We start from the raw sequence: 277,682 nt of genomic DNA, 5'->3' as shown, positions 1-277,682 counted from the left end.
TGGGTGACTGATGTGCAGTTAAGTGAATTTCTTTTCTTTTTTAAACAAATGTAGTTTATTCAATAAAGCAGCAAACAAATATTAGACATAATTAGAACTAATCTACTTTCAAGGTATTTTTGTTGAACTTTGTACATTTAAAGACTCTCAGAGGTTTTAAGGGTATTAGGAAGCTGAAGGAAGGCAATTATGCTGAAAACAGACTAACTCAACAGACTTCCAGGAGCATTATTTCATCTTTTCCAAAAAGACATTTCAGCATGGCATGCCTAAAATTGGGAATTGGGCATCCATCTTGGCTTTTTTCTGAGCCATATTAAAACCATATTAAATTGCATTGGCTCGTGAGCGACATAGGCCATTATGATAATAACTTAAGAACTGTAAAGATGTCATTTTGTGCACTCAATGGGTGTTGCATGCTCAGCTTATGGGCAGAACATTATTTTCATTTGGGTGGGGGAAGAGAATAAGAAAACACGCAAGGGGATTTAAAGTGGTGCAAGTACTTGAAAGTCGAAATCAGTGCCCAAAACTGGTTAGTGTCTAACTCAAATGAAGAACTAAATGTGAGGGCTTGGAGGCATGGCTTATTATTGTTTTTATCTCCCTATATTAAAGTTTTATAGCATTTAAAGGACTGTGGGGAAATCCCCACATACACTTGGCTGTGTCAAAATACATAAAACCAAAAGGAGCAAATTAAGCATAAAATTGAGAAATAACATGAGACTAAGTATCAGCATGGGTTGCTTTGGCACCTTTTGGAGCTTTGGCTCTGAGAAATGAGGCTTCTGGGAAACTGGCATTGCCCTTGGGTGGGTAGGACTCTTGGCTTTAATGTTACAACAAAATGACATCACAACACGAGTATGAAATCACTGTACTTCACGAATCATTGTCCTTCACAGCACTCTTGTGGTTTTGAGTATGAACTTGACCCTGTCCTATTCAGATATGTTGGGTTAGCATGTTGTACTAACAGCTTTCCCTGCCCTTCTTTTTAATCCCAAGCTCAGTGTTTTCTGAGATTCAGTGTCCCAACTGTTGACAATGTGAACAAATGTTGACGAGTAGAAAAGTCAGTCAAACCTCCACAAAAGGAGAAATATTTGAAAAAGTGTAAAGTGAGTTTCCGGTTGAAGATAGTTACATGGGAAGATCCTGATGTCACCACCTCCCAGACACAAGGAATCTACAGCTACATGTGGGACAGTTTCCTCTGAAAAGAAATCCAAAAACTGGGGGAAAGAAGAGGGAAACCACATCGAAAGTGGGTAGGAAGGGCTGAGCTACAGTTGCACCATAAACCTCACCGCTCGTTCAGTGACCCACAATCAGGAGGGAACTCAACCCTGAGCTTCTCCCAGAGGATCGAAGGGTTTGCACCACACTTAAAAGATCCATCCCATCTTTTAAGACTGGCCTCTGAGAAATAAGCCCCAAACATTTAGCTTTGAACACTAATGGGGCTCATCTTCACCAGACCTGCAGGGTCAGGGTGAACTGAGAAACAGCTCTTAAAGGGCCCTTGCATAGACTCACTCACCCTAGGGCCCAATGCAGAAGCAGCCCTTTGAAAAGCGCCCAGACTTTATGTGAATAGGACACATTTCCTAATTATATATATATATATTTAAGTTTTATTTATTTATTGGTAAGAGAGCATGGTGGGGAAGGGCAAAGAGAGGGGGAGAAAGAGAAGCAGACTCCCAGCTGAGTGCGGAGTCCAAAGCAGGGCTAAATCTGATGATCCTGAGATCATGACCTAAGCTGAAATCAAGGGTTGGAGGCTTAACCTGCTAAGCCACCCGAGTGCCCCCACATCCATTAATTTTAAAGCATTGATAGTGGGGGGAGGAGCCTGCTGGGATATTCTCCAAGATTGGAACCTGGTGGGTGCTGTGTTGTTGCTCTCCCTAACCTGGTGGGTGCCATATTGTTGCTAAAGCCAGCAGTCGCCATTTGTTTTTCCCTTCCCCACAGGCGCCATCTTTATGCTCCAGCCAGGGGGTGCCATTTTGCATGATCGCTTGCTAAAGCTGGCAAGTGCCATCACTTTCCCCCCTCTTTCTTTTGCTTTTTAAATTTGTTTTTGTTTTTGTTTTTCCTTTCCTTTTTTTCCCTTTTTTCTTTTCTTTTTCTTCAGCAGGTACCAGCACCATCTGCACCCTCTCCCTCTGCTGTACTACAGAGAGCCAGCGTCTCCCTAAGCAGATCGGGTGCTCCAGTTTTCCACTCGGTAGCTCAGTGTTTGTGGCTACCAACCGGGGGATGGCCCTTGATGGCCTGCTTCTGGAGGCCCTGGGGGGCTTGCATTCTTGGGTCCCCCTGGGCTGTAACAATTGGAGCGATCTTCCAGGCTTGCGGCTGTCCCCAGCACACCACACAGACAGCAGGCCAAACAATTTCCCCACCCTGCCTGCTCTTCCTTCTAACCCAGAGGTCTTTTTCTTTGTCCAGGAGCTGTGGCCTGAGGGGCAGGCTTCTGGTTTTCATACTTGCAGGAGCTTACAGAAGTGCCCTCAGAGAACAGGGGCCAGTGGCCTCCAACCTCCAACCTTGCCCTTTCCCGCTGCTTCATTCCAGCCTGCTGGTATCTTCCAGAAAGCAGTTTATATCCTTGCCTGGTGCCCTGATTTCTGTGGCTGTTGCCAGGGGACATGTCTCCGTTGCCTGGCTCTGGTGCCCAGTGGAGCTTATTCTTGTTTCAGGTCCTTCTGGACAGTCAACAACCAAGAGTCCTTACGCAGCTACCACACCCACAGCAAGAGGCAACAGACCCTGGAGTTCAATCTTTCTGTAAAAGAGGCCAATTAGCTTATCACAGCTGCAGCAAGAGGGGCAGGCTTCAAATTAACACATCTAAGGCCTGACTAGAAATCTTTCCAGAGACCTCAGAGCTCTCTCCCTCTGCCATGCTCCACAGCACTAGCCTCGCTTGGAGGGGAGCTTCTATATGTATCTGGTACCCCAGTTTTTATTATGAGTGCTCTGGTTTTTATGACTGCTGCTCAGGGGGTATCCCTTGTTTGCCTAGCTCTGATGGGCAGGGGTTTGCACTCCAGGTTCCCCTGGAACCGTAGCCACCAGAGGGGCAGTTCTTGGCAGACTCCCATCTGCAGGACACTGCACAGACAGCAGACTGAACCACCTACCCCACTTTCTGTGCAGGAAGACGACTTGCCAGTCCTGGAGCTTTGGGCAGACTGCAGGTTTGGCACATGTATAGAGGCATTGGAGGTATTCTCAGGGCACATAGGGCAGGGGATGTCATCTTTGTAATTCCCCCCTCTCTCAGTACAGCTCACCCATATGTCCCAGAAAGGGGCTTGTACACTTGTTTAGAGCCCTGATTTTTGCAACTGCTGACCAGGGGACATTTTCAGATTGCCTGGTTCTAGGGGCCAGTGGGGCTTATGGCCAGGATTCCACAGGCCTGCATATATTAACATTGCTTTAAATGCTGTTGCCTGAGGAGAGTCTAGCTTCTAATAAGCCTGAATCCTGGTGCTCACTGAGGTGCTCCCCTTTGGGACACTGACTAGTCTTGGCAACCCCTCAGTTTCTGGGAGCTATTAAAAATAAAATAGGCTGCTTGGAAAGTCACAAAAGTTTGAGAGACAACAAAGAGTTAGGGCAGGGCTGAACAATGTTTCATCTTCTATACAAGGTGGATCCTTCAAGATGAGGAGAAATGACTGTTTCATCTAGTGCATAGAAACCAACACAGTCAAACAAAATGAATAAAATAAAAAATATGTTCCAAAAGAAAGAACAAGATAAACCTCAAAAATATTAATGAAATGGAGAGAATTGATTTACCTGATAAGAATTTCAAAGTCATGGGGGCACCAGGGTGGCTCAGTGGGTTAAAGCCTCTGCCTTCGGCTCAGGTCATGATCTCAGGGTCCTGGGATCGAGCCCCACATCGGGCTCTCTGCTCAGCGGGGAGCCTGTTTCCTTCTCTCACTCTGCCTGCCTCTTTGCCTTCTTGTGATCTCTGTCTGTCAAATAAATAAACAAAATCTTTAAAAAAAAAAAAGAAATTCAAAGTCATGGTTGTAAAGATGTTCAATGAATGCAAGAGAAGAATATAGGAACACAGAACTTCAACAGAGACTGAAAATATATGAAAGTTCCAAACAGAAGTTACAGAACTGAAAATATAACTGAACTAAAAAATACAGTTGAAGGATTCAACAGCAGACTAGATGAAGCAGAAGAAAGGATCAGTGAACGCAAAGATGGCAGAAAAACAAATGGTGTAACAAAAACAAAAAGTGAAAAAATAGTGAGGGTAGCTTAAGGCTAGGATAATAGGATAATATCAAGGAGACTAATATTCACATTATAGGGGTCCCAGGAGAAGAGAGAGAGAAAGAAGCAGAAAACTTATTTGAAGAACTAATGGCTGAAAATTTTTCTGACCTGGATAAAGAAACAGATATCAAGATCCAGGAAGTCTATAAAGTTCCAAAAAGGATGAAACCGAAAAGACCAGCACCGAGATACATAATTAAAATGTCAAAATTGAAGACAAGGGGAGATTCTTAAGAGCAGTAAGAGAAAAACATCTTGTTACACACAAGGAAAACCCCATAGGACTATCACCAGTTTTTTCAGCTATAGCTTTACTGGCCAAAAGGGAGTGGCATCCTAAAGCCCTACGTTTTTATTACCCATATCTTTTTATCTTTTTCATCCCTTAATTATTTTAGCTATGGTTATTGCTACTTTTGTCTTTTATTTTAATTAGCTTTATAAGCATTTACTCGACTACCTTTCCTGTGTATTCATTCACCTTTACCAGTGAAATTCATACTTTCATATATTTTCTGGTTACTAATTTGCAGCCCCCTCTACTTCAGGTTAAAGAAGGTCCTTAACATTTCTTGTCTGATTTAGTGGTGATGAACTCCCTTAGCTTTTGCTTGTCTGGAAAACTCTTTATGCCTCCTTCAATTCTGAATAATAACTTTCCTGAATAATGTATTTTTCACTGGAAACATTTTTCTATCAGCACTTGAAATATATAGGATGCATCTGGGGCTAGTGATAAGCAGCAGGATCTTCTCTCATGATGCTGGACATCAAGCTGCAGCTCCCAATGAGCCACATGAGCATGAGGGTTAACAACTGATACTTACAACCTTTCTGTACCCACACAACCATGCTATTTTTTCACTTTCAGTTCAATGTTCAATCAATTACATGGAATATTTAACATTTTATTATAAAGTTGGCTCTTTTACATGATTTTGCCTAACTGTAGGTAAATGGAAGTGTTCTGAACATGTTTAAGGTAGGCTAAGCTAAGCTATGATATTTGGTAGGTTAGGTATATGAAATGCATTATCAATTAATGATATTTTCAACTTAATATTGGGTTTACTGATATGCAATCCTACCATAATTTGAGAAAATCTATATACTGTTATGGATCTAAGTTGTTTTATGTAAACCTCATATTAACCACCAAGCAAAAACCTACAGTGGACACACAAAAGACAATAAGAAAGGAATCTAGGCATAACATTAAATAAAATCATCAAACCACAAAAGAAGAGCAAGAGAAGAAGAAAGGAATAGAGAAACTCCAAAACAACCAGAAAACAACAAAATGGCAATAACTACCCACCTTTCAAAGAGTACTTTAAATGTAAATGGATTAAATTCTCCAATCAAAAGACATGGAGTGGTTGAATGGATAAAAAACAAAACTCATCTGTATGATGCCTATAAGAGACTCACTTCAGATATAAGGGCACACACAGACTGAAAATGAATGGATGGAGAATTATATTCCATACAATGAAAACCAAAAGAAAGGTGGGGTAGCTATACAAATCTTAACAGACAGTCAGAAATATAATAATAGCAGGAGAATTTAATATCCACACAGAAAATCAATATGGAAACATTGGTTTTAAATGACAATTAAACCAGAAGGGCTTAATAGATATATACAGAATATTCTATCCAAAAGTAACAGAACACACAATCTTCTCAAGTGCACATGGAATATTGTCCATGAAAGATCATATGTTAGGCCATGAAACAGTCTGACAAATTTAAGAAGATTAAAATTATATGAAGTATCTTTTCTGAGAACAATGGTTTGAAACTAGGAAATCAGTTATAAGAATCAAACTTGAAAATTCACAAATGTGTTTAACATTTCTGTTGTTAAATTACATGCTACTGAAAACCAGTGCATGAATAAAGAAAAAGCAAAATCAGAAAGATTCCTTGAGACAAAAGAAAGTGGAAATACAACATCCCAAAATGTATAGGATGAACCAAAACCAGTCCTGAGAGGCAATTTCACAGTGATAAATGTCTACCTCAAAAAATAAGAAAAATATCAAATAAATAACTTTACTTTACACTTCAAGAAACTAGAAAAAGAAGAATAAATGAAACATAAAGATAGTAGAAGAAAAGAAATAACAAAGATTAGAGCAAAAATAAATAGAGGAAAAAAATAAAAAAGATCAATGAAGCCAAGAGTTGGTTCTTTGAAAAAATAAGCCAAAAAAATGACAAACCCTTAGCTAGACTCACCAGGAAAAAATGAGAGGGCCCAAATACATAAATTCAGAAATGAAAAAGGAGATGTTACAATTGATACCACAGAAATACTAAGAATCATAAGAGAGTACTATGAAAAATGTATGTCAACAAATTGGACAACCTAGAGAAATGAATGAATTTCTAGAAAGTTGCCATCTTCCAAGATTAAACTAAGAAGAAGTAGAAAATGTGGACATACCAATTACTAGTAAGAAGATTACATCAGCAATTTTAAAACTCCCTACAAACAAAAAAAGTCCTGGACTAGATGGCTTCACTAGTGAATTATACCAAACTTTCAAGAATTAACATAAATCTTTCTCAAACTGTACTGAAAAATAAGAGGAGGGAACACTTACAAACTCATTTTACAAGGCCAACATTACCCTGAAACCAAAACCAGGCAAGGACACCACAAGAAAGAAAAATTACAAGTCAATATTTTTTTTTAAGATTAAAAAAAAAAATGTATTTGATAGAGATCACAAGTATGCAGAGAGGCAGGTGGGAGATGGGGGGAGAGGCAGGGGGGAGATGGGGAGGCTCCCTGCTGAGCAGAGAACCCCATGTGGGGCTTGATCTCAGGACCCTGGGATCATGATCTGAGCCGAAGACAGAGGCTTTAATCCGCTGAGCCACCCAGGCACCCCACAAGTCTATATTTCTGATGAACATAGATGAAAAAATCCTCAACAAAATATTAGCAAACCAAATTCAACAATACATTAAGGGGATCATACATCATGATCAAATGGGATTTATTCCAGCGATGCAAGGATGGCTTAACATCCACAGATCAATCAACATGATGTACCACATTAACAAATGAAGGATGAAATAATATGATCATCTCAATAGAGGCAGAAAAGCATTTGACAAAATTCAATATCCATATATGACAAAAAAGTACATATAGAGTGAATGTAGCTCAATAAAATGAGAACCATATATGAGAAGCCATAGCTAACATCATACTCTAAGTTCAGGAACAAGACACAGGGTGCTACTCTTACCAATTTTATTCAACATAGAATTGGAAATCCTACCCATAGCACCTACATTAGTGAAAGAAATAAAAGGCATCCAAACTGGAAAAGAAGGTAAAACTATTTGCAGATGACATGATACTATATATAGAAAACCCTAAAAATACCATTAAAAAAGTTGGAATTAATAAGTGAATTCAATATAGTTGCAGGATAAAAAAATCAACATACAGAAATTGGTCACATTTCTATACACTAAACTATCAGAAACAGAAATGAAGAAAATAATCTGATTTATAACTACATCAGAAAGAATAAAATACCTAGGAATAAATTTAATCAAAGAGGTGAAAGACCACTGAAAACTATAGGACACTGATAATCTGAAGAAGATGCAAATAAATGGAAAAGATATTCTATGCTCATGGATTGAAAGAATTAATATTACAGGTGATTAGATATACTCTTGAATGTCCATCTACCTTATATTTTAAACCTGTGGATTTAAACATAAATAAACTGTTGATAGGAAAAAAAATAACATCTTAAAAAAAAGAATAAAAATAAAAAAGATACATCAAACTATTGTTAGTGTCTTGTATCATAGACTTATGGATGATTTATTTACTTCTTTCTTTGTTTTGGTTATAACATTTTAAACTTATCATTTGAGTAATAAGAATTTAACAAATATTTTAAGTTCTACTTGTCAAAAATAAACTAAACTAATGTATTCTTAAAAAAAAGAAAGAATTAATATTGTTAAAATGTCCATAGTACCCAAAGGAATATACAGACTCAATGCAATCTTTATGAAAATTCCAGTGCCTTTTTTTTTTTTTACTAGAACTGAAACAAACAATTCTAAAATTTGTATGGAACCACAAAATAACTCAAATATTCAAAGCAATCTTAACAAAGAACAGAGCTGGAGGCCCCATGCTGCCTGATTTCAAATTATATTACAAAGCTATAGTAATCAACACTGTATGGTATTGGCATAAAAGTAGATATATGGGTCTATGGAACAGAATGGAGGGTCGAGAAATAAATAGTATACCTATATAGAGTTAATTAATTTACAACAAAAGAGCCAAAATAGAGGATGTAGAATGGACAGTCTCTTCAAGAAATGGTATTGGGGAAACAGGACACCAACATACAAAAAGTGAAACTGGATCACTAGTTTACACTGTACACAAAAATTAATTGAAAATGGATTAAAGACTTTAATGTAAGGTCTGAACCCATAAAATTCCCAGGAGAAAACATAGATGGTAATTTCCTTGACATTGGTCTTGGCAATGATTTTTTTTTTTTGGATTTGACACCAAAAGCAAAGGCAACAAAAGCAAAAGAAAACAAGTAGATTTACATGAGACTAAGAAGCTTCTGCAAAGCATAAAAAATCATCAACAACATGAAAAGGCACCCTACTGAATGGAAGACATTATTTGTAAATCCTATATCTGATAAGGGATTAATATCCAAAATATATAAAGAACTCATACAACTCAACAGCAAAAACAAAAACAAAACAAACCACAATTTGATTAAAATATGGGCAGAGAGTCTGATTAGATATTTTTCCAAAGAAGACATACAAATGGCCAAGAGGTACATGAAACACTGCTCATCATTAGTAATCATCAGGGAAATGGAAATTAAAACCAGAGTGAGATATCATCTCGCACTTGTTAGAATGGCTATTATCAGAAAGATAAATAACAAGTGTTGGCAAGACTGTGGAGAAAATGGAACCCTTGTACTCTGTTGGTGTGAATGTAAATTGGTGTAGCCACTATGGAAAATAGTATGGTGATTCCCTTAAAAAAAAAAAGTAGGACTACCATATGTACCATATGATCCAGCAATTCCACTTCTGGGCATTTATCCAAAGAAAACAAAAACACTAACTGAAAAAGTTATATTCACACCCTTGTTCATTGTAGCATTATTTACAATAGCCAAGATGTGGAAACAACATAAGGGCACATGAATGGATAAATGGATCAAAAAAATTGTTGCATGGAGTGCCTGGCTGGATCAAGGGGTAGAGCAGAAGACTCTTGACCTTAGGGTTGTGAGTTTAAGACTCATGTTGTGGGTGCCTGGGTGGCTTAGTGGGTTAACGCTCTGCTTTTGGCTCAGCTCATGAGCTCAGGATCCTGGGATCAAGTCCCAAATCAGACTCTGCTCAGCGGGGCGCCTGCTTCCCTTCCTCTCTCTCTGCCTGCCTCTCTGCCTACTTGTGATATCTGTATGTCAAATAAATAAATAAATAAAATCTTAAAAAAAAAAAGATTCATGTTGTGCATAGAGATTACTTAAAATAAATAAATCAATCTGCTATAAATCTCTGCATCTATTCAGGGAAAAACTGATACACAAACACGCAATGGAATATTATTCAGCCATAAAAATGAAATCTTGCCATTTGCAAACAATACGGCTGGATCTTGATGATTTTATGCTAAGAGAAAGAAATCAGAGGAAGAACGAGCTCATGTGTGATCTCATTTATATGTGGAATAAGAAAAAAAAAAAAAACAGCTCATAGAACTGATTGGTGGTTGCCAGATGTAGGGGGTAGGGGTGGGTGAAATGGGTAAAGGGAGTCACAGTGTGCAAATTTCCAGTTATGAAATAAAATGTCATGGAGAAGTAACGTACAGCATGGAAACTATAGTTAATGATAATGTATTGCATATTTGAAAGTTGCTAAGAGAGTAAATCTTGTAAGTTCTCATCTACAAGAAAAAAATTTCTGTAATTATGTATGGTGACAGAATTTTTTTTTAAAGATTTTATTTATTTATTTATTTATTTATTTATTTGACAGACAGAGGTCACAAGCAGGCAGAGAGGCAGACAGAGAGAGAGGAGGAAGCAGGCCCCCCGCTGAGCAGAGAGCCCGATTCGGGGTTCGATCCCAGAACCCTGGGATCATGACCCGAGCCGAAGGCAGAGGCTTTAACCCACTGAGCCACCCAGGCGCCCCTGGTGACAGATGTTAATTAGACTTATGGTGGTGATCATTTCCCAATATACAAATATCAGATCATTATGTTGTATACCTGAAAGTAGTATAATGTCATATGTCACTAATACCTCAATGAAAATTTTAAGTAAGTAAGTGGTGGCTAGAACACAAGAAAATAACTATAAATCAATAATGAAATATTTGGAATAAGTGAATATAATTTATGAGTTACAATATTCAACCCGAAAACTATGATGTCATAATTTTTAGATATGTGTGTAGAAGTTCCAAGACAGCAATTTGATTATAAAACTTAAGATACCTTGAGTTGCAAATTCACTGAAGACAGTGATGTTTCCTTCAGTTAACAAAGTGCCAGACTTAAAACTACTGTAAACCATTTCACTAAAACTTTTTGTCATTTGAAAGGGGAGGCTTTTCAAGTAAAATTTGACTCTTTCAGATTGCTGTCAACACTGTCCATTTGGATTAAACAAAAGTCAGACTTACTGGCTTTTAAAACAAGTGTAACATTTTTACAACAAAAAGAGGTATCTATATTCGATGTCTTCAATTCCCCTTCTCCCATCCTCAAACGTCTCATTACGGTTTTTCAGCCCATCACTCCATGGAAACTGTTACTGTCAATGTCACTAATGACCTTCATGTTGCTAAATCCAAAGCTCTTTTCTTTCCAAAGCTCACATTTTTTCCTGACCTGTGTGCAGCCTTTGACCAAGGCCATCACTCTCTCTTCCTTGAAACACCTTATCCTGCTTCTGGGAGGATCCTGCATATCCTCCTACATACCCAGATGCCTCTAACCTTATTGGTTCCTCCCTTTCTCTATGACCTCTTAAGGTTAGAGTGCCTCAAACTCAGTCCATGGAAACTTGTTGCTTCCTTTTAGCCACTCTTTTGTGGATCTCAGTCAGTCTCATGGCTTCAAATAATCTCTATAGTCTGATGACTCCCAAATTTAGATCTCTAGTCCTAAACTCTCTCTTGATCTCCAGACCCTGCTTAGATGTTTAATGGACATTATTACAAGAATTATAGATTGTCTCTACTCCTTCAACTCTGCCACCCCGAATATTCTCCATTCCAGTTAATAAACCACACTATTTTGTTAGTTGCTCATGCAAAAAAATAAAATAAAATAAAATAAAAAATTGGGATTCATCCTTGACTCTTTTTTTCCTTTATACCCTACATCTAATACATAAAAAAATCCTTAATGCTCTATATTTATTTTTTAAATTATTTTTATTATTTTATGGAGCAGGGGTTTGAACTCTTTGAAACTTATTCATTTTTTTAAAAAATTTTATTTAGATTCCAGTTAATTAACATACAGTGTAATATTAGTTTCAGGTGCACAATATAGTGATTCAACACTTCATTCAAGACCTGGTGCTCATCACAGCAAGTGTAGCACCCCTTAATCCCAGTTATCAATTTTACATACCCTCCCCATCTACCTCCCCTCTGGTAACCTTAATGTTTTTCCAGAATGTGATTATTATTTTTTTTTCTAAATTTATTTATTGGACAGAGAGATCACAAGTAGGCAGAGAGGCAGGCAGAGAGAGAGGAGGAAGCAGGCTCCCCACTGAGCAGAGAGCCTGATGCGGGGCTCCATCCCAGCACCCTGGGATCATGACCTGAGCCGAAGGCAGAGGCTTAACCCACCGAGCCACCCAGGCGCCCCCAGAATGTGATTATTTTTTATCATCTCTACCGCCACCATCCTGGTCCAATCCACCCTTATCATCTCTTGCCTGGGATATTGCAACAGCTTCCTAATTGGTCTTCCTGCCTCAGTCTTTGGCTCTTTCTACAGTTCAGTCTTAGCTCAACGGCCAAAGATGTCAATTTTGCTACAATTTTACCCAAGACCTTCCATTTCACTCATTGTAAAAGCCAAATCCTTACAATGGCCTCCCTAGGCTGGAAGTCTCCCTTTACTTTTCTAACTCACTCTGTCTCCAGCTACTCTGGAGTGTGACAGGCCTGTGCCTACTGCAGGATATTTGCACTGGCTATTCCCTCTGCCTGGAATGCTCTTTCTCCCTATCATTGCACAAATCAGTATTCCACCTTTTCCAAGTCTTTGCTCAAATACCACCTTATTAAGAAAGTCTTAAAATTTTCATTTAAAAAATTCAAACACTTCATCTCCATATCTTTACTTTTGTCCAGAAGATTTACCACCTTTTAATAGGCTCTATATTTTATGCATTTATTCTATTTATCACTATCTCCTCACAGTAGAAATTAAGGCCCACACAGGTAGGTGTTTTGTCTTTTTTAATCAGCCCTATGTTTCCAGCACAGAGCCTGGAACACGGAAAGCATTCAATAATTATTGTGTTGATTGTGGTGCCTGGGTGGCTCAGTGGGTTAAAGCCTCTGCCTTCAGCTCAGGTCATGGTCCTAGGGTCCTGGGATGGAGCCCCGTTTTGGGCTCTCTGCTCAATGGGGAGCCTGCTCCTCCACCCCCCCGTCTGCCTCTCTGCCTACTTGTGATCGCTCTCTCGTCAAATAAATAAATCTTTAAAAAACTAATAATTATTGTGTTGATTGATTGAGCAATTATGGAGTGGCAAGTTAGTTTCAAATATGTATAGAAACACAAACAAGGCTAAAACAGAGCTACTCTACTCTATAATATATAGAATGTGAAGCAACACCAACTCATCTGTGTCTCTGGAATTCTCTGGTCCCGGGCTTTTATCTGCCCTGCAGCACTCCAGGACCTGAAGACATTCCAAGATCTTCAAGCACCCAAATGGTTTAGTACTGACTTGCTTGCCTGAGGGTCCCCAATACCATATCTCCTCCAAACAGTTGCTGGTGCTCTGGACCAGCTCTCCTTTCCCCCAGTGCAGATTTTCATTCATTGCCCAAATGCTAGTTCTAAGCTATAGTTTTAAAATTACAAATTGTATAAATAATTGCTCTCCAGGGTCCTGTAATGTCACCTCTTGGCAAGGCCACCCTTTCAGAAGCCAGGAACTCCTCCACTGTCTTTCTAATCCTACTTTAAAACTTGCCCAGAAACACTTCAATAATTATGTGCATACTACATACAAGCATTGAGCTAGGCGCTGCAGGAGAAGTAGAATGAATAAGACACTGTTCTTAGACTTATAGAGTCGTCAATACAGTAAGTAGCGAAAGACAAGGGGAGAAATAATGGTACTATTTAGTAATTCAGGACATGGTAGAATGGAAGTTCAGGGGTGAGACAAACCACATCCAGCTGAGAAGAGCCAGAAGACTTATTTAAGAAATTGAAATCTGATGTTGACCTTAAAGGATTAGTAAGCTCTCAATGGGTGGACATGGAGAATAGATGAAAAATATTTCAAATAGAGAAGCCATTTGAGACACAGGTTGGAAAGCAAAGGGCATCTTTAGCTGATGGTAAGTATTCCAGTTTTACTAGAGTGACAAACTATGTGAAAGTTGAAGGTAGGTGAAGCTGTATGATAAAAAAATGTAAACAAGATGAGTTTGGTTTTAGCTTAATAAGCAATGCAGAGCATTTTAGGTTTTTGAGCTGGAGAAGGAGAAGATGGAAGCCAAGCTTTAAGAAGTGTAATACGCAGTGGAGAGCAGTGTTGGGAAGCTCTTCCAGCAGGCTAGGTGAGGGAAAATGCCAGTTTATGTTAGAGGAGTGGCCCTGATGGGAAGGAGACAGGTGAGAGATATTACAGACTTGGAATCTTTAGGATATACTCATTGATTGGTTGTGAGGAAGGAAAGAGTGAAATTTGACTCTGGGTTTCCTCCTTGAGTCGCCTTATGGCTAAGTGAACCCATAAGAAATGAGAAGAGAAAGTTCGAAGGGAATATAATGTGGTGGTTCTGGTTATGTTGAGAATGAAATGTTCATGGAATAGACAGATGGAGGTGTCTGGTAGCCAGCTGAATGTTCTTGTCTAAATGAAGACAGAATTTAAGAGCAATTATAAAAATTTAGGATTATTTCAACAACTACTGAGGTTGAAGTCTTAGAATTTAATGAAATTATTGAAGACTTTATTAAGCATTTAAGAGTGAGGGCTTAGGTCAGCACCTTGAAGAATATGATAGATGCATTTACTCAGAGGTGAAAATAATATTTTAGCTTAGTGTGTAGGATATTTGTATTAATGATGTAAAAGACCCTTTTGGCTTAAATTTGAAAGAAGAAATTTGGGATGGAATAATAGATTTGGGGTAGCAAGCAGTCTCTCCCAAGTTTCCTGACATCACAATACAGTCATGTCTGTAGGCTGTGCTTTCTGGTGTGGCTGAATGTACAGATTCACCTTCACAGGTGGAAAGGGGCTTGGTAATTCATCAGAAAATCCTGAAATAATCCCCCCAAATATGTAAATCACTGAGAATGAGCTTGGAGTCTTAGGAATATTTGTCTTTTGATAGGAGTCTCCTAAATGCCACACAAACTTTGATGAAAATAATCAATAATTAATGACATAATTGCAGATATAGTACACAAAAATAAACATTATTTCTGAATGGAAGTCACACAACGTATATGGTCCCTGACTCAGTACTATTTTCAGGGACCTATATTAGTGAGTAAGAACAAGTTAGAGTATACATATCAATTATGTGTAAAGAGATGTTTTTCTAGCATACTTGGTAATTTTTGCAGTTAAAAGATTTCTTTTGAAATACATTTAACATTATTAATATTGTCTTAGCTAAAAGAGTGTGATAATTAGGTGTATATCAACCCCAACATTTACCCCAAGCCTTCAAAGAAAAGATGGTCCGTAAATTCAGTATAAAAATTGGGTGGGACCTGGATAACCAGACAGGAGGAGGGTGAGCCCTCCAACTGAGCAAGGGATGGTCAAAGTGTGTGTGTTTGTGTGTGTGTGTGTATGTGTGTGTGCTCACGTGTGCGTATGTGTGCACACTGGAGTGTGGGTTTAAAGTCTTCTGAAAACACACTGAGATAATAAAGAAATGAAGAAAAATGATGATGTGAGTATTTTCTAGGGATAATATCACCTGTTTTTGTTCTATTTTCTTGTTTTTCCAAAGAGATTTTTCCCACCCATTTCTTTTCTTTGGGTCAAAGGGTCTGTCCTGTTTTTCTTGACCCTAAACCTAAATGCATTGGTCCACACTGTGCCAGAGCACTAGATCAGAAGTATGACCTACTGAGTAAGGAGATGTAGGATTTCATCTAAAACACAAAGACAGGGTGCCTGAGTGGCTCAGTCAGTTAAGCATCTGCCTTTGGCTTAGGTCATGATCCCAGAGTCCTGGGATTGAGCCCCACATCGGGCTCCCTGCTTGGTGGAGAACCTGCTTCTCCCTCTCCCTCTCCCTCCTGCTCTGCCTACTTGTACTCTCTATCTCTGTGTCAAATAAATAAAACCTTAAAAAAAAAAAAACAAACCAACAACCTGGAGACAGATTTTGGTGAAGCCGCAGAGAGGCTATGCAGAGTCGTGTAAGGGATAGCAGACCCAGATAGCAGAGTGTATCCCAACTAATCTTAAGGGTTTTTTGTTTTTGTTTTTGTTTTTGTTTTTTTTTAAAGTAATCTCTACGCCCAACGTGGGGCTTGAACTCATAACCCCAAGATCAAGAGTCACATGCTCTACCAACTAATCCTATTTATAAATCTCACTGTATAACAAGGGTAGGCTCCAAAGTTCATAATTTTGTCATCCTGTTAAGAAAGACATAAACCAAGGAGAATGAGATCCCAGAGAGGGGAAGTTTGTAAAGAAACTCTACTTGTAATTTGATTTCAAAATCTCTTCCCTTCCCCATTTGCCTTATCTGTACATTGTTACAAAGCAGGCAAGCTGAACATTTTATGTGGCTTAATGTTAGACCAGCAGGACGTATTTATGATGCTATGTCATCGTCCCAAGAAGCGTTTATTGAGTGACTAATGGTTGCATTGGCAAACGAACAATTAATCTAACATGATTGTTTCAGGAGCTGGAAGATTTGTAGGTATTAGCAGCATTTTCTTGGGCTCATCCTCTGCCTTATATACGTGTGATTTCGAGAATTCTTTTCATCTCAGTGTATAAGTATTATCTTTTTGCTCTTTTTTTTTGCAATTTTAAAAGATTAAATCCTCAAAGAAGAGTTTCAGTGGCTGACAAAAGCAAGAATATGATCTCTGTAAGTAAACACTTAAGGTATATAAAAACTATAGAGATTTAAGTGTGATCCTAATTATATTTATTAAATACTGTTCCATTTAAGTAGTATGTTGTTGTCTCTTTACCATCCGTACATCAATACTGGGTTTAAGTAAAATGTGTGTACTTTTCACAAACATGTTTGATTTTCACAGGTCAAACATTTTATAATTTGAGAGCTAGGATAAGTAAATCAGTGTTATGAAGACAGAAAGCTCTAATTAGGAGGAAAATATAAGGGAAATACAGCATGTGGTGAGCAGCCTTCCCATCTGTAGGCATTAGCCTTGATTTGATTTAGAGCTATTTCATAGAGTGTCCATGTACACAACGCTAACAGATTAAACAGACTGTATCAGTAACCTGTCTCAGGAAGGGGGAACAAGGAATCGCGTTCTGAAGGGGGGATACTGGAAGACAAATCCATCCTTGAGCATTTCATTTTTTAATTTCTGTCTTGTGAGTGGTATAAAATGTGTAGGGATATCAAAGCTCATAACAAAAATTGCTTATGCCATTAGGAAGACATATTTATTTTCAACAATGTAAGGGGAAAAGCATACAATTGGGGTAGAGAGAGAGGGAGACAGAGAGAGAGAGACAGAGAGAGAGAGAGAGAGAGAGAGAGACAGAGACAGAGACATGCTGCAGACATCACCTGAGTGGGAAATTATACATCCTGCACACACATGCACAGAATTCATCTCTGACAATTTAATTGTTTAATGGTAGGACTAACAAGGAATCCTTTCTAAAGTAATGGCATATAAAGGCTTCCTAGTGAAGTTAATATTCCTGCTGCATTTGATGGGTGTTTCCCATTTGTGCAGTTCTGCCCGAACAGACTCCTGGTGTTTGATGAGGGGAGGCAGGAGGGGTGGTGGTGTCTGCGTTCAGCAGCAGAATCTGGTGGGTGCCTTAGCCTGTGACTTTAGCCATTAAAGCAACAAATCTGAGGCCACGATGGGCACCAGAGCAATTGCTCATATCGTTGTAATATCTGGGCCTGCTGTGCAAGGATCTGGGCTTCCTGGACGGATGGCTGGGTGTTTTGAGTTCAGAGCCCTTGCCTGCACAGTTGTCTGTTTTCTCTTAGTTTGCTGGAACCAGGGTTTGGCAGCCATTTGTGCTGAGGTTTTAGGACTTCGGTTTGACCAGTCTTCTAGATAATGAAATGAATGATGTCTCAGATGCTAGGATTTGAATTCTCATCTGGAGCCGCAGTCTCTTCTCATATTTCTTTATGGTTCAGCCTTTGCTTATATCTGCACTTTAATTGGATCCCTGGGTGGCCTGTCTGCTCCAGCCACGCGCATAGCAATGGACGCTCTGTGGGAGAAGAACTGCCTCTTAAGAAATACGAAGTTCCCAGAGCAGACCCTCATTTGGTAGTTTCCATTCTTAAATCAATACATTTTACATGCATTACTCTGGTTACTTGGCTTCGGAAAAAAAAAAAAAAAAAGTTTTGTTGCCTGTATCAGAGGGACCCAGTGGTGGTAGTGGAGATTGAGTTTGACCACAACAGAGAAGGCGGTTTGCTCTGGAGCGTGGTTTCCCGTTGGTTGTGGAACAGCTCCCATGCTGTCTGCTCCTCTCGCTGGAGCTCTATCTTTCAGTCTAGGAAAAGGCTTAGTAGGCAGAATTGAAAATGACAGACTATTTTTAACACAAGCTTTATATCCCACAGTTCTGGTTCTTACTTCTATTATCATTACTTATTCATAGACTTTTATTCCCAAATATCATTACCCTTTACAGTAATAGGATCAGCAAAGCAACCACTTAAAACCAAACAAACAAATGCAGGAATCCAAGTCCCACTCACAGAAACATTTTTTTCCCCCTCTTGCCAGTTCTCTGTCTCTTTCTGACTACCTGGGGGAAAAGGAGTACTTATCAGTCACTAAGAAGTTCTGCTGCTTCAAAAATACCAGCGGAACAGAGGGGCTTGGCAGTAGGTAATGATATGAAGGCGCTGACAGTCTAAGGAAATGGAAAGGTGGTAATGATATCTGAAAAAAAACAAGGGAAAGAAGAAGGAGTGGAGGAAGGTGGGAAGTGGAAAGAAAACTAAGAATACACTGTGAGTGTTGCTTAAATTCAGTTTCAAGAGGCAAAAGCCCATCTAAAACAGATCTTATTTCGTCTACAGTGACTTTGAAGCAGGATTGTGTAATTATGCCTTATCTAGTAACAAGAGCTATGTGTCCTGAGGGCCTACTATATGCCAGATGCTTTTTAGAGGTTATTTGGTTTACACAACTTTTAGTAGCGGGCCTGACTAGCTCCATTTTACAGTTAAGGGGACTGAGGCTTGGAAAGGCTACATGGCTTGCCTGAAGTTGTATGCCTCGGTTGGGTAGACCTGGAACATCAACTCAGATCGTTTGGATTCAAATCCTATGCTCACAACCACTATAATTTTTTCGGACTGACTTCCACTGTGCCATAAGCCTGGCATATTATTTGGTCATTTGTCTCTCCACTTATGTATGTATGTGTGTATGAATACACCACGTTGTTCCAGAAATGATTTAAGATGGTGTAAATGCCTTGGAGCTATGCACATATCTAAGCAGCATGCACATGGTTAGGACAGTCTATGTATTTGTTAAATGAGTCAGGGAACATCCGTTGTCAAGAGTTTAGAATGTTTTCACTGTGGAGGCTTCTTCCTTTTTTATCTTTAAAAGAAGGCCAGCCAGGGGTGCCTGGGTGGCTCAGTTCTTAAATATCTGCCTTCAGCTCAGGCTGTGATCCCAGGGTCCTGGGATTGGGTCCCACATCCAGCTCTGGCTCAGCAAGAAGCTTGCTTCTCCCTCTCCCACTCCCCCTGCTTGTGCTTGTGTTCCCTCTCCTGCTGTGTCTCTCTCTGTCAAATAAAAAACTAAAACTAAAAAAAAAAAAAAAAAAAAAAAATTAGGCCAGCCAGAAATGCATCTGTGCAGGAAGGTTTGGATACAGGAACCAGTGTGGACTAACTAAACTTCCCAAATCTTTTCTAGACCTTTGCTTCTCTCTCGCCAGGCTTTATGGGAATTATTTCTCTTCAGTAATTAATTTCAGAAATGTGAAAAGTGAGTTGGCAGGAGGAAGAAAGGATAACTTTACCACAGAGGAACCTGGTAAACACTACTTCAGTTAGCTGTTCAAGGTCAACATCAACAGTAGTAAGTCATGTTGATGTACTCTTGATATACATTTGATCCAATGTATTGAAAATAGCACTTCACCTCTGTGATCATCCTCCCCCAAACCCATAACCTCCCAGTCTAATTGTGAGGAAAACATCAGAAAAATCCCAACTAAGTGACATTATAGAAAAGACCACCTCCCATTATTCCTTAAAACTGTCAAGGAAAGTCTGAGAAATTGTCACATTCAAGAGGAGCCTAAGGAGACAGGGTGACTAAATGTAATGTAGTGTCCTGGAACAGAAAAAGGACATTGAGTGGAAACTAAGGAAATATTAATAAAGTATGGACTCTCGTTAATTATAATATATCAGAATTAGTTCATTAATATTAACAAATGTACTGAAGTACGATGTTCATAATAGGGGAAACTGAGTGTGGGAATATGAAAATTCTCTGTACTATTTTCTCAATTTTTCTGCAAATCTAAAACCAGCTCTAGGGGTGCCTGGGTGGCTCAGTCAGTTAAGCATCCCACTCTTGATCTTGGCTCAGGTCTTAATCTCAGGGTGATGCATTCAGGCCCTGGGGTGGGCTCTATGCTAGGCAAGGAGACTACTAAATAAGTAAAACAATACCTAAAACAATCAATCAATCAATCAATCAATCAATAAACTATTCTGAAAAATAAAGTCTTTAAAAATATTTAAACACACACACACACACGTGAATTGACCAAGACATTCGAGAGAACAAATGGCCTAACTAGAAGTAGAATCTATATCTCTCTCTTGAAAAGCTAACCTAGGGCCACCTGGGTGGCTCAGTGCGTTAAAGCCTCTGCCTTCAGCTCAGGTCATGATCCCAGAGTCCTGGCTCTCAGATCCCAAAGTTGGGCTCTCTGCTCAGTGGGGAGCCTGCTTTCCCCCCGTCTCTCTGCCTGCCTCTTTGCCTACTTATGATCTCTATCTGTCAAATAAATTTTAAAAAATTATTTTTTAAAGAAAAGCTAACCTAACAATTGAGATGGAAAGCTTTTCTTTGAATTAATGCAATTTTGCTTTCTGTTGATCTCTGGATTTTTATTACCAGGTTTGGATATCAGAAGATAGGATGAAGCTGCTGAGGAAGAGTCTACTGAGTTTCTGATGATCTTGAGTAAATAAATGCCATTGCAACATACACTTGTGGAGCCTAATTAGTTCTAGGATGCATATACTTCAACTCATGTTCCCGACCTTCCAATGATGTCATCCTGTACCCAGTTCACTACTGAAATATTCCAAAGCCTTAGTTTAGTCCTTCAGAACCCAGCAAGGGTTCCTGAATCACTTTAAAAATTAATCAAATAATTATTTCAATTCAAATTTCTAATGCCACATCTTGTTTGACTTACTGTTTGTTGGAAGCTCCCAATGTCTCATATGTAGCCATACCAGTGGTGATCACCAATAGAAATCAGAGATATTTATATATCACATAGTTGCTGTAGATATCGCAAAATATCATTTACACTCATCACTACTTTGAAAATTATGGTAGTTATTAGATTTGCTACTGTATCTTTTTTTTTTTAAGATTTTATTTATTTATTTGAAAAAGAAAGAGATCACAAGTAGGCAGAGAGGAAGGCAGAGAAAGAGGTGGAAAGCCTGATGTGGGGCTTGATCCCAGGACCCTGAGACCATGACCTGAGCTGAAAGCAGAAGCTTAACCCACTGAGCCACCTAGGTGCCTCAGAAAAAAGACTTCCCTGACCGGGAATTGAACCTGGGCCATGGCAGTGAGAGTGCCAAAGCCTAACCACTAGACCACCAGGGAACATCACTACTGTATTTTGATATTTAATGCATTAATAAAGAAGTGCATAGGTTACTGTAGCAAACATGTAAAAATATTTTGATAATTGTATTTTAATATAATTGGTTTCTTCTGTAATCCTATGGAGATTTTAAAATACAATTAAATACATTTTTTCTGAGAAGGGGTCCAAAAGCTTCTGCACATTCCCAAAGAGGCTCATGGCATAAAAAAAAAGATTAAGAAGTTTGATGTAGTGGAAAGAACACTGAATTGAATCTTGAACTGTGTAATCTTCATAGAATCCCTTGACCTCTAGGTTCCACATTTTTCTCACTACTGTGCACCTTAAGACAAAACAAAAAAATCCTTGTGCATGGTGTAAGAGAACGGTCGAGTTTCATTCTTCTATACATAGCTGTCCAGTTTTCCCAGCACCATTTATTGAAGAGACTGTCTTTTTTTCCAATGGATATTTTTTCCTGCTTTGTCGAAGATTATTTGACCATAGAGTTGAGGGTCCATATCTGGGCTCTCTATTCTGTTCCACTGGTCTATGTGTCTGTTTTTGTGACAGTACCATACCGTCTTGGTGATCACAGCTTTGTAATAAAGCTTGAAATAAGGCAACGTGATGCCCCCAGCTTTGTTTTTCTTTTTCAACCTTTCCTTAGCGATTTGGGGTCTTTTCTTGTTCCATACAAATTTTAGGATTGTTTGTTTCAGCACTTTGAAAAATGTCGGTGGAATTTTGATCAGGATGGCATTGAAAGTATAGATTGCTCTGAATAGTATAGATTTTTTTCCTAAAAAGATTTTATTTATTTGACAGAGAGAGAGAGATCACAAACAGGCAGAGAGGCAGACAGAGAAAGAGGAGTAAGGCAGGCTCCCTCCTGAGCAGAGAGACTGACATGGGGCTCAATCCCAAAACCCTGAGATCATGACCTGAGCTGAAGGCAGAGGTTTAGCCCACTGTGCCACCCAGGTGCACCTGGGTAGTATAGATATTTTAACAATGTTTATTGTTCTGATCCATGAGCATGGAATTTTTTTCCACCTTTTTGTGTCTTCTTCAATTTCTTTCATGAGTGTTCTGTAGTTCCTCTAGTACAGATCCTTTACCTCTTTGGTTAGGTTTATTTCAAGGTTCTTATGATTCTTGGTGCTATGGTAAACAGAATCAATTCTCTAAATACACTTTCTCTAAGTGTATAAGAAAGCAACTGATTTCTGTACATTGATTTTGTATCCTGTCACATTGCTGAACTGCTGTATTAGTTCTAGTAATTTGGGATTTTCTTACACTATACACAAAGATAAATTCAAAATGGATGAAAGACCTCAATGTGAGACAGGAATCCATCAAAATGGTAGAGGAGAACATAAGCAGTAACCTCTTCAACATTGGCCACAGCAACTTCTTTCAAGACATGTCTCCAAAAGCAAAGGAAACAAAAGTGAAAATGAATTTCTGGGATTTCATCAAGATAAAAATCTTCTGCACAGCAAAGAAAACAGTCAAAAAAACAAAGAGGCATCCCACAGAATGGGAGAATAAATTCACAAATGACACTACAGACAAAGGGTGGATATCCAAGATCTATAAAGAACTCCTCAAACTCAACACCCCAAAAAACCAGATAATCATGTCAAAAAATGGGCAGAAGACATGAACAGACACTTTTCCAAAGAAGACTTACAAATGGCTAGCAGACAAATGAAAAAATGTTCATCATCATTAGCCATCAGGGAGATTCAAATCAAAACCACATTGAGATACCAACTTACACCAGTTAGAATGGCAAAGATTAACAAGGCAGGAAACAACAAATGTTGGAGAGGATATGGAGAAAGGGGAACCCTCTTACACTGTTGGTGGGAATGCGAGTTGGTGCAGCCACTTTGAAAAACAGTGTGGAGATTCCTCAAAAAATTAAAAATAGAGCTACCCTATGACCCTGCAATTGCACTACTGGGTATTTACCCCAAAGATACAGATGTAGTGAAAAGAAGGGCTTCTGTACCCCACTGTTCATAGCAGCAATGGCCACAATCGCCAAACTGTGGAAAAAGCCAAGATGCCCTTCATCAGATGAACTGATAAGGAAGATGTGGTCCATATATACAATGGAATATTACTCAGCCATCAGAAAGGATGAATACCCAACTTTTGTATCAACGTGGACAGGACTGGAGGAGATGATGCTGAGTGAAATAAGTCAAACAGAGAGAGTCAATTATCATATGGTTTCACATACTTACGGAACATAAAGAGTAAGGTGGAGGACATTAGGAGAAGGAAAGGAAAAGTGAATTAGAGGAAATTCGAGGGGGAGAGATGAACCATGAGAGACTGTGGATTCTGAGAAACAAACAGGGTTTTAGAGGGGTGAGCCTGGTGGTGGTGATTAAGGAGGGCACTTATTGCATGGAGCACTGGGTGTGGTACATAAACAATGAATTTTGGAACACAGAAAAAAAATTAAATAAATTCTTTTTATAAAATTTGAGCAGATCAAATCAGATAACATGTAGGGGAATTACTATAAATTGCAAAACCATATAACTGTAAGGAATCTCTGTTATTGTTATGTTTGGCCATTAGATAAAATGACTTTTTACCAAGGTTTTAAATGTAGTTAATTGCTAGGAATTTTTCTCACTCAATGATTTAGACCATGCTTACATGAACAAAATGAAGTGGAAAATTGAGTCAATTCTCTGGATGATAATTCATGTTAATAGTTTCCTACATTTGCTTGCAACATCCAGATAATCGAAGAAAATATGTTTTAACTTGAATTATCAGCATAGCTAGATCACAATTCTCACCTTTACTTTGAATGTATAGATTCAAACACCAAAATTGAAGTTCTTGATACTAAGAGGAGTAGAATTACTTCCAGACCCCTATTTTAGTGATATTACTCCAAATGTGCACACTGAGATAACTCATGTGTTCTACAGACATTGATGGTTGTTTGTGCATCAGGACACGTGCATATCATTGATTAGAGATTTCTTCTGTGCTGGTCAACATTCTCAATTCCATTGGTATGTACAGACCTTACACCACTTGGGATTCTGTGTGATACATAAGTCTTAGGACAGTCTTGCACCCTCAGCAGTGTGCAAGTGGAGAACATTTTCAACGAAAAAGCAGGCTTGGGGCACCTGGGTGGCTCAGTAGGTTAAAGCCTCTGCCTTCAGCTCAGGTCCTGGGATCTAGCCCCACATCGGGCTCTCTGTGGCAGGGAGCCTGCTTCCTTCTCTCTCTATCTCTCTGCCTGTCTCTCTGCCTACTTGTTATCTCTGTCTGTCAAAAAGCAGGCTTACCCATGCATTATGGTGTCTAGATCCTAAGCAATCTATACAAAACTGTATGTTTTAAGGAAACTTACACACCAAACTGTAAACTGAAAGGACTTGAATTAGTTAGAAGATCAAATAAGGAATTCAACTAGAATATCTTTGTACATCTGTTCCTTTCCACCCTCTGATACAAAGGTAAGTTCCCTCATTCAGTCTAAAGAAATCAGTAATTGCAATTTCTTTCTTTGCTGTCTCGTCCCACAACTTTTCACACCAATACCAATGTATGGGTTTAATTTGATTAATGATGCAATTATGTTGAGAAGATCTACTGTAACTATATTGAGTTGCTGGAAAGTACTTCCAACAAAAAGACAATCCTTTGGGCAATAGACCATTACTTAATAGAGAAAGCACATTACATACCATGATAGTTTTCCAGGGCTGCATTATGAAGTTTCACCAATGGGGGGGTGGGGGGATTTAGAAGACAGAAGTCTGAGGTCAAGGTGTTGGCAAAGTTTGTTCTTCTGAGAGCCAGGGGAGAGAATCTGCTCCATACCAAGCCTTTAGCTTGTGGTGGTTGACTAGTAATCATTAGCCTTTCTTGGCGGTTGAAACATCACCTGGATCTCTGCCTTCATTTTCATAAAACATTTTGCCTGTATGGGTGTCTCTATGTCCATATTTCCTCTTTTCATAAGAACAGTAGTTATACTGGATTATGGCCCGCCCTAATGATTTCATCTTAACCAATATCTATAATGACTCTATTTCCAAGTTAGGTCCCATTCTGAGATACTGGGGTTAGAGATTTAACATATGTATTTGGGGGACACGATTCAACCCATAAACACACTCTAATTGTTCAACATATATTTGAAAACCCTGAATGGAAAGGTAATATCCTTGTGAAGAGCTAGACAGGCATGCACTTCTTGGGGAGACACATGGGCAAAGCTCTAATGAGTGTAGCCGAGTGTAGACATGTCCGTAACTCAGCAGCTAAATTAATACAGACCTGTATCCACCCTTAAAGTAACTTCTGCCAGAAGTTTTAAATTTTTATTCTGAAATCTCTCTAACCCCAAGTGTCCTGGGGTTTTATCTAAAAAACAAGCTTTACGTGACTTACTCTAAGCTAAACTTGACTTTCTACTGTAAAGATGGGTCATACTTGTATTATAGTTTCTCATTCCCTCTGGAACACGTTGGTTTTGTTTATTACACAGTTTGAGGAGAACGTCCCTACTGCCCAAGGACTTGATGTTTCTGAGAGTATGTCCAAAGCAGGGAGATAGACATTGGGACCAGGCTTTAACTGAAATGAATGGAGGGAATATGTTTAAACCCAGACTGAGGTTTAGCTTAAGAAACTTAAGAACTTTCCCTTTACTAACTTATTTTTCTGAGATCAAGACCTGAGCTGAGATCAAGAGTCAGATGCCTAGGGCGCCTGGGTGGCTCAGTGGGTTAAGCCTCTGCCTTTGGCTCAGGTCATGATCTCAGGGTCCTGGGATCGAGCCCTGCTGAGCAGAGAGCCTGTTTCCTACTCTCTCTCTCTGCCTGCCCTACCTACTAGTGATCTCTGTCTATCAAATAAATAAATAAAATCTTAAAAAAAAAAGAGTCAGATGCCTAACTGACAGAACCACCCAGGTTCCCCCTCTTCCACATTTTATTGAAGATACCAATATACAGAGTTTAAAATGTCACCGTTCCATAAGACTCATAACTAAAACCAATGATTTCCGTCCCCCCTTCTACCCATCTCCAATTGTGACTACCTAAATAACTTTATTTATTTATTTATTTATTTTTAAAAAGATTTTGTTTATTTATTTGACAGACAGAGATCACAAGTAGGCAGAGAGGCAGGCAGAGAGAGAGAGAGAGAGAGAGGAGGAAGCAGGTTCCTTGCTGAGCAGAGAGCCCGATGTGGGGCTTGATCCCAGGACCCTGGGATCCCAGGACCCTGGCAGAGGCTTTAACCCAACTGAGCCACCCAGGTGCCCCTCTAAATAACATTTTTAAATGTTCTTTCCTTATATTTCTCATTTTAGTAATATTTATCCTTGACTTCCTACCATGTAAGATGAGGCTTTGGTTCTCTCACAGCGCTCCTTATTCTTCCCTCTTCTCACCTGATCTTCTTAATATACCATGATTTGGGGCTAGTTGAATATTCATTCAGATTCATAAGTATGTAAGTACTCTCCACAACTTGCAATGTAGTGAACTATAATTGCATTTCCTTTTTTTGTAAAGCTTTTTTTCTTTTCCCCATCTTGGGTTAATAATTGCCCGATATTTTTTCTTCTTACTTTTCTATGTATCTATCATTAATGCACTTACAAACTCACTGCCTGAGTACAAATCTCTTTTCAATATTTCTTCCTTCTCCTTCTCACCCCTCCCGCCCCCATCTCCCACCTAAGCTCTCTCACACACTTTCTTTCTCCAGGCATCCTTCCTGGAACCCTCCATTTTTTTCTGATCCATTCAGAGACCCTGGTTCCTCCCTAGGTCTGCTGCTTCCAGCTGTCATTCTGGGTCTCCCATTACCATCATCTTGGGGTTCCCTTTGCCTCATTCCTGAAATCAATCCCCCATCTCTTGTTTCTTAGATCCCATATATTCTACTTTCAAACTTCCTTCCTTTTGGTGGATTACAGTTTTAAGTAACTTCTCAAGAAAAGGCACATAGGAGGGACATTATCTGAGACTTGTGCCAGTTATCAGTTATGGCCTGTCGGCTCAATTGTCCCTCCTTGAGGGTACTGGAGATAGATGCTAAATGCTTCTTCTTTGTCAGCTGGAACTGGGTTAGTTTTTGTCACTAGAGGGCTCTGGAAAGACATTGCAAGGCATGACAGAGAAAAGGGCTTCTCTTCCCAGCTCCCATGGGTAGCTGTCAACAAGTGTGCAAGGAATTCAGGGGCCCTTGCCCTCCAGCAAGTTTCTCCTCTCACCTGCCGCCCCTGACTTCTACTAAGCCAGCTCCAGCTCACTCCTGTGGGTGGCTTCCTACACACACTGGCTTCAGAGTGCTGCTTTCCAGTGGGCAATTTCCCAGGGACCAGCTTTGGTCCACAGTACACCAGTGAACTTCTCTACCATCCCATGGGCTGTGGGATGTCCTCTGTCAGGTGCCCTCTATGAGGAGGTCTGGAAGCATCCTTCAGGAGAGGAAGCTCTTCCAAGGTTATTCCTTCCTGTTTTGGGGTACTCTGGCTCACAAGCAACTGCTCACTACACTTAGTATTCCTGTGTGCTTTAGGGTTCTTGTTTACCACATTAATCATTTTCCACTAATTAATAATTCATCATATTAAATTTTCCCTGCATCTGACTGATACACTCTACACATCTGAAAATGCGCTTAACCTCTTATTTGTATTTTTTTAAAGATTTTATTTATTTATTTGACAGAGAGAGAGAGAGAGAGAGATCCCAAGTAGGCAGAGAGGCAGGCAGAGAGAGAGGGGGAAGCAGGCTCCCTGCTGAGCAGAGGGCCTGATGCCAGGCTAGATCCCAGGACCTGAGATCATGACCTGAGCCAAAGGCAGAGGCTTAACCCACTGAGCCACCCAGGTGCTCCTAACCTCTTATTTGATTGAACTTGGTTAGGCAAAGAATTCTGGGTTGAAAATAATTTCTTTCAGAATTTTTGATACTCTTGCTTCTATTTCTAGTTTCCATTGTTGAGAAGTTTGATGCCGTGCTGTTTCCCGTTCTGTTGTATATGACATTTAAAAAAATTTTGGAAGCTCTCAGGATCCTTTCTTTATTGCTAGGGTTCTGAAATTTCATGATGTGTCTCAGAATGGGTAAGGTGTTGAGAATACTCTGGAAACTCATGTCACTGAGTTCTAGGATATTCTTGGATTTATTTCTATAGGCATCTGCCTCTTTATTTTCTCTACTTATTCTTTCTGGAATTCCTATTGCATGGATATTGGACATTCTGCACTGGTCTTCTAGTGTTCTACAATTTTCTCTCTGATTTTTCCATCTCTCTCTCTCTTTTTTTTTTTTTTTTTCCTGGAAGATTAAGTCAACTCTATCTCACAGTATTTCTCTGTATTGTGTATTTAAGAGCAGGGCACTAACAAACTATATGGAAGTCCTGGTGGAGTGGAGTGGGGGGGTATGGATGGCGCCTCTGGAATGGTGGCCTTTATTACAGGGTGGCAGAACTGGACAGTTGTCATAAGTGCCCCCAGCAGTATCTGCAAGGCTCTTGGGATGGTCAGTTTTCCAAGAGAAAAATCTTTCAGTCTTCTGTTCAGGGGTATCAGCCCAGATGCCAGGATTCTAGGAAGCCAAATTAAAGAAGGGCAATGAAATTCTCTCTTTGATCATCAGGCCATATCCCTGCCCTTGGCTCTCAGCCTTTTGATGGAGCTTCTTCCCAGAGCAAACCGTCTTCCACTGGGATGGGAAAAGGTAGTTACTAGGTGGGGTGGACGAGGGGATCTGGAATTTAAATAAAATCTTGATAAAGGGGGGGAAAAGGTTATAGTAACTGAGATAGTGTGGTATTTGATGAAAGAAAAGACATATAGATCAATGGAACCAGAGTCCAAAAATACACCTGCTCTTACACGGCCAGTTGATATTTGATGAAGGTGGAAAGACGACTCAGTGGAGAAAAGGTGGTCTTTTTAAGAAATGGTGCTAGAACTGTTGGACACCCAGATGCAAGAAACCCACAAAAACTAAAACAAATAAAAACTGAATACATCTGGCTTTCAAAAGAGTTAAGAGAATGGAAAGAAAGCAAGGGACTAAGAGAAAATATTTACCAAACACATTTCACCTAAAGGACTGGTGACCACATGATGTATATAAAGAACTAAAAAAACTGACCCTCAGTAATAAAGAAATAAATAACCTAAAAAGAAAATGGGAAAAAAATTTGAATAGACATCAAAATATTACACCAAAGAAGATATACAGATGGCAGGTAAACATATTAAATATGCTCAACATTATTAATCCCTAGGGAAATGCAAATTAGGATCACAATGCATTACCACTATGTATCTATTAGAATGACTAGCATTAACAACAACAACAAAAAACAAAAACACCTTTTTCTTTTTTTGGGGGGTGGGCAGAGGGAGAGGGAGAGAGAGAATTTTAAGCAGGCTCCACACCCAGCAAGGAGCCCAAAGTGGGACCCAATTTCAGGACCCTGCAATCATGACCTGAGCCAAAATCAAGAGTTAGTCACTTTACTGACTGAGCCATCAAGGTGTCCCCCAAATACCTTTTGATATCATGTGCTGGCAAGAATACAAAGCAACTTGACCACACTGGTGGGAATACAAAATATGATAGACCCTTTGAAACACATTTGGTAGTTTCATTTTTTTTTTTTAAAGATTTTATTTATTTATTTGACAGAGAGAGATCACAAGAAGACAGAAAGGCAGGCAGAGAGAGAGAGGGAAGCAGGCTCCCTGCTGAGCAAAGAGCCCGATGCGGGACTCGATCCCAGGACCCTGAAATCATAACCTGAGCCGAAGGCAGCGGCTTAACCCACTGAGCCACCCAGGTGCCACCATTTGGTAGTTTCTAATAAACATATACGATTTAGAAATCCCACTCTGAGTTATTTACCTAAAAGAAGGAAAAACCAATGTTCACATGCAAAAAATTATAAATGTTTATAGTTATCTTATTTATAATTAATCAAAACTGGTGGCAGGGAATTTCCATCAACCGGTAAGTGGGTACAAAACCTGGTTCACACACACTATGGAATGTTACCCAGCAATAAAAAGGAACAGACTACTGGTAGACACAACAGCATGGGTGAATCTCAAGTGTGTTACACTAAACCAAAGAAACCAGACTCAGAAGGTTAAGTGCCATACAGTTCCATTTATATGACATTTTGGAAAAGGCAAAATCACAGAAAAGAGATTGGTGGTACGAGGGTTTGAAAGTTGGGGAGAGACTGAGTATGAAGAAACAGGGCACTTTTGGGGAGAAGGAGATGCTCTGTATCTTGAGTGTAGTGGTGCTTATGTGACTGTGAGTCATAACTCATAGGGCTGTTCACTGTACATTAAAAATGACAAATTCCATTGTATGTATTCTTAAATTATTCTTTAATGAACCTAAAAGAAAAGCCCCTGGGACTACTTTCAATTCTAGCATTTATAAGATAGTAACCTACCAGCTCCAGGTAACTTTGCAATATGGAGAAGGTATCTCTTTTTTTCACTTTTATTAAATACTCAACATGAGAAAAGGAAGGTTGCCAAACTGAGCTTGTATAGAAGACATTTGCAATTGCTGAGTATTTCCTTAGCATAAATCCCAATAAAGCTTTTTTGGTCATATTTATAGGCATGCTCACATTTTTACCTCCCTAATATAGCTGTTAAGAATATGAAATCTTGGGGTGCCTGGGTGGCTCAGTGGGTTAAAGCCTCTGCCTTTGGCTCAGGTCATGATCCCAGGGTCCTGGGATCGAGCCCCACATGGTGTTGTCTGCTCAGCAGGGAGCCTGCTTTCTCCTCTCTCTCTGCCTGCCTCTCTGCCTACTTGGGATCTCTCTCTCTCTGTCAAATAAATAAATAAAATCTTAAAAAAAAAAAAAAGAATATGAAATCTTCCCAGTTTCCACTTCAATGATGAGCATTTTTTATTTAAGTTTTCTGGTGTGCATGCAGCATAAAGTCTGTTGTATCACTTTACATCTTTTGCAAATCATGTTTAATTTTGTTTACTCAGAATATAACAACGAAATACAAATACACACACATATGTATATATATAAATATATAGACATATATTATATTCACACTTCACACTCTTATAGTAAAAGAAGAGACTTAATGCACTTCTGTCCTCTGAGAAAGCTTGTGGTAAAACAGGAGAAACATAATGAATAATTAAAAATATTATATTTACTTCAGGAGAAAGATAAATCTTTGAGAAATCTCTGCCAGCAGAAAGCTTCACAATCAGGTTATATATCCTTATAAATAAATTGCTAGTCTTTCCAGGTGTCAAGGGAATTTACAGTCAGATATTAATGAGATAAAGATGCTCAGCTTGGTGATTAAGGGGGAGGAGAATGAGGATTGAATTACTTCCTGTTAATTCTTACCATGCTTCAGTGTCAGCTAACAAGTAAGTTCCGGATGTTTGGTGTTGGGCCCAAGCTAGAGTCATAAAAAGATGAGGAGGACCTTAGGCTGAAGAACTAATTCTGAGAGATTCCATTTCAAAATATCCAGACCTTAGGAAATTAGTTTTTCTTCATCATGGAGATCTGATCTATTTTATGTGTTTGGCCATTTGGCCTATCATTCTTTTACGTATTATTATAGAAAAGTCTCTCTCCTCTCCACCTAAGGAATTATGGTCAATTGAAGAAATAAGTAGAGAATCTGGCCATTCAGTGGATATAGTAATGACTTGGCATCCAGCTCCACTGTGGCATTAACTAGCTGTGCAGCCTTGGACAAGTGACTTCACCTACATGGGCTCTCTGCTTTCTCATGTGTATTATGATGTGGTTGAATTTGGAAATCTCTAAAATCAACTGTAGTTCTAAAATCATTGCTCATTCTATACGCAACATCAATTTTCAAATTATTTGAACATGATGTATAAACCATATGAAATATAATTATGTCCCTGATAATTCAGAATGCCTTTCAAAACCGAGCATACCTTAGAGTCATTGCCATTAATGCCTAGCAAAGTTCTGGTTAAACAGAAGTTTCAGACTAATGGAATCTTCATCAGACTAGCTTTCACAAGTGTTTTACACAAATGTACAATTTTAAATGTAATAAAAAATTTACCCTCATTTTTATAAGATAAACTCTAATTCCGTCACTAACCATGAGAGAAGGTGATGTAATGAGGAAGTTCACATATAACATTCCGACAATTGTCAACAAGTTCAGACCCTTTTACTAGTGTGAAATGCAGATTATCAGCTAGTGGGAATAAAAAATTTAGACAAGAGAGAATTTTCTGATGGGCTCTAGGTACACTCTAGAAGGCAATACATTCTATATATATTTTCAATAGCCAACTAATTAATAATAAGAAAAGAATACAGTTAGTTTCTTTTAATGGGGTTAAGTTTTTCTTCATCATGGAGATCTGATCTATTTTATGTGTTTGGCCATTTGGCCTATCATTCTTGAAATTAGGATAAGGACCAAGTTGAAATTTACATGTCTTTCCATCATTTTTTCTTCATTTTAGTCTTCCTTCACCAAACATTTCTTGAGTGGTTACTATCTCAAACTCTAATTTCAAGATCACTCAAAACCACAAAAAAACAAAATCCCTGACCTTAGGGAGAGTCTCACTCTATCAGGCAAAGCATATAACTTGATAATTATAAAATAATGTGACAATTTATCCATAATCTATGAGGGGAGAATTTGCTTATCTTGGCACTGTCTTTCTCCCTCTCTCTCTCTCTCTCTCACGCACACATACACACAGACGTACATTTATCTGAAATGACCATTTCATACCACACTTGATTTTAGTTAAAAGGTTGAGAAGTGATGACCATTTCGTATCAAATTTTAAAGAATAATTCTGAGCTGCTGGAGCATTTTTGAAGCACTAGGTTCATACACAAATAACATTATTTTCTTTGTTGTTGTTTAAAGATTTTAATTATTTATTTGTCAGAGAGAGAGAGTACAAGCAGAGGGAACAACAGGAAGAGGGAGAGGCAGGCTCTCCCCTGAGCAAGGAGCCCGATGTAGGACTCAGATCCCAGGACCTTACGATCATGACCTGAGCCAAATGCAGATGCCTAACCAACTGAGCCACCCAGGCGTCCCTATACTCATTGTTCTTGAAAGCAAATAGAAGAACCTATAGTTTTTTGAAAATCCATATGCTTTTGTAGTTGGTATTAATAGGAGAAATTGAAAGTAATAAAAACATATTTAAAACTTATTTTAGATGCAATGGTCATTTGTTTTTAGTGAAAATAGAGAGACGCAGGAATTTTTCATATATTCCTAGTTAGGAGTAAAGATTGGTACACTCTTTCTGGAGAGCGATATAACATGATTTATCAGAAGGTTTAAAAATGTACATACTGGGATCCAGCAATTTTATCCTAATAACTGAGGATGAATGGAAAGATTCAGTTATTAGTGTGTATACATTTAGGATTGTTATATCTTTTTGTTGAATTGACCCTTTTATCGGTAGATAATTGTCCTGTTTTATTCCTAAACACTGGGGGGCGGAGGGAGTGTGTGGTAAGATTCTATCGGTCAATGGAAGGATATAAATAAATTCCTGTTTTAAAAAGTGGAAATCTAGAAAAATATATTCTTTAACTTACTATTGGAAACAGTGACTCAGATTCTGCTTGAGCCTGAGCAGGTACACGTTAGCAATAATATATATTTGTAGAAATAGCTTTCTATTATTAATAGTCGGAGATGCATGGCTTCTCATTAGTCACAAAACAAACAAGAGTAAACTCTGCACATTGTTTATAATCATATTAGGGATTTACAACCGTATAAATTATTTCTGTAAAATATATATGATTTTGCTATCCCATTGGATAAATTTTATTGCTTTCCTATGTTTCTGTGCTTTATCTTAATATTATTTTTGAGCACTCCTTTGAGTTTATATTACAGCATTTAAAAATCACTGGTACTAAATAAACTAAGCAGAATGCCTAACAGAAAATAGAGAAACTAAGCTACGTTGCTGTCATTAGGCCAAATTTTCCCTCCCCAATTATCTGAATATTTTGATGAGAATTAATTGAGCTCAAGGCTGTGCTGACACCTTGTGTCTAAATATATTTGAGAGGAGTTTTGCGGAGTTAAAGAGATCCAGATACGAAATGGCCACATCTGCTTCACCAAGCTGATGGTTTGAGTTTCTTCTTAATTATACTCAATCACCTACTTCACTTTCCATTTGCTCCCACACTATGTCCCATTTTTTGGTGTTGCAAGATGGAAACATGTTCATTCTCCAAGTAACAAAACCATAGTCTGACAGCAGATCTCTTTAAAATAAAGGTGACTGCAAAATCTCTGCTGTGCCTCCTGTTAAGAGGTGGGAGTCGTATTCCACTCCCCTGGAATCTGGGCTGGCCATGGTCACTTACCAGGTAATGGTTTTTTTGGCCTCCAAAGACCACACATTGATTCAAAGCGTGAAGATGCTTGAGAGTAGGTTCTACACCTGAAGTTTTTATGGGTTCGGTCAGGATTTAGCCCCAGACACTGGCTACTTCAGAAGAAACCTCTAAAGTGTTTCCAGAGGAGAACCAGGAAGGGTGATTCTACCAAGTTGAGAGGGATACCGTCTAGAGTTACTCAGTTGTCCCTAGAGATAAATCTAATCCAGCTTTGGGGTCCTCAGAATGCATTCATGAGGATGAAATCTGAAAATCTGTATTTTTTTTTAAAAAAGATTTTATTTACTTATTTGTCAGAGAGAAATCACAATTAGGCAGAGAGGCAGGTGGGGGGAAGGGGAAGCAGGCTCCCTGCTGAGCAGAGAGCCCAATGTGGGGCTTCATCCCAGGTCCTTGAGATCATGACCTGAGCCGAAGGCAGAGACTTAACCCACTAAGCCACCCAGGCATCCCTGAAAATCCATATTTTTAACACTCTTCCCTCTCCAGGTGATACTTCAGCAAGTGAACATTTGAGAGCCACCGATACCTGAATTGAAAAGACGGGTTTTTTTTTTCCTGTCCCTCCCTCTTCTACTTAACTTCCCAAACTCCCATCAAGACATTTCACTCTGTTGCTGTCAAAGAGAGACCCATTTAGAACAGAATCAAAATCAAGAAGAGAACTGGAAATAATGTTAGTGGGAGCAAAGTGAGTGTATCTGTCGTGACCATGAGAAGGCAACGACAACCATCCACTAATGATTTACAAGAAATAAAGACTAAAAAATCTTGAATAATATGAGTAACCAAATTCATTTTTGCTTTTTATAAACATATATTTTTATCCCCAGAGGTACAGGTCCGTGAATCGCCAGGTCCACACACCCCACAGCACTCACCAAAGCACACCTCCTCCCAATGTCCATAACCCCACCCCCCTTCTCCCAATCATTTTTGCTTTTTGAGATTTCCTATCACCAACTGATCATCTGTACACTGTTAAAGAAGGTTTATTATTTAGAAAATGTTCTCAATAACAAAGTAGGGTGAAATGAAGAATCAATAAAAAGAGAAGACCAGGGGCGCCTGGGTGGCTCAGATGATTAAGTGTCTGCCTTCCGCTCAGGTCACCATCTCCAGTTCTGGGATTGAGACCCATGTTGGGCTCCTAGCTCAGCAGGGAGTCTGCTTCTCCTCCATCTGCCTATCCCGCTGCTTGTGCTCTCTCTGGCTCTGTCTCTGTATCTCTCGCAGATTAATTTAAAAAAAAAAAAAAAAAGAGAGAGAGAGAGACTATGACTTTGAAAAAAATAGGTTAAGTGTGCCTGGGTCTAGTTAATTATCTGCCTTCTGCTTAGGTCATGATCCCAGGATTCTCGGATCAAGACCTATGTCAGGCTCCCTGCTCGGCAGGAAGCTTGTTTCTCCCCCTCCCACTCCCCCTGCTTGTGTTCCCTCTCTTGCTGTGTCTCTCTCTGTCAAATAAATAAATAAAATCTTAAAAAAAAAAAAAAAAAGAAAAAATACGTTAATGGTTAAAGCTGGGAAAGCTGGGAAAGAAAGCGATTGAGCCAATCTTCCTAAAGATGGTAACACGAAGTAAATGAGAGCAGAATCTGCTGTCAGTTTTTCTCTAAAATCATACTTACACTCTTTTCTGAAACAATAAACCCATGAAACTTTCTGTGATTATTTTGCAAGTCTGATTCTCCAAACATCATGTGTTTCCTTCCTTCTGCAGTTCAGGGAGAGCAACAGTAAGTTTCTTAGGAATAGTTGCATGTGCCAGCTGAACGGACACAGTTCCACTCTAGGCATGTTCATCTGATGTAAATACGAAACTTCCTTTTAAAATATGTCTTAAAATTGAACTTGTAACTATTACCAACGTGATTCAAAATCCCTATATAGCAACTACATGCAGAAAAACACTTCGGTAGAACCTAACTTGTATGCAACTTATCTTTTTTTTTTTTTTTAAAGATTTTATTTATTTATTTATTTGACAGACAGAGATCACAAGTAGGCAGAGAGGCAGGCTGGGGGTCGAAGCAGGCTTCCCCGCTGAAGCAGAGCCTGATGCGGGGTCGATCCCAGGATCCTGGGATAATGACCTGAGCTGAAGGCAGAGGCTTGAACCCACTGAGCCACCCAGGCATCCCCAACTTCTCTTTTATTAACCAGCTTTGAGCTGTCACTCTCTTAGTAAGTGATATTCTTCTTCTTCAACTTCCAAGACTAAACAATAACAACTGATATTTCCATGTTCACTTTTTTCTTGGCTTTCTCCCTTATATAAATGGCAGAGGGGTGACAAGAATGTATATACTCAGAATGGACCGGTTATTTATAGTTAGAAGTTTCCAAGAGAGAAGGCATCTGCCCTAGACCTGGAGACTATTCTCCATGCAGCTCTCATGCAGCTCAGTGTCTCAAATATAGCAGAAAGTTTTATATGTTAAATACTTCCTGGGCATTTCCCTAAAAGTCTGTGTCCATATATCCTCCTTTGGATACAGAGTTTAACAAAAGAGGTCCTACAACCAACTTTTAAAAGGCTATCTCTTAGAAGAATTAAGCATACAATGGGATTGTTATATACTCTTGGGTTATATTCACAGAAAGCATACAGTAGTTAATATTTTTCATAGAAATGTGCTAGTGGGGGGGCGCCTGGGTGGCTCAGTGGGTTCAAGCCTCTGCCTTCGGCTCAGGTCATGATCTCAGGGTCCTGGGATCGAGCCCCACATCGGGATCTCTGCTCAGCAGGGAGCCTGCTTCCTCCTCTCTTTTGCTCTGCCTCCCTCTCTGCCTATTTGTGATCTGTCAAATAAATAAATAAAAGCTTAAAAAAAAAAAAGAAATGTGCTAGTGGGAAAGAAAGGTCAAGCATGCTAATAATTAAGAATATTGAAGCTCTCATCAAGTATTGGCAGATGTTCGGGCATTCGTCTGAAATTAGCAGAGATTTATCTGCCCTTGCTACCAGAATTTAATTCTCTCCTTGATAGTGACAATCTAAACTTTGTGACTGATAGTCAACATAGACAATGCATTCAATTACACATATAAACGATGTATTTTAAAAGGTTGTGTGAGAATTACATAGAGGTCCAAACATTCTTTCCCATATGATGCTTTTGTTCAAAATATTTTAAAAACTTTTGGAGTTTGAAAACCTCCACTGCATTCTTCAAAATATGCCAACTATATAGTCTGTTGAAAATGGGCTTGCTCTTAGGGAAATCCCTAACGGTATCATTTGATACCTAGAATTGTGAAGCTCAAACTGTAGGTTAAAGCTAAGTCCTATCTCTCAACAGTAGGGAGATTTTATTTCCCAGAGACAGCTGCCACCTTCTATCACACCTGCCACGTTCCATTTATACCTGGATAGACCTTTATCACTGTGTCAACCAACAGAGAATGGAGGAAATGACACTCTGTGATTTCCAAGGCTAGGTTATTACAAAGGCCACACACTTCCATCTTGCTCTTTTGGGACACTTGCTCTTGGAAACCAGCCATCATGCCACTGAGAACCAACGCGGAGAGTTCGACCGTAGCGGGCAGCCCAGGATTAAGCACCAGCCGTGTGAATGAGCCTTCAAATGCTTTCAGCCTCCACCCACTGACCCATTTCCAGAGGTGAGTTATCCCAGCTGATGTGTGTGGAGCGGAGACGAGGTGTATCTTCGAAGCTGTGCCCGAATAGCAAATTCATGAACAAAATAAATGATTGTTGTTCTTTTAAGCCACTAACGGTGGGGTGGTTTGTTACTCAGCGATAGAGATCTGGAGCAGATTTTGTCACCTGTGGGGAGAGAGCTGCTGAAACAAAACCTAAAATGTGTGGCGCTGGTTTGGGGACTGGGAAGCGGGCTGAACCCGGAAAAGCCTCAAGGAGAGCATTTGCAGGGACACAAGGATCACCCCCCGCCGCCCCCTTCTATCAGCAGGAGCTGAAAAGAAACTGAGGAGCTTGGTCTTGGAAGCGGGGGTGGGGTGGGAAGAGAAAGACCTTTATTCCACGGTGGTGACCTCACCTGCCGCAAGACAGAAACTGGGAAATGTACCTAATGCAGTCAATAACCCAGTTAAGGAGATTTGCAGGCTGAGTACTGGTAGTCAGATGACTTTTCACTGGCTAAGCATTGGAAAAGAAATAAGAGAAAGAACAGTGAATTTGTAAGGGAGCTAGGAATTGCTGCGTACGAAAATTAAACTGTTTCTCATTTTCAGCCTCTCCAGATGGTGAATGATGCTCAAATTAAGAAAAAGCTTCTGTGCAAATTAATGGTGTTGCAAAAAAGTGTGGTCTAAATATGAAGCCAAGGGCAGGACATAAGGGCAGTCTTCAAGACCTCAGGCATACTGGGCGCCTGGGGAGTTGAGTCAGTTAAATGTCTGTCTCTTGATTTCAGCTCAAGTCACGATCTCCAAGGTGGTGAGATCAACCCATGTTGGGCTCTGTGCTCAGTGGGGAGTCTGCTGGGGAGTCTCTCCCTCTGCCCCTCCCCCACTCACATTTTTACTCTCTCAAATAAGTAAATAAATAAAATCCTAAAGAAAAAGACCTTAGACATACTTAAGATGGTGTTTTATAAGTCTTTTCTTTAAAAGAAACATTTTATTTATTTATTTGTCAGAGAGAGAGAGAGAGAGAGAGAGTGAGCATAAGCGGGGGAGCGGCAGGCAGAGGGAGAAGCAGGCCCCCTGCTGAGCAGGGACCCTCCCCCACCATGTGGGACTTGATCTCAGGACCCTGGGATCGTGGCCTGAGCTGAAGGCAGACATTTAGCTGACTGAGCCACAGAGGTGCCTCTCTAAATCTTTTCAAATAGATAAAAGCCTTCTCACGACCATTGGGTGCTGTCTCCTAGTAGCCCCAAAGATATTCCTAAATAGAAAAGGGCTTCTTTTTTTTTTTTTTTTTTTTTAGCAAAGGGCTTTTCTTAAAGAGATTTGTAGTGTGTCTTTTCTCTAATGGAGTAGATTGGAAATGAATACATAAAGAGCCCACAAAGTTTAAAAAAAAATGACACCATCTGGACTGAAAGGAAGAAAGATGGTACAAAATCAAAAGGGGCCACTGGATCCATAAACTTGGATGGGCAGGAGATAGTTTGGTAAGACCTCTCAGCTGCAAGCCTGGGCTACATCTAAAGGAAAAGAAGGAACCTAAATAGAATTTTATGACTGATGGCCAAGAGTAGGAAGAAAGTGATGCTCCGTGACGGCTGAGGCCAGCTCATAAAAATGTCATATACCTCTGCTTTGCTCTCTTGCAATGCTTGTTTCAAACCCAGCTACCAGGTTGACAGCACCAAGCCCCAGGCATGGGGATGAGCCTTGGCCTCCAGCTATCAAGTGACCTCCAGCCTTTGAGTCACTCCACCTGAGGCCATGTAGAACAGGAAGCAGCTGCCCCTCCTATCCATCCAGAGAAAGCAGACTCGTAAGCAAATTCATGCAGTTTTTGAAACCACTTGGTTTGTTGTGCTTTGTTATGCAGCAGCAGGGAAACAGAATGAGGAGAATGGATACACAAATTGTGGTATATCCATACTATGCAATATTATCCAGCCATAAAAAGGAATGAAGCCCTGAGACATGCAACAACACAGATGAATCTCAAAGATCTTATGCTGAACAAAAGGAGCTGGACATGCAGAGTATGTACTGTATGATTCCATTTATTTGAAATTCTAGAAAAGGCAAAATTGATCTAAGATGAATATATTGAGCAGTGGTTGCTCTGGAGTGCGACTAAGAAGTGATACAGGACAACATTCTTGGTGGGTGGAAATGGTCTATGTTGTGATAGAGGTGTGGGTTACAAGGGTGCCTCCATTGGTCAAAATCATACAGCTAACATTTGTGTATTTTAGCGTGTGTAAAATTTACCTTAGAAACTAAAAGACAGGGCATCTGGGTGGCTCACTCAGTGAAGCGTCTGCCTTCGGCTCAGGTCATGATCCCAGGGTCCTGGAATCGAGTTCTGAGTTAGGCTCCTTGCTCAGCGGGGAGCCAGCTTCTCCCTCTCCCTCCACCTGCTGCTCTCCCTGATGTACTCTCTTTCTCTGTCAAATAAATAAATAAATAAATACCTTTAAATATATATTTAAAAGAAAAATAGGGCACCTGGGTGGCTCAGTGGGTTAAGTCTCTGCCTTTGGCTCAGATCATGATCTCAAGGTCCTGGGATCGAGCCCCCAAAATGGGCTCTCTGCTTAGCAGAGAGCCTGCTTCTTCCTCTCTCTCTGCCTCCTTGTGATCTCCCTCTCTCTGTCAAATAAATAAATAAATAAAATCTTTAAAAAATATATATATTAAAAAAATTAAAAAATAAAAATGAAGTGGCAGCAGGGAACATGTGAAGATAGAGAGGATGTAAGAATGACAAAATATTGTTAACTAGTAAATCTGGGTGAGCAGTACGTAGAATTTTACTTTTCTATTCTGTTTACTTTGCGTATGTCTTAAATTTGCTGTGTGTGTTCAACTGGCTACTTCTACATCTAAATTTCCTAGAAAACGTGTACTTCCTTTTCTAGATTGGATTGTTGAATCCTTGTTGAATCCTTTCTGATGTGCCCTCACCCCAAAGAAGAGCCAAACCATCGCATTTGTGAGCCCTTGGCACCATTTATCAACTTCTTTCATTGCATCTTTAACAACTATTTGCCTTGTCTTGTTTTTAGGTCTGTTTCCCTCTCTCAGAATACATGCTTCATTTGGGAAAGATCCACATATTATTTGTATTAATGTATATATATAAATAAACATATTTATATAATGTTTATTTATTTATCTTAAAGATTTTATTTATTCATGAGAGAGAGAGAGCGCATGAGCAAGTGGGGGGAGGGGCAGAAGGAGAAAGAGAGAATCTCAAGCCGACTGTGCTTAGCCCGGAGGCCAGCATGGGGCTAGACCCCAGGACTCTGAGATTATGACCTGAGCTGAAATCAAGAGTTGGATGCTCAACTGACTGAGCCACCTGGGTGCCCCTTTATTTATATTGATATCCCTGAAACGAATACAGTCTTAAACTCATGGTAGATGTTAACAATTATTTGTTGGGGTTCCTGGGAGGCACTCGGTTAAGCCTCTGACTCTTGTTTTTGGCTCGGGTCATGAGATCCGGCTGTGTGGGGCCCTGCGTCAGGCTCCTCAGTCGGTGTGGAGACTGCTTTAGATTCTCTCTCCCTTCCCCTGCCCATCCTGCTTGTATTCTTTCTCTCTCTAGACTAAACAAATAAATCTTTTAAAAAAATAATTATTTGTTAAATAAATCAAAGCCCAAGTAAAAACAGTTGTGATATTTTACTTTTATCAAATAACAAGAAAAAACTGGGGGACCTGAGTGGCTCAGTGGGCTAAGTGTCTGCCTTCAGCTCAGGTTATGATCCCAGAGTTCTGGGATTGAATCCCACATCAGGCTCCCTGCTTTGCCTTCTTCTCCTTCTTCTCCCTACTTGTGGTCTCTCTCACTATCTCTTTTGGTACCTCTCTCTCAAATACATAAATAAAATCTTAAAAAAGAAAAAGAGAATATATCACAAAATCTACAGTATAGATTCAGACTATAAAGGGTTAAAGCCCTCTGTAAAGTGTGAAGATTTCCACAAAGAAGACTTTACACACACGTGCACACATATTTTCTCTCTCATACTCACACATTTAGTCTGAAATCCTATCATTTGTAAAGCTAGTATCCATCATTAATAAATATTTTAGGGTATGGTTTCTGACTCATTTAAAACATATCTCCACTTATGTTTAACAAATTTTTGGTGCTTTCAAATTCTCTGGATATCTACATGCATGTATGGTTCGTACTACAAGGCAACTTCCAGTTCACAAAATGTGAATGTACACTGCAGTGAATGTGTGTATTGCATAGTTTGAGAGCAACTATAGCAACATACTTCCCTGTGGTTAAAAACAATTCTTAAAACGTTTGTTTTCTTGAAACACAACTTTTGCCTAAAAGCCTGTAAATAATTAAAGTTGAAGCCACATAGTCATTTTGTGATTCAAAATAAAAATTAAGATAAGTGGTATAAAATGTAGAGTCATAAAGTAAGCCCTGATCATATTGTGACCTTCAGCAGATAACTTAGTAGAGGCTCAGATTTCACAGATTAAGAGCCTGTTAAGATAGTTCAAAAGGATCTAAATAATAGAAAAGCTGGAAAATAGGATTTGTTGAGTGTATTAGTATTATGTAGAATAAAGAAGACTGCTGATTTAAAATGTCTCTCAAGCATATGAAGTTACATGCTGAAGCTCACAAATTTCCTTTCATTAAGCATGAAAAGATGGATAGAGAAATAAAACAACATAAACATTCAGTAAGTGCTAGATAACCCGGGTCACATCACTTAAAACCTGTAACTGTGCTAAGTGAGTCGTATCTCCAGGTGAGAAAATAAGTGCAGGTAATTAAAAATCTTTCTGAGACCTTCTGCTTCTGGCTCCATCATGTAGTGCTTGGATGTTGTCCCTCATATTCTTAAAAAAAAGATAAATCTGAACAAACTGAAAATCAGTTACTCTTCTCATTTGGAATTTGAACATGTTGCTGAATAACACCTGGGTCAAAGAAGCATCTCAAGAGAAAAGAAAATTTTAAGCTAAATGAAAATGAAAAATACAACTTATAAAAATTTGTGGGATACACAAAAGCAGTGCTTAAAGGGAAACTTACAGATTTAAATGCATATACTAGAAAATAAGGAAGATCTAAAACTAAGCATTTAAATGTCCACCTGAGCATTCTAGAGAAAGAAGACCAATTTAAACCTAAAGCAAGAAGAGTAAAAGAAATAATAAAAATTGAACTGAAATCAATGGACTTGAAAAGAGGAAATGAATACAGAGAATCAAAAAGCAACAGACAGTCCCAGAAAAATCTCAGTAAAATTGACAAACCTCTAGTTAGGCTAGCATAGGAACCAAAGAGGGAGAGGAAGAGAAATAAAGAAAAGGTTAGAGGAGAGAGGAAGAGAGAGAAGGAGGGAAAGAGTGAGGAAAGGAGTGGGGTGGGGATGGGGAGACGCAAATTACTAACAACAGAAATGAAAAAAGGCATACCGCTCCAGTTCCCACACACGTGAAGCAGATAATAATGGAATATTATTAACAGCTCTGTACTCACAAATTGGATAACTTAGATGAAATGGAAAAATTCTTTGAGAGACACAAAGTACCAAAACTCACATATAAAGAAATTGATAATCTAAATAAGCCTTAATCTATTAAAATATGGAATTAGTAATTAATAACCTTCAAAAAGAAAAAGTGCCAGGCCAAGACGGTTTCACAGATAAATTTTACCAAACATTTATGAGACCAGCATTACCACTATACCAAAACCTGGTAAAAATATTATAAAGAAGGAAACTATAAACAAATATTTTTCACAATAGATTAAAAATTCTCAACAAAATAATAGCAAATTGAATATAACAATATATTACAAGAATTATACACCATGACCAATTGAGATTTGTTCCAGGTATGAAAGGCTGGATCAACATTAGAAAACCAATCAATGTTATTTACTATTTCAACAGGCTAAAGAAAAAAAAAAAAACCCCATATAATCATTATCTATTGAAGCAGAAAAAGCATTTGACCAAATTTAACCTATTCATGATAAAGACTCTTGGCAAACTAAGAACAAAGGAAACATTCCTCAACTTGATAAAAGATCATCAACAAAGACCTATAAGTAACACAATGGTGAGAGACTAGATACTGGCCCTGTCCCCCTAAGATTAGGATGAGGCAATGATGTTCTCAGTCACCATTCCTACTAAGTCACCATTCTACTTAGTCCAATAAGTAAAAGAAATAAAATATACACTTTGGGAAGAAAGAAATAAAACAGTCTTTCTTTGCAGATGATGTAATTGTATATGTAGAAAATGCCAAAGAATTAACAACTAAAGAACTCTCAAGATTAGTGAGTACAATAAGGTCTTAGGACACAATATTAATATAAAAGTAAATTGTTTTCTGACAAACCAGTAATGAACAACTAAAATTTGAAAATTAAAAAAAAAGTACTATTATGGGATAAGGGGAAGAGCAAGATGGCAGAGGAGTTGGAAGACCTAAATATCCTCGGGTCCCAGAAGTTCAGCTAGACAGTTATCAAAGCATTCAAAACATCTGTAAATAATTAAAATTGAATCCAGATAGTCATTTTGTGATTCAAAATAAAAATTAAGAGGAAATAGAACTCAACAGGAGATAGAAGAGAAGAAAGGCAGCAATTCTAGGAACAGAAAAAGGACCACGTTCTGGAAGGTAGGATGTGCGGAGTAGAGAATCCAAGGCGATATATGGGAAGATAGACTAGGGGAAGGGCTTGGGTCCCCACAAAGGATCGAACGCAGAGCACAAAATCGGAATGTTTAGAAGTCTGCTCCACTGAGGGACATCACTCCAGAGTTAGCCAGGGGTGGAGCCCTCATTGGGACAGTGTGGTCTCAGGACCCATGGGGTCACAGAAAGACCAGGGGTGTCTGAGTGTGGCAGAGTTGCCAGGTATCAGAGCAGGGAAGCCAGCTATAGAGACGGAGCCGTGGAGGGACTCTCAGCTCAGGGTTACCTTAAACCATGATCAGAGGCACAGTTGGGGCACTGCTCTTCAAGCAGTGACCCCACAAGTGGCAGATCCGGGGAGACTCACCTTCCACCCTGGTAGGGAGCATCATGGGAGCATGGCAGGAATCTGCTGGGTTTGGTGACTCCACATGGATCTGTGAGCCTGAGATAGAAACGATTGGTCACAGGCCAGGTGAGCACAGAGCATGGCTGGAGACCAGGGAGACAGGAGAGATTGACTGCTTTTCTCTGAGGGCGCACTGATGAGTGGGGCCCTGAGCTCTTGGCTCTTCCAGGCTGGAGACTGGGAGGCTGACATCTTCATTCCTATCCTCCAGAGCTCTATGGAAAATGCTCAGGAAACAAAAGCTTCTGAGAGCAAACCTGAGCAGATTTACTTAGCCTGGTCTCTGGTTCCACCTCCAGCAAAGACTTTTGAGAATCACTGCAATGGGCCCCTCCTGCAGAAGATCAGCAAGAACGTCCAGCCACGACCAGGTTCACTGATCAATGAGAACTGCAAAACTTCAGAGCTAGGGAAACACAGCACATAGAATTCATGGCTTTTCCCCCATGATTCTTTAGTTTTTCTAAGTTAAATTTTTAAAATTTTATTTTTTTCTTATTCTATTAAAATTTTTTTCTCTTCTCTATTTTAATGTTTTTAAACTATTTTATCTTATCAATACCTTTTAAAAAATATTTTTAAATTTTCATTGTTATAGTCATATTCTATTTCTTCATCGTATTCAATTCTATTTTTTGTATTCATATAGGTTATTCTTTCTTTTAAAATTTTGAGATATAGTTTCTTCTAACAGATCAAAATATACCCTAAATCTAAGACATGGCATTGTTGTAGTCTCCAGTCTGATCACATTCTTTCCTTTCTTTTCCTTTTTTCTTTTTTTTTTTTTTTTAAGATTTTATTTATTAATTTGACAGAGAGAAATCACAAGTAGATGGAGAAGCAGCCAGAGAGAGAGAGAGAGGGAAGCAGGCTCTTTGCCGAGCAGAGAGCCCGATGCGGGACTCGATCCCAGGACTCTGAGATCATAACCTGAGCCGAAGGCAGCGGCTTAACCCACTGAGCCACCCAGGCGCCCTCTTTTTCTTTTTTCAACCAACTTCTTATCAATTCCATTTTTAGAATCCTTTAAAATTTTCATCTTTACAGTCATATTCCATATCTTAATTGTGTATATATATATATATATATATATATATATATATATATATAATTTTGTTTTCTTTCTTTAAAATTTGGGGAGGGAGTTTCTTCTAACAGATTGAAATACACCCAAAAATCAAGTGTGTGGCCCTATTCTACTAATCACTCACCAGTCATGTGTGTGTGTGTGTGTGTGTGTGTATATATATATATATATATAATTTTTTTCCTCCTCTCTTCTCCTCCTGCTTTCAGGTCTCTTCCGATTTGGTTAGTGTATATTTTTCTGGGGTTGTAGCTACCCTAATTTTAGTATTTTGTTCTCTCATTCATCTATTCTTATCTGGATAAAATGACAAGGCAGAAAAACTCACCTAAAAAAGAAAGAACACAGGCAGTACTGATGGCTAGGGACCTAATCAATATAGACGTTAGTAAGATGTCAGAACCAGAGTTCAGAATGATGATGATCAATGTGCTAGCTGGGCTCAAAAAAAGCATGGAAGAAAGAATCTCTTTCTGGAGAAATAAAATCCCTGTCTGGAGAAATAAAAGAACTAAGTTGAACTCAAACAAGCTATTAATGAGGTGCAATAAAAAATGGAGGCTCTTACTGCTAGGATAAATGTGGCAGAAGAGAGAATTAGTGATATAGAAGACCAAATGATGGATAATAAAGAATAAAGAAGCAGAGAAAAAGAGAGATAAACAACTACTGGACCATGAGTGGAGAATTTGAGAGATAAGTGATACCATAACATGAAACAATATTAGAATAATTGGGATCCCAGAAGAAGAAGAAAGAGAGAGAGGGGCAGAAGGTATATTGGAGCAAATAATAGAGAAGTTCCCAAAATTTGGGGAGGGGAATAAGCATCAAAATCCAGGAGGAACAGAGAATCCCCCCTTAAATTCCATAAAAACAGGTCTATAACCCGTCATCTAATAATATAACTTACAAGTCCCAGTGACAAAGAGAAAATCCTGAAAGCAGCTCTGCACAAGAGGTCTGTAACATACAACAGTAGAAATATTAGATAGGGAGCAGACCTATCCACAGAGACCTGACAGGCCAGAAAGAACGGACATGATATATTCAGAGGACTAAATGAGAAAAATATGCAGTCAAGAATATTATATCCAGCTACATTGTCACTGAAAATAGAAGGAGGGATAAAAAGCTTCCAGGACAAACAAAAACTGAAAGAATTTGTAAATACCACACCAAACCAGCCCTATGGGAAATAGTGAAAGGGGTCCTCTAAGCCAAGAGAGAGCTGAAAAGTAACAGACCAGAAAGGAACAGAGCCAATATACAGTAGCAGTCACCTTACAGGCAATACAATGGCACTAAATTCATATCTTTCAATAGTTACCTGTTGCGGCCGGCGCGACAAATCAACCAGGAAACGAGAGGGTAAGAGGATGGTAAAAAGAAATTAAGAGACAAAGAGATAGGGGCAGGAGGAGCACTGAGGATGATGTCCAACAGTACTGATTTTATTCCACATCTTATAATCATTTATAAGGCAGCCCACAATAGAAAGAGTAATACATCAGTATCTAGTCAGATGACCGCAAGTTCCTATAACAAGTTTACATTAACTAAAACAAATCTCGTGATGTCACGTGGTCACGGCTAATGCCATTAGCTACTATTGATGCAAGACAATCAACCAGGGAGTGGTTTATGGGAAGTACAGGAACAACAAGGACCAACTAAGAATTTAAGACCCTGACCACATTGTTCCCTTCTGTAGGGAGAGCGTGTGGGAGGGAAGTCACGTAGGCAAGCGCATGACACATAGCACAGACACTTTCTCAGTGCTACTCAACCTTTCCTGTCTGTAACCCTTTATTAAGGTATTTGGACTTAAAGGGAGACACAAGTCAGGGCCTGGTTTGGTCCTCGACTCCAACCGTGCTGTGACCTCCAACAGTTACCCTGAATGCAAATGGGCTAAATGCCCCAATCAAAAGACATAGTATATCAGAATGCTTAAAAAACAAGACACATCAATATGCTGTCTGCAAGAAACTCGTTTTAGATCCAAAGACACCTCCAGATTTAAAGTGAGAGGGTGGAAAACAATTTACCATGCTAATAGACATCAAAAGAAAGCTGGGGTGGCAATTTTTATATCAGATAAATTAGATTTTCAGTCAAAGGCTATAATAAGAGATGAGGAAGGACACTATATCATACTTAAAGGGTCTGTCCAACGAGAAGATCTAACAATTTAAATATTATGCCCCTAACATGGGATCAACCAGTTATATAAACCAATTAATAACAAAATCAAAGAAACACATCAACAATAATACAATAATAGTAGGGGACTTTAACACCCCCTTACTGAAATGGATAGATAATGAAGCAAAAGATCAACAAGGAAATAAAGGCTTTAAATGACACACTGGACCAGATAGACATCGCAAATATATTCAGAACATTCTATCCCAAAGCAACAGAATACACATTCTTCTCTAGTGCACATGGAACATTCTCCAGAATAGATACCATCCTGGGGGCGCCTGGATGGCTCAGTGGGTTAAAGCCTCTGCCTTTAGCTCAGATCATGATCTCAGGATCCTGGGATCGAGCCCTGCATCGGGCTCTCTGCTCAGCAGGAAGCCTGCTTCCCTCTCTCTCTCTCTCTCTGCCTGCCTCTCTGCATGCTTGTGATCTCTGTTTGTCAAATAAATAAATAAAATCTTTAAAAAAAAAACAAAAAATGATACTATCCTGGGTCACGAATCAGGTCTTGACTGGTCCCAAAAGATTTGGATCATTCCCTGCATATTTTCAGACCACAGTGCTTTGAAACTAGAACTCTACCACAAGAGGGGAGTTGGAAAGAATTCAAATACATGGAGGCTAAAGAGCATGCTACTAAAGAATGAATGGGTCAACCAGGAAATTAAAGAACAATTTAAAAATTCATGAAAAAAATGAAAACACAACTGTTCAAAATCTTTGAGACACAGCAAAGGCTTTCCTAAGAGGAAAGTATATAACAATACAAGCCCTTCTCAAGAAACAAGAAAGCTCTCAAATACACAACCTAACCCTATACCTAAAGGAGCTGGAGGAAGAAGAGCAAAGAAAACCTAAACGCAGCAGGAGAAGAGAAATTATAAAGATGAGAACAGAAGTCAATAAAATAGAAACCAAAAGAATAGTAGAACAGATCAATGAAGGTAGGAGCTGGTTCTTTGAAAGAATTATTATGATTAATAAATCCCTGAGCAGACTTATCAAAAAGAAAGAGAAAGGACCCAAATTAATAAAATCATGAATGAAAGAGGAGAGATCACAACCAATACCAAAGAAATACAAACAATTATAAGAACACATTATGAGCAACTATACACCAGCAAATTTGACAATCTGAAGGAAATGGATGCATTCCCAGAGACATATAAACTACCAAAACTGAACCAGGAAGAGATAGAAAACCTGAACAGATCCATAGCCAATAAAAGATTGAAGCAGTCATCAAAAATCTTCCAATAAACAAGAGATGAGGGCCAGACAGCATCCCAGGAGAATTCTACCAAACATTTAAAGAAGAATTAATACCTATCCTCCTGAAACTGTTCTATAAAAACAGAAATGGAAGGAAAACTTCCAAACTCATTTTATGAGGCCACTATACCTTGATCCCCAAACCAGAAAAAGACCCTATCGAAAAGGAGAATCACAGACCAATATCCTTGGTGAACACAGATGCAAAAATTCTCACCAAAATACTAGCCAATAGGATCCAGTAATACATTAAAAGGATTATTCACCATGACCAAGTGGGATTTATTCCTGGGCTGCAGGGTTGGTTCAACAACCGCAAATCAATCAATATGATACAATACATTAGAAAAGAAAGAACAAGAACCATATGATACTCTCAATAGATGCTGAAAAAACATTTGACAAAGTATAACATCCCTTCATAATCAAAACTCTGCATCGTGGGGTGCCTGGGTGGCTCAGTGGGTTAAAGCCTCTGCCTTCGGCTCGGGTCATGATCCCAGGGTCCTGGGATCAAGCCGTATATTGGGCTCTCTGCTCAGTGGGGAGCCTGCATCCCTCCTCTCTCTCTGCCTGCCTCTCTGCCTACTTGTGATCTCTGTCTGTAAATAAATAAATAAAATCTTTAAAAAAAAAAACTCTACATTGTATAGGGATGGAGGATACATACCCCAATATCATCAATGCCATCTATGAAAAACCCACAATGACTATCATTCTCAATGGGGAAAAACGGAGGGACTTTCCTTTAAGGTCAGGAACTCAGCAGGGCTGTCCACTATAACCACTGCTATTCACCATAGTACCAGGAATCCTAGCCTCAGCAATCAGACAACAAATAGAAATAAAAGGCATCCAAATTGGCAAAGAAGTCAAACTTTGCAGATGACATGACACTTTATGTGGAAAACCCAAAAGACTCCACTACAAAACTGCTAGAACTCACACAGAAATTCAGTAAAGCATCAGGATATAAAATCAATGCAAAGAAATCAGTAACATTTCTATACACCAACAGCAAGACAGAAGAAAGAGAAATTGAGGAGTAGATTCCATTTACAATTGCACCCCCAAACCATAAGATACCTAGGAATAAACCTAACCAAAGAGGCAAAGAATTCATAATCAGAAAACTATGAAGTACTCATGAAAGAAATGGAGGAAGACACAAAGAAGTGGAAAAACATCCCACGCTCATGGATTGGAAGAACAAATATTGTGAAAATGTCTATGCTACCAAAAGCAATCTACACATTTAATGCAATCCATATCAAAATACCATTAATTTTTTTCAAAGAAATGAAACAAATAATCTTAAAATTTCTATGGAACTGGAAAAGAGCCCAAGTAACCAAAGGAATGTTGAAAAAGGAAACTAAGGTTGATGGCATCACAATTCCAGACTTCAAGCTCTATTACAAAGCTGTACTCATCCGGAAAGTATGCTACTGGTACAAAAACAGACACATAGATCAGTGGAACAGAATAGAGAGCCCAGAAATGACTCTCAACTCTATGGCCAACTAATCTTCGACGAAGCAGGAAACAATGTCCAGTGGAAAAAAGACAGTCTCTTCAACAAATGGTGTTGAGAAAATTGGACAGCCACCAATAGAAGAATGAAGCTGGACCATTTCCTTACACACAAAAATAGACTCTAAAAGGATGAAAGACCTGCATTTGAGACAGGAATCCATCAAAATCCTTGAAGAGAACACAGACAGCAACTCTTCGACCTCAGCTTCAGCAACTTCTTCCTAGAAGCATTGCCAAAGGCAAGGGAAGCAAGGGCAAAAATGAACTATTGGGATTTCATCAAGACCAAATGCTTTTACATAGCAAAGGAAACAGTCAACAAAACCAAAAGACAACCAACAGAATTGGAGAAGATATTTGCAAATGACATATCAATTAAAGGGCTAGTATTCAAAATCTATAAAGAACTTATCAAACTCAACACCCAAAAAACAAACAATCCAATCAAGGGATCGGCAAGAGACATGAACAGACATTTCTGCAAAGACGACATCCAAATGGCCAACAGACACATGAAAAAGTGCCGAACATCCCACAGCATCAGGGAAATAAAAATCAAAACCACAGTGTGATACCACCTCACACCAGTCAGAATGGCTAAAATTAACAAGTCAGGAAATGACAGATGTTGGCAAGGATGCAGAGAAAGGGGATCCCTCCTACCCTGTTGGTGGGAATGCAAGCTGATGCAGCCACTCTGGAAAACAGTATGGACATTTCTCAAAAAAGCTGAAAATAGGGCTACCCTATGACCTGACAATTGAAATTCTGGATATTTATGCTAAAGATACAAATGTAATGATCCAACAGGACACATGCACCTGAATGTATAGCAGCAATGTCCACAATAGCCAAACTATGGATAGAACCAGAATTCCATGAATAGATGATTGGATAAAGAAGATATGGTATGTGTATGTATACACACACACACACACACATATACATACAGTGGAATACTATGCAGCCATCAAAAACCCGAAATCTTGCTTTTTGCATCAATGTGGAGGGAACTAGAGGGTATCATTTTAAGCAAATAAGTCAATCAGAGGAGGACAATTATCACATAATCTCTCTGATATCAGGAATTTGAGAGGCAGGGCAGGGGTCTGTAGGGTAGGGAGCTAAAAAAAAGAAACAAGATGGGAGTGGGAAGGAAGACAAATCATAAGAGACTCTTTTAAAAAAAATTTTATTTATTTATTTGACAGAGAGAGATCACAAGTAGGCAGAGAGGCAGGCAGAGAGAAAGCGGGGGAAGCAGGCTCCCTGCTGATCAGGGAGACTGATATGGGGCTAGATCCCAGGACCCTGAGATCATGACCTGAGCCGAAGGCAGAGGCTTAACCCACTGAGCCACCCAGGTGCCCAGAGACTCTTAATCTCAGGAATAAAACTGAGGGTTGGTGGGGGTTGTGGGGGGAGGGATAGGGTGGTTGGGTGATGGACATTGGGGAGGGTATGTGCTATGGTGAGTGCTATGAATTATGTAAGACTGTTGAATCGAAGACATGTACCTCTGGGGCAAATAATATATTATATGTTAATAAAAATATTATTATCATTTATTATAACACTAAGAGGAACGAAATATTAGGTTTAAACCTAGAAAAGTATATCCAGGATCTATATATAGAAAGCTATAAAACTCAGATGAAGAAATCATCTAGAGGTCTACACTTGATCTTAGCCAAAAGGCCGAGAAGCGATCATCTAGAGGTCTAAATAAATGAAGAGATATTTTGTTTCCTGGGTTGAAGACTCGTTATTATTAAGATCTCAATTCTTTCCCAGTTGATCCCAACCAAAATCGCAACAAAAAAGGGGCACCTGATTATCTCAGTCAGTTAAGCACCAACTCTTGATTTTGGCTCAAGTTGTGGTATTAGGGTTGTGAGATTGAGCCCCGCATCAAGCTCTGCCCAGAGAGCGGAGCCTGTGTAAGATTCTCTCTCCCTTCCTCTCCCTCCGCCCCTCACACACTTGCTCTCTCTCTCTCTCTCTTTCAAAATAAAATAAAATAAAATAAAATAAAATAAAATAAAATAAAATAAGATAAAATAAAAAACAGGCACATATACTATAGTCAACTCATCTTTGTCAAAGAAGCAAAGGCAATTCAAAGGAGAAAGGATAGTCTTTTTAACAAATGGCGGTGGAATAACTGGACACCCACATGCAAAAAATAAACATTGACATAGACCTAATCTTTCCATTTTTCCTCTCAAAATGGATTATAGACATAAATCCATAAAAAACACAAAACTATAAAACTTCTAGAAGAAAGAAAAGAAAGCAAATAAATGACAGAGATAATAAATGACCCACAATGACAGAGATATGGCCAAAGGACACAGGAAAGTGTTCCTAATTGTCAAAGCAGGAATAATATGAACAATGAAATAAATAAAGTAGTATTCACCCAAAGCATAAAATATCTGTGAAGAGCACCTGGGTGGCTCCCTAAGTGGCCAAATCTTGATTTCTGTTTAGGTCAGGATCTCAGGGTTGTGAGATCTTGCCAGGGGTTGGACTCCATGTTCAGTTGGGGCGTCTGCTTCTCCCTCTCCCTTTGCCTCCCCCCCGTTCATGTTCTTTCTCTAAAGTAAATAAATAAATAAATACATCTTTAAAAAATCTGGGATAATCAGATTTTTTAAAATCAATAGTCCCTATTAATATTAAATAAAGAATTAAATAAATAAATGAGAGAGAAGACAAATCTTCTGTGCTGAATTCCAAATAATATATCCAGATACTCTGCCCTGCAGAAAGTAGAGCATAGGGATGCCTGGGTGGCTCTGCCAGTTGACTCTGCCAGAGTCCTGGGATTGCATCCTGCATCAGGCTCCTTGCTCAAGGATGGAGCCTGCTTCTCCCTCTCCCTCGGCCACTCTCCCTGCTTATGCACCCTCTCCGTCTCTCTGACAAATAAATAAATAAAATCTTAAAAACTAAAAAAGAAAGAGCGTAATTCCGTAAGTGTGGGCACACAGAGATTTCCTTCCAAAGGGTAGAGAATACAAAAGGAAAAAGAAGTAACTTTACGGAGGAGAAATTTGACAACCACCACCTCAGCCAGGTGATCAAAGATCAAGGTCAACAGTGACGTTGGTAGCATGGACCCCTGATATGACACGTTCTCTCTGTGATTTTCCACACTAAAAGGCATAACCTTAGTTCAATCAAGAGAGAAACATCAGGGGTGCCTAGATTGCTCAGTGGGTTAAGGCCTCTGCCTTTGGCTCAGGTCATGATCCCAGGGTGCTGGGATCAAGCCCCGCATCGGGCTCTCTGCTCAGCGGGGAGCCTGCTTCCCCCTCTCTCTCTCTGCCTGCCTCTCTGCCTATTTGTGATCTCTGTCAAATATATATAGAAAATCTTTTAAAAAAAAGAGAGAGAGAGAGAGAGAAACATCAGATTCCAATAGAGGGACATTCTATAAAATACCTCACCAAATACCCACTAAATTCTCCACACAGCTGTCAAGGTCATCAGAAACAAGGAAGTGAGAACCTGTCAGTTAAGAGGAGACTAAGGAGACAGGCTGACTAAGTGTAATGTGTTATCCTGAAACAGAAAAAGGACATGAAGTAAAAAGTAAGGAAATCTGATTAAATGATGGATTTAGTTAATAACATATCAACATTGGTTTGTTAATTGTAACAAATGTGCCTGACTAATATAATAACTAATATAATAATAAAATGTTAATAACAGAGGAAACTGGATGCAGGGTGGATAGAAACTCTGGAATTATCTCATTTTTCCTGTAAACCTAAACTTGTTCTAAGATAAAGTTTATTTAAAATTAGTAAATTTAAAAATCTTTTATTAAAAAATTAAAATTAAAATTAATAAGTTTAGGGGCACCTGGCTGACCGGCTGGCTTAGTTGGTATGGCATGCTACTCTTGACCTCAGAGTTATGAGTTCAAGCCTCACATTGGGCATGGGGCCTACTTAGAAAAAAGATATTAGAACAAATTTAGTATTAGGTTAATATTGTCTTCCTATTTAAAATTATCTGTGGCTCAGTTGGTTAAGCGACTGCCTCCGGCTCGGGCCGTGATCCTGGAGTCCTGGGATCGAGTCCCACATCGGACCCCCTGCTCGGCAGGGAGTCTGCTTCTCCCGCTGACCTCTCTCCTCTCATGCTCGCTCTCTCTCTCAAATAAATAAAAATAAAAGTCATTAAAAAAATTAAAAAAAATGATCTGTCAGGAATAAAGTTTTTATCAATTAATGAACCAGAAGTCACAGAGACTATGGAGTTTCATAAGTCGAATTTCATGGTTGAACAAGAACTCTTAGCATGTCAGGTGCTATGAAAATATTTTAAAAATATATTTATTTTTCTTGCCTTTGTAAATAATGCACATTAAACATAACTTTTCTTGGGTGACTCTATGCAATTAAAATAAATATCTACCAAAAAAGCAAAAAGCAAAACACCAAAAACACCCCCTTGCCTGAACTTCCCAAAGTCTCAGACTCAGTTGGAAACAGATTCATTACTGTCCGTTATGGGCTAGATACTGTGCATGCAGGTGGGCATGACACAGGTCAATCCATTGAACCATCTGAGAACTCACACGCACAGTCTAGTGAGAGGTGGTGTCACCTCTCAGGTCCTGCGACAGTCATTCCCGTGTCTTGAAGTCCCAAACCCATTCTAGTCTTTACCTCTCTCCTAAATTCTAACGTTTTGCTTCCAAATCATGGACGTTGTCCGCAAAATGTCATTTGAGTTTTGATAACAACCTAGCTTCTTCCCTGGAATCCTTTATGGGGGCCCCATGCCTCACCGACCTGCTCTTTGGAACCATTCTATTCCATTCCATCCTCTCACATGAACTGTACCCCCCTCCCTCCAGCTTAATCAGTCATCACATCCCAGAAATTCTTTCTAGTGTCACAAATCTCATTTTTTAAATATTTTATTTTTTAAAAGTAATCTACAACCCAATGTGGGGTTTGAACTCACAACCCTGAGATCAAAAGTCACAACTGAACCAGCCAGGTGCCCCTCACAAATCTCACTTGAAAAAAAAATTCTCTACCCACCTAACGTAAAGCTGCTGGTATTATACTTCATATCTAGTTATTTAACATTTTTAAAACACATGGGTTTAAATGAAATAGCTTCCCAATTGACCCTTGGAATGTGAGTGGAAGAGATAGACTTCATTTGTTGTAAGATAAGTAAACAAACCCTTCTTAAACTCACTAATTTAGGGAGTTAAGTCCAAAATCTCTGGACCAGATTCAAGGTTATTTATTTTGAAACAATCTGGCTGTCACCTTGCTTCTCACAGTGCTCCTGGTGTCTTGCCTTAATTCTGCTGATTTCCTCCTCCCTTTGCTCTGGATTTTGCTAACGTTCTTACTGTTTCACTTCTATCTTTAGGTTTGATGCCTAGGTTTTAGTTGCTTCTCTGAATTTCAACCCATTACCTTGTCTCTTAGCTCAGAGTTAAACTCGTTTCTCTTAGTTTGGTCAAGTTGGGGAGACAAGTATTTTGAATTACTCTAATAACCTTAGAGCTGCTCCTAAAAATAACTTCTTTGGGAAGTAGTGGCAGATCATGTTCCTGGGACCTACCTCATTCTTCGGTTTTGGTCTTCCCCAAATCAGGTGTCAGACCTTGTTCTTCCTCATGCTATGTGGCAGTTTTGTCCTTTTGGCTATAGAGCCACCATGTTTGTCTCAGATGCCAGCTTGGAACCATGAACTTACCTATTGGTGCTATGGCTGGTGCTACAAGCACAAAATAGACCTGAAATCCGTAATAGCTCAAGTACACGGTTTGTTTCTTGCCCACATGACACTTCTTCTGCAGAAGAAACTGTGGGCTGGTGGGAAGGTGATGTCCAAGCAGTGATTCCAGGATGTGGGTCCGTTTGTATTGTGGTTCCACCATCCCCTTGGATGCTTGTCATCATCTGTCACCAGCTAATGGGTGGGGAAAGAAACCCTGAAGGAGGCACTTGGCCTAAAGTGAAGTGTCTCTCTTCCACTCATGTTCTAGTTGGTCACATAGCTACAGATATCTGCAGGAAAGGCTGGGAAATGTGGTCTAGCATGTGTCCAGGAAGAGGAGAACAGATTTTGTTAAATAGCTTGTATTTCCCTTAAGGAAGACAACCTCAAGTCGCATCTGGTCATTGCAATGTTTTCCAAGTCCCATTTCTCTGGTGATGCTCTCTCCTTTCCATCATGTTCAGTGACCTGTAACTTAAAGACAAGTTACCTACTTCCCAACCTCCACCAAATATACAACGTAGAGCAGGAAGTGGCTAATAAGGGGAAAGCATGAGAAAAGGGGAAGAATGAAAAACATAACAGCAGTCAGGGATTCACAGTGGGGAAAACACTTACCAGAAAGATGGAGAGAGGGCAGTCAGAGGGAGAGAGAGAATCACAAGCAGGCTCCATGCCCAGTGCAGAGCCCAACATGGGCCTTGATCTTACAACCCTGAGATCATGACCTGAGCCGAAATGGAGAGTCAGACGCTTAACTGACTGAGCCCCCCAGGTGTCCCAGCAGAGTTTGGATTTACTCTGGATCTATTCTTGAAGAGAAGCTCCCGTATCCATTATTCTCCATGGCCTACTGCTCTGATCCCTGGGAAGCTTTACCTGCGACGGCTTCATCTGAAACAGGCATTGAAAACTGTTTACTTCCCGGAGGTTATAGCTTGCTTCGTGAGCATGCAAGTTTTCCTGAGGTTGCTCAGAAGTAAGAGGCAACACTTCATTTATTTTTAAAGATTTTATTCATTTTGGAGAAAGAAGGTGAGTGGGAGGGAAAGGGAGACAGAATTTAAAGCAGACTCTGTGCTGAGTGCAGAGCCTGATGCAGAGCCTGATGCAGGGCTCGATCCCACGACCCAAGATCATGGCCTGAGCCAAAACCAAGAGTTGGCCACTTAACCAACTGCGCCACCTAGGTATCCCAAGAGGCAACACTTTATTTATTTGTTTCTAAAAGGATTTTATTTCTTTATTTGACAGAGAGAGAGAGAGAGAGAGAGAGATCACAAGTGGGCAGAGAGAGGGTGAGGCAGGCTCCCTACTGAGCAGAGAGCACGATGCTGGGCTCCATCCTAAGACCCTGAGATCATGACCTGAGCCGAAGGCAGAGGCTTAACCCACTGAGCCACCCATGCGCCCCTCAAGAGGCAACACTTTAAATAAATTCTGATATTTGCCATATGGTGAGTCCCTTTGTTCAGCTGTGCTGTCTTGATGGGCCTTTATTACCGAAGATCCCCATTAAGGGGGTTCATATATGGGGTTCAGAAGCAGGAGATTTTTCAAGCCCTTTAGGCACTTGACCTCTGGGCTCTCTCTAGTCCCTTCAATCTCTTCAGGAAAACCATTTATTTCCTGCCTGAGGTTACTTGTATCTTTGTAGTATTTTTCAGCAGAAAACATCTCGCATACGCCATTACTCTGCCTCTTTCATTTCCCCTGAACTATGGGTTCGCAGTCATACCAACCGCCTTTCAAGTGTAACAGGCAACTGTCTTATCAAATGTTTTGCCCCTGCGTGACATGGGTTATGGTCGTCAGCCTGCGGTAGCCATTCCCTCACTGCAGGCTGCTTGGCTGCTAAAGCCAATGTCATGGACCATGAACACTCATTCTCACAAGATCCCTGCAAGATCCCAATATTTGTTTTGGCTTCGATTGTTTGTAGTAACAAGTGCACTCTAAAATGGGTAATGGCTCAAATACAATACAGTTTTTCTTCTCGTTTATGTTAGCATCGTAAGGCAAACACAGCTGGTTGTCTCTTTTCTGTGAAGTGACTCAGTGACCCAGAATCTTTCCAACTGGTGGCTCTGCCGTGTCCTTGGCTTTCATTTTCCTCTGTATCCAGCCAGTGGGAAGTGAAAGGAGGCATGGAAAAGGCACATTTATTTCTTAAAAAGCCTCTTCAAAATTGGTGTGCGTCATGTCTGCTCTCATTCCACTGGCTAGAGCTCAGTCATATGGGCATTCCGAAGGGAGGCCAAGAAACATAGAGGACACAAGAAAGGAAAACATGGATTTTGGTAAAGAGTGGGCAGTTTCTATCACAGAGTGAAAGGATGGCTTGGAAAATTTTCCCGTAGATATGTTTTCCTTATGTCAACTTAGTATATGCCTTCATTTTCCACCTCTAATGAATATAAGTGTATGAGATTCTTACATCATTTGTCCCCGTTTATTTAGCATTTAATTACATAGAAACATTTAGTGCATTATTTTTGTAATTGATTGAAATGTACTAATTAAACAATTTTTCATATATTTCCTGAGAACTTTAATTTTTAAATCGAGAATTACTTTATTTTCAAATGGGAAACATTATGGAATATTTTGAAAATCTACGGAAAAAAACCCTGATTTAAATATTTTGCATACTGGAGATCAAAGGTTACAATCAATTTGCAATGAAAACAATCGAGTATATATTATGTATATATATAGAATATGGTATGATGAATAACTACCTACCTAAATACGTCCACAACAATAAAAACATAAATTAATGATTTTCTAGTTAGAATGCAGGTGTGTGTATTTTCTGCTGGAAATTTCACTTTATATCAATTGCAATTCTGTGACAGACAATCACTTATTTTTGGAGTAAATGAATAAGGAAGTCTATTATTTTTGCTTCTTTAACCTTAAATGTCTTAATAGTGGAAACTTAACCTTTTTGGGGAAGTCGGGGGAGGGATGAATTCAGCCGCAAATACTGGGAAGGGATACAATTTCCTTAAACTTAGTTGGAGATTAAATTATGAACCCATTTAGTTTAAGCAAAATTGTTTCACATTTTGTGTTTCAGTAGAGGTAGCCCTACTGAAATTTAATTTTAATGAAAAGAATTAAGCCAGAGAAATCAAGCATTGGTGTTTTACTCTTTAAAAAAGTTAACTAAAGAAGGCTTCTGGTTAGCTTATGGAACTGAAGATTCAAAGACAATCAGAGATTAGATACTATAGCAGCAACTTTAATTTCTGTCAATTTTAGAGCACCAAAAGTTGAAATTCTTTTCAATATGGAAAGTCTGTTTTTTAAAAATTTTTGTTGTTGGACATAAAATGGACAGGGAAATAAAATATGAAAAATATATCTAAACTCAAGGTCTTTGGGAAATAATATTATAAATGCCTAATAAGGAAGGATTGGAAATCAACAAACTGCTATTGCCAAATACAGAATGATTTTGTTAAGTAGAATGACGATACCGATATGAATTAGGACACATTCCCAGTAAGCTAGGCTTGTTTCAACTCGAGATACTGAAATCACTGTGAAGCTAGTTTCCTTCTTGACTTATTTGTGAAGTTTAAAGGCGATGATTTTAAAATGTTTAAATTTGCTGTAGTCTGTTTTCTTTGGAGGTCACATTTGACTTAGAATTAAAGAAAATAAAATAACCCAAACATTGTGATAGCAATATTTTACAGCATGCTGAAACGCAATCCTTTTAAACCTGATATCTTAACAACATTTACATGTCTCAATCCAATATTTGCTTATGCAATCGACATTATATTGGGCAAGGAACACATCTACACTTGTCAAGGATAAGAATTTGGGCTGATTTTTGTGTATCCTCATCTGAGAAGATGGAGTCTTACCCATTCCAAGTGAATGCTAAAGCGTGAGGAGATTTTTGATGGAAAGGTGAAGAAAAGAAAACTTTTAACCCACACAAAAATTTATTCTCTGGAAAATCAAACTGCCATTAAAATCTCCTTGGATTAATAATTTTAACAGTTCTTATATTGTTTACAGAGAGGTCAGCGATTTTTTACGTAATACAATTATACAAAAGGAAAAATGCACCGAGACAATCGGTGTATAGATAGTAGAAAAGTAGATAGGAGAATAAAATGCCACATATAGCACATTTTCAATTACATGAAAATGATTAGATATATGCTCATTCTATAAAATAGGTCGTTTCACGCACGCATCTGTTTATATTTTTGACCCCAAATGCAAATGAATATGTGACGATAGTACAACACTGTTGATAAACATAAAGACATTTATATATATTAATAAGATCCATTAATGGTGTAGAGTCACTAGAAAATATGTTGGAGACAATTGAAGACCAAGGGAAATGTTAATCAGCAGTGCATTTTCTTCAGGTTGTTTAATAGAGTTTTGCTCACAGAGCATTTAAACTTCATCACACTGTTATATCCATTATTAGAAAAATAAGTAAGAAAGCTCTGTAGAAACTATACTATTAAGGAAGTCTTTTTGCCTCCAAAAAAAAAGAAAGAAAGAAAGAAAAAGAAAAGAAAAGAAAGAAGAAAATAGGAAGAAAGGAAAGAAGCAAAGTAAGGGGATATTCAACATAAGATTCCACTAATTGAGTTTTCCATAAAAATTACATTATTTTGAGAAATAAAACACAATGTAAGAATATTGAGCAGTGGTGAGCATCATGAGTTTTAGAAAAAGAATAGATCTTAACATTTATCAAGAACCTTAAAGCTCATACAATTGGTTCTTCCTCAAGACTAACTGAACTGAAAAGGAACATTGATAACACTTTCTTGTTTCAAAATTCTAATAAAAACCCAGCAAAAGTCTGGCTGTCCTCTCTACTACAGTTTTAAAGATTCCTCAAAATTGTTGCCACTATATTTTCACCACAAAACCAGAAATCATCTAATTAAAATTATGCAGAAACATTATAAATTAATTTTGTAATGCAAGCTACTATTGGAAACTTTCTCAAGTAAATTTAAAGTAATATTTATAATTGCAAAATACTGTTAGAAGTGTCACCATTATATTCTAGCTGTGCTTCAAATAATTGTTTAAATATACTTAAGTACTAAGTGAGCTGATTTATAGGCAAAAGTTACCCTGGTTTCCCCTCACAAAACAAATGTGACATAATCACAGAATGTTGTAAATGTTCTCAGTATTTGTCCAGAAGGACCCCCCAAAGAAAAACAAATGCCATCTGCCCCTCCCTCCCAACACAAGCCTTCCTATGACTCTATGGTCTTTACTTCAGTTTCCCTTTTCTGAAATCCTGCCCAGTTAGGTCAACATTTGACATTTTTAAAACCATTGCTTTTTAAGACTTCCTCACAAAATTAGAAGGAAAGAAAGAAAGAAAGAAAGAAAGAAAGAAAGAAAGAAAGAAAGAAAGAAAGAAAGAAGATACCCAAAAGGAGGGAATTTAGGATAGGACGTAACGTCCTAAAATCTCACTTCTGGGAAGTTGGTTTCTACTCTGTTATGACTAGAATCACCTGTACGTATTTGGGTTACAGTCCCATGCCAGGGCTCTAAGATACTGTTCCGTTAGGCTTTCGGGGTTCTTTCTTCCTATTGGTGCTCATGTAAGTCCTCCCATCCGCCTTAGTGAAGGTTAGGAAAAGGATCACTGTGGAGGACCTACCCTCAGGGTTGAAAAGGTTCGGTTGTTATTGGAAACAATATGTGCGGAGGAGCTGAGCACACTCAGAAACTGACAGATGAAGGGCTGGTAAGAGGCTCACAACCATCCCCCTTCAGCCAGATGTGAGGCAAGACAATCAGTCTCAGAGATATGGAGAAATTCCTACTTTCTCATTAAGCAAAATAGTTGCATTTAATATGAACTGCACTGGATGTTAACTAGCTAGAATTTAAATAAAAATTTCAAGAAAAAATAATATTATCTCCTTAGATTTATGGAAATAAGCATTCTAGCAATATCTGAATATAGAAACAAACTTCAGAAAATTATTGTTTTGGTGTATAATGGAGTATTATAGTTCATCTATTGGGTATTCATTTTTAAAAACAATTTGTCAGGTGGGAGATCACATGTTAAAGGTATAAACAGAAAGGTAGTAAGGGTGTTCTTTTTAAAGCAGCCTTGAATATTTAAGAGACAAGCTCAAGCATCAAATACTAATTAGAATAATAAAGAAAAAGGTGAAGATGGAAAGTATACTAGTAGGACAATGGAAGATACAGACTGACAAACTGACATGGAAATAATACCAAATATCTTGCAAAACGACTGCCACAGCGGTGACTTTGTTTGCAGTTATTTAGGAATTTTTATGTGCTAAGGGTGGAGATTCTATAATACAAGTATGCCAAACTTGCGTTAGGTTCATACTCGTTTCCTTCTCCGCTCCCGACTCCCACGACATTCCCAGTAGCGGAGGGAAGCACAGCGCTGATCACCAAGACCTCCAGTGAGGAAGGAGCGCCATGCTTTGCTCCCTCTAGTGGTGGGGAAAACCCGACTGGTCCTCCCACTGTCTGGTCCATGTGATGAAGGGGGGAAAAAAAGTCAGGGTCTCACTTTTCAGTAGATCTCATTTGGCTTTGGTGAACTCCGGTATTTGGTGTGAGTGCGCATGGATGCGAATGGGCAAAAGGGCAGGGAGGAAGAGAGAAGAAAGGGTTGTAAAGAGACACGCATCTGTCTACATAGGGACAAAAAAGAGCAAGCAAGCCTCCTTTTTGATATGGGGCTCATAATTCCAGTCCATCCCACACTTTCACGTTAAACTTGCATCAACCAGGTCTCGGGTTATAACCAGAGCAAATACAACGATATAGCAGCAGTTGTTCCAAAACAGCCAGTTTCACACCAGAGCACTCCCAGTATTCAAATAACCGCCCTTTTCAGTGGGTTAATCACAGATCTTTGTCGGGGGAGAAAGATGTTTCCAAATGTAAAATCTATCCATGTGAAGTATTTCACAAGAGGAGGTAGGTCTACGTTTTAAATGAGGGGAGAAGGAAACCCCGATGAACTCCACACAGAATATTTATTCTTCGAGAAAGAGGAAGGCCTGAGCCTGCTATATTAATTTGCTCTTTGAAATAAAAGATCCTTAGAGCAGAAAGAAGCAAGGAAATAGAGATCAGAGAAGAAGGGATAGGAACGTGTGGCTAGTGAGGAAGCCAAGAATGAAGTTCATGTGATGAGAGTGAAGACAGAGAAGCCACAGACCATGAAGCCCAAAGGCAACAAACGTACTACAACAGGAATGGAAAATGCCACCATCTGCAGCTGTCACTACAAACTTACCTACAAGGCAGCCCAACTCCACCAAGAATACAGACAGACAGACAGACACTCGGCGAATAGCTCCTCAGACTCTCTCTCTGACTCCTATTTATCACTGTAAGGACAGCTTACAGGGGGGCTATGTGAGCCATAAACCAAAGCACTTTTCAGGACTCATAAGACCAACATAACAGTATTTATTATACCAGGGAACACTGAAAACGTTATGTTGGATGAGAATATAGAGGAACTCATAATTAAATATCACTTTTAATGTTTTTTTTTAAACATTTTCCTTTTTAAGAAAGCACAAATAAAAGATCAATAGCACTAATGCCAGTCATAATCTCACTCTTATTTATCACTCTTATAAATTTAATCTATGGACACTGAAACAATGCTATCAGTATTGAGCTCAATATTCTATACCGGGGTATCTCACACAGAATCTCCTGGAAAGCTTAATAAAATGTAGATTTGTGGACTCCACTCCAGACCAAATGAAACAAACATCTCTGGAGGCGGGGCTTTGGAATACAAATTAAGTTCTCGAAATAATTCTTCAACACCATAGTTTGGGACATACTACATTTGCTTCAAATTTTGAAAATATATTCCTTGTGTCTGTTCTTTAAGATCCAACTCAAGGGTAACCTTCTCCAGAAGATTATTCTGATCCCAAGTTTTACTCTACTAAATGCCTATCTTTCTTTGGCTGTCTCCCCACCTTAGAATGCAAGCTCCATGAGAGCAGAAAGACTTTGTCTCTCTCATATACTACCTCTGCATCTGTAGCACTTGGAACAATACATGATACATAGTAGGTGCCCTTATAAATATACAAAGTAAAGGAATAAATAAATCCATGCATTACATAAGAGTCATAAAATTAAGACCTATATAACAGTATTATTGACTTCTTCTGTAAGAAATTTAGTTTGATTCGGTACTTATTATATGCCTACTATGAGCTAGGGGTACATAAAGATAGCAAGACAAGGCATTTACTGCTATTAAGGAAGAAAGAAATCCATGTAATCCAGTTAAACCTTAATAAAAGATATGTAAGAAACATAATTAAAAGAAGAGCACAGAGGAAGACAGGGTCATTTCTCTCACCACTAAAAGGGGCAAGATACCTGCTAAAGGATACAAGATACGTCCTTCATAGAAAGGTGATCAGATACACTTAAAATACCTTGGATTCCCAAAAGTAGTAGACAGGGAGCAGAATATATTGTTTAGCATATTTTCAGAATGTAAGTATAGGCTACATTTGTAGAGTAAATTAGTCTCCAAGTCTCTGGAAATCAAAAGTCATCTACAGAGTATTACACAGAAGTACCACTTGTATCCTGGGGCAGGGAGGAAGGGAGATCTCTGATCTCATTTTCTTGTCTTGTTTCTCTTTCCCAAGATCTGATTTTTCTTTCTCTTTTCTAGTTCTGCCATCCCATTAAGGTGGGTGGAATTACTGGTAAGTAACAATGTTGTCCTGTTTTTCTTGCAACTGGTACAGACGGGTTCAATTGCAATGTATAGGTGTTAGAGTAATTTATACCTAGGTTCTAATCTTAGCTCTACTATTTACTTACTGGATGGCCTTAAGACAAGTCTGCTTAACCCCTATGCGGTAGTTTCTTCATCATAAAATTTGTAAAGATTATTTGCTTCACAGCGTTATTGTGAGAATCAAAATAATAAATTATTATGGTAGACCTTAATAAATTATAGCAGTTACCATCATTACTATTATACATTTTTTTTGTGGGCACAGATGATGTTTTTAGAAGTTAATTTAAAAACTGTTTCATTGTGTATTTAACTTTCTGCTCAACGTTGAGTTCGGCCAGTGGGGATAATGATCGCTACCTCCAGTGCAGGCTGGAGTGCAGGGTGAACTGGGAGGTGGTGAATGGAGAAACACAAGAAGTAAAACTTCTGGATGGTAACAATCAGTGTGAAATAATGTAATGACCATCGATGAGAAAAATCTCTACGAATCAGCCATCTAGTCCATGTAGGCAAATGGCAATTTTAGGCCAGTGGATTTGTGTTATTTCTTTTTATGTCAGGAAAAAAATTTGTTGGTGATTACTTTTCTTACTTCATCTGACTCTTCAAATAGCCTCTCAGTTCACTTGAAGAGCTGTTTGTCTTAACACCCTCAATTCTATGACCTCTTATCCTTCGGATGCTGTCTTACCTTGCAATCATGGATTGTGCTTCTGATTCACTTGCTAAGTAAATGAAAATAATGATGGTATATCAAGAAAATGATTTAACATGTAGCCCTGGGCATTGATTTGCACGAGGCTGGATGAAACCACCCTACCAGGCCCTACACTTAAACATGTGTGTACTAATCGAGGTAGCTTCAATATTTTCTTACTGGTTTTTCCTTTTTAAAATTGTAGTTTGACTGATTATTTTTGTCACTAAATACATTACAGAGAATACACAGAATGCACAGTAAGAAGACAAATAAATGGATTTCACACAAAATGTGGATAGTACAGAAGACACGAGAGTAGAGAAGAAAGCCTCTGAAAGGTAAGATGATATTTTACTAAACAAATTCTTTTCTGATTTGAAATACACTTTGTTTCCCGGGCAGTAATAAACAACTACATTTTGCAGCTCATTTGGGAGACAGATAAAGCCTGTAATTCCAGGCTCAGGAGCTCCCATGAATGCCAGTCAATTGCCATATTTGGACTATCTTATTTTATTATAAAACTTAGGGGACTTTAAGAGAAGAACAAGAAAGTGGGTTGTCTTTCTCAAGTTTCTGAGACAGCACCTGCTGCCCACCAGTGGGCCCCTATTTGCTGCAAATTGCTGAGATATAGGATTTTGCCTTTATGCTTTCATGCAAATTTAAGCACACAAAAGAGCAGTAGTACTGTCTTGTACATTAGATTCAGTAGAGTGAAGTGGGTCTCTTGAGACCTATTTAATTTCTTCTAAAAGAATAGACAAATTTTGGGGAGTAATTACTCTAAATTGTGTCAATCCACAAGATAAAAAGATACATATTTTTCTGTGTGTGGAGGAGAATGGTAGCAAATAGCACCCAAAACCAAATATAATTTTTAGTAAATATATACAGGAGAAAAATAATTCATAAACTTGATAAATGGTTCTCTAATTACTTATCTGAAAAAGCCAGGGCACCTTCACCTTTACGTGTGTGTGTGCGTGCGTAGGCATGTGTGTGTATACAGATATGCATACACATAAATTCTTAATCTTTGAGAACTTGGCAGCTGGGGTGGAGGTAGGGTCCTTCTTGAAAACCTTTAAATATTTTGATTAATTTTTAAACCATATTGGATTTCATATCTATACCAGATAACCTCATAGTAATGTACCAAAGCACACACAGTTCTGGGCAGAGTCTGAAGAAAGCCAGATTTATCAAATAACAGCGAGTTAGGTCCTTTCATCACCGAAGGAGAAAGCACTACATTGGTCTCATGATGTGACTATTGATTAGTCTTTGTTACAGCTACGAATAAGACTAACTCTTTCCATTAGGAAGATCCCAGTTCCTAGCAACGCAGTCAGTTGTTTCAAAGCCAGTAAAGACCCTTGTTGCCTCAAATGCTTAAATCCAATTTCTCACGAAGGTCTACAACCCACCTTCAAATCTCTTTCCATACTGTCGCTGAAAATAATGTATATGAGATATTTCACTATTTGATGCACATTCTAGCTTTATAACTTAACTAATTTATAAAAAAAAACCTTGGAAAAAGCTCATTAGTGTAACAATCAAAGAATGGGTTTTTCTCTTTCATGTAACTCTGTAACACACATTCTTAAACCTCATGCCACCCAATATAGCATCTGTAGGTTATCTTATAATTTGTGTATATGAGTGCATAGAGCTGCCATTTTTTAAATGAAAAAATTTTAGTTCACGGTCTTTTTGGATTTCTTTTAAGGCCTTTCAGTAGAGCCAAGCTGAAGTAATAATGTCTATGCATGGTTTTGTTATCATGGTAATAACAAGTCCTTGCTTACAATAATATATAGTGCTTAGTTGGGACTAGGAATAATGGTATGCTGCTTTTTAGTAACTGGTAAATAGTATGTTTTTGTCTAGTTTAATTAGAAATTAGAAAGCGAAGAAAGAAAGTATTTTTCATATATACAAAACATTCTATTTAATAAAGTATATGCAAAAAATTATATACTGGGTAAGAAGCAAAATTAAAAAGAAAACAGCTTATAATATTCCTGATTAATAAGAGTTCCTAAATATAAAAACAACAAATGAAAATGCCTTGCCATTTAAAAAAATTAGCACATTATACAACTTTTACATACTTCAGAGGAAATAAAGATCTTGTGACACTGTTCTGAGGAATCTTTACATTTATAAAAATCGAAGGCCTAATTTTGCAAATACAACTTTCAAGCTGTATGAGCAAATGTAACTTACATGAAAGGCACAGGATGACGTCACGTTGAAGAACGGATCTGTAAGTTTCATAAAATCTAGTCACAGGTCACTAGAAATTTCATAAGGAATCTCAGAACTGTTTTTAACGTGATGTTTTGATTCAAACTGAGAACTGGAGAGTCTTTAGATCACAAGTACAAATTGAAGTAAGACTGAAGAAGATTTAGAGAGAACAGTTTCTTATCAGAACACTACCTGCTTTATGCAGTGTTGGTCACTCCATTCTCAGAGCAGATAATTAACATTTTCTTTAACTTGAGCTGTTTTCAATTTTCAACAGCTTATCTATTATATTTTTTTAGTTTGTAAAAAATGTATTTTCACACTACTACAATTTTAAAGAGTCAATTGTTGAAAGAAATTTTAAAGTAAAGTCCTGCTCTATTAGCTTCCTACATTGGAATACAAGAATACAGGAAGTGCTTTCAACAGAAAGTTACGTGGTTCTACAGTACAACCTGTCTAAAAGACTTGCAAGGGACCAGTCCAGTGACTGGGTCTCTTTGGATCAGGCGAAAGCAGAGGCAAATGAAGAAATGAGATTTTTTTTAAAATAAATATTAAAAAAATTACTTTATGAAAATGAACACTTGCTTGCACTTGAGATTGAGTGCCATTGAGAAGAACTGAGGCACAATGAAACTAAGTGCACAAAGGGAAAATATCTGAAATAAAACAATTTTCTGTGTAATTGAAACCCTTTACCATTAGATGTGCCTCATGATTGAGCTGGACATGTACTTTTTCAGATTAAGAAACATTTCCAACACTAGGGATGAGCCAGTCAAAATATGTGTTTCCTGGTTAATATTTAGGGTAATCCTAAAAGTGTTGCGACTAAAAATTCTGATTTAAAGAAAAAAAAATCACAGTTTTTATTATTTTTTTTTTCCATGAAATTACTGACTCTTTTGCTAAAGTAAACTTAACTTTAAACCAAAAGCACGTTCTTAAAGCTCTGGAGGACTGTTAACAATGATGATGCAAGTGTCTCATTTCCCAAAGAAGCTCTACCAGAGACACATCGTTTCTTCATTGATGTCAGTGTTAGATGCTCTTTCCACAGACCTTAAAGCATTCGGGTAGAATGGTGAGGATGACGCTTCAGAGAACAGCTCTTCTAATGGTGACTAGGTAAAAATAGCAATGCTGCAATCAGAGATAATGCTGCCTCGGATTGTAATTGCTCAGTTATCCTATTCATCATGACTCTAGTAACGCATGCCATCTACACACTTGCTGTCCTTTCGACTCTTTCATTTCAGTCCAGTGATTGAGCTCCTCTTCTCCAGAGCTGTTGAGACCTAAAGAAATCCAGCCTATCATCTCTTTCCTTTTCATGCTGCGTTTGTTATACACAGACAGGATGAGTGTCACATCAGAAAGTTGAAATAGGGCCACTTGAAAAACAAAAGTTTCCTTGTATACTGGATTAGGCTGCCCTCTGCGGATGGAAGTCTTGCATTTGGACATCTCTTGACCCATGGAATTCAGGAGAGTTAATTTGACATACGTATCTACAGGAAAAAAAGAACAACATACCACAGATATCATTTTAAACAAACTCAAAACACCTTTCCTGTGACATCTGCTGAGAACACTGAGTCTTTATAAGGATATGGTGTATACCATGTTTAATGGAAATTCAATGAATTCCATTTTGATGTAGATGCTTATAAAATGTGACAAGGACAGAGAATGCAAATCTTTTGTGGGTCACAACATCTCAACCTCACTATTTCTACGTCATAGTTAGAATTTAAAGGTATACCTCATAATCCTTCCTCCACACCCTCCCACCCCCAATCCTTGACCTCCCACTACCACCCCTGCCCAACCCCATCCCCAATTAGCTTCACTAAGCAGGACACCATAGCATTAATAAACACTTAGCAAGCTCAATTAGCCACAACACTGTAAAGCATTCCACTGTGTTTTCAGAGAAAAAGAATAAACAAACAAATAGAAATGAAGGCAAATGGTAAAGAGGAAAAGAAGACAAGAATGCAAAGATGACATCAAAACAGCTTAGGATGAAATGTCAAAAAAATCTCTGCATGGATGTGGTTTTTAAATATATTTTAAAAACATCTGAAAGGGCCAAAATGAAGCCAAATGCATTAAGGGCTCAAAGTTTAGCAAATCAAGTAAAACTTTCTCCGGGTTTCATGCAAGAATACATTTAATGTGCTTTTTGGATCATTAAAATAAATACTACAGGATTCTTTTTTGGCAGAATTTAATGTGAAATTTAAAGTATGGTATTCTTAACTGTTTTCATGAATTACAAAAAAAACTGATGTAATGTTTAGTGTACAAAGTGAAACATAACAGTTCATTGCCTGATTATTTTGGAGATAAACCCTCTCTTCAAACATCTGTGTTTTCAGGTTCTTTAGACTCATGCAAATGATCTTCAGCACGGTGATCCATCATGTGTACTTCATATTAAAATTTCAATTAATTTTAATGAAAATTGCAATATTTCTTATGAAATATCTATTGTATGAATCAAAATACAGTACATGAAAAATAAAACCTTTAATTTAAAAAGTTTTGCTTATTTTTACATACTCTGAATACCATCATCCATAATCAGAGATAAATTCTAAGTTAGTTTTATTTAAAGTACCACAGATAATAAATGTGCATTTTTTTTGGAAACCAACATGGTGGACAGCTTCACTGCTGGCAAGTTTTAGGGTATTTTGTTTTTGCATGAAAAGACAACATCCAATTAGCCTCTACAGGAACTCACCTCGGATTATATAAACCTGTCCACCTATCAAGTGTTTTAGACAACAGAACAGTCCATCTGACAACAGGGGGTGGAAAGCAGTAAAAGAAATAATGACCAGATGTCAATTGTTGGGTGAAAGAGGGTCAAAGGTTAGAATTAAAGAGGAAACACTGTTCACTGGAGTTGGAAGAACACAAAACTTTAGCATTTTAATTCAGGTAGAGGGGTTGAACAAAAGGGTTGTTGGGTAAATTTCATGGAATGCGAATTTTTAAGGTCATTGTGTAATCTTAAACAAAAATTACACTTCTTTAAAGGGGGAACATCTTTATAATGATAGCCTCTTGGTCTAAAGCACATTGAACATAGAATCATGCAAATTATTAGACTATATAAAAGACTGAATAAAAGTCATTATCAAACTACTATTATGCTAAGTTTTGAAGTCTCTCCATGCAATATTAAATATTTCAAATGCTTCTATTGCTTTCAATGTAATATAAAAAATTAAGTTAAACAAAATAAAATAGGACTATCAAAATTTTTGCTCTTGAATGTTCCCATGGTTTCTTTGGATTTTTCAGTTGATAACACAGTTCAAAGCCTAGAATTAGGCATATATGAAGGGTCACAATCTTGTATAACATATACAGTATAAGACAGACTGATAAAACTGTATTCTATTTTACTTTATAAATACTCCTCTTCATACAATTAATTTTAATGTTAACTTATATTTACCTACTAGCTGCCTCCCAGCGAACACCATTAACCACCCTGATACTGAAGATCTGATTCTAAAATAATGGTAATCTCTCCAACTTGCTCTTTAACCTGAAAACACCTACTCTAAGCTGCGTTTATCTCTCAACCCGTTTATCATCCCCCCTGCCACCACCCCCTCTCTTCATTTTAGTTCTGGTTTCTCTGTTTCTGTCAGAGTGGTTCCGAGCAAGGACAGAAAGGCAAGCGTATCATTCCATTCTGCTGGCTTTTAGCATCTCAAGTTAAATATTTGTTCAAAAATTAAACTGTTAGCTAAAGCAGGAATGGCAAGCTGAGAGCTGCTGGCGGGATGTGACCCCACATGATATTTTGTTGATCCGTTACAGTGTTCAGAAGTTTCGAGTCGGAGTGTCTTGAGGCAGGGTGTGCGCCCCTGCCTTTGTCACTGCCTCACGCTCTGTATCTTTCACCCGCCAAGTCTGCTCATTTAAGTAACTTCCCAGGCCATTTGAGTTTGCATTCTAAGTATGTATCAATAAAGAGAACCAAGGTCCCATTTCCAAAGCTGTTTATTCTAGTAATTGCTTCTTTCCTCCCTCTGAATTCTTCCTTCTGAAAGGAGAAAGGGGACAATAATAATTCCATCCTTCTTTGATGCACCTTCACCTGACTGGAGTCTCACAGTTACCCTGTGACAGACACAACCTCAACTTTACATACGAGGAAACAGACTCAGGGGAGTTAGGTTACTCATCCAAGGGTAGAAAAATACACATAATTTTGGCCTTCTGATTTTTAATTCAGGAATAGATACATTTCATAATACTTGTAAGAAGCAAGGTTTCCATTATTACTTAGGGAAAACCAAATATATTTTTGTGACTTTTCACTTGAATTAAAAAGACAATGTGGAGGACATCTGGAGGTAAATGAATTAATTTAATTCAAGGGGGGAAAAATTTTCCACTCCAATAATTATTTGAGACTCAAAGATTCTGTGAGAAATCTTTGAGCAAACTTAAGGTGGCCATTACCATTCAAGATTTCCTTTCAAATTTTGAGCTTAGGGCACTAACAGCCTTAATTTCAGAGAAGTATAAAGAAGCTGTTATGTTCCCGACTTATTTCCACAGAGATTGACAAACGGTTTTGGAGGTTTACTGAGGAACACTCTCTCTGCAATCCCATAATTGCCTCCATTTTCAGGAGCAGGAAGAGGGTTAAGGAGGGAGGAGTGACAGGCATATAGACCAGGGCACGGGTACGCCATCTTGCTTTCCTCTCTTCGCACCTAGGGGAAATATCAAACTATTTCTTATTTTGTTTGTCCTGGTAAAGGCAAAGCCAAGCCATTTAAGAAGAGACTCTGCTGGCAGTACTAATTTATAATATTAAAGGAGAAAAAAATGTGAAGAAACAGTTTCTTCTTAAATTCTTATTGGAGAAAAGAGAATTACTGCATTAGTTCATAGTACTGCATGCAGACTGAAAACACCACATCATTCTTCTGTTGATACCAATAGCTCTACATATTCCTGACCATATCTGTAGAATAGGACTAACTTTAAAAAATCCTGTAACTTTTTCTACCATTGGAAGATAACGGCTATGATAGGGATAATTTATTCGGCAGATACTATGAAAAATTAAAAATCTTGTCACCTTACAATTAATACTTTGAATTTCAAATTTTTCTACTTCCCAAATGACTGGAAATAGAAAACATGAAACAGATTAGCTGATGATTATACCATTTCATTTTGATCGGTTCAGACTAAATGATAGGATTGAGGCCCCTAACACTGAGAGTCCCATAAGTGCAGAAAACATAAGCATTAAAAAAAATTTTTTTTCACTCACTGGGTGGTCTGTTTGCTGCCAAATTTTTGAAGTGGCTGCCTTTTATCACTTCAGCTGATAGTCTTCCAGTGGTGGCATTATAAAGCAGGCCAATGAGAATTTCTGGAACGGAGCCATGTTCAAGAGACTGACATGAGGATGTACTTTCACTACAGGACATTTCTGACACACTCATTTGGGAATCACAGCCCTGCAATCAAGAATGAAGTCTTTATAGTATTTTGTAAAAGTGATATATTAAGAGATACATTGTTAATTCTGTGTTATTGGAATTAGGTAAATCACAATAAAGACAAGAGCTGCAGGCAAAATTCCCAAAGTGCTAAATTAGATATGTTGTTCTTAGTGTATTTTAGTCCCTGGATCTCTTTTCATTATACAGCAGTCAAAGAAATAATAGGATATGAGAAGATTTCACAAATCCCTACACATTTGTATACAAATCAGAGAGGATAAATTTCTTAAACTCATAGGTGCTAATGAGCTATTTTTGAAATGTGCAAAATTGTTGTTTAAAGACTTAATAACCTTAATAACCTTTAAAGACTGACATGGACTCAGACTCAATTACAATAAGTGTAAATGTCTTCACTGTGTTTTTAATGATGAAGATTGGTAAACTCTGATTAAATAAACAAAACTATCTGTTATTTAAAAGTCAGTGTGTAGAACACTGAGAAACAGAAAGTTGGAAAGGGTGGGATATAATTTATCATGCAAATAATAACCAAAAGAAAAGTGTAGCTACAATAATACCAGTCAAGTTTAGCTTTAAGGCAATAACCATTACTAGAGACAAAGAGGTAAACTCAGTTTGAACTTTCAATTTACCAGGAAGATAAAATACCCCCGAATTTCCATGTTTTTAGCAACATGGGCTCAAAATATAGAAAGCAGAAATTGCCAGAGCCAGAAAGAGAAATAGGCAAATCTACAACAATTAGTTGACTAATGGGGGGGATGACTTTAGCCTCCTTTCTTTCTCTAACAGACCAGACAAATAAATACAGTAAATATGTAGAAGATTCGAATATCACAATAAGCAAAACTGACCTAATGGTAATATGTAGAGCACCATACCCAACAACTATGAAATACACATCTTCTCAAACACATAGTGGTATTTTCATAAAACTATTCACAAAAATAAAGCAAATAGCAAAGATTTTCAAATGGCAGAAGTCATTCAGAATAGGTCTTTTAATCAGCTAGAAATCAAAACTAGCTTCTAATAAAGAAAACAATGCCTATATATTTGGAAATACTCATGGTAAATAAATTATAATGAAAACAAACTATCTGAAAAGAGTAATAAAAATAAATAAATGTTAGAGAGTCCAATTTGAGAAGAGAAGACATGAGTAACAAATATCAGGAATGAAAAAGGAGACATCACCACGTATGCTATAGACCACAAAAACATAAAAGGATAGTAAAAACAACTTTCTTCCAACACATTTGAAATTCTGATGAAATGGACAGATTCCTAGAAAACTGCAACGAGTGAAGATGCACACAAGAAGAAATGGAATATCTGAACAGGGTTACTGAAGAGATTTAATTCATAATTAAAAATCTTTCCAAAACAAACAAAATATAAAACCCAAAAACTTCAGCTAGAGGGCTTCACTGGTGAATTCTAACCCCCTGAGCCACCCAGGCACCCCTTCACTTGTGAATTCTAATGAATACTGTTAGTTTTACGAACACTTTTCCAGATAGTAGGGAAAGAGGAAACACTCTCCAGTGCACTTTAAGAATCTAGCCAAAGCCTGACGAGATTATAAAAAAAATTACAGAATTTTCTTATTCATGAGCTTCGATTTAAAACCCTAAATTAAATGATTGGCAAACCATATCTAGCAATGTGTAACTTCATACTTAAAAGAAATTCTTTTGAATGTTTCCCCTTTGAAATTGGGGATGTGACAAACAGTGCCAACTTGACTACTTCTAATCAATACTGCAGTGGCAATTCCAGCTAGTGAAAATCCTTGCCTTACTAAATGCAATGCAATGCAATGCAATAAAATATATAATGATTTGGCAGGGAAGGAGATAAAACTGTACTTATGTGTAGGTTACGTAATTAGGTACAAAAGAAATCTAAACAAGTCCTCAGATGAATTACAGTTACATACAAAGGTAAAACTTTTAAGTCCATACATTGCTATATATCAGCAATAAATCTGAAAATAAAATTTATTCAAAAACAGCACTTAGGGGTGTCTGGCTGGCTTAGTTGATAGAGTGTACGACTCCAGGTCTCAGAGTCGTGAGTTCAAGCCCCTTGCTGGGTGTGGAGCCAACTTAAAATAAAAATTGAAAAAAAATATATAAATTAGCATTTATTAGAGCATAAGATATCAAATATCTAGGAATAAATGTACAAATGATACCTGAGGTCTTTACATAGAAAACTATGAATACAGGTAAACTGAGAAGTGCTACACAGATGTACTATGGTAATGTATCAGAAAGCCCAATTTTGTAACATTCTCGCCAAACTGGCCTAAGGATTAAATGCAGTAACAGTCGAAATCTCAACAGTCGAAATCTCAAAGGGTTTCTCTGTGGAGCCTGACAGGCTAATCCCGAAGTGCTCGTGGTCTATACATACAACGCAGTACTATTCAGCCTTAAAAAAGAAGGAAATCCTGCCATATGTGACAACATGGTTGAACCTGGAGGACGTGATGCTGAGTGAAATAAGCCAGGCACAGACAAATACTGCATGATTCCACTTAAATGAGATCTCTAAAATAGCCACACTTGCAGACGCAAAGAGCAGAATGTTGGCTGCCAAAGGGTGGGGGTAGGGGAAACGGGGAATTGCTGTTCAAGGCGTACATGGTTACAGTTATAGAAGATGAACAAGTTCTAGAGATCTGCTGTACCGTGTGTGCCTGTAATTAATAATATTGTATTTTACACTTAGACATTTGTTAAAGAATAGGTATCATGTTCAATGTTCTTACCACAATAAAATAAAATAAATTAAAATAAAATAAAAACACAATAGAATGCCCTGTTCTACTGAGCATCAAAATTTATCACAAAGTTACATTATTTAAGACAATGTGACAGAAACAATGTAAAATACACTAACAGAATAGAAAGCCCACAAATTAACCTAGGTGTAACAGACACTCAATTTACAACAAGGGTGGAAGCATAAAGCAGTGGGGAAAGGATCATCTTTTTAATGAATAATGCTAAGACAATTGGTTCTCCATCCAGAAATAAATGAAAATCAACCCCTTACCTCAAAACATACCAAAAGTCAATTCTGAATTTAAATATAAAAAGCAAAATGATAAATTCATAGGTTAACACTGGGGATTATATTCATGATCTTAGGGTAGGGAAAGACTTCCTAAAAGGGACAGAAAAGTATTAATCATAAAGGAAACTTGGTGGGGCACCTGGGTGACTCACTGCATTAAAGCCTCTGCCTTCGGCTCAGGTCATGATCCCAGCGTCCTGGGATCAAGCCCCACGTCCAGCTCTCTCTTCAGCGGGGAACCTGCTTCCCCTTCTCTCTCTGCCTGCCTCTCTGTACTTGTGATCTCTGTCTGTCAAATAAGTAAATAAAATCTTAAAGAAAAGAAAAGAAAAGCTTGGTGAATCTGAAAACATTAAAATTAAGAATTTCTGAGATTCAGCAGAATCTTTAGGATGGTGAAAAGGCAAACAACTGAGTGTGAGAGAGGTCTACGACACATATACTGCAATCAGCTCAAATCCAGAATATGTAAAGAACACTTAGAAATCAAACAAGAAAAAAGACAACACAATATAAAAAGTCCCAGACACTTGAACCAGCAACTTTACAGAATAGCCAATAAATATGTGAAATGTTGTTCAACTTTATTAGTAATGAGGGAAATGGAAATGCAGGTATGTAGGTATCCTTACACAACAGACAGGCTGAAATAATCATGTGGCTAGGACACAGAGCAATGGGAATGTTTATGGGCCCTCTGATGGTAAAGCAATATGGTTTTTAAAAATGTTAAAAATGTTAAAAAAACACACATACCTTATGACCAGTATATACCATATCAGAAATATGTACGATGTTTATCAATAGACATGCAAAAGAATGTCTATAGCAGCTTTGCTCCCAAGAGCCCCAGAGAGCAGAATGGATAAATAAATTTGGGTGAGTTCATGTAATACAGCATTGATACTATACACACTCCAGAGCAATGAAAACTAATTAGAACTACATTTACAGACATGACTTGAGCGAAAAATGAACCTAAAATGACACTCGGCTGTATTAACTCCATTTATGTCAATTTCAAAAAAAAAAAAAAAAAGCAACCACAGAAAAACCCCAAGCTAACACCCAAAGACCAGAGAGAACTAAACCACAGTATTTCAAACGCATGAATAGGTGGTAAAACTGTAAATCAAGCAAGAAAGGGATCGATGTAAAAGTCAAAATTGTGGTTAACTCTAGGGGTGGGGAGAGAAGGTTCAGTGATTGGGAAGGGCATGATGGGGGTGTCTGGGGGTATTGGTAACGTTTTATTTCTTGACCTGGATTGTGGTTACATGGGTTGTAGTTTTTTTGTTTTTCATACTTTTTCTTCTTCTTTTTTTTTTTTTTTTTAATATTTTATTTATTTATTTGAGAGAGAGAGAGAAGGCACAAGCAGGGGAAGTGACCTAGGGAGAGGGAGAAGCAGACAGCCTGCTGAGCTGGGAGTCTGATGTGAGACTCGATCCCAGGACCCCAGGATTATGACCTGAGACAGATGCTTAACAAACAGCCACCCAGGTGCCCCTGTTTTCCATACTTTTCTAATGTGTGTTGGATCTCAAAAGATAAAAGGCTTACTGAAGGGATTACCTAATACTAGGATACAATATACGCACAAATTAATGTATGGTGATAAAAAGAAATATTTAGAACTTTCTCTGGAGATTCCTAAGGGAATTATCTCCACAAGTTAAAAAAAAAAAGATAACACTATCTTCTATAATGCATTTTTAGATTTAAAACATTTTAGATGTAGATTTTTCAAATTTAAAAAAAGTCTAAAAATGTTTTCTATAAATCTTTGCATTTACAGTTGGCTTTTTAAGTGATTAAGGATAATTAATGTATACCTGGGAACAGAATTAACCCCCTGGACTAGTATTCAGAGAGACAAAATCTCATATTTTCAGATCTAATTCTAAATCACAGAGGAGAAAGCCAAAGGGAATATACATCTTATATTCCTAAATCATGGGTACACAAAACACATAGTTTGGTATGTTTTCATGACAGTTGGAGGAGAAAACATAATTTTAGTAAGTTTCAATTAGGATATATCATCACTTATGAAAATAGTGTCAAAAACATGCTCAGGCACATTTGGTGCATTTGCTACATTAGGCTATTATACTAGCAGCATCTGTTAGGATATTGTGGAATACATTTTTCATAATATAGTATTTTTCACATTAACCTACTATCAGATAATAACACAGGAATCTAATATTTTCTTACTAACACAGAGGTCATATTGCCTATTTTGAGCCACAAAGTGATGTACCAAGAAAGTCCTGAGAAAGACCTTTCTTGCTTCTGAGGGAAAACAGCCAACTTCTGTCCTCACTTCCCTGCTGCAAGAAATGTCCTTGTCTCTGAGCCTAACAAAAAAGCAAGAGTGATACGATCCTTGATGATCACATTCTATTTCAGGAAGCCCTGATGAAATATAGTAGTGTTTAAGAGGAAAACAAAACACAAAAAACACGAAACACGGAAACACTATTGTCTAAAGGAATTCATTGTGAATTTCTCTGGCCCCTTAGAAAAAGTGCCTGGCTCTTGTCCTTCCCACAGTCCCTGCGAGGCTGGCATGGGTGTGGCATTCCAAAGAGCTAGGAGAGCACAACAGAAACAGTGTGGAATAACTATATAAATAGATTAATGGCAGGAAAGGCAAATTAAATACAGATCCTAGATACCCCAGTGGCGTCTTTCCTCTGACTGTTCCTCAGGGCATGCTGATCCATTTGGTGTATACTCGGGAATGTCTCCTCTCTCTGCAGAACCCATCATTAATTTGTAACTGGGACTCACCTAGGTTGCAGTAACTGCAGGTGATTAACCCAAAGTCAAACAAATCCCAATCATAATTAGGTCTACTTAAAGGAATAGTCCCACAGGCTTCCCAAAGGAAAAGTGTATCTTCTTTCCATCTAACACAGTCTTTTTTTTCTTTTATCTTTTTAATATTTCCTCTCCTCCCTCCTGAGTCCTCTGCCCTAGGGTGGAGGATTATAAGCAATTCTGTGAAAGTAGAAAGAAGTCTATTGAATTTTTCAGAGAAATGAGTAAACTCTATATAATGTTTACCATAAGCTGACTTTGTGTTTATGACACCCACTCCATGTCCTTAATTGTATTAATAGGTTAAAATTTGGTGGTGGGAACTTGCAAATAGAGAGGAAAAAACCTGTACGATTAAAAATATGACATAATTCCTATTAAGGAAATGTACTGGGCTTTTTATTAATACTAAATTGATTCTACCTTACTTGTAACCACTTAGAGTCAGTATTTTTAAGGTGAAACTGCTGAGCTGTGCAATGATAATTACTATAAATTTGAATAGTTTGTTGAATTTATTTTCACTGTGGCTGGAAGATATTCTCTGGTTTTTGATGTAATTTACACATGAAATGCTTTTTACACTTTCCTGGAAACAGGACGACGAGGACGCAGTGGGTGCTGCAGTGTGACAAGAGGGAGGTCACTGCTGCGGTGTTGGAACTGCCACATGGTGTCATCGCCTCCTTTCCTCGGGGCCCCTTCCCAGCCCCAAGGTCTCAATTGCTACCAGCTAGGGAAGGAAGGGATAACCAGAGGCCATTTCAGGGAAGAGAAAACAAGAACAGCATAACTGCTCCAAATCGTGCCCCACTCCAACCCTAGTCCAGGGTGAAGGAGAAGCATTCTGTGTCTGAGTAGGGGTAGAGCTACTGAGTGACCCCAAAGGATAACTAATAAGGGAGCTGGGGATGGGTGGAGAACTTAAATTTCAAGTAGTGTTGGAAGCGGGATCCTTCCCGTTGCCTGTGGCAGAACCTCCGGCTTTCACTAGCTTAAGCAGCTCAAGGGAGTGCAAGGGCTTCTGTAACCAACAGCGAGTCAAGAGGAGTCTCAGGGACTCACCGACCCACATCTTAACCCAGGTCTCTAGATATGAGTTTTCTTTGTCCATTTTGCAGTTGTGTTTCCCAAATTTGGCTTTATTTTCAGGTAGACTCTTCCTTCCTAGTTGCCAGATCGTTTTTAGCAGTCCTGAGAGCCGTAGGAAAGAGGGAGACAGCATGCTGACCTCTTCAAGCAAAACTCCAGAACTTATGTGTTAGGACCCATGAGATTTAATTCCGGGGCTCTGGGATAAAGTCACCTCGTCAGAAGCACAGGGGCAGCTTGGTCTCCCAAGCAAAATCTGGAAACTGTGGCTACAAGGGGGAAGGTATGGATGCTACGTCGCATGGCCCTCTGTGAGGACGACCACCCACGTTACTGAGGGGCTGCTCCTGGGGCTGCTCTTGTGCTGTGACTACTTCCCTCATGGTCTTTGTCAGGTTGGCTCTGCAGCTATCAGCCTCGCAAGAGCCAGGGAGGAGGAAAAGACAGCTCAGTGGAAGGGATGGTTAGTCTACTCCAGGAGCACAGCTCTGCCATCCACGTTGGGTAATGGAGAGTGAAGGAGAGAGTAGTAAACTCTTGCTTTCTCTTTCACAAAGTTTTTTTGATATTAACACTGAAAACTTACCGCACTGATAAGCTTAATATATGAGGAAATATTTATTGTAAAACAAATAGAAACAAAATATTTTATATTATCAATATTGCACTACAATATCATGTAGAAATGGTCACACAAAACTGCTTCGATTAAGATGTTCCTATATCTAGGTATATACATGAATGCACATAAATGCACGTTATTTTTCTTGCTGTGTTCAATAAGAACATATTTAATTTGAGATTCTTGTATATACGTTTGTAAGACTGGCTTATGAAGTTCATAGATTTTTCTCATGCTCTCTAGTAACTCCTATGCCATATACACTACTTCAAAGAGTACAAAGGAAAAGTACTCAGCTTCTCTTTGAGACTTGTATAATTTTGACACCAACTAGACAAGAAGAACATAAGAAAATTATAAGCCAATCTCACTTATAAACATATATGCAGAAATCTGAAATTAGACATTGTTAAGTTGAATTCAACAAAAATATATATACTTATGCACATATACATATGTAATCATATACATATATACATACACATATATGTTTTTCATCAAATAGGCATTATTCTGGGAGAGTTATTTGTGCATTGGAGTTGGGTAGAGTTGGGTAAAACTTGCATCTGAAATTCAACCATCTTTTTTTTTTCTTTTTTTTTTTAAATGAGAATCTTTCTGACTACTGATTGAATTTCTTAATGATATTAAGTCTTTTCATGTTTTCTATGATCCCTAAATCTCTTCTTAGGAATTTTCATTTTTCAAGAAAATTGCTCATTCCAAAAAGTTTCCAAGTTTGTTTTCCTAGAGTTATTTTCCTTATGATTTTAAAATTTCCACAAGGGGCACCTGACTGGCTCAGTCAGTTAAGTGCCTAACTCTTGATTGAGAAGGAAGGAAATAATAAAGACTAGAGCAGATATAAATGATAAAGAAACAATAGGGCTGCCTGGGTGGCTCAGTCGGTTAAGCAGCTGCCTTCAGTTCAGGTCATGATCCCAAGGTCTTGGGATCAAGCCTCGCATTGGGCTCCCTGCTCAGTAAGGAGTCTGCTTCTCCCTCTCCCTGCCGCTGCTCTGCCTACTTGTGCTAAGGAAAAAAAGAAAAAAAAAAGAAACAAAAGAGAGAAAAAAGAAAAAAAAAAAACAATAGAACAGGTCTTTGAAACCAGGAGCTGGTTCTTTGAAAAAAATGAGTAAAATTGATAAATCTCTAGCCAGACTTATCAAGAAGAAAAGAAAAGGACCCAAATAAATAAAATCACAAACAACAGAGGAGAAATAACATCCAACACCACAGAAATACAATTATGAGAATATTATGAAAAACTATATGCCAACAAATTTGACAGCCTAGAAGAAACAGATAAATTCCTAGAAACATATAAACTACCAGAACTGAAATAGGAAGAAATAGAAAACTTGAAGAGACTGATAACGAGCAAAGGAATGAATCAGTAATCAAAAACTCCACTAAACAAATGTCCAGGACCAGATGGCCTCGCAGGCAAATTCTACCAAACATTTAAAGAAGAGTTAATACCGATTTTTCTCAAACTATTGTAAAACAACAGAAAAGGAAGGAAAACTTCCAAATTAATTCTGTAAGGGCAGCATCACCCTGATACCAAAAGCAGATAAAGACACTACTAAAAAAGAGAATGACAGGCCAATATCCCTGATGAACACAGAAGCAAAAATTCTCAAGAAAGATGGGATCGGGAGGGAGACAAGCCATAAGAGACTCTTAATCTCACAAAACAAACTGAGGGTTGGTGGCGGGTAGGGAGTAGGGCTAGGGTGGCTGGGTTAGGGACATCGGGGAGGGTATGTGCTATGGTGAGTGTGTGAAATGTGTAAGCCTGCTGATTCACAGACCTGTACCTCTGGGGCAAATAATACATTATATGTTAATAAAAATAATTTTAAAAAAGAAAATATTAGTAAACTGAATCCAACAATACATTAAAAAAATTTATTCACCATGATCAAGTGGGATTTATTCCTGCAAGAGTGGTTCAATATTTGCAAATGAATCAACATGATACATCAAATAAATAAAAGAAAGGATAAGAACCAGATGATCATTTCAATATACTCAGAAAAAGCACTTGACAAAATACAACATCCATTCATGATAAAAACCCTCAACAAAGGAGCTTTTCAGGGAGGTACCTCAATATAATAAAGGCCACCTATGAAAAACCCACAGCTAATATAACCCTCAGTGGGGAAAGAGAGCTTTTCCCGTGTGGTCAGAAAAAGGACAGGATGCCCATTCTCACCACTTTTATTCAACATAGATACTGGAAGTCCTACCCATTGCAATCAGACAACATAAAGAAATAAAAGGCATTTTAATCAGTAAGGAAAAAATAAAACTCACTACTTGCAGATGACTTGATACCATATATTGAAAACCTGAAAGACTTCACCAAAAAACTGCTAGAACTGGTAAACAAATTCAGTAAAGTTGCAGGATACAAAACCAATGTATAGAAATCTATTACATTTCTATACCCCAATAATGAGGCAGCAGAAAAAGAAATTAAGGACTCAATCCCATTTATTATTGCTCCAAAAACAGTAAGATACCTAGGAATAAACCTAACAAAAGGTGTATTCTGTACTCTGAAAACTATAAAACACTGATGAAAGAAATTGAAGATGACACAGAGAAATGGAAAGACATGCTCATGGATTGGAGTAACAAATATTGTTAAAATGTCTATACTACCAAAAGCAACGTACATATTTAACCCAATTCTTTTTAAAAAAATTATTTTTAAAACATTTTTATTTGTTTTTTTAATTCCTTTTCAGTGTTCCAGAATTCATTGTTTATGCAACACACCCAGTGCTCCATGCAGTATGTGCCCTCCATAATACCCACCACCAGGCTCACCCAACCTCCCATCCCCTTCCCTCCAAAGCCCTCAGATTGTTTTTCAGAGTCCACAGTGTTTCATGATTCTTCTCCCCCTCCAATTTCCCCCAAGTTCCTTCTCCTCTCCATCTCCCCATGTCCTCTGTGTCATTCCTTATGCTCCACAAATAAGCAAAACCATATGATAATTGACTCTCTCTGTTTGACTTATTTCACTCAGCATAATCTCTTCCAATCCCATCCATGTTGACACAAAAGTTGGGTATTCATCCTTTCTGATGGAGGCATAATACTCCATAGTGTATATGGACCACATCTTCCTTATCTATTCATCCATTGAAGGGCATCTTGCTTGGTTCTTTCTAGTTTGGTGACTGTGGCCATTGCTGCTATGAACATTGAGGTACAGATGGCCCTTCTTTTCACTACATCTGTATCTTTGGGGTAAATACCCAATAGCGCAATTGCAGGGTCACAGGGAAGCTCTATTTTTAATTTCTTAAGGAATCTCCACACTGTTCTCCAAAGTGGCTGCCACCAACTTGCATTCCTACCAACACTGTAAGAGGGTTCCCCTTTCTCCACATCCTCTCCAACACATGTTGTTTACTGTCTTATTTAACCCAATTCTTATCAAAATACCAAAAGCAATTTTCACAGAACTAGAACCAACAATCTTAAAATTTGTATGGACCCACAAAAAACCCAGAATAGCCAAATCAACCTTGAAGAAAAGAAAAAGCTGGATGCATAACATTTCCAGACTTCAAGTGATATTACAAAGCTATAGTAATCAAAACAGTATGGTACCAGCACAAAAACAGACACATAGATCAACAGAACAGTATAGAAAACCCAGAAACGAACCCACAATTATATATGGTCAATTAATCTATAATAAAACAGAAAAGAATATCCAATGGGAAAAAGAATGTCTCCTTCAGCAAATCGTGTCAGGAAACTGGACAACAACATGCAAAAGAATGAAACTGGACTATTTTCTAACACCATACAAAAAATAAGTTCAAAATGGATGAAAGAAAAAAAATGGATGAAAGATCTAAATGTGAAGCCATCAAAATCCTAGAAGAGAACACAGGCAGCAACTGCTTTCTAGACAGGTCTCCTGAGGCAAGGGAAACAAAATAAAAAATAAATTACTAGGGCTTCATTAAAATAAAAGCTTCTGCACAGCAAAGGAAAAATCAACAAAACTAAAAAAGGCAACCTGTGGAATGGGAGAAGATATTTGTAAATGATGTATATGACAAAGGGTTAGTATCCAAAACATATTAAAAAAAACTTACAAAAACCAACACCAAAAATCCCAAATAAAAAACTTCAATTAAAAGTATGCAGAAGACATGAACAGACATTATTCCAAAGAGGACATATAGATGGCCAACAGATACATGAAAAGATGCTCATCATCAGGGAACTGCAAATCAAAACTACAATGAGATATCATCTCACACCTGTCAGAATGGCTAAAATCAACAACACAAGAAACAACAGGTGTTGGCGAGGATGTGGAGAAAGGAGAACCCTCTTGCACTGTTGGTGGGATGCAAACAGGTGCAGCCACTTTGGAAAACAGTATGGAAGTGCATCAAAAAGTTAAAAAATAGAACTACCCTATGATCCAGCATTTGCACTACTATGTATATAACAAACAAATACAGGAATTCTAATTCAAAAGGATATATGCATCCCTATATTTATAACAGCATTATCTACAATAGCCAAGTTATGGAAACAGCCCAAGTGTCCATTGATTGATGAATGGATAAAGATGTCATGTAAATGTACGTGTGTGCATGCCCATGCATGTGTAAAATGGAATATTACTCAGCCATAAAAAAGAATGAAATGTTGCTATTTGCAGTGACGTGGACAGAGGTAGAGAGTATTACACTACATGAAGTAAGTCATTCAGAGAAAGACAAATATGTGATTTCACTCATGTGTGGAATGTTAGATACAAAACAAATGAGTAAAAGGGAAAAAGAGAGAGAGAGGCAAATAAAGAAATAGACTCTTAACTGCAGAGAACAAAGTGATGGATACCAGAAGGGAGATGGATGGGGGGATGGGCAGGTGATAGGGGTTCAGAAGGGCACTTGCTATCATGAGCACTGGGTGTTGCATCACTGTACTGTACACCTGAAAGTATTATTACACTGTATGTTTCTAACTGGAATTTCAATAAAAACTTTTTTAAAAATTACACTTATCCTTTCCCACTAGCGTTCTTGATTCTGCTCATCCTGTTTCTTTTTTTCCCCCATAATACTCATAACCATCTCGTATACTGTATACTTATTATATTTATTTATTATGCTTGTTGTCTCTCTCCTTCCTCCTCTCCCACAATTAATTAAGTTCCATGCAGATCAAAATTTATTTCTGTTTTTCATTAATGTACACCCAATCACTAGAACAGTATCTGGCAAAGGACATATGTGATAGATCTATGTTGAATGAATTTCTAATTTCATTGCAATGTGGTCAAAGAAGTTTATATGATATTGATTCTTTGATATTTGTGGAGACTTCCTTTGTGGCCTGGCATATGGTTGACATTTGTAACGGTTCTACATATGCTTACATCTATTAAGTAGAGGTCTCGTATATAAATCAGACTTGTTAAGTATTACTCAAATCTACCATATCCTTACTTGTATCTTCCTGCTTATCTCAATTTTCTAAGTGTTTAACAATCTCTTGGCTCACCATCAGTTCTTCCGTCTTATTTCTTCCCTTGAATTCAACATTCAACATATATGCTTTAGCGATTATCCCAGCAATGATCTATGAGTGGCAAACTCTCTTGGCCTTTGCCTGAAAATATCTGGAGTTTGGCTTCTCCCCTAAGAGATAAGTTAGGTGGCAATTATGCTCTAAGCTGGTAGTTCATTTACCTTGGCACCTTAAGGTTACTATACCAGGGCCTTCTGGTCTTCAGCACTGTTGAGAAGCCTTCAACAATAGCTGAACTATTGTTTCCTTTCATTTTCTCTGTGGTTACATCCGTCATTTTGTCTTGGGGTTTTGTCCTCTTACTGTAGCTTTTATAGGTGTGCATTCATTTTGATAATCCTGTCTAGGCCGTGTGTTTTCTCAATCTGATGATCCAAGTATTTCAAACACTGCCTCTCATTTTCTGTGGTCTCTCATTCTGCAGTTCTTTTAAGAAAATATATTTCACATTTTCATTCTACCCTCCATTTTCCTTACCCTCTTACTCATATTTTTCATTGATTCTATTTTTAATGACTCTATTTTTCATTCTGGAAGTTCCATATGGTCATTATTTAAATCTGCCTCCTTTTCCCATATTGTCTTATTCTTTCCTTGTGGTTTCTATTACTTCTTTTAGCTCTTTACTCATTTAAAGTGCATTTATTTTATACTCTCTTTCACAGTGTTCTATTAGTTTAGGTCCTAGAGATGCCAATATACCTACCTCTGGGGTCTACGGACTATCATTCATGGTGGATCATTTCTTATTGTTTATATTTTTTTACATGTGAGTTAATCTTCAGGGGGGATTATTTTTTTCTGTAGGAATTCTGTATGGCCTAGGTTTGGCTACCTAAACAAAACAGGACATCATTTAAGGAAAGAAGTAAGAAGTAATAGAGACAGCATATTGGCAGAAAACCAACAGTGCCCATAACACCATCAGACCTAATATTTTTATTCTCAGTTTGTTTAATGATTTTCAGAATCACTCATATTCATCTCACAATCCTGATTTATTTGTGAGCGGACTTTAGGCTAGTTGCAAAAATAATTATATACAGCGTATACTGTTTTCTCTTCTTAAAGGAATGGCAGTATAAATGTTTATTGACTGCTTGTTCTGTTCAAGGCACTGTACTAGGAAAGAGATTAACTGATTTCAAGGCAGACTATAAAAAATGCCTTGAGAGGCTTTATGGGAGAATATAGGTGGATACGATTAACCCGGGGAAATCAGAAACTCTATTCCTGAGAAGAGACATTTGAAGTTGGCTCTGAAGGGATTTCAACAGGCATGAGGAATGGCATGTCAGACGGAGTGTGAGCTAAGGCCGGAATACGGAGAACAGGTTTGGTAAATGTCAGTTGATCTGGTATGGCTGGCGTATGTCGGGAAAGAAGTAAAAATGTAGCTAGAAAGGAGGGCTGAGGCCAAATTCGCTCACTGAGCACCATTTCTATCAGAGACTTGTAATACTGCACTGTAACCTTTGCTTTGTCTGTCTCTCCTGCCAGACTGTAAGTCCCCTGAGGGCAGAACCTTTGTTTTATTCATCTTTGTATGTCCCTAAATATCACTCAGCAGGCATTTAATAAATACTGTTGAATGAAAGAATAAATTGTGAAAGACATGAAACGTGGTGGCCAGAAAAACCAGACCTGGCTCTAAGCAGTGGGAAGCGGGAGAGGGATTTTGAAGTGGGGAGTAACAGGCTGAGGCCTGTGTCTTAGAAAAATAACCGAAGGCCAAACACGTGGCAGGCCTGAGTGCCTGGGCTGATGGCAGGATTTATTTTGTTGCACTATTGATAGCCAAGCCTCTCCTTGAGAGCCGACTCATGGCCTGTCTTTGTGTACATTTTACAACTTTAGCAAAAATTTGCAGTTTTTCACCTTGAAGCAAAATATGAGACTTTAAAAAAATCTGATTTATAATAATTGATAATAACATGGAAACATGTTATAGTGGCAGTAATCACATAAGATTTTTGTACCCTAACAGATCAGTCATATATTAAGAACTATGACTTTTGCTTCACAATGAATGTAGCTGACTTCCCTGTCTTCTTAGGGTGTATCACACAGCTGAAAATTGCAACAGCTTTTTTTTTTTTTTTTTAAGATTTTATTATTTATTTCAGAGAGAGAGAGAGAGAGAGAGAGAGGAAGCACGCAAGTAGGGGCGGGAGGGAGGGGCAGGAGAAGAGGGAGGGAAGAAGAGAGAGGAGCAGACTCCCTTCTGAGCACACAGCCCAGTGCTAGACTCAGTCTCACAACTCTGAGGTCCTGACCTGAGCCGAAATCACAAGTTGGATGCTTAACCAACCGAGCCACCCAGGTGTACCAGGCAAAAGCTTTCTTCCTCTGAGATGTTTGAGTCCCTGGCAACACATATTGGGTTGCTAAGGTAGTAAAGACTGTACTGCAGAAATACCCTCACGTATATATCTGGGGGGAGGTGTGAGCTTTTAAAAACTGGTCACTAAACTTACAGAGTGTTAGAACTGTAGTTATTCCTGTGTGAATTAGTGTACCCCAAACGTGCTGAATGTTCCTTTTACTTTGTTTTAAATGAGAGGATTCAAATCTATGTTTTTAATAGAAATAGATATATTTCGTAACTACTGGAAGACTAAATAGAACGATAATTGGAAAATAATAGCTCCAAATTGTTTCTAAATGTCTTCCAAGTTTGGGATTGTATTCTATTAACCACAGGCTCCTGGTTTTCCAACTGTGGTTAGTGGAATTTCTTGAATTTCACTTTTAAAATATAGTTTTATCTATTTAAAAACGAAAACAGGAGCGCCTGGGTGGCTCAGTCAGTTGAACGTCCAACTGTGGATTTCGGCTCAGGTCACGATCTCAGGGTTCTGAGATCGAGCCCTGCGGTGGGCTCCCCGAGGGGAGAGGAGCCTGCTTAAGATTCTCTTTTCCTCTCCCTCGGTCCCTCCCTGCCCCACAAGGGAAAAAATAACATCACATGCACATAAAGGAGTATTAACATAAAGAGGCAGTACAATGAGCTGGTAAGGGAAGGAAACTTTAGAGGCAATCAGGGTCCGTCAGTTAAGGGACTATGACTTCTGGATACAGACTTCAGCATCTCCAAGCTTTAGTTTACCTAAAAGACATGAAGTAACTGTCTACTTCCTTAGTACTTCTCCCGCTTGGTAACATACAAGAGAACCAGCCTTGTATCTGGACTGCAGGTTTCACTCAACACTGTATTTTGGACTGACCATTTCTGTTTAACTGAGAAGTATCCGAGATTGCAGAGTCGGCTCTTTAGAAAGGGAGAAATCATTTCCAACTCCTTATCTATGTGAATGGAACTCTTCTCTACATGGTGTAATCTGAAAAAAAGAACTAAAGTGGGTTCAGAGCAGAGGGAAGACTAAAATGTATCATCAGCAGTTGTGTAACTGTAGGTACGGGTGCTCTGGAATAGGACGGTTGGGCTTCTCCCTCCCCGACAATCTCCCATCTGTGTGACTGTGGACATGTTTTACAATTTGCTTGAGACTCAATGTCCTTATCTGTAAAAGGAAGACGGAACTAGTACTACCTTAAAATTTTTGTCTAAAATTTTTGCTTATTAAAACAGCTTCATGATTTTTAGTGTTTGATATCGTAAATATACGTTATAAAATAAGATTTCTGTTAGTAAAGTATCATTATTATCTGCTTTATATATTGGGTTATAAATAATATTTCATTTGAAATAAAGGGTGTGAATGCTTGAAAATCCTGAAAACCACATAGAACACTATCTTTCTATCCTTCTGTTTGTGAATGGTCCATTCAAATGACCAAATTTTAAACACTGTAAGACGGTGCTGCCCCCTGCTGACTTGGTTTCTCCAACATACTTTGAGACTTGTGGAAATCAAAACTTATACTTTATAATAATTAAGTAAGCCTAAGGTAAGCTAGAAGACTATATAATAATGCAGACGGTAAAATATTAAATATAGCTCTAAATAATATATGAAGTCTGTCAAGATACTGAAGTACAAACAATCTCATGGTGGGAACAAATAAATATAATAATATACTCTCCTAACTGGGTAATCTTTAACAAATTTAGAGATCCCATTCCAAATAACCATTATAATTGCTATTGTTTTAAGTGCTGCTGACGCCTTGTGGAAAATTAGCAAAATATATACATTTTGTCCTAATTTAAATCTTCAATAATTATTTCCCCGATTCTTTCACTGAATGAACAGCAGCTTGATCTTCATTTCCTCATACTAGATAGCATTCGTCTTCTGACTAGTACCAAAGTACTAAATTTACATGACTCTATGCCAGAAACCCTCGGTATCTTCTTTCTTTTAATCTCACATATCCAACCAGTCACATCCTGGTGATTTTTCCTGCAGAAATCATCTCATAATTGGCTCATCCTTACACAAAAGCTCCTCTAATAGAGGCTTATCACCTAGTAGTGCAAAGAGTACTTGACAAGAAATCAAAAGAGCTAAGAGCAATGTTACCTGCTGTTAGCTTCAAGATGTTTGGTAACTTACCTATTGAGATTCTCATTTTTCTTCATTATAAAAGAGAGACTCCCTTTCATATTCTAGCCAGTAATAAGATTACATGAGCTAACATATAAGTGCTTTGAAAATAGATCACTATGACAACTTTATTTCTATAATGCAACAGCATCTTCGTTAGCTCTTCCCCATGTTAATGTTTTCTGTACGCCATGATCTATGCACCCTGCCGTGGATATATGGAGTGGGAAGTGAGGGGTGCAAAGGATGGGGAGAAAGCAGACAGATAAGAAATTTTCTACATTCAGTTAGGTCAACCACATTGTCCACTCAATGTGTTACTTACTTTTGAGTCTTTGAACTTTGGCCTTAAAACTCTCCTCTGTAATGTTCTTAGGTCTTACTTAATTGGATGACCATTTTAAGGCAGCTTACCACACTCTGTGTCACCAATCTCCATACCAGAGGAAAAGACATCAGACACTAATAAACCAGACTTCTATCAAATTGGTTTTAATGGTGATGCAACTCTTCTTGAATACAGGTAAAGGCAGAATGGTGAAGTAAGGACATCTGACAATCTGTTCCTTTATAAAAGCAAAAAGAATACTGGTAAAAAATTGTCAAAAATCAACTTTTTCAGAACTCCTAGTTAACCAAAGGCTCGCAATACCAAGGACTGTTTGTGCAAGAGAAGTGGCTGAATACCAGTAAGAACAAGAAGCTTTGTGGCATTTTGAATTTACCCTCTTCCCGTCTTCCACTTCCCAGTTCCATGGTGGCCTTGAAAACCGACAGTCTCACAACCCTGTGTTAGCTGTGAAAAACAGCAACTGAACAGACAGTGGACGAGTAAGAAAAGGTTTGGAGCTTCCCCAAAGCCTGAATCCCAGAGAACTAGTATTACTCGACTTGTCTGACAAGTCCCTGAAAAGCTCCATTCTCAAGCTTTGTTTTGATTTGACCTTACTCAAAGCTTGATAAATGTGTTCAGTACCACTGTATCCAAAGGAAATTTGTGGAAACAATTTTAAGCAACTGCTTAAAATCACAGTCAGCTGAGAAAGCAGTACTAGTACCTAGTACTAGTACTAGGGCTAACAAGAGGCTGATGAAAACACTGGAACAAAAGTCTTGGGAATGAGAAGTTCATAGGAGGCTATGATAAGCTTCAAACACTCCCAGGAATCAAAAGTCCGTGCACATATGTAAGGCTATGCACATGCCCAGGAAAGACCCGGGAAGGCCTAACCTCACCTCGAACTGACCCTGAGGCTTGGTGCATGCATGAAGTGACAGATAAGGCACAATTGTAAATTTGCTGCTGGAGCACTGAAGGCATGCCAAACACACAAATGCTAGGAGATATTATAAAGGCATTTAAGAAAATCTTGACAATGGCTGGGAGATTTACACAAGGCATTTAAGGAAATCTTGGTCCAATCATTAGCTGACAACTAATCTAACTGAACAGACCTCAGTAGCCCTCCCTCTTTCTTTGCCTCCCCCCCCCCCAAAAAACTCATGCACACACTCTAAAAAACAACAACTCAAACCACACGAAGAAACAAAGAGAATTAGCCAAGGTAACTACATAGGTAAAAATATATATAGAAGAGAAGAGTGTATAAAAGAGAAGAGAGTATAAAAGTATTTTAGTTTGTAAAGTGGTGGTAGGGTGAATAATGCCTCTAACAAAGAGGTCCATATTCTAATCTCCAGAACCTATGAATATTTACCTTATATTACAAAGGTGACTTTAGATGGGGTTACGTAACATAAGGACATTATCCTGGATTATCTGAATAGGCCCAAAATAATCACAAGGTCCTTAGAGGGAGGTAGGAGAGGAGGAGGTCAAGAAAGAGGAAGAAATGTGAAGACACTATGTTGCCGGCTTTGAAAATGGAGGAGGAATCCCATGAAGAAATGCAGATGGCCTGTAAAAGCTAGAAAAATGAATGAATGAATGAATGAATGAATGAAGACAGGAAGATCTTTCTTTGGCATTTCCAGAAAAAAAACAGCCCTTCCTATAAATTTTGGAATTCTGACCTCTGGAACTGTAGGATAATAAATTTTTGTTGTTTTAAGTTTGTAGCAATTTGTTACAGTAGTAATAGTAATATAACTCATTAATTCTTTTCTTCACTATCTTATTTAAAAGACATGAAATAAAGAATAAGTATAATCTGGTTCAGATTAATATCAACTTAATTTCAATAGTATATAAAAAATTTAATAAATAGTTCCATTCCCTTCCTCCCTCCTTTATGCTATTATTGTCATATAAATTATACCTTTATATATTATAAATCTATCAACAAATTTTATACTTATTTAAAGTTAAAATGTTAATTTTTATCACCAGGTAAGCCACTAAGAACTTAAAAAAGAGAGTCAAAGAAACAAAGCAATTAAACAGTATATTAGAAAATAACTATTTAACATAAAAGAAACTAAAAATAGAGAAATAGAAAAACAAAAAAGGCATGATATATAGAAAATAAATAATAAAATGGCTGTTTTATTAATCAGCAATTATACTGATATAGACTAAAGAGACCAATCAAAAGGGAGGGGTTAACAAAATGATTTAAAAAAACAAGACCCAATTATATGCTGTCTACAGAGTCACATGTTAGATCCAAAGATCCAAACAGAATGAAAGTAAAATGACTGGGGGGCCTGGGTGGCTCAGTGGGTTAAAGCCTCTGCCTTTGGCTCAGGTCGTGATCCCAGGGTCCTGGGATTGAGCACCATACTGGGCTCTCTGCTCAGCGGGGAGCCTGCTTCCCTTCCTCTCTCTTTGCCTGCCTCTCTGCCTACTTGTGATCTCTGTCTGTCAAATAAATAAAATCTCAAAAAAAAAAAAAAAAAAAGAAAGAAAGTAAAATGACTAAAAAAGACCAACCATGCAAACAGAAACCAAAAGGGAGCTGGTGTGGTTCTACCAATGTCAGACAAAGAGACTGGAAGACAAAAATTAATACTAGAGACGAAAAACATTTTATAGTAATAAAAGAGTCAATCTATCAAGAAGATATAAATCATTTATACATCCAATAACACAACCCCAAATATACGAAGCAAAACCTGATTAGGATTAAGAACAAAAACAGACAATTCAATAATAGTAGTTGGAGACTTCAACACCCCATTTTCAATACTGAATAGAACTAGACAGGAAAATCAAAAATGAATTGTAAGATTTGAACAATATAAAGCAACAACATCCAAAAGATATCTATGGGACAATCTAACCAACAGAATGAACATTCTTTTCAAGTGCACGTGGAACAATTCTTTATGGATCGAATAGTTTTTAGACTAAAACCAAGTCTCAATAAATTTTCAAAAAGCCCTGAAATCATATAAATTATATTCCTGAACCATGAAGGAATCAAATCAGAAATCATTAATATAAACAAAATTTGAATTCACCGATACGTACAATTTAAACAACATAATCCTAAATAATCAATAGGCCAAAGATGAAATCACAAGAGAAATGAGAAAAATTTACATAAATACAAAAACGCACCATACTGACTCATATGGGATGAAGTGAAAGCTACTGTAGAGGGAAATTTATATCAGTAAATGTCTATATTTAAAAAGGAGAAATACCTGAAATCAATAATATAACTTTCTACCTTAAGAAACTAGAAATGAGGGAACTAAACTCAAAGCAAGGAAAAGGAAGGGAATCATAAAGATGGGCATAGAAAGACTAGAAAAAATAATAGAGAAAATCAACAAAATCAAAAAGTTATTCTTTGAAGAGATCAACAAAATTGACAAGCCCCTACCTAGAATGACCAAGGAAAAAGAGCACTCAAAGTACTAAAAAAAGGTATAAAAGAGGGGTCATCACTAATGAATTTTAGAAGTAAAAAAGATTTTAAGAGAGTATTACCTACAACTAAACAAGTTAGCTGATCTAAACAAAATGGAAAAATTCCTAGATAGACATAAACTACTAACATGGACTGAAGAAGAAATAGAAAATATGAATACACCTAAAAAAGGTAAAGGCTTGTTAAAGTAAAGTAACTTCCTTCCAAGGAAAGCCCAGGCCTAGATCCCTTCACTGGTAAATTTTATCTGCAGCCGACTGAATGTGGCCCCTATAGAATGGGCAAACCTTAATGACTATTACTTATAAATGTAAAGTTATCTGGAAACAGGGTCTCTGAAGATTTACTAAGATGTAAGTTAAGATGAGGTCATACTGCAGTAAGGTGGATCCATAATCCAATATCTGGTGTCCTTCTAAGCAAAGAAACAGAGACACAAAGCCACACAGAGAGAACACCCTGTGAAGACAGAGGAGGAGCAATTATTTCAGGCCCAGGAATGCTAAGGAGGGTGGCCATCACCAGAAACCAGGTAAGGAGCATGGAACAAATTCTCCCTCAGAGTCCTCAGAAGGAACCAACCCTACCAACATCTTGGACTTGAACTTCCAGAACAGCCTCCAGAACTCTGAGAGAATAAAGTTCTGTAGTTTCATAGCACCATGTTTGTGATATTTTGGTGTAGGGAGCCTTCGTAAACTAACACACTGTGAAGGGCTTGAAGGGCTGAAAATGTCTATATCAGATAATAGAAGAAGAGGTAACACTCCCCAGTTCATTCCTTGAGACCAGTAATACCAGAGCCAGGAACAGACATCACAAGAAAACCACAGGTCTAGATCTCTTATGATATTACAAAAGTCCTCAATAAAATACAAGAAGACAAAATCTGGCATTACATAAAAAGGATTATACATCTTCATTAAGTGAAATTTATTCTAGGAATATAAAGTTGGCTTAACATATAAAAATCAGCCAGTGTAAAATGTCATAATATAAAGGACAAAGCCACATGATCATCTCAATAAATGTAGAACAAGCATCTGAAAACCCCAACACGCTTTCATGATAAAAACACTCAACAAACTAGGAATACAGGGAACTTTCTCATTTGATAAAGGGCATATATGAAAAATCTATAGCTAACAACAGACCTAGTAGTCAAAAGATTGAATGCTTCCCCCTAAGAGCAAGAATAAGATAAAAATATCTTTCTTGGGTGCCTGGGTGGCTCAGTAGGTTAAGCCTCTGCCTTTGACTCAGGTCATGATCTCAGGGTCCGGGGATCAAGGCCCACATTGGGCTCTCTGCTCAGCGGGGAGCCTGCTTCCCTCTCTCTTTCTGCCTACTTGTGATCTCTCTCTCTGTCAAATAAATAAATAAAATCTTAAAAAAAAAACACCATGTCTGTTCTCAGCACTTCAATTCAATATTGTATTGGAGTATCTAGTCAGGACAATTGGTAAGAAAAAGAAACAAAGGCTGATAAAAATTATTCTGACACCTGTTAATAGAGCAAGGAATCCTGTATGTAAAAGTATACCTTGGGTTCGGTTCCAGACTATTGCAAAAAGCTGTATCACAATAAAGTAAGTCAAATGAATATTTTGGCTTCCTAATGCATGTAAAAGTTATATTTACCCTATACTGTAGTCCATCAAGTGTGCTATATAGCTTTATTTCTAAGAAAACAATGTATGTGACGAAAATAATACTTTATGCTAAAGTATACTAACCATCATCTGAGCTTTCAAAGAGTGGCAATCTTTTTCTGGTGGAGGGTCTCGCCTTGATGTTGATGGCTGCTGAGTGACCAGGTGGTGGCTGTCAAAGGCTGGAGCAGCTCTGGCAATTTCTTAAAATAAGATAGTGAAGCAATGAAGTTTGCAGCATCATTTTATGACTCTTCCTTTCATGACTGATTTCTCTGTAGCATGTGATGCTGTTTGACAGCATTTTACCCACAGTAGAACTGCTTTCAAAATTGGATGGCAATCCTCAGAAACTCTGTTGCTGTTTTATCAACTGCATTTATGTAATATTCTCAATCCTTGGTTGCCATTTCAACAATCTTCACAGCATCTTCACCAGGAGCAGATTCCAAGAAACCACTTTCTTTCCTCCTCCATAAGAAGCCGCTCCCCATCCCTTGAAGGTTTATTGTGAGATCGCAGCCACTCACTCACAGCTTCTGGCTCTACTCCTAAGTCTAGTTCTCTTGCCATTCCCATCTGCAGTTACTTCCTCCACAGTCATCCGTGAGGGTTAGAATCAACTTCTTCCAAACTCCCCTTAATGTTGATATTTTGACCCCGTCCCATGAATCACAAGTGTTCTTAATGGCACCTAGAATGATGACTCCTTTCCAGGTTTTAAATTTACTCCGCCCTGATCCATCAGAGAAATCATTCTCCGTGGCAGCTGTAGATTAATGACATGTATTTCTGAAATAATAAGGCCTGAAGTCGAAATTATTCCTTGATCCATGGGCTGCAGAACGGATGCTGTGTCTGCAGGGACGAAAACAAGATCAATCTCACTGGACATCTCCATCAGAGCCCTTGAGTAACCCGGTGCCCTGTGAATGAACAGTAGTATTTTGGAAAGCGATCTTTTTCCCCCGAGCAGTCGGTCTCAACAGCGAGCTTAAAATATTCAGTAAAGCACTGTAAACAGATGTGCTGTCATCCAGGCTTCGTTGTTCCATTTATCCAGCGCTGGCAGAGTAGACTCAGCATCATTCTGAAGGGCCCCAGGGTTTTCAGAATGGTGAGCGAGCGCAGTGGTTTCAGCTGCATTAGCTCCTAGAGAGTTAGCCTGTTATTGGAAGCTTCGAAGTCAGGCACTGACTTCTCCTTTCTAGCTATGACAAGGCTACGACGAGGCTGTCTCATGGACCTTAAAAATCTGTTGTGCAGTGGCGTTAACTTCACGAATTCTCTTGGCTGGATCTGGCCACGTGGCTGCAGTTTCTAGATCAGCCCTCGCTGCCTCACCGTGCACTTCTCTGTTCTGGAGGCAATCTCTTTCCTTAACCTCACGAATCAATCTCTGCTGGCTTCTGACTTTGCTTCCGCAGTTCCCTTACCTCTCTTGGCTTCCACAGACTTGAGGAGAGTTAGGGTTTAGCTGTAGATGAGGCTTTGGCTTAAGGGAATGTTGTAGATGCTTTGGTCTTCTTTCCCGGCCTCTAAAACCTTCTCCCTGTCAGCAACAGGGCCGCTTCCCGTCCGTACTATTCCTGTATTCACTGGAGCAGCACTTTCCATTTCAAGAACTCTTCTTTTGAATTCACAACTTGGCTATTTAGCACAAGAGGCCTAAGCTCCCGGCTTTTGACATGCCTTTCTCACTGAGTCTGCTCCTTTCTAGCTTTTGAGTTAAAATGAGAGCCATGCAACCAATATTGCATTAACTATCTAAAATTTAAATTAAAAAAAAAAAAAAAAAAGAGAGATGTGCAACTCTTTCTTTCACTTGAACACTGAAAGGTCACTGTAGGGTTAGGAACTGGCCTAATATCAATACTGTTGTGTTGCAGGGAACGGGAAGGCTGAGGAGAGGGAGAGATGGGGGAACAGCAGGTTGGGGACGCAGTCGGAACACACACAAAACTCATCAATTAGGTTTGTGGTCTTATATGGGCGTGGGTTGCAGCACTCCAAAATAATTACAGTAGTAACATCAACGTTGGGTCACTGGTTACAGATCACCATAACAAATACGATAATAATGAGAAAGTTTGAAATATGGTGAGAATTACCAAAATGTGACACAGAGACATAAAGTGAGCAAATGCTATTGTAAAAATGGTGCCAAGAGACTTGCTTGCTGCAGGGCTGCCACAAACCTTCCATTTGTAAGAAATGCATTATCTGCATAGCAAAATTAAGTGCAGTGCAATAAAATGAAGTATGCCAAAGTTCAAGACTGCCACAACAGGTGTCAAGACTACTGCAACTGGGGAGGAATTTCAGGCTCAATTCCAAATACAGCAGAGCCAATTGGGGATTTATAGCCAATAAATAGAGTGAAAATTTCCAGAGACCACAAGGATGGGAAATTTCTTGCTAAACTGACTTTTAATAGCATTTCTACTGAAGGTTGTTACACCAAGGTGGGGATGAAAAACTTGATAAGATATGAAAGGTGGGGGGATTCACAGTAAATAAGCAGGATTCTCTGCTAACACTGGATTGTGCTGGGCTGGTCAAAGATAGGACCAGCGTCAAGTTGAAGGCTAGCTGAAAAGAGGGCTCAGGAAGCCTGTTTAAAATTTGTTCAATGTGAGAGTCTTGGTCAAGGCATTCATATTGGAAAAAAAAAAAAAAGTAAAATTATCTCTATTCGTAGATGGCACGGTCTTGAATATAGTAAATCCTAACACACACCAAAAAATTCACAACAAACCCTACCAGAACCAATGAATGCATTAGGCATGGCTGCAGATATATGATCAATACACAAAAATCAACTGTACTTTTATATACTAACAATGAATAATCTGAAAAAAAATTAAGAAACAATTCCATTCACAATAGCATCAGCAAGAATAAAATTCTTAGGAATAAATTTAACAAAAGAAGTGTAAGACTTACACACTGAAAGCAACAAAACATTTTTTGAATGATATTAAAGACAACCTAATAAATGAAAAGCCTTTTCCTATTAATGTACTGGAAGGTTTATTTTTGTATTATTATTTTTTAAATTATGAACTCCACCATTCATTCATTCATCTATCCATTCACTTATTTTTGACATATACACCCAGCCTAGGACTTGAACTCACAACCCCAAGATCAAGAATCAAATGCTCAACTGACTGAGCCAGCCAGGCACCCCTTGGAAGGTTTATTAACATTACAAGATGGTAATACCTCCCAGAGCAATCAACAGATTCAGTGCAATCCCTACCAAAAATCCAATGATATTTTTTGCATAAATAGAGATGCCAATTCTAAAACTCATGTGAAACAAGGGACTTATAGCTAAAACAATCTTGAAAAAGAAGAGCAAACTTGGAAGGATTCACATTTCTAATTTTAAACTTAGTACAAAGCTACAGCAATCAAGACAGTGTGGTACTGGCAGAGGACAGACATAGAGATCAGCGGAATATAAATGAGAATTCAGAAATAAAAATTTACTTTTGTGGTAAATTTTTTTTTGAAGAGCACCAACACAATTAAATGGGAAAAGAGTAATCTTTGCAACAAATGGTATTGGGACACCTGGATATCTCCCAGGCAAAAGAATTAATTAGAACTCCTATCTTACATCATTTAACATAATGAACTAAAAATGGATCATAGACCAAAATATAAAACCTAAAACTATAAAATCCTTTAAAGAAAACATAGGAGTAAATCTTTGTGACCTTGGATTATGCACTAAAAGCACATACAACAGAAGGACAAATAAATTGGACTTCCTGAAAATTAAAAATTTTTGCTTCACTGGATATCACCAAGAAAGTAAAAGGACAGCACAGAGAATGGGAGAAAATATTTTCAAATAATTTTTCTGATAAATGGCTTGTTTTTTAGGATATATAAAGAATTCTTCCATCTCAACAATGAAGAGACAAATAAGCCAATTTAAAAATGGACAAAGGATTTTAATGGAATTTCTCCAAAGAAGAGGTACAAATGGCCAATAAGCACAGGAAAAGATGCTCAACATCATCAGTAACTAAGGACATAAAAACCAAAACCACAGTGAGATACTGCTTTACACCCACTAGGATGACCTCTCTCTCTCTCTCTTTCTATATATATATATATATATATATAGAAATTTTTATATTTATATATTATTATATTTTTATATTTATATATTATATATTATATTTATATATTATTATATTTTTATATTTATATATTATTTATATATAATAAATATAAATACATATATAAAATATATGTATCTATACATATATATACATATATAATATATATATATGTGTATGTGTGTATATACACACACACACACTTACTACATACATAGTAAGAAGTGCTAAAGAGAGGATTCTGGAGAAACTGGAACTCTTACACATTGTTGGTGGGATAGTAGAACAGTGCAGCCACTTTGAAAAACTGGCCGTTTCTTAAAAACGTTAAGCAAAGAACTGCCAGCAATTCCAGAACTAGGTATATACTCAAGAGAAATGAAAACATATGTTCATACAACGATTTATACACAAATGTTCACTGCACCATTATTCGTAATAGTCAAGAATGCAAACAACTCAGATGTCTATCGAATGATGAACGGATAAACAAAATGGTGTCTATTCATAAAATGGAGTAACATTATTAACCCTAAAAAAGTAAGAAGGGTGGATACATCAAACATGTTTTCAAAAAACTTTGAAAACATCTTGTTAAAGTGAGAAAAGCCAGACACAAGAGACCATATATTATATGATTCTATTCATATAAAATGTCCAGAAAAGGCAAAACCCCATAAAGACAGAAGGCAGATTGGTGGTTGCAAAGGGCTGATTTTTAATGGACATAGAGTTTTTTTCTAGCTCTTAAGAATGGTTTGGAATTAGATAGTGATGATGTTACACATCTCTGAATATTCTAAACACATAAAGTGTACCATATAAATGAATAAATGAATAATCTGAAAATGAAATTAAGAAACAATTCCATTCACAATAGCATCAGCGAGAATAAAATTCTTAGGAATAAATATAACAAAAGAAGTGCAAGACTTACACACTGAAAGCAGCAAAACATTTTCTGAAAGAAATTAAAGACAACCTAAATAAATGAAAAGTCTTTAAAAGGGGAATTTCTTGGTATATGAATTATATTTCAATACAGTTGTTATGAAAAATTATTTAAGGGCTCCATATATCAGCATGAAATAATTTTAGAAAGAACCTCAAAGAAATTGAATCTAACAGTACCCTTTGAAAAAAATAAAATCTTATTCCATGTTCAAACATGTGAAACAGATATGTGTAGAATTATATTGGAATGCGCTAATTATCTAGCTCTAATTTACAACAGGCCATTTGGATTAAAACAAAATTTGACAGTAACGTGGGCCACAGTGCAGTCATGGATTAGGTTGGCACCCAGGGTTTGTGTTTCATTTTATGTACAATAATAATAAAGTCCACATAAATTGTGAATTACTGTGCCTTGCAATTTCAGAATATTAATTCATTAAACTGACCAAGAAAATGGAAAGATAAAGTTATGGAAAATTAAAGAAACTTCTCAAGTTCTGTCACTAATGGTATCTTTAAGAATGATTACCCTAAATTTACACAGATCATTAAAGCTACCTGATAACTAGGTCATAACAAAAGCACTGACTATTATTGACTGTAATACATCAACTTAGTAAAATTGTTATCGGTAGACATGGATTGGACCAAATTAAGCAATATATCAATACCAAGCTCTAATATTCCTAAGCAAGGACAGAATTATAGGAATTTCAAATAGAGAGAGATACGGCAGCTTTATTAGTGAATCTATAGGGAAGAAAAAGTACATAGTGTGGGTTAACATGTTAATAATGTCCACTGGATTAAAACGGAGTATGTAACACATATTTGCACTGATTTTTAGAATCTTAAATTATATTCTCATTTTAAAAAGAAATTTGTTTTTAAGAGATTTATTTATTTTAAAGAGGGAGAGAAAGCATGTGCATGTGCACACATGAGGAGGGGGAGGGGCAGAGGGAGAGGATGAAGCAGACTCTCCACTGAGCAGAGAGTCCCATGTTGGGCTCGATCTCAGCACCCTGAGATCATGACCTGAGTCAAAACCAAAAGTTGGATGCTCAACTGACTGAGCCACCAAGGTGGCCTCACTTTCATAGAGAAATCTGAAGCAAATGTTTCCAGAATCCAAAAAGTGTTTCTATAGAATATGGTTCAAATCCACCTATTTACCTAATTATGCTTATCTGAAGGATTGGAAAAGTCAGGCTAAATATTTAATATCCCAAACTTCTATATCCAGTTATCCTACAGAAAACAAATTCACGTTCAGGACTCTGAACTCAGGATTCTTAGTACGATTGTCACCTCTTAACTACCAAGTCTAAATTCTACATTCTGGTTTTCAAGGATCTCTATATCTGCCTTATTCTAGTAATCTTTTCCTCCACAATTTTTAAATTTTAATATTTTTTTGAAGATTTTATTTATTTACTTGACAGAGAGAGAGAGAGACAGTGAGAGAGGAGTGGAAGAGAGAAGAAGCAGGCTTCTGCTGGTGCAGGGAGTCTGATGCGTGGCTCAATCCCAGGACCCTGAGATCATGACCTGAGCCAAAGACGGATGCTTAATGACGGAGCCATCCAGGTGCCCCATCTCCTCCACAATTTGTAAGAGGAGTGAGGTCCCAACAATTCTACTGGAGAAGATGAAGAGCAATTATTGGACGAGCACTGGTGAGATGGGGACGGAGGCGTTGGTAGGGGGCACCAAGAGCTCATCAAGAAAGCAAACACAGCGGCTGCAGGCTGTGTCCTGTGCATTTCCCTCTCAAATGTGGGGTCCACAGCCTCTTCCTCAGAGTTCCTGTTATTTGAGATGGCTTTCAGTGGGGGCTGGTAAAAATAATGGAAAAGGATAAAGTCCCCTCAAGCCTGCCCATAACACTGACACAAATTTTATTTATTTTTGAAGGTTTATTTATTTTAGAGAAAAAGAGATGAGCTTAGGGGGAGGAGGGGCTGAGGGAGAGAGAGAATCCCAAGCGAACTCCCTGCTGAGCACGGAGCCTGATGCAGGACTTGGGACCGAGATCACACTCGAGCTGGAACCAAGAGTCCCACACTCAACCGACTGAGCCACTCGGCGCCTTAACACAAATTTATTTTTATACAATTCTGAAGTAGTTCTAGAATCCCTGAAGCACTTGTGTACCTGTCTCATCTAAAGCTCCTCCCCTCTGACTGCACCATTCTTTCCCCCTCTGCGTGTTTTCAAGTAGCAACAGTCTAGTAAGGCCTGCTCGTTTTCTGAAGATTTTCCCCAGGCTCACAGACTGCCCTTTCACCCCAACCTCTGACTTCTGGTGCATTCAGTTTCTACAGGAATGACCGCTGGGCACTAAGGTATTTGATTTTTTTTCATCCCTACTGATTTCTTCCTTCCAGTCTCATTACTTCTTGGGACTTAGCATCATCGGAGGCTGTGGTTAGGTCTTCACCAAATCTAGGAAGTAAAAATTCCAGGTGCTTAATTAAGTACAAGCTGTTATCCATGTGATCTGATCACTCAGCTACTCTCACAATGTCGCTGTAACTGGACCTCCAGAATCCTGACACCATATTTTCATCAGCCCCTTTCTGTCCTCACTTCCTCCTCCATGAACTTTACCGCCCAAGATTCATTTCAATCATTCTCTTGCCTTAAATTTCCTTGTTTATCTATCTGTTCAACATACTTGACTAGATAACAAAATGCTAACCTTGGATGACCTCGACAACTCCTTCATTGTACTGGGGAGATGATCACTCAATGGAGTGGACTGTAACCTTGTGTGGGCCAGCATCTGGTTATATATATATAAACTTGTTATGTTTCTCTAATAAATTTATTTCCCCATTTTCTCAATGATTATAAATCTTCTGTTCTAAAATCAGCTGACCACATTTCTTTTCTCCTTCCTTATTTTTGCCATACACACACACAAATACACACACACACACCCTGTATAATCTACCTTAATTTTCTTCTGAAAGAGCTACAAACGTTCTTATACCTAAATCCTCTGCTCCTTTCTCACCATTGTTGTACGACAGAGTATCTCTATTTCAGACCAATTTCTCCATGTCTGGAATCTATGTCCTCAAACTTTCTTAAAAAAATACTGTGTGTCTTTCTATTTCTCTCATATCCTAAATATCTCTCTTTACTGGATTCTTCTCATCCATATTTAATCATGCTTAAGTCTCCCTCATATTTAAAAAAAAATTTTTTTTTTTTTAGATTTCAAACCTTCTTCCAGATACTCTATTCTCTTTCCCCCTTTCTCTTCTATCTTTTCCCTACTCAGTGTCAGACGTGGTTACAGAGTTTGACTACATTAGCATCGTATACTCCGTTCCCACTCATTCCTGAACTCATCATGCTCCCACTGCTCCACCAACACGAGTCTCATGAAGATCAATTAGTGAGACCTTCATGTTCAATCTAACCGAGGTGAGCGTCATCTCAGTTAACCATGCAGTCACATTCAATACAGCCAATTACTTTCTGTTTGAGACCCAGTCCTGGCTTCTGTGATACCTCCCTCCTTCCCTTTTCTTTTCTCTTTCTCCCTCCCTTCCTTTCTTCCTTCTTCTCTTTCTCTCCTTTATTCCTTTCTTTCTCTTCTTCCCTCCCTTCCTTTTTTGCTATTCTTCTTTCTAGTTGTGACAAGACAGCTAATTGTCTATAAAAATCTATTTTCTACTTCATTCTGGGTGCAAGTCTTCCACGTTTTCAGCTTCTTTTGGAGTCAGGTATGGACCTGTGACTGAAAACGGAATGTAGGCAGAAAAGACACAGGCCTGAACCTTAAGACACTGGGCAAGCCTCCTCTCTGTCCGCCTTTGCTCCTTCTCATCACTCGGAACCTGGAAGCAATGGAGATCCAGCTTTGAACAACTGCACGACAATGCCTTACAGTAAAAGTTGGTAAAGGACAGTTTGTGGGCCAGATCTGGTCTGTGGCCTGTTTATCTATGGTTTGGAAGCTAAGGATAGACTTCACATTTTTAAAAGTTGTTAAAAAAAAAAGATGAGGAGGAAGAATATGACAGAGATCCTATGTCACTGGCTAAGCCTAAAATATTTACTTTTTAGCCCTTTACAGAAAGAAATTGCTGAGCTCTGTGCTAGGGGATAGGTGGGCAGAGCAATACCATGAAACGAAAATGGACTCCCAGATGCACATGCGAAGTGGAGGCTCCCCCTCTGATCTCACTGGCAGGTGGCCGTCTGGGTCTGTCTGCATGGCCCCTGTGCACCTGGGGTGGGGGAAGCAATGCAGACTATTGATGCAAATGTTTCCACCATGTCAAGGATAATCAAGTCCTCCACTAACAGCACCCATTACACTGTGGTGGGCTAATTTGTCAGCTAGAAGTAGGTCAAATTCTCAGCCTCTTTACGGTTAACAGAACATCTCTGTTTTAAGTATCCTTCTTTGAAATAACAGACATACAATACATAGGCGTGCTTGGGTGGCTCAGGTGGTTAAGTGTCTGCCTTCAGCTGAGGTCTTGATCTCAGGGTCCTGGGATTGAATCCCGCATCGGCCTCCCTGCTCATCAAAGAGTCTGGTTCTCCCTCTCCCACTCCCCCTACTTGTGCTCCATCTCTCGCTGTGTCTTTCTCTGTCAAACAAATGAATAAAATCTTTAAAAATAAATAAATAAAATTAACCAAGGAGGTGAAAGATCTCTAATCTAAAAACTACACGACATGGATGAAAGAAATCAAAGACAAAAAAATGGATACGTATCTTGTATTGAATGGGAATATGTTATATGAGTAACATGTATATGAATAATATGAAAGGGAAGAATGTTACTGTTAGAATGTTGAATTAGAATGTTATTATTAGAATGTTGATCCTACCAAAAGCCATCTATAGATTCAGTGCAATCCTATCGAGATTCCAATGGCATTTTAAATAGTCCTAAAATTTATATGGAACTATAAACCATAAAATTTATATGGAACCATAAACACTCCTAAAATTTACATGGAACCATAAAATCATAAAACCCCAAATAGCCAAAGAAATCCTGAGAAAAACAGAAGCCTTCACACTTCCTGATTTCAAGCTATACTATAAAGCTATAATCATTAAAACAGTATGGTAGTGGCATAAAAACAGACCAGAGGAACAGAACTGAAAACAAAGAAATAGACCCAAACATCTATAATTAGCTAATATTTGATGAGGGAACCATAAATACTCAATGAAGGAAAGGCAGTCTCTTTAATAAGTGGTTACGGGAAAACTGGATACAGGCATACCTCATATACACATGTATTTGTGTAATCTCACATAGAGAGCCTAAAAACATTGAATTCATGGAAACAGGACAGTAGGATGGTGGTTGCCAGGGATGGAGGGGTGTAGGAAATGATGAAATGTTGGTCAAAGAGTATACAAACTTTCAGTTATAAAATGAATGTTTTTCAGGGACCTAATGTACAGCGTGGTGACTACAGCTTATGGTATACTTGAAAGCTGCTGGAGGAGTAGAGCTTTAATGATCTCACCATAGCACCAACAAGATTGCAAGTACACGAAGTTAAAAAAAAAAAATGCTGACTAACTTTACTGTGGTAAGCATTTTGCACTATTTGTATGTGAGTATCATATCATCACGATGTATGTCTTACACTTACATGTTATGCCAATTACATACCAACAAATCCCAAGACAAAAATCTCAGCAAGAGGTAACAGGCATAGTTAGATCTGTAACAGAGAATAAGATTCAAGCCAGCTAACAAGAATCCAAGAGAGGGGCCAGGAAATTCTTGGTACCATGGATAGTTCCGTGACTCAACTGGTTGCTCTCTCTCTAATCTCAGGTCAGAAATTATACCTAGTTGCAATACTCTGATTTTTATACCTGGAGGCCATTTTACAGACACTAGGAAAAGATTAATATCTCAATCATTTATGACATACAGAATGGCCATATGTGATGTATTACTGGCCAATATAAGTTAGTTGCTAACAGCATCACCATTACTAAGGGACTATCAAGTGATCATTTATTTACAAAAATCTTTCATATCCAAGCAAGATGAGGAGGGCTTCATCATGGACGAATGGCATGTCAGTCTGGACAACATGAGGACTGCGTACCTGCAGAACATATGAAGCAGTGAGAGGGATCCTGTCTGGGCAGCCTGGTGGGGGCTACCAGATCCAGCACAGAAAGAAGAGGCCGTTTGGCCTAGGCTGGGCTGTAAGAGTGCTCCTCCCCACACAGGTAAGGAGGACATCCTGCTGAAGCACTGAAGGGTAACACAGAACGGGCTCTCGGAGCCTCAGCAGGATGAGGGCATCCATGCAGAGACATGAGTCAGTCTGAGATATTAGATCCTAAATAGGGCGAGGAGGCTACTTTCACAGAAAGGTGGTCCAGTATGGGATGTCCTAGCCCTAGCAGAGTAAGCCAGGTGTCCCAGAATCAGGGGTGGGGTTGGGCAGACTGGATGTCAGAGGTCAAGCACAGTGACGACTTCTAACCAGGAGGAGCAAATAGACACAAGGATTTGGAGTCTGGGAGAAGAGTATGAGAATGGAGCAGCAGATGTCTGCAGTAGAACCCGAGTGACATACAAAGGGACTGATCAAATACGTCTATGCATTGAGGAAGGGAGCCAGGCTTCTCAGGGTCAAAGAAGGGAGTTACAGATCAGAATGAACCCTGGGATGTGGACTGGAACTGGTGATCCCAGTACGAACACATGGCTTTCAATAAAAAGAGATGTAAATATGTACATATATGAATATATATATATATATACACACACACATAAACACATATACTAATAGAGTAATAATACTCAAAAAGAGAATAGAGTATTTCATACATCTTGCCTCGATGAGAAAGTGGTGTAGACGATGAAAGCTATTTTGCATGGTTTATATGGTACTAATGTAAAATGAGAACTTCAAAAATTTACCTTTCATATTTTATAACAAGTTCTACTTCTGTATTAGCACAACTATCCATGTCAAAAGGAGAATTAAAAAAAAATCATCTGTGTATAATGTTAACACGGACAAAATGGACTGTGGAAGTAATGAACTGTGGCTTCTCATCAACAGGAAACCAAATTAAACTACTCTATTCTTATGGAAAAAACAGGTAAAAGGTAAAGTAGAAGTGGCAATGGCAGCAGTAAGGGACTGATGAGACCTATGATCACATTAGTACAACTGACAATTACTGAGTGCGCACTAAGTCCCAGGTACTGTGTAACTGCTTTATACAAATTAAAATCTTAGAGACACCGGCACCACAGCATTAGGAAATAATGATTTTGGTTTAAATTTATGAACACCTTCATGTTTCAAATTTCCTCTCTTAAACTTTAAAATGATAGTAACAATTCTCTTATGCCACAAAACAGACTATCTGAAGATTGGTTCTGATTCTAATGCTGAATGTTACAAATAATTCAGTGACACATGAAACAGCAAGGTATGATTTATATGTTCATTATAATGTGAACATAGAAGGATCTTTCCGAGAGTCTTTAATGCAACTTTACAGTGAATTCTCCAGTTACCTGAGTTATTTCACACAATGTTATTACTGTTTTTTGTTCATATCCTCACAGAGCATTCAAAGCAGTTCCTAGGAAATGAAATGTTAAGAGCTATAGAAATAGCAGTGCTTTTTTATTTCACTTTATCACGAAGTGTACCATTTTTTCATACTATTTCCATTTCACAGTGTGATTTCAGGATGGTCTAGGTGGGACTGCATTAAAAGATGGCCTTGAGGGCTGTTAATAGGCCACATGGCATATTTTCCCAAATTCATGTTCCTAAAAGTCCAGTGAGGCCCAGGAAGTGTTGAATTTGCCTATTTCTGAAAATTTACTTCTAATGTCTTCCATGCCGTGACAAACTTTAAATAAAACTGAATCCAATCTAATCTATAATATTCTAAGGTTACATATAATCAATGTCTTTTTATAAAATAATTTTTCTTATGGCCATAATGACTTTAATCCCCTTTAAGACACTTTCCATCTTTTTCTGTTCTGAAAATATGTCAAGCTTCTAATGAATCAAGGGGATCAATAATTTTAATATTTTATAATAGATCTGAAATATAAAATTTTGAAAGAAGCCAAAGGCAATGAAAGTTTACACTTACTAGTGTGTATAACCATTTCTTCCTATTCAGGCTTATTTCAAAATAGCTTATAAGAATACAATTCTCGGGGCGCCTGGGTGGCTTAGTGGGTTAAAGCCTCTGCTTTCGGCTCAGGTCATGATCCCAGGGTCCTGGGATCGAGCCCTGCATCGGGCTTTCTGCTCAGCAGGGAGCCTGCTTCCCCCTCTCTCTGCCTGCTTTTCTGCCTGCTTGTGATCTCTGTCAAATAAATAGGTAAAATCTTTAAAAAAAAAAAAAAAGAATACAATTCTCATTACAAGTATTTTCAATAAAACTGTATTAAATGTGAATTTTAATAGTTTAGTTGGTTGCAATTTGAGCAGATAGTTTTGGAGAAGTATTTTATGCTATTAACAAGTCTTACAGTAGAGTTTTCTTAATGATATGGTTAGTTTCTTGTTAAATCTTATCAGATGTTTCAAAACTTGGCAAGGACTCATTTTAGTCCTACATCTACCTAGGAACTAACAGGAAAGAGTAAGATGTGGACATAAGATAGATTCTATAGGGCAATGATAATACTATTCAGGTACTAGTGTCTGCTGTAGAGCTTCAAAAGCTTTTCAAAGATATGAAGAACCTGGCCCTATTCCTTTAATATTTTGATTCAAGAAATGGGAACCTATTCACCTTTATTTTTAAAAATCCCCAAGTCATACTAATGTAATCAGGATTGAGAATCATAATTTTCAGAATTTAGCTCATAGCCAATTAAGCATATCACTGTTTAACATAGAACTCAAGATTCCTAAAACAGTACACAGAAAAGTATGCCTAATTCTAAGGTATTATCACATTGATTAAAAAAGGATTTCATCCATGGTATGTCCAATCACTAAAGTTTTATTTTATTTGGGGCAGGGGGAAGGCAGATGTAGAGGGAGAGAAAATCTTTATCAGGCTTCCAACACAGGGCTCATAACCCTGAGATTGTGACCTGAGCTGAAATCAAGAGTCAGATGCTTAACCAACTGAACCATTCAGGCGCCCCTTGTGAATTTTATTTTTAAGAAATTTAAACAAACTTTATATTGGACATTAGTTATCTCCCTAGTATCCAGTCATCACTTCCTTCTAACAGTGAATGTTCCACTCCTTTCCATTTGTTACCTAATATAATACAGGAGGGGGGCCATTGCCCAACTCTAGGGCTTAAGCTAAACAGTAGAGCCCACCTCTGTGATTGGTTCTGGGATGGGCAGGTAACCTAGTGAGACACAAGAAGTTTCAAGAGGACAATGATGTGAAACATGATTATGATATTAACAGCGTATGAGGGGATTGGGCAAGGGCGGTGGAAAGGGTAGAAAGAGAGAGAAACCAGGACTTTGGTGGTACTATTTGAGTCACTGGATCAAGCTAAGCCTGAAGACAGACCTACTCTCTGCATGGTCTGTGACCACTCAAGCTATTTTGAAATAGTCTGTATTTACTTGAAACTGATGGCATCTTAACAGAAGCAAGTATTTACTCAACATAATCTCTGGTTCTTCTTAGGTACTTTCAGTTAATAAATGAGGGGGTGGAGTTTTCCAAAAAGGAAACTTCTCCTCATATTTTTACTATAACTTCACAGACACGTCTTCATAATTCTACTCCCCTGAGTTATTTTTGTTTTGAATGCCCAAAGAATTGCTAGATATTTGAAAAGGAAACCAAAGACAATAAAAGATGAAACGATCTCATGAAATACAGAAAAGAGACAAAAGTATAACTTCTGAACTCACCCCAAAGCATATCCCTCAACTCACTTGTATCCACAATGTTTTTTGGAAAATATTTTCTATACCAGTGGCCTTGAAATTTTAGTGTATTTAATGACCTCTTGGGAAAATTATTCTAAAGAAAGATTATGAGGCTGCTTCCTAGTGATTCTGATTCGGTAGATGTGGTTCAGGGGATCTAGTGTTAAGCCCAGAGAACAGTCTATATTTATAAATCTCCTTAAAATAATTAATGGTCATAAACAGGACCTAATAATCAGATTTTATTTTTTTAAGATTTTATTTATTTATTTGACAGACAGAGATCACAGGTAGGCAGAGAGGCAGGCAGAGAGAGAAGAAGGGAAACAGGTTCCCTGTTGAGCAGAGAGCCCTAGGCAGGGCTCAATCCCAGGACCCTGGGATCACAGCCTGAGCCGAAGGCAGAGGCCTTTACCCACTGAGCCACCCAGGCACTCCTGATAATCAGATTTTAAATATGAAATATTATTAACTTGGAAAGAAGGGAGAGATTTAAAGGCAAAATCATTCATTTTATGAATATTCTCTCAGGAAGATAAATTTAGGTTAGACACATAAATGTGAACTCATGAACATGTAAGGTTTAAGCCTGCTACCAAAATCCTTGGTTGTAAGCCACAGTGAACACTCTTGGTTACATCCTCAACAGCATTCCCAAACTATGTAATTTACAAAGGCCTTTTCTTCAGTGATTGTTCTTCTTCTTCTTCTTCTTTTTTAGAATATTCGGTCTTTTTGAAACGTACATAACAGGTTATCATATCTTCTTGAAAATACTAATCAGGATTAGTTTTTACTTTTCTTCCCATCTCTGCAATATGTACTCTTCTAGGAGGGTAAAAATTTTTTAAAAAATATTTGTTTATCCTGGCTTTTCTCTTTCCTGTTGGAGGTTTTCCCTTAGGGTCTCCTGAACTATGCTTGCCTGCTCCTATTTAAAAATGCGTCACTAAAAAGCTGATCAAAAACTCCATACATTTAAACACAGTTTGCTCCCCGATTGGCATTCATGTGATTAGATGGGGACCAGGCAATTTCCTTGGGGAACTCCTAAACATCACTATGAGGGTAGGGTGTTAGCTTGGAAATCTTGAGTTTTTCCAGAGAAGCAACCTATGATAATTACTGCCCAGATACAGTCACAAGCCTGACTCTGTTCTTCAGGCCAGAAGGGAATTTACAGACTTAGTGACTCATCTTTAGCCAACAAAATCACGCCATCCTCTGATGTCCTCAGAAGTGTGCTTGGTTCTGTGGCTCACAGCAGTCCCTGCCTTCTGTGAGCCCCTCCCTAGCTCTCCTCTGCTCTGCTGAAGCAGCAGCCACCTTCCACCCACACTGCCTTCCAGAGCCTCAGCTCTCACCCCTGCTGATGCCCTCTTTGAGCTCGTGGGTACAAACGTCAATGTGTGTGTATTTATTTCTTTAACCAAAGTACTATCATTGGAGATTACAGGAAGAAGAAGAAATAAACATATGTGGTTAATACACTATCTTTAGGAATAAACAAACCATGCCTTGCATTTCCTCCTGATACTGTTGGTTTAGGTGAACTTGTTTAATATGTACTAAGACTTGTTATATATTTAAGCATTTTGAGTTCAATAATATTTTTAAAGATTTATTTGAGAGAGGAGAGAGAGCGTGCATGCACGTGTGCACACCCAGGCGAGCAGGAGGGAGGGGCAGAAGCAGACTCCCCACATTGGACTGGATCCCACAATACTGAGATCATGACCTGAGCTGAAATCAAGATTCCAATGCTCAACCGACTGAGCCACCCAGGTGCCCCAAGTTCAATAGTATTTTCATAAATTAAGAAACTGGAATCAAAAATAGTGATAACTGGGGTATTTGGGTGGTTCAGTTGGTTGAGCAACTCCCTTTGGCTCAGGTCATGATGTTGGAGTGTCAGGATCGAGTCCCGCATCGGGTTCCCTGCTCAGCAAGGGGTCTGCTTCTCCCTCTGACCTTCCCTTCTCATGCTTTCTCTCTCATTCTGTCTCTCATGTAAATAAAATCTTTAAAAAAGAATTGTGATAACTGGATAAGTATTTAGGAAAGACTTTGCGAACTTATTACTTAAATAAGACTTAAAAGAGAATATTTGTCCCAAGAGAGCAAATTTTTATACTTAAAAGCAGAACTTGACTTATAAGTTACTGATATGCAATTATAAATGTTAATCTACAGATAATATTGACACCTTAGTAATTCTTTGTATGAAATATTGTTCACTATTTTTTTTAAATTTTTTATTTTTTTGAAATATTGTTCACTATTATTCACTGCCCCTCGCTTCTATTTTTAAAAAGTGTTCTCAAAGAATAGAGAGAGAGAGAGAGACCATGCAGGGCAGACCATTTGCAGCCTGTAAAGCCTAAAACAAATGAGCCCTTGAGCACTTTACTGAAAGGTTGCCGACTGCTGTTTTAGACACTGAAATGTCAGTGGAGGTGGCATGTGTTAATCTGGGGCAGAAACCTGAAGGAACAGGGATTCGTTTGCTACATCCTCTGACAACCAGCAACGGTTCAGAAAGAACCTCCTCCAGCCATCTGGATCCCAGAGTGACGCCAGCACAGAACAGAGCCCCAGCCGAGCTCCGGCAGACACACAGCTCAATGAGAAAGGAACCTCTGATGTGTACGAGCCATTACAGCTTTAGAGGCCGACTCAGAGTAAGCCGGTAGCAACTGCTGGCGACATTTCACTAACAACATACGAGTCCCCCCACGTGACTGAAAACAATAAAACTGCACTGATGAAAAGAATATTTATAATTCAGACTTTTAAATAATCACTCAAAATATATTTAGAAAAAGTTGTATCTTAAAAACATTCAAGGGTTGAGTTATATTTAGTTCCCAAAAGAGTTCTTTTACTAGGCATTTGTATGGTTAAACACTTTTTATATCATCGGATTAAAGGACTTTTACTTTGGGGCGCCTGGGTGGCCCAGTTGGTGATGTGTCCTACTCGATTTTGGCTCGGGTCATGAGCTCAGGGTCCTGAGCTGGAGCCCTGCCTTGGCTCCGCACTGAGTGTGGAGCCTGTTTGAGATTCTCTGCCCCCAAGCTTATGCATGTGCTCCCTCTTAAAAAAAAAAAAAAAAAAAAGAGGACTTTTACTTTCCTCTTTTCCAGATTGCTTAATGTTCCTTCTTATTTTGAAATTTGAAAAACACACTGCAATAATTTTTTCTTATGGACTGGCACTTAATGAAGATTGCTACTGAATTAAAACAGTAAATTTATCCGCACATGAATAAGACCAAACAAACCAAATTAGTTAACAGTGTCAAGTTCCTATATGCTAGATGATGTTTTAAATTCTTTACATGAATTTCTGAGGCAGCTATACTGTTACTATCCCTGTTTATGAATGAATACATGAGGTCTAGAGTGGCTGAGTATTCCTCCAAGGACACAGGTCAGGAAGAAGTGGGAAACCAAGATGTGACCGCACAGCCTCCATGCTCCCAACCTCAATGCTACACCAACCCACCCAAAGGCAAACAGAAACTTGGTTATGAATGCCTAACAATTCTGACATTAAAACTGTAGATTTCTACTATCTGGTAATTCTTTAATCTTTTATGACAAATCACAAACGAGTTAGTATAAAGAAACATTTTTTATAATGTGAATACAGTGCCAGGGACAATGCCAGCTTTCATTTCATTTCATTTCATTATAATAATACATGCTATTTTCCATGAACCAGATCTAATTCCTTGAAAAACGAACCAATTAAAGTTTAAATAGTCCACTTTATTTTAAATTATAGAATAAGGAAATATTAGGAAATATAGAATTTTGATTATATAAATTATATACTTTGATGATACAACATGAGATAATTCAAAAACTGTGTGTACCAACTTATTCAGTTTTCACTTCCTGTCAACTCTATCAGCATTTTCTGCTAGAAAAAAATGTGATCAGTACTATTCTGGTCATTGTTGCCCAAAGTGACAGACTATGAAAAGACCACTGTAAACGGGTAAGATATAGCCTATATAAAAAATTGTAGATCTAAGACTAGATAAAGGAATGATAAGACTTTTTTTTTTTTTTTTTTTAAGACAAGAGTACCTTTTTTAAAAGAGAGAGTGAGCAAGCGTGAATGGGAGGGGCAGAGAGAGAAGCAAACTCCCCACTGCGTGGAGACCAAGGTGGGACTCGATCTCATGACCCTGAGATCACAACTTGAGCTGAAATCAAGAGTTGGGCGCTCAACTGACGAAGCCACCCAGGCACCATGAGTATATCTTTAAAAAACAGTAAATAATGGCAGAATGATTCAAATTAAGGATAACCCATTTCATTTCAAGTTAACAACTAATATCTCTAGTCCACAGGTTTTCGTGTAGCTCACTCATTTACTCTTCCTCACCTTGTGAAGCAGTCAGGCCACATACTCCCGTCCTGTCCCCGGCGCTAACATGTATGTACACTAGGGAGAATTAGGTTTTTCTCGAGAATATCTCTGCATGCTTAACACTTAGAAATATGCAGTTCACTTAAACAGGAGTAATGAGTGAGCACACACGGCATGTGCAGGACGACCATGCTCATTTTTAGTGATAGAAATCACTTAAACATATATGCCTAATAGAAACAGCATCAGGAACTGATTCAGGCTGATCATGTACTATCATTTTTTTGGGACCAGAATTATTCTTTGCTCTGAATAGAATTAAGTAAAATGTAACTGTCAAGTGGAGATTTTTTTCTGGATCCTGCTATGTAACAGGAACACGATGGGAGAAAACGACTAAGAAAAAATTAAAGGCTGCTTCTGTTGGCTATTTCTTTTGTCTGTAAGTGGTAAGTCCCAAGAACGACCTCATTCAATGTTACTGTTTGTTACTTACCAGCCTCCTACCACATAAACAAGCAGCACAGTGGATACAACTCTACTCTTAGTGCTCAACAACCCAGAAAAAAGGGACTTCCTCATCATAATGTACTAAAGTGCAACTTTAAAGGGAAGTACATGGAACTCCCAGCTGGCATTAATGAAGAAGGTATGTATTCAGGATGTCTACTACCTAGACTCTCCAAAAGAATTTTTTTTAAATATTTATTTATTTGTTTGTTTGTCTATTTATTTATTTATTTGACAGAGATCACAAGTAGGCAGAGAGGCAGGCAGAGAGAGAGAGAAGGAAGAAGGCTCCCTGCTGAGCAGAGAGCCTGAAGTGAGTCTCAATCCCAAGACCCTGGGATCATGACCTGAGCCAAAGGCAGAGGCTTTAATCCACTGAGCCACCCAGGCGCCCCAAAAGAATTATTTTTAAAATTAGTGGTCAATATTTATAATTTGAATGTTAAGTATCTTTCCATGATGTTTCTGTAAAGTACATTATATTACCCCTTCTTCCTAATGCACTTTAGAATGTTCTTAATTATAGAATATGCTGCCATCTTGAACCTAAATTTATCTGTCATAAACCTCATGCCACTCTAAATTGATCAAATAGTACCATCTTTCCATAAAGCATTTGTTAATTTCTCTCATTAGTATTACAAATAATTGAAATCAGTATCTTGGAAAAGTTAATTGCATAAAATAAAATACAGGAGAAAGGAATATAATACATGTATCTAAAGCTAATTCTTTAATTTTCTGGCTTATTTAAAAAAACAAACAAACAACTAACAAACATGAAACAAGAATGAAGTACGTATTGGTCCCGTGGTTTATAGTTTAGTCTTGGATGGTTCAATGAAATGAATCCCAGTTGAATTGATGTTCTTTATTCCCTGTATTCAATATACAGAACAAATAGTTTAACCACTGAGATCTCAGTTTTTCCCACTCAATTTTCCTGCATGTTCAAAATTTCTTGAGACATAGGATTTAAACTTGACTTCTTTTCAGTTTTATATAAAGTAAGAATCTGATTTAAACAAAAAGCTTCCTTTTAGGCTCTAATTTCACTTCTTTCACTGAAAGATTTACCTGGTAACAATTCTTAATGTGAGACTAGAGTTATTCCTCTCCACTGATAATATATGCTCAACTATTTTGAATAACTGTCTCTAAATAGGTCTGTAACTATTTAGTTTTATACTAAAGTGAGCCATGAATCGTGTAAGTGTTATCGTCTAGGGACCTGAATTGCACACATGCAGCTTTCTCCTTCACGTAGTAACTGTTAACTGTGATCATTAGTTTATCATGAAGTATCTACTTTAAATTGCTTTAGGATGAAGAAGTGTAATCTACATTGAGAAAATGTAACTTTCTGACAAGGTAGGATGTGAATGTAGTGAATATGAAAATAGGAGAAGCCAAGTTTTAAAAGACATTTGCTAATAATACAGACTAAAGTATGATTCTTAGAGGGACACACATTTCAATTACAGAGTATAAGCAATAATTTACCTGTCTTAAAAATAAAAGTCACAGTATAAATACCAAAGTAAATTAATTCAGTCTAGTAACAACAAAAAAAAAGATAGGCTATTTTTGAGATACAGGAAATTTTAGGAATTAAAGATTGAAAGTGCAGGTATCTAAAAGAATATCTTCATTTCAGTAAGTCATGAGGAAGGCTGATCACTCTACAAGACTGTGGCATTAAACTCTTAAATGGGGAATTATATTAACATATATGTCCTTTGTTGATTATTATTTAGAAGCAATACATTGTAATGTGTTCCTACTTAGTTACTCTAAGATCATGATTATTGGATTCTAGGTCATAAAAGATTCCTAACAGAGCTATTTTAAGGATATTGATACTTACCAGGGTATGGGTCTTAGTAAGAATTTCAGAACTATCAGGTTTACCTGAATACATTAATGAAATCAATTTAACAAGTATTCACTGAACACCTATATTCTAGGTTCTGTGAAAAGTAAGTATAACTAAAATCATTTAAGTCAAACAGACAGACTCTATTCTCAAAGTACTTAAAATCTAGAAGGATGACATAGAACAAATTCAATAACAAGAAAATGTATGACTAGCCGCAGAAACAAGCACCAGAGGCAATAACTGAGAAATAACATGTACCACACGCACCCACTTACCCACCCATCTAACCAACATTCACACAGCAATAACCAGTACTTGCTACTTGGTCTACAGAGACAGATAAGATCAACTAATTTAAATTTGTATTAGAAACAGTCTAACAAATTTCTATAAAGATGAGATTTAAATTAGACTTTAAATAACATCTGAGATTTAAGTAGATTCAAATTATAATCGGGACTGACATTTTAGAACAATCTTAATGAAGGCAAATCCCTCATGACATTGGCCAGGTCTCTTGCCATTCTGTTATTCTCTGTATTTCTTCACTACCACAAACTGCCATCACATTCCTCCTTTTCTGAATTTTTTCACTATGCCTTCTGGTCCTCCTGATGTATGATAAACTCCTCTGGAACCTTAGTTTCTTCTGTGAACCCCAACATCATACTTCAACCCAAATCCAACTCTTCTCTGAGGATACATCAACCGCTGTAGACTTCTCCTGGTCACACCCTCACACCTGAAATGCCTCAGGGTCAAAAAGCACCTAGTAAGTAGCTCTAGCCTTACAACTTCAGTTTCCTTGTGTTTTCTGTGTGTCTCAAGACTGAAATCGAAGTTTCAGCTGGGCAGGGCCATTCTTACCTGAAGGCTCTGGCTGAGCATCTACTTCTAGCTCCTTCAAGATGTTAGCTGAATGCAGTGCTTTGCAGCTGTGGGACTGGAGCCCCCCATTTTCTAGCTAGTCGCCCTGCGTACATTACGCTAACTAAATACTGTCTATGCAAGGAAGGGTTGTGAATGTTTGTGAGAGACAGAGTGAAGATTATTGTTAAGAAATCTGGGAGGCTGAATGAGAAATACGACTGGGCTGAGGAAAGGAGGAGAGGCTGCTGCAGACAACTGGTACACACGGTAGTAATGCGGAGCCAAAAACGCAGGTGAAGAGAGTGACTGGGGTTCTCCCCTGGGGAGAAGTGCCATCTGCACGCCGCTGAGCATAAGAGAAAAATTCCAGTTATAAGAGGGATACACCATGGTAGGAAGGGTAACTGCCTACACTCCAGCTGTTGAGTATGGCCTAAGAGATCACTTAAACAAGTAAACAATAGACTGTATGGCTATTTCAACATTTTTCAGTCAGGGTTCTGTTTGAAATCACTGGCAGCTAAGTCTCAGTGGAAGAGCAATGTCCTAAAGGAATCGGGACGACTAGAGAACAGGCTTATGGGGAAGCTTCTGAAGAACAAAACCGAAAGCCATCCTGCAGGACTGGCCTGGGAGGACAGCGTGCTGCCGCCCCCATTGGACACTTACGTGCCCAACTCCTGCAACTGTCGCTGTCTAGCACCAGTACTGCTTCTGCACCTGCAGAGCTGTTTGGGAATTACTAGTGACCCTGAGGACCAGATTCCTCCACCATCGGCCTCACGCCGGCATGAGGGTGCGCAGCACCTGCTTCTCTGCTCGGTCTGCCCTGAGTTTTCCTGGAAATGAGTCAGAGTCGCAGAACCCAGGGAGCATAGCTCCTGCTCTAGCTACCAGACAGACTGGGACAGAACTTTATAGTCTACCTGTAGGTAGGGGGTGGGACTAGTAGTTGGGGCTTTCTCAGACATTGGAAGATGGTTGAAAAGATAGGGAAGAGTAAGAAAACATAATCAATGCCTGAACAAAACATAACACATTTAGCACATAAAACTCATCTGAAATCCACCTGTTTCTGTTCTTACCTAACATCTTTCCCAATATAAATTAGTAGAATTGCAGTATCAGAGACAGATGGGACATTTGGTTTAATGCCCTCCTTTTACTAATGAGAAACCTGATGCCTAAAGAGGCTAGATCATTTATCCAAGGTTATAACCACAACTAGTTAGTAGAAAGAACTCATTTTTTCAACAGGAAGGAAGACAAAAGAGAAGAACAATTAAATACAGGCATTAAATTTGAAAAGTGTGACAATGTAGAGAAAAAAATTCTCCAAGAGCAGAAGATGGATAGTTTTATTCAGATTTAAATATTATGTCTTAGAAGCTGTCTGTCCGGCACGTTTTTTTGGTGACCATGCCTCAAATTTACTGTCCCAGTTGTCAGAAACACAGAACTGATGGTCATAAGCTAATACATGTTATGTACAGAAATAATTAAGTTTGACCACAGATAAAACCATATTATTTTCTATGGCTTCAGTTTCTTTGTGAAATGAATATAATTAACATAGAATTGGGAACAGATAATTTGAAGTAAATAAACACAAAATACATACCTCGTGATGATATAGTCATTCTCTTCTAATTTAAATCAGGTATTTCTCTAAAAGAATGTATTCCACAGATTAACTAGTCATCACTCAGACCAAATCATGAGAAAGTTTAAAATCCTATTAAGAACTGCAGACTATTCAATTTTATTAAAAAAAAATTATTTTTTTCCCCTCTGGAATATTGCCTGGACTTCCTTATTTCCTTCTCTGATAAACTGATATTATATTTTTAAAAAGGACATTTCTCCAAAATGGTTAGTCTGCAATTTAAAGTTATAACAAGTTATCAATAAAGGCTAATTATTATCCTATAAACCAGTAGGGATATACCATATTTATTATCACCTTTTGGTTTTAAATATGTTTTAAAATCATCTAGCTAAAACGGGATAGTGAAAAAAAAAACCCAACTATTGTGAATGACTATCCTATAAGATCAAATGTTGTCTGGTATAAATTCAGTGAGGCTCTGATTCTGGACTTGTGCTTTAAAAGCTTAAAAAACTCTAAAATACACTTTTATTTAAAGACACACATCCATTTAAAAATCTCTGTATTATAAAAATGCTCTTAATTCAATTAATATAATTCATAATTATATTAAATTATAATTAATTTAATAGTTATAATTAAATATATTTAATTATATAAATATAATTCATAATTTATACTTATAGCCTATCACAGATTTTTCTCAATATCTAAATAACTACGTGGCATAGTGTATCTTCCCAGTTTAAAGTAGTTCAGCTCTCCTGTGCTCTGCAATGTCTTGTGGGAGGTTAGTTACAAATATGGAGAGACAGAGAGAGCTGTAGGTGATAAGAACCTGGAGGGAAAAAAAAAAAAAAGGAAAAAGAAAAGGGAGAACAACTCACAGACCAAACTTAAGTATTCTCCCAGAGATACTGCAAAATCTTTTTTTAAAAAGGGTGCAGAGCATAACAAGGCCAGGTCTTCTTTTGAACCTTTAAAAATAATTTCATAAGAGCTCTGGAAAGATAATCAGTCATGAGCTCGGCAGTAGTACGTAGTCTAAAAAAGCAAATAATTTCTGCAGTATAGTAAGTAAGATATGGGGCTAGATCTTGCTATATCACTTAGTCTTAACCTGGAAAGGAAACAATAAATTCTGCAAGGAGTTCACTTTGATGTCATAATCAATCATCTAATAAATATTTAACAATAATGAACATGTAATTCGTTCTGGACCTGACTCTGTGAAGGATAAAATACATAAAATGAATCACATATAATCTTCAAGGGCAACTTTTATAGAATGAGAGAAAATTATACCTACCTATCCGGGGCTTAGAAATTTTGTAAAGGTATGATTATTACATAAAAAAAATTGAAAAAGTTGTTGGCTTGATCATGGATTTTAAAAATTATGGATGTTACATACCACGACATAAATCGTATTCAGGCTATTTGATCAGATACTCACAGAATGATTGTAAGAAGGTTCCAATATCACAGGTAATGACATTTTCCCTTGAAGATTCAATTTTGTTAAATAAAAAATCTTTTCCCCCACAATCTTTTCTTTTTTCATGCGATGTACACCATACAGTCTAAACCGAACAGCATAATTTCCAATCATCTCAGATTCAACATGATTAAATTTGAATGTTTCTGTGAAGACAGGGCATGGTCCTCTCTGGATGCTGGTTTTTGCTCTCTGTTTCTTTATAGGTAGAAGAACAAGGTGTACTTGCCATGAGTTGCCACCTGTCCTGTTATATGTTGGGATATCTGTGACAGCTGTCACTGTTACCAGAAGCTTCTGTTCTTGGGAGTCATAGTCAAAAGTCACATCCAGTGTGCCATATTTAGCTTCTGGCTCAGGATCAAAAGGTTTAGGAAGCTGTGAAGAAGATCCTTGAGCTGACATATCCTGAGAAAAGCAAATTTAAATGTTTTCAGTTTTTAGCTCTATTATTTAAAGTAGCATGTAAATAAATACCTGACATTTCTTTAGGAAGATGATATGGAAACTGTCTTGATTTGCTGTCAGAAAGAAAGAAATAGTAATTAACAGTCAACTACAATCAAAAGCTACTCTACAGGACCAGGACAGTAAAAGTGGTAGCTTTAACTCAAAAACTTAGTATAACAAAGACAAAGAATTTAGTATCCTCCAATTTTAAGAAAGTTGGATCTATGTCTTTATGATGAGAATTGAAAATATATATTTCAATGTGTATCTCTCTTCCTTTTGTAGGAAACTACTACATTTTATTTCCAACATTAAATATTAAATATTTTAATATTAAATATTAAATATTCCAACGTAACTGCCAGCTCCATATGAGGCTGGTGAGAGAGAGAACATAAATACGAGCGTAACGTGATCGAAAAATGTGGCCCCATTTTCAGTTTGTTCTAAAACACCCACATCTGTAATAGAATGTAAACAAACATATTAAGGATTGGAAATCAATGAAAATGTGAAATATGAAAGGATAAATCCAAAGGCCTCAAAAATACAGCCAAACTCCACTTCTCCATAACACACACACATACTCTTTACACTTGGACTTCTAATCTGAATTTAAAACTATGTATTACTTCCTAAAGTCAATTACTATTGAAAATTGCTGACTACATACTTCAAAAGTTCAAGAAGGGCTGAAACTATACATTTTGATTATGAGATTGAAAGAAATTATACTCACTCTACTGGGAGCTATCTCAAATTCCTGCCAGTCTAACTCTCTGGAATGTTCCAGGAGTGTCGGCTAGTTACCAACAGTGCCAAACCCAGGTCTCTGACCTTTTAACTATACCACTTTGCCCCTTCAAGTATTTTAATAAATCTTAAATGTCTTTAATTTTGAAACGTGGGCCAATTTTACAATTTTCTGTTTCTGAACTTGTCCCTAGTGCCTATGGTAGTGTCACTACTACTAGTCCCAGTCTTCCCTTTTTCCATTTCTGAGAAGAACCGCCTAAGTTTTAGGCAGAAAAACACCGAATGGCAAGAGCCTATATTTCAAAACTTGCCTTATGGCAGACATGCTGATGAGACTCGGCCTTCATCAATGGGGGAACAGACAGAAGTTATGCCTGAAACTTCCAGATCAGGTTTACATAAGATATTACTTGCCCTTCACTCTCTTAGTCTTCCCACAAGCAGATACACACGTAGGATGTGTGCCTGGACCTTGCGGACTAGTACAGTACATCAGGGGACGGCAGAGTGACAAAAACCAACAACAGGGACATCAGAACCCTGAGCCCCTGAATGGTATTGTAGAGCAAAGTCACCGACTCATCCTGAGCTGTCTTTAAATGAAAGACAATCTTTGGTGGTTTTTAGCCACTGTACTGGTCTCTTATTACAGCAGCTTAACACATACCTAACTATTATACTATGAGCCTGGCTATACTTTGGGTGCGTGTGTGGGTTCTGTAGAGAACCAAAAACAGGTCTTTTACGTAAAATCTGACATGTCTACCTATGGTGACCTGCGTGGTACTATGTATGAAAAGAGAGATAACCAACGAAGAACAATACTTGGGGAGAGGCAACAAACTCTTAAAGAAGAATTCAGGATTTTTAAAATGGAATATGATGAAATCAGGGTAAACATATTCTTACTGTCAAAAAAACTGACAGCTTAGAGCAAAATGTTTTAATGTATGCCACTTCATAATTGGCAATCAAAGATGATTAATTACATGGTTTTGATTTTTCAAAGAAATACTTTCTAAAATAGTATCATAACAGCTAGGATTTTCAAGGAAGTAAGAAATTTCATAAGGTTCCAGAGAGGGCTAAAAGGCGGACCTTTACAGATAAAAACTACTATTTGTGTTCTGTAACAGGCAGCTAGAAAATAATTCTTCCTTTCAAGGAGTCTGAATTAAAGTTTTGAACCATTGCTAGCTAGTAATAAGTTGTCAATAGAATTTGTGACCTCCTTGTCAGGGAACTTTCCGGAATCCTCAGTCCTATCTCAGTTCAGTCATGTATGTTAATGAGCTCTAATATAGCTATATTCTGGATAAACCAAAGGAAAGTAAGAATTTTCCATTTGATAAATAATATCTATCAAAGGAACAGTAGGAAGCAAAATAAACTTGAAAAAACACAAGATTGGGCTTTATACTAACAGAGGCTATAAAAGCATCTAGATACTGATATAATGTGCACTTGCTGTTTTGTTTGAATATATTAAATTCTGCTATAGAGGCACAAAAGCAAGCAGCATACAAGAGACTCATCAGTGCTAACAGAGCAAGCTGGCGATTTCTGAAATATGGGTAAAAACGCAAAGGCTGTATTAACTATAAATAATGAATCAGGGAGTAACTTGAGAGGCAAAATTCAGAAGAGTAACTACAGTACAGTACAGTAACTACAGATAGTAACTAAGTTAATAACATGGAATATATGTCCAAAAGAGACATAATAAATCAAAAATATTTAGAACAAATGAGTACTATCTTGAGAAAGGCACGTAAAGCCCAAGCCATGATGACGTCACCTCTGAGCTAGTAGCAGCTGTATCAACCGTGTGCTCCTTAGATCGAAGTGCGTATAAAAAGGCTAAACTGGCAAGTTTCACTGATGACCAGGAGTACTTGTCCCTGAATCTCTTCCAGAAAACAAAGTTTTGGGCCCTTGGCACCCCCGTTCAAATCTCAACTCTTGGGGTGCCTGGCTGGCTTAGCTGGTAGAGCATGTGGCTCTTGATCTGGGGGCTCGTGAGTATACGCCCTGCACTGGGGGTACAGATTACCTAAAACAACAACAACAACAACAACAAAAAACTCAACTGTTGCCCTTATTGCTGCACCATATAAAGGGAACGCTGATGGGGCATGAAGAGCGACAGGGACATATGGGCATGCCCTAAATCAAGGCTCACACAGTGTGTTCCTGTCACCTGTACCTACAGGCATCCTGAGTGTGTTCATTTACCTCATCTTGCTCCTCTCACTTCTTACTATCTATGTGAAATAGATGAAAACACACATAATCTAATTAAAACACACAAATCTGAATTTGGTCCATGAGTCCTCCAAATTGCCTGGTGGTTCACTGGGAGGTACCAAAGCATCAAAGGAATTTCCCACACAACGATTTAGGTCAAGAGGGGCAGGAGGGTATGGTCGGTAAGAGCCCTGTGTGTGAGTCAGGCCGACCTGGGTTTGGATGACAGCTCCATCATCTGGGAGGTGCTGGTAGGCAGGCAAACTGTTTCCCTCTCTGAGTCTCAAGGTCTTCACTTGTAAAATGGGAATAACTTCCTGAAGATGAGGTTACTAATGGGGAATACGCTGACTGTAAAGCTTATAGCAAAATCTCTGGCATACTCGTTGCCAGCTATCGTTGTGGGTAATTCCATGACCCAGGCTTCCCTGCCAGCCTGTTGGCGGTCTCTTGGGTAAGCAAGCCTATGGAACAGGGGTCTCAAATAAGTTCAGGCACAGGGCACAGGGCAGGATTCTGTGTAGAAAATCATGGACTCCTGGTTGTATTAAACTTAAAATACCAATGAAAATTTTCTTCGAAGTTAGATACTATATTAGAATATAAGAAATAGTAGAAAAGTAATAACAGATAAAATGTGTTTTTAGAAATTGTATAAGAAAAACTTAAAATTAAGGGAATTCTGTTCATAGCTCTACTTTCATTATTTAATTTTAGTGGAGGATGAAAATTCACCCAGTAAGAACACTGACACACTGCAGTATTATGAAATGTTGTCTGGGACAAAAGTTGTAAAAACCTGCAATGTGAGAGGAAAAAAACCCGTAAAAGTATGTATTACCTAGTGGAAACATTTAAATTACCTTTCCATTTTCATCATAAAAGGGACATTAAAACAAATCCTTTTTAGAACATAGAGAGACTTCAAAAGTTCAACATACCAATTTTTGTTGTCATTTTCACATTTATGCTTCAAAATAGGAAATAAAATGTAACCAACAACTCTGAACAAATGTCTCCATGCATTCAAGTTTCATTAGTAAAGCTGAGCATTACTTATCTCTTCCATATCCCATGAATTGAAAATGCGAAAACATTATTTTTGAAAAACTATAAAACACGAATGAGCAATCTCCCTAAAGTAAAAATATCCTAAATAAAAGAATTTTAAAAATAAAAAGCACATAAATAGGAACCTCAAGATGAAAGAAACAGATAAGTAATTCCAGAATGTTTTGTAAAAAATGTGAAAATAAAAAAGACCTCTCTTGAGGCTGAAACCGGGGGAAGGTCGTATGTTTCAGTAGCTTGTGAATTGCTCTCATTTTTAGCTACCCGTCCTCCTTTGGGGGAATACGGAGGGCGGCGCGTGGAGAATGATTGGGACAGTCCTGGTAAGTCTGCCAGATAAAGACGAGATCAAGGATAACAAAGGTACTGTCAGCCACCAAGGACAGGACAGTGATAAAACCTTTCACCGAGAGGAGAAGCACAGGGTTATTATCATGCCCCAATAACATCCACGTAGAAAGCTCTACGTGCTGTGTTACTTACTTCCGGGCTCAGGACTGCAGTGCTGTCACTGGGAACATCTTCTTCATATCCTTTATTAGGAAAGCTTTCTAGTTCATGACCTGTGCTTCCTTCACTTGGGCACTTGTTATATGAACATCTTGGACTGTTGCTGCAGTGGGAAAATTCACATTTACTGTCCCCAATTTCTGAGGGCGTACACGAGAGATGGGGAGAACCACTGTCGTCCTGATACGGTGGTGGCTGCAGTTCATCCAGTGGGGGCGTTCTTCTCATTCTCTGAATGCAGTTTCCTGACAATAATTAAGAATCTGGTCACTGTTTCCAATTAGTCTCAACATGCAGTACAGTCCACAATTACTGTAAATAACTTTAAAAAAAAACTGGATTAAGAAATTTGTGGCAATGTAACTAGTAGATTCACTCGTGAGCTTCCTTCTTCCCTAACGGAGAGACGCAGAAATAAAACAGCCTGGTTTCCCACTCCTCTCCTCATAAGATTGGGAAAAATAAAAGTCACATATGCAGAAAGATGCTGTCATAGACCATAGAGATGGGAGAGCGAGAAATACTAGCAACTAGCCTACTTACTGAGTTCTTTCTTTCCACAACAATCTGGAAACATATGCATGTTTTGCCTGCTCCCCTATGATGTGTGGCCTCTCTAGCCACACTGGGTACAAGTACAGGAGGTACCATGAACAAAAAAACTTCATTTATTTTCTTCAGTTACTGAGATGGACTGAAAGTAGCATTCAGTTCTGCTGTGTGAGAAACGATTCCTCCACATCCACCCGAGATCCAGAATCCTAAAATGAGGCACACTGTGAATCCTGGCCTAAATCCTCACGGATAAGCCGAGGCAGAACACTGCATTCCAGCGGGTGTCTGCAATCAGCCGCTGGCCATTCCCCGCCCCAGACACCCTGCATCCCTCCTAAAGTACACGGCCCCACCTTGTCTACAGCAGGCGTCTCTACCTCCAGCAAAGAATCTGAAACCACATTTTCTTTCAGTCTTAAATTATCCTTTCAATTTTTACCTCAATGATCTGTTTCAGGAGTTCGGAATAAATAGGTCTGTGAACAGGAGATGGGGGGAGGAGGGGGATGTAAAAAAATAGAGTTGAGTTTACAATTTAAGAGTACCTAAGTCTCTGAAGATAAATCCTGAATGCAATATCAGGTATTAAATTTAAACACTGCTCATTTTTTCTTTTAATGGACTGTGGCTCTCTGTTCTTAAAAGGGGCCCTGAAAAAAGGTATTTTGTATTATAATTCTTATAATGGAGTTTAGTTCAAATGCTCAATAGGTCTTCTGTTCTTCCTAAGACAGTAAAACTTTACATAAGAAATACAAAGCTCATTTAAAAATTATCACAATGCCTGGTTCAAATGAAAAATATTAATTTGCATGAACTTAGCACAAATTTACATATTGGCTCAGAAGCCCTAATTTTAGAAAAAGAAAACTAAATGTCTTACCTCGTGAGTCTAACATACCAACTTTAGTTTATAAAACATAAACCAAAAATAAAAAAGTTACTGAATTAACATACTTGAAGCTAAATTTGAGAAGGGAAGATAGATTAAATTGATACACTGCACTGAGTACCAAATAAATATCCCAGATTTCAGAGAGGGGGTTCCAGGAACCTTTGGTTTTCCTGATAAAAGCAGGCAGACTCAAGTGGCACGCACTTTTTGTCCTCTCTATTTCCTCTGGCCAGGAGCTGCCGCAGCCATCTTGTAACTGTGAAGTAACAAGCCTGACAATGAAAGCTAAGGATAAGGAAGCAGAAAAATGGAGAGTAACTGGGCAACTGAAATATCACTAAGTAGCCATCTCCAAACTTCTGAATCCTCAGACAAATCCCTCTAGGTTAAAAAACATTAACTACAACAAAACACTGACAGCTGGATTTTCTGTTTCCAAATATATTCTCTATTGACACTTTTAAAATTACTTAACCAATATCCTCCCTTCATTAAAAATGTATATTTAATTGGCCATTGAATTATAAATTAAATGGTAATACCTAACACTTGCTGTAACATGAAGTCAATTAAAAATTTCTCAATGTACAATACCCTCTAGTTCTATCCATGTTGTTGCAAATGGTGAGATCTCGTTTTTGTTTCTGGTTTTTTGCTAAATGAAATAAGTCAATCAGAGAAAGACAATTATCACAAGGTCTCTCTGATATGAGGAATTTGAGAGGTAGGGTGGGGAGTTGTGGGGAGTAGGGAGGGAAAAAAATGAAACAAGATGGGACTGGGGAGGGAGATAAACCATAAGAGACTCAATCTCAGGAAATAAAGAGGGCTGCTGGGGGCTTGTGATTCACAGACCTGTACCCCTGAAGCAACTAATACATTATATGTTAATAAAAAAAAATTTCTCAGTGTAGTGGTTTTAGAAATCAGCATACCATCTTTTCCTTTAACTTTATTTGTTTTTTAAAGAAAGGTCATCTTTCTCAGAGCTCAGACTGAATGCTCAGCATATGAGTATCTCACAGGTCACACTGGAGAGAACTGGGTACATATCTATTCCTCAAACCATCTCTGAAGGGGGGCGATGGGATTATCACAATTGACTTCATCAGAAGCCATCAAAGTGAAGCTGGGGATGGCGTCAGCTTCAATGTCCATATCTACATGGAAGAGAGTAGATGCCACTCATCAAGAAAAAAAGAGAGAGGGCTAAGATGAATAAAATTAGATACAAAGATGGAGACATTACCACAGATAAAAAAGATCATATGAGATTACTATGAACAATTATATAACAAACTGGACAATGCAGAAGAACAGATAAATTCTAGAAACATACTAGCTAGCAAGACTGAATCGTGAAGAAATAGAAAATCTGAACAGACCAATAACTAGTAAAGAGATTAAACCAGTAATCAATAACCTCTCAAAAATGATGTCCTAGGCCAGATGGCTTTACTGGTGAACTCTGCCAAAACTTAAAGAATTAATACTAACTCTTCTCAAACTCTTACAAAAAATAGAAGATGAGGGAACACTTCCTAACTCATTTTACTAGGCCAGCATTACTTTGATACCAAATCCAGACGAGGACACTACAAGAGTACTGGCCAATATCCTTAATAAATATAGATACAAAATTTTTAACAAAATAACAAACCAAATTCAACAATACATGAACATACAACATGATCAATCGCAAACTATTCCAGGGAATCAAGGGTGGTTCAACATCTGTAAATCAAGTGATGCAATACAACACAGTAACAATATAGAGGATAAAAATCACATGATCATCAAAGTAGATGTAGAAAAAGCATTTGACAAAATTCAACATCCATTCATGACAAAAGCTCAAGAAACTGGGTAGAAAGAATAGATTAGTCAACATAATAAAGACCATATACAACAAACCCACAGTTAACAGTATATTCAGCAGTGAAAAGCTGAAAGTGCCTTCTCTAAGATAAGGAACAAGACAAGGATGCTGACTCTTACCACGTGGAAATCTGAGCCAGAGCAATTACACAAGAAAAGAAATAAAAGGCATCCATGTTGGAAAAGAAGAAGTAAAACTGTCTCTATTTCCAGATGACATGATATTATATATAAAAAAGAGCCTAAAGACTCCACCAAAAAACTGTTAGGACTAATAAATGAATTCAGTAAAGTTGTAGGATACAAATCAATATAAAAAAATCAGTTACATTTCTATATACTAATGACAAACTATCAGGAAAGAAATTTTTTAAAACTCCATTTACAACTGCATCAAAAAAGAACAAATACTTAGGAATAAATTTAACCAAGGGATGAAAGATCTATCTGCATAGTACACTAAGAACTGTAAAACATTGATGAAAGAAATTGAAAAAGACAAAAGTAAATGGAAAGATATTTTACGCAACATGGATTGGCAGAAATAATATTGTTAAAATGTTAAATGCTACTCAGAGCAATCTACAGATTCAAAGTGAACCCTATCAAAATTCCACTGGCATTTTTTTCATAAAAATAGAAAAATAGTTCAAAACTTTGTATGGAACCACAGAAGACTCCAAAAGCCAGAGCAATCTTGAAAAAGGAAAACAAGATCTGGAGATATCATGCTTCCTGATCTCAAATTATATTACAAACCTATGGTAGTCAAAATGGTATGGCATTGGCATAAAAACAGATGCATGGATCAACAGAATAGCGAGCCCAGAAATGAACACATATATTGCCAATCGATCTATTCCAAAAGAGTGAAAAATACACAACTGGGAGAGGATAATCTCTTTGATAAATGGATGAGAAAATCGAACAGTCACATGCAAACTAATAAAACTGAATCACTATCTTACATCTTAAACAAAAAACCAACTCAAAATGGATTAAAAAGACTTGAACATAAAGCTTGAAACTATAAATCTTAAGTGAAAACATAGGGAAGAAGCCCCTTCACACTGGTCTTGATAATGTTGGAAGCAAAGGCAACAAAAGTAAAAATAAACAAGTGGGACTATATCAAAATAAAAAGCTTCTGCATAAAAAGCCATCAAAAAATTATAGACAACCTATGGAATGGGAGAAAATATTTACAAATAATATATCTAATAAGGGTTAATACTCAAAATATATAAATAACTCCTCCAACTTAACCGCAAAATGACAATCTGATTAAAAAATGGGCTGAGGAACTAAACACACTTTTTCTTTTCTGTTCTTTTTTTTTTTTTTAAACACACTTTATCAAACAAGGCATCCAAATGGCTAACAGGTACATGAAAAGGAGGTCAATATCACTGATCATCAGGGAAATGCAAATCAAAAGCACAATGAGGTATTTCACACCTGTTAGAATGCTTAATATCAAAAAGACAATAGCAAATGCTGGCTAGGATGGGGAGAAAATGGAGCCCTCGTGTACTGTTGGTGGGAATGTAAACTAGTAAAGCCAGTTTAAAAACGGTATAGAGATTCCTCAAAAAATTAAAAAATAGAGCTACCATACAATTGAGCAATTCTACTGCTGGGTATTTATCTGAAGATGAAATCACTATCTCAAAAAGATACCTGCACCCTGTGTTCACTGAAGTATTAGTTATCATTGTCAAAACATGCAAACAACCTAAGTGTCCATCAGTGGAAAATGGATAAACACACACACACACACACACACACACACACACACAGGACTATTCAGCCACAACAAAAGAAGAATATCCTGCCATTTGTGACAACACAGATGAATGCTGAGGGCAAGTGAAATAAGTCAGAAGTAAGAGAAAAATAACTGTATGTAACATAAGTGGAATCTACAAAATCTGAACTCATAGATACAGAGAACAGATTGGTTATTGCTAGAGGTGGCGATGGAGGTGCTTTCCAGTTACAAGTAAGTCCTAGAAAAATGTACAGCATGGTGACAGTTAGCAATAGAAGATCTCTGAAGTTCTTACTGGAAGAAAAAAAAATGTGTAGCTATGTGAGGTTACCGATGTTAACTAAACTTACTGGGCAGTCATTTTGCAATAAGTGTATCTATCACATGTTATGTTGTGCAATTACCTTGGACCAAAATAAAAAAAAAATACCTTGGACTAATATAATGTTATACATCAATTATATCTCAGCAAAACTGGAAAAAGAAAAGAAAGACTAATCATTTTCCTTTTAAAAGCTTATGTATACAAATACATATATACATGAAACCAAAACAAAGAAACAAACCCAAAGAATATACATCTAAAGAAAATAGGGCCAGGACGAAGGAAGATAAAGGACATTGGCTAGAAAAACCAACACAATCAAGTCCTTGCCCTCCTTATCCTTCCCTGATTTCAGTTTTCATCTCTATTAAAGTATCTTCTCTCTCTGTGGCTTTCTTCTTTAAGTGGTTTCACTGTATTAATCCTTGTCATGTAACCAACACACTCCAACTTCTGTCTGGTAATAATCTTATATGTTACTTCCTTTAGTCTGCTTTTTACATCAGGTCCCTGTTTAGCTGCCAGCCAACCTGGATCTATTTACACAGCTGAGCTCCAGCCACCTGGCTCTTGTTAAGCCTCTGTGTAGCCATGCTCCAGAACCAAGGCGTAAGTTACCCAAAAGACATTTAGTGATATTTACTACTAAGTAGGTTCCATGAGCAGACCTCACTAGTGTTTCTGGATTTGAGAGAAACAATTTTATTTTTTATTTTTTTTAAAAGATTTTATTTAATTATTTGACAGACAGAGATCACAAGTAGGCAGAGAGAGAGGAAGGGAAGCAGGCTCCCTGCCAAGCAGAGAGCCTGATGTGGAGCTCGATCCCAGGACCTCCGGGATCACGACTTGACCTGAAAGCAGAGGCTTTAACCCACTGAGCCACCCAGGTGCCTCGAGAAACAATTTTATAACTGTGAATTTTGGAATATACATATCAGGATAAGTAAATTATATACATATATTTTATAATATATACTATACATTAATAATCATAAATATATAAATACCTTATCTTTATTATATATTTATATAACACTCTATAATTATATAAATACATAAGTTTATAACATGTAAACTTTATTATTTATATACTTCTATAATTGTATTATATAAATCCTTCAAGTTTTGAAAATAAAAATATCGTGTGTTTCACATTTCACGTTACTTACGCATTTTACTTTACAAAGTGAAGAACACGCAAATGTATCCAGAATAGGAATTTCATTAAAAATAAAATGCAGTTATGGGGCGCCTGGGTGGCTCAGTGGGTTAAGCCTCTGCCTTCGGCTCAGGTCATGGTCTCCCAGTCCTGGGATCAAGCCCCGCATCCGGCTCGCTGCTTAGCAGGGAGCCTGTTCCTCCTCTCTCTCTCTCTCTGCCTGCCTTTCTGCCTACTTGTGATCTCTGCCTGTCAAATAAATAAATAAAATCTTTTTAAAAAATGCAGTTAACGAAGATTTTTCCTTTTTCACTCTTTTGCAACAATATCTTCTTTCTCTAATGGGCAATTACTTCATATCATATGCACAGTAAAACTAAAAGTTGGCTAAAATTTAATGGATATTGGACATCTCCGCCGAGAGTCGCCGCGGGTTCCTGCTTCAACAGTGCTTGGACGGAACCCGGCGCTCGTCTCCTCGCCCCGGCCGGCCGCTCAGAGCCAGCCCTCCGCCATCTCCTCACAGCGTCCTCGGACCGCTCCAAGGCCCCCCGTCGCCGCTCCAGCGCCGCGCAGCCGCTGCCCGCCGCCGCCTCTCCTCAGCCGCCGCCATGACGACCGCGTCCCCTTCGCAGGTGCGCCAGAACTACCACCAGGACTCGGAGGCCGCCATCAACCGCCAGATCAACCTGGAGCTCTACGCCTCTTACGTCTACCTGTCCATGTCTTACTACTTTGACCGTGATGATGTGGCTTTGAAGAACTTCGCCAAATATTTTCTCCACCAATCTCATGAGGAGAGGGAACATGCTGAGAAATTGATGAAGCTGCAGAACCAGCGAGGTGGCCGAATCTTCCTTCAGGATATCAAGAAACCAGACCGTGATGATTGGGAGAATGGGCTGAATGCAATGGAGTGTGCATTACACTTGGAAAAGAGTGTGAATCAGTCACTACTGGAACTGCACAAACTGGCCACTGATAAAAATGACCCCCATTTGTGTGACTTCATTGAGACTCACTACTTGAATGAGCAGGTGAAATCCATCAAAGAATTGGGTGACCACGTAACCAACCTGCGCAAGATGGGGGCCCCCGAATCTGGCATGGCAGAGTATCTCTTTGACAAGCACACCTTGGGAAACAGTGATAGTGAGAGCTAAGCCTTAGGCTGTCTCCCGAGCCACCTGGTCCCTGAGGCCATGCATGCATGTTGGGGTTACCTTACCTTTTCTATAAGTTGTACCAAAACATCTACTTAACTCTTTCATTTGTACCATTCCTTCAAATAAAGTAATTTGGTACCCAAAAAAAAAAAAAAAAAAAAAAAAAAATTAATGGATATTGGAAAGTGTTTAATACAACTGTTCTACAAAATAAGAATTTATTCTACAGTTGTTAAATTACACTGTAAACGTTCAACTTTAAGGGGAAATTTCTTGTTGAACTATCAAATGCCAAAGTGAGGATAACATATTATTACTTTTTCCCTCATTTTACAACCTAATTCCATACCCTATTTTGTGGGAATGACAGATCCATAAAAGGATTCATGCATGGAAATATTTTAAGCATGTTACCATCTGCATATTGCACAGTACCTACAAAAGAAGACAAAGTATGTTTCAACCTTACAAAAACCCGGGATGCATGCATATCTGGAATGTGACCTGGGATTTTTAACATATTTGAGACTGGTCTTCTAAGTTTGAGAACCTCAGCTCTAAAAAGTGGTAAACATTCTACATCTGCAGAATTCAGTTTTCAAGTGTCTGTAGAAATTTGCCAAAACTGATCACATACCATGTAGTAAGTTAAGGCTTAATACAGTCCACAAAACAGGAAGCATAAAGAAGGTATTTTCTGACCACAGTGAAATTAAACTAGAAATTGGAAATAAAAATCTAACTAAAAAACTATAGAAATCTAGATAAAGCAACCAGAAATCAAAACACACTTCTAAATAATTCATGGGTCAAAGAAGAAATCAAAATAGAAATTAGAAAGTGTACTGAAAATGAGGATAATGAAAATAATCTGGGAGCACCTGGGTGGTTCAATCAGTGAAGCATCTGCCTTTGGTTCAGGTCATGATCTCAGGGTCCTGGGATTAAGCTCCACGTCGGGCTCCCTGCTCAGTGGGAAATCTGATTCTCTCTCTCTCCCCCTTCCTCCTGCTTGTGATCTCGCTCTCTCTCAATAAATAAGTAAATAAAATCTTAAAAAAAAAAATCTGTATAAATACCTGTGGAATGTGGCTAAAGCCAAATACTTAGAAGGAAATTTACAGGCCTGAGTGCATGTGTTGGGGAAGGAAAGGGAGTGAGGCAAAAAACAAGGACCTAATTACTCACTTTGAGAAGTTAAAAACTTAAAAAAACAAACAAACAAACAAACAAAAAAAAACAAGTTAACTCAAAGAAAGCAGAAAGAATGAAATAATAAAAAGCAGAAATAAAACAAAAAATATACACACAAAAGACAGCGTTTGGTAAACCAAAATATAATTCACTGAGAACACTAATAAAAGTGATAAATTGCTGGAAGAGACTAGTTAGGAAGAGAAAGAGAGATGGTATAAATTATTAATATCAGGAACACAAAGGAGGACATCATTTCAAACCCTTCAGACATTAAAAAGATAGCAAGCTTTTCTTTCATTCTTTCCTTTTTTGGAAATTTCAGTCCTAAAGCTAAGCAGCGGGGTTGAAGGAGGCAGCGGCATGCTCTGGTAGTGGCTTATGTCAGAGCGTGGGTGGGATGAGGACGTCTACCCATGGGAGAAGCCCAGCATACTATTTGGGAGCCCAAGAGAGACAAGAAGGGCACCCATGTCCATACAGGGACAGCCTAGCATGAGGTGTCAGAGGTCACAGAGGGTAAAGGGGGCACCCATCCATGGGGTGCCCCTAAACAGCAGGCTGAAGCCCAAGCTGGGTGAGGAATGCCCAGCACGGAGAGCCAGAGTCAGGATAAGAAGGTTCCCCACAGTGGGGCAGCTGGCATGGGGCAACAAAGCCCCAAAAGGGTGAGCAGTGTGTCTATAATGAGGGAAAGGGGAGTCAAAGCCTGAGAAGGATCAGAGCCATGGAGGGGGAACTGATATGGGCTGTCGAAGCCCAGGAAGGCTGAAGAGAGAACCCACACGGGGGTGCACCTGTGAAAGTGTATGAGAACAGCTGCCTGACACAGGAAAACCAGATGGGGAAGGTCTCCACATGTAGGGGCAACCTGGAGTGTGGTTTTAGAGCCCAGGTGGGTGAGGAATGCAACTGTGTGGGGAAAAGGGGAAGTTCTGGAATGTATCTGACAAGCAGGAAGTGAGAGCTTTGGTAAGGATATCCAGTGTGGATGGCAACTGCTCTGGAGTGTCAGAACCCATGTTCTTAGGGTCATGAGGACACCCACAAGTAGGAAAGTCTATAGGGGACAGAAATAGAGCCCAAATAGGAAGAGGAGGCGATTAATTGAATGATAAATATGTTAAGTTTAATGGGAGCAAGGTTTCTTTCTCTCTGTGTGTTGGAAAAAGAAGTTACAAATATGGAAGCGGGAAAATCTAAAACTGTGGTCTCAGATTAGAATTGAGGATATCAGCGTGAGCTCAGTTTTTAAATAATAAGTAAATTATAACATAAATATGCATGTAATATGCATACACACATACACACCCATTCCTAACTATCCTAGCTCTGTCCTCTGAAAGGGTTTAAGAGCAACACCTCAATAGGGGCTGCTGGGTGGCTCAGTTGGTTAAGTGTCCAAATATTGATCTCAGGGTCGTGAGTTCAAACCCTGTGTTCAAGAAGCGTGGTTAGGAGCTGGCCAAGAAGTAGGATGCCTTTTTGGCTTCAGAATCTCTGATCAAGGAGATCCCATGAATCCTGGGCCCAGGCCTGAATAAGGCTGGCAAGTTCCTTTCCTTGCTGACCCAATGACAACATGGTGGCCATAGTGGATGAAGTGAAGTCTACCATCAAATTCCTGAGGAAGAAGGTACTGGGTCTGGCAGTGACCACTGGCCATGTGAGGATGACGGATGATTAGTTCATGTACAACATCCACTTAACTGTCAATTTTCTGGTGTCATTGTCCAAGTAGAACTGGCAGAATGTCCAGGCTTTATACACTGAGAGCACCATGGGCAAGCCCCAGTGCCTATACTAAGGAACGGTTTAATAAACCCTAGGGCACTACCATTTAAAAAAAAAGAGAATGCCACCTCAGTAGCAGTGTACACCCTTAGTACCCAGATCTTGGCTTCTAAATTTACTCTTCACAAAAAGGAACCAGGACTCCGTGAAGAAACAGCAAATTTCACGACTAGGAAAAGAAGATGAGAATAAAAATGTATTCAAAGAATGAGGGGGGCATGCCAAAAAGACAAAGAGGCCAGCCTGACGGGGTTTGCACTGAACAAACCCCAGAATCTGAGCTACAAAATAAATAGTCGAAGTAAGTGATTCTAACATACTGAGAAAAAAAGGAAAACTTCAGTCCATCTAGACATAGATAAATACATGAATAAACTGAAAGACCTCTGAGGAACAGATTAGGTACATAGTTACAAAGTACTTTATTACCAAGAGTGCATACTTCCTGGGGTGCCTGGGTGGCTCAGTGGGTTAAGCCTCTGCCTTCAGCTCAGGTCATGATCTCAGGGTTCTGGGATCGAGCCCTGCATCGGGTGCTCTGCTCAGCAGGGAGCCTGCTTCCCTCCCGGCTCTCTGCCTACCTCTCTACTTATGTTCTCTTTGTCAAATAAATAAATAAAATCTTTTAAAAAAGAAGTGTGCATACTTCCTTAATGAAGAGATCAAAGTGAGTAACATAACATGACAAATCAAAGTGTGCATCACCTGGTAACATGTGATGAGAGGAATAAGCACCAACTCCTTGGTCCTCCAGTTCAAGGTGCATGACCTGAATCTACTCACGAGAAATATCAGACAAATGCACATATTCTAAAAATTAACTGCCCTGTAGTCTTCAAAAAGAAATGACTGAAAAACTGGTCTGGACTGAAGGAGACTCAAAAGAGACTAAAAGAGACAGGACAACACATGATGTTGAACTAGATCCTTTTGCTATGATGGACATTATCTGGACAACTGTTGACCATGAATGTATTCTGAGGATGAGATGGCAATAATGAACCAACGTTAATGTCTTTATTCTGATGGTTGTATTGTGGTTATGTGAGAGAATATTCTTGTTTGTAGAAAATACACACTAAAGTATTTAGGGGTGATGAAGCATCGGGTCAGCAGGGCCACTTACTCTGAAATAGCTTGAGGGGTAAAAAGGATTTTGTACTATTTTTTGCACTATTTTGGGGTACTGTTTTTACAACTTTTGTTAATTTTGTGGATGTTTAAAAAATTCCCCATAAAAAAGACATTGTCATCTCTCTTGAAAATGTGAAAATCATATGATACAAATTCCTAAAGAAATAAAACCTAAACAGAGCCAAGAAACAGGAAAATTATATAATCTTATAATCTATTACAGAAATTGAACTCCTATTTTAAAACTTTCTTAACAAAGGAAAGCCCAGGGAAATTTACCATTTAAGGAAGAAAAATCACCAATTTCATACAAAATATTTTAGATAATAAAAAAAAAAGAGGGAACACTTGTAAAATTGTCTTATGAAGCCAGCATAAACTTGCTACCAGAGCCTGATAAAATATCTTACAAGAAAAGAATAAGCCGGGGGTGCCTGGGTGGCTCAGTGGGTTGAGCCGCTGCCTTCGGCTCAGGTCATGATCTCAGGGTCCTGAGATCGAGTCCCGCATTGGGCTCTCTGCTCAGCAGGAAGCCTGCTTCCCTCTCTCTCTCTCTCTGCCTGCCTCTCCATCTACTTGTGATTTCTCTCTGTCAAATAAATAAATAAAATCTTAAAAAAAAAAAGAAAAGAATAAGCCAATCCCTCTTGTGAACATAGCTATAAAAATTCAACACAAAATATTAGCAAATGAAACCCAGAGTCTTAGAGAACTACATCATAACCAACTTAGGTTTACACTAGGAATATAAAGGTACTATACAAATGCAAGATGGATTTACTATTAGAAACTTTATCTAATTTTCTGCATTAGAAGAATAAAGGTAAAAAGTAATGTGATAACTGTAATCAATTTTTAAAAAGCATTTGAAAAAAAATCTGACAAATTCATTATTCATAAAATCTCTGCTCTGTGCAAATGAGGCAAATTCCTTTACCCATAAAGAGAATCTTTGAAAGTCCTGCAGCAAACATAATATTTAATGGTGAAATGTTGAAAGCTTTATATCTGGTATTGAGAATGAGACAAGGATGCCTATTTATCAGCATTTCTATTCAACGATGTACCAAAAGTTCTAGCCATTGCAATAAGGTGAGAAAAAGATGTGAAAGAACTGGGAAAAAAAGAAACAAAACTGTTATTACTCTCAGATGATGACTTAGATATAGAAATCCCCAAATACTTTAGAGATAATCTATTAGTGTTGGTAAGCAAATTGAGTGAGGTCCTTGAATATGGTTATCAATACTAAAAAGATCAATTGAATTTCTACACACATGAATGGAAAACTAAAAAGTGACATTTAAAAACAATCCCCCATACAATTGCACCAGATAATATCAAATACCTAAGAATAAATTGAGGAAATCACTTTGCTGTTATTTTTCCAGTTTAGGGGCTTATAATTAGAAATATATACTCTTAGCAATTGGCAGAATCCACACTTCAGTTTTTTTTTTTGTTTGTTTTTAGATTTTTATTTATTTATTTGACAGACAGAGATTACAAACAGACAGAAAGAGAGAGGAGAAAGCAGGCTCCCGTTGGCAGAGAGCCCGATGCGGGGCTCGATCCCAGGACCTTGAGATCATGACCTGAGCCGAAGGCAGAGGCTTAACCCACTGAGCCACCCAGGTGCCCCACACTTCAGCTTTCTAAGCAATGTCTATATGGTGTAGGAAGGGACTGCTAGAAACCACTAGTTTCCTTTCTCTAGCAACAAGTCATCCCAAGAGAACAGGAGAGATTAGTCTACCATCAGAGACTGGAGAATTACAAATTTAGTGAATGTCTTTACTAGTTTGGTCACTGCAAAAATTAATAAGCTTGAAAAATGATGGCAGATTATCATAAACTTCTAATTAAAAGACGACTTTAACTGGAGTTGCCACTCCAGATGGAGTCTCCTTATTAAGCAAATTAAAACAGCCTTGGTATTTGATATGTAGCTTTTATGTAGCAAATGCTTTTTCCTTTGTAACAATCCAGAGAGAACAAAAGGAACATGTTGTTTTCACCTGTCAAAGCAATACTGCTACTTCCCAGCTTCAGGGAAATATAATAAAATATTCTTGTTCTATGCCACAATCTGCTCTGCAGAGACCCTGGCTGCCTCAACATTCCAGGCTACATGCCCTTGATCCTTCGAATGACAGCAAGCCATTAGGACCCGGAGAGCAGAAGAGTTGAGGGATTGAAGTGCCTTGGTAAAATGTACATGTGTGACAGGACTGAGAACTCAATCTGATGATAATACAAGGGCTTGCCTCCTCCATGAAGTTCCCGAGAATACAGGAGTATGATAGAATATTCCTCCCAATGTCAAAGAGAATTTCCTACCCTTTGTCTATGTTCCACTAAGAAGGAGACAAGAAGTTTGGCTGGCCTTCTTACACTCTGAAAGCAGCACATTCCATATCTGAGTATGCAGCTCTGAGCCATCTACAAGGTAAAATAAAAAGCTTTTCAGCTTTGAGTGGCACCCAGAACAACAGATATCCATGGTATGGTATGGTATGGTATGGTATGGTATGGTATGGTATGGTATGGTATGGTAAGCTTTATACTTGACCTTTAAAGACTAAGCAAACCAAATAGTCTTCAAATGCCTGTGGTAGGTGATGACACTTAAAAAAGTATTAAGAAGCCCTGATGGTGGAATTGCATTGGAGGACTCGAGATTTTTTTTTTTTTTTTTTGGCCATATCTTTGCTGATATTTTTGCTTCCAAGATTTTAAATCTTACTGTCAATCTGATGGGTAAAAGTTGGTATCTTGTTTTAATTTGCACTTCCCTTGTATGTAAGGAGGAGCACATCTTTATCAACCATTTATATTTTCTCTATATTCCCCACTAGATAGTAACCTCTTTGAAGTGCTATAGCATTCAGTGTATATTAAGTACAATGTTCATATATAATTGGTATTTATGTGACCACAGCATTCTACATATTTAATGCGATCCCTATCAATACACCAACATTTTTGTCATATAACTAGAATAAAACTAAAAGCTGTATGAAACAAAAAAGACCTTGGATAGCCAAAGCAATCTTGAGAAAGAAGAACCAAGTTAAAGGTAGCATAATTCCAGATTTCAAGATAAACTACAAAGCTATAGTATGGTACTGGCATAAAAACAGACATATAGATAAATGGAACAGAACAGAGAGCCCAGAAATAAGCTACACTTACACTGTTGATTAATCTACAACAAAAGAGGCAAGAATATACAGCAGGGAGAAGACAGTCTCCTCGACAAATGGTGTTGGGAAAACAGGACACCTACATGCAAAAGAATGAAACTGGACCACTTCCTTGTACCATACAAAAATAAACTCAAAATGGGTAAAAACAAAACAAAACAAAACAAAACAAAACCAACCAACCAAACAAACAAAACCACAACAGAAAATCCAAAACCTAAACGTGAGACTTGAAACCATAAAAAAACTCCTAGAAGAAAACATAGGCAGCACTTTCTTTGAGATCAGTCATAGAAACGTTTTTCTAGATTATGTCTCTTTAGGCAAAAAAAAAAAAAAAAGCAAAATTAAACTAATGGGATTACACGAAAATAAAACCTTGTGTGCAGTGAAGGAAACCGTCAACAAAAAGGCGACCTACTGAACAGGAGAAGATATTTGCTAATGACCTATCCAGTAAGAGGTTAATAGCCAAAATATATAAAGAACTTAAGAGAACTCAGCATGAAAAAAAACAACCAATCCAATTAAAAAATGGGCAGAGGACCCAAACAGAATTTTTAAATTATGATTTTTTGTATCTCCAAATACATTTTATTACAAGATAGTATTTAGATTATTTTTGTACCATGCCTTAAAACTCTTTATTAATCTTTCTCACCTTATTTTTCTGGTGGTTTGAAATAATTTCTGAATCAAACTATATTTCACATATAGCTGCTTTTTACCAGTATAATCTTACCCAGTACACCTATTTTCTGAGTGGAAAATCAATTCATGGTCTCCCATTTCTTGATTCTTAGGTTTTGTTAAAGATCATAGTCAGTTCAAGTGAAATGAAAAGTGGTTTGTTGGTTTTTGAGAAACAACTCCTGGCCTACTGTTAATACCAACCAGAAACTAACTGGAGGATCAAGGGACGCCAGGTAGCTACGTGATCCAAACTGCCCCGTAGGAAAGAGATAGCACGTGCTCATCTAGCTATAAAGTTGGGAGTATCAAGCTGCACTCCGTCATCAAGGGAAACGAACAGATACTGGATGAGGACCCAGTAAGCTCTGAAGGCACAGGCAGGCAGTAGAGGTATGCCTGCTGTATTTTACTTAATCTGCATGCATTGCCATGTGAGTACAGTAGGACTACTGAAGGTTAACTGAGAATCAAAACATTATGTCTAGTGATATGCCAAAACCATTAGAAGTGGAATGTTCTGATATTATAATTCTTTCAGAGGAGGCCCTGAAAAACGACATGGAAAGAAAATCTTCTCAGTGGACAGAATTCTTAGTAGCCTGTTTGATTTTCAACGTTGCTTAGAGTAAGAGTTGATCTCAATGACTGGGTTGCCAATGGTCTGGCTGGACGTAAGGACTTGAGAGCAGAGACTAGCAGGCTGGTCTCACCCGGAATGGCTCTGCGGCCTGAACACATTTACATCTCCAATACAACTTAAAACACAAATACTCAGAAAATACCATAACTTCTAAAATTTAACCTTATGTATTTTAAGTCTAAGTCTTTCCCAAATTGAAAAAGGCAACAGTCTTGATAAATAAGACTCCTAGATGAATTTTGAAAGCATGCCCCAAAATTACAATGTCAATTTCAATCAATACTTTTCTCATTTTATTTTTGTGTTCAATGCCATTCAATTTTACCTACAGAAAATATTTAATTTTAGTGAATGATTAAAAATCTTATCAAGCAATTTCTGTTTTCATGCATGAGGGATTAACTGGTATTTGGTCAGTCTTCCTCCTGTAAACAACTACAAAACTGGACAAAACATCTGAAGCAACTGTTTTCTACTGTAGGGATACAATTTATCCTTTCAGACTATTTTCCAAAAGGCTTTACAATTTTGCATTCAAACTTGCAAGATATGAGAGTTCCATTTATTCTACATTCACCAATATTTGGTATTGCTAGTCTTTTAAATTTTAACCATGTTTCTGGCTGTGTAGTGCTATATATTATGGTGGTTTTAGTTTCCATTCCCCAAATGAGTAACGATTTGAGCATATCTTCATGCATTTATTTGGCATTCATAAGTCTTCTCCAGGGACATATATGTCCGAAAATGTGCACATTTTTAGGTTGTTCATTTCTTGGAATTGACTCATCAGGGTTCTCTGTGTAATATAGATACAACCCTTTATAAAATATATCTTTTTCCTGTCTATGGCTTGCCTTTTCATTTTTTAAATAGTGTCTTTTGAAGAGAGTTTTTACTTTAAGGTAGTCATAATCAATTCAGTTTTCTTTTATGATTCATGCCTTCTGATTCCTATCGAGAAAATCTTTGCCTACCCCAAAGTCACGAAGATTTTCTAGGTCCTCTCATAATTATATAGTTTTAGCTTTTACACTTAGGTTTACAATCCACGTGGGATTAGTTTTTGTGTATGGTGTGAGGCAACACTTGGCACTGATTTTTCTCTTCGGATTTCCAGTTATTCCAGCACCACTGACTGAAAGCTATTTTTCCTCACTGAATTCAACGGGCACCTTGCTGAAATTAATTGTCATGTGTGTGGGTCTGCTTTACATATGGACTCTCCCTTCTTTCACTAACCTACTTGTTTAGCCTTGTGCCAATACCACACTTTCTTGATCACTGTAGTTTTACACTAAATCTTGAAAGCAGATAGTGTAAATCCTCTTTTTGTTTTTGCCTTTTTTTAACCTCTGTAATTCTTTATTCTGACATGTAATTCTTCTGACATGCCTTATACTTTTTAAAACTTAAATTCAATTAATTAACATAGAGTATTATTAGTTTTAGAGGAAGAGTTAGTGATTTATCAGTCTTATATAAAGCCAGTGTTCATTACATCACATGCCCTCCTTAATGCCCATCACCCAATTACCCCAACAACCTCACACCCACGTCCAGCAACCTTCAGTCTGTTTCCTAAGATTCTCTTAAGTTTTGTCTCTCTCTCTGACTTCATCTTGTCTTGTTTTTCTTTTATTTTGCTATTCTTTTCCACAACATTTTTGACTTTTTGCCAATTTCATTCCCATAAATATTTTAGCTTTTCATAGGATACAAAAAGAGAGAGAGAGAGAGAAAAGAAAGAACTCCTGGAATTTTACCTGGGATCATATTCAATCTTTAGATAAATTTGGGAAGAACAGACATCTTAACAACATTGAGTCTTCTAATCAATGAACATGATATACCAATACATTTAAGTCTTCTTTAAATTATCTCAAGTTTTGTAGTTTACAATGTAAAGAGATTGCTTATTATTCTTATTCCTAAGACTTGTTTAATGATACCACCACCAATGCTAATTTCTTAAAATGTATTTTCCAATTACTTTTGCTAGTAAACAGAAACTAGATATTTTTATATTGATCTGGTATCTTAAAAATTCTTCATAGGTTTCTTAGAAATTTCTACATAGTCATGTCATCTGCAAACAAAGATAGTTTGGTTTCTTCTTTTCCAATCTCTATTTTTTTTTTTTCTTGCCTTATTACACCAGCTAGACCCTGGAATAAAACACCAATAAAACAGAGGGAATCTTTGCCATAGAGTGGATTTTTTTTTTAAAAAGCATTCAAAATTTCACCACTAAAGTGTTAGCCTTATGGGATTTTAAAAATTTTTGTTATGTTTTGTTAAAGTCTGTAATCAGAGATTTAGAAAGTTTGCTAGAACTTTGTCATGAATGGAAATTGAATTTTGTCAAATATTTCTCAAGTGTAGTGAAGGATTATGTGGTCAAATATTTCTCCTCAAGTGTAAGTGAAGGATTATGTGACCTTCTACTTTATTTTGTTATGTGGAGAAATGTAATGATTGATCCTCCAATACTAAACTAAATCTGTATTGCTAAAATGAACCCTACTTGGTAATGATAAGTTATTCTTTTTTTTATTGCTAGATTTAACTTGTTGGTATCTTTAGAAGATTCTGCATATGAGTAACATTGACGTTTTTCTCTTTATAATACCTTTGCCAGTTTTTGCTATCATGGTAATTCTGAACTCACAAGAACTTGGGAAATGTTAACTCCTCTTCTTATTATCTGGAAGAGTTTGTGTTGAATTGTTAATACATTTTTTTTAATTTTTAAAATTTATTTTTAGCGTAACAGTATTCATTGTTTTTGCACTATACCCAGTGCTCCATGCAATCTGTGCCCTCTCTAATACCCACCACCTGGTTCCCCCAACCTCCCATCCCCCACCCCTTCAAAACCCTCAGATTGTTTTTCAGAGTCCATAGTCTCTCATGGTTCACCTCCCCTTCCAATACATTTCTTTTTAAAAATGTTTAGTAGAATTCATTGAGGAAGGTAGCTGGGCCCAGAGTTTTCTTCACAAGAGTTTTTAACTGTAAATATAGGGCAACTGAAGTTCTCTCTCTTCTTCAGGAAGATTTAGTTATTTGTGTCTTTTTAACTAGGTTAAATTTATTGGCATAAAGTTGTTCATAATATTTCTTTATAGTCCTTATAACATCTGAAGGATCTGCAATAATGTACCTATTTCATTCTTTTTTTTTTTTTTTAGATTTTATTTGACAGAGAGAGACACGGTGAGAGAGGGAACACAAGCAGGGGGAGTGGGAGTGGGAGAAGCAGGTTTCCCATAGAGCAGGGAGCCCAATGTGGGACTCGATCCTAGGACCCTGGGATCATGACCTGAGCCGAAGGCAGACGCTTACTGATTGGGCCTTCCAGGCGCCCCCTATTTCATTCTTGATGTTGATTATTTGTCTTTTTTTTTTTTTCCTGGTCAATATGGGTAGAGACTTATAAATTTGATGGAGTTTTTTCAAAAACAAGCTTTTGGCTTCATTGATTTTCTCTTTTGTTTGCTCATATACCTATTTGTTTTCTACTCTCACTTTATTATTTCCTTTCTTATGTTTAGGAGTTCTTTAAATTTCCTAATTTTTTATAGGAAAAACTGACATGACTGATTTTCAACTTTTTTCCCTTTCTACTATCAGCAATTAATGTTACAAATTTCTGCCTAAGCACTGCCAGCTAAATCATATTGATATATGGTAATTTCACTTTCATTCAGCTCAAAATGCTGTCTAATTTTCCTTATGATTGCTTATTTGACCCATATTTATAAGTTTTTAAAATGTTTTAATATGGCATTTCTTGGAAAATATCTAGGCACACTTAAAAAAAGTATAAATTGTGGGGAACCTGGGTGGGTCAGTCAGTTAAGCATCTGCCTTCAGCTCAGGTCATGATCTCAGGATCCTGGGATCAACCCCACATCAGGCTCCCTGTTTAGTGGGGAGCCTACTTCTCCCTCTCCCTCTGCCTGCAGTTTCCCCTGCTTGCACTCTCTCTACCAAATACATACATAAAATCTTAAAAAAAAAAAAAGTGCATTTTGCTACCATTGAGTGGAATGTTCTATCAATGTCAGCTAAAATTTGGTAGATTCTGCTGCTCAAGTCTTCTTTCTGCCTCCTTACTGATTTTCTTTCTACTTTTATTTGTTACTGAGAGAATTACTGAAAATCTCTAAATATAATTATAAATGCCTGCCTCCTTTGCTTCAATTTTGTTGAATCTGTTATTTAGGATTATTAGGTCTTCTTCTTATTTATTTTTTTTTAAAGATTTTATTTATCTCTCAGAGAAGGGGAGAGAGAGCGCATGCCCACATGAGTATACAACAGGAGGTACAGCAGGCAGAGGGAGAAGCAAGCTCGTGGCCAAGGAGCCTGATGTGGGGCTCAATCCTGGACTCTGGGATCATGACCCGAGCCAAAGGCAGACACTCAACCGACTGAGCCTCCTAGATGCCCTAGGATTGTTATATCTTCTTGATGAGTTGACTGTTTATTGTGAAAATGTTCTTCTTTATCCCCATAATACTTGCCCCATAATCTTCCTTGTCTAATATAAATATAGACATCTCAGCTTTCTCTAAATTTGTGTTTGTATAGTATATCATTTTTGCCTATACTTTCACACACAAAAAAGGATTTTATTTATTTATTGGGGGGGGAGCAGAGGGAAAGAGAGAATCTCAAGCAATCAATCCCCAATGTGGGGCTAAATCTCACTGAGATCATGACTAGAGCTGGAATTAGAAGTAAGATGCTCAACTGACTGAGCCACCCAGGTGCCCTTCTGTCCTTTAACTTTTAAATTATCTATGCCTTTATATTTAAATTAGGTTTCCATATACATGGATCTTACTTTTATATGTAGTCTTGCTTTAAAAAATTTTTTTCATCTCACAACCTATACCTTTTAATGGGCATATTTAAACCATGCACATTTAATGTAATTACCTAAATCAGTGACTGACAGACTTTCTGTAACAAACCATATGGTAACAAACTATATGGCTACATATAGTGTCTACCACGTATTTATGTGTGTGTTATATATATATATATATTGTTTTAAAACCATAAAAATCTAGTAATACAGGGGTACCTGGGTGGTTCAGTGGGTCAAGTATCTGCCTTTGGCTCAGGTCATGATCCCCATGTCCTGGGATTGAGTCCTGCATCAGGCTCTCTGCTCAGCAGGGAGTCTCCTCCTCCCTCTCCTTCTGCTCCTCTCCTGTGTGCAAGTACACTCTCTCAAATAAAGAAAATCTTTTTTTAAAAAAGATTTTATTTATTTATTTGACAGAGAGAGAGATCACAAGTAGGCAGAGAGGCAGACAGAGTGAGGGGGGGGAAGTAGGCTTGATGCTGAGCAGAAAGCCTGATGTGGGGCTCGATCCCAGTACCCTGAGATCATGACCCGAGCTGAAGGCAGAGGCTTTAACCCACTGAGCCACCCAGGCACCCCTAAATAAATCTTTGATAAAAATCTGGTAATACGTACGATCAATTATTATTCTGCCATAAAAACAAATGAAATTCTAGTATATACTACAAAATGAACAGATCTTGAAGGCATTATGCTAAATGAAATAAACAAAGAAAAAAAGAATACTGTATGATTCTATTTTTATGACTTACCTAAAGGAGTCAATCAAATAATCTATGGTCTATACAAAACTTAACAGTACTTAATACTTAAGAATGTAGAAAAAAACAAAAAACAAAATACTTAAGAATGTGGGTTTAGTCTGCCAAAAAAAAAAATAGTTAAGAATGTGGGTTTAGTGTGCTAGATTCTAATTCTACTTTTGCCATTTATTAGATGTGTGACTATGGGAAATTTATTTACATTTCTGTTGCCTTTATTTCATCATCTGTAAGTTAGGGATAATTAGATATATTAGCACCAATGTCATTGGGACTTTTTGAAAATTAACTGAGATGCTTAAGTGTGTGATTAATGTAAGAACCTAGAAAGGGTAAATGGATTAGACCTTGATATTTTTCATTTTTTTTTAGTATTCTTAAGAAAAAGCAACAGGACTTCTAAATCTGTTTGCAGATAAATTTCGCAGGAACTCTACTCTGCTAAACTGTACAGAACATCATGTCACCTTACTCTAATATTATAAGAAAGAGGGAATAATAAAAAGTAACCAAACAAGGATTTTTCAAAAAGCAAAATATAGGATTACTGCTCATCTCCTGTCATTTAGCGATATATATATACTCCATGCCTTCTTTATTAGATTTGAACATTTTAATTTACAGCTTTTATTTTGGATTGACCTAGTAATCAGTATTAGTTTTGAGCCTAAAATTATCATTAAAGATTTCACTAAGCGAAGTATAAAACACAAATCAGAAAGGTTTCCATTTAAATTAAAGAATTCTCATGCTTAAGGAATGAATTCCCCATTATTTTTGAGGGATATAGATAGCCAGGGGTTTATGGTGTTTAAACTACATCAGAGATGCAAGAAATGTAATAAAATATGCCAGCTTTATTTCCACGTTCAAATTTTCGATATCTGGTACTTTCTCAAGTCTCCCACATTTATATACTTTTATAATTTTATATGCTCCTGTTAATCACACATAAAATATGCACATCAGTAAATAAGGTAAAAAGTATAAGTTAAAAAATTAATACAAGTGTCTTATTAAATCTTATTAAATCATATCTGCTACATTTCCCATTAGCTTTTTCACGAATTTTAATTTAAACCAAACAATAATCTGAAATAATATATTTTATAAGCTTTATTTGTCTTATCTGATGTACTGAATCAGAAAATATAATTCTGTAAGTGCTATATATGCAAATAATATACTGTAATTGATATTATAACACATACCAAAGATTTAATTTTAGAATCAGCTTAAGCCCTGTTGAGATTATATATTACATTTTTTGCTATGAATAATTTGGTGAGACGTTTTTATATTTGTTTTATGAAATGGAAAAGAACCAATATTCTTAGAAAGACAAAAAATGTAATTCAGTTCTGGCCTGTAAAATATACAGATTTACACTGGATGATGTTATTAGCAGTGCAGTTTGGTGGGGGTGGGGTGGTGGTTATATACTAATAAAGACAAGAATGAGAACAACTAAGTAGCTTTTACTTATGACATAAACTGGGGATGTGATCTTAATTCTTTGAGGATAAAACAATAAGGCAGTTTTCATTCCATTTTGTTTTAAAAGACTTCAGGCATTCTTAGGACTTTTTATTTTTTCATTTTTATCACACCAGTAACCAGACATTTCAAAAATAGATGGTTGAAATAGTAGCAATTTAGGATTATGAAGCTGTTAAGTGCTTCACAATGTTGATGTAATATAGCAATTATAGACCTTTGTAATTCAGCAAAAAGGCTTTGTTTTCTTGTTACTCATATTGAAACTATACAATAAGAATACCTCTTTATTTTCACAGAAAAGGACTTAAATTTTTAAAAATCTTTGCATTAATGTTTTGACCATTGTTATGAACTCACCACTGAAATTTATTATTTTGTAACTAAAAATAAAATGAAGCACTAAGGGGAAAAAGGTTGTATAATGTTAGAATTTTGATTAGCAATCACAGCTGCACCAGAATTAGTTTCTATAGCAACAGGAAGAAATAATGTGTTGAATTGCAATGCAATACAAGATTATTCTTTACAGATTGCAATTCAAAAGAAAATCTTTAAAGAATTTTGTCTTAAAAGAGTTATTAATCTTTTATCCATCATAATTCTCTTAAAGAAAATAATTATTCTAGTCTACTTCCCCTGAATCCTGTTTTAACTCATTCAAATTAATATGTTTCAAAAAAGACTGAAAATTTAATATACCTGAACAGTAAGAATTTTGGCTACTGTCTTATTTGCATTTTAACATAAAAATGCAGGGACTCATTCTTACACACTGTATGGAAAGAATATGTTTCCTAGGCCCATTAGAATCTATAAAGAAAAGTATAATGGGTCTTGTTGGAATAAGAATTAAGAGCAATAAACAAATTCAACATTTGAATCAATATGAAACTATTCCTCCCTTTTATCAATGTGCACTCCCTTGTCCAAATTATGATTGAGAAACTACACTACTGTGAGTATTTGGATTGCACATCTCCCTTACTTTAGTAAGAGAAAAGAAAGACAAGCATTAAATTTCATATGCTGCCCATATTATTTCTAACAATGAAAAATATTATTCTATTATTTCATGGCATCCTTTCCAGTCCTAGCTATTTTTGGAAACTAATTAAAAGCATATGCCTGAACCTTTTATGTATTTTGCCCTTATAATGAGACCTATTACTGTGGCTTACTCTATCCATCTGAGTTCCAAAGTATCTTTGGGGTTACCATGGATACCAGTGACAAGCATTCTCCCACAACTGCTTTATGTGTCTCATCAAACACAAGAAAACTGACATGGCAGGAATCAAGCCATCTAGACACCATGAATTTCTAATTGTACTAGTATTCGTGCTTTTTAGAAAAAAATACAAATATATATTTAAACAAAGCAGCTGACCAGCAAGTTATTTAAAAAACCGGAGTAGAAAAAAATAAATGTGAGTAGACATCAAATCACTGGGTAAATCACTGGGTAAAAAATAAGAGGTTATAAAAGAAAAGGTACAAACATTAAAACAGATCAGTAGAGCAGTCCATCAGCGATTCATAGGGTCCAAAGTAAAACCTGAAATCCCAAAATAAACTTGGGCTTTGAGATCTTCAGTAATGGAAACTCCTAATTATATTAAGGACAATATATAATAGGGACACTTGTATCATACAACCCATAACAGAAAATGTCAGAAGTCGTCATCATGAGAACATATAGAATGTCCAGGGTGAACTGCTGGCTATTACGAAAACTATTTTTGCAAAATTGAATACAATGCCTTTTTTTTAAGTATCAGGCAAAATCACCAGTAAAAATTATTTAATCTATATCAGAAATCATCTCATTCTATCTGTACTTTTGGCTTATTGTAGCAATCTAATTTTTCTTAATAAATTAGAACCTTTTATTAAACATCTTTTTAAAAAATCAAGAACTGAGTATCAAACATGACTTCTAACAAGAAATATTTTCAGCATCTCCTTTTGTGACTTACATTTTAAAAAGCGGCATAAATATATAAGGAATGGTGAGACAGATTTCCTATCAGAGTTATGTAATTTTATTTTTTAAAAAAAATGTAGACACACAGCCATAAGTTGCATTCTCTTCAAACAATATAAATCACAAGAATTACATTATTAAATGTAGATAGATATCCTTTAAACGACTGTTTAATTATTCTAACTTTAATGATGAAAAAACTTCAATCTGGTAATACATATTATTCCATCTAAAGACTTGTGACTTAAAGATCATAAAGATTACACAAACACAATGTTTTTCTTGTCTAATATGTGAATATATGACTTACTAAGGGAAAGCTCTGGAATTTACAAGCATTACATATAAGTTACACATTCAGTATGATACAGTGAATTCCACACAGAGGTTCCAAGTCAAACCTCATAATGCCTCAATTTCTCCATCTGTAGAAAGGGAAAGAATCTTTTATAGTTACTGAACAATTATACAGTTTCCAAAGAGAAACCATAAGAACAGTTAAAGGAAATAGGACTACTTCATTTAAATCAAAATTAGCTGAGGGAAAAATAATACATCTCTGAAACTCTTTTTTTTTTTTTTTAAAGATTTTATTTATTTGACAGAGAGAGAGAGAGAGAGAGATCACAAGTAGGCAGAGAGGCAGGCAGAGAGAGGGAGAAGCAGACTCCCGGGTGAGCAGAGAGCCTGATGGGGGCTCGATCCCAGGACCCTGGGATCATGACCTGAAACAAAGGCAGAGACTTTAACCAACTTAACTACCCAGGAGCCCCTGAAATTCTTACAAGGACTCAAAGGAAATTTTTAGTACCTGTTTTCCTTATCACTAAGAACTGTGGAAAACATAATCTATTCTTGTTGAATTCAGTTGAACAGATAAAACTTATCCACCTAAAACAGTTTCTGTCATGATTAGTGCAAGAGATCTAAAGCCACGTTCTGCTAAGACTGGTTTGGGGAAATAACACATAGGCCTCTATTGAAAGCATCCATCTCATTTCAGTGTGTCTCATTTCTGCCCAAGTTAATGAAGTGAAAACTGCCTAAAACAGAGCAATTCCAAGTTTACCTATTTTCCTCTCCCAGGAGAAGGTAAACAACATGCATTTATTTTAGTACCAATTTTGCGGTAGGCAATACAGAATGTACTAAAATGCTACTGGCACTCAGAAGAAAACCTAATTTGTGAAGTTTTTATGTCAGGGATAAGGAGGAAAACACTGAAGAGGAAGGGAGAAAACCTGGGTCTGAGTCCATGATCTTCTACGAAGAAGCTAAGTTAAGCACCCAAACTCTAGGCCTATGTTCATAAAAGGAAGAGAATGAGTTAGATCACTAAGATCCCTGCAATAATGACAATAAAAGAAAGATCCCTGCATTTTTAACTACTATGAATCCGCAGTATTTAACAGCTCCATTTTGGAACTGGAATAAAAGAAGGCAATACTTCTTTAACTAATGATGCAACAAACTATGACAGGGAACTAGAGAATCTCCTTTCTGGTTTTACCTTTTGATATTTGAGACATAACTACTAGCTCTCAGGATCCTATCTGGTTTGTGATTCAATACCTAAATGCACGGTGATTGCACAATGCAAAAGGACTTGGTAAAAAGGGCATGAGAAGTTGTTGTAAAAATTAAAAGAGTTAAAAATAAAAACATTTTTCCTTCCTGAAAATAAGATGTTTATAGCAAGTAACCTAAGTGACCATTAAATTCTGCAAGCATTTTACACTAATACTATTCTAGATCTCATCAGTAATTTCAATTTTAATGTGAACAGTGTTTTCTATGATTGCGGCTAAATTCCTAAAGTTGTTTAGAACATTTACAAATATACCCTTTTCTGACGCTATTTCTAGAGACACAGATGCCAACAAATGTAAAAAGACCACCAAAAATTTCTGCACACTACATTACACTCTTAAAAACCCCATTAGAAAGAGGAGTTAAGATGGTGGAGGAGCAGGGGACCCTAATTCCATCTGGCCCCTGGAATTCAGCTAGATTGTTTCAAATCATTCTGAGCACCTGTGAAATCAATGGGAGATCGGAGAAAAGAGCTGCTCCAGTTCTATAAAAGTCCCGTCAGACAAAGGCAAAAAGAGGAAGACAAAGCAGCATAGAAAAAGGGGAGTGAATAGAAAAATAATATGGCAGAAATGAATTCAGACATATGAATAACTATAACAAATACTACAATAAATACATGGGCACTAAAGTTTAAGAAATATACTTAGAACTATGAATGCAGGAAGGCTGAATATTAAAGCACAGAAAAAGACATATTTGACAAGTATCAGCAGAAATAACTCTGTAGGTGAGTATATTATACCAAATGAAATAGATTTTGAGATTTTTCTCAAAAGGCATAAAAATAAAGGGATAAAGAGGGTTGATACTATGTACTGATAGAGGAGATGATTTATCAGACATATAATATTATATAAATTTGTAAACATGTAAGTCCCTTGAAATATAATTTTAAAATAATTAAAGAAAAATGGAGAGAATCCCAAGAGAAAAACACTGACAAATCCACAATCACAGGTGACAGACTTAACACATCTCTCCTCATGAATAAAAGGTGAAGCAGAAAAGTATTTAGGAAGGATACAGCAGATTTGAACACAGTAAGCTGACTAAAAGCCATTCACAGAAACTTGAAACTAAGAATTTAAAAATACATATTCTTTTGATGGGCACACTCAACACTGACAATCTTCCCCTTCCTCCTAAATAAATATAGTAGTTACAAAAAAGCAAGTCTTAGGACGCCTGGGTGGCTCAGTCAGTTAAGTGTCTGCCTTCACTCAGGTCATGATCCCAGGATCTAGGGATCGGGTCCTACATCGGGTCACTTGCTCAGCGGGGAGCCGCTTCTCCCTCTCCCTCTGCCTGCCACTGCCCCTGCTTGTGATTTCTCTCAATCTGACAGATAAATAAATAAAATCTTAAAAAAAAAAAAGCGAGTTTTAACAAATGGCAAGAGTCAATATCTGTTATCTGATCACAACACAATTACTTAGAACTCAGGAACAGGAAGAGGTTTTTTTTTTTTTTTTTTTTTTTTTTTTTACTGAAAACCTCTAGAAATTTTCTATATGTTTGGATATTTTTAAATATTTATTTATTTAGCAGCTCAAAACAACAGGGGTTTATTCTTCACCCATGCTATATATCCTTTGCCTGTTGGCAGGAGGTATCTCATTATAGTCACTAGGAAGGGTGCTCCCAGGCTGACAAAGTAGCCATGATCTTGCCATGTCTGGATATTTTTTAAACTTCATGGCATAACTTAAAATCACAATAGGAATTAGGAAAATTATAAAAACAAATGGAAATGGAAATTCTATAAACTAAAATGTGTGTTATAGTTAAAACAATAAAAAGAAATGTATATCCGTAAGTGCACATGTTAGAACACAAAAAAGATAAAAACCTATATAACTCAAGATGTTGAAGAAATGAAAAATCCAAAGAAAACAAATAAAATAAAGAACACAGAACTAATGAGATTTAAAAATATATTCAATAAAGAATATTGATAAAAACCCAAACCAGCGTTCTTGAAAAAAACTTAGGAAAAAAGAGAAACAAACCCTAACAAGATTAAGCAAAGATTATGATTCTTCATCACCATGACTTGAAAACTTATAAAATAGAGAATTCCTGGGAAAATATAATTTACCAAAACTGACTCAAGAAGAAATAGGGGAACCCAATTACTGGCATAACATTTGGGTACTGAATAAGAATCTACCCACAAAAAATTCTACAGTACAGATAGACTTTACAAATTGGCTAGGCCAAACATTTAGAGAACAGATACTCTCAATTTCATATAACATTTCTAGAGAAATGAGGAAGAGGAAAAAATGTGAAACTCATTTTACGATTTTAGTAAAACCTGGATTCTAGGATTCAAACAAGGTCAATATGAGAAGGGACACTTTTACGGTAAACTCCTTCAGGAACATAACTGTAAAAATCCCAAGGGAAACAAAAGAATAAGCCAAACATAGCATGACAACTTTGATTCAATAGCAGGAATGCAAGGTTGGTTTAACATAGGTATTTTAAAAATATAATTTACAAAACAAGCAGATCAAAACTTAAAAACCATGTGACCTGATAAAATCAGAAAGAGTAACTGATATTGTTAAACATCAATTGATGACTAAAAAATAGTCTTAAAAAACTAGGAACTAAAGAAAATTTCCTTAACTCAATAAATTATATCTTCCAAATGCTCATAGCAAACATCATAAGAGGAGGGGCGCCTGGGTGGCTCAGTGGGTTAAAGCCTCTGCCTTCGGCTCAGGTCATGATCCCAGGGTCCTGGGATAGAGCCCTGCATCAGGCTTTCTTGCTCAGCAAGGGAGCCTGCTTCCCTTCCTTGTCCTCTGCCTGCCTCTCTGCTTACTTGTGATCTCTGTCAAATAAACAAATAAAATCTTTAAAAAAAAAAAAACAACCAAGAACAAGAAGCAGTCACTAGCATTCAACACTGTGCAGGTGTTCCTAGCCAGAGCTAGAGACAAATTATTAGAAATAATGAGCAAAGCTGCTGGATAATAATTTGCCTATATACTCTCTGTACTATATACAGAGAGAGACAGACAGACACACACACATACACAGAGTGGAGTATCAAGAGGAATGAAATTCTGATACATGATGCAACAGGGAAGAATCTTAAAGACACTAGGCTAAATGAACTAAACCAACACAAAAGACTAAAATTGTATGATTCCATGATTTCACTTACATGAAGTCCTACTTCTATGCAGTAAATTTTCTGCTGTGTTCATTTTATCACAATAACAAAGTTAAATTTAAAAAATTTCACTAGAGTGAGAGAGTGGAAAGCCAGCCCCAAGTAACTGGAAGGAAGAACCAGTCTGCATACCTGCAGATATGCAGATATTGTTAACTAGTCTCCAGGAGAACTTGGAAGGCAAAGAGAGTGTTAGTACCTGATAACTCAAAAGATTAGGATGTTAACTCAAATCTAAAAACAAAACAAAACAAAACAAAAAACCCACACAGACAAAGATTAGAAGGATGGACACTGTTCATGTAGGGAGACCCAGGAATGTTTAAGAATCAAAGGTAGGGAGTGGCTTAGTCAGCTGGGCATCCCATTCTTGATTTTGGTTCAGATCATGGTCTTGGGGTCAAGACATCAAGCCCTGTGTCCTCAGGCTGTGCTGGCCGTGGTGCCTGCTTGAGATTCTCTCTCTTCCTTTTCCTCTGCACCATCCCCCCCATCACATGTGCAAGTGTGCTCTTGCTCAAGGGAAAAAAAAAAAAAAAGGAAGGAAGGTAATCATGGAAAGAATGAACTTGCACAATAAATAAAGATAAGTGATTGTTGGTAACATCCCAGCTAAGGCCAAATGGAGAAAGTAGCAAAGGCAAAGAAAACTGATTTGACCCCTAAAATATAAAGTAGAGATGACAGATAAAAAATTTTGATATGCAAAGGAGGGGCACTGAAAAACTTCACATTGCTAATTAAAGTCAATGTTAAAAGGAAATTAAGAAACACCCTTGATAAAAGTTCAATGTGACTCTAGTCAAACTAGCATGAAAACTATTCTAGAGTTCATCTGGAAGAATTAATATAAAGGAATAACCACAAAAAATTTCACAAAAAATAATGTTACAGTATACCATTAGATACTGTAACAGAGGAAGTAACTGAAACAGAATAAAGTTCAGAAATAGACATAAATCCAGAAAGTAATTCAGCATCTGATAAAAGCAGTATGTCAAATTGGTGGTTAAAATATTACATTTTTCAGTAAATAAGTGATAAATTTGGAAATGAAATTTGGTAATTTGAAAGAAGAAAGCTAAATTACCACTTCAGTCCTTGCATCAAAATAAATCCCAGCTGGATCAAAGATTTACATGTAAAAAAAAATGAAACCACAAAAACACTAGATGAAAACAGGAAAATTTGCAAACCTTAAAATATGAAAGGTCTTTCTAAACATAACATAATCCAGAAGCCATAAATTAAAAAACTTAAAAATCTCAATCAACATAATATTAAAATTCTGGGTTGGAAAATCACTATCAATAATAGGGAAAAACCAACTACAAAAATATTTATTAACATAAAAGAAAGGCTAATTTTCTTTCTTTCTTTCTTTCTTGCTTTTTTTTAGATTTTATTTATTTATGAGAGAGAGAGCAAGAGCATGAGTGGTGTGGGGAGAGGCAGAGAGAGAAGGAGCAGCAGACTCCTGGCTGAGCAGGGGGCCTGACTTGGGGCTCGATCCTAGGACCTTGGGATCATGACCTGAGCCAAAGGCAGACACTTAACCGACTAAGCCACCCAGGTGCCCCGAAAGGCTAATTTTCTTAATATCCACAATCTCTTATGAATTAGTAAGAAAAATTTCAGTGCAAAAGAAAAATGAGTCAAATTTGCCAAGAGTCATAGTCACAAACAAATCCAAATACACACACATACATAACATGAGCATGTAAACTACAGAAACCAAACACTGAATATCAAATTCCAGAACTATTCTTTTCATGATTTAAGAGCTATTACAGCTTCATGGAAAATGTATATTTAGAAATATAATATAAAATACAGGTGTCAAGGATATGAATTGTCCTTAGAATTAATTGACTGATTCCCACCCCCACCTCCCCACCAATTTCCATGGGAGTGAAAGGTACAGGATTTTATGAGACTAGAATGTCAAATGTCACTTGTAAACTACAATGTTTAGTTGTACCCACTGCAATTTTAGAATTCAAAATGGACATGCTGATGGTAGGGTGCTGTAACTAGCAACAAAAAGCTTGCCGCCTATTTATTTAAAAAAAAAAAAAAACGCATGCCTGAGCAGTCAACTCATAATCTGTGAAAGGCAATCCTTATTCACTTGCACATTGCTGTGTTTTGTTTTCTACTGTCAAAAGTTCAACAAATTAGAAAAAACATCACTGACCTAGTGACCTTATTAGATAGCATCTTTTATATTTGTAATATACAAAACAAGTTATTATATTGGCAGTCAACCATTTGCAGAGATTATCCCTGTACAGTTTTACACTGTAAAAATCAAATTTCCAAATATGCACTTGGTTATTAGTTCTATTTTTAACCTGCCACTCATACACTGTCATGTACTTAAAATTCAGAACATGTTTACATTATCCATCCAGCAGGCTAATGCAACTGCACACCAGACAGTCATGCATAATTCAAATCAATATCCTCAGGCTTGCAAATCTAAGTCAAGGCTGCCTTTAAAAAAGCTAGGGTGTGACTTTAACATGAATAAAGTATATCTAATTTTTCTTTTTATGTGACAAATTGATACTTGCTGCAATGGAATGCCAAAAATGCAAAGCCACTGTATAATAGATTTTTATGCTATTGAAAAAAGAGATAATTGAAAAAATAAATAAGGCAGCTACAGTAGTCTTAGGAAATTAATTCCTAATAGTGAAAGAGTTCAAACTCAACAAGATTCAAATAGCAAAGCTCACAATATAACAATCGATTATATGAAGTTTTGCCAACAACCAGAATGTACATAAAATTACAAAACCAAGGATCTAAGTTACACTGTGAAATGGAAGTTTTTACACTTACATTCAGATTACAGTTTTAATATCTGTAAAGTTAGTTTCATTTAAATTCTTTAAATACAATCTCCACTACTGAATTTCTATAACTAGTTATATGTCTAGAAATGGTTTAGGTCCGAAAAGCTTGAGTTTATCAAATGTAAATTGAGGTTTACTGGCTAAGTGTGTTGAGATACAGCCCTGAATATCTACTATACCAGACTCTAGTCTCTGTTACCTTTACAGTAGAGATTAGATTTTTTTTTTTAAATAAGAAAAGATAGATAGTGGGTCTTATCTACAAAGGTCTACTTTTAAGGCTTCTAAAAACATAAGTTTTTACCAATTACTTGAAATGTGACACATAACTGATCTGGATTAAAATTCTAATATGAATAAATATATATATTTTGATAATTTTTCCTCTCGGAAGCTTCAGATTTGACTCGTCAGTTAAAGAAACCCTCCAGATATGAACGACATCACCACTCAGGCAACTCAACTCAATTATGAAAATTTCATATTAGTCCTATTCAATATCACAGACATACCAAACATAATATCCTTTACAATGACAGTCCATTAATGTCAAGGTGCAGTAATATGAAGGATGAAATTAATGGGATAGAGAGAAAGGATTCAATGGTATCTGAGATAATGAAAAAAAGATTAAATGGCAGACCTTTGGGAAATACGGTAAAGGCATGGAAGTCCTCCCAATGAAGACAGAGAATCTAGTTCAGGTATACAGAGTATATCTTTTCAGTTTTCTTGTAGAGATGAAAAATTTAAACAAAAGTTCAGAAGACAGAGTGGATAAATCAAAGATGTCTTCATTGATTAAGACTTGAATTTAATTAGGAGCTTATAGATAACACTGTTAGTCACATCAGTCCAATAACTATTCTGTAAGAAAGTAGCAGAAAAAAGTTTGATAGTAATTCAACTATGAATTAATGCTAAAGAAATGGATTTACAGAAATTCAGTATTATAATATGAATAGCTAATGAAAAGCTGCCCTAAAAAAAGTTCAGTCATAATAGTGGCATGAACCATGGACTGAATTTTTTCTCTTCTTCTCAGGATATGTCCCTTTAAATTTCCATAGTTCCTGCCCACAGTTATCACCATGTAACATTTTTAAGGCTCTCCAAAGATAAGTCAATTATTTGATCAGAGTTTTCTTCCTTTATTTATAAACCTACTTTGGAGAATATTGGTGGTACTGAGCATAATAGTTCAAAGAGCACAAAGATTCAGAGAGAAAGTATTTTCGTATTAATTTGACATGGAGGCTAATGATAGGCTTTAGAAAAGTAGCCAATAAAAAAAAGCTGTAAGAATGATTATAAACTGTATATATACATTATTTTTCATAACTTATTATACTAAAAATTATGAAGGCAATAAAGTGAATTTTTAACAGTTCTACTTAGGAACATACAAACTCAAAATGCGAGATCTGGAATGAGCCTTAGACCATTCTTCCCAAGTCTGTCATTACTGCAAAGGGAAGCACAGAGAGCCTGTGACATGCCCAAAGTAAGAGTCTAGAAAAAAAGGGTAAGATTAGAAGCCATGTTTACCACTTATGGGGCTGCTGGGTACAGACCTGTTCGACCCTACATGGGGGTGGCTCTAGCCACTTACACGAAGTAGACTTGGGCAAAAAAAAAATAATAATAATGAATGTGCAAGTAAAGTTTTAAAGGTAATATAGATATAACAGAGGCCAAAGTTAGACTAGAGCTGAGATTCAGGTATAGTTCATAGATGAAATTAGATGCCACCTCTTATCACCCAGCTTCCTCAATTCCCACTCTCCACACACCCCCACAGATCTACCTACATCCCTTGCTTTTCCATAGTGATTTATATGCAGGGTGAGAAGCCTCCCAGGAAAACATCTCAAGCTAGACTACATGAAAGCATGTCCGGTATATAGGAGAATAAAGCACATGAGACAATCACAATTTTTGAAGGAGCAAAAACACTCCTGGCACTCTCAATAAGGGAAGGAGACATCTGCCCTGGAAAGCCATTCTAGGCTGCAGGGCGTGAAGTCAGAGAAAGGAGAAGCTTCAGGGGCCAGTGATAGCTGGTAAGTGCATCCGCCCTGCCAAGTTACGGTGGCCATGTGCTCCTGCTCTGAGAAGACTACATGCCGGCGCATGACCTGAAATAAAGCCTCTCTGGACTCGGTGAACACTGCAGAGCTCAGAACTCTGGCACAGGATTCCCCAAATGAAGCCTAAAGCAGAGGAGAATTCATTTTTCCTCGCCTGCAAAAGCACACTGAGCTTCAGGTCTCAGCCATAACCTAGCGCCCCGCTGGCAGAGGCCGCCCAGTCCTTAGGAGCAGCGTTGAGAGGGTGTCTTGGGAGGCAGACTGGCGCAGGGAGAACAGGTGGGAGCACCTGACCAAATCTGCGAGTTGATGAACGGCCCCCCTTGAGAGCTCCCTGAAATAGTGGAAGGAATGGGATATACAAGAGATTAGAGTCTCCACGAGCAGGTAAAGCTGACACTATTAAGATCTGAACATTAATATTAATGTGATTCTGTTCAGGTTCACATGATGAAGAAATCTGTCAATGTCTGGGTTATCTATATAGGCGTAGACACAGATGCACGCACAGTTTCTCTCAACAGGTTAAGCAAGGGTGAATTTATCAACTCCGAACCATCAGTTTCACTCACAAAGTAAGAATACGATATGCTGTATAGAACTCTAATGCTGTATTTCACTAATTATAGCTTAATACAGCTGATTTTTCATGATATACTATGTATGTTAATTTTAAATACACTAAAGCTAAATCCAATTGACTTTAAATATATAAGCAGTTTATTAAACATTCTCAGTTCCGTGGACTAGGATGCAAAGCAGTTTCATTTTCACTCTAATCCCTTTTTTAAAAATTGTATGAAACTGAATTTCCCCATGGTCTCCTTGATTTGACCTTAGGGCAGGATTCACACTCTCAGTCACTTTCTGTTAGTGAAGAATCTCGAGCTTGTAGAATTTTCGAATTCTATCCTCCCAGGTCAAACTCCAATCTCGACTCTATACCTTCAGTTTTGTCAAAGAGAGTTAATAACAATCCATAGCCGACTGACCTGTTACAAGATTAAGTGAATTAGCTGAAGCGCTTCAAACAGTGCCTGCTCCGGACTGAGCTCCGTGACTCGCTCCCAAGGGGGCCAGGTATGCTTCTGCTTGCAGAACTTGGAGTGGGAGACAAAATGTGACATGCACTTTTCTCCTGTTTTCCTCTTCATCCCCTGCATCTATCTCACACACCGCCTCACCTTTCTCCCTTCTGGCACCCGTCAGTTTGCTCTCTACAGTGAAGAGTCTGTTTTGTTTGTTCGTTTGTTTTTTAGACTCCCCATCAAAGTGAGCATTTTAATCGAAAGAAAGGAAGGAAGGAGGAAGAAGAGAAGAGAAGAGAAAGAGAAAAGGAGCTGCTGGGTCTCTATTCTCCTTGTTTTATTCCCCAAACCTTCTTCTGTCTGACTCCTGGGGAAACTGCTACCCAGGACCTACAGGACCCGTTCATGGAGCACAGGTTTCGAGCTGTCATATGCTCTGGGTCTCAGCTAGCTTCCAGTCGTTCCAGTTCTCATCTAGTATCATACCCTACAGATTCCTTTACTCATGGTTTCACTGCAAGCTCTTGAGACACATCAGCCTCACAAGGCTAAATGCCGGAAATGCTTGTCACTACAACTTTTGTAACACAAAGATGTCATCAGATGTATTTTAAAGAACATAAACTTCATGCAAATAAGGCTCTGGGTCTCACATGTCAATATTTAGATGACTTTAAAATAAGCAAACTTTGCTTTTACCTGTACAACTACAGAGCTTTTTACCCAAACACAGGTTATTCTCAGGCAAAAGAGCAAAGCTCTGATTATTTATATGGTGTTTTAAAATATTCTGTATGAAGAGAGACACCATTTTTAGAAGTGGTTTCTGAAAGATTTGTCAGAGGTGAAGTGGCAATGGTCACTGGGAGCTCAATTTAAATTTTAACTGCTATCAACCGACAGCTGTAACTGGAATTAACTTTCTGGACAGAAGACCATTCTAAGAGTAACATTCTGATATGGAAAAAATGAGATGCTCTGTCCATCTGACTAATAAAATATCAATAAAAGCCGTCTGTTACAATGCTTTTAGGTAGTTCGAAGTTTGCAAACTCTCTTTTTCCAAATAATTAGCAATGCATAACTATGTGATTTAATTTTATATATGTAAAGACCTTTCATATATACAGGTATGTTAATAGCTAACATTTACTCAGAATGATTCTATCCAAAGATATGCATAATTTCTAGCCGTTAGAGTAACTCTTTTAGGTAGGTTTTATTAGCTATGGTTTGCATTTGCAAAGAGGAACTCAGAACAGTTAATTCTGTCACACAGATGATAATAATTAAAGATCAATATGAATTCAGTTTTTCCGCAGGGTGTTCATTTCCTGACTGTGTGACTAAGTCAGAATATGGTAAGAAACAAACCAATTCACTCCACAGAGCTCCAGAAAGGCTCAGGTACTATGGAAGATGGTGGGTGAGGTGTGTCTGCTTAAAAAAAAAAAAAAAAAAAACCACCAAGAAAAGCCTGCATAATAAGCAACTAGCAACACTGTGGACCCCAAGTCACATCCTTCTTACTAAGCACCCAATCATCCTCAGGGAGCTCAGGCATAGGAAAAAGAGAAGGAGAGACATCATACTGAAAACAGAGAAATAAGTGGAAATCTATATGGTGAATGGTGAGATCCTCAGGTATGTTTTATTCCTTAGCTCCAAGTATGCTGGCAGTCTATACCACACACCTACCAAAAAAAGGATGAGGGAGGCTTCTTATGAAAAACTTGAAGGATTTTGGAGACTGTAGCTCACAATAAAGTTGTGCCCAAAGTATATCATTATAAAATTTTACAACACAGAAAAGAAGGAGAATACCCATACATTTCCAGAGAAAATAGATCATCTAAAAATGACTGAGGATCAAAGCGGCACAGGTTTCTTACAGCAACTGTAGGAAGACAAGAGAGCAATGTTTTCAAAATCCTAAGGGAAAATGATTTTCAAACTAGCATCCTGTACCTCACCAAACCAACAATCAATTAGGAAGTCGGCATAAAAATATTTTCATAAGTAGAGTACTTCAAGAAGCTTGCCCTCAATGTAACAATTCTCTGGAAGCTACTGGAAGATATGTCCTATACCAAAATGAGAAAATAAACCAAAAGAGAAGCCTGCTGATTTGTTATCCACTTATCTATACGAATTACTTTCATAAAACCTAAGAGGTGCTCCGATGATAAGACCAGGGTTAGAATAATGGTTAATGGCTTTAGATTTGAGTGAGACTGGTACCAGAAGTTGAACATTAAAGCACTCATTCTAGGGGTGCCTGGGTGGCTCAGTGGGTTAAAGCCTCTGCCTTCGGCTCAGGTCATGATCCCGGGGTCCTGGAATCGAGCCCCGCATTGGGCTCTCTGCTCAGCAGGGAGCCTGCTTCTTCCTCTCTCTCTCTCTCTCTCTCTCTCTCTCTCTCTCTCTCCCTGCCTCCTTCTCTGCCTACTTGTGATCTCTGTCTGTCAAATTAAAAAAAAAAAATTTTTTTTAAAAAAGCACTCATTCTACAGACATCATCCACAGAATTGCCTAATGCATGCTAGGAATTATTACAATTAGCTACTTGACAAAATTTCTATTGTTTCTGAACCAAGCAAACATTTCTTGCCTAAACAGTTGCCTTAGCATCCTACTTCCCATTTCTCACATGTCTAATCCATTCTTCATAGAGTTTGCAGTGTTCTCTTCCTAGAAAAATGTCAGGTCATGTAACACTCCCATTTCAAAAACTCTTCTAATTGCTCTTCAGATCTAAAACAGAAGTCTGAAGGGCTTGGCCCAGCAGCTGAGACCTAAATGATCTATTATCAACCTACCTTTTCAGTCTCCTGTTTCATTACAATGGCTCTTCCAGCCACATATGACCACCTGCTGCTTCTCAGACGCAACAGAAATAAGTTCATTTTCTCTTAAAAAGCTATTTTTTCCCCATCTCCATGCACAGCACAGTTGGCATTCCAAAAAATACTCTGGCATAAATTAGCAATTCATTGTAGTAAAAGAGCAAAAAAAGAGTCTGCTACCATATAATCATATCCTGTATGTATCAACATAAAAAGTTAAGTGAAAACATTTTTCTCTGAAGAATTTATTTATTTATTTATTTGAGAGAGAGCGAGAGGGAGAGAGAATCTGAAGCAGACTCTGCACTGAGCACAGAGGCCAACACAGGGTTTGATCCACGACTCAAAAGATCATAACCTGAGCTGTAACCGAGAGTCGGGACACTCCACTGACTGAGCCACCCAGGTGGCCCAAAAATGTTTTTTCTATAGTGTATGTATGGATATCAAATTTCCCCATTTTGGCATAATTTGCCCCCCCTTTTAAAGATTTTTATTTATTTGACAGACAGAGATCACAAGTAGGCACAGAAGCAGTCAGAGAGAGAGGAGGAAGCAGACTCCCCAATGAGCAGAAAGCCCGCTGCAGGGCTTGATCCCAGGACCCCGGGATCATGACCTGAGTCGAAGGCAGAGGCTTTAACCCACTGAGCCACCCAGGTGCCTCAATTTGGCCCTTTTTGATCAGGGCTATGTATTTATATGAAAATAAACAAAGGAAGATTCCCAGCCATGTAACTGACATTGTATAAAACTGTTTAATACTGGAAATTGTAAGAAAATGAGAAGAGAAGAGACTAAGGCATTTAATGTTGCACCTAAAGCAAAGGTAACTTTGGACTGAAAGTTTTAAAAAGGGAAATATGGGGGCACTGGGACACCTTTGGCTCAGGTCCTGTGAGGCTCCCTGCTCTGTGGGGAGTCAGGTTCTCTCTCTCCCTCTGCTGCTCCCCCTGCTTGTAGTTTCTCTCATGCTGTCAACTAACTAACTAACTAACTAATCTTTGAAAAAAAATATATATATATATATATAAACTTTAAATAGACAAGTGGAACTATTTTTTAATTAATTAACACATCTCATTAATTTCCAATTAAAAATCTGTTGACTGGATCTCTGACCATTCATAATGCTTCCTGCCTGTCAACATTTTAGTATTTCCTAAATTGCCTAAGAATGCCATTGTTTCTGGGCTTAGAGAATTTTTAATACTTATAATTGGTTCCAAATAGTTTACCATGAAGGGGAACTCAAGGGCCTGAATATACTGAAAATTCTATAATCAGAATTCAAATAAATTGGTCCTAAAGAGTAACTTAACATGCAAGAGCTTGAAAAGAATTCAGTAAATCATTGTCAGCAATTTCTCTGAAACAATGCTCCAAATGACTTTCAGTTCAGAATACAAACCAAGAAATTTGGCTGTATAAAAGCAAAAGGATCCAAATGTTAACAAATGTAGCAGACCACAAGAAAGTTAAATAATCTGCTAAAAACAACTAAGAGAGAGTTAATAGTCTCAATCCTATTAAGTACAAAGAAAACAAAGTAACAAATGCAAAGCTAGTCTTTCAAAGAAATTTAGTATTAATATTCTTTTTTTTTTAAAAAAAAGAATTATTTTTATTGACATATAATGTATTATTTGCCTCAGGGGTACAGGTCTGTGAATCATCAGGCTTACACACTTCACAGCACTCACCATAGCACATTCTACACAAAGTAGTGAAAGGTGCTTCCTCTTTTCAAGAATGTATCTTGGGACACTTGGGATTCTCACTGCCTCTCCCTCTGCCCCCTCACCACCCCCAACTCTCTCTCTTTCTCTCTCTAAAATAAATAAATAAATCTTAAAAAAAAAAGAAAGCATACCTTACCTGCAAATACAAAACAAGATCTCCATGAACTCACATGGAGTGATTTCCAAGATAATTAAGTTGCAAAAGGAAGATACAAAAGAAAAAACATACACACACAGGTAATACATACATACATACTTATATACAGCATACTACTTTGTATATAACACCAAAGGGGATATAACAAAACACACACACTTATTTTTGTAAAACATAACATAGAAACAAAAAAATACAAACTGAATTACATTTATTCCAAATAGGTAAATAACCACAGTCAAGAAAATAAAAAGAATTAATCCAGGTAACTTTTGCACAGTTATATACCCTTAGTGGGATTTACTGTATGAATAATTAGAATGTAAAAACTGAATTTTATTTAATAGGTTTATTGTCAGAAGTAGTATGTGTGTAGCAATGCCTAAGCTGTTTTGTGTGTATCGCAGGACTGAGCAAATGAATAAATGCATGAATGGTGCTGGGAATCACAGTTCCTACTATGGGTTGGGGGGAGAGCCTCAGAATGGGGAAAGGAGAATTCTGTGGTGTTGGATTCTAAGCTGTGGTATCAGAATGAACTCTATCCACTGAAGGCCCAGAAGCAATGACAGCTGCTGGTAACAAGTAATCTAGATCTTGAATTGAACATAGTAAAAACAAAACAAAACAAAACAAAAGCAAAAGCACATATAGGACATGATACCTTTTGTGGAAGTTCAAACAAATTAAAATTTCAAACATACACTAAAAAAATTAACACTCCTCACAAAAAAATCAAGGTCTACTTTAAAAACATGACTGATTCTTGGAAAATATAACAGAAAAATAGAATTTCTTCTACCAAAATATATTTAAAGTTAAAAAGTGCTCAAGGTCTGGTGGGGGCATGTTGAAAAGATACATGGGTCATGTTGAGCACATCTTTTCAATGTGTCTGTTGGCCATCTCTATGTTGTCCTTGGAAAAATGTCTATTTCAGTCTAGAAAGATATGTGTACCCCTATGTTTGCTGCAGCACTACTTACAAAAGCAAATCCAAGACAACAGTGTTGTGTGGTGACAGCACCTCATTTGTGATGAGCATAGCATAAGGTCTAATAGAGAAGCTGAATTACTTTGTTGTACACTTGAAACTAATGTAACATTGTGTGTCAACTATACTCAAATACGAAAAAAAAATTTTTAAAGAGAGGAAAACCAAGAAACAGTTCTCAACTATAGAGAACCAAGGGTTATCAGAGGGCAGGTGGGCAGGGGGATGGGTTAAATAGGTGATGGGGATTAAGGAGGGCACTTGTGATGAGTGCCGGGTGATGTATGGAAGTGTTGAATCACTAATTTCCACACCTGAAACTAATATAACACTGTATGTTAACTAATTAGAATTTAAATAAAAACTTGCAAAGAAAAAGACAAAGGAGTCAAGAGCAAGAGCCAAATTTGGAACAATTTGAACATCCAAATGAAAAACAACAGGAATGGATTATAACAATAAATATAAAAATAACCTATGAGTGCTAATAAAAAATACTTAGTAATTGATTTAGGCAAGAATCATTGAAGAATTCTAAAACTACTAGGTGTTGGTGAACAGGATAGTCACACGCTATCAATGTACAACCAAGAAATTACTTACTCATGAGAGGTGGAAAAGGATCTTTTAAAATGAAGCAATCTTGTGTACAACGCCCCATTTAACTCAAACAAAGTGAGTGGCACCAATAATGAGATACACTGAGATCATGTGGCCTCTAGTGTGATACAGTGAGGATTCTTCATCCACTAAGTAGTCCTACAAAACAGCATTACCCTGAAAAAGGTGAGCACTTTGTTGTTCATGTGTTGTATAATATGTAACTAGCATTCCCAGTTCTTGAGCTATAGTTAACCTAAGTTTGCCAATCTATGTTTGTATTTTCAAACACCTGTGGTATTCTCAATATATGTAACCAGAAATCAAATGAAAACACTAAAGGCAGAAAAATTATACTAAAGCTAGACTACAGAAAAACACAAACAATTTAAAATTTTTATTTGCCTACGTTCACTCAATACACACTCATAGGATGCCTTTCTTTTCTTTCTTTTTTTAAGATTTTATTCATTCATTTGACAGACAGAGATCACAAGTAGGCAGAGAGGCATGCAGAGAGAGAGGAGGAAGCAGGCTCCTTGCTGAGCAGAGAGCCCGATGTGGGGCTCAATCCCAGGACCCTGGGATCATGACCTGAGCCGAAAGCAGAGGCTTTAACCCACTGAGCCACCCAGGTGCCCCCATAGGATACCTTTCTATGTGCTATGCTTTGACAGGCGTTAAGCAAATGAGGATGAATATGGCAAGGTACTTTAACTCTTTTCACAAAAATTTCAACTCCTAATAAATCCAATGAAAAAGAATATTTACCTTAATTCTAGTTTAAAAGGACTATATCATGTTGGTTCTAAATTAGTTAGAATCATCATTTAACTATATCAATCAATATAATGAGGCCACAGTAATATAAAATAAATATTAATTGATTAAATATAGACGTAGAAAATACACTGATTAAAAACAGGGAATCTAGAATCATACTGCCTGGCTGAATCCTGGGCCCAAAGTAAAGTGGGGATGGGGTGCCTGGGTGGCTCAGTCGGTTAAGCGTCTGACTCTTGATGTTGGTTCAGATCATGATCTCAAGGTCTTGGGACTGAGCCCCACCTCTGGCTCCACGTTCAGTACAGAGTCTGCTTGAGAGTCTGTCTCCCTCCTCCTCTTACCCCATTTGGGTGCTCACTCTCTCTCTAAAATAAAAAAATAAGTAAAATCTTTTAAAAAGAGTAAAAGGGGTGAGGAGTCAAGATGGCGGAGAAGTCGCAGGCTGAGACTACTTCAGCTAGCAGGAGATCAGCTAGATAGCTGATCTAAAGATTGCAAACACCTGCAAATCCATCGACAGATCGAAAAGAAGAAGAACAACAATTCTAGAAACAGAAAAACAACCACTTTCTGAAAGGTAGGACTGGTGGAGAAATGAATCCAAAGCGACGGGAAGATAGACCCCGGGGGGGGGGAGGGGCTGGCTCCCAGCAAGCGGCGGAGCAACGGAGCACAAAATCAGGACTTTTAAAAGTCTGTTCCGCTGAGGGACATCGCTCTAGAGGCTAAACCAGGGCGAAGCCCATGTGGGGGCAGTGTGGCCTCAGGTCCCGCAGGGTCACAGAAGGATGGGGGGTGTCTGAGTGTTGCAGAGCTTGTGGGAACTAGAACGGGAAAGCCGGCTACAGAGACAGAGCCGACAGTAAGATCACAGCTCGGGGTTACCTTGAACCAGTCGCTGGCTCGGTGAGCTCGGAGCGCGGCCGGAGGTCAGGCAGACGGGAGTAACTGGGCGCTGTTCTCTGAGGGCGCACTGAGGAGTGGGGCCCCGGGCTCTCGGCTCCTCTGGCCGGAGACCAGGAAGCTGCCATTTGTATTCCCGTCCTCCAGAACTCTACGGAAAGCACTCAGGGAACAAAAGCTCCTGAAAGCAAACCCTAGCGGATTACTCAGCCCGGCCCCTGGTAAGGGCGGTGCAATTCCACCTGGGGCAAAGACACTTGAGAATCACTACACCAGGCCCCTCCCCCAGAAGATCATCAAGAAATCCAGCCAAGACCAAGTTCACCTACCAAGGAGTGCGGTTTCAATACCAAGTAGAGCAGCAGAATTCCAGAGGAGGAGAAAGCAAAGCACGGAACTCATGGCTTTCTCCCTGTGATTTTTTAGTCTTGCAGTTAATTTAATTTTTTTCTTTTTCATTTTTTTTCTCTTCTTCTGCTAAATTTTTTTTAACTTTTACCCTTTCCTTTTTGAACGTTTTTTAACTAGTTTATCTAATATATATATTTTTTCTTTTTATACTTTTCTTTATTCGTTTTCTTTTTAAAATTCTTTTCTTTTTTTTTTCTTTCTTTCTTTTTGAACCTCTTTTTATCCCCTTTCTCCCCCCCTCACGATTTGGGATCCTTCTGATTTGGTTAAAGCATATTTTCCTGGGGTTGTTGCCACCCTTTTAGTATTTTACTTGCTCCTTCATATACTCTTATCTGGACAAAATGACAAGGTGGAAAAATTCACCACAAAAAAAAGAACAAGAGGCAGTGCCGAAGGCTAGGGCCCTAATCAATATAGACATTGGTAATATGTCAGATCTAGAGTTCAGAATGACAATTCTCAAGGTTCTAGTCAGGCTCGAAAAAGGCATGGAAGATATTAGAGAAACCCTCTCGGGAGATATAAAAGCCCTTTCTGGAGAAATAAAAGAACTAAAATCTAACCAAGTTGAAATCAGAAAAGCTATTAATGAGGTGCAATAAAAAATGGAGGCTCTCACTGCTAGGATACATGAAGCAGAAGAAAGAATTAGCGATATAGAAGACCAAATGACAGAGAATAAAGAAGCTGAGCAAAAGAGGGACAAACAGCTACTGGACCACGAGGGGAGAATTCGAGAGATAAGTGACACCATAAGATGAAACAACATCAGAATAATTGGGATTCAGAAGAAGAAGAAAGAGAGAGGGGAGTAGAAGGTATACTGGAGAGAATTATTGGGGAGAATTTCCCTAATATGGCAAAGGGAACAAGCATCAAAATTCAGGAAGGTCAGAGAAGGCCCCTCAAAATCAATAAAAACAGGCCCACACCCTGTCACCTAACAGTAAAATTTACAAGTCTTAGTGACAAAGAGAAAATCCTGAAAGCAGCCCGAGAAAAGAAGTCTGTAACATACAATGGTAAAAATATTAGATTGGCAGCTGACTTATCCACAGAGACCTGGCAGGCCAGAAAGAGCTGGCATGATATTTTCAGAGCACTAAACGAGAAAAACATGCAGCCAAGAATACTATATCCAGCTAGGCTATCATTGAAAATAGAAGGAGAGATTAAAAGCTTCCAGGACAAACAAAAACTGAAAGAATTTGCAAACACCAAACCAGCTCTACAGGAAATATTGAAAGGGGTCATCTAAGCAAAGAGAGAGCCTACAGGTGGTAGATCAGAAAGGAACAGAGACCATATACAGTAACAGTCACCTTACAGGCAATACAATGGCACTAAATTCATATCGCTCAAATAGTTACCCTGAATGTTAATGGGCTAAATGCCCCAATCAAAAGACACAGGGTATCAGAATGGATAAAAAAACAAAACCCATCTATATGTTGCCTCCAAGATACTCATTTTAAGCCCGAAGACACCTCCAGATTTAAAGTGAGGGGGTGGAAAAGAATTTACCATGCTAATGGACATCAGAAGAAAGCAGGAGTGGCAATCCTTATATCAGATCAATTAGATTTTAAGCCAAAGACTATAATAAGAGATGAGGAAGGACACTATATCATACTCAAAGGGTCTGTCCAACAAGAAGATCTAACAATTTTAAATATCTATGCCCCCAATGTGGGAGCAGCCAACTATATAAACCAATTAATAACAAAATCAAAGAAACACACCAACAATAACACAATAATAGTAGGGGACTTTAACACTCCCCTCATAGAAATGGACAGATCATCCAAGCAAAAGATCAACAAGGAAATAAAGGCCTTTAACAACACACTGGACCAGATGGACATCACAGATATATTCAGAACATTTCATCCCAAAGCAAAAGAATACACATTCTTCTCTAGTGCACATAGAACATTATCCAGAATAGATCACATCCTCGGTCCTAAATCAGGATTCAGCTGGTATCAAAAGATTGGGATCATTCCCTGCATATTTTCAGACCACAATGCTCTGAAGCTAGAACTCAACCACAAGAGGAAGTTTGGAAAGAACCCAAATACAAGGAGACTAAACAGCATCCTTCTAAAGAATGAATGGGCCAACCGGGAAATTAAAGAAGAATTGAAAAAAAATCATGGAAACAAATGATAATGAAAATACAACAGTTCAAAATCTGTGGGATACAACAAAGGCAGTCCTGAGAGGAAAATATATAGCGGTACAAGCCTTTCTCAAGAAACAAGAAAGGTCTCAGGTACACAACCTAACCCTACACCTAACGGAGCTGGAGAAAGAACAAGAAAGAAACCCTAAACCCAGCAGGAGAAGAGAAATCATAAAGATCAGAGCAGAAATCAATGAAATAGAAACCAAAAAAACAATAGAGCAAATCAACGAAACTAGGAGCTGGTTCTTTGAAAGAATTAATAAAATTGATAAACCCCTGGCCAGACTTATCAAAAAGAAAAGAGAAAGGACCCAAATAAATAAAATCAAGAATGAAAGAGGAGAGATTACAACTAACACCAAAGAAATACAAACTATTATAAGAACATACTATGAGCAACTCTACGCCAACAAATTTGAAAATCTGGAAGAAATGGATGCATTCCTAGAAACATATAAACTACCACAACTGAACCAGGAAGAAATAGAAAGCCTGAACAGACCCATAACCAGTAAGGAGATTGAAACAGTCATTAAAAATCTCCAAACAAACAAAAGCCCAGGGCCAGACAGCTTCCAGGGGGAATTCTACCAAACATTTAAAGAAGAACTAATTCCTATTCTCCTGAAACTGTTCCAAAAAATAGAAATGGAAGGAAAACTTCCAAACTCATTTTATGAGGCTAGCATCACCTTGACCCAAAACCAGACAAGAATCCCATCAAAAAAGAGAGCTATACACCAATATCCTTGATGAACACAGATGCGAAAATTCTCACCAAAATACTAGCCAATAGGATTCAACAGTACATTAAAAGGATTATTCACCACGACCAAGTGGGATTTATTGCAGGGCTGCAAGGTTGGTTCAACATACACAAATCAGTCAATGTGATACAACACATCAATAAAAGAAAGAACCAGAACCATATGATACTCTCAATAGATGCTGAAAAAGCATTTGACAAAGTACAGCATCTCTTCCTGATCAAAACTCTTCAAAGTGTAGGGATAGAGGGCACATACCTCAATATCATCAAAGCCATCTATGAGAAACCCACCGCAAATATCATTCTCAATGGAGAAAAACTAAAAGCTTTTCCACTAAGGTCAGGAACACGGCAGGGATGTCCATTATCACCACTGCTATTCAACATAGTACTAGAAGTCCTAGCCTCAGCAATCAGACAACAAAAGGAAATTAAAGGCATCCAATTGGCAAAGAAGAAGTCAAATTATCACTCTTCACAGATGATATGATACTATATGTGGAAAACCCAAAAGACTCCACTCCAAAACTGCTAGAACTTGTACAGGAATTCAGTAAAGTGTCAGGATATAAAATCAATGCACAGAAATCAGTTGCATTTCTCTACACCAACAACAAGACAGAAGAAAGAGAAATTAAGGAGCCAATCCCATTTACAATTGCACCCCAAACCATAAGATACCTAGGAATAAACCTAACCAAAGAGGCTAAGAATCTATACTCAGAAAACTATAAAGTACTCATGAAAGAAATTGAGGAAGACACAAAAAAATGGAAAAATGTTCCATGCTCCTGGATTGGAAGAATAAATATTGTGAAAATGTCTATGCTACCTAAAGCAATCTATACATTTAATGCAATTCCTATCAAAGTACCATCCATCTTCTTCAAAGAAATGGAACAAATAATTCTAAAATTTATATGGAACCAGAAAAGACCTCGAATAGCCAAAGGGATTTTGAAAAAGCAGCCAAAGTTGGTGGCATCACAATTCCGGACTTCAAGCTTTATTACAAAGCTGTCATCATCAAGACAGAATGGTACTGGCACAAAAACAGACACATAGATCAATGGAATAGAATAGAGAGCCCAGAAATAGACCCTAAACTCTATGGTCAACTAATCTTCGACAAAGCAGGAAAGAATGTCCAATGGAAAAAAGACAGCCTCTTCACTAAATGGTGTTGGGAAAACTGGACAGCCACATGCAGAAAAATGAAATTGGACCATTTCCTTACACCACACACAAAAATAGACTCAAAATGGATGAAGGAATTCATCAAAATCCTTGAGGAGAACATAGGCAGCAACCTCTTCGGCCTCAGCCACAGCAACATCTTCCTAGGAACATCGTCAAAGGCAAGAGAAGCAAGGGCAAAAATGAACTATTGGGATTTCATCAAGATCAAAAGCTTTTGCACAGCAAAGGAAACAGTTAACAAAATCAAGACAACTGACAGAATGGGAGAAGATATTTGCAAACAACATATCAGATAAAGGACTAGTGTCCAAAATCTATAAAGAACTTAGCAAACTCAACACCCAAAGAACAAATAATCCAATCAAGAAATGGGCAGAGGACATGAGCAGACATTTCTGCAAAGAAGACATCCAGATGGCCAACAGACACATGAAAAAGTGCTCCATATCACTCGGCATCAGGGAAGTACAAATCAAAACCACAATGAGGTATCACCTCACACCAGTCAGAATGGCTAAAATCAACAAGGCAGGAAATGACAGATGCTGGCGAGGATGTGGAGAAAGGAGAACCCTCCTACACTGTTGGTGGGAATGCAAGCTGGTGCAACCACTCTGGAAAACAGCATGGAGGTTCCTCGAAATATTGAAAATAGAACTGCCCTATGACCCAGCAATTGCACTACTGGGTATTTACCCTAAAGATACAAACGTAGTGATCCGAAGGGGCACGTGCACCCGAATGTTTATAGCAGCAATGTCCACAATAGCCAAACTATGGAAAGAACCTAGATGTCCATCCACAGATGAATGGATCAAGAAGATGTGGTATATATACACAATGCAATACTATGCAGCCATCAAAAGAAATGAAATCTTGCCATTTGTGACAACATGGATGGAACTAGAGCGTATCATGCTTAGTGAAATAAGTCAAGCGGAGAAAGACAACTATCATATGATCTCCCTGATATGAGGAAGTGGTGATGCAACATGGGAGCTTAAGTGGGTAGGAGAAGAATTAATGAAACAAGATAGGATTGGGAGGGAGACAAACCATAAGTGACTCTTAATCTCACAAAACAAACTGAGGGTTGTTGGGGGGAAGGGGCTTGGGAGAAGGGGGGTGGGGTTATGGACATTGGGGGGTGTGTGTGCTTTGGTGAGTGCTGTGGGGTGTGTGGACCTGGTGATTCACGGACCTGTACCCCTGGGGATAAAAATATATGTTTATAAAAAATAAAAAATTTTTTAAAAAGAGTAAAATGGGGATGATATAACTAAGTTACAGAGATGTTATAAAGATTAAAGTATAAGGTACATGAAAGGATCTTACCATAAAAGACTTGCACGAGAACGTTCATAGCAGCACTGTTTGTAATAGTCAAAAACCGGAAATGTGCTAATGTTCATCCATGCATGAATGGATAGGGAATATATGGTATATCTATTCAATGAAATACAACTCAGTAATAAAAAGGAACTACAAATGCTATTCTACTATTTTAATCTTAATTTTTTAAAACAGCTTTGTGGTGTAACTGATACATTAAAACATGCATATATCAATGGATACAATTTGGTGAGTTTGGACATATGTATACATCATGAAACCATCACCACTAGCAAAGTAATAAACATATCCACCACCTCTGAAAGTTCCCTTTTGCCCCCCACCCCTTCCCCTTTTTTGGGGTAAGACTGTAACAGGAGATCGTGAAGAAATTTTTATTAAGAGGGTAGGTCTCATCCAAATTCTATTCTAAACCAAAGATCAGAAGATGAGAAATCACGTTTCATTTGGTAAAAATCCCTTCTTGTTTATTAATGGAACTTCACTATGACTTCAAAGATGGGAAATGGCCAGAGGAATCATTTTTCAAAGGCTTCACCTCAGAGGAAAGAGTATTCCTTCAAAAATGCTTGTAGCATTATTCTGTTTTTAAAGTATATTTTATCTTAATGCAAAAAAAAAAAAAAGAACCCACACAGAATGTGTCCTCCCTTAAAGTATACTAAACTTATAAATTTTAAAATGTGTTAATTTGAAATGTAAGGTTCTGAAGTAAATGAACTTCAAATTAACTGCGTTCAAAGCATCTCATATATTTTTTATAGAAATCTAATTAATTTGGGAAAAGCATTTACTTTGTATTTAGCCCTATTTTGAATAAACAGATCTTCATTTGACAAGGTTTTGTAATACATTAGGAAAATATTTTGTAGACTAATTTACACTGATGAAATTAATTTCCACAATTTTTACTGTTTTAAAAGCTTTCAGCTAAATGTGTGTAGCACTGAATGCTATTATTTTAAAATCTAATATATAAAAATTATAAATATTCAATAGGAAGATGTACTATTAGTTAGAGAATCACTTACAGGAAATTCCAAGGAAGGGGAAAAGTTTTAAGATACTTTTATCCTTCCTTAGAATGAACATGTCTGATCAGCAAGATATCTTTAATATCAACACTTTCAGATCTAAAAAGAATAAGTCCATCACATTCGATAGAAGCAGCACCCTGGTAAGTTTTAAAACTGAAGCAAAAGAATCCTAAGGCCTTGACTCACTAAAAGACCACTTCAACAACAGATTTCCACAAAAGGATAGAAGCCAGCAATGACTTAAATGGGGAAAAAAACTGAGGTACACTTTCTAAGGGATCTAAAAAAATCTAACTAAATTCCTTACAGAGATACATACAGTAAAACACAAAGACTGCTACAAACACTTCTTTATTAGTTAGCAATAGGAACCACCTAGAGCTACCATAAGCCAAAGAAAATAAATATACAAGAAAATACAAAGATATACAGAACATGATCCTAGAAATCATTACAAAACTAAGCCTCATAAAAGGCATTAGCAGGGGATGCCTGGGTGGCTCAGTTGGTTGAGCAGCTGCCTTCTGCTCAGGTCATGATCCTAGTGTCCTGGGATCGAGTCCCACATCGGGCTCCTTGCTCGGCCAGGAGCCTGCTTCTCCCTCTGGCTCTGCCTCTGCCTGCCTCTCTGTCTGCCTGTGCTCGCTCGCTCTCTCTCCCTCTATCCCTGACAAATAAATAAATAAATAATCTTAAAAAAAAAAAAAAAAGGCATTACCAGGACCCTTCCAAGGACCCAAAAGTAAAAGTTTATGCACTTCTTCTTTAGAACACTGCAACCACCAAGCATGGCAGCAAGAGTAAGGTTGTGAAATACAGACAGAGCTGCTGGGGGTCCCAGCCCTAGAACTTTGAGAGTTCCCAGAGGAGGGAGAAATGCTTTAAGTAGGGAGGTCTAAACAAAAAGAGTATAAGATTTAAAAAAGAAAGTGCTACATGTCCACATTCCTGAAATTTACCTTGACAATATTATCCTAACAAATAATCTGGAATGGTGGGTCAGGCAGATTTGGTTGAAGGGTAATATATAATAAACAAGGAAAACTGAAAGAGCCCCTGGTTTTAAATCCCATCTATATACAGAAATGATTCCCCAAATCACATTTCTAGCCTGGACTTTTCCCCTAAGTAATCAGACTCATCCAGTGAACTATCAATGTGCTACGTTAAGTGGCTATCTCCAAGTTGTCTGAACGTGTCCACAAAATCTTTATTCCTGTCCTACTCTTTCTCATACTATCCTCACTGATCATCCCAAACCCCAGGAATCTATCCTAGATTTCTCACTTTCTGTTACTCTCATTCTGAACCCCAAACTTACTGATGCTCCTTCCCAAGTATGTCTCAAATCTCGCTGTTTCTATCCCCAGTGCTGTTCCTGCTGTTAGGAAAAGTATGATGTGCTGCTTGGATTACAGTAACAGCATCTTCCTATCAACACAACTTCCTCTTCTGAAAAAAAAAAAAAAATCAAACATCTCTCTTTGTATGGTTAGGGTTAACAATCCATAGTCTCCTCTGATTCATTGTGCTTCTGGTTTTTAGAAAGTATGTTTCCAATATAAATTTCTTTATACTTAAGTAAAATAAGGTTTGTCAGAGAAGTTCCTTCCATCCTTCCCTCACAGATAACTAGATAACTATTTTTAGAAGTTGTTTTCCCTTCCACTGATTTTAAATATAAGCAAATATAAACCTATTTCCCCCTTTTTAGATTAAAAATTATATAGCACACAAAATTTTCTGCACCTTGATTTTTCCCCCCACTTAATATATGCTGGACATCTCTCAATAGAAGAGTAAATGTGAGACATGCATATATTGCATACACGTCCCCCCCAGCCCCCCTCCACATACATTGCCACCCCCCCCCCCCGCCCCACCATACACCCTTCCTCTAGGAAATAATTTTTGGTAAATTATAGGGCATCACCTACTTCACCAATTAATCATTGATCAGCTGAGGACTGACATTCAGCCCTAACCATAGTCAGTGATCAGCTTAGGGCTGATATACGGTTCCAGTATAGTTTTAGTTTCCTCGTTTAGAAACTTCTTCGAGGTGGGCGATGAGCCACCACAAGTCCCACCTCCTGCACACCGCAAAGATTGAAGAGGGTTGAGTGAAGACCTCCTATCTGGCTCCATCCGGAGCCATGGGTAAAAGGTGCTCTAGCACCCACTAGTGCTCAATCCCTATCCTTACAAATGCCCACAGAAGGAGACAGCCTTGGCAATGGCAGCCCAGCAGACAAATTCTCAGGTCTACCCAGGCCGTAGCTACCTGCTGCCTATCTACATCCCCTCCAGTTGCTCCTTCTAGTAACCATAGACTCTATAGGACTGGCTCTGCAATACCACAAGCAATCCCGTAACGGCAGGACACCATGGAAGCTCGAAGATTTGAGACTGGGAAGATGCCCTGGACAGGTAACCCCTTAACACTGTGCTGAGTTTCACAAACTCATCACTGAATGTCCAGCTAACGTCAGCATAGTAATATTAATTTTATCAATAAAAATGACAGCTAATCTTACCCATCATTTGTTCAGTGAATAGAACTGTTGTAAATAAATATTACCTTATTTTGGTTATTATATTTATTATCATCATGTCCATTTACCAGAAAAGAAAACTTTAGCATAGTCAGGAATCAAGCCCGGGCAGCTCAACAACAGAGCCCAAGTTCACCACTTTTTTTTTCTATCTTTCTCTTTCTCTCATTAAGTCTAAACTTATTTAATATGAAATTCTAATAAATTACTTTTTTTTGCATTTGATGTTACTAGAGACAGTGAATATACAAAGACACCTGTCAGTATGGCAGGTTAGAAAACATTTTCATGTTAACTGGTCAGTTCAGCAGACGCTGATAAAGGATTCTGTACTGTGAACAAAATTATTACTATTTGAGAAAATTTCTAGTTATTGTCACTGCAAGTCAACTAATGACTACAAATTGAATGGAAAAATAACGGGATGAGTTTGAAATAGTTCCCAATGTCAAATCACGGCTCAGAAAAGCATATTCATGTAGTTAGTCTTAGCAGCAAATCAAAGATCACAGCAATGATTTCTAAAAATAAACAATTTTGAAATCACTAGAATAATTTCATAGCTTTTGCTACAACTTAATACCCTTCGGTAACTAGTTTTATTATAGATGAACTTTAATTTAGTGAGAGAACAAATAAATATATTCAATTTATTTACTCTTTATTCATATGTCAGTTTATACAAGTTCATACCACTTGTTAAATATTTTTAATGTTACCTGAGTCCATATAACGCCCTCACAAATGTACAGCACCCTGACTTATTTACAGAGTACAAAGCACAAACATGCACAAATCACATCCTGACCTCTTATTAAAAACAGCAGCACAGGGGAGCCTGGTGGCTCAGTTGTTAAGTGTCTGCCTTCAGCTCAAGTCATGATCCCAGGGTCCTGGGATGAGCCCCACTCAGGCTCCCTGCCCAGTGGGAAGCCTGCTTCTCCCTCTCCCTCTTTACTCCCCCTGCTTATGTTCCCTTTCTGTCTCTCTGTCAAATATATAAATAAAAAAAAATCAAATAAAAAAGCCCCAAAGAACAGAAGCACAGAATGAAAAGAACTCCTTTGAGATTCAAGTCAGAATCTTGAATCAGAGACAGAAAATGTCAGAGAACGTGGCAGAAAAGAAATTATTTTAAGATATTATTAAGAGCAACCTTATCCACAGGAAAAAAATCAGAAACCAACTAAATATCCACAACTAAAAATTGCTGAATAATATGGTATACCCATGTAATAATATATTGTATAATTTGTGTATGTGATGTTGTGAAGTACATACGTTGGCAAGAAAAGATATTTTTGAGTGGAACAAAAGCAGATTATAACGCTATGTAAGAAACCCATTTTAATTTTAAAATTACGTATGCAAATAAAAATGTCCATAAAAGGATACCAAAAAATAGAAGCAATGGCATTCTCATGATGGAAATATGAGTAGTTATTCTTTTTTGTCATGTGTAATTTCTTATTTTTCTATAATGAACATGTATTATTTACACTTTAAAAACAGCAATAAAGAATTTGTTTAGGTATAAAAGTTACATAAAAAGGCAGATCTTCTCACAGGACATCATCCAAGGTATTTCAGGGGAGAAGTGCAGTGCGTTAGCTCTGACACTTGAATCCTGGCTCTCTTGCATCCTTATTATATAACCCCAGACAAGTTACTTACCCTTACTGTGCTTCAGTGTCCTCTCAGGAAAATAGGGACACCAACAAAAGCTGGGTCTTAGGGTAATTGTGAGGGTGAAAAGACTTAATTTATAAAGAGTGCTTAAAATAGTGCTTAGTCTATAATCATTCATTCTATTACAGCTGATGTTATTCATGGAACTGTAATAACCTGTTACCAGTATACTCAAAATACAGATTTTCAAACTTCAAAAATATTTTAATCTATCATCTTGAAAAAGGTATTCATTATAAAAATTTAAAAAAAATAAAAAATTTTGTAAATACTTTTTATCTGGATGGCTGATGCTTAATTAAATTTATACTCAAAGAAGAATTTCCTAAGTTACCAGTGACCAAATTCCCTTACAGTGTTCTTTCCTTAACTACTAAAACAAGGCACAATGAGTAAAAGATAGTAAACTTGGGGCGCCTGGGTGGCTCAGTGGGTTAAAGCCTCTGCTTTCGGCTCAGGTCATGATCCCAGGGTCCTGGGATCGAGCCCCACATCGGGCTCCCTGCTCCACAGAGGAGCCTGCTTTCCTTCCTCTCTCTCTCTGCCTGCCTCTCTACCTACTTGTGATCTTTGTCTGTCAAATAAATTAAAAAAAAAAAAAAAAAAAAAAAAGATAGTAAACTGTAAAAGGCAAAGGACTTCATAACTAACTAGACCTTAAATAACTACCATACTAATTCTCAGAATCCATTTAAATTATCTTAGTTTTAGTTGACAGCATTACTGAAATCCTCAAAGACTTAAATATAACCAAACTTTCTAAGAAAATATTTATCTTTATCAAACAAAAGGAAAAAGATACACCAAGACATCAAAATACCTCTCAGCTTCAGTAGGTAATTTTTGACTCATTCATCAGAGATTTTAATGTAATTTATTTTCTTACAGGCAGGAATGAGAGCTCTCAAAATGAGAGCCCCACATTGAGATTGCTTACAGGAGGGATTTTTCAGAATTCTAAAATTAAAACAGAACCTCAATTTCATTTCACCAAAGGCTGTTAAATTAAGTTGGTACTCACCTCTTTGAAACAGCTCAGTAATTATTTAACATGAATGAAGCAGGAGTATCTACATGACATGTAACTCCTATCCCTGTCTTTTTAATTCAACTGTCGGCGTCAGTCCCCGTGGCCCGATAAAAGTTTGCGTCCATTTAGGCCTCTTCTCCTTTTGCTTCTCAAAACTCAAACTGTGAGTCACATTTGTCACCCATTTCATCCATCTCCCTACCCACTTCCCTTCTGGTAATCAACAGTTTTGTTTTTTATATTTATGAATCTGTTTCTCTTTTTTGTTGTTGTTGGTTTTCTCTTTGTCTGAATAATCCTTTTTTAAAAGCACTGACCTGATCTCTGGTTACAAACACTTACAGCTTCAGTTCTGCCATTAATGAATTTTATGATCTTAGTAAAATCACATGTCTCTGGGTTTCAGTTTTGTAATCAATCAAAGATACCTTTAAAGACTACCATTTTATTTCTATCATTCTAACTACCTACTACCAGACAAATATCTCGGACAAAAAAAAAAAGGTATGTGAACAATCAATATCGATTCACCACAGAAAACACAGAAATTCTACCATTTTAATATTAGAAATGTATAAACACAGGTGCTCAGGGCCCTGTGTATGGTTGTGCAGTTTGTGCACTGCAAAAAGTTACCTGGGGATTTGTCAAACCTTACAACTGGAGGTTGTAAGGTTCTTCTTATATAGGTGCTATCTACCCATGATGTACACCTTTTTCTAACTTGTACACACAGCAGGCTGGACATTTATCTGAACTGCACAAAGACATCTCACTTTATAGCACCTTATACTTCTGCCGGCAGAAGTAGCACTATACAAAAATTCTATACTACTGTAAGCGACTGATCTCATCACATAGAAAGACCTTCAAAACACAAAGATGGAGAAGTCTTTAATATTAATTTCTCTTCAAACTGGCCCTATATAAAGCTACACACACACACACACAAACACACACACACACACACACAGACTCTGTCTCTCTGTCTTCAGAGGAAAAAATGTACATAAACAAAAACCTGAAATCAAAGAAAAAGTTTACCAAGAATCTGAACAAACCATGTAATATATATGACCTTCACTGCTCTAAGACACGAAGCATTTCTGTGACAAAGGCATCTGGAAAATGCAGACAGAATTTTTTTGTATTTGCCTTCTTCACAAAGAAATTGTGAAAATTCACAGAATAATCTTTATAAAGCAGTTAAAAATGCACCTAAAGTATACATAATTTGTTGAGTATTAAATTATTTTAAAAGTAACATTTAAATAAAATGTATAAGTCAATATGTTTTAATGCTCCTAATTTTAATATAACATCAAAATTAATAGCATGAAGCTTGTGAAGCAGCCATAAGGAAGAGAATGACAGGTGTGTATATATGTGTATATATGTATATATATATGTATATATATATATAAGTGGGGCTCGAAATTATTTTAAATAGCATTTTCAGTTAACTCACCCTAAAAACACAACATATGGTTCTAGTTCTATAGCTATGCCACAATATGTAAATATAGCTTGGTAATCTCTGTGGTGAACTAAAAATGAAAAGTCATAAATAACAGACATTCTAATAATTTTACACTAAATTTGTTCTTTACTTATAAAGTCATCTTTAATAGGCTTCTCCTATCTAACATAGAAATGCATGAATGGAATTTCAGAGGTTCTAGTTATCACTCTTGAACAAGATAGCCACAGCCTACTACTTAACTCTGAAACCTTTTTAAAAATAAAATAGGATTATCAGAAAATGTCTTTAATTTTAAGAACAACACAGCAAAGATAATATTAAAACTGTGAACAAGGGAAATTGGATATATTATTTAATGTTTATTTTTCCTGGAAAAATTTCTTATAGATATCATTTCCTTCTGTAATTCAAAAAAATGGAAGATTAATATGGCCACCTAGAGGAGAAAACATGATAACAAATATGTCATCACATTTCCTACTTTTTCTAGAGTATCTGTATTTCAGCTTTATATAGATAAACTGTTCTAAAGGGCTCAACTGAAGAGGTTAATCATGTATGAAAGAGACCTTGTTTGGATACTAGAGTAGCAGGGATGACCTAACAGAAGCTAAAACCATATTCAGTTTGCAGTGGACCTGACAACTAGAATTTTTAAAACTTACCATGTGACCTTAAGTTAAAAATTACCTACTTTATCTAAAATCTCTTCTCACTTGTGCAAAATGGAGATAATCTTATCTACCACAATGATTTGCAGTGAAGATTAAGTAGTATGGTGCGGACAGAAACTAACAGTCAGGTACGCAATAGGAGCTCAATATGGTAGTTCTTACTACCCTGTCAGAAAGTTCTATATTGTTCTCTCCTAGGCCTATCCAGGCCCTCCCTAACCCTCTCTAATTTTACAGGTATTTCCAGCACTGGGTATTCCAAAGCTTCTCTACTAGAATTATTCAGTATTGAGAAATAAACTAATGGTTCCTTATACCAGCACTAATGAGGTAATAGTATGTCATGTAAAAAATGGACATTTAAAAGTATTTTCCTTTTTACCTTGTAGTTCCCTTTATAGTTATCTCAACTTACACACCTCAGTTAACTCTGATCCTTATAAACTTGCAGAATATGCACAATAAAAGGTCAGAGCAATTAAGAGAAACACAACCTACTGTATCTATCCCTTTACATGTACCTCAAGAAAGTGAACCAAATCCTACCAAGAGAATTATACTCAGCAGTCCTCTTAGGCAAGCAGCCAGGCAGTGAGCAGTATTTCTGCTGAGTTAGCTATACAGAGAACGACCACCAAATCCCTTCCCTTCCCAAACAGATGTGAGGAGGGTTTCCACTGCTGGGCTGGAAGGCGAAGGTGAATCCTGTGGTTAGAATCTCGTATGTACTTCTGCATCTTTGTGAGGGGGCATGTCAAGAATTTACTCTCACTCGAAATTACTTTTACCTAAGACCATGAACTCTGAATCAGTCTCCCCCTCCAATCAAATTCTCTTTTCTTACCCCATTTCACTGAATCTATTTTGAGCTCAAAGCAGCTTTGACTTTTCAATAAGCAATAACATATGATACAAAACTATTCTCCTATTCTACTGTTTTCCTACATTATCACGTGGTCATCTCTCCATCCTAAAGCTCAATGACAGCATTTTAATAATAAGGAAATTCATCTCCATCTGGATGTTCCAGACATTTCTGATTCAGCATGATGGAGACTGAATTACCTCCTCCCACACAAACTTACTTCCCTAATACTCTGAACTAATTAAAAATCCTGATTCTTTACTCACTGCACATATTCAATCATTCAAGATATAGAGACCATCTTAAAGTCTATGAAATCTGTGTCTCCAAACTCACTTCCAATGAAGATCTCATCATTGTTTATCTAACTGGTCCTTTTTACCTCTAGTACCTCAATTCATTTGCCGTTACAATAGTTAAATATTCTTAAATACATTTCTAAAAGTTCCATGTCATCCAGTTTAAAAATCTTACAGGACTCTGTATTTCCTATAAGATAATAAACTCCTGAACGTGGTGTTCAAACCTATCACCTTCCTATTCTCCAAACACAGATCCTAAGCTAAAGACACTAAAATACACTCTCATTTGCTTTCATGCAATCTCTATTCCATGGCTGTTGAAACAGTTCTTACTCAAGTCCAGTTCACCTACTCTGTGAAGACTACATTACACTTCCCCATCTCCCCACCTCCCAAACAACAAAGTCATCTCCTTCTCTGAATGTCTACAGCACTTTGTTCATGAAACTAATAGACCTCTTACCATATTGTATCACACATATTGTCTACGGTCTTACTCCTCTAGCCTGTGGATTCTTTGAAACAAGCTTGTTTTATCCATCTTTACATCCACAGTATCTAATATGGCACAGGAAAGCTTTCGACAAATGTTTATGAAATAAATCTAATTTCAGAATGCCTAAAGTCATTCTAGCCTGGGTGCTTTATCAATTAATAGAGAGTAGAAATGGTAGGAAAGTAGAGATGGGTCCCAAATATATAGGTAAAATGAAAAGAAAAGGTGACTCCAGGACATCGGCCCCAGTTCTAGAGCTTAGAGCAAGAAAAAAAAAAAAAAACAACTAGTGAGGTTATGCTTCTCTCCTCTCTGCTCTTCTCCCAGACTAGAGCCTTGCTATGATAACAGAACCATGGGGAAGCCATCAAGACAGCACAGAAGTGTAGGGAGTGAGGGGGAAGAAGCAGTGAGGAGGAAAAAATAAAAACCCTACACTGAAGCTGCAAAAAGGAAAGTACCCAGGGCCCCAGATGACAAGTGCGGGCCTCGTTCACGGCCGCTCACGCTCATCACCACCACTGTGTCCACACCCTCAGCCGCAATGACCATTTACTGGTCACTCGCCCACAGGGGCCAGAACTTTGCTAAAAACTACCACATATACCATGTAATGTTCATGACAACCCTATCAGGAAGGTATGATCCACATTTTAGAGACAATGAAACAAATCGGAAAACCATTAACTATCCTGCCCAAGGCTTGTAGCTAATATGTTAGGTCAGTATTTAAGTTCCAGAGCCAGAATGTAAACAAGGATCAGGTTCAAAGCCCATTCTCTTGCAGCTCTACTATTAACATGCCGGTGGAAGGGGTGGACATGGGCTGGAGACTGGCTTTACTGCTTCACATCACTCGGTTATCTTTGTAAACACGTGTTTTTTTTCTCTAGTATTAGAAAGGTATTTTTGTGTGTAGAGTCTAATATTTTTTATTTCTTCCCCACCACCTCATAATAAGTTTCCTATATAGTAATTACTCAGTATTTGATTAAGTTCTTATTATAAATTGTGTCCTAGTAGAAATAAAAAGGAGGTACATAACTCAGTCATTAGCTAGCCTTAAGCCAAATTAAAAAAACAAAAAGATGACTTAGCTCCTTTGACAACTCTATGAGCTGGGGTAAGACTTTACATAATCAATAGTTATAAGACCCTTAAACACAAACCATGGCTATAAAATGAAGGACAGTTTGTGTTCGATGTAATAAAAAATTGCTGTCTAAGATATACTGTTTCCTTCTTCATACCTGAGTATAAAGATGATAATTACTAGGAGTAATTATTATAGGATACATTCTATCAAGCATGTGAGCATCCTACAGAAAACATGGAAATAAATATGCCTTAATTAATAGCAATTAATTTCCCTTATGGAAAGATGTAAAAACATGTTAGAGTGGACATGTATCTTGTATATAGGCTAAGTTTTAAGTCAATGTCAGTACATGAAGCAAAGATCAATTAGAGACAAAGTTATCCTTAAAAATTCCTAGAGTCACCCTTAAAGCAAAGTGTAATACAGTATGAGCTCTCAATCCATCCTGGACACTTTCTTCCTCCACAGAACAGATCACCATTTCTCCTGCTGTGTGCCACATAAAGTATATGGCTTCTGTTTAGGGGCCACAATGAATGAAAAAGCATACACTGACACACCAGAGTCAAGTTTAACACTATAAGAGACCTAGACTCTGCCAGTTCCTATGCCAGGTGTTTGGAGACTGATTCCAAAGTGAGAGAACATCAGACTACCATCTTCTACCTCACTCTTACATTGTGTAAAGAGAAACAGAATTACTATGGTATGTAAATTTTTTGGTGTTTTACTTTTAGGGGTTTGGGGTTTTGGCTTCAGTCCAAAGATCTGAATTTTGCTAAATTATATTCATAGAAATGTGACTCTGTTTATCTCTTGTTTATCACACAGCCACAGATGGCTAGAATTTGGGGTACAAATAATCTAATACTATAGTGTGCGATCTAAAAAAATAAAATAAGTCATCTGTGTTACCTTCGTCTATTGATGCTTCACTACTGTAGCCGTCATATTCTGCAGACAGAGGACTGTACTTTTGTCTTGTTTCCCAAGCATAGTTCTTTTGTCTCGAATCTGCCAATGGTAGCCTGGAATTGTGTGTTCTGGACAAGGCCTCGTGATATTTACCCAGTGCCTCGTCTTCGCTCTCAGAGGAAGAACCGTGCTCATCTTTGTCCATGTAGGAATTATCTATTTGGAATGACAGGAGAGCAAATCAAAATTTTAATATAATAAAGTATGACAAATTTGATACATACACACATATACACACAGAGAGATATATGTCACATATATCCATATACACATGAATATACAGATACATACCCAATGCAAATTTTCAACTTTAAATAAACAATTTTTTCATTTAAGAAGCCCAAAAGCTTTAGATTTTCATATTTTTAATAGAAAAAGATCAATTTATATATTCTAATTATAAAAAATGTTCATCACAGGGATTTTCCAGCCAAGTTACAGATAGAGATAACAGAACTTGTTATCTCACACAATTATTTTCAAAGGATCAGTAGCACACAAAGAGACTTAGAAGTATCGCCAATGCATATGGACCTGATTCAAACTAGAATGTGACTAGAGACATTTTAGTTATCATCTGGGTCCAAATTTTCAAAATGATAATGCTTAGTTCTAGGAGAACAGAGAAATGGGCAGACATATACTACTGGTAGAACTATCACTGGTACACTTCTTCTAGAGAGCAATCTGGCAGTACACATCAAACTCTAAATCTGCACAGTCTGTGATTCATTTCTAGGAATTTACCAACTCCTTCCAAGAATTCGGCCTAAGAAAATAATTAAAAACAGGTGAGCAAGGATACGTATTTCAGACAATTCACTGCACTGTGCTAGATAGCAGAAAACAAAAATAAAATATAATCTAAACGTCCATTGCTGGGCCTCAGTTAAGAACGCTGTGATGTATCCAGGCAACGACAGAGTATGCAGTCACTACAGATGAGAAGGTGAACTCACAGGTGCTCACAGAGTACAGCAGCTACAATATTACTTTATGGGAAAAGAGAAGGTTGTGACACAGAAGGCATACTATGTTCTCATTTAAACACCCCCCCCCCACATGCAATACACACACACACACTTGTGGCGGATGCCCGTAGGCACATACAAAAATATGGGGAAGGATACACACTTATTTTCTGTGAAAGGGAGAATTACTAAGAAAATTTTATGTAAGTATAACTAAATTTCAAATAAATTTTTCAGGACATATAAAACTTGTATAATTCTTAAAATAATAGGATACACACTTATTTTCTGTGAAAGGGAGAATTACTAAGAAAATTTTACGTAAGTATAACTAAATTTCAAATAAATTTTTCAGGACATATAAAACTTGTATAATTAAAATAATAGTTAACTAGTATAATAGTAACTAGTTGTTAACATTTTTTTAAAGTAAAAATTTTGAAACTTCACTATGTTGAAGTTCATTTAGCCTAATATGAGCCTTCTCAGAATAATAAAACAACTCTGGAAAGATAAAGAGACCACAGCAGGTAGAATTTATTAGTTCTGTTGAGATTTTTTTTTTCTTTATAAACACTTGAAATCATCTGCAAGAAAGGAATCAAGGTCTGAAATTCAGGTGGGGAGACGCAGACTAAGTAATTTAAAAATATGGGAGAGAAATGGTATGTTTAGAGTCAGAACGAAGGGAACTTGGACGTCACTAGTGTAGGTCCTCCTTTTTAATTCAGTGAGAAAAAGCCACGAGGAGGTAAAACTACAACCAGTGTCCTATTCTGCACAACCCAGTATGTAGCCACCAGCCACACGCAGCTATCTGATTTAAAACAAAATAATTTAAAACCCAGTTTCCCCAGTGCTGCTGGCTCCATTTCAAGTGCTTAGTATGTGCGTGTGGCTAGTGGTTACCACAAGGAATACCTGGAACTTTCCCATCATGGCAGAGAGTGCCGTTAGTTGGCGCTGGGGTGACGGCAGATCTGGACTAGAACCGGGGCCCTCTGACCCCCTGGTGAGAGCTTAGCACTTCGTGGGCTACCATGGTGGTGGTCTCTGGCAGCAGGAGAGCTCTGAGGGGGCTCACTAGAAATTCTGCCATCCCACTTCACCTATTACAAAATATTACCTATGGCAGTCCTGCATTCAGAACTGTGGAAGGGAACTCTTCCTTCTCTTTCTATACCCTACAGGCTCTGTGAACGAACCAAGAACACAGGTACTAATAATACCTATATTACTACTAACTAATTAGCATTACAGCTCAGCTCTATGAAGAAGTAATCCACAGGTCAAATGATTTTCAAATGATTTCTAGAACATAATATGTTTACATTTAGTCTGGACTATAATCTATAATGCCTGAAATACTTGGGTTTTTTAGGGATGAGCATGCTTCTGAATGAAAACAAATCAAAACAAAATTAACTGTATACTGCTATGTATGTAGCACTTATGACTACTGCCTATTCTGTTATTTTCTGAATAACCTATGTATTCTACTTTATTTTATTTTTGCTACTTCAATTAATAAGGCTAACGAAACTAAACTAAACTAAGGCCACCCAAAACTACTGAACTTAATAACTGAAAAGACTCCAAAAGGGACATATTTCCAAAAACTGGCTTTCGTTTTTAATTAGGCGATCCACCCTGGATCAGCCTCTATGATATCATCTAAAAATCATTCCTATAATTGATAATAGAAGATCCTCATTATATATGTATTCACACAGCAGAACTCAAAGTCTTCCTCATTTCTACTGTCACTCAGATTTTTGTTTTTTTTATGAGAATCTAAATGTATAGAAAAATGTCAGATATACATATTTTTAAGTAAAAGCTAGTATACTTTAGTCATTTCCATTTGTTGCTGATCTGATCAAAAGGCCAAAAGAATTTCCAGAAGTAATCACCAGCAGTAAAAGCCATTCTGCAGCCAAACCAACTAACTGCCGGCTCAATGTTTTGAAAATTGTCACAAATCCTGCTGTTAAAAACTGTAAATGATTAGCTGGAATCTTAATTCTATATAAAGAACTCATGAAAAATAATAGATTGTTCACATATACTCATTATAGATACAGAACTGATGTAAAATTCTTAATATGTGGCTAAATAAATAGATACCTATCCTGAAGCATTCTATTCAATAAAATAAACTCTAGGGGCGCCTGGGTGGCTCAGTCAGTTGAGCGTCTGTCTGACTGGTGATTTCCATTCAGATCATGGTCTGAGTCAGAGGAAGGAGCCCCTCATCGGGCTCTGAGCTCAGTACAGAGTCTGCTTGTCCTTCTCCCTCTGCTCCTCCCCCTGCTCACGCTTTCTCTCTCTCTCAAGTGAATGAATAAAATCTTTAAAAATAAATGAATAAAATAAAATTCTATTGCTTTAAAGGAAAAATAAAAAACACTTGATACAGATTCTTGTTGGGATAGATTCCAAGGGAAACACAGTATAAAGGTCTCAGGGGTTAGTCACAAAAATAGAAAATTTTAAAATTCAACTACAGCACACTAAATACACTCCAACTAGAGAATGTGCACTACTTAAAATTATGGGGTTTCTGGTTGGTGAATAAACAATCATTAAGAAAAATTAGAGCCACTGAAAAACTGGCCAAATAATGCAGGGACCAGGGCCAATACTTAACTTAGTGTACAAAGAACATGATTGCTTTCAAAATGATGGTCAGAAAAAAAATAAATGACCTTAAAAGTGTCTCCCGGTAAGAGGATTCAAGAAAATCCTTAAATTAGATAGGTTTGTATAGGAAAGTTTAGAAATTCGGATGTTTTCTTAATTTAAAAAATTAAGAGAAAAGTTTATCACTCAAACCCACACTAGGAGACCTCACCTTTTCCTGGTATTATCTTAGAATACTTTTCATCTTTACTCTTTGCTGTTCCTTTGTGGGCAGAAATGGCTTCATTTTTCTTTGTTTTTATGTCTCCTTTAAATTTGTAGCACATTGCTGGACTTTCCTGTTCTTTGGTTTTTCCGTGTAACTTCTCTTCAGAATCAGCTGATGGTGCTGGATGTGTGCCTTCTTTCCTAATGGGTTTCTGTATCCTATGTCTGTTGCTTGCCAAAATATCTTCTGGAGAATACTCCTTTCCTGACCACTCACTCCCTTTAGATCCTTTACTTTTAATATGTTTTTCAGCTTTCTTTAAATGATCTTCTTTCATTTCTTGATATCTTACCTCTTTTAAGTCACTCTTACCCTTATTGGGCATTCCTAATCCAATTTTTTTACATCTGTCAGGATGTTCAAGTTCTTGACAAGCAGATCCAGCCCTTGCATTCTGTTTGACAACTGATGTCCCACCATCACTCAGGGGACCTTTTAACAAAGAATCACCACCAGCATTATTGCTTTCTTGATATTTTGATAGAGTCTGTCGCTTGTTATTAATATGTTTGAATCCTCTTTCTTCATTCATTCTGTGATCTTGCTTTTGTGAAACTGAAGTATTGTAGCAACTGATTCGATTCGCTCTGTGCTCTAAACTGGACTCTGTTTTCTGACAGTTAGTGTCTTTGGGGAGTTCTGGTGACCTGGTACTTGCTTGTTGAGGGGTCTCTGCTACTTCTGCTTCTGCTGCTGCAGAGCTTTCTTCTTCTGAGCGAAAGCCATTGATCATACTTGTTACCTGTTCAGCAACCGAGTCAGTTAAAGCATAGCTGACTTCCCCAACAGCAGTGGTTAAATCTTCTACAGCATTACTGATTGTGTCCACCAGAGAAGACACTGAAGGCAGATTCTGCTGGAAAGTTTTGAAAAATGCCATTTTCTAATTCCTTATTCCTAACAGATGCAATAATGGAATTTTCTCTTCTCAAAATATCAACCGCTTAGGAATTTGAATTTAAAATGTACTTAAATGTTGTTACTCATGAGCTTGATATTATTATTTTGCATTGTGGTTTTTAATCTTTCTGTAAATGCATTATGCATTGAAAGAAATACGTTGAGGCAAAAACTCTTCCAAAAAAAAAAAAAAATCAAACCACTTGGCTTACATGTAATGACATTTTTTCCCTCTCCATAGCTATCATACCAGCCGCAAAACAATATTTTCCCCTCAAATACTATTGGTTTTTTATTCTATACCTGCAAGAAGAAGTATAAAAAGGATTTTTATTATGGACTTTGGTTTATTTATTAATAGTCTATGTAGGGGAACTACCCTATATTACTAACAAACTACCAATATCATTTCAAATTAAGACAACTATTAAAGAGAAAATGAGCAATCTATGCAGAGGTCAGGATAGAAAAAAAGAGCAGGGGGTCAACATCTGCCGAGTGGCACAGTGCAAGGCATTGTGATTTACAAGTTGTATCATACCTGTTCTCACAGTAACTCTAGGAGGTAAATATTATTCTTCTTATTTCATAAGTGGGGAAAAATAAAAGGCTCAGAGAAAGTACGAAGGTTCCCAAAACCTTTCCAAAGGATCTTCAAGGTCAAAACTATTTTTATAGTAACAGTGAGGGGATGTTTAACTTTTTTACTTTCATTTGCTCATAAATGAACACTGGAGTTTTCCAGAGGCTATATGACAGATTGAATGCAGAAGCAGACATGAGAATAACAGCTGGTTCTTCTTTGTCAGTCATTAAAGGGGTTTGTAGAAAATATAAAACAATGGCACTCTTCTCACCATTTTTGGTGGTGGGGGGGGAGTAAAAAATACAAAGTTTTTTAAGTTAAAAAACTGTTACTTATTTTTAACATGTATGTAATAGGCTTATTCGGGTTTCTATGGATTTTTTTTTGTTCCAAGTTCTTATTTACATTCTAGTTAGTTAACATATAGGGTACTACTGGTCTCAGGAGTCAAATTTTAGTGATCCATCACTTAATGTAACACCCAGTGCTCATCACAACAAGTTTTTTTAAGACCAGTAATTGTTAAGAATATTTTTAAATGTTCTCAGTTTTAACTTCTAATATGGTACTTTAACAATAGATATAACTCACATAAATAAAGGTTCTTTGGAGTCTTCAATAATTTTTAAGAGTGTAAAGGGGTTATTAGACCAGAGAAAAACCAGATAAGGTGAACCAGGGGATTCCTGGAGGCTGCCCAAAGAGATACCTATAACCAGTTCAACTCTACACAAATGATCAAGAAGCAAGAGTAAAGTATGAGAAATGCTAAACTTCAAACAAAATCACAAAAGTACTACTCTTCCCTGATGCAGAAGTTACAGATGTAATTCAATAACCCATAGATTTTTATAAATGATGCTATCACTTTTTAATTACCAGAAATAAGAGAAAAACATCTCTTCAACATAAACAAGAAGAGCAAGGTTTTTCTGCTAATGCTCTGAAATACTGTTCTAAAGTAACACCTCGCCTTTATAATTCTCAGCTTGCTTCTGCTATCATTTATATATATAATATATAATATATTTATATAAATTATATAAGCCAATCTTTGGAAAGAGCTAATAAAGAAATTTTATCATAATATGAAAGAATTAACTCCACGGAATAATTTTCATGGAAGAAAGAACAAGATTACAGCCCTCGTGTCTTTTAGTCTCTTGTAGTTTTAAGTGACAAAAAGTGATATAATGCCTATGGTACCAGCAGAGGGAAAGGAACACTAATTTTTACAACCAGACTTTATCTGTACACTTTCTCTACTTTCTCTAAACCACTTTCTCCAAATAATAAAATTATCCATCAGCTGAGAATTCAATAGGAGGTAAAGAAAAAGGGTGAATACTTTTCAAAGCCTTCTAGGGGAATATGGGGGAAAGCTCTCCAGAGAGTCACTTGGACAGTAAGATTAAAGCTGTAAAGAGCAGAAAGATACTTCCTTCTTAAAGCATATCTACTCATACTACAGGCTCAAAAGCATACTTTATGTGTGAAAAATAAAAACGTGGTTTTCTGATAGCATGCAATTCATCTTTATGTGGTATATTAGCAATTCATGAATAACAGAAAGATAATTGAACATAATTTACTCAATAGATTTTTTTTTTACTCTCACAGAAAAGTGGCTCGAATGTTACTTTATAGTATGTCAAAACCAACCTTACAATATATGTTTAAAAAAAATAACAGAATGGTATAGATAAAAAGAACAAACAAGAAAAGCAGTGATGATACTTACAAATTTTATCCTGTGAGTTCTTCCTTGTACTGTATCCTGAACCAAGATCTGGAAACCCGCCAACATTTTCAAAACAGAACTTCTTATTAATATAGAGAAAAAGGAGCAGCATCAAGATAATAAACACCCCAACAGCTGACAAAAATCCAACTGCCTCTGGAGATACTAGAGAAAAAAAAGTCACAGCTGTAAGCATTTATTCTTCTTTAAGCTACAGATAAGAAGAAGGAAACCCCCACACATATGTTAGATTACTGCCTCAGTTGAATTATACTTTTTAATTGTCATAGTTTACATAGGTTTATAAGAAAAACAAACGGCACAGTTTAATGAGCTGTTCAATTCACTCAAAAGTACTTACTCAAACCTAAAATTTTCTGTATGATTTCTGTTGGAGCAATCTTATAATACAGGAGTTTATAAAATAGACAATTATAAACCTAGCCCACTTAAGAGTATTAAAAAATTTTAGTACAAGAATTAGAAAAAATTATTTCCCACACACAGGTATCTTATTTAACCAAATTTTAAGAACATATATTATTATTCTTATCTCTAAAAAGCTTCAATGGCCCATTTTATTTAATAAACTCTGGACTTCTTAACTTGGCATCCAAAGCTCCAGCCTCTCTTTCCAGTATTATACTCTAATCAAATGGTTCCACTCACTGCCTCCGAATCAGCTATATGCATTACCATACACCTTGTCTTTGTTGCTTATTTTCTTCCCATCGCCTGGAATAACCGAGTCTGCTTTCTACCATATCCCACTCATTCATTTAATCAACAAATATTTTGGACCAGCAGCCACACACCAGGCATTATCACATACATGGGTCCTGCCTTCGATGAACAGGCTGGTGAAACACTAGAACACAGCGTGGTACAGGCTGTGAGTAGGGAAGAACAGGGACTAGGAGCCACAGAAACACTTAAGCCAGTGTTGAAGGATCCAGTAGGCTTTTCTGAAAAATTATGGCCTCCATGATTATAATCTAAGAATTATCAAGAATTAACACTATCCCAGGCAGAAGCAACGGCAAGTGCAAAAAGGTCCAAAGAGAGGAAATCACTGTATATTCCAGAAACTCAATAGAACTTTGTTACAATAAACCAGATTTTCAAGAGAATCTGATTTCAAGAGACTCTGATCTCAAAAGAATACATGAAATCATCCATGGAGACTTTGCAAAGTGAGAACAACAACAAAAAAATCTATAACTTCTCTAATTCTCAACAATCTGTCTTTCAACATTTGCTTTGTCACTATATCTGTCATTTGGAGTTAAATAGGAACTAAATTTTTTATGCCTAATACCTTATATTTAATACTCAGGTATTAGGTGAGAATGAATCCTAAGCCTCAAATATCCTCTACAACCTGCAATCTACTCTTTCTTCTCCCACTGCTCAAGTAGCAGCTAAAATGTCATCTCCTCCAAGATTCTTCCTTGAATAGAAGAGCCATAGCAATTAGCATCTACAACTCACTGGTTTAAAATGAACTCACCAACCAGCCCAATGATAACTGTTTTTATCTACTAGCTTTTCATTATTTGTGAAAGCCAGCTATCCCAGGTGTAGGCGTTCTAGGACATTACATAGTCTATTCAAGGCTGGATCAACAATATTGTGGTACAGGACAGAGTAGAGTGACATTGTAAAGGGAAAAGGGGAGAGACTGAACGGTATAAATCCAGTCTAAATATCAGGTTGATGAAAAGATCACGCTACTAGAAACAAAATGTAATGCCCAGACTTTACCCCTGTCTCATTTTTCAGGCTGGAGAACAGTCAGAAAAGAGAACAGTATTTTAACTTAAAAATCCAAGCTATATTACCAAAAACAGTGCTATGGATCAAGCCTGAAGGATGAAGCAAAAATGAAAACAGAAGAATTATCTTCAGCAATTCTCATAGCTAGAGAAGTAAGAAGCAGGACAGGACCTGGTATAAAAAGGCAAAATGCTCAATCAACTTATATTCAATGCTACACTGTAGTCACATACGTATAGGAGCTCCCCCTTTAGCCCTCTTGTAAAGCACACTTGAAAATCTGATGCATTTAAGTGAACACACAGGGATAGATAATATGTAACCTGAAAATCTCCCATCTCTTAGAAGACTAAATGAGAGAAAACATAGCTCACCTCACTTAAGAAAGCTAACTATTACTAATAAAAATAGCACCAAATACATATACCATATGTTACATACCAGTGACTGTTTTAAGCAGTTTACATATATTAACTTCTTAAATATTCACAATTAGACTATTATCCTAATTATAAATTGTGATATGGAGATATTAAATTATGTGCCCAGTTTGTAAGTGGAAGAGTCAACATTCAAAACCGTGTCTGGCTACAGGGTCTGTGCTTTAAACCACTACTCCTACGGCTCCTCCTGTCTTCCTTCTCTCCTCTTCTTGCCCCTTCCTATCTCATGTCTCAGGCCTTATTTCTGTCCTTCTCTTTTCATCTCCCTCCTTCCCACTTGAGAATTCAACTGGGGGGTGTGGTGTGGTGGGAGTCAACTATAAACAAGGATAATACAGTAAGTGCTATGATAGAGGCAGGAATAGAAAGTATTACTGGAACACAAAGAAACACTACCTGATGAAGTTCCAAATGCTGCAGAAAGGAGGTAACACTCGAGTAGAGCATGAAAGATTAGTAAGACTCTATCAAGCAGTGAAGGGACAGATGAAAGAGACGGTAAAAGACACAAAAGCGGTGTGCATGGCATTCTGTAAGCGCTAATGGGTCTTACTGGCCTCCATGTTCTCAAAGCACCCTGCATAATGCCGCATAGTTGATGTTACATAAATATCTGTAAATGAATAAACGAATAAATGTGTGTTCAGGGAAGATCTGGAATATACCAGAGGACCTGAGGCAGGACATAAAAGCAAGATCCAAAATGTCAAAGAAACCTGAAAACCGTCCTAAAGATTTTGTGTTTGCAGAGCTATATTGCTTAAAACATTTAGGAAACTGCAATATAGTAGGGAGTGATTGGTGGCAATGCAGGAGGAGTTCTTTTTTTTTATTTATTTAAATTCAACTAATTAACATATAATGTATTATGCATTTCAGAGGTAGAGTTCAGTGATTCATCAGCTGGATATAATACCCAGTTATCCCATCCCTTCACCCCTCACCCCTCCAGGAACCCTCAGTTTGTTTCTTGATTCAGAATAGGAGGAGTTCTGGGGACGCCTGGGTGGCTCAGTGGGTTAAAGCCTCTGCTTTCAGCTCAGGTCATGATTTCAGGGTCCTGGGATGGAGCCCCACATCGGGCTCTCTGCTCAGCAGGGAGGTTCCTCCCTCTCCTTCTGTCCCTCCCCACTGTTCATGCTCTCTCTTGCTTGCTCTCTCTCTCTCAAATAAAAATCTTTTAAAAAAGAAGTTATGCCTAAAATCTTATATATATATATGTGTGTATATATATTTATACACACACACACACATATATATTATGAACCTGCTTACAAAGCCAGTCTGCACAGGTATTCCTAGGATTATGATTAAATTATCTATACATAAACCTTCTCTTCCCCCAAGTTCTAGATTAGACACTGCAAGCCAAGTAAACGCTAGTGCAAACTGCATATTACCTTTTAAGGAGGAGCTTCAAAATCTAACAGCAAACAGATAATTAGTTTAGGTTAATATCATACATTTGAAGAATTTAATTTGCCGAATCGAATTTGAGTTAACGATAACTCAGAATACACTAATGCATTATTTTCCCATAATCCAAATTCGTAAAATTCACATGTGAAAACAATAAAAGCAAGACCAAATAATAACGATATTAGCAACACGAAATATTTAAGAATGCTTATTATTTGCTAAGGGCTTTTTAAAAAACATTTAAATTCTAGTTAGTTAACATACACTGTAATATTAGTTTCAGGTGTACAATACAGTGTTTCAAAATCTCCATCCAACACCCAGTGCTCATCACAGCAACGTTGTCCTTGATGCCCATCACTGATTTCACCGCCCCCCCCCACCTCCCTGGTAAGCATCAGTCTGTTCTCCATAGTTAAGAGTCTGTTTCTCGGTTTCACCTCTCTCTCGTTCTCTTTTTTTCTCTTTGCTTGTTTTAAGCATTACACTTAGGAGTTACAAGCATTATCCAGCTGATTCTTCACAATAATCCAATTTTACAGATAATGGGAATCGACGCTCAGCAAGAGTTAAGCAGAATTTTCAAGACCCTAATATTATTATTCAGTGATAGAGTCTTGATTTGAAGGCAGGCACAATGACTCTTGAGCCAAAATGTCAAACACTAATCCCTATTGCTTCCTATTTGCCAGGCATTGCTGTAATCCCTCTTATTTTAAAACTTAATGGTCAAAACAACTTTATAATAGGTAAGTACTCCACATCATCTTAATCTTTAGTAAACTGAGGCCCAGAGACTAATTAACTTGTCTACGGTCACAAATATAGGAAACAGTAGAACCTGGATTTGAACCCAAATATTCTGACTGCAGAGCCCGTGTTCTTATACATCAAGCAATACCGCTTCCTTGTATGCCAACCTGCAATATAAAATAAAAGGGAACGCTATGTCATCAAGGTTCTAGAGCTCACTATAAACATTAAGGGAAAACATTGTATGATTTGGCTTTTATATATGTTAAAGAATAGCAATAATTCAAGCTTTCTCAAAGTAAATATATAAATTACAAATACAATAAATACAATAATTTTTTATTCAAGGTAATTTCCTAAATAAGCTAAAATTATAGAAGTATGCTTAGAAACTAAAATGAACGGTACATCCTTATATGCCATGTTTGAAAAGTTAAAAACGAAACGTATCCCATAGAATAAGGTTGATATTCATTAGTAACGCTTATTGAATATATACACTGTCTGTATGTAGTCCTATAAGGTCTCTGTGAGCTAGATGACCCCCTATATGAAGTATGTAAAGATTATACTGCAAAGTAAAAAGACATACTGTCTCACCAGGAAATACAAAAAGTTTAGCTTATCCAAGATTAATGATTACTTACTTATGTTACATATAGTTAACTGGCTTTATAGTTATCTTTACTATACATTTAGAAATGAACATATATATATTTACAAAAGATAAAAAAACACTTTTTGTCAAAATTCAAGTTTCAATAATAGTAATACAATTCATTTTAATTTCTACAGATAAATTGTTCATAGGAAGAAAATGATGAAATGATACTGTTAAAAAATAAAAGCAGGAGCAAATCCATTTTGACTCTGAATGTATTACAGAATTCTACTTTCCATTTTGTCACAAAGGAAACGATTTCTATATAAGTTTTATGAGAAAAATACTAGGATATAAATAAACATAAATACAAGGGGAGATATTTTATTGAGCTTTTGTATTTTCAATATTAAGTTATTTGTGCTTTTCTCTAAAGTTTTATATCAAAATAAATTAATTACAAATGTTAGATTTATATCTGTAAATTAAATTTTACAAACTATTCTTTTAATTATATTGTAAATGCAAAATTAAATTAAAAAGAGCCCATGCTTCTTATAATTCTTTAAAAAAGAAAAAGAGAACCACTTACAGTTTGTATTATAACGTCTGTATTGCTGATCTGTCTTACTTGGTATGAAACACTAGTCCTCTAACTACCTGTCATGGAGGCTTTAATAATTCATTTAATAGTTGTAATTCTATCTCTTGAACAAAACGTGAACTATACAAGAAATCGACTTTCATTTTAAAAGAAATACTTGCTTACTATTTAATAAGTCCTGAATATTTTTTCTGATACTTTAATAGGAAAATTCCACAATTTGTGTTGATCTGGTTTGGACATTAATAGAGAATTTATCAGTATTTCTAAGAAACAATGTAGGAAAATAAAAGATTAATTTGATATGCTTAAATCTCCTTGTATAATAGCTCAGTTGCTTCCACAAATAAAACCTTCCCTGAAATTTTTATATTATGCTGTAAATAACACAAAACTGGAAAGATGACATATATAAATCAAGAAAGGAATATAATGATACATAACTATTAACTTTATATTTCATTTTAAAAAATCAGTAAAAAAAAAAAAACAAAAAACGAAAAAAGCATTCACTCCTAAGTGACATAATTCATAATTCACTGCTGAGTAACTTCAAGGGACAATAAGAGAGGAAGGCACAGATGGCAGTGATGTGGGACAGTGCCCCAAATCTTACAAACAAAACTGCCCTCTGGGAGAAAGTCCCCTGACAGAGCTGATAAAACAGATAATATCCAACTTGTTTCAAATGTCAAACCATCAATAGATTGAAACAGTATTTCCTATAAGTACCATATAATAAGTAGAAATTTCATTCAAATATCACAACAGTGAAAAATCCTAAATCAGTCTATAAGAAAACCGGGGGAAAAAATCCCAAACGTTTATTAAGTATGGAAACCAAATGCATAACATATTTAAAACATATGCCTCATACTTGGACTTGATAATAATATACTTAACATGCACTTAACAAACTTATATTTAAAACAAATACTTAAATAAAAACTCTGTCAAACATTCTCTGCAAGTTATTTTTCTTCAAGTATGCTCTTGATTGAGGCTTCAAATTACAATTGCAATGAAGCTTAGTTTAAGACAAACTTATTTTCCTGGCAAATCTGCATAGAACAAAACAGAATTATTCTTTTGAACAAATTAGGGTTAACTGTCTCAAAATTTCCATTTAATGTGTATGAATTCCTCCAGAATTATCTGAGTGATAAATGGTACAGGCAAATAGAGGGTCACTTCTTTCTGTCCTAAACTTTGCCAATGATTCTTCAACATCAACTGCCGAAGAATCTTCTAGGTAAAGCCAATTTATGACGTCAAACAAGCTTCAGATATGCTTACCTCAGGCTTTCATTCAAAGCCATCAAATTCTGATAAATGCAAATTGGTTTCTTTCTAATCTCTTAGAGAGACATCACTTTCCTCCTAAATTCTAATGCTATGTCAATAGTTTTCCCCTCTAAGAATTTTTTTTGTTCTTATATATTTTTTTCAAACTTTATGGATGTATAATGATGGAGAATTATGTATGTGTAACGTATATCTTGATGATCTGATATACACGTGGATTGTAAAATAATTATAGTCAAGGTAATTAATATATCCATCATCTCACATAGTTATCTTTTTCCCTTTTTGTTGTAAGAACGCCTAAGATCTATTTTCTTAGCAATGTCAAGATCCCTTGTACAATTAATTTTAGTCACATTGTTGTACATTAGATCTCCAGAACTGATTAATCTTGTACAACTGAAACTTTATACCCACATCTTCCCATTTCCTCCTACCCACCAGCCCCTGACAACTGCCATTCCATTCTCTGCTTTTTTTTTTTTTTTAAGATTTTATTTATTTATTTGACAGACAGAGATCACAAGTAGGCAGAGTGGCAGGCGGAGAGAGAGGAGGAAGCAGGCTCCCCAATGAGCAGAAAGCCTGATGCAGGGCTCGATCCCAGGACCCTGAGATCATGACCTGAGCCAAAGCCACTGAGCCACCCAGGCGCCCCGCCATTCTCTGCTTCTATAAGTTTGACTGTTTTAGATTCACATATAGGTGACATCATACAGTACTTGTCTTTCTGTTTGAAATGTTTCACTTAGCATACTGTCCTTCAGGTTTATCCATATTTGTCAGAAATGGCAGGATTTTTTTTCTTTATTAAGACTGAGTAATATTCCATGTGGTATATATATATACCACATTTCCTCTATCAGTTCATCTGCTGATAGATGGTTAGGCTGTTTCTACACCTTGGCTATTATGAATAAGGCGGACATGAACATGGAAGTGCTGATGTCTTTTAGAGATCCTGGGCATGTTTCCTTTGGATATATAACCAGAATTGGGTTTGCTGGATCAAAGGTGGTTTTAGTTTTCATTTTGTAAAGAAAATTCACATGTTTTTCCATAGTGTCTGTACCAATTTACATTCCCACTATCAATGTACAAGTGTGTGTATATTTATGATTATTTCTTTCTGTTTAACAGGCTCTTTTGTCATTATATAATGAAATTTGTGTTGAGAGGCTGTTTTAGAGTCTATTTTGTCTGATGCAAGTATAGTCATTCCTGCTTTTTTTTTTTGCTTAGTATTTCATGAAACACATTTTTCCATCTCTTTACCTTCTGTGTGTATTTAAATCTAAAGTGAATCGCTTGTCAATAGGATATTGTAAATCTTGCCTTTTTAGTCACTCAGCCACTCTATGTCTTCTGACTGGTGAGTCTAATCCATTTACCTTAAAAATTATTATTGACAAGTAAAGATTTACTATGGAAATTTTGTTATTATTTTTGATCACACAGATATTTTGTCCCTATCTTCCATTCTTAGTGGCTTCCTTTGCTCTCTGATCATTTTTGTAGTAATTTGCTTTAATTTTTTTCTTTTAATTTTTTTGCGTATCTATTACACGTTTTATTTTGTGGTTAGCTTGAAGTTAGCATAAAATATCATGTAGTAGAATCTCTATTTTAAGTTAACAATTTAACTTCAATGGCATACAATTGAAGTTAAATACATACAATACATACTTTTATTTCCATTTGTGTTCTTAAAGTCAGAGTTTGCTATTTATATGGTGTATCCATTAATAAAATTTTCATTTACGCTTTTATATATTTTTATGTTGATACTTTAGTGAATTCTTGTTTCAATTCAAGGGACTCCCTAGAGTATTTTTCTTTTTTTTTTTTAATTTTTAAAAAAATTTTTAAAATTTATTTTCAGCGTAACAGTATTTATTGTTTTTGCACCACACCCAGTGCTCCATGCAATCTGTGTCCTCCCCGATATCCCCCACCTGGTTCCCCCAACCTCCCACCCCCCCGCCCCTTCAAAACCCTCAGGTTGTTTTTCAGAGTCTGTAGTCTCTCACGGTTCACCTCCCCTTATAGTAGATCTTGTGATGACAAACTCTCTTGGTTTGTTCATCCAAGAAAAACATTATCTTTTTTTTTTTTTTTAAAGATTTTATTTATTTATTTGACAGAGAGAGATCACAAGCAGGCAGAGAGGCAGGCAGAGAGGAGGAAGCAGGCTCCCTGCTGAGCAGAGAGCCGGATGTGGGACTCGATCCCAGGACTCCGAGATCATGACCTGAGCCGAAGGCAGCGGCTTAACCCACTGAGCCACCCAGGCGCCCCCAAGAACCACCCAGGCGCCCCCAAGAAAAACATTATCTTGTCTTCAGTTTTAAAGAACAACTTTTTCAGGTATTGTATTCTTTGTTGGCAGTTTTTTTCTTTAAGCTCTTTGAATATATCATTGCACTCTCTCCTGGCCTGCAAAGTTTCTGCTGAGAAATCTAATGATCATCCTTGTGGTGGGGGGAGAGAGTGCTCATCTATCTGACAAGTTGCTTTTCTCCTCCTGAATGCAAAATGTTCTTCGTCCTTGACTTTTGACACTTTGATTATAATGTGTCCCTGTAGTCTTCTTTGGGTTGATCCTGTTTGGGAACATCTGAGCTTAATGAATCTGGATGTCCATTTCCCTACTCAAATGTAAACATTTTTCGTCATTATTTCTTTAAATAAGCTTTCTATACCACGTCCAGCTGCCACCCTTCTCCATATGGAAGGAACACCCATAATGAATATCCTGTTTCCCTTGATGGTGTCTCATAAATCCTACAGACTTTCTTCATCGTTATTCACCTTTTCCTTATCCCTGGAGAATTTCATATATTGCTGTCCTTATCCCCCGTGGGGAAGGCTGCAGTCAAGGGTATCTCTTGGCCCTGGGACACACGTGACTACAGCAGTGGGACTGGTGTCCAGGACATGGGTGTGCCTAGCACATACATGGCGATGCCAATGCTCAGGGTGCAGTGCAGGTTCTGGCAGTTTAGCCGCAGTGCCAGTGTCCACATACACGTGGAAAGGCACATGAACACACCAGCACCGGGACAGGGAAGTGAGAGAGGTGTTGGGAGGAGGAGACATTGGTGACTCCAGTAGGAGCAAAGAGGTGACTCTATTCCTGGGGGCTGGGAGACAGAGAAGTGACTACTCCGAGGGGACACAGTGGGGTAAATTCCAGGCAGCTTCATCAGCTGAGGTCAGTGTTGGCAAAGATTTTGGAGGTCCCCAGTGGCAAAGACCAAGGGAGTCCATGACAGTGCCAAGGACTACCAGGTTCCTCACCAGCAGTGGTGAAAGCTGCTGAAGTCTTCCTGCTCTTCTCTTCCCCTCTGAGGGGAGGTCACAGTGGATGAGATCCCTCCTAGTGCTGAGCTCTGCTGAACTAGAAGATGGGGTGATGCTGGTAAAATGCTTCCTATGCTTTTCTCAGGTTGTGTGCTCCACTGGACGGCTCCTGCTTCTCTACTGTACTCTAGAACTGTCCTAAGCTATTTTTTTTTTAAGATTTTACTTATTTATTTGACAGAGAGAGAGAGATCACAAGTAGGCAAAGAGGCAGGCAGAGAGAGAGGGGAGAAGCAGACTCCCTGCTGAGCAGAAAGCCCCATGCGGGGCTTGATCCCAGGACCCTGAGATCAGGACCTGAGCCGAAGGCAGAGACTTAACCCACTGAGCCACCCAGGCGCCGCTGTCCTAAGCTATTTTCATCAGTAGTTGTTTAATCATTGTTTTTGTTGGGGCATGAATGTTGGAATTTCCCAGTTCCTTATCTTGCTGAGGTCAGTCTCTTTACTTCTCTTCCTGGAGTGATTAAAACATCCTTTGTTCATCTTTTTTTTTTTTTTTTCATCCTTTGATCATCTTAAAAACATCTTTCTTCACCCTAAATTTGATCCAGTTTGAGAAGACCAGTCTTTTCCAAAAACACTCTACAGTTTAAGGCACGGATTTACTATATCTGAATACATTGGTATGCAATCAAAAGTCCACAGTAATGTTTTATTACCACTGAACAGGTCCATCACACTTTAATTAGTGGTGGTAAGGGCTCAACATCCTATGATGCTCCTACTTCCATGCAGCAATTTGCAAGTTAAGGGTTCTTTAATCCTTAACTTGCATTCTCAATGCACACTGAATAAAAAATGTGGTGCTCCATTTTCAAAGTGATCTCCACCCTTACACACACACACACACACACACATCACATCACATATTATGACAGCAAAGATATTTGAAATTTTAAAGAAAATTACTCTAAAAGCTTCGTGAAAGAGCTCTAACACACTCCTCTACTTTTGGCTGCAGACAGTGTTAATATAACAGCCACTGAACAAGGATGGCAGCACTGGGGCAGAATCAAGTAGGAAGCAGCCCCAGTCTTGGTCCGCAGGGGCTGTAAATGCAAATTTCAAGTCCTTTAAGTAGATGATAACCTCAACTTAAAATATTTCAAAAAAATAAGAGGTGGTGCTGCAAATTTACCAATCACCTGTAACAAAATCAGCATTAATCATATAGCTGAAGAAAAAACCCTGCCAACCAGAAAGAGAAAAGATAAGCAACGGAATGATGAAATTGAAAAATAAAATGTCTACATCGACACATCTTTTAGTAGTGTCTATTTTAGTTGGAGATTTAGGGAAATATATAATTAAATTGATAATAAAGCAAAATAAATTTTTCTAAAATTTAAAAAATAAATGGAGGGGCGCCTGGGTGGCTCAGTGGGTTAAGCCACTGCCTTCGGCTCAGGTCATGATCCCAGGGTCCTGGGATCGAGCCCCGCATCGGGCTCTCTGCTCAGCAGGGAGCCTGCTTCCTCCTCTCTCTCTGCCTGCCTCTCTGCCTGTTTGTGATCTCTCTCTGTCAAATAAATAAAAATAAAAATCTTAAAAAAAAAAAAATAAATGGAGAACTTTAAGAAACCGTCATGCTTTTAGCAAGGAACTTTGTGTATTCATGAGGGACAGATGTTCTCTCTTCTGTCAGGGAAAAGTCTGAGAAGGACTAACTATATATTAATTTATTCAATTAATGCTAAGCAATAAGAATGAAGCCTGAATAAAACAAAATGTAGTTCCTGAACTTAGAGGCTTAATAAAGTACAAAGGGGCACCCAATCTTGACTTGGGAGAATAGAGAAGACTTCCTGGGATAAGTGACTCTTAAACTGAAATATGAAGAATCTAGAACACCAAAGAGGAAGGGGGCAAAGTGGGGGGGGGGGCGAGGGAGGAAGAGTATTTATAGTGAAAAGGCCCAGAGGCAAGAGATAATGACACAACTAAGGGAACAGAATGAAAGGTATAAAGTAGTTAAGAGAGAAATAAGCAGGAGAGTAAGCAAGGGCAAAATCATGAAGGACCTTGTAAAAATTGTTAAGGAGTCTGAACTTTATCCTGAAGGCAATGGGGACTCAAAATATTTCCAACATGGAAATGTGAGATCATTCTGGTGTACAAGTCAGGACAGGAATGAAGGACTAGTAAGAGGCAGTTTATAAAGTAACTGCAGTAATCCAAGGGGGAAATGCTGATAGCCTGACATGCTAGGTGCCTCAACTGAACATGGTGGAAGAAAGGGTCTTCTTAGAGCCTACCTTTCAGGCTGTCTCATATACAAACTAGTAAATACAAAAACACACACATAATGTCCTGTATTAATGTTAAAAAGCTTTCCCTGCACTTGCTCCAGTAATGCTTCTATTTCAAGTGACAGAATTCATGGCACTGTATCACAATCTAACATAATAAATTACTTATTGATCTTATGAATATATTGAAAAGGTAGCAGTACACTCACATGCTTTAGTAAACAATCTTCCTTCTATAAAAATCAGATCGATATGCAAGCAAGTGAGATATAGACTGTGGGTTAAATGCCCAAAGCTACTGTTTTATAAGAACCATGACAGTTATATAAGAAAATATTAACACAAGTTATCAAAATACTTTCAATTATCTACAAAACACGGGATACTAAGGAGCAATCTGTATGTCTCAACAAAATATGTCAGATAATTTGTTAATTTCTTTCTGTGAAAGAATGACTCATGCAGACAAGGAAAACACATGTGACGTCTAGCTTCCTTAAATAAATCTCACAAGTTTCTCTAAAATGAAATTTCAGTTTAACCAACAAACTGACAGGTAGGATCTAGATTCTAGATGAAAGATTTGAAAGTCCAAGGCTCTCTCTCAGGCAAGCACTGGCATTAGACCTGGTTTTTTACTTTGTGCCAACTTTTCTGGGTTATTACATTTGCCTTTTTGGTAACCAGGTCTAATGCCAAAGAGGTCATTTGAGTCATTCCCTAACTAAATATTCTCTTTTTCTGGCACAGCGACTTGAAGTCAGAGAAGAACCAACAGCTGTGATGGTTTTGATAGGCTGACAGAATGAATATATACAAAAGGATGCAAGATTACATTCCAAACTCAGAGACTCATAATCATCTTAAAGACAATCACTCTATAAAACTGTGTTACTTAATACCTTTGCCTAACCCGAATGAAGGAACTGAGAATATGTTCATTAATTTTGTAGAAGGTCCTACGAACTAGGTTGGGCACAGCTACTAATTCACTCAAACAAACATACACAAGGGACCTCAATATATGAATGAAGTAATACATCAAAACAAAATGAAGATCAATATGGATAATTTCAAGTTACTACCCCAGTTGGGGCCAAACACTGATAAAGGTTAATGAAAATACTGGCTCAATAAAATGTGTCAGGAACAAATGTTTCTAACAGGTGAAAATTGAGCCTTCTATTATGCTATCAGATTTCTATTAAAGCAGTATGATCTCCAATTTCAAAATATAACTGAGAACACTAAAAAGGTCCAGAGAGGAACAATTAAATTCACTACACATATATTAAAAGCCTTATGCCAAAAGTGAAATTACTTTATACTGCAGAAGAAATGGCAAAAACATGTTTACGGAAAGATTTAGTATACACAGGTGAGTTGGACCATGTAATGCAGAACTCTACAATTATAAAAAAGAAAGTGAACCTTCATGATAATCTAAAAAGTTCATTATAGAAATACTATTTATCTGTGAGGATTAAGAATTGAAACAGGCTATCAAGAATGACTAGAGGAGGGGCGCCTGGGTGGCTCAGTGGGTTAAGCCACTGCCTTCGGCTCAGGTCCATGATCTCGGGGTCCTGGGATCGAGTCCCGCATCAGGCTCTCTGCTCAGCAGGGAGCCTGCTTCCCTCTCTCTCTCTCTGCCTGCCTCTCCGACTACTTGTGATTTCTCTCTGTCAAATAAATAAATAAAATCTTAAAAAAAAAAAAAAAAGAATGACTAGAGGAATATAAAATTTAAAGGACTGAGATTAACAATTTGCTTAAGAAGATCCTATTTTAAATAAATCCCAAATGGCTGAGGTTACTGTGGTGAAGATATTAAAAAAGAAATTTTGAGAAATTTCAAAACTCAGAAATAAATTAGTGGGGACAGATGATAATTATAACTGTATAAAAACACTAAAGTGGATCTAATAACTCAGAAACGTTTTAAAAAAGTACACAATGGATTTGGAAACTATTTCAAATAAGGAATAAATCAAAAGGCAGTAGAAAACAAACAGAAAAAAATTTTGTCAATGAAACTGAATTAACAAAAGAAAATATATTAATAAAGAAAACTGGTATTTGTAAGGATATGGCAATATTTACTGAATTTTAGGGGGCAACCGATTTGGATGTCATAGAACACAATAGGATACAGATGCAATATGGTTCACTTCACAGAATATTCTTTCTAGAATATTCTAAAAAACTAAACCTTTTGCAATTTGGAACACCTGCTGCTGGGAGTCTAAACTAAATAAAGTCTGAGGTCTTTGCTAGTGTAAACAAAGCCCAAAAGGCCAGGTCAGGTCTATTAACAACTCTGACCATTAGGTTAAAAGGAGGGAATCAACTCCTCCTGCCTCATATTCTTTCCTCTTTTATTTAAGCCTCTTCCCTTTATTCTTCTCCAAATTCAGGTGCATGACAGTCAAACCTTATAAAATCTTTGGAAAATTATTTCCCATCTTTGTTGCTCCTCTCAACACATAAAGACTATATTCTACTTAGCCTTTAGTTTCAAAGCAGTGAAATATTCCTAAAGGAAGGAGAAGGTTTCTGAGAACTAGATTTTAATTACCTTTGATACTTTTTAGAATATTACTTTGGACAAGTCACATCTTTTAGTTAAATGGATGACTGAGGTTAATTATTAATGAACTTTGCCACATTATCCCCCTCGATCTTTAGTGGGAAGATCAAGAGATAAAAGGGCCTGGGGTATATAATAGTGTAGTAACTCCTTACTATGTTTTATAGGCAAATAGTCTTTATTTACAGTTAAGAGAATCAGAGACCCTGGGGGCACCTGGGTGGCCCAGTCGTTAAGCCCCTGCCTTCAGCTCAGGTCATGATCCCAGAGTCCTGGGATCGAGCCCCGCATCGGGCTCCCTGCTGGCGGGAAGCCTGCTTCTCTCTCTCCCATTCCCCCTGCTTGTATTCCCTCTCTCACTGTGTCTCTCTCTCTCTGAAATAAATAAAGATCTTAAAAAAAAAAAAAAAAAAAGAGAATCAGAGACCCTGAAAAATCACTGTTAAAAACTAAAAATAGCTTTTACTAACTGTCCAAGATAAACTGCTGATTACTCCCTACAAATCAGGAATGGTAATTAAAAAAAAATTTATCCTTTATATTACATTTGTTTAAATTTATTTTTTATTTTATTTTACTTTATTTTTTAATATTTTATTTATTTATTTGTCAGAGAGAGAGCGAGCACAGGCAGAGTGGCAGGCAGAGTCAGAGGGAGAGGCAGGCTCCCTGCGGGGCAAGGAGCCCCATGTGGGACTGGATCCCAGGACGCTGGGATCATGACCTGAGCCGAAGGCAGCTGCTTAACCAACTGAGCCACCCAGGCTTTTAATCAAAATTTCTTTTTTAAAAAGTTTTTTATTTGACTCCAGTATGGTTAAAATAGAGTATTATATTAGTTTCAGGTGTATAATATAGTGACTCAACACTTCATACATCACCCACTGCTTATCATAAGGGCACTCCTTAATCCCCAGCACCTATTTAAACCATTCCCCTGCCCACCTTCCTGCCTGTAACCACCAGTTTGTTCTCTACAGTGAAGAGTCTGTTTCTTGGTTTGCCTGTTTTTTTCCCCCTCCGTTCATTTGTTTTATTTCTTAAATGACACATATGAGTAAAATTCTATGGTATTTGTCTTCCTCTGACTGGGGTATTTCTCCTAGCATTACTCTCTAGTTTCATCCATGTTGTTTCGAATGACAAGATTTCATTATTTTTATGGCTGAATAATATTCCATTCTATATTTATACATTCTTTATTTATACATTCTTTTACATTCTATATTTATACATTCTTCTTTATCCATTCATCTACTGGTGGACACTTGGGCTACTGTAAATAATGCTGCAATAAACATAGGGGTACATTTATTCCTTTGAATTAGTGTTTTTGTAGTTTTGGGGTAAATACCCAGTAGCGGTATTGCTGGATCATAGGTTAGCTCTATTTTTAACTTTTGAGGAACCTCCACCCTGTCTTCCACAGTGGCTGCACCAGTTCTCACCAAGAGTGCAAGAAGGTTCCTTTTTTCCACATCCTTGCCAACACATATCTCTTGCAGTTTTTATTTTAGCCCTTTTGACAGGTGTGAGGCACTATCTCACTGCCATTTTGATCTGCACTTCCCTGATGAGGAGTGATGTTGAACATCTTTTCATGTGCCTGTTGGCCATTAGGATGTCTTCTTTGGAGAAAGGTCTGTTCATGTTTTCTGCTCATTTAAAATATTTTTTTTATTTATTTGGCAGAGAGACTGTGGGGGACCGGCAGAAGGAGAGAATCTTCAATGAGACTCATCTCTGAGCAGGTAGACTGAAGAGGAGCTCGATCCACAACCCACAAGATCATAACCCTAGCCAAAACCAAGAGCTGGATACTCAACTGAATGAGCCACCCAGGCAACTTTGCTCATTTTCATTGGATTATTTGTTTTGGTTTGATTTAATAAGTTCTTTATGTATTTTCGATACTAACCTTTTATCAGCTATGTTGTTTGCACGTATCTTCTCCCAAGGAATGGTAATTTCTAATACAGTATTACTGACTTACACAAAGTGTTATAATACTTCCAACACGTCCCAGGCTCTTCTTTCACTCCAAGTTTCCCCACATACTTGATAGAGCTCTCCTTCTCTGCCTCCCCTCTCTCTTCACTTGACCTGGCTAATTTGAATCTCATACTTTTCAGGATCCTGCTCACTGTCTAATATCTTGTCCTCATTTTTAGAGAAGTCAAAAGCCTGTCTTTTACCAGGGGCTAGCGGTCCTATATGAGGAAAAAGATCAAAATAGGCATAGAGACAATCTATCAATCTTTCAGATTCTGGTACACAGCAGCCAAATCCAAATGTGGATAGGATATATGAACAAACTTTTAGAACTTACACTGTCAAAACTCTTGAGAATAACAGGAGTGTTTAAAGAATGTCAAATTAGGACTCTCACCTTCTTGGTATCAGAATACCTAAAAAGTTGAAACTGAAAAGTTGCAAGGTGAGCACAGAACAAAAAACCTCTCTGGTGAGGCTTTATCAAACACCAAGAATTTGAACGTAAAACTAAAATGAAGTGGTAGTGGTACAGGGACAGACAACAGACCTAGAGAACAGACAGACAGACAGACACACACAGATACATGCACACAGGGATTCTGACGTCTGAGGAAAATGGCTGCACCACAGTGGACAGAAATCATCTTTTCAATACAACTGAGCTGCAAATATGAGGGGGAAATGAACTTACATACAAATCAATTCCAGGTAGAATAAAGATCTTAATGCAAAAAGCTTTTGCTAATAAGTCTTTTAGAAAAACGTACAAAGATCTGTCTTCACAATCCCAGGATAAAGAAGGATTTCTTATGAAACAAGATACAAAAAGAACTACAAAAGAAAATATTGATAAACACAACCACATTCAAATTTAGAATTTCTGGTCATCAATAAATATCATATTATGAAAAGGCAAGCTGAAGAATGGGATATGCAACACATATGAAGGGGAAAAGGCTTATGTCTAAAATACACAAAGAATGGCTACAAATTAATAATAAATATAAATATGTAAGTATATATACATAATTAATAAAAATAGGCAAAATCTTGACCAGACTTATCACAAGGGATGAAATACAAATGGCCAATGACATATGCAAAGTTCTTCGACTTTGTTATTAACCAGTAAAATGCAAATTAAACCATGATGCAATACCACTATTCCAAAATGACCAAAATTTAAGTCTGTCCATACCAAGTATTCACAGGAAAGTGGAGCAACTAGAAAGCTTTCAGACAAAGTGGGATGATGCGTAACAATACATTAACAAAAAAGAAGAATCAAGGTACAGACGTCCCTGACTACAATGGTTCAACTTATGATTTTTCAACTTTATGATGCTATGAAGGTGACAGGCATTCAGTAGAAACTGCACTCTGAATTCTGAATTTGGATCTTTTCTGGTCTCATGATAAATCGTACAATGCTCTCTTGTGATGCTGGGGGGTGGCACACGAGCATAAGAGTATACAACAGATTCACTTACCACGATTTTGTATCTGTACAACCATGCTGTTTCTGACTTTCAGGACAGGATTCAGTAAGTTGTGTGAGATACTCAGCACTTCACTATGAAACAGGCTTTGTGTTAGATGATTCTGCCCAACTACAGGCTAAGTGTTCTGAGCATATTTAAGGTCGGCTAGGTGAGCTACGTTCAGTAGTTTAAGTGTACTAAATGCATTTTGACTTGCAATATTTTCAACTTATGATGGGTTTACTGGGATGTAATGCCACTATACGCTGAAGAAAACCCATATATTCACACATGAGAATATGATGCAGCCATAAAATGAATGAACCAGTTACACGCAACAAAATGAACCACATGAATGTGAGGTCGAGAAAAGGCTGAAGAGTACATACTGCAAGGTTCCACTGTAAGGTTCAAAATAGGAGAAATTAACTAGCTCTTCCAAGCATGAACACTTAGGCAGTAAAAGCATAAAGAAAAAAGGAAGTGACTACCCCAGGAGCAGACAGGGAGAGGGTGGTAACCAGGAAGATTACTTGGGAATTCTACTTCTAGAAGTAGAAGCATTCTACTTCTTTACATAGGTGTTTACTTTAAATACTATTTTTTATGTCCATTATGTTTCAAATAAAAACAGAACATAATGAATAGTCCTTTGGGGCATGCCTGATAAATCTTTTGTTTTATTATATTATATTTTGTTTTAGTTATGGTGATGCCTGATAAATCTTTTCAGTTCTGCAAGAGCTCCTAACTGGCCTGCCTACTTCCCATCCTGTCCTTCTTTGTCTAGTCTCACACAGGATCCAGACTGAGCCTTCAAAACTCAGAATTAACTGTCCTCTCCTCATAACTTTGGAATGGCTCCCCATTTCCTCCATGACCTGCCTATTATTCTTCTGACCTCACTTCCTACCACCTCCCTGCTAGCTCATACTGCTCCAGTCACACAGGATGCTTTAATACTCCTCAAATACGAGCCAGCTTGCTTTTCCATGGTGTTCCCTCTGGCTGCATGGCATTTTCCAAGCTATTCACATAGAGAACTCTTTCATCTCCTCCTAGTCTTGTTTAAATGTTATCTTCTCCGTGAAAGCAACTTTGTCCTTCTTATTTAAAAACACAATCCATCACCACCCACTCCTCTCCTCTTCCTCGATCTGTTTTCTGTATCAATCTTCAAAATACCAAGTAATTTAATTTTGCTCTTTCTTTACTATCTCTCTTCCCCAACTAGAATACAAACTTCAGAAAAGATAAGAAGACAGAGGACTGTCACATCTGTGAAAATAAATGGTTATTTTTACATGAGATTTGGGATGGATTGTTACGTCAAATTACTACAGCAAGAGTTGATCTCTAGGTTTATGAACATAAACATAAAAAATTAATATTAAAACCAAATCCAAGGGGCACCTGGGTGGCTCAGATGATTAAACGTCTGCCTTTGGGGGACACCTGTGTGGCTCAGTGGGTTAAAGCCTCTGCCTTCAGCTCAGGTCATGAACCCAGGGTCCTGGGATCAAGCCCCACATCGGGCTCCTCACTCAGAGAGAAGTCTGCTTCTCCCTCTTCCTCTTCCTCTCCCCCTGCTCATGCTTTCTCACTCTCTTTATCTTTCTGTCTCAAATAAATAAATAAAATCTTTTTTAAAAAATCCAGAAATGCAGGGCAAAAAAACACATCAAAACAAAGTTGACACAGAGAATCTACCGAAAATATACAGCAAACAAAATGAATGATAATACATTACAACCCAAAAGTATTCACTTTGAAATTAGGAACATGGCAAAGCTGCTGGCTACCACAGCATACTTTCAGAATTGAAGTGGAGATCTTAGGATGTCTCAAATTTAAAACATTAATTTCTAGTCTCCTTGAGTTTCAGTGAAAAGAAGAATCATTGATCTTGTATGGTATCCCATCTCCTTTATTTCACAAATACCCTAAACAATTAAACTTCATTTTTGGAGGCCAATGAAAACATAATCTAGTCTTAAGTGCTGTTTTTAATCACAAAAGGATGAAAATGATGAAGCATTCAATTAAAGAAGTTTTGAAAAGATGGTATAAAAAAGCCCTAAAGAAAGAGGAGCAAACAATTAAGATAAAAGCATCAATTAATTAAATTAGGTAAAAGCGATAGAAGAATCTAAGAACTTTTTTTTTCAGTTATTGTTGTGTATGGGGGAAAGGGGGCTAAAAGAAAACATACAAACCTTAACAAATCTAATCAAGCTCACATTAATTCATGGTTCAGTCTGATCATGCACTATGCCATGTATTTTACAGGTTGCATTTTACTCAACTTTCACAACCCTATCCTTGCGAAAAAGAAACTGAAACTTGATGACTGAATAATTGGCCCAAGTTCACGGAGTTGTAAGTGGCACAGTCAGGATTCAAACAAAGCCTTAGTTAACTCAGATCTCATTGCCTGAACCAATATATTGTTTAAAAATACAAAATACTAAAAACAAACAAACAAACAAACCAAACCCAGAATTCTATACAGGAGAACAAGGATGTGATCAGAGATATTTAAAATTTTAAAGACCAATCAACACACACTTTTCCAAATGTCTATGAAATAAGAATAAAATATACAGTTTAAATATCAAAAACCACCTAAATAAAAATAACAGCTTAAAAATATTTTTTAAAAAGTTTTCTAATACGTTCTAGGACACAAGATGAAAAGCTTCTTCATTTATTTTTCAAAGCTAGCGTGATTCTGATAATAAAATTGGACAAAAAGAACCCCACAAAATATTATAAATTAGGGGGTGAAAATGCAAATACATTCAGAGTCAAGTGGGTAAAATAAATGTGTAATTCTAATCGGATAAAAGAATATAATTACCAAGAGTGACAAAGAAAATAGAGAAGGCTCAAATTACCATTATCAGGACTGAAAAGGGATATTACTATATACCCTGCAGACATCAAAAGGACAATAAAAGGCATGTTACAGACAACCTTATAAATTTCACAACATGGTGAAATGGGCCAATTCCTCAAAAAGTACACACTACACATTATTATAAAATAAATAATTTGAATAGACTTACAACTACTAAAGAAATGGATTCATAATTTAAACAGCTCTTGAGAAAGACCTCTACAAGTCCAGAAAGGTTTCATTGGAGAACACTAAACATTTAAAGAATGAAAACCAGTTCTACACAATTTTTTCCAGAAAACAGAAGAGGAGAAAATATTTCTCAATTTATTTTATACCAGGATTGCCCTAATACCAAACCAGACAAAGTCTGTTAAAAAAAGAAAACTATAGGTCAATAACCCTTATGAATGGAGGCACAGAAATCTTTCACAAAACATAGGCAAACAGAATTTACCAATACATATTGGAAAGGAAAAAATATAACTGTCCCTATTTGTAGATTATTCTACATAGAAAATCCAAAACAAATGAAAATCAAAACAAAACCAAACCTACAACTATAGCTGAGTCTGACAAAGTCACAGGATATAAGCCTAACACTGAAGAATCAGTTATATTTCCATTTTCTAGCAATGGATATGTGGATAGCAAAATTTAAAATACAATGCCACTTATAATCATTCCAAAGAATATGAACTACTTACAAATAAAAAAATCTAACGAAATATATATAGGACTTATATTTTGGATATAAAATGATGCTAAAAGATTTTAAAATCTAAATAAATGGAGAGTATGTTAGTGATTTAGAAAATCCAACACAGTAAAAAACAATTTTCCCAAGCAGATAGACAGATTGACTATAATTCCTATCAAAATTTCAGCAAGATTTAAAATTCAGCGTGATTCAGCTTTATGTTCCTTCCACCATTACCTCACACCTTTCTATCCATTCCCACACACATTCCCTAGATTTGTCTATATTAAGTAGAAAAATCACAAAGGGTTTTTTTGGATTAAAGAGCATCTCCTCATGGGTCACACTTTGTATCTCATCTTTAGGGGCCTGCTGAGACTTGAGTCTAGTGAAAAGTCTAGAGGTAAAGCAGGGTGGTGGGGGTGGGCCCTAAGGAGAATGAGGAGTGCCTCAAATGCAACCCCCTCAAGAGGAGGCCACTGCAGTTGCTTCAGGCCAAGCACGGCTAATCTCCTTAGATGAGAGTACCATAGCTGCTTTTACTAACAAAGAAGACTCAGTAGACTGTGGGAGTTCAATGCCGCAACCTCATCAAAATTTTCTCCTATGTCCCTATTCTAATTTTCAGAATCCCATTCCCGGCCAATCGGTGCCTTCATTTCAACAAATATTCTATGAAGTTGGGAATCCAGTTTGCACTGTAATTCACCTACTGATGGGATGTGACTTTGGATATGGTTTTCAGCAAGCTCAACCTCTGATTACAAAAGATAGGGATCTCTTTCTGGGAAGACATAGGAATTCTGTGGTAATTTACGTGGTACTTAAATTCAGAGCTCAATCCCCAAATTCATCCCCTTCTTTGCTCATTTTAGGAGCAATAAGCCAATGTCATTATATGCATTAGTTGGACAAAAATGTTCCAAGGTATCAAAATAAATGGTCACCTAGAACCTTTCCTCTTAAAAGTATCTGATTATACAATGGTGAGATTTTGCCTATCACTGTCGCCGCGTCATGCCACGCATGGACTATCAGTCCCCTCTTTACTACTGAAAACAGAGTCCACCGCTTTAAATCAAATCAGATTAGGAAATGAACTGGAGAAACCCCAGAACAAATTCAGAAAAATCATTCTTAAGACTCTGTTCCTCTAGAACCACTCCAGTAACAAAGTCTGTATTAGTCAGGGTTCTCCAAAGAAACAGAACCAACAGGATATATTTATAGAGAGATTTATTTTGATTATAGGGGCTGACAAATATGAGCTCTTCCGGACATGCCAGCAGTCTGGAGACCCAGGGAAGAGTTGATACTGTAGTCCTGAGTCCGAGGACGCCGCAGGCACCGTTCCTTCCTTCTCGGCTGGGTCTCAGTCTTTTCTCTTAAGGCCGTCCACGGGTTAGGTGCCGCCTATCCATACTATGAAGGGTAATTTGCATGGCTTAAAAGACTATACTTAAACATTAATCACATTTTCAAAACACATAATATATATGTTTGACAGCAATATATATGTTTGACAAAAGTGGGCACCACAGACTAGCCACACTGACACACAAAATTAACCATCACAATGTCCACACAAAAACCTGTACTAGAATTTTCACAGCAGCTTTATATGTGGTAACCCCGAACTAGAAAGCATACAAATGTCTTTCAACAAGTGAATGGTTAAAACACCGTGGTATGTCTCTACCATGGAGCACTCTCAGCAATAAAAAGGAACAAATGATTGATACATGTAACAACTTGGGTGGATATCAAGGGCATTATGCTAAGTGAAAAAATTCAGTCTAAAAAGATCATATACTGTATAATTCTCCTTATATAAAATGTTGAAATTATAAAATTATAGAGCCAGAAAACAGATTAGTGGTTACTAGGGATTAAAAATGTCATTCAGGTCACTGTGAAAGTGTATTTATCAATATAAGAGCTTTTTTCTTTTTAAGAATTTATTTATTTGAGAGAGAGGGCACGTGCACACTGGAGCAGGGGAGGAGCAGGGGGAGAAGGACAAGCAGACTCTTTACTCAGTGCAAGGGTCAGCCCCAGATCGCTGAGATCATGACCTGGACCAAATTCAAGTACTGGCCACTTAACCAACTGAGCTACCCCACTGTCCTGATATAGCGGGTTTATTTATAAGAACACATGGTAAGACACAGAAAGAAAATGTTTAAAACATATAAAGAGGCTTTGCTGAACCAGTTATTAAAATATATTGCCAAACTGCAACTAAATAGTACGACAGTAACAAAATAGACTAGATAAAAAGTATAATCAAGTATACATGGCAAGTTTGTATATGATGAAGAAGAAATTTCAAATTAGTACAGAAAACATGAATTTACTGGTTATTCAATAAACAGTGCTGTCACCTCTGGGTATAGAAATCACACGTGATTTTTAATTTTTTCTTAATCTCTGTCACCCGAATATTTAGTAGTGAATATATAGTTGTTTTGTAACCAGAAAAATATGTACTACTATTTGAAAAAAGTTAAGTTAAATGGAATTTTATTTTAGGTAAAATTTATAAACATAAAGAAACTAAATAAAATGACTAATAGTTTTCTCCTACATATAAATATGAAAATTCCGTGTTAGATCTAAAGATAACAAAAATTTCTAAGTTAAACAACAAAGAAGGGCTAAAATTAATATATGGCCAGGAAAAGTTATCTCTCTTGGGTACCTCAGTGGCTCAGTCAGTTATGCGGCTGCCTTCAGCTCTGGGACTGAGTCCTGCATGGGGCTCCCTGCTCATTGGGGAGCCTGCTTCTCCCCGCTCCCTCTGATGCTCCCCCCGACTCATGCTCCCTCCTGCTCATTCTCGTTCTCTTTTACAAAAATAAATAAAGGTACTTTTTAAAAAGTTATCATTCTTAACATATCCTTAATATTTTTAAATAAAGAAAATTCATAAAACTATAAGAGTAATTTCTAACAGACACTCACCAAAGAATTCTAAGTCATTATTTAACACGAATAATATCCAACCTCACAGAAATCTGAGAAATGCAATATACAATAATATACCAATTTCACAAAGTTTTTTTTTAACCAAATGATGAAAAAAGTTGTGTATCTGATTATCAATGTAAACTGTTACAAATTTTTTAAAAAAGACCTTAAAAAATGAAGATATTCTTTTACCCAGATAGGCTATTTCCACACATCTTTTATATATATAAAAGATGATTTTCCCCCTAAGGAAATAATCAGAACTAGTACAAACATAATAGAAGTTTTATACTCATTGAAGCACTATTAGTAATAGCACAAGAATTTATACATTTAAAATTCCAGAAATAGCAGACTGGCTAATAAAAAATAGTGTGCCTATACAAGAGAAAACCATGCCATCATTAGAAATCAGATAAACAATAAAACAAAATGACAAATGGTCAATAATAATGGTCATATGTAATATCATATAGGTGTAAATTCTAGATAAAAAACAATCAACAGAATGTGATACCTATTGTGTTCAAATTACTTATATATGTATATAAAAAGACTATATGTTAATATTCTAGGTATTAATATTTGTCACTTGTGGGAGGTACAATTATGCATCTTATACACTTTCCAAATATTTCTTTGTATTTTCTAAGTTTTTGATAATGAACAGCATTTTTATACCACCAGAAAAAAACAACAAAAAAAATTTTTTTAAGATTTTATTTATTTATTTGACAGAGAGCGAGCACAAGCAGGAAGAGCAGCAGGCAGAGGGGGAGGCAGAGGGAGAAGCAGGCTCTCCACGGAGCAGGGAGCCTGGCGCGGGGCTCAATCCCAGGACCCTGGCATCATGACCCGAGCTGAAGGCAGCCGCTTAACTAACTGAGCCACCCAGGCGCCCCCCAAAAAATTTGTTTTGTTAAATCAAAAAGAAATTTATATATGTCTCTGTGTGTATATATATACACACATATGAAAGATCTCTTTATTATTAAAAAGAAAATATAGAACAATTCCTAAGTAAGGGTAAAGAGCAAAAGATCAACATGATTGTGACATGTGTCTCTTTTTTTTTAAAAGGAAAACAAGGGTCTGTTATGAAATATATTTAGGAAATACTGGGTTGAACAGAGTTGAGGAGTCTTCCTCAGTGCAGGACTTCAAAGTTCTAACTTTTCTAGCCCAAGTCACCTCCATGACAGCCTCTAGAGTGACTTCACAGAAATCTAAGAATCTGAGAACAACTTAAAGACTGCCAATCTAATCAATCATTCTCCTGTTCTGAACGCATTTTGTAAAGAATACAGAAAAAAAACAGAGGGAGGGAGGGAGGAAAAGTGAATTCTGTCTACAATAGAAGTAAGGTTCTGTAAGGCATTAATTAGTGAGGACACAGTGGGACCAGGAAGAGTGAACAAGAATTTTAAAAGAGAGCAGATGGGAAGGTTTGTAAACCTGACTTGCTTGTTATAATTGGTTTAACATGTATAAGTTTAATTGATATTGAACATAATTTAAAAATATGCAAAATTTATACATAGGCCTTTATATGGGAGGAAAATCAGACATGATATAGTTGAATTTTAAAAATACTATAAATTGAAATGAAACTATACCTTAGTGTTTAAATCAAATTGTACCCTGGACATTTAAAGCACCAAAGATTTCAGTGTTAAATTTAATTAGCATATAAACAAACAGCTAAGCATTACGCTATTTACTAAACAGATTTTCATATTAGCCATTAGATGGCACCATATATCTACTAGTTAACATAGTTTAGTATACTAAACTAATTTTCCCCAGATGCTTAAATATTATAAAATACATTTGACTTTTAAGTACATAAGGTACATGTTATCTTTTATCATGATTAATATTTAAACTTTAAAATGAAAAAAAAGATAAATGACTACATTTTTATCACCATTTCTGGAAAATTAGTAATTATTTAAATTAAATAATCCCATCCCAGAAATCAAACTACAATGTTCTAAGACAACTATTCAAAAGTTAAATGTCAGATGGCTAGAGAATGTCTTCCTCTAAGCTAAATCTAAAATAAAGCTAATTTTCTACCTTAATAAATTTTTGACTTTTCATTCATAAATGTACATTGTCCAGTTTCTAATTCTTATACTAAATTTCTGCCTTTTCTTCTTAGCTATATATCATCATATCTGTTTTCTAATCCAGAATTTCAATTCTTCTCTCTTTGAAGTGCAGATTCCTGGTTTCTACCCTAAAATCCTCTGCTCCAGATTTTTGTATCATCCATTTACATACCAAGTGACCCTATTCTGATTATCCCTTTTTCCATTTCCAGTTAAAATACAGTAACAGGAATACGATTTACCCTACCACCCTAGAACACTAAGCATCAGACAAAATATATAAAACAATGGCACCATGATACCAGACACAGGCAAGAAAGGAGAGTGATCACTGATGAAGAAAAAAAAAAAAAAATTATTTTCCAAGCTTACTGTCTGGACAAAGTTTCCAGGCTGCAGCAAAGGGAGAGGGAACCCAAGCAGGACCCAGGGTTCTCCCTGAGCTGAGGAGCTGAACTCTGGAGTACAAAGAAGCTGGGGGGGCTGAAGTTTGCATGGCTCAAATCCAGACAGTAAAAAGGTGAGCAGAGAGAGAACTCCAGATACCTACATTGAGTCACCTACGAGTATACATACAGCTAAGGACGGCTCAAGACATCCACGTGAGGAAACTCTCAGAGGTTGGGCAAAGAATCCTCCCCTGTTCCCCCACTGAAAATTAGAGGGAAGATTGTGGCCCATCTCACAAAGACAAGAAACAGTGCTTACTCTCGATAACCAAAATTTAAAATCTCAAACCTGATGGGGCCACTGATTAGAGTACTAAGAAGGATCTTGCCCAGAAGACAGGAAAAATTAACCTTACAGTAAATGCAGGTAGGGTTCCACCTAAATACCTTTAAGAGTAAGACCAAAATGAACAATATTTTCCTAAGTCACAACTTATCTCAGAACAAAGCTCAGGAAATAAACAAACATATCCAAAACACAATAAGGGAAACTTCACAATGTCTGGCAGTCAATAAAATATTGTCAGGCATGTGAAGAAGGGGGAAAAAAAGAGGAGAAAGATAAATCCGTCAAAACTGACTCAGAAAGATGACAGACTTAGTAGATAAGAATACAAACATTATTTATGATCTATTCCCTGGGTTCAAGAAGCTAGAGGGAAGACTGCATATGTGAAGAAGAAATACAGAAACACATTTTTAAAAACCTAATTCCAGGGGCATATGAGTGGCTCAGTTGGTTGAGTTCCAACTCTTGACCTCAGCTCAAGACATGATCTCAGGGTCGTGAGATTAAGCCCTATGTCAGGCTCCACACTCAGCGCAGAGTCTGCCTAAGATTCTTGAGATTCTCTCTCTCCCTATCCCTCTGCTTCTGCCCCTCTCTCTCTCAAAAAATAAAGATAATAAAAAACCTAAATCAAATTCCAAGGTAAAAATACACCAGAAGAGATCATTAGCAGATTAAATACAGCAAAAGAAAACGTTAGTCAACGTAAAAGAAACATCAATAAAAAGTTGTTGAAATAAAACAGAGAAAAAAAAGATTAAAAAAAAAGAAAGAGAGAAAATCAATAAACCGTGGGACTTTAAGTGGGCAAATACATAACTGGAGTCCATGAAAAATGAGGGCGGAGAAAGAGGAATCAAGAAAATATATGGCCCCACCAGTTAAGTGTCTGCTCTGGTCATGATCCCAGAGTTCTGGGATCAAGCCTCGCATCGGGCCCCCTGCTCAGTAGAAAGCCTGCTTCTCCTCTCCCTCTGCTGCTCCCCTTGCTTGTGCGCTCTCCCTCTGTCAAATAAATAAATAAATAAATAAAATCTTTTTTAAAAATTAAGAAAAAAAAAAGAAAATATATGAAGAAATAATGGTCAAAATGTTCACAAATTTAATTAAAATACCAACAAAAAGCTTATTGAACACTGAGTACAAAAAAACACAAAGAAAATTACTAAAAGGACATGATACTCAAATTGCTTAAAACGAGTTATAAAGATAAAATCTTTAAAGCAAACAGGAAAAAAATACATACAAAAAAAAAAAGATATGATTAACAGTAACAAATTATTCTTCAGAAACAATACAAGCTAGGAAAAAAATGGAGCACCATCTGGAGAGTATTAAAGAAGGAAAAAAACTGTGAACTAGGATAATTTACTAGTAAAAATATCTTTGAAAAGGATAAAAACAAAACAAAACAAAAAAGTGAGACACACAAAAGCTGAAAAAATTTGTCACAGAGCAAACCTGCTATGAGATATGTTGAAGCCCTTCAAGCAGAAAGAAAATGATACCAGATGGAAACCTAGATCTACAAAAAAGGAATAGAGAGCACCGAAAATTTGTAAATGTGTGAGTAAATATAGTTTTTGTCTTGTTACCTAAATTTTTTTAGAATATAATCAAGAGTTATCTCACAGGAAATGATGGAGTTAGGAAGCTACAACAGTTGGTTCCTCCACTCAAACAACTTTTACGTGGGGAAAAAAACCAACGATCATCCTCCACCGTCAGCTCTGCTGTGGCAGTAGAGAGAGAACCTGGTTGGTATTCAGGCTACCAGGAAGGACTGAGTCCTCCAAAATGTTGGGGTTATGCATTTTTGTTATTTTAGCAATTCCCTGAAGGACCAGGATAGATGCTTATCTTTGTTTTGGCTTCCTCAAGCTACAGCAACTTCCCTGAGAACAGTTACCAGAAGATATGAAGAGACACAAATCTTTGTTTTGCTTGGTATTTCAGGTACAGACATGTAAGGAAAAATCTGTAAGGTCACTGGCTGACTACAGATTTCACATACAATGGAAAAGAAGTATCAGTGACCACACATAAAAAGGAATACAGACTTTTCAAAAATAGTGTGGGAAAGGCACTACACTGACAACCACAGGCCCCACCAAGCAATAATCAGCAATCTCTCAAAAGCAGGAGAATTTGATTTCACTACCATGCCACAGTATTCAAAATAAGCAGTTCTCAACAAAATATAAAAAACAAAAATATAGTCCATTCACAGGAAAAAATATTCTGATAGATAGAAATTACCTATAAGGAAGCCCAGAGATAAGAATTACTAGTCAAAGACGATAAATCAACAGTTTTAAATATGCTCAATTAGCTAAGGGAAACAATGGGGAAGAACTAAAAACAGACAGAACAATGTTTGAACACACACAGAATGTCAAAGAAGAAATTAAAACTATTAAAAAAAAATAAACAGTAATTTTGAAGATGAAGACAAAACAACTGGAATTACTCATTTTGAGGAGCAGGAAAAAAAGAATGAAAATCAACAGAACCTTGGCCTGTTCTATGGGATAGATCTATGGGATACTATCAAGTGTGCCAACATATGTATCACAGGAATCCCCAAAGAAGAGAGAAAGGACAGAAAAAATATTTGAAGAAATAATGGCCCAACCCTTCCAAACACAAAGTGAAGATATCTGTTCCCAAAGTTGTTGAAAGAAATGAATGCAACCATCTGGCATTCCAAGCCAGATAATCACAAAGACCTGTTCTTACTACTTCTATTCAATACTACACTAGAGGTTCCACTTATTACAGTAAAGCATGAAAAATAAAGAGAAGGCATCTAGATTGGAAAGGAAGAAGTAAAATGATTTTTCTTCACTGACACGATCATCTACATAGAAATTCCTTTAGAATTTACAAAAAAGCTGCCACAACTAATAAACAAGTCAACAAGGTTGTAGGATATAAGATCAATATGCAAAAAGCAGCTTTGTTCTTACATATTCCCAATGAACAGCTAAAAACTTTAAAAATTCTATTTAGAAGGATTAAAAATTATAGTATACTTTGGGATAAATCCAATAAAATATACAATAAAATGTACATACCAGAAACTATAAAATTATCTGAAAAAATTAAAGAGCTAAATATATACACAGATCAAATCAATATAATCAAGATATCACTTTTTCCCATATTTACAAGTTAAATACAACCCTGTTCAAAAAGCCATGAGGCTTTTCTATACAAACTAAAAATATAATATAATGCAAAGGACCTAGAATAACCAAAAGAATTTTAAACTGAAGAATAAAACTGGAAGACTTATCCTACTAATCAATAATAGACACAACTAAATGAAAAGATACTCAATGCTAATGTAATGTAAGAATTATATTTTAAAATGTCTACACTGCTCAAGCAATCTACAGATGCAATGCAATCCTTATCAAAATTCCAATGTCATTTTTCACAGAGCTAGAACAAATAATCCTTAAATTTGTATAGAATCACAAAAGAGCCCAAATAGCCAAAGCAATCTTGAGAAAGAACAAAGCTTGAAGTACTACACTTCCTGATTTCAAATTATACTATAAAGCTATAATGTAACAGTATGGTACAAGCATAAGAAGACACACGAATGAGTGGAACAGAACAGAGAGCCCAGAAATCAACCCATCTGTATACAGTCAATTGATTTATGACAACGAAGCAAGAACATATAATGGGGGAAAGAACAGTCTCTTCAATAGTCTTGGAAAAATCTGACAACTACATGCAATAAAACTGGACCACAATCTCACACCATACATGAAATCATCTCAAAAATCTATTGAAGACTTGAACATAAAACCTGAAACCATGAAACTCCTAGAAGAAAACCCTCCTACACTGTTGGTGGGAATGCAAGCTGGTGCAGCCACTCTGGAAAACAGCATGGAGGTTCCTCAAAATGTTGAAAGTAGAACTGCCCTATGACCCAGCAATTGCACTATTGGGTATTTACCCTAAAGATACAAATGTAGTGATCCAAAGGGGCACATGCACCCGAATGTTTATAGCAGCAATGTCCACAATAGCCAAACTATGGAAAGAACCTAGATGTCCGGCAACAGATGAATGGATCAAGAAGATGTGGTATATATACACAATGGAATACTATGCAGCCATCAAAAGAAATGAAATCTTGCCATTTGCGACAACATGGATGGAACTAGAGCGTATCATGCTTAGCGAAATAAGTCAAGCAGAGAAAGACAACTATCATATGATCTCCCTGATATGAGGAAGTGGTGATGCAACATGGAGGCTTAAGTGGGTAGGAGAAGAATAAATGAAACAAGATGGGATTGGGAGGGAGACAAACCATAAGTGACTCTTAATCTCACAAAAAAAACTGAGGGTTGCTGGGGGGAGGGGGTTTGGGAGAAGGGGGTGGGATTATGGACATTGGGGAGGGTATGTGCTTTGGTGAGTGCTGTGAAGTGTGTAAACCTGGTGATTCAAAGACCTGTACCCCTGGGGATAAAAATATATGTTTATAAAAAATAAAAAATTAAAAAAAAAAAAAAGAAAAAAGAAATGTGCATGCCTATAAAACTGAACTGGAAGATACAAGAGAACAGAAAGATAAATGTATGTTTTTCATTTATCTAAATTCAATTAGCCAACATATAGTAAGATAGATGTATATAAGAATTAACCCAATCCCATTAGGATTAATTTAGGGGAAGGGAGTGGGACATAAGTTATAGGAGGGAAACTTGACAAGGTGATTCCAAAGTTCATCTGGAAAAATAAGCATAGGAGAATAATCAGGAAGAGTTTTAAATAAACATTAATGCAAGAAGCCCTTTTCTACCAGATAACAAAAGCCACAATAACAAAAGCACTGTGCTAGTTGTTCCAAAAAAGACAGATCAGTGAAAGAAAAAAATCTAAATACAGAAACTGACCCACATATGTACAGTATAGTATACGATAACAGTGGTACTTCAAATTAGCAAGGAAAGGATAAATTATTCAATAACTGGTATTTGCATAACTGATTAATCAGTTATAGGTAAATGTAAAGCTAGAGCCTTCCCCCATACCTTAGACTGAAATAAATTCTAAGTGGACCAAAAAAGGTTAAAAAAAAAGCCTAGGTACAGAGACTCTATCTAGACATCTCTGTTTCAGATCAGTGAGTCATCTACTCTGAGCAAAAGTATGAACAGACCACTTCCCTTGCACCAAGGAATGGGCAGCAAAAAACATTCTGGTCCTTCTGTTCTGGCACCAAATAAATGAATTTATTTTCCCTCCCCAGTGTCAGTTATTAAAGAGCATAGAACACAGCTGAATCATGCTTATGGGCTAGGAAGAACTAAAATAGGCTTTGGCTTTCAGAAGTTGGTCCACAGATATCATTCTTCAAATACTTCAGTTTTACACTCACAGGACTCCAACTAATATGGGCTTTAGAAAAAGATAGGAGGGGAGAAGAGAGAAAATGTAGACAGAAGTATTTCAGAGGAAGGTAGGACTTGGTGAGGTACAGGACTGGCTCTCACATGGTCTTCATCAGGACTTTGCTCTCCATTTTTATGATGATTACTCCAGATTCCTGTACTCCTATGACCTTCACAATGTATTCTCTCCCTTTGTCTTCTGAAATTCAGACACCCCGGCTTCCAACAGTGAGGGTCTGCCTTACTTACTTAAATGCTGATACTAACGTGCAGCAGCCTCAATTTGGATACAAAACTAAAAATACCAAGTATGAGTCAATGCAGTCAATGCAGTAGGCTCTTTTCCCTCTGGGTACACATAAACCTCTCATTAAGAAGTTCAAGGAAGCTGAGAATGAATCAAAGAAAATATAGTGCCATGATTTCCACCTTCTATTAAATTGTAAATGAAAGTGTCATTGTAATTATAGTAGCAAACGCCCTATTCTTTGTTACCAGCAAGGCTCTATAAATTCACAACCTAATTGAAAATTCTTGAGCCAGAGACCAAAAAAAAAAAAAAAAACAAAACAAAACAAAAAACACTTAAAATGTATTCTAACAGAGCAGCTACAAAAATCTGGTCCCCTCAGTTCAAGACTATCTCTTATTAGCACTTTCTAGAAGTCACTGAGCTATATGTCAAAGGGAAAGATAGCTATCCTAAGAAGGAGAACTGAAAATAGTTATTATTAGAGCAGGCAGTTAAGTTAGGTTTAACAGGATACCTGGAAGCCAGCTAGCAAAGAGGAAGTCATGGCCAGCTCTTAGGAAAGTCTGAGAGGCAGCACTCCACAAGAAGCCATATCAAACCAGACATGTCCAAGATGGTGGGTGCCATGACAGGAAACCCCTCACCAAATAAGGAAGAAAAGGCAAGGAAACCCTGCTTCTAAGAAAATCCCACCTCAAGTAATGAATATTCCACACCCTAATTAAAAACTGTCACTAAAAGATAGAAACCCAAACCCCAGGGCACAAAGCATGTGTTCTCTCTCTCTCTCTAGTTCACCATTCTCACATCTCAAGAATGTACTTTCACCTTAATAAACTTTCCCCACTTGTGTCTCTCCTTTGCTATGCTGTGTCTGCCCTTGAATTCTTCTCATGACTAGACCAGGGGCCTTCGGTGACATCTTTGGGATGGGTTGGATTGTGGCCCTAGGGTCCAGGGTCTCCTCAGTTCAACTCACACAGAATAAATGGGACGAACTATTACAACTCTAGGCATTTTTAAAAAAACAAATTCAAACTAAATTATATACTTAGAAAAAGAGCACATTATTTATAACATACTATGTAATTACAACAAAAGTAAATTTGAGGGAAGAATTTATGGTTTTTACATGATTTCTAGTTATTTCACATTTGAGTGTTGATCTAACAATAAAATAATAATTTTATTGGATTTGCTTAGAAATTGAATATAGAGGTCTGCTTAAATGCCAACATTCATTAACATGAATTAACATCAATTCATTAACATCAAACATGAATTATTGGAACACTTTGGAAGACTCACGTTACAACTCACTAATAATTCTTGCATGTTCAAAATCTTAAAAAAAATAAAAATAAAAAACCCCAAATCCTAGTTTACTTGCTACAAACGCTTTCATATACTTTGATTTCATCAGTCTTCATAATTCTTGTGAGATTAGTATAGATAGCATTAATTCTATCTCCACTTTATATATAAGGAAATTGAGACTCCAAGAATTTAGTGACTTACTCAGTTGCCCCACCTACATGGAGCAAACTGGGAAACTTAGGCCAAATTTCCTGATTCTAAATCCTGTCATCTTTCTACTAAATACTAGCGCCGCCAAATAACAGAAATAAGAAGTACTTTATTATTTTTCTACTCTAGATCGTTAGAGCCAGAAAAGATCTGAAAGTCAAGTCTGGTCACTAACCAAAAAATTCCTACCCTATACCTGCCCCGCAAACGGCAAAATACAGTTCACTCCCTGTATTTATATATATCATAGTTTGGGAGAATGCAAATTCTATATTCAAAATTATCATTTAGTGCTCGCTTCGGTAGCACATATACAAAATTATCATTTACATTATCAGATACTTATCTCATGTTCCCCTCCCAAAAAAGAGATGCAAAAAACACCACCAAAAGATGGGAAATCTCACAGATGAACTGAAGGAGGAAGAGAAAGAAAGAGAATAAATCTGTCTTCCTGGCTGAAAGAGAGAATCTGAGGCCACAGGCAAAAAAAAAAGATGTAAACAAGTGAATGATCATTCAATGCACACAAAGCAAGAGCAGCTACCCACCTCAGAGGAAGAAAAGTAACACATTCAGAAACCCTCCTTTAATTGTCATAAACTGAGGAAAGTAGCACCAGACTCAGCTTCGCCAGCTAGCTCTATTAAACTATAAGTATTCTAGCTATCTCCAAATTCTAATTTCTTATGGCTCTCACTCTCTTTAAAATTGTATTAGGATAAGAAACTATCAGAATTGAACAGATTCAAGATGCTTTGTAAGCCAGGCCCATAATTTGTAAACCTAGCACTAATAAGCACAATTTTCTGTCAAAGAACATATAAGATAGGTGATGACTCCTCCCCTTAAGATGCTAATTGATTAAGTTTAAATTATTATTTACAGTTGTCCTTGTAAGAAATCATGAAGGCCACCTAGAGCAGTAATGAGCGTGACACAAAAAACAACAGGTGACCACTTAGCTTCAAGACAGTCTGGCTCAAACGAGATAAAAGATTAGTAAACTATCTCTGCTACAATTTTTCAAGTATGACCAGGTACTCATAATTTACTGGTTTAAATAAATGATTTTCATCTAGTCAAAAAAAATATGCAGGTAATAAATTCACATATCTACACATCTTCTCCATGGACTCAATAAATGCATTTTCATTTTTAAAGGTTAAGGGAAAAAAAGGTTCACCACTGATCTCCTATTCTCTAGCCACTACAATAACTTTTTCCTATAATTTCCCAAACAGACTGTAATTTTTACAAGGATATTATGTTGATTTTGTACACTTAATTCAGTAATGCCATAAAGACATCTTCAATATATAGAAAATACTACACATGGGACCACCCAGAGAGTTCTGCATCATAAAACTAGACACCACCTTCCAGGTTAATAGGACTTGGACATATTAACACACATTAACATATATATTCACCTATGACAGGCATGTCATTATTTTAATTAGGGGCTCATAAAGACATAAAATATCTGAAGTAATACACATCAAAGAACCAGAATTTCAGATGATAAAAATTTTTGCATAAGAAGAGTAGCTTCCAAGACTAAAATTACACTGTATTTTTAAAATTGAGATAAAATACATATACCATAAAACTTACCATTTTAAAGTACACAATTATTGGATTTTCTATATTAACAGAATTGTGCAAACATTACCACTACCTAATTACAGAACATTTTAACCATTCCTCAAGAAAACCCCATACCTGTGAGCAGTACCTCCCTGCTCTTTTCAGCTCCCAGCCCTGGCAAGCACTAACCTACCTTGTCTCTATGAATTTGTCCATTCTGGACATTTCATATGGAACAAGTCATACAATACATGGCCTTGTGTGTCTGGCTTCTTTCACTTGGCATAATGTTTTTGAGATCTGTCCATGTTGTAGCCTATATAAATATTTCAATCCCTTTTATGGATGGATAATATTCTATTATATAGATATACCACATTTTGTTAAATCCAATCATCAGCTGACTGATATGTGCATTGTTTCTGCTTTTTAGCTCCTATGAAAAATGATGCTATGGACATTCATATGAAAGTTTTATATGAACGTAAGTTTTCAATTCTCTTGTATATACATATGCCTAGGAGTACAATTGCTGGGTCATTTGGTAACTATACTTTTAACTTTTTTAAGAACTGTCAAACTGTTTTGTAAAGGGACTGCACCATTCTACATTTCCATCAACAATACATAAGAATTTATATTTTCCTATATCCTCACCAACACTTATCAATTTTTACAACATCTTTAATCAAGCATTTGGAAGAGGGCTATAGTGTATCCTTTGAGTTCTATTATGTTTTTCCCTAGAAGCTGCCAAAGAAATAAAAAGTATTACTGGAAAGGAGTAAATACATCATTATTTGCAGATGACATGACTGTCTACAAAGAAAACCCAGCATATCTATAGAAATATTTAAATAATTCAGCAATATGGCTAGATATAAATCAATATACAAAAATTAATTGGATCTCTATAGAATTTCATTTACAATAGCAAAAAATATATAAGATATCTTATATAGAAATCTAATAAAAGACATGCAATATCTTTATAGAGAAAAATCATTAAATTCTATTGAAAAGCATTAAACAAGTATAAAGATACACCATGTTCAAGAACAAGAAGTTTTGGTACTATAGCAATATTAACTCTACACTAATGTAAAGACTCAACGTAAACCCCATTAAAATTTCAAAAGATCTTTTTAAGAAACCAAACTAATTCTAAAATTTATACAGAAAAACAAAGGCCCAGAAAAAATCACGACACCTCTGAAGAAGAAAAAGAAGGAGAATCTGCCCTAATAGACAGTCAGAATCAAAAAAGCTCCATTAATTAGAATAGGGAGGTACAGTTAATGAATAGGTAAGTGTTGATTAATGGAACAAAAAGAAGGAGCAGAGAAATAAACCCATACATAAATAGAAACCTGACACATAACAAAGGTAGCACTGCCAATCAGTGAGAAATATTTGGAATATTTAGTAAATTGTATTGGAACTACTGGTTATCCATAAAGAAAAAGTGAAACTGGGTTCTTATTTCAACCACATAAAAAATTAATCCCAGATAGATCAATAATTTAAATAAGAACTTTAAGCCTTAAGGCAAGATTTTAAACTTTTAAAAATAATATAGAATTTCCTTCAAAAAGTCTCAAAAAGTGTTAGAGAGAAAGAGACAGGAGAAAAGAAAAGAGAGGAAGAAAAGAATGAAAAGAAACCAAAGAATGTATTTAGAAGTCAGACTAAATTTACACTTTTATTCATCAAAACACCATAGATACTTCTGAGTATCCAAAGAAAATGGACGCCACCTGGCTCCATATCTCCTAATTTCTCCTCCCTAAACTATGCAAAAGAAGGGAAAAGTAATCTACGTAATAACCTATTTTGGAGCCATGAGAGACATTTGTTTCTGGGGAAACAAATGGAGAGTTTTAGAAGGGAAGGGGGTGAAGGTATGGGTGAGCCTGGTGATGGGTATTAGGGAGGGCATGGATTACATGGAGCACTGGTGTTATATGCAAACAATGAATCATAGAACACTACATCAAAAACTAATGATGTACTGTATGGTGACTAATGTAACAGAATTTAAAAAACAAAGACAAAAAAACCCCTATGTCCTCAGAATAACCTGAAAACAAAGAACACTGAAACTTCAAAATAACTGATAGCAAAAATACAAAACTTAACCAAATTGTAGTGCATAATCTCTCGTGCTCCCACCCACTCCAACCCCACTGAAAGGTCTTGTTGTGAGCACAAGGAAGACAGAAAAACTGCTGAGAAGACAGAAAACAGAAGACAGCAAGGAGAACAAAGCTTGATCTAGAACTACTGACAGAAAGATAAGTTCATCCTAAATCTGAAAACATTAAAAAATAAGTAATTGAGTAGATTATAGCACAGGGAAAGAACTTCGAAGTGCATGTGAGTTAAAGGGGCAAGCATGATTTAAAGGGACAGTCTTTGTATCTTATACTTCCTGGAGGAGAAAAAAATGCAGAGAGAGAAGGCTTTCAGGCAACTGGGTAGCGAAGGGGAAAAGAAAACAGAGAATCACAAAATCAGAGGATACGCAATCCCTCCAGGCCAAAACAAAATACAGCAAAAGCTTTACTCTTATCTTTCCACATCAGCCTCTTTTACCTAGCCTGAAATTCTTCCACTGAAATCACATCTTGCAGTTATACAACTACATCTACAGGGAATTTTTCCAGATGGTTATCATTAACATGAACAGAACATGTAAGCCTAGAACATATAATATACATTAAGGTAGATTAAGTGATAAATGAGAGCATGTACTTTCTGTACTTCTCAGTTTCGCTGGCTCATTACTACCTCCCAGGCTGTTCTGAGGTCAGATGCAGCCGCATGACTGAATTACTGACATGGGATATGAGTCCTAGGGAATGTGCACTGTTTCCAGGCTTAGCCCATAACAACCTCTGTGGCACAATTCTCATTTCCCAGTCCCTCTCCTCCACCCTCTGCCGACACAGATGAATCCAGCAACCTCTGAAACCACACTATGAAGGTGCCACAGCCCCAAGAGAGAAGGAACCTGGATCCCTGGTTCAAAGAAGTTCAAAGGAGTGCCGAGTGGCCATTTGATATACCTGATTTAGACTTCACACAAGTGAAAAAATGAACCTTTATCCTGTTCAAGTCATTATTTGTTTGGAGTTTGCTTGGTATAGCAGCTAAGAGCTATTAGCAGCTAATTAGCTCCTAGGGAAGCAGAAAAACTTCAATGACCAATGACAGAGAAGAGGTATAGGTCAACATGGGAGGAAGGGTGATAACAGAAGTCAAATCTGAATGACAGAGAAATCCCTATGGATTTGAAATTGGTTAATGAGAAATGGGTTAATGAAGTGGGTGCCTGAAAGTGGACAAGAGAGAGGGTATTTTAAGAAGAAACGTGAAAATTGTACAAAGAAGAAAATATAATTGGTATATAATAAGGCTTTACTGCAAACAACACTGATCATAAAAATGTAAATTCTGAAAACTGATTTAAAACTGAAATACAATTATACTAGAGAAAAGGGATGTGGGTGATGTAGACAAATGAGGAAGATGAAGTAATATTGTATTACTTTTGTTATGATTACAACGATTAAATTTTATTATAATTTAGTTTTAGTCAACAAATGTACACATTCTCTCTGACGAAGTCAATATTGTTATCCTGTATGAGGAATGTGAGAGGCGGGGGAGGGGAGGGAAAAATGAAACAAGGTGGGACCGGGGAGGGAGACAAACCATAAGAGACTCTTAATCTCAGGAAACAAACTGAGGGTTGCTGGGGGGTGGTGGGAGGGGAGATAAGGTGGCTGGGTGATGGACCTCGGGGAGGGTATGTGCTTTGGTGAGTGCTGTGAAATGTGTAAGCTCGATGATTCACAGACCTATACCCCTGGGGCAAATAATACATTATATGTTAAATTAAAAAAAAAAAAACACCATTATCCTGTTTTATAGATGAGAACAGGGACATACACAAGGGTTCAGTAACTTGCCCAAGGTCACAAAGTTAATCAGTGGTAGAAAGATAGTATTAGGACCCAGGAGTCTTGAGTCAAGAACCACATACCTAACCATTACACTGATCTACTAAAACTAACTCTTTACCTACCATAGCAGAAAAACAACAAATGTCCAAATATTTTCAAAATCAAGAAACAGCAGAGAAATGTTATTTAGAATATCAAGGTAAGCAGGAAAAAAAGACAGCTAAAGGGTTTTGCCTCTGTGGAGTGGGACTAGTATGAAGGACAGAAGGGCTAGGAGAAAGCTTAGTAACTGTGTGAAAAGTATTACTTTGATTTAAAAAATCAGGGCTTTCACTTTTAAAGAAAAGAAATAATTAAGACACATATTACATACATCATAATTTTGCATGAATCCAAATTTTAAAAGTGGATCAAATGCAAACTAACACAAGTTCCTTGTGTAATAGAATACTTTAAGGTGCATTCAATTATACTATTCTTCTATTCTCTTCCTGTATAGAATATAGCTTCTTACTTTGCCTACTCAGATGTCAAAATCTCTAAAAGAACCACTATGTTAAGATTAACTGAGAACATTCATTTATTCCTGCAAGATGCTTTTAAGTGAGAAAGTGAGAAAGTCAAACAATTATCCAAAAATCAAACAATTATCCCTACTAGAATGCAAGAAAACTATCGTCTTTTTAAATTAATTCCAAAGATAATACATTAAGATAAATTACTAATCATGTTCAACAAGTACAACATAAATATCCTTTAATTTTTACATGTAAGTCTATATTCATATTAATGTTATACTTGGTCAGTCATCTTCTGTTTTCTACCTAAGCTCACATCATGGGTAATCTCAAATAATCTCATGGCTGTAAATACTACATACCACTAGATTTATGTCTCCTAACCTGACCTTGCCTCTGAATTCCAAATTTAGGTAACCAACAAACTGCCTTCCTGATATCTTTAATAAACAGGTATCTCAAAGTCAACAAATACAATGCATAAGGATAGGATTTCTGCAATTTGTAGTACAATTAAGTAAGAATTATTCTTTGACTCAGAAATCCCACTTTTTAGACTCTAAATCTAAAATCTACATCTAAACCTAAAAACAGACCACTAATAAGCAGTAACACATGCACCAAGTTATTCACGTAACACTATTTTAATAGCAAAAAATTTTAAACAAGCTATTTCCATTTTCAAGCAATCAGTTGAATGAATTATGGTATGGTCACATAATGAAGTACAATGCAGCTGGAAAAAAAAGACCGAGAGATCCCCACATTCTAATTTGAATTTCACTCTGACGCACATAATTAAAGAAAAAAAAAGGCAAACACAAAACATATATAGTACTGAACCTTTTGTAGAAAGGAGAAATATGCATAATTCTTATTTATACACTATATATTTCTTATATATACTTTTTATATATGTTTACATATACCTTTTAATATATATGGTATATATCTTTCTATATTATACATAAACAAATGCTAACTGAAACATTCTAGAATCTAGGTTAAGACAAAAAGTATACATAACTGAAGCAAACACAGAAAATGAATGTAATTTTTGAATTTAGGTGGGGAGTCCATGTGGGTTAACTACTGTAACCTCTTTTCTATATATTGGATATTTGTCATACTTAATGAAAGAGAAATATAATTCAAGACATATTAATACCCTTCAATGGCTTCCATTTCACTTACAAAGTGTCAAAACACTTTCAGGCCTCGCAAGACCCTCTACAATCTAGTCCTCTATTACTTGTCTGCCTTTATTCCTTTCTTAGTCACTCTGCTCCAGCCACCCACTGACCTTCTTTCTGTTCTTCAGGCCAGCCAAGATCATTCCCTCCTCAGGGTCTTCATACTCCTTCCTTCTGCCTGAAATGTTCTTCCCTCGTAGATTGGCCTGGCTTACTCCCTTCACGCCAATCACTATTCATTTTCATTTTCTCAAACACGTCTTCCCTCGCCACCCTAAACTGCTGAAGAGGTAAGCTGCAAGTCCTATTTCCTTTTCCATGATTCATCTTTCTCCATATCACTTATCACCTTCTAGTACAGTATATGTTTTACTCACAAACACTCTCCTTATTTATCATCAGTCTCCCTCCTCCAGAAGGTAAGCTCCATGCGGGCGGCCATTTCTGCCTATTCTACTCCCAGCACCTTGAACGGGGCTGTGCACATACACGTCAGGAGACTTTAAGAATACACGGGGTTGGGGGGCGGGGAGCGGGCCTGGGTGGCTCAGTGAGTTAAAGCCTCTGCCTTCGGCTCAGGTCAAGATCTCAGGGTCCTGGGATCGAGCCCCCCATCGGGCTCTCTGCTCAACAGGGAGCTGCTTCCCCCCCTCCCCGCCTACTTCTCTGCCTGCTTGTGATCTCTCTCTCTCTGCCAAATAAATAAAATATTAAAAAAAAAAAAAAAAAGAATACAACGGGGGTCATTATGTACTGTGACCCTAACTTTCACTGACTGTACACAACGCAAACAGCACTTGCCATTTTGTGACTTGTCCTGTGTACCCTGCTTCTAGTAGCTTTTCTTGTACAAAAGTTTTAAATTCAAAAATGCTGAAATTTATCAATCTTTTCCTTCAGATGCTATGCTTTCTGTGACTCGAAAACTTGTTTCCCACACTGACATCAGAGTGATTTTAAATATTCTCTTAAAAGTTTTAAAGTTAATCCAAACAGTATTTCAGTTCACAGCATGAAACACAGACCTACTTTTACTTTTTTTCACATGGATAACCAATTTTCTCAGCATCATTTACTAAGTAGTCCATCTTTATTCCACTGAATTGTGGTGCCGCCTTTGATGTAAACTAAGCTTCCCTGTGTAAGAGACTGCTTCTCTTCTCTTTAACGTGTCTCATTAGACTATTTCCCTGTATCTGGCCCAATTCCATTCTATTTTAATTACTGTAACTTTACAAGAGGCTCTGGATATCAACAGGGCAAATCCCTGAAGCAGAGATGACTGCTGCCCAATGTCAATTCTTTCTTTTGTTTAGTTACGGACTCAACGTCCCGGATTCAGCATGAATGGCCACCTGGCAGAACTGGTCTCTGCTTCCCTTGGCCATATATGACCATGTAACTAAATTCTGGCCAATGACATGCAAGTAGAAGTCACATGCTTGCAATTCTGGATCACAGCCTTAAAAAGAGCTGCTTTCTCCCTTTCCCTTTCTGGCAGCTGGAATGTGGACGTGGTTGCCAAGGAAGACAACATCCTAGGCGTATCAGAGCAAGACAGAAGAAACTCATTAAGTGGAATCAGCAAACTCCATACTGCCTATCAGCTTAGACTTCTACCTTAAGAGAGAAATAAACCTTTCTTGTTCAGTCACTGAATCTCTGATAAAGCAACTAAATGAATATTTTAATTAATACATACCCACCCCCCTACTACATTCCTTTACTTAAAAGCTATCTTATTCTTTTTTTTTTTTTTAAGATTTTATTTATGTATTTGACAGACAGAGATCACAAGAAGGCAGAGAGGCAGGCAGAGAGAGAGGAGGAAGCAGGCTCCCTGCAGAGGGGAGAGCCCGATGCGAGGCCCGATCCCAGGACTCTGGGATCATGACCTGAGCGGAAGGCAGAGGCTCTAACCCACTGAGCCACCCAGGTGCCCCAAAAGCTATCTTATTTTTTGCTGTTTGCTCTGCCATATACATTTAAGAAATAACTTGCACATTCCCTGAAAATTCTTGCAGGTATTTAGATTAGAATTCTATTAAATTTATAGATTAATTTAGGGGAGTACTGCCAATTTAAACATACTGCATATCTCTACTCATAAAATTTATTTATCTCTTCATTTACATGTTTTCTTTTATGCCTGTATATAAAGATTTTTCATTTTCTCCATAAAAGTCATACACATCTTTTGTTCAATTTGTTCCTGGGTATATTATGGATGTCACAATACTCTAAAAGAGATTTTTATTGCATTTTCTAATTGTTTGTTGCCTATTACATATAAAAATGTACCTTATTTTTGGGGAATTTTTTTATAGCAAAAAAAAAAATGTACCTTATTTTTATATAGTGATCTTGCATTAGTCAAATTTAATGAACTCTCTTGTTCTATTGTTTATAAAGTCTCTTGGATTTTCTATGTAGATAATCAACATCACCTATAAATAATATTAGCATTATCCATTTATTTTTGAACTGATAACTTTCTATTTCTCTGCCATGGCTTACTACTGGCTAAACTGTCCAATATGATGCTGAATAGCACATTCATGCTTCTAATATTTCACTATTTAGTAGTTTCTAACTTACTTTTGACAGATACCCTTTTTAGGTTCAAGAAGTTTCTTTGTATTCTTAGTGTAAGAGCTGTTATTATAGGGCGCCTGGGTGGCTCATTTGGTTAAGCGACTGCCTTCAGCTCAGGTCATGATCCCAGAGTCCTGGGATCGAGTCTTGCATCAGGCTCCTAGCTCTGCAGGGAGTCTGCTTCTCCCTCTGACCTTCTCCCCTCTTCATGCTCTCTCTAACTCTCTCTCTCTCAAATAAGTAAATACATAAAATCTTTAAAAAAATAAATAAAACATTTTTTTAAAAAGAGCCATTATTATTATAAATGAATGATAAATTTTATCAAATGCTTCTGTTGAGATGCTTACATGATCAACATAGTACACCTTTTGAATAGACTCCAATGCAAAGTTCTTGTCATACGTTTGTATGTTTTCCTCAAACCATTGAAGGATTTGTTTTGCTAATTCTTATATCCATGTTCCTAAGTTAGACCAGCATATATTTCCCTCTCTCAGACTGTATTACTCTGGACTACTATCAAGGTTATATTCCAGTCTTATGAAGTAATTTGGGATAATGTTCCATTTCTTTTAGTCTCTGGGACAGTTTTCATAAGGTTGGGTCATTTTTTTCTTTGAAGACTGAATGACAAGTTGCCTAAAAAAAAAAAAAAAACCCACTTGCAATTAATTAATTAATTAAAATTTACTATCAGTTTAAATTCTATTTTTCTCTGAAATTGTCCATTTCATCTACAACTTCAAATTTACTATCAAGAAGTCATTAAAGCAAAAAAAATAAATAAATAAGTTATTAAAGCTTTTAGGTTTTTTGAAAGCTCACTTACAAGTGCAATTATACCCTTTTACAAGGCTAACATTATTTACTTGTGGCTTCTATATTATGTCTTTAATTAGTGACACTAGAGATCTAACTATTTCATAAGATTTTGCAAAGCAGTGGCATTTTGATTATTTATCTTTATTGTATCTTTGCTTCTATTTGATTAATTTTTTGTTATCTTTTTTTTTTTTTAATATTTTATTTATTTATTTGACAGAGAGAGAGCACAAGTAGACAGAGAGACAGGCAGAGAGACAGGCAGAGAGAGAGAGAGAGGAAAGCAGGCTCTCCACTCAGCAGAGAGCCCGATGCGGGACTCGATCCCAGGACCCTGAGATCATGACCTGAGCCGAAGGCAGCGGCTTAACCCACTGAGCCACCCAGGCACCCCAATTTTTTGTTATCTTTAGTCTCTCCTTCTTTCTACTTACTCTGAACTTATGAGAAGATAGTTCTAACTCCTTACCCTGAATGCCTGTGTCATAAATTTCATTCTCTTCTAACATAAGCATATAGGACACTGACTTTTTTTTTAATGGTTACAAATTCTTTGTACCACTCCCATTAAGAACCTCCTCCTTTTGAACCTAAGCAGGCTTGCCAGTGCTTGTGCCAATACAGCAGAGCAGAAGTGATACCATGTGCCTCCTTCTAAGGGTGGATTAATAAGTCACACAGTATCTACCTTATGTTAGAACATTGGCCACCATATGAGAAGTCTATGGCTATGAATCTACAGCTCAAGTTTTCACTTCCGGGTTTAAAAAAAAAAAAAAACAAAAACAGTTTTATTGACATACCATTCACCAAAAATTCCATCCTTTAAATTGTAATTCAGTGGTTTTCAGTATATTCACAGAGATGTGTGACCATTACCACTGTCTCATTTCAAAGCATTTTCATCATCCCAAAAAGAAACTCTGTACCATAGCAGTCACTCTCCGCTCCCTCTATCCCCCAGCTCCTGAAAACCACTAATCTACAGATTTGCTGGTTCTGGACATTTCATATAAATAGAACTATACACTACGTGGCCTTTTAGGCCTTCCTTCTTTCACTAAGGGCAACATTTTCACAGTTTCTCCATAATTTTATCTCGTATCAATACCTCATTCCTTTTTATTGTTGACTAATACTCCATTGTGTGGATAGACCACATTTTGTTTATTCAGCTATCACTTCATGGGCATTTAGGTTTTCTCTACTTTGGATATTATAAATAATAATGCTATGACTATTACATTACAGGCTTTTGTGTGAACATAAGTTTTCAATTTTCTTGGTTATATACCTAGGAATAAAACTTCTGGGTCATACGGTAACGCTATGTTTCACTTGCTGAGGAAATGGCAAGCTGTTTTGCAAAGTGGCTGCAGCACTTTATGACCCCACCAGTAGTGTGTAAGGTTCCAGTTTCTCCACATTGTCATCAACACTGGTTATTTTCCCTTTTATTTTAGCCATCCTAGTGGGAGTGGGATGGTATCTCAACATGGTTTAGATTTGTCCTTCCCTGATGAGCCTCCATATTTTTAACTCTGAAGATTCCCTAACTTTTCTCTGGGCTTAAAAATACATTGAAAGGTATATGTGCTAATATTTTCTCCAGTGTTGTTAGGTGTTTTAGTGCAGAAAATTTTATATTATCTATTTTAAATCATTACTGAAAAAAGAAATCTTCACCATCATTACATTTAGAATTGTATTTGCATAGAGAAAGTATTATAAATGCCTCCTATGTGGTAAACAGTGAATACAATTATTCAAGATCAACTCAGCTAAATCCAATTCAATCATTCATTCATTAATTCAAACATTTATTAAATATCTACCATATGTCCTATGTAATTCTCAGCACTGGCAATACTGCAGTAAACAAATCCATCAAAGGTCTGACCCAATTAGAGCTTATATGATGGAGGGGCATAGAGTTCATCTGCAAAACATAATTAACAATATAAGTGATAAGTGCCAATTAAGATAGATGTTACTAAATGGATAGGATGATAGCATTAAGATTAAAGAATAGAAGGAGCTACTTTATCTATGGTCAGTAGGAAATGTGTGATTGAGAAAGTAACACTTGGAATGAGTCCTAAAGGATTAGAGGAGTCAGTCATTCCAAGAGCTGCTAGGGGAGAGTATTACAGGCAGAGAAAATAGCCTGTAATAAAATCTTGGGCCAGAAACAAGCCTGGACATTTAATGAAGAAAAATAAAACCAATGTGGCTGAGGCATAGTGAGTAAAAGACAGTAAGCATAAAACAAAAAGCATGAAGTGGGCAGGGCTCAAACAGTGTGTCAGGCTGAGTAATGGCCTCTCAAAGACGTCAATGTCCCAATCCCCAGAGCCAGTACGTATCACCCGAAATGGCAAAAAGGATTTTGCATATTTTGTTGTGTTAAGGATCTTGAGATGGCAAGATTACAGCGGATTATCCTACTAGTAGGCCTGATGTAATCCCCAGAGTTCTTAGAAGAGGGAGGGAGGCAGTCAGAATGAGTAGGAGAAAAAACAGAACATCAGAAGCAGAGTTTGTGGAGTGACAGGCTTTGAAGGACCACAAGCCACAGAACACAGTTGGTCTCTAGATGGAAAAGATAAGGAAGCAGAGCCTCCCCTCCAATGTCCTGAAGAAGAGCTTGACCTTAAGCCCAGTGAAACTGACTTTGGACTTTTGGTCTCCAGAACTAGAAGAGAATAAGCTTGTGTTGTTTTAAACCAGCAAAGCTGTGGTCATTTGTTACCACAGCCGTAGTAAACGAATACAAGAGTTTAGTAACTGAAAGTGGGGAGCTGCTGTAACACATACCTAACATAGGGAAGTGGCTTTGCAATTAGGTACTGGGGAGAAATCTGAAGAATTCTGGGGAGCATGACAGAAGAAGCCTAAAGTGCCTTGAGAAATATTTATTGCCTTTTAGGAGACACATAGGTCTTAATGATTCTGCTAGTCAGGACCGAGGGAAAAAAATGAGGCACGTGGTAGGAAAAAAACCTTATACAGGTCTTAGATCTAGAAGACCTAAACAGGCAAAGGGATCACTGTGGAAACATAAACTTAAAAGTGCTGCTGGTGAGAAGTCAGAAAGAAAGGAAGAGCAGGAAACTGGAAACTGGAAACTGGAGAAAGGAGATCCTTGTGACCCAGTGGCAGGGGCCTGGCTAAACCATGTCTTACAGTTATATGGAAATTACCATGAACTTGGATATTTAGCTAAGGAGATTTCCAAGCAATCTGCTGAAAGGGTGGCTGGGTTTATTCATGCTGTTTTTAGTAAACCTTGGGAGGAAACAGATAAATCAAGGGAAAAACTTTTAAGTAAAAAGGCAGGAGGCCTTCATGATTTGGAAAATCCTCAGCATACCCAGATTGTGAATTACGCTAAAATTAGGGATTCAACGTCAAGAAAGCAGGCTCTGGAGCCAAGGGTAGAGCTAGACAACCTTTTGTCAGTGTCTCAAACTGAACACAACTCAGTGACACAGAGTTCTCTGAAGGGATTAAACCTACCACTCTTGGGTCTCTCCTACCCTCATCTGAGCAAAAGCCAAAGAAAGGGATGGAATAACCCAGGAAAGACCTGTGGAGAAGCACCTTGTCTACCAGAATGAATCCCGATGACAGACAGAAAAGACTCACGGGGTTTCGGAGAATATTATATATAAACCCTGCCAGCCGGAACTGAAAGGGTCAAGAAGACGAAATACAAGAAGACTGAGGAACTACCAAAATCCTAGAGGCAGAAAACTGGTGCAAACACACACTACCTTCCATGAAAAAGGAAAGAGGACTCCAAGGGTAGAGTCTTAAACCCAGAGGGTTGGAGCTTCAGACCTCAGGGTCAAGAGCTAGACAATGTGATTCCCAGATCTTGAAACCTAGAGCTTTTCCCCAGTTTCAAGTTTTAAAATTGCTAAGTACCAGTGACTCCTTTCTTCCTTCCATTTCCTCCCTTTTCGGGTGGAAATGTCTCTGTTATCCCATGCCTCCTCCATCACTGTATGTGGAGAGCAGGTAATTTGTTTTCTAGTTTCACAGGTCTACAGATAGGAAAGGAATTTTGACCCATGATGGGTCATACCCAGAGTTTCACCCACACCTAATACAAACGATTTTAGATGAGGAGTTGATGATATTTAGATGATGTTTTGGACTTGGAGTTGATGCTACAATGTAAGGCTTTGTAGACCAGGGTAAGGCTTTCTTTTTTTTTTTTTTTTAAGATTTTTATTTATTTACTTGATAGACAGAGATCAAAGTAGGCAGAGAGGCAGGCAGAGAGAGAGGGGGAAGCAGGCTCCCCGCTGAGCAGAGCGCCTGATGTGGGGCTCGATCCCAGGACCCTGAGATCATGACTTGAGCTGAAGGCAGAGGCTTAAACCACTAAGCCACCCAGGCGCCCCAGGTAAGGCTTTTTGATTTTATTCCAGGTATAATGGGAATCCACAGGAGTGGACATTATATTTAAAATCTGATCTACATTTAATGCATGTAAACCTGATTCATATTTTAAAAGACCACTGGATCTAAAAAAAAAAAAAAGGCTCACTGGTACATACTAAAGGAGAGAATTGTGGAAGTAGGGAAACTAGTTAGAAAATGATTAGAGTTGTGGAGTTGTGTAGGCAAGAGAAGACAGGAATGCAGGCTACAAGGATAATAGCAGGATGGAAGAAAGATGATGCCTTCAAAATCTATTTTGAAGGTAGAAGTGACAGAACCAGTTAGTATATTAAATGGAAAGACAGAAGGAGAGAAATAACAGTTATTCTTAAGGTCGACTTGAGCAACTGGATAGACTGGGCTTTTTATTAGTGGAGACGGGGAAGACTGAGGAAGGTACAGGCTCATGTGAGAAAACTAAGACTTGCACTTTAGACATGCCAAGTTGTTTGTGGGAGACATCCAGATAAAAAGATCAAGTAGATACAGGATAGAAGAACAGGGAGCTCGAGGACAGCTCAGAGCTGGATTTACAAATATGTGTGGCATTTAAGAGAGAACTGAATAAAACCAAACAGAGGGAAAAGATGGAAAAGTGAAGCAAGTCTAGCACCAAACTCTGATACATTCCAGTATTTGAGTTCTGACAGAAGCGAGAAGCCAGGAAAGGAGAAAATAGAAGGAACAGCCAAACAGGTAAAAAGAAGCCGGATATGTCATCAGAGATGCCATTTTACCAGAATCCCTGATACTAATTACAATTATTTGGCTTCATATAACCTTCAATGCTCTCGGCTATCGAAGTCCAGCTTACCATGCAAAGGCTTTAGCTCTGAGCATTAATTTAGAAATATTTAAATACTTCTGGAACATCAATCCCCTAGAAGAGGACACTGAACTAAGTGCCGAGGGCACATACAAAGATTCAGAAATTTTCCACGAGGTGGCTACAGTGTGATCATTTTTTAAACTTTTAATCACACTTTTAAAATTCTACAGAAAAGCAGAAAGAAGTGAAAAGGCTGGACTAGTAGAAATCTGGGCAAGGCATTGTCTGTGAACTACCTGGACTGGAATTAAAACAGCAATACAGAACAAGAAGACGACCCGTACTAAAAAGGTGTGTTCAGATCATCACCGATCTCTGTGTATACTATTTTCTCTGCTGTAGCTTTATGTTCCCATCATAGCCACAAAAGAGCCTCTGCGCATTTACTGTCTTCCATTCTAGCGGTCTCTGCTCTGGTCTTTTCATTCGCCTACCCACAGCTTTCACAACTTTTGATTCCAAGTGATTTGTACAGTGTCTTCTATCCCACCAAATAAATTCTGTGTTTCAAAAAGTTTTGGTGGGAAAGGCTAATAACTGTAAAATTATTTAAAACATTTTTAGTAATTCCAGATTAATATATTATAAAGGTTTTAAAAATGTTTACATCAAGGAAAAAAACAATGTATACATCTGCCCCCCCCCCATATTAGATAAGAAGTATCAATTGACAATGATTATAGCATGAAAATCATAATAAAAAATTTGAGATTTGGGGAAATGGACCTCAATTTTCTCCTCTATGTTGCCAGAGGAAAGGTATATAAACAACACTTTAATCAAGGAGGCAGGGTGTTTTTAAATGTACAGCCATCACCCGTAGTGACACATAAACTGTAGTATGACCATGTTAATAATGGTCACACAAATTCACCTTAGAAGGATTAGAAATTTTTTCAACTCTAAAGCAGCTGAGGCTTTTCAGACCTGCTGAAGACTTACTGAATATATGTTGACATTTCCCTGGCACACCGAACAGGTATCACAAATACAGATGCCGCCTCAAACCTCCTTAGGGTGAAATAGTGGGGACAATTGCTGCTCGCTGGCCAGACTCAGGAGGGCCAAGTCAGTTTTCAAAAGAGATGCAAGAAAAACAAAGTCTCCCAAGTTTAAAACGAGAAAAGAGAACTAAATTTATGAGGATTTCCTCCCCTGACCTCCCCGATGCATCTTTTCCTTTCTTCACACCATTTCACGGATTTCTCATTACTCGTGAATGTGGGAACTCCCAAGGATCTCCTGATTCTTGCAAATCTAGAGAAGATCTGATTCCTTGCCTCCCACCTAATAACTGAATTACCTTTCCTGGGGCCACCTTGTTGAACCACCCAGTTGCCAGGTGGCTCCTTCTAAGGAAGCATAGACAGTTGTTGGTGTCAAAGGATGCTGTGGTCTTTGGACATGGTCCCGATCTGAATTTCAACCAACTCCTCACATCTCTCTGATGGGGTACAGTAATAGAACAGAAGTCAATGGGAGATCAGCATGCACTCAGATTCCAGATTCTGAAAGGGAACAAAAATCAAACCCTCTATTCTGTGCCTCTTCACCATGTCCAATAACCAATATGCTAGAAACCAGGCTTTATCAGCCCCAAAAAACTAAATATAAAGTAACAACTCTCAATAACCACATAATAAACAATACACACTTTATGGATACTTAAGTCTATAATACAAATAAGAAATATTAGTACTTATTACATTTTATTCTAAGTGCAAATTACCTGCCATCTTAACATATGCTGTGTAGTATTCGTTTTGTATCGAAATATCCATGCAGAGCATTGACTTACCTTTTCGAATACAGATAAGTTCATGTACTCCACAGGTTCTTTCTCCACCTGTTAAAAAAAATTTGTTAGAAGTTAAAAAGAGGAAATAATGTGAGTTTGACTATTATAAAAAACTGTTTTAAATTAGCTTTTACCAATGACCTCGGGAGAAAGAGTTTCCTAATCTTCCTTAAATTCAATTATATGATAACTTGGCTGTCCAGAATTTCCTTGAACCCATAAACTAAGATCTTATAAAGTCTTGTAATAAAGACTTCATCCAAGCCAAGCCTGTTATTTTAATGGCAATCTTCTCAAGAGCAGATATCATATCACCATTTCCTAAGGACCTCTTCACATCATCTAGAAAGAACCACTGTAGGAGAAAAGCCACTTTCGTATCTGAGGTTTAATATATACAGGGAAGTTAATATGGAAAGGTCAACCCTGTAAAGGCCCTATTTATATATTATCACATATGTACTCATATGGTATAAAATGAAATGTAATCTTTTCCCTGGGTAGCTAAAGAATACCCACTCTTGGGGCGCCTGGGTGGCTCCGTTGTTAAGCGTCTGCCTTTGGCTCAGGTCATGCATGATTCCAGGGTCCTGGGACTGAGCCCCACACTGGGCTCTCTGTTTAGTGGGAACCCTGCTTCTCCCTCTTCCACACCCCCTGCTTGTGTTCCCTCTCTCAATGTCTCTTTCTCTGTCAAATTATAAAATCTTTTAAAAAGAAAAAAAGAATATCCACTCTTCTAAATCTGTAAAAAAAAATTTATAAATAGAATGATAAAAACAAATTTAACCACAATGACTAAAATCACTCTATCATAAAAGTAATAAAAAAGTAAATAAAAATAAGATAGTCTCTATACAAATAGGCATTTCCTTCACTCTGAAACATAATGCCACTGTTTTATTTGAATGCAAACTAAATGAAACTCTGTTGTATTCTATATATGCATGACCTTATAATTACACTGTGAATTATGTTTAAACTTTGCATAATAGAAATATTAAATAATTTAATCTTAACTCATTACAGAAGATTATGAACAGTTATGAACAGTTAAGGGTGTATCTTATAACACTTATAAAAAATAGAAATAGCTTACAGCAGTAACATGAGAGGTAAAAGCCATGATATCCACTAAAAAAAGTAGGTCATCTGAGAAGCAAGCTAAAAAACTACAAAACAGTATTTCTATCGCTAAAGTAGGTTAGATCTGTATTCCAACTTGGTTGTAACAACGCCAGGTTTGTTATTATTATCAACACAACAAACTAATCACTGGTTATCAGGAAGACAGACTTAGCAAGAAGAAATACCTAACCTAAAACGATGATTATGAAACAACCATCATTCAGCAAACCTCTGTGTAAATGTACTGAGACGTTACTAACTGGAATATTACCAATGGGCAACCACTGATCACTTGCTGAAGGGCAAGAATGAGCTACAACTACATACCACATAGCTTTAATACTGAGAAGAATCTAATAAAAAACCAGAAAGAGGAAATTTACCAAATTACAGAAGAAACTATTTTCAAGAAATTTGGAAGAATCATAAAATTAACAATAACATAACACACACTAATGCCATCACTGATGTTTTCAGAGGCCACATAAAAATATTTCTTATATGATCATTAAGGCCTATTCTCCAGAAGATAACACTTGTAGTATAATGCAGTTTGCCTCATGTACTTAATTCATGTTAGTAAGACTGTACTTTTTAAAGCCTGTAATTAAATCTGGACTTTCCCTATATTTAATGTAAATTGGTTAGGTCTTGGCATACACTACTAATCTTAAATATAAGTGTATGGTTTTTTGCAGGCTTAGTATTAATAGTAACAATAAAAATATTATATAAGATTTTTCTCAAAACTACAAAATGACCATGAAAGCTAACTCCCACTTTTAAAAGTATTCAATTTATCTATATCAAATGAAAGAACTTCATAAATAAAAAGCTAAGTCAAGGAATTGCTATATTTTTAAATTTATAGAGTCAATTTATAATTGTCAAATTTGTCCAAGTATGCACAAAAATCACATAACTAGAAAAAAAGAGATCGAGCTCTACTCTTCCTAGCATCTGTTACCAAAATTCTAACCAAGTGAGATTCTGATGATGTACATGTGGAAATCAAGAATAATCACTATCATTACTGAAATGAAAAGGAATATTAAGGATAAATAAATGCCAGGCAGTGACATCTGGGGGGCTCAGTTGGTTAAAAGTCTGCCGTTGGCTCAGGTCATGATCCCAGGGTCCTGAAATCAAGTCCCATATTGGGCTCCCTGCTCAGTGGGGAGCCTGCTTCTCCCTCTCCCTCTGCTTCCCACTCTGCCTGCTTGTGCCCACTCTCTGTCAAATAAATAAATAAATAAAATCTTAAAAAAATAAATGCCAGGCAGTAAAATGAAATTTAGGGAAAAAACCTTCCTTTTAAAAGTATAAAAGAAACACAGAAAGTTAAATAAACTTTATTACTGGACATTGAAATCAATATTCCTTTTCCCCCCAATCCTTTCAGAGACCAGTTAAGAGTGTTAAGGAAAAAATATGCATTCTATATGTTAAAAGTATAGGTTTTAATGAATAGGTTTGGGAGTCAAAAGGCTTAAATAATTTTTCAATCAGAGATACAGTGAACTTTGTACAAACTTCATGCCTTGTTCTAAAACCTCTAAAAATAAGTCTGAAAAGTTTCCAAATGAGTCAAATTTGTAAACAAAAGGCAAGTCACAGTAGGCATATCCTGACTTAGATATGGTGGCAATTCAGAAAATGGCTTACTGATTTTAAGAGTATAATGCACAAGGGAATGATTATTTTTTAAAATTTCAGCTTTATTGAGGTATAGCTGAACATATAAAGTTGTAAGATATTTAAAGCACACATTGTGATAGTTTGATATAAGCATATAACAAATATGCAAGTCAAATGCATAGAAAAATGATTATTGATCATTTTTATTGAGTTAGAATTGACATAGAACACTGTGTAAGTTTAAGGTATACATGTTGATTTGATATTTATATATCTCGTCCGATTACCACCATAGCCTTAGCTAACACCTCTATGGCATCACATAATTATCATTTCTTGTGTGTGGTAGTCACAATTAAGATCCAGTCTCTTAGCAACTTCTAAGTTTATAACATAGTATCGTTGTCTAGAACCACTGTACTGCGCATGAAGTTTATAACATAGTATCGTTGTCTAGAACCACTGTACTGCGCATTAGCTTGCCAGGACTTATTTATCTACGGGTTGCAAGTTTTCACCCTTACCATTTTCCCAATTCCCCCAGACCCTGGTAATCACCATTCCACTCTCTGTTTTTACAAGTTCAGCTTTTTTTAGATTCCACATTTAAGAGATACCATATACTGTCACTCGTGTCTGACTTATTTCACTTAGTATCCATGTTGTCACAAATGGCAGGACTTCCATCTTTTTAGGGCTGAATAATATTCCGTTGTATATACATATACCACCTTTCTACCCATTCCTCCACTGACGGACAATTGGGCTGTGTCTTGGCTGTTGTGAATAACACTGCAATCAACATGGAAGCACAGATATCTCTTCAATATATTTTTTTCATGTCTTTTAGCTATGTGCCCAGCTGGGGGATTGCTGCATCTTATGGTGTTCTATTTTTAATTTTTTTAAGAAACCACCATACTGGTTTCCACAGTAGCTGAACCAATTTGGGGGAATGATTATTTAAAGTAATAAATTAGTCAGTCTTTTTAGAAAGAGCGAAGTCTTCTACTAAAATGAATAATCATCCTCAAATGAACACTTATATAAATACAATTTTTCACACATCAAATTTACTGCAAACATATTAACACTAATGAAAACATGGGAGACCTTAAGAGAACGACAGAATATAAAAAGCGATCAGAAGTTGGAAATAAAGTTGTCTAGCTCATTAGAATAAACAAACTGAGGCACTAAACATTAAGTTGCTCAGGATCACTAGTTTATTGTCAGAAAAAATAATTAGGACCCTAGGGCTGTTATAGTAAGGAATTTAAAAATAGACTTTTCTTCATTTTATGAAAAAAAAAATAAAAATTATGAAATAGTTTTCTAATCCTTTAAGGTAATTTAAATAAAAGTCAGTTTCTCAAAACTATTCTTAGAGATAATACCAGCCTTGCTCTTGAAATAATCATCTCAGTAACATGGAAATGAGAAATAGAAAATGACAAGCTTAGTCACAGTTACCATCTTTTCCCTCAGGCAAACCCATGTAGGAGCATAATGTAAACCAGCAGAATCCTCTACAATTGGCGTTAAGTACACAGTTTAAGAGGAAATAAATGTGTGTGGGCACACACAGACATGCTACGAGTGTGTACAGATGCACATGACCAGGAGTGTACCTGGGAAACAAGACTTTGTTTTTAAGCAGGGATTGAGGGGGGGTGGCCATAGGGATTTATAATGTATGTACTTTTCCATATGCCATGGGCAGTGATGTTACAGTCCCATCAAAATATGCCCAGTTATACAAAAATGGAATTAAACCTAAAGACTTACAGTTTATTTAAAATGGAACTAGGAGTCCTTTTTAAAATTGACTTTATTTTTTCTACCATGTAAATTTTGACCAATAAATGAAGTCACTACAATTTACAGGCTCTATTAATTTCTTCTCAAACACCACAAGGCTACTTTAGAAATACCTTAAATTTGAGGCACATGGGTGGCTCAGTGGGTTAAGCGCCCAACACATGATTCCGGCTCAGGTCATAATCTCAGGGCTGTGGGATCAAGCTCTGCTTCAGGCTCCTAGCTAAGTGGGGAGTCTGTTTCCCTCAGTCTTATCTGTCTGTCTCTCTCTCTTCCCCTCCCACCCGACTCATACTCCATCTCTCTAAAAAAATAAATAAATCTTTAAAAAAAAAAACCTTAAATTCTACCTTATCTAAAGATATCACTGATACATATGCATTAAAGTGGTTCAAAAAATAAATTGTGTCACTTATAACTCTGTTATAGTTAATTCTTAAGCAGACATCTATGCTATAATAGGCATGAAATAGTAAATGTTTCCTATTAATGTTGCCAACTCTCCTCCCACAATCAATTTAACCCATTTAGACAAAGTCACTAATCTCCAGATACCTTTCAGTTTTGATCCTAATTAAGTCATTCAAGGAATAATCTCAAATTTTTAAAAAGATTTTTATTTATTTACTTGACAGAGATCAAAGGTAAGCAGAGAGGCAGGCAGAGAGAGAGGAAGAGGCAGGCAGAGAGAGAGGAAGGGAAGCAGTCTCCCAGCTCAGCAGGGAGCCCAACGTGGGGATTGATCCCAGGGCTCTGGGATCATGACTTCAGCAGAATGTAGAGGCTTTAACCCACTGAGCCACCCAGATGCCCTGGAATAATCACTGAAAGCAGAGTGTTACGGAAAGATCATGATTTCTGAATTGAGCCAGTCTTCAATTTTTTTTAGGATTTTATTTACTTATTTGAGAGAGAGCGAGCAAGTGCATCAGTGGGTAAGGGTACAGACATATATAGGAAGAGAGACAAGCAAACTTCCTGCTGAGCAGGACCTTGAGATCATAACCTGAGCTGAAATCAGATGGTTAACCAACTGAGCCACCCAGGCGCCCCCAAGCTTCAATTTTAAAGACAGTATCACCTAGTATTTTCTTTGTGAACCTTGTACTTAGAAGAAAAAAGAAAAGTAACTAAATTCACTTGAGTAGTAATAATAGTAACCCCAGATGGAAAATGGCTTTCATTTTAGTATACCAGTTTCAGGGATTAAAAGTAGCCAGCCACTTTGGAAAACAATGTGGAGATTCCTTAAGAAATTAAAATTCCTTAAGAATTAAATTCCTATGACCCTGCAATTGCATTACTGGGTATTTACCCCAAAGATACAGATGTAGTTAAAAGAAGGACCATCTGGACCCCAATGTTCATAGCAGCAATGGCCACAGTTGCCAAACTGTGGAAAGAGCCAAGATGTCCTTCAACAGACAAATGGATAAGGAAGATATGTCCATATTAACTATGGAGTATTATGCTTCCATCAGAAAGGATGAATACCCAACTTTTGTATCAACATGAACAGGACTGGAAGAGATTATGCTGAGTGAAATAAGTCAAGCAGAGTCAATTATCATATGGTTTCACTTAATTGTGGAGCATAAGGAATAACACGGAGGACATGGGGAGATGGAGAGAAGTGAGTTGGGGGAAATCGGAGGGGGAAGTGAACCATGAGAGACTGTGGACTCTGAGAAACAAACTGAGGGTTTTGGAGGGGAGAAGGGGTGGGAGCTTGGGTGAGCCTCGTAGTGGGTATTAAGGAGGGCACATACTGCATGGAGAACTGGGTATGGTGCATAAACAATGAATTCTGGAACACTGAAAAGAAATTAAAAAATAATAAAAATTAAAAGAAAAGAAAAGTAGCTGCTGGAATGGGGGTGGAAGGCAATGTCGAGAGGAATGCTAAAACTAAGTCCACATGGGGTAGGGCAGAGATACGGAAAAGATAATTTAGCAAAACAGATGTCTGCTGTAGTCAAGAGAAGAAGCTTCGCCATGCATCTGCTCTCCATGACTAAGATGATGGATAGATGATGCCTGGCCCATGACGAGCACCCAAAAAATGTTAATTCCCTTTGCATTCCTCACAAGTAGAACATGAAATTCAAAGAAAACTTGGACTTACGCCTAGAGACAGAAAAGATTGTGTATGTTTTCTTCTCTTCTACAGTATTACTTGTCAGTTAATTTCAAACACTCTCCTATGAAAATATTCCTAAATAAAAGTCAATCTTCTTATAGTCCTCAATTTGTGCTCTTTTTGAATTTTTCTTTTTCTAAGGTTTTTTTTTTCTGTTTTTTTTTTGTTTGTTTGTTTTTAATGTATTTGAGAGGGAGAGAGAGCATGAGCAGAGGGGCAGAAGGAGAAGGAGAAGTAGACTCCCTGTTGAGCAGGAATCCCAATGTGGGGCTTGATCCCAGGACTCTGGGACATGACCTGAGCTGAAAGGCCAACACTTAACTGACTGAGCCACCAAGGTGCCCCTTCTGAGAATTTTTCTTAAAATAATAATAATAATAATAATAATCTTTTAGGCCTCCAGTCACCTGGGAGTTAATTTTCCAAATTAGAATTCCTTTACTTTTCAGTTGTTGCTGTGTAATTACTAGAGTTAATCTGAGTAAGTGCTTTCTGTACTTACTCTTACAAGCTCATTTTATGTATAATATGCCTATACAATAGCCTGAATTTTGAGAAACATACTTGCCACCCTCTGGCATCTCACAGAATAACCAATTATATCTGTTTTCATAACAATATCTTAGAGTACTTTATAATCTTCAAACCATGTGCTAAATACAGTATTAGCTTTTGATCCATATAAATTCCTATGAATTTATGCAACAACTTTTTCCAAGAGGTGCAAATTTTATCCTATAAAAGTAAACTTACTGTTCATAAACATAATCCATTTCCCTACTTCTGAGCAACTTTTAATTTGGTTTTTGAGTTAATTATGTTTTGGACTGTTTAGAAGCTCGTTAAGATAATACCCTAAAACTCTGAATAAATATAGGCTCATAAAAAGGCATTCTACTTAATTTAATTTTCTAGTTAAACGAGAACACCTTTTGTTTTGACTGCTGCACCAGATAATTTGTTAAAGCTATTAATATGCATTATTACATTAGTAAGTTCAGAATACTGAAGATAATTTTTCATTAAAATACTGTCTCCTGATGATTCAGAATATTACTGTGAATATCAATTCTACTACAGCTCTAAAATATGAAAGAAAATGTTCTGAATGCACATATGAATCCTAGAAGTTTGTTTTTAAATAAATTCCTGATGAAAGTTTACTGTATTGTCACTATTTCCTCCTTAAAAAAGGTAAATCAAGGGTTCTAAATTGTTGGGTTTCAGTTAAGATTTTACTGCACAGACATACCAAATATACACATAATTACCTTACTCAAAAGTTTCGAATGTTTTACTGATAGCAGTTGGTTCGATCCAAGGTTTTCCCTGTATAGGCCCTTTCTTATTAGGTATAAACGAGGCAGGATTGGGGAAGGGGGGGAAAGAATGAAGTTAGCTAAACGGAAATCAAATCCAGGAAGACACTCTACGACGCTCCTACACATATGCTATGGACAAACATTATAATCACTTTTAAAGAAAGCAATAATGCAAACAGCATTACTCAACAAAGAAATAAGTCAACATGTGGTTCTCTTGCTTTCTACAATGGCAGGCATTGTCGCATTCTAAAATTACCTAAAACAACAAAACCCGAAATGTTTCTTAGTTCAAATGTTTCTCTACTGATCCCTCCTTTCCTAATTTTGTTTAGCGAATTAGGAGACAACCCGTAAGTAGATAAAGCCCTCCAAAGTACTTACAGAGAGGTCTCTGAACAAATATACTGCTTATCTAACTTTGTGCAAAATCTCTGCAAAGTGTTAGAAATTTTATTCCTGCTGAAAGTCAAAATATCCTTTTTGGGGATATTATGGCTTGAACTGAACTGTAAATCTTCAAAAAAAAAAAAAAAAGTGTTCAGTAAATCGCCTCCCTCTGCCACAGACTGCGCACAGGCTGGCCTTTCTCATCCTATAATCCTCCCTTATATCCCAATGATCTCTTTCCAACAGTAACAGGGAAAGCAGGAAAGGAGTGTGATGTTCTCCCTCAGCACTAGGAATGGGATAGGTTTGTACTGAGTTTTTAATTCAGTATTTCAAAAGTCCAAATTCTGCCTTGGAGATCTTAGAGTCCCAAGTCTTCAAGAGCACCTCAGAACTGTACTGATGATTTAAAAAATACATATGTGGAAGTATGTGGTAAACTACAGAGTGCCTTTATGAATAAAAATATGTACACACACGTTTACACACACACAAATTCCTTCTAATACAGTCTTCTTTTACAGCTTTTAAAAAATACTACTCAGAGAGATTAAATAGTCAAATATACAGCACAATAACAATAAAGGTGGATTCTTTTTACTTCAGCAAAAAAGTTTTGCAAAGAGTGTTCTGATGTTCTTACGGAGGGTCAGAAAGACGCGGACAGAACCAAGGACGAGCACAGAGCAGATCCTTAAAGATCTCTATCCTGAGGGTTTAAATGCTAGTTTTGCATTTTACAAAGAAAACTAGCAAGAATTCAGAAAATGGGTTGGAAGGAACCCTAAAACTAGTGCTAACAAAACAAGACTAGCTTAGAAAACTGATACAAGCCTATTAATGGGAGGGAAAAAACTTAAGTGGAAGCCCTAAGCATCACGGAGATGCAGACTTGGCAGGCCTTACTGATCAACAAGGGGGAGTGCGTTTAAGACAGGGCTGATTTCCAGATTTCTAGCTCAGATACCTGCTTATTTAAAAATACCACTCACTAAATCTGCGTGGAGTGGGGAGTACAGAGGTGACAACTTCAGTTGGGGACATTCTGAATGTCCCAAACTAAATATTTTGGATTTCTGTGGAACATGCAAGATATCTAGCTACTGTCTGAAAATTATGAAAATTCTGTGTACTTTTATTCATAGTGCACTTTTATTTTTTCCAGTTTTTATTTAAATTTCAGTTTGTTAACATACAGTGTAATATTAGTTTTGGGTATATAACACAGCGATTCAACACTTCCATACAACAGTTGGTTCTCATTATAAGTGTTAATAGCGCACATTTGGGGGTCTAGGGTGGCTCAGTCAGTTGAGTGTCTGACTCTTGATTTTGGCTCAGGCCATGGTCTCAGGGTTGTGAGACTGAACCCCTGAGTCAGGCTCTGTGCTTGGCAGGGATTCCACTTGAGATCTTCTCTATCCTTCTGACCACCACCCCCCATGTGTGCGCACACTCCTTCCCTCTCTCTAAAATAATAAATCTTTTTAAAAAAATACTGCATTTTTGGGGCACCTGGGTGGCTCAGTGGGTTAAAGCCTCTGCCTTCGGCTCAGGTCATGATCCCAGAATCCTGGGATCGAGCCCCGCGTCGGGCTCTCTGCTCAGCAGGGAGCCTGCTTCCTCCTCTTTCTCTGCCTGCCTCTCCAGGTACTTGTGATCTCTGTCAAATAACTAAATAAAATCTTTAAAATAAAAAAATAAAAAAAAATAAAAAAATAATAAAAATTAAAAAATGCTGCATTTTTAATTTATTGGCTCCAGAAAGCAGAACTGAGGTGAGCAGATAGATAGAAGTTACTGAATGGCAGGTTTTGGGTCAAATATACCTGGGGAATGGATGCAATCAATGTAGCTAACGTAGAGAATTCCATTATACCAATTCAAAATATATTTGTTGGGTACATACTATATTTAGATACTGCACAAAATATAAGGAGTAAAAAAATAAAACATTACTCTCCAGGAATTGACAGGGAGGACAAATTACAAACAAACAATTATAAAATTACTCAACGTGTGCAATTACAGCAGCATGTATGTAAAGAGTATGTAAAGTATGTATAAAAAGTATGTAAAGAGGATGAGAACAGGGTTAAGAATGGAAGCACAAAGAACATTAGGCAATGTAGATGAAAAGAAGACTAAGAAGTAGGTAATCAAAAGAGGAGGAGAAAATTTCAAAAAAAACCCAAAACAAAACAAGAAATGGTTAACAATGTCTGATTGATGGAGGCCAACATTAAAAGAGTTAATACACTGGATGTCAACTATAGGTCTTGACAGGCTTGGGTAGAGCAATGATTCCCAACCTGGTTATCATTGGACCTCTAGGGTAACAATACGGCTCTGTAAACTACTCAATATTCCAAAATGTTTTCTCAAAATCCTAACTTAAACTAAGATAAGGCTAACTTCTTCAGCTCTAACTGGAATTACGTTAGATCAATGTGATAACACGACCATTTTATATTTGTCTGAAGTCCTGATCAGCAGTTACCTGTCTGATTAAAGGAAGAAATGAATGATTACTTTTATGTAAAATATGGATTTTACATAGAGGAGGAAATAAAAGTAACCCTTACTACTTAAAAATCTAAACTCAGGGGGTAAAATGTTGCTACAGCTAATGAGAACATGCCTAACAGATCCAAATGATTTGTTCTGATTGATCTGCTATGCAAGGGATTGAAGACACCTGATTTTAAAGTAGTCCAGCTGGAAGAGATTCCATGGTTTTAGTTGATTTCAACCTCATCTTGAGCCAACATGCAGTTCCAAAAAGGCTATGTTACTCGACAATACATTTGGAATGAAATGGCTCACTACCATATTTCAAACTTTAAAACATACAACTACACACCATCCAGAGGAAGAATTGGATATTTTGTCTACAACAGAAAATGTTCAATCACAGTCTGCAAATGGTAGAAGGGATGTCATACATACAGGGAAGAGTGGACTTCTAATTTATTGCTCCAGAAGGCAGACCCAGGATAAGTAGATAGAAGTTACTGAATGGCAGATTTTCATTGAATTTATATGCCATTGAATGTTTTTATACAAAAGGTGATTCATCTTTTGTGTTCGCACTACATTATAATTGCATGGCTAAAATTATCAGTCTCCCCTACTAGAACATGTGTGCCTTGAGGGAAGGAGTATGGTCTTAGGCATCTTTATGGCCCCACAGAATCGCACAGAACACCAAGTACAGCTAGTGCTCAATAAGGCTGCTGAACTAACAGGTAAAGGGGGCTGAATGCTTTATGAGCCACTTCACTGGGAAGAAGTTTGAATGCGATGCCCCCTTGGGCCCCTAAAATTCTAAGATGTGCCTAGTACAAAGTCCTCATCCAGAGCTCATTTCACTTCATAACACAGCAAGGGAATGGTATGTATAAAGAATAGGCTCTGATCTCAGGGTCCTGGGATCGAGTCCCGCATCGGGCTCTCTGCTCAGCGGGGAGCCTGCTTCCTCCTCTCTCTCTCTCTGCCTGCCTCTCTGCCTACTTGTGATCTCTCTCTGTCAAATAAATAAATAAATTAAAAATCTTTAAAAAATAATAATAAATAATAATAAAAAAAAGAATGGGCTCTGATATGTGAAAACAGCACAGTTAGATTAACCTGACCCAATATCTTTATCTGAAATGCTAATATTAACTTTAGTCTCTTTACCAAACTAGAAAACATAAATTCAACTTCTTTATATTAATGAAAACTTTAACGAACGCTTGTGTTACTGATGTGAATATCTGAAACACAGAAGAATCTCTAGAATATAAGAAAATTTCAAAAATCTTGTTCTTTAAACGTGTAAGTAGTAGTAGGCAGAGCAAAAAGCCATCAGTTGACATAAACAAATGATCACATATCATCAGCCGGGCCACGGGCTGACATAATGACATAAATGATCACATTTAACTGTGCAGAGCAGGGAGGGAGGAGAGGACTGAGAAAAAGAGAAAAAAATGTAAAATATTTCAAGAAATTAAAAGTTACAGGGTTAGATCCAGATGCTATCTGGCTAATTCTTCCTCACTGTCTGCATAAACTTTTTAGCTTTACCACATCATTAAGAAATACCACAACAAATCGGTTGTAGAAATAAAGAACAAAACATTAATCAGTGGATGTGGTTTCCTCTAGTTAAAAGCACAGTAAGGAAGAGTTTGAAAGTACCACTCTGGATAACAGGAATATCAAAGATTATAAGTAGATCTTCTCCCAAGTGCTTTCCACCAGGTTAGCTAAAGTAGTTATCTGAAATGTGTCTGAATGTGTGTCTTGCATATAACAGATAATCAATCCCTTAAGGTAACAAAATAAAAATAAGCACACAGCTCAAGTTATTTTGAAGACCAAACCATCTGACAAAAAGGAATCCCCAGAGATACAAGCTATTGGTGATTAGCCAGTCATCAAGATGGGAAGTCCTCTTTAAAGTTTTACTTAGGAGGAAGACACATAAAATTTAAGCTAATGATGATATACCAGAGGTACGAGATGATGTGAATCTGTACACACGTGCGCCCGTACAGGTAAATATTACAAACTACTTTCTCTGAGTTAAGCTAAGAGTCTCACAGGGGCTGGAAGATGCTGCAGTCTTTCACATAAACATCCTAGACATGTGATGTTAATTTTCACAATATCCTCCTTAAAAACAAAGCAAAATATAGATACTTCAGACCAGATAGAGGTTTTTGGCACAAAAGGAAAATACACTCTGATGCCAACCAACTACCTTCTCTGGCTGGGCAGTAAATACTAAGCTACTTTTTGAAAATATGAGTATTGTTGACACTATAACACTTAGTGGACTGCTAATACATGCAGGATTCTAAGTGTGCGTTTATTATTTCAGATGTATCCACTTCTCTTTCTTAGGGGGGGGAAAAAAGGCAGTTTTGAGTGCTGAGGTGGGGGGGGGCAGGGACGCTTGAGGAAATTAACCTCATCCCAAATTTCCTGGCCCCCTACAACAGCAAACAGAAGGGTATGGACGGAGAGTGCAACCCAGCGTCAGCTCCAGAGAAGGGACTAAGAAGGGTTACGACTGGGACAGCAAAACTGGACTCCCAGTTTGGTAGCAAGGGGGGGCACCGCGGGAGCAGGGGTGCGGGGAAGGGAGCTCAGCAGAGAGGGAACGCCCCGCAGTCCCCAAGTCCCCCGACCCGTCCCGCGGGCTCCGCAGGGCCGCACCGGAGCTGCACTCGGCGCCGCCAGGCACGGCACCTGTCAGGCGGACCGGCTCCTCCCCGCGCTGGGGCACGGGCTGAGGCCGACAGTACCGCCGGGGCGGGAGCGAGCGAGCCGGCGGAGCCGCGGCGCCGCTCCGCCCACCCGTCTCCCGAGACGCGGTCGGGACCCCTGTGCCTCCGCCGCCCGCTCCCCATCCGCAGGCAAGTGCCCCACCCGCGCCACGGCCTCCGGGGCGCCTGGGAACCCGGCTCTCTGGGCGTTCTCCCTCCTCCCACACCGCGGCCGGCCTCCACTTACCTTCAATCGCCATGATGTGCTCGCCATGGACCGCACCAACTGGATGGCGGGGGCGGCGAGCGGGCGTGCGGGCGGAGGACGCGCCGAGTCCGCCAGCCAGAGGGGCGGGGCCGGCCCCGCAAACGCCCGGCTGCGCGGCCCGGAGGGGAGCCGCGGGCGGGGCGGGCTGGGGCCGGGAGGAGGAGGGGCTCCCCGTGCGCCCGACTGCTGGCCGCCGAAGAAATGGAACCTTCCCCGGCCGCCGCCGCTGTCGCCAGCACGTGACGCCGCCCCGCCCCCACCTCGCCACCCCCACAGAGCCTCGCGCCGGGATTCAAAACAGGTGCCCAGTCCGGGGAGCCGGGGCACCGGCGCCTGAGAGCGGGCGCACTGAGCATGTGCGGGCGGCTCTGACCTGCTCGGCCCGGGGCTTCCCGGGGCCCTGGACCACGGCGGAGGCGTCCGCTCCTCGGGTACTGGCAGCATCCGTAGTCGACGAACGAGGCGAGTAGGGAAAAAGATGTGGTCAGGACCATGGACAGGTCTCCTCACTCGAAGACGGGGTTCAGGGATTCCCACCCAGTGACTCCTTATTTCAGTGATCTGAAGGTCTGTTTTGGTTTTGTTTTGCTTTGCCTGAGTCAGCCAAGTATTCGCCTCAAATCTCTCTGTGTGGTGAAGAGATAGCTAGTTGGCAAAAACCAAACAGGAGAAAGGCATCCTAAGGACAGCAGCTTCCGTTTCTCTTAGTTTCTGTCTCGCTCTCCCTCCCTCACTCTCACTTTCTCTCTCTGGGGGGGGGGGGGGCATATCTTTGGCACTATACATATTTTACCTGCATCTCATAGATATCTATGGTAAACACATAAATGTGTGTGCACGCATTCACACAAATTCCTGACAAAACTTGTCACCACCCTGAGCTTAGCTTTCCCCTTGGAAATGTGAGTTGACATTTATCTACACATTATGAACACACATTTGAGGCTATACAAAAGTAGAGACCAGACATGTTTTGACAGATTTTAAATTTGTAAACCTGTGGGTGTCATGAATAGTCACAGGCCAACTTGGAACACAGCAACAATTGGCCCCTTAATTTTTGCCTGAGGTACCTGAAACACTCAACCATTTACCCAACTCACAACTTCTTTGGTAACTCTGAGGATCCGGATAATCACCAACACTGAGGAACGGGAGTTAGTGATTCTACCATGCAGATAAAATGCTAACTCCTAGTGCATGCTAGGTCCCCTAGCTATGTTGGGGATGACACAAAGAAGACAAGATTTTGCACTTATGTAAGTGAGGTTGGACTGTAAATCTAGAGCAGAAACTGTCTTCCATTGCTTTTATATAATCTCTCCCTCAGTCACAGCTTATGCTCAATAGACATTCATTCTTTATCATTTTCATTAGTTCAGTGAATATCTATTGAACCAGGCACTGTGCTAAAAGCTGGTTACAAGCAAGAGTTGTTATTGAAGGAATAAATGAATTTGACCCAGAAAATATTTAAATGTCTATATTTCATGAAAGCTCTGTGTGTGTGTTTCCCATAGATTTCTGTGAGATACAGGTAAAATATGTATAGTGCCAAAGATGTGTTCTCCAGGTAACTGTCTTTTAAAAAGTCTTGAAGTCCAAAGCATGACTTTGAACTTGAAACTGACAGTTCTGAGTTCATGGTTTCTGGCTGGCTCTGAGTAATCTAATTGTTCAATCTCTTTAAGAATTTCATATATGAAGCTAGGAAAACTTAATTGTTACTTCATCACCAACACACAAGTTACTGTTTATATGATGAAGTTATATGAGCTTCCATACCCAGGTTAAAATCACCACAGTTTGCTCAGAAAATTAATTTGTGTATGTGTAGTGAATTTGAGTTTCAAACTTGTCAGATCCAGGAATTTAGATGAAAGCTTCTCAGTACTGATGACATTTTCCCTCAGATTAGAATACAGAATTCTCCCTGACAACATTACCTTTAAAAAACAAAACAAAACAAAAGTGTTCTCCACATTTCTAATTGGAAGTTTTCTATGAAAGTAGTCATAAACAATAATACATAGCTTTACCTTAAGTTCCCAACATTTCATATAGCTGCTAAGTTTGCTTAGTGGCCACTTGGAATTGAGATTTATCTTCTTATACATATATTCTCTTATTTCTAAAGTATACTATGGGTTTGATACTTTTAATTTTGGGGGTGTCAATTTTAATTTAAATGTTTTATATTTTATTAATTACCCATCCTACCTATTGACATTTTTTCTAATTTTGACCTTATACCTCTAGACTATGTTTAATTTATATATCTTTATGCACTAGGGGATATTTAAGAACTGCATTTTAAATTCTTCATTCTTCTTTATTAATAAATTATTTACCAAATAGTTTCCAAACATGTGGTTCAAGCAACTACCCAATTTCCCTACCATGTGTTGTGGAGATAGGGGTTTAGATGGGAAAAGAAAAATATAAGAAGTCAGAATAATTCCCTTTATTGGGATTCAGAAATATAAATATGTTCTTGGTATTTTAAGGTTCAGCTTAATATTTCACAGAAATATTATTTAAAATGATAGTCGACTTTTAGGAGGGCAACAAAGCTTATGTATTCCAGTGGTGTGGCTAAAACATTAGGAAAGAAAGTACTGAGAGTGAATTATGTGGAAAGGCCAACTCAAAGGGAAAGTGAAAAGTAACTTCACCCGCATTAGTTAAGTACCTTTCATGTCCCAACCAAAATTACCTACCACTATTAACAGCAATAATATCTTGATGGAGAAGTGTATTCCTATTTCCCAATTCACTCTTCAGAAACAAATTATTTTTAAAGTTGGAACCTTTTTAAATTTAACTTAAGCCATTCAATTGAAAAAACCAAAGTCACTAAAAGAATGAAAACAAAATACTGTCTAGCAATATACAGTTGCATATATAGAAGTGGAGACAACTTAACGATTACCTATATAAAAATATGTTTTGGAAAATTCAGTAGGCATTAAATTATGTTACTCAGGGACTTTGAGTCTTTGAGCAAGAGAGACATTTTTAAACTTTAAGTTTTGTTAGCAGCTGCAATTATCTGAGATGTAGCTGAATATAAGAATTTAATGAAAAATCTAGTTAAAACCATTAATATTGTATTTCTTTCATGAATTATAATGTCATGGAAATAGTTATAATATTCGTTATTTGCTCTGGTAACTTTGCCAATGAGAGCAACTCAGCTTAAACTAGCTTAAGGAAAATGGAAAGTTAATTATAAAGATATAAGTATAGAAATAAAGCTGGGCCTCAGTATCGCCATGACTTGCATACCTGAATCTGCCTCTTTTCTCTACCCGTCTCTGCATGTTGGCTTCATTTATACCTATGGTGGAAAATATGACCCCTGAGAAATTCCAGCCTCTAAGGCTCACAGATTCTGCCAACTTTCTGGAGCCCAAGTCCATAAATTCCAAAAAAGGTAGGGTGTCATTAAGCATTATTTAAATAAAGTATCCTGCCCCAAACCAACCAGGAGGCCAGGTGCTAAAATTGACCCAGCTTGGGTCAGGTGCAAAAAAAAAAAAAAGATCCTTTGTGGCTACAATGACAGGATCATGGAAGAATAAAGCAGTCCCCATGGGACCTATATGGATGATAGGGTTGGGGGAGATAGTTCCCAGGAGAGGATTCCCATACCGAGAAATAGTGAGTGATGACTACAAGGGTACTCTATCTCAACATATTTCCCTTAGGCTCCCTTAGAGAAGAGGTGTTCAGAAGAATTGTCTGTGAAAATGAAAACTTTCTATATTTGTGCTGTCCAATACAGCAACCACTAGCCGCATGTGGTTAGTGCTAACTGTATTGGACCACACAGCCTTAAAGCGACAGAAATGTCATGGTGGTGTGCAGGGAGGGACTGCCAAAGAACATCATTTAATAGGTACTTTGTGGGATTAATTGTAATATCTATGATGGGAGGAGGACAGTAGGAATTTCCCCTGTGTGGATACTCTACCTTATGACCAGGTACAGTAAGAAATGTGTGGAGGTAAATAAGATTGAGATGGGAAGAAAAATATAAAAATAAACAGAAATCTGGATAATTCTTTTGGCTCTTTCATTTCCTCCAGAAATTATTTTCTTCAAGATTTGTCCCCTACCCCACTATAGGCAGAACAGCAAGAGCTGCAAGAAAAAACTAAACATGGAACATTCTAGAATTGTTTTTATTCACTTAGGTCAAATGGTATTTTTCCTTCATGCCACCTAAAGCTTTATTTTATTTTATTTTTAAGATTTTATTTGTTTATTTGACAGAGAGAAATCACAAGTAGATGGAGAGGCAGGCAGAGAGAGAGAGAGGGAAGCAGGCTCTCTGCTGAGCAGAGAGCCCGATGCGGGACTCGATCCCAGGACTCTGCGATCCCAGGACTCTGAGATCATGACCTGAGCCGAAGGCAGCGGCTTAACCCACTGAGCCACCCAGGCGCCCCGCCACCTAAAGCTTTAAAGAGAGCAGAAGCTCTACCAGAGAAAAGAAAGGAGAGAGTAAATAGCATAGACTAATTGTTACCCTATATTTTCCTGCCATTATTATCATCTTTGAAGACTTTCATGCAGACTGAAGGTCCACCTACACTCTCTTCCTTTTCCTCTCTAAATATGATATGTTCCTGTATAATCTCTGTTATAATTTCCTATTGATCAGTGAAGGTATTGCTGTTGACTAAATGCATGGAACAAACCCTGTGGTTTGTTGAGACAACTATAACATAGCACAACGCTGACCTGTCAGAGTGGAAGAGTACACAGAATTTCCAATCATAGAGACTAATTTAACACAAAATGTCCAACAAGTACATGCTTAATAGGATACAAGCTGCAATCGTGAAACCTTCTTATTCACAACAAAGAAATACATGATTCTGTTCTAAGTAGGAGTACTTGATTATATTTAAAACCTTGTTTCACAGCTGGATGTTCCCATTATGACAAGTGACAGTTATATAACAATTTTCATTCAAAGGTCAAAAAGTATGCCACAAATCTTTTAAATGTCATAAATGTGTCACACACCAATAAATATAGCCACCTCTCACATAGAAAGAGGCAACTTATAGAAGGCCTCAAGAATGTACAAATGTAGGAAGGAAACTGAATACTACACTTAAGAAAAATCAATTAATAATCTGAGTTAGATGAGAAAATCATCTTTGACTGGAAAGTCATTTAAATCTCCTTAGTTTATATAACTATAAATGGGGGGCCCAATTCAGAAAAGGTCATTAAGAACTTTTACTGTTTAAATATACCAAATACAAGAATGCCAAATACAATTTTTGGTATAAAAGTAGATAATTTTTGCTACGTGAATGAATAAATGGTAACAGGCTTAGGTATCATGGATCCTTTATATCGGTAGCTTTTAAACTTTAATATATACAGCTGCATAACAATCTGATAAAATAGCCATGGATGGTTATGACAAAGAGAAACTTAAAAGAACTCTTTAAGAAACCCAAAGAACTTTTTATTTAGCATAGTGTTTCTACTTACCATCTTCCCAATTATTTTTCCCCGATATAGACTTTCTCTTTGCTTAAATATATATACCATTATGAAAGAAAGGGGAAATTTCCACAGAGTTTAACATGATATAACATGTCATGCTCTGACATTAAAAAAAAAAAGTTTATAGGTGTTTTTATTTTATGGTGGAACAATTTATTAAAGAAATTATGGGACATCTTTTAAGGATCCAAAAAGAAGGGCTGCAACAATTAATTCTAGAGCAATGATTTGTAGGAGTACAATTTCTGAGTTTTACATGGTATGTTAAGATTTAAAAGTGAATTATGAGATTCTAAGTACAATTTACATTTCTTTTCTTTCTTTTTTTTTTTTTTTAAGTAGACTCTACACCCAGCATGGGGCCCAAACTGGGGCTTGACTTCATGACCGTGGCATCAAGACCTGAGCTAAAATCAAGAGTTGGATGCTTAACCAACTGAGCCACCCAGGTGCCCCCACAATTTATGTTTCAATTGCTATCATAAAGTTTTCATTTCATGGAGATTCTCACTAAATTTTAAAAGCACCACAAAACCCAGCTTATTTTTTTTTAAAGATTTTATTTATTTATTTGACAGAGATCACAAGTAGGCAGACAGGCAGGCAAAGAGAGAGGAGGAAGCAGGCTCACCGCCGAGCAGAGAGCCCAATGTGGGGCTTGATCCCAGGACCCTGAGATCATGACCTGAGCTGAAGGCAGAGGCTTTAAACTACTGAGCCACCCAGGTGCTCCACAACACCTAATTTAAAAAACACTTGCTAGTAACTCCCTAAGTAACCCAATTTCTCTCCTAAAAAACATGTACATATAGTTTTTAACTTTCAGTAGAAAAGGTTATGGGGGCACCTGGGTGGCTCAGTGGGTTAAAGCCTCTGACTTCAGCTCAGGTCATAATCCTGGCGTCCTGGGATTGAGCCCCACATCAGACTCTCTGCTCAATGGGAGCCTGCTTCCCCCTCTCTCTCTGCCTGCCTCTCTGCCTACTTGTGCAAATGTACAAATGTAGGAAGGAAACTGAATACTACACTTAAGAAAAATCAATTAATAATCTGAGTTAGATGAGAAAATCATCTTTGACTGGAAACAGTCATTTAAATCTCTCTCTCTGTCAAATAAATAAATAAATAAATAAATAAATAATACATTTTTTAAAAAGGTTATGTAAAAATGGTAAATATATCTATTAGGGTTATTTGCTACTTCTACAGCTTTCTGTCCACTGCATTTTATTGTGATCAATCTACATAGGAAAAAGTGTACTTTTACAGATGTTAAGCCCTGTCTTTTTTCTCCTCCACTCTGACTCCTCCCCCAACCAAAATATACTTGGTTGAGTTTATTACCGTATTGCTAAGTATTCATCCAATTAAACCCCAGAGGTAGAATTTGTATCTAGGATAAAATCAGAAAACTTTAAAGAAATTTAACATCTGTCTAGGAAGAGGTAAGGCTCCTAATGTTGATACCCTAAGATAAACTCTCAATATTTCGGTACACTATCGACCTATATATTCAATCTGGTCCTTTATTTAAAAATATGAATAAAGTCAAGGATCTCTAGACATTTGGAAAGAACCTAAGTGAATAATGATCCCAAGGGAAACTCAGAGAGTTTCAGAAAGATATTACAAGCCATCTACTTATTGAAAGAATAAGTAGAGGAAAATCCAAGAACAAGGAAAATTAATTGACATTTTAAAAAATGCTTATTGAAGGAAATAAGGGCTTTAAATGACATAATGGACTAGATGGACTTCACAGATATATTCAGAACATCCCATCCCAAAGCAACAGAATACACATTCTTCTCTAGTACACATGGAACACTCCAGAATAGATCACATCCTGGGTCACAAATCAGGTCTTAACCAGTAGCAAAAGATTGGGATTATTCCCTGCATATTTTCAGACCACAATGCTTCGAAACTCAAATTCAATCACAAAAGGAAAATTGGAAGGAACTCAAATACATGGAGGCTAAAGAGTATCCTACTAAAGAATGAATGAGTCAACCAGGAAATTAAAGAAGAATTTTAAAAATTCATGGAAACAAATGAAAATGAAAACACAACTGTTCAAAATCTTTGGGATGCAGCAAAGGCAGTCCTAAGAGGAAAGTATGTAAAAATACAAGCCTTTCTCAAGAAACAAAAAAGTCTCAAATATACAACCTAACCCTACACTTAAAGGAGCTGGAGAAAGAACAGCAAATAAAGCCCAAGCCCAGCAGGAGAAGAGAAATAATAAAGATCAGAGGAGAAATCAATGAAATGGAAACCAAAAGAACGGTAGAACAGATCAATGAAACCAGGAGCTGGTTCTTTGAAAGAATTGATAAGATTAATAAACTCCTGGCCAGACTTACAAAAAGAAAAGAGAAGGATCCAAATTAATAAAATCATGAATGAAAAAGGAAAGATCACAACCAACACCAAAGAAATACAATTACAAGAACATACTATGAGCAACTATACGCCAGCAAATTTGATAATCTGGAAGAAATAAATGCATTCCTAGAGACATATAAACTACCAAAACTGAACCAGGAAGAAATAGAAAACCTGAACAGACTCATAGCCAGTAAGGAGATTGAAACAGTCATCAAAAATCTCCCACTTGTTTGTGGTGAGTAATCCTTTTAATGTACTGCTGGATCCTATTAGCTAGTATTTGGGTGAAAATTTCTGCACCTATGTTCATTAGGGATATTGGTCTATAATTCTCCTTTTTTTAAGGGGTCTTTGTCTGGTCTTGGGATCAAGGTAATGCTGGCCTCATAAAATGAGTTTGGAAGTTTTTCTTCCATTTCTATTTTTTGGGAGTTTCAGGAGAATAGGTATTAATTCTTCTTTAAATGTTTGCTGGGATTCTCTGGGATGTTGTCTGGCCCTGGTCTCTTATTTTGTTTGTTTGTTTAAGACATTTCTGTCTTAAAATGGAAGATAGGGATCTACTTTGCTGGGGAAATTTCTAATCAATATTGAAGAATAAGATCAACAAGAAATCATAAAAAAAAGAAATTCAACTACATAAAAATTTAAAACCTCTACATGGGAGAAAGATACTGTGAACAAAGTTTAAAGATGAATACAAATTGGGAAAAGAAAGATTTGCAACATATATGACAAAGGATTGGAAAGCAGTAGAGGAAATAGGTATAGCATGGACTCCAACAACTCCTACTAACCACTGACTTTCCCACTCACCGGCAGCAACATCTTGGGCAAGTTATGTATCTTGCATGCGCCTCACAGTTTTTTCCTCTGTAAAATGGGAATAATGATAGTACCAACTTTATAGGATGCTTTTGAAGAATAAATGAATTAGTACATGTAAACCATTTAGAACAGCACCTGACATATATTTAGTAGCATATAAGTTTTAGGTATTAGTATATTGTTGAAAATTTTAAAGAGCACTTAAAGTAAGAATACAATATGTTAGCATTTAGTAGGAAAGGGGTTATAGCTAAGAAAGGTCAAAGAAGAAATACTAATGGTATTAAATATATGAATTTGTTCAAGTTCAATTTATAAAGACAATGGAAATTACAACAAATGAGACATCTTGTAATTATCAGATCAGCAAAGATGTACATGATTGATAGTGCTCCGTTTGGCAAGGGTATGGACAACTGGACGTGCCCCCAGATGTGGGGGTGGGGGTGGAGAGTGGCAGGGATAGATTGGTACAACAGTTCTGGAGAACAATGTAGCAATCTCAATCAAAATTAAAGATATGTAGTATATTTTTTACTCAACCATTCTAATTTTATGAATTTCTCCTGAATAAATAGGTTGGTAAGAATATCTTTTTTTGTTTATAAGAGAAAAAATTAGAAATAACCTAAATGTCCACCAATAAGAGTCAGTTAAATAAATTAGGATTTATCCCTGTAACAGAATACTATGCATTTACCCAAACCAGATAAAGTGGAGCCACATTTTGACATTCAGCAATATCCACAGTATATTAGGGCTTGTTCTCCAGTAGACAATTTTATTTGCCACCTTTCATTCAATTCTCCTCACAACTCTGTAAGCTATATCATGTTATTAGAGCAGTATTATAAATAAGGAAGCAAATTCAAAGCCATTTGGTGACTCATCGAGGTCACAACTCAAACCTAGACCCACTGACTCAGAAGCCCATGTTCTTAATGTCAATGCCGTAATGCACATAGATTACAAGCCAGTTTATATTCTATGATCCCACTTATTATATATGATAAACATGTGATGTGACTTGATGGGGCTTTGGGGTGCCAGATATTTGGTCTAACGTTATTGTGGATGTGTCTACAAGGGTGTTTTTGGATGAGATTCGTATCTGTATTGGTAGACTGAGTAAAGCTTTATCCAAACAGTCTGAGACCTGAATAGAACAAAAAGGCTGAATGAGAGGGAACTCTTCTTGCCTGACAGCCTCAAGCTGGGACATCTGTCTTTTCTTGCCTTTGAATGTAAACTGAAACATCAGCTCCCCTTGGATCTCCAGCTTGCCAGCTTTTGGATGGGAACTTTCATTATCAGCTCTCCTGAGTCTCCAGATAGCCAGCTGTAAGACTCTGGGGACTGGGGATTTATAATCATGTGGGCCAGTTCTTTATAATCCCTCACTCTCTCCATACATATAAAGAGAATAGATATAGATATAGATATAGTTATACTATATTATTATACTATATTATTAATCTGGAGAACCCAGATTAATACATAAGTAATAATATATTTTTAAGGCACAGGAGTATTGAATGGATCTATACCAAACTATTAACAGTTGTTTCCTCTCAAGAGCCAGAAGCATGGAATAGACTTCTACTTTATATTTTATCATTCCATGGTCTTGGAATTTTGCACAACTAGCAAGAATAACATTTAAGATTAAAAGTGTATAATGATTCTCTGAAAATATACCTTCAAATGGCTCCTTCCCCTCTCTGTGATTCCTTCCAACCCCCTCTCCCCCAATCAGAGGTAAGAATTCTCCTGACATTTTGCCTTGACATACATTGGAAAATTTAGAGTATCCGTTCATCATTGAATAGGGCCTAGACTAAGTCCTTAATACTTACCCTGTTTCATTCATCTTCTGGGTCCCTTTTCACTGATAAAGCTAAAATGGGGAATTCCTCAAATAGATGTGGTTCAAGCTGGACAGGGGAAGCTAACCTGAGGGAGGAGATACGCATTCAATCCATCTTTGCTTGTGCTTTCCTTTGCTTTGTTTTCTGGAAAGGGTTTTACTGCTGTCAGGAACCTTTTTGATTTCACCTCCTTTTATGTCTGAGGGTTTGTTATATAATCACAGCTGAAATTCTTTTATTTTCTCCAAATTTCCTGTGGAGAGTTTTACTTTTGGTGCTGGCCATTGGGAAGTCACTTAATGTTCTGAGCTATATTTCTCTAGAATGGGAAATTCTAGATCCAAGCGATAATTTTAAAGAAAAATTTGGACAGTGATAGGAAGGATTCACAGCCCAAAGGAAACACTTGAGTATAAACACCTCCAACTGTCCAAATTGGAGACAAAGGTTGAATTTGTATGTTTCTCCTCTCTCTCCTTACTGTCATGGGAAGATCTAGGAAAAATCCCTATCTTATACTCTAAATTCCCTTGCTCTGATCATATTCCACATAATGACTATCATTTTCCCTTGGGTGTATTAAAAAAGCGTATATATTTGCATGGTTGTTTATGTAGACTATAAAAGTACTAATTCTAAAACTTCGTTTTGTAGTTAAAATGGCCGACACTTGAACTTACATATCTGATCTATGTTCTCAGATTATCCAAAGCAATAAACTAGAGAGGAGACTGGATAAGAACTCTGTCCAGCATGCTACACCACCTGTACCACCATGCTTGTACAAACCTGAGAGCGTCTCCTTAAATGTTGCACCCTAGACCTTTTGCTTCCCTCATTTTTAGTCCTGACTCAGGATCCTGCCATCTCTAGTTTCCCTGGGTCACAGCAATCAGTAGTAATCCATTTTTCCCACCCCCAGTGCCAAGCCCATGGTCATCCCTCATTAGTAAAAACATAATTAATGAGAGGTCGTCAATAAAGTCCTCCAGTAAATGAGAGAAAACAGAGCAGAGAGAGGACCTACATCAGGAGCAGCACAAATGGAAAGGATTGGAGCCTTCATTGACAGTAAGTTTGACTTTCATATATAGGAGCCTACTAAAATTATTAAGGTGATTTTCAGCTGTAATTTTATTTATTTTTTTTTAAGATTTTATTTATTTATCAAAGAGAGGGGGAGAGAGCGAACACAGGCAGACAGAATGGCAGACAGAGGCAGAGGGAGAAGCAGGCTCCCTGCTGAGCAAGGAGCCAGATGTGGGACTCGATCCCAGGACGCTGGGATCATGACCTGAGCCGAAGGCAGCTGCTCAACCAACTGAGCCACCCAGGCATCCCATTAAGCTGTAATTTTAGGTATCTATTATCTAGCACAAAGAGAGCCATAATCCCACTCTTCTCTGCCCTAGTAAGAAAATATCTGGAGTGAATTCAGCAGCAAGATATTTCTAATTACATTCTACAAGAAAAGGTTAAAAAGCTGATAATGTTTAGT

General features: G+C 37.3%; 2 protein-coding genes across 7 annotated transcripts; one reads left to right on the top strand and one right to left on the bottom strand.

The window, feature by feature from the left end:
* Positions 1–61,709: 61,709 nt before the first annotated feature.
* SYT14 (synaptotagmin 14) lies at positions 61,710–266,272 on the bottom strand. Of its 6 annotated transcripts, XM_082701861.1 has the most exons (10): positions 265,545–266,272; positions 251,601–251,648; positions 251,106–251,310; positions 198,628–198,792; positions 191,459–191,674; positions 129,033–129,304; positions 123,984–124,433; positions 74,852–75,041; positions 72,284–72,340; positions 61,710–71,042 (listed from the first exon to the last, which is right to left on the bottom strand). In XM_082701861.1, the coding sequence occupies exons 4-10, from the start codon at positions 198,737–198,739 to the stop codon at positions 70,729–70,731; spliced, it is 1,611 nt and encodes a 536-aa protein (XP_082557987.1). In that variant the 5' UTR covers positions 198,740–198,792; positions 251,106–251,310; positions 251,601–251,648; positions 265,545–266,272; the 3' UTR covers positions 61,710–70,728. The 6 variants fall into 6 exon arrangements, with proteins under 6 accessions (XP_082557987.1, XP_082557985.1, XP_082557988.1 ...); XM_082701859.1 differs by lacking the exon at positions 251,106–251,310; XM_082701862.1 differs by lacking the exon at positions 265,545–266,272 and having other exon boundaries at positions 251,106–251,246.
* On the top strand, positions 136,029–136,938 carry LOC309849381 (ferritin heavy chain). Its single transcript, XM_082701875.1, has one exon. The coding sequence runs from the start codon at positions 136,257–136,259 to the stop codon at positions 136,806–136,808; it is 552 nt and encodes a 183-aa protein (XP_082558001.1). The 5' UTR covers positions 136,029–136,256; the 3' UTR covers positions 136,809–136,938.
* Positions 266,273–277,682: the final 11,410 nt, after the last annotated feature.

This window comes from Mustela nivalis (assembly GCF_964662115.1).
Source record: "Mustela nivalis genome assembly, chromosome: 16".
NCBI lineage: Eukaryota > Metazoa > Chordata > Mammalia > Carnivora > Mustelidae > Mustela > Mustela nivalis.
Note: the sequence above shows the minus strand (reverse complement) of the source record. Positions and strands in the feature narration are given on the sequence as shown.

Coding starts and splice junctions, on each gene's coding strand:
- LOC309849381 (XM_082701875.1), top strand. CDS start 136,257: ATGACGACCGCGTCCCCTTCGCAGGTGCGCCAGAACTACCACCAGGAC.
- SYT14 (XM_082701858.1), bottom strand. CDS start 195,677: ATGAAAGAAGATCATTTAAAGAAAGCTGAAAAACATATTAAAAGTAAA. Junction 129,305..191,458: donor TGAAGCATCAATAGACGAAG/GTAACACAGATG, acceptor AATTATTGTCAG/GAAACTGCATTCAGAGAATG. Junction 75,042..123,983: donor AACCTTCTTACAATCATTCT/GTGAGTATCTGA, acceptor TCTTGATTGCAG/GGCTGTGATTCCCAAATGAG.